At 38.2% G+C, this 278,477-nt stretch overlaps 15 protein-coding genes and 1 long non-coding RNA gene across 46 annotated transcripts; 3 read left to right on the top strand and 13 right to left on the bottom strand.

Moving 5' to 3' along the window:
• Positions 1-8,546: 8,546 nt before the first annotated feature.
• On the bottom strand, positions 8,547-29,142 carry dusp3a (dual specificity phosphatase 3a). Its single transcript, XM_055177009.2, has 3 exons — positions 28,623-29,142; positions 19,873-20,099; positions 8,547-11,906 (listed from the first exon to the last, which is right to left on the bottom strand). The coding sequence occupies exons 1-3, from the start codon at positions 28,787-28,789 to the stop codon at positions 11,698-11,700; spliced, it is 603 nt and encodes a 200-aa protein (XP_055032984.1). The 5' UTR covers positions 28,790-29,142; the 3' UTR covers positions 8,547-11,697.
• A 45,983-nt stretch (positions 29,143-75,125) lies between these two features.
• arl4d (ADP-ribosylation factor-like 4D) lies at positions 75,126-77,857 on the bottom strand. The gene is made up of 2 exons (XM_055177008.2): positions 77,673-77,857; positions 75,126-76,869 (listed from the first exon to the last, which is right to left on the bottom strand). The coding sequence occupies exon 2, from the start codon at positions 76,731-76,733 to the stop codon at positions 76,131-76,133; it is 603 nt and encodes a 200-aa protein (XP_055032983.1). The 5' UTR covers positions 76,734-76,869; positions 77,673-77,857; the 3' UTR covers positions 75,126-76,130.
• Positions 77,858-80,876: 3,019 nt separating this feature from the next.
• On the bottom strand, positions 80,877-84,319 carry tmem106a (transmembrane protein 106A). Of its 2 annotated transcripts, none has more exons than XM_073866990.1 (8): positions 84,161-84,319; positions 83,057-83,257; positions 82,916-82,973; positions 82,605-82,764; positions 82,378-82,518; positions 82,106-82,149; positions 81,729-81,782; positions 80,877-81,237 (listed from the first exon to the last, which is right to left on the bottom strand). In XM_073866990.1, exons 2-8 carry the CDS (start codon positions 83,178-83,180, stop codon positions 81,123-81,125), a joined length of 696 nt encoding a protein of 231 aa, XP_073723091.1. In that variant the 5' UTR covers positions 83,181-83,257; positions 84,161-84,319; the 3' UTR covers positions 80,877-81,122. The 2 variants fall into 2 exon arrangements, with proteins under 2 accessions (XP_073723091.1, XP_073723092.1); XM_073866991.1 differs by having other exon boundaries at positions 83,057-83,239; positions 84,161-84,318.
• Positions 84,320-85,425: 1,106 nt separating this feature from the next.
• nbr1a (NBR1 autophagy cargo receptor a) lies at positions 85,426-94,227 on the bottom strand. 5 transcript variants are annotated; one of them, XM_055177001.2, is made up of 21 exons: positions 93,993-94,227; positions 93,500-93,562; positions 93,347-93,365; positions 93,213-93,235; positions 92,894-93,076; positions 92,649-92,729; positions 91,882-92,096; positions 91,601-91,720; positions 91,181-91,426; positions 90,774-90,933; positions 90,438-90,686; positions 90,204-90,332; positions 90,045-90,120; positions 89,839-89,943; positions 89,522-89,698; positions 89,311-89,442; positions 88,747-89,212; positions 87,950-88,032; positions 86,923-86,989; positions 86,529-86,628; positions 85,426-86,300 (listed from the first exon to the last, which is right to left on the bottom strand). In XM_055177001.2, the coding sequence occupies exons 1-21, from the start codon at positions 94,092-94,094 to the stop codon at positions 86,121-86,123; spliced, it is 2,976 nt and encodes a 991-aa protein (XP_055032976.1). In that variant the 5' UTR covers positions 94,095-94,227; the 3' UTR covers positions 85,426-86,120. The 5 variants fall into 5 exon arrangements, with proteins under 5 accessions (XP_055032976.1, XP_055032978.1, XP_055032977.1 ...); XM_055177003.2 differs by having other exon boundaries at positions 89,531-89,698; XM_055177002.2 differs by having other exon boundaries at positions 92,649-92,726.
• A 344-nt stretch (positions 94,228-94,571) lies between these two features.
• psme3 (proteasome activator subunit 3) lies at positions 94,572-100,331 on the top strand. The gene is made up of 11 exons (XM_055176998.2): positions 94,572-94,730; positions 95,607-95,639; positions 95,725-95,787; positions 95,896-96,000; positions 96,167-96,215; positions 96,293-96,411; positions 96,507-96,575; positions 99,086-99,153; positions 99,229-99,283; positions 99,370-99,456; positions 99,557-100,331. The coding sequence occupies exons 1-11, from the start codon at positions 94,680-94,682 to the stop codon at positions 99,635-99,637; spliced, it is 780 nt and encodes a 259-aa protein (XP_055032973.1). The 5' UTR covers positions 94,572-94,679; the 3' UTR covers positions 99,638-100,331.
• A 564-nt stretch (positions 100,332-100,895) lies between these two features.
• On the bottom strand, positions 100,896-139,261 carry skap1 (src kinase associated phosphoprotein 1). Of its 4 annotated transcripts, none has more exons than XM_073866996.1 (14): positions 139,207-139,261; positions 138,649-138,708; positions 137,738-137,843; positions 136,774-136,796; positions 136,413-136,529; positions 123,934-124,014; positions 123,770-123,853; positions 119,024-119,145; positions 118,838-118,904; positions 116,129-116,359; positions 113,688-113,732; positions 113,500-113,606; positions 102,185-102,278; positions 100,896-101,610 (listed from the first exon to the last, which is right to left on the bottom strand). In XM_073866996.1, the coding sequence occupies exons 2-13, from the start codon at positions 138,686-138,688 to the stop codon at positions 102,186-102,188; spliced, it is 1,116 nt and encodes a 371-aa protein (XP_073723097.1). In that variant the 5' UTR covers positions 138,689-138,708; positions 139,207-139,261; the 3' UTR covers positions 100,896-101,610; position 102,185. The 4 variants fall into 4 exon arrangements, with proteins under 4 accessions (XP_073723097.1, XP_073723096.1, XP_073723098.1 ...); XM_073866995.1 differs by having other exon boundaries at positions 139,188-139,250; XM_073866997.1 differs by having other exon boundaries at positions 139,200-139,218.
• On the top strand, positions 138,778-185,685 carry LOC129421447 (uncharacterized). 7 transcript variants are annotated; one of them, XR_012369276.1, is made up of 5 exons: positions 138,778-138,922; positions 139,053-139,173; positions 147,085-147,245; positions 153,278-153,325; positions 185,549-185,677. It is a non-coding gene; the product is annotated as an uncharacterized lncRNA (long non-coding RNA). The 7 variants fall into 7 exon arrangements; XR_012369275.1 differs by lacking the exon at positions 185,549-185,677 and adding an exon at positions 171,032-171,506; XR_012369274.1 differs by lacking the exon at positions 185,549-185,677 and adding an exon at positions 155,458-156,068.
• hoxb1b (homeobox B1b) lies at positions 149,029-151,062 on the bottom strand. The gene is made up of 2 exons (XM_055176995.2): positions 149,889-151,062; positions 149,029-149,775 (listed from the first exon to the last, which is right to left on the bottom strand). The coding sequence occupies exons 1-2, from the start codon at positions 150,466-150,468 to the stop codon at positions 149,441-149,443; spliced, it is 915 nt and encodes a 304-aa protein (XP_055032970.1). The 5' UTR covers positions 150,469-151,062; the 3' UTR covers positions 149,029-149,440.
• On the bottom strand, positions 159,931-162,209 carry hoxb5b (homeobox B5b). The gene is made up of 2 exons (XM_073866999.1): positions 161,276-162,209; positions 159,931-160,890 (listed from the first exon to the last, which is right to left on the bottom strand). The coding sequence occupies exons 1-2, from the start codon at positions 161,858-161,860 to the stop codon at positions 160,642-160,644; spliced, it is 834 nt and encodes a 277-aa protein (XP_073723100.1). The 5' UTR covers positions 161,861-162,209; the 3' UTR covers positions 159,931-160,641.
• hoxb6b (homeobox B6b) lies at positions 162,414-167,299 on the bottom strand. Its single transcript, XM_055177000.2, has 2 exons — positions 164,193-167,299; positions 162,414-163,506 (listed from the first exon to the last, which is right to left on the bottom strand). The coding sequence occupies exons 1-2, from the start codon at positions 164,611-164,613 to the stop codon at positions 163,253-163,255; spliced, it is 675 nt and encodes a 224-aa protein (XP_055032975.1). The 5' UTR covers positions 164,614-167,299; the 3' UTR covers positions 162,414-163,252.
• hoxb8b (homeobox B8b) lies at positions 171,569-174,173 on the bottom strand. Its single transcript, XM_055176999.2, has 2 exons — positions 173,202-174,173; positions 171,569-172,605 (listed from the first exon to the last, which is right to left on the bottom strand). The coding sequence occupies exons 1-2, from the start codon at positions 173,623-173,625 to the stop codon at positions 172,301-172,303; spliced, it is 729 nt and encodes a 242-aa protein (XP_055032974.1). The 5' UTR covers positions 173,626-174,173; the 3' UTR covers positions 171,569-172,300.
• On the bottom strand, positions 176,879-189,767 carry ttll6 (tubulin tyrosine ligase-like family, member 6). Of its 2 annotated transcripts, XM_055176989.2 has the most exons (16): positions 189,565-189,767; positions 188,403-188,530; positions 185,515-185,685; positions 183,505-183,542; positions 183,233-183,351; positions 183,005-183,135; positions 182,763-182,919; positions 182,450-182,593; positions 181,392-181,477; positions 181,095-181,320; positions 180,192-180,370; positions 179,848-180,036; positions 179,610-179,760; positions 177,781-178,020; positions 177,341-177,617; positions 176,879-177,233 (listed from the first exon to the last, which is right to left on the bottom strand). In XM_055176989.2, the coding sequence occupies exons 3-16, from the start codon at positions 185,682-185,684 to the stop codon at positions 176,989-176,991; spliced, it is 2,352 nt and encodes a 783-aa protein (XP_055032964.2). In that variant the 5' UTR covers position 185,685; positions 188,403-188,530; positions 189,565-189,767; the 3' UTR covers positions 176,879-176,988. The 2 variants fall into 2 exon arrangements, with proteins under 2 accessions (XP_055032964.2, XP_055032965.1); XM_055176990.2 differs by lacking the exons at positions 188,403-188,530; positions 189,565-189,767 and having other exon boundaries at positions 183,505-183,545; positions 185,515-185,637.
• A 360-nt stretch (positions 189,768-190,127) lies between these two features.
• srcap (Snf2-related CREBBP activator protein) lies at positions 190,128-218,124 on the bottom strand. 6 transcript variants are annotated; one of them, XM_055176973.2, is made up of 35 exons: positions 217,917-218,124; positions 216,131-216,204; positions 213,016-215,993; positions 212,699-212,740; positions 212,153-212,407; positions 211,844-212,029; positions 211,620-211,760; positions 210,759-210,954; positions 210,384-210,553; positions 208,317-208,404; positions 208,135-208,224; positions 207,855-208,031; positions 207,515-207,762; positions 207,258-207,435; positions 207,025-207,161; positions 206,763-206,932; positions 206,281-206,473; positions 206,010-206,146; positions 205,612-205,798; positions 205,252-205,421; positions 204,392-204,546; positions 204,089-204,304; positions 203,837-204,001; positions 203,495-203,668; positions 199,139-199,459; positions 198,867-199,033; positions 198,361-198,671; positions 198,057-198,259; positions 197,665-197,834; positions 197,359-197,555; positions 197,100-197,214; positions 196,886-197,005; positions 196,571-196,750; positions 196,362-196,445; positions 190,128-196,257 (listed from the first exon to the last, which is right to left on the bottom strand). In XM_055176973.2, exons 3-35 carry the CDS (start codon positions 215,518-215,520, stop codon positions 191,725-191,727), a joined length of 12,381 nt encoding a protein of 4,126 aa, XP_055032948.2. In that variant the 5' UTR covers positions 215,521-215,993; positions 216,131-216,204; positions 217,917-218,124; the 3' UTR covers positions 190,128-191,724. The 6 variants fall into 6 exon arrangements, with proteins under 6 accessions (XP_055032948.2, XP_055032950.2, XP_073723094.1 ...); XM_055176975.2 differs by having other exon boundaries at positions 198,867-199,030; XM_073866993.1 differs by having other exon boundaries at positions 204,089-204,271.
• A 1,110-nt stretch (positions 218,125-219,234) lies between these two features.
• Positions 219,235-233,323, bottom strand: fbrs (fibrosin). 11 transcript variants are annotated; one of them, XM_073866994.1, is made up of 19 exons: positions 232,893-233,322; positions 231,151-231,765; positions 230,569-230,760; positions 228,682-228,714; positions 228,539-228,568; positions 228,413-228,458; positions 227,030-227,384; positions 226,640-226,854; positions 226,276-226,490; positions 226,157-226,201; positions 224,280-224,375; positions 223,392-223,472; positions 223,218-223,259; positions 223,047-223,118; positions 222,698-222,854; positions 222,337-222,414; positions 222,046-222,129; positions 221,661-221,862; positions 219,235-221,551 (listed from the first exon to the last, which is right to left on the bottom strand). In XM_073866994.1, the coding sequence occupies exons 2-19, from the start codon at positions 231,457-231,459 to the stop codon at positions 220,024-220,026; spliced, it is 3,780 nt and encodes a 1,259-aa protein (XP_073723095.1). In that variant the 5' UTR covers positions 231,460-231,765; positions 232,893-233,322; the 3' UTR covers positions 219,235-220,023. The 11 variants fall into 11 exon arrangements, with proteins under 11 accessions (XP_073723095.1, XP_055032953.1, XP_055032954.1 ...); XM_055176978.2 differs by having other exon boundaries at positions 232,906-233,322; XM_055176979.2 differs by having other exon boundaries at positions 223,218-223,256; positions 232,906-233,322.
• Positions 233,324-234,725: 1,402 nt separating this feature from the next.
• chmp2a (charged multivesicular body protein 2A) lies at positions 234,726-237,382 on the top strand. The gene is made up of 6 exons (XM_055176705.2): positions 234,726-234,900; positions 235,534-235,701; positions 235,780-235,959; positions 236,050-236,180; positions 236,281-236,342; positions 236,434-237,382. Exons 2-6 carry the CDS (start codon positions 235,534-235,536, stop codon positions 236,553-236,555), a joined length of 663 nt encoding a protein of 220 aa, XP_055032680.1. The 5' UTR covers positions 234,726-234,900; the 3' UTR covers positions 236,556-237,382.
• A 1,341-nt stretch (positions 237,383-238,723) lies between these two features.
• msl1b (MSL complex subunit 1b) lies at positions 238,724-242,939 on the bottom strand. Its single transcript, XM_055176433.2, has 9 exons — positions 242,693-242,939; positions 241,412-242,134; positions 241,100-241,281; positions 240,690-240,994; positions 240,551-240,615; positions 240,372-240,439; positions 239,903-240,030; positions 239,727-239,799; positions 238,724-239,609 (listed from the first exon to the last, which is right to left on the bottom strand). Exons 2-9 carry the CDS (start codon positions 242,024-242,026, stop codon positions 239,519-239,521), a joined length of 1,527 nt encoding a protein of 508 aa, XP_055032408.2. The 5' UTR covers positions 242,027-242,134; positions 242,693-242,939; the 3' UTR covers positions 238,724-239,518.
• Between the last annotated feature and the right edge of the window lie 35,538 nt (positions 242,940-278,477).

Genomic DNA, 278,477 nt, shown 5'->3' with positions numbered 1-278,477 from the left:
ATTTTTAATAGATTACTGTAACACTTGATATGTTTCCTCCATTTGCTTTTAATAAACTTGAGTTTCCCTGGTGAATTATATACCTGAAATTGATTAATTTGGTTAAGGTTAAATTCTTAAATGTTTATGTAATTAAAATCCATCTGTCAGCCAGTCCCATAAAATATATATTTTTTAAATTTATATATCAATTTATATTTAAAGGTAGGCCTATATCACAAAGTTCACGCATTTGGCCAATTATTTATCCAAAGTGACTTAAAGTGCATTTAATGTCTATATTTTTATCTGTATGTGTGTTTCCTGATCGAACTCATGACCTTTGTGCTGCTATAAGGCAATGCTCTACCCCAAACAGCAGCAGAGTTCGGCCCGGATCCAGTATGGATGGCATTATGATCTTTATGAGCCTGCTGAGTCCCAGCTGTTGACTTTTTTGAGTTATGTGTGTGTACGTGTCTGCATGTGTACTGTACCTAGATTTTGAGGACAAATTTGTACCCAAAAATGGGCAAACCTGACAAACCTGAGCTAAACCTCCTTTTGGGCATGTCCTTATTTGTAAAACCGCTATAAAAATATATTAAATAAAGTGTTTTTTTATTGAATTGTTATAAAGTTTTCTGTTATGATAAGAGTGGGGTTTAGATTATACACTCTAAAAATGGCTGGGTTATTTTTGACCCATAATGGGTAAATATTGGTAAAATTTTAGAATGTAGTATTTATAACTAGTGCTCTTTTAAATCGATGGAAGTCTATGGAATGACGGAATGTCAAATAGATAAATAAATCTATAAGATAAATAAAAATGTGTACATTATTATAGAAAATTGCTAAGGGCAATATTACATTGTTTTGATTTATTTTGGATAATTTAATCCATAATTTAAAGTCACATAATGTTTCTTATATTTTACTATAAGTATACTTATATTTTAAAATGAGGATAAAATATGAGTGATTCTCAGGAAATCCAGTGTCCATTCTCACGAAATCCGTGTCCAGCATCAGAATAAAAAAAACCAAGACTTTTTTTGCACAAATAAGATTAGGTCTGAACTTACTTTAACCATTATTTTTAGAGGATTTAAAAAATATTTCCTATAAAATTAAATTTTTAGATTATTATTACAAAAAAATTATCATTACCGCAAATGATATTACATTAAATATATGCATTTACAAACACGTTTCGGTAATGAGAACTAAAAAGTTGTTTAGGTACTATGAACAACAAAATTTCAATTTTTATCTGGAGAGAAAAAATATTGTTTTTGAAAATGTTAGTTTGTTGAGGGCTTAAACAATGATTAAAAATTGTTGCGGAGGATGAGAAAATTGGTCTTGGACACATTTATATTCCTTATTATTGTCTCTACATTTACCAATAATTACCAAATACCACATTTCTTTACTGTAAATGTTTATAGTATAACATGCACTGAAGCTTTTTATTTTTTTAGATTTTTTAATTATAAATATTTCCATGTCAAAGAACCCAAATCCAGTCATGGACACGTTGCGGTAATGAAAATGTTCCCCTTAAATGTGGAAAAAACAACAAAATTGGTTTGTATGATGTCATTTGAAATCATGTGCAAAATAGTACATGAAGAGATGTTTGTAACTGTATGCTTCTTATTTTGATACTCTTACTTTGCATTTACTTTTTTTATCAAAATGTTTCATGACACCTCATAAGTCTAATTTCGCGAGAATCACCCATATAGGCAAAATAAAGAATGAGTAGGCCTACGTGACCCTAAATTTGTCATGTGTTTACAGTATATATTTAATAATCCCAAACATTGAACAAGCAATGAACTTCTCAGCATGCTAGAGTTTTAGCTGTTGTTTCTCTCATGTGACGTGCTTTATTTCTCCTGCTGGTCTGGTTCTGTGGTCCTGCATGGTTTGCGAGTGTGACAGCATTCTCTCAGGATCCCACAGCTGGATTCGGGTAATTGCAGTGTGCACACGGTCATGGAAATAGATCGGCCCTTGAGTCAAGCCAATTGGTTTGAGCATTTTCAATGATCCTTGTGGATACATGAAGCCCAAACTGGTCATCCCCAGCGCCAGGTGTGTGAGAACAAATGCTGAAAGACCTCAAAGGCCATTCGCATCAAATCTCTGAGAAATTGTCCTTTGTGAATCTGTGACAGGGTGTTGGAAATGAGTGTGTGTATGTGTCAGACAAACCTATTTTGTTAGTGTGTGGGTCATGCTACAAGGAGCATAGGACCCAAGAGGATAAAAGATTTATGGAGGCTTTTGTCTCCATCTGTTGGAGACGGACTATAAACCCTTACCGTAAATAATCTAACTAAAGTCTTTATTCGAGAAGAAGGTTGTGTGAGTTTGTGTGTTGCTGACTTGGTAGTGTATATGTGCATATGTATACATATATCTTTTAAAGTTTTATCTAAAACAAATAGATAACATTAAATTGCTACTGTATCATGCACTTTCAATCAAGTTTCGGATGTAGTGAAGTCATTTGTTGGCTCGGTTTAAATCTGTGGCAAAAAGTCACCCAGAGCACTTAAATCTGAACATTACACCCCATTTATCTCTGTTACCTAACAGATGTAATTACGGCGAGTATGGGAGTGTTTTCATGTGCCCCATTCAGCTGTAATCAAAGACCGCAGAGACCCACAGAAATGGACTGCTTGCAGCACAAGAGTTCTTGTCAATTAATGATGAATTGTTGTGCAAACTACCCTTGTACATGAGAAATGAGTCCCTCTCATACCTCAACCAGTCCAGGAAAATAATATATTACTTCAACGAGTAAAGGGAAACATGTGAAATGAATTGCATGTGTATATATATTCCGGTACAAGTGTAATCCACATATTGTAAACTAATTAAACTACGCTTAACACATTTGTTTTGCTTTCTTAAAAAAGTGAACAGAATGTGTTAACTAAAAGAAACAGTGACATAATTCACAGCTTGATGTTTTTAGGGGCCTAACAACTTAATCACACAAAATCCTTCTTAAGAACCCAACAAGTAATAGCCATCATTTCACTGTCTAGGTTAACTACAGACCAGATATGGTCCAACTATGAATAACCCAGTTATATAGCCAAAATAAACTTTAATTTGGTTACATGTCGTTTTGCCAAAATAACTTTATGATCGTGTCCATCATGTAAGCAAAGTGCTGATGCAGGGTGTTTGGCTTTTTTGTTATGGTTGGATATCTATTAACTTTCACTGAAAGCTCAAATTTTTGCCATGTTTTAGACATCTGGGATGTGTTTGGATGGCTATTAGATGTCTTTTTAAGCGATAGTTCACCCTAGAATGAACATTTTGTTATCATCACTTACCCTCATGTTGTTTTAAACCTGTATGAGTAGTTTACAGTACCAATTGACTTCCATTGTATTTGTTTTTCCTACTATCCACCTTTTTCTCAAACGCAGAAGTAAGTGATGTGACGTATTTCCCTTCCTGTGCGAGACTTCCGGTTCGTGTTGTTCGGAGGTGACAGGTCTTTAATGTGCAAATATAAAAGCACAAAGACATACCAGTATCTTTACAATGGGAAAGTCTGTCGAGTGTTTGTATATGGAATTTACCAAGACTTTGTTTGTTTTTTTACTTTTCAGGGGATGGTTTAAAATGTCACATCTGTCCCTTTGGTGTGAGGTTTCTTTAAACGGCAATTTTTAATGGATTTGTTTATGGCGACACGTCGAGCTTCATGCGGTCCGACACAGTCAGCAGCAGTATCTTTCTAATTCAACACATTGTAAGTTATTTGAACAAACCATCATAAAACTATTAAACTACTACATGTATTGAGTATTGTTTTCGTTTTATGAAAATATTATTAAATTGCTTCTTACGCACTAGGTGGAGACATGAGCTTATGAAATTATTTTAGAGCTGGGCATAGATTAATCTAGATTCATCTCATACAAAATAAAAGTCATTTTTTGCATAACATATGAGTTTGTGCTGTGTGTAATTATTATGTATATATAAATACACACACAATCATGTATGTATTTAAGAAACATTTACATGTGTATATATAGACGGTTTCATCGGACGCACGTGATAGACGTCTGGATCCGAACTTTACTTCCGGTTTAATTTTTTTAATGGTCTGACTAGTTGCTAACCTGATCTCTTGAACAAATGCCTTGTCGAAAATAACACATGTTTTGGTGTCCTATGTAATCTATGTGTTGTTTTTTTTCTTGTTATATAAACTTTTTTGTTATTTATTAGCGGAGTTTACCAGAAGTTACATGCACCGCGACAGGCGCTTGTTTATGTTGTTACTGCTGAGACCGTCTATATTTATTTATATTTTAATATATTCTAAATTATATATAAATAAAAAAACAATATTTAGATAAAACATTTCTTAAATATATATATATAAACCCCTAACTTTGCTTACTTTTTAAAGTATTCGCTTTTTCATTTAAAACATATAAAACCTAACAGTTAACTTAACTCAAATCATTTAAGTTTTAAAACACATAAATTTGAGTACTGTGAACTTGAGTCATGTGCAATTATGCACTTATATTTAAGTAGTGTGAACTTAAATATAAGTGCATAACTGCATATGACTTAATTTGTTTAAGTTCACAGTACTCAAACCTATGTGCCCCAAAACTTAAATGGTCTAATGCAACCGGTTTACTTAAATGGTTTGAGTTGAGTTAACTTTTAGGTTTTACAGTATAACAAAAGTACGCGCAAACCAACCCAGTCTCACCCCATGGCGTCAATATTTGACAACACTTGACCATGCGTCAAACATTAACTAAGCAGATTATGTTGTATATATTCTGTACTGTAATCGCATTTTTGTAATAATATATAGTAGCAAAATAAATAAATCAGCTAAATCAGCATATTAGTTGTGTTTAAACAATTATTGTATTTATTGTTTACTGGCAGTTTCTATAAAAGGTTTTACTGGATGGATTTGTAAATACAGATCATGAGTGCATGTGCGCCACACACATTCAGTTCTTGTGCATGGATTATGATTAAAACAAATGTTTTGTAGAGATTTACTGCGTTTGTATTAGCTATTATGGCAACCCCTAACTGCACAAATTATGTCGGTCTTCCTGGTTTTTATAATAAACATAAAAACAGCCAGTCAAAACGGCACACTTGTGTCCTACGCAATAGACTACCATTAGCTTTAGGTGGATAGAAGTCTATCAACATAATTTATCAAAATTTGAAAAAATAATACAGGTTGAGGACAACACGAGGGCGACTAAATGACGACAAAATGAACTATCCCTTTAACTGCAAAATTGCTTGCTGGGAATCACTGACTTAACCGAATACATTTATAAAGAGAAATACACAGAATTTTAATTTTAGACATTTATTTTTACATCATAAAAGGAAAAGCAGTTTTCCAATGTAAGAAAAATAACTAATTTAATCAAGTGCACTTCAACAAAGTCTCTTCAGATGCTGTTCACCTTGCTTTGCGTCATGAATCAAAAATATACAATCCATCTGCAGGATAAGGCTTTAAGGTGTGGTGTTTAGACAGCCTGTGTTCTGTGAATTTGTTCATTTTACCTCTATTCCCTATTCCCTTCCTGATCAAATCCGAATAAATCAATTCCATAACGTCATCAATCATTCAATCAACAAAATGTTAACAGATAATTTGAGAGTGTGAACATTTGTGCCAAACCCTCCTGCCAAATTTGTTAGCGCTGAAGTTTCCATGTCCTTTACAGCAAACAAACGGTCAATCGTTTACAATATCACATTACAGTATAACAACACAAATCATACAGGAGGAAGAGACAGCACACAGACGATATAGAGTTACATGTAGTCAGCAGTATGTGTGTGTGTACATATGATTGCAACTATGTGCTTGTATATGTGTGTGTAATAAATACATTTCTTATACAGTATGAGCGCTTTATGAGCGTTTAAGCAAAGCCTACTTCAAGCACAATTTAGCATTATACCTTAGACAGTTTGCATTTACATTTACAGCCTTAGGTAGCGTTTTCTTAACATCTGTATTATTATTATCGAATTAAAACTTTTAAAAAGTTTAAAATGATCACATCTTGATAATGAGACATAAATACAAAATGACCAAGCAGCATTGTGATTCATTGTAATGTATACTGTATACTATTGACATCATTAAGCCATATAGTAGTACAACCATTTTCATTAAATTGTCCCTGTAAGATTACATTGTTGTTTATAACATCTATGTGTAACGTACAATCTGATACATACAAATAAAAGGCAATACATAGCAGGACAGTTTGTGCAAACCACACATGGTTTTCGACAGCAGATGGCAGTGTTTCTCCTTCCACGAATCCATTTTCAGGGTGTGTTCATTTGAAGCCAGTATAGGGCTAGCAAAAGCATCTTGATATAATATTCTTCCAAATCTGCTCGTGTGAAATTGTCGCTTTTTGAGGTTAAAAGTTGCAGCTACAGACTCAAAGCACAGGCAGATTTCAGTTCAGACATCTCATAATGACTGATAAATTCCCATAGTTTGCTTGGCACAGGCCATCTTCATTGGTTCAGTTGTTTTGTGACGGCACACAGGTTTTCATAGCTACAGTTAGTTAGGTTGTGTAAAGCCTAAGTCTCCAGATTATAATAAAGGAATGTTTATAGTCGGATATAATTTATACTATATATATATATATAAATATATATATATATATATATATATATATATATATATATATATATATATATATATATATATATATATATATATATAAATATATATATATAAATATATATATATAAATATATATATATATAAATATATATATATATATAAATATATATATATATAAATATATATATATATATATATATATATATATATATATATATATATGTAACAGATAAAGTTATTGTGGATTTAACTGGACACGTAGCTTAAACCAATGTTAGCTATTAAAACAAACTTTGATCCTCTAATACAATGCAAATTATAAAAAATAGCAAATGATGCCACTCTCCATCACAGTAAAAAAAACTGTAAAAATGTTTATAAAAATAAGAAAGCTTGTAGAAAACAATTGGGTGTATGAAACAAAACTAGCATCTAGGTAAATGCCTTCATGACGCTTTAAAATAAATTAAATGTTGACTACAATATAGCTGACATTTTTACTGACAGATGCTGTATACACAAATTATGGACGGTTCATATACATTCATATATGTCAACATCTAAATACGTATATACAAGTATATATCTGGAATATATAAATATAAAAAGAGGCATAAGTAATGTTCTGTGTTATAATCTAGTCTAAGAGTTGTACTATATTATTTTATGATGTTGGAAAATGCTCAATCAATAATAAATGCTCGGGGCCCCAAGGGCCCCCTTTTAAAAGATCAAATATATTTGATAACTTAGATACACTTATTCCAAATGTGGTGATGCTGTTCTTCCTTTAAAGGGGTCATATCATACAAAAAATCTAGTTTTTATTTTAAAATTAATCACATCTATTTGTCCGCTGCACCTATTGCACCTATAATGTGGTGTTCACACCAACAGCGGTAAAGGCGGCAAGCGAGAGTGATTTACATGGTAAGAATTGAGCATTGGCGCGAGAAACGCGCGAGTTGAAAAATCTGATCTTTGCCGGATAAACGTGCCGCGTCAACCAATAAGGAACTTGCTCTAGTAGTCACGTGATTAGCCCCTCCCATGACGCGGATTTCCGCATGAATGTCTCAAATGACTAGAATTTCACGTGCGAATAAAGCGAGTAAACTCAAAATGTTCAAGCGTCCAACTATGCGCAAAAAGCACGTTTTTGCCGCATCTTCTGGGTGTTGGTGTAAATGCCACATAAGTCTTAAAGGCACAGCAGCAAAAAATGACTCCTATAATTTTAAGGAGCAAAAAGGTGGTGCAAAATAGTTTTCTGCCTAAATTCTAGACTTACATAAGTGCAACAAAGTATGATATGACCCCATTAAAAACTGAAAAAATCAACAGTGCACCAAAATTCATTACAATTACAGTCTCATGTACTGTAAAGCCCATTGTATAGTCTGTTTGCACATGCACGCTCGAACGCACAGCCTTGCAAAGTATAGTTCATTTGACTCCCTGTCTCGTCCTTGATCCCGAGGACAATGAGACAAACAGGACCAGTTCCTGCTGACGTGAAGGTCATCACACCATTGATCTACTGGCCATCCTTCAACGTAATGCCCAGCCGATATCGACCATCTACTTATCCGTGTGTATATATGAAGAGTTTCGTTGCAAAACGAGATAACCACCGTTTTTTTAATTGTTCAGAAATCTTGTTTTTTGGTTGTGCATTCCAATTAATTTCAATGCAACTGCAGTTGGTTTGTTTTGATTTAAACCTTCATACCTTAAAAAATACAGCTAAGTAGCACCATAAAACAAAATAATAACATGATAACATAATAATAAACATGTTTTAACAAAAATGTTAAAAAATGGATTAACTCTTCATATATAAATATAATTTTAAATGTTTTACTTCCCATAAAATTGTATAAAATAGTATCTAATATATAGTATATCCTCTATAGAATCAGCTATGTCTGGCTCTTCCTCAAGGTTTCTTTTTCCCTCCTAGGATTTTTCCTCCTTACTAAAAAAGCCAGGAGGGTTTTTCTCCTAGGCAGCCCTTCCAGAAAAACGCAGAGTTTTTTGGTGAATGTTGCGGGCAAAAATCCTTGATCTTGCGGCATGCGATAGAATATGCGGGATATTTATGCAATTTTATGCAATGAAATTGCGGGAACTTGCCAAAATTGCGAGAACTTGCAAAAACTGTGTGAACTGTTTGCAGCTTTTCATTGATGTTTACATCGCGTAATTACATCACTTCCAAACATTCCCATGACAACAGTGGACATGGCTGCGCATGGTGAAGTAAATGCAACATTTTTCAACTTTCTGCTAAGATATATATGACTTTTTGCTACGAAAATGCGGGGATTATGAAATCATGCAAGCCCCGCATATTTTGCGAGCAGAAATCTGCAATTTATGCGGCGTAGTTAAAAAATGCGGCCCCCGCATAAATATGCGGACTTTGGCTGATTATGCATCGAATCATGCGATTGCATAATCGCGTTTTTCTGGAGGGATAGCCTAGAGTTATTTTTCAACTCCTAGGGGTTCAGCTGACATTGGCTTAACTTAGCACCCTCTTCTATACGTTACATTATTACTGCGCTCGCTAGTACGATTAATCTTAACCACTGTTGCTGCTTATGTTTACGATTTTTCTGTGTTTTCTCCTGCAGCTATTAATGTAAAGCTGCTTCGAAACAATTAAACAATTGTGCAAAGCGCTATATAAATAAAATTGAATTCAATTGAATTGACATGTACATGTACACAGACATTTGATGCATGCGGATTGTGACAAAATGTAATACTTATTTTGAGCTACAATGTTGCCGCGGTGACAGAATTTTCTCACCGGTTAATCGGCGCGTCCCAAACCCGGTGATCGCGGTTTCACCGGGTGGGAGGGGCTTATAAATGCGCATGCAGACGTGCACATTTTACTTTCACTTTTGAATTACGCAACTGTTTAAATGCAGTTCTTGCGTACGCTGCGTTAAATCGCGTATGAATTTGCGTGCAATGCGAGTGCAACAGCTGGTTTATTTAAGTGCTGAAGTTAATGTGCCCAGGTAATTCGCACAGAACCCGCCAGTCCCAAGCAGAGCAACCGGCTACTTCTCCATAAAGCGCTGCTTGAATGATCAATGATGGGTTTATTATTTTTCTTGATGAAAAACACAAGAACAAAACGATCTCGGTTATATTAAACATCATATATGTATATTATAACAAAAACGAGTAACCACGCGGCTTCTGCCTTCGTCTGGTCAGTCAGCTTGCCTCGCACACTCTGACAGGAATAAATTAAATCTGACACCTGCTGCTCTGTGACGTGACGCGCGTTCAGCTCCGCTAAATTCAGTCTGCAGACACATTCAGTTGTAAGTGTTTGCTCTCTCTAACGAAACTAAATGATTTAATTACACGAAAATATCAAAACGACGGTGAAAGACGGTGTCGCGATGGGCAAGTGATCTAACCGGTGAGAGGCTGAAGCACCGGTTATCACCGTTTCACCGACCATCGCGGCAAGCCTACTACAAACTTCTACTGTAGGTGCATGCGCAGAATGAGTATAATGTATGTGTCAAAAATCCAGCGTTGTACGTAATTTATGAGAGCAATCTTCTGATGACGAAAATTGCGTCACGTGCACTTTACCCAGACTCTCGCTTGTACGTAAAAAATTGACTATACTTCAACCACAACATTTTTTCGGGTAAAATCGTGCGTGCGCCTACAGGAGAATGTAGTATGTTGCCCAGGAGTATGCATTGCATTTTGTCGCAATGTGCAGTCGTCGAACGCCTGTGAACAAGTACGTTTCAAATAAACTATACTTTGCAAGGCTGTGCATTCGACCGTGCACATACATTCGCGTACCGGTACCCGTAAAAAACTGATTATAGTCCGGGCTTAAGTGTCCACTAAATATAGACTTTAAGCACAGCATTAACATCAGGAAATTCAATGTGGTTTTAAATGACATGCTAAGTCCTGGTAATGCGCTAAACCTTTTCTAATTCTTCAACATGCCAATTTACACCAACTTCAAATAGACAAACATCAATTTTGCACTGAACCATGTGACCTCTGAGCTGGGGCACTAAGACTGTAGATCGCAAACCTTGCATAAGGGCACATCATTAGACAGGTGACATACTGTACTGTAGCAGTGGCTTTTTATCTGCTGTACTGTACATGTCTCTCTGGTCAAGGCTGGCTAATATAATCTCACGGTGGATGTAATGTGCGGCATGAGACTGGCAGTGAATAAGTGGCAAGTGATTCCAGAGAAAACAGATCTAATGGGCTGATGCATTGTCAGTGCATTGAACCGTGTTCGTTGAATCATGTTAATGGCTTCTTGTAATTATATCTTGTTGATTGTATGCTACTTCTTGGTACAACGTGGAATGTCATTTGGTGAGTCAATGGTTGTTTTAACTCCTGATTTAAAATGCTTTAAGCCATCACAAATCTGGCTGTAAGTTTCTGTAAATGGGTTGTAAAAGGTACATTTTCATGCTTTTTACCTAAATATCATTTTCTTCTACATACAAATAGGAATGGCCTGCAGAGTGATTGTGCTCTACTCTACAATCTTTACCAGTGACTGCTGGGCTGTTTTGCTCCAAAAGTTGAATTTGTGTGATATACAAACAGTTGGCTATACTGGAATGCTTTAGGCTTCAAGGTGGTCCTGATGAGAGATCGCCACTAATATGGGAAATGAGAATTGTGATGTCATAAAAAAACACTGCCCTTGTTCCTTCTACAGTCTTAATAATCTAGATACACCAGTAGATTTCCCATTTACCAGCCAGCTGTAGGCAGGAGTAATTATTTTGGAAACTAACAACACTTTGTGTGTGTGAACTATACGTGTCTGTAGGAGTGTGTGTTTGAAATCACTGTATACCTCCATGCATATGCTCTGTTTGATCAAATCAAATGTATGCATACATTCCGTTAATATACTTAGACGGCTGCACACTTTTTAGACCATGTGCGACTGCATGTGTACATCTAGAAAACACAAATTCCCTTCATTTAGTCTTCAACTTGCCCTCCTGTGCCAGCTTTTCATTGAGTTGGCATAGCTGGCGTAGGAATCCATCATTAGGGCCAATCTCTCTCTTGTGCCTAACTGTAGCCGTGGCGACTCGTACGTCCATCTTGTGACGGAGCATGAGGTAAGCGAGTACGATAGTGGGGGACCGGCTGTATCCTTCGCGGCAGTGAACGTACACCTTTCCTAAAAGAGACGTAAAAGAAAGTGTCAGGGTTTACAACACAACCTCAGATGGTGGGACTTTCTGATATAAGAGCTCATCTTTGAGGATGCAAATGTGAGTTTGACCTCTGCGGTAGATGATGAACGACAACCAAACATGCAAACACACACGTGCACATTTATTATTGACCTGCCCACTCTCCTGGAGGAATTCACCTTGCAACCTCCGCTTTGATTACTTGGCAGATGCTGCAGAGCATCTGAAAGCCGATCCACTTGCTTTTTCTCTATATAGGTGGAGTTTTTATAGGGGCTGTGACAAAAAATGTATCCAAAGCCTTATATACCTGCCACTACCAGGTGAACTGAGAATGTGTGAAATTATGACATTATTGAATTATTTAGTAGCTGCACATACGTGGGAAACAGTGGAGGTCTGCCACTCACCGCATCTTCCATTAAAGGCGGAGTCCACGATGTTTGAAAGCCAATGTTGATATTTGAAATCACCTAAACAAACACGCCCCTACCCCAATAGAATCTGGACCTTCTGTTGATAGACCCGCGCTACACATACGCAACCCAGGCAACGATGACGGTTAGTAGACACGCTCCTTACTGCTGATTGGCTATAAGTGTGTTTTGGTAGTCGGCCCGTCTCCTTTTCCAAAGCGTTTTTCAAACATCATGGACTCATGGATTAAAGTGAAAAAAATTCTTCTGACTGAAATTTTTTTCAGGCCACGTCATATTCCTTGTAAATAGGCGACACCAATAGCATTCTAAGGGGAGATGTTTTTTTGCCATTAATGCCATATTGAAGTCTACTGTGGCATTTATAGGGTTGCCAACTGTCACTATGAAATGCAGCAGCGGTGCGAGTATGTTTTTTTGTGAATAAACAGTGTTAACACTTAATTACAACATATGATAGGTTTATTAATAGTTTGTTAATTTACAGCTTTACTTTTAACACAGTCCTTTAATTGAACCATTACCTTTAAAGGTGCAATTTGTAAGATATTTGCAGTAAAATCTCCAAAAACCACTAGGCCAGTGTTATATATTTTGTCCAGCTGATTACTATCAATATCTGTAATGTTTTCTACTACTTGTAAATCGTGAGAAAATTTCCATTCAAAACATTGACACGGGGCAGTGCAGTCTCCTGTCAATGACGTTAATATCCATGTGACCCTTTGTCACCGCCTTTACTGACGTAACCCACATGAGAACACTGGTCTAGCTCGAAAAAATAAAATGGCGGCAAAGGAAGCGGCTGGAGCACAAATTTAGTGAAAATAAACGTATATTTTCACTTTTTAAGCATTTTAATTGCATTTCTATCGAGAAATTAGTATTGTAGTTTTCAAATATGTGATTAGTTATCACAAAGGCGCTCTCTGTTTTTATTTCAAACACGCTGCCTTTGAAGTGCGTCGGAAAGCCTTTCTCTGAGCGGCCTTCAGGCCTCCGAGTCCGAAGTCATGTCCTCATGAGGCAGCGAGGCCACAAGTCCTCACAGTCCTCACTGCCTTGAGTTTTCGGACGCAGCCAGTGTTGTGGACAAATGCGGAACTATGCGCGTGCTTATGGACATATGGATAACTCTTTACCGTCTGCCGCTGGTTGTGTCAGCTCCTGTAAGCATACGGGCCAACCAAACGACCCAAGAAGAGTGTGGAACAAAACGAGGGAGGATCAATTTGGTGTTGCATTATCTGGATAGAGAGAGCTTCACGACAACATTTAACTAGACCGAGATTCTGATCCTGCTTGTGTTTTACGCGATGGGTGAGTTGTTTTGATTCGTAACCCTTCAAAAAATGTATGCTATTATATTGATCACAACATTAGTGTGTAGATTGTAATCAGCGCGTCTTCCCGCGGACGATATGAACATCAAAGGTATTGTGAGATTCTGATCCTGCTTGTGTTTTACGCGATGAGTGAGTTGTTTTGATTCGTAACCCTTCAAAAAACGTATGCTATTATATTGATCACAACATTAGTGTGTAGACTGTAATCAGCGCGTCTTCCCGCGGACGATATGCACATCAAAAGGTATTGTACAGCAATATAAATGGTCATTTTAAGACACTTCACAATAAGATTTGTACTGTCAATACATTATGTAAAAAATCATTGTAAGTTGAAAACTTAATTCTGAGCTGTGTTTACCATCGAATTTGGACTAATACTGTAATATCAATATGACTAACAATTTCGTTTTGAACATCACATATAAACTTACATAATGAAATAAACGATGTCATCAAACGCAACATTTATAAGACTTGATTACCTTATCCATCAACGTGATTTCTCGTTCTCGTCTGACTGATGGCTAAAGTTAAAGACTACAAATCCCATAATTCCACGCTGCTTCAGAGCGTCAGTAAACAACATCATTGTTTTTGTTTGATCTGGCGCCATCTTTCGGCACATAAATACAAATTGTATCTTTAATATCTGTCTAAAACAAAACACTTGTGACTCCTGCACTAACAGTTAAAAACGTTATCCCGTCATGTTAATCTACTTGTGACAAACTAAAAAAATTGATTCTGTAAGATGTAGTTTGCAGGGCATTTCAGATTAAGGTGAAACCGCTAAATAACTCACTATATAAAAATAAATATGAATATCACAACCTTTAATGAATCTTAATTATTTATTAATTGTAAATCTTATTAATTTTGGCATTCACTTATACATTTTTTTTAAATCAAGGTTGGAACTGTTAACATTAGTTTTATGCATGAACTAACATCAATTACTTTAATGACATAAACATGAATTAATAAATGCTTATATACTCTATATTTTTCATAGTCTGTTCATGTTATATAATGCATTTAATAATGTGAACAAATACAACTTTTTTAAAAGTGGTACAGAAATGTTTATATCATATTATTCAGTACACATAAACGAATAATCCAGGGTCTCTTCTGCTCACACAACAGCTTACAGTCACAGCTCTAATACAGTATGTATGAATATAAACCCTGAACGAGCCACTCGAATAAAACTCGTGTACAATTCACACAGAACGCCTGTAATCATAGTGACAGTTACATTAAATGACTGTACCCTTTATCAACAAATTATTATTTTACAATAGAGGCAGGGCTGAGGTGCTATTTTCGCAATGTTATGCACTTAAAACAACGCATTGTGCGCAACGTGCGTATATTACACAAGAACAAAATTCAAGCTCACTAAGGATAAACAGTCAGTGATGAAATAAGGATAATAAACAATAATGTATCTTAGTAAAGGTATAAATTGATTTAGTCAGTGAAAGATTAATTGTTTGATTAACATTAGTGACAGATATAAGCAAAAAAAGTTACTTACCCTTTTTTCTGCTGTTTACTTTCTCCTAAATCCTAAATGGTCGTGTTTGAGGATACTTGCAAAGAGGGGATTTTTGACGCATGTTGTATTTAAGGCCAATAAAGCGGCCAAATACTCACAAGCTCAAAGAAAAGCGAATGCGCGACTTGCTTATTCCCCTCATACAGAAACAGCGCGCACATTTAAGACTGTTGTTATTGTTTCAATTTAAAATCACTTGCTTTTAAATGCGGATACATGTACAAACGTCAAGATTTCCTGACCACGCGCACATGCAACTGCAAGAACTGACAGGTGGGTGACATCAAAGTACTGCGAGAGCATTTCTCGGTTCGCTCTCACGGGATTTTGATGTCATTCTTTGCGCCACGTGAAGTTTACCCATGAGTTTAACAAACTCGTTGTATCAGCAAGTGGTTAGATCAGCGTAGCAGTAAAAACGATCACGTACGAGACAAATCAATTACCCCAAAAATACAGGACCCTAGGCTTACTGTGCAAAGACACGTAAATTACCTCCCTGATAGCAATAGGCTCCGGAACGGATCTGCAACGGATCTGCTGTTTGAATTTCTTAGCCCACGAACTGAAAGCTTGCCAATCTTCCTCATTTCGCTAAGCCAAGTTAATCTCCATTGGTCTTATACATCTTTATCGATGTCCAAAACATCGGGTCCTTTCTGCATTACAAGTATGTCCATGCTAGCAGAAATAAAGTTACCTCAGTTTAACGTGAGATACAGCCAGAAAACCCGGAGTGGATCTGGTGTGTAGTGATTAGAACGCTTACAGTGGAGAGAGGAACGTGATTTGGCTCCACTCCAGGCTTTTATCACATTCCACTTAACAAGGTGAATACACAGCGTCTTTATGAAAAGATATTTTAATAATTTTGCAACTGACGGAAATCCGTCGTAGACTCGCTGCAATCGACGGAAATCCGTCGCTACGACGGAGAACTTTAATCCATGTGGACTCCGCCTTTAACCAGTCTCTGTGTATAAACGCACTTATGCACTTGTTTTGGTGGCTTAATGCAGTAGTTCACATACACCACAAAAATTATCTTAGATCAGCTTCAATTTGCAAATGTTACTTTTTTCATTTTATTTTTCAACAAGTATGGGGTGCACCGATAAATGCCGATATACACTAATAATATGTGGCTGATAACTATACTGAATCGCACAGACAATATTATTCACAGCTATATCATCAAGGCTTTGAACCGGTTCACAAAACGAAAACCAGAAACTTTTGATGTTTTGCAAGAACAGAAACGAAACTAGAACCTTTCAAAAAATATATGTTCCGGAACAGAATCGTTTATTGTTTATTTAAATAATGGTAACCGGTTAATACCGTTCTTTTTTCCGCTCTTTGACAAGATTTCTATGCAATATGACTCGGTGAAGTTGGAGAAATGAAAAGCTTGCCACCAGCAAGTAGCCTACTCAAGCCCAAGTCTCTAATGCTCAATCATAAGAGGTAAATATTGTAGGCTACCAAGTATCTCAAGATGCTTTTTTAAATACTAATTAGTGGTGTAACGGATCACAGTTGATCCGTACACGACCCACGGTTCGGCTCGCATGTGATTCACGGATTAATACACAAATTCAAATAGGGTGAAAGTTGATCATTTGCATGTGTTTTGAAGGCTTGCAAATGTTAAAGGTGCTCTAAGCGAATTCACGCGTTTTAGAACATAAAACATTTTTTGTTACATACAGCAAACATCTCCTCACTATCTGCTTGCTACCTGTCCGCTGATCACACTGTAAAAAAAACATGATTTCCACAAAACTGCAATAAAAACAAAGTGGCCAAACCTACCACCAGAAACGATAAAGTGTTACAGCCAATAAACAACAAGAAGGCATTGGGGGTGGGGGTTGGGCGCGTTCATGAAAGCACGGAAGGGAGGGGGAGGGAGGGGAGGGGGGAGGAGTTATCTACGCTCCGTTTGTTTGAAAACAGTTCAAACATCAACACAAAGTAACATCACACAGATTCCCTTATGGCGCCTTTAAAGGGACACTTCACCCATTTGCATAAAGCTTTGTATAGTTAAAACCACAGTCATGTTTTTGAATGGTCATGCATAATTTTCTCATGTGCCGCTGAGACAGGAGAAATACAGATTTCAGTGTTGCACTTCCTTCTTTCAATGATGTAAAAATCATCATTTTGCATCATTGAAAGAAGGAAGTCCAATATCTTTGTGGAGGGAGTGTGACTACAAACACCCCTTTTCTCTGTCAAATAGACACCAAATTCAAAATGTATGTTACATTTTGACTACAAATATGACACACTTTCAATAAAGATTAATGTTTCTATTGGTGAAATGTTCCTTTAACACTTGTAACACAATGTTAACACTGCAAAAAGGCGCTAAAGTGAGCAATTTTCTGTACGCATGCGGTTGAATGTGTCCGGTCCAACTCCAATCAAACGTGATTATCCCTATGCCCTTCAAAGATCAGAAGTCTTGATGTATAAACTTAAGAGAGAGTTGCGCTACTGTAGTCCATTAAAATACATTTGGCGAATAAAGCACTGAAAAACAACATAATTTTCACTTTATGTGGAAGCGCCGTTTGGAACTCGTCCTCCGTCTGTGTGTGCGTGTTTAAGTGCACTCAAAAGTGCATACACGGAGAGACGCGTTTCAAAAAGCAAGCGAACAGTCTTTCTGTACTTGACAGGACACATACAAATAAAATGATCTCGAAATACCACAGTATTGTTTTTCCAGTAAAAACATTTAAGTTGTTTGCCAACAAACGACATGGCAGAAATTGTCCTTGTCTTAATTCATGTATAATGCTGAAACAAATGTTGCCATGTCAGAATTACAGTTTACATAGTGTAGTCTTTTTTAATGTTTAATGACAAGATAGTCTACATAATTTTTCTTAAGTCTCTAATAATTTAAGTTTAATATCATAATGATCAGCCTACTTATTTGTATGTCCCACAGCTGACATGGAACGTTATTAACCGGTTCGGGAACTTTATTTTTTGTTCTAATCAGTTCAGGAACGTCAATTTTAGGGTTGAACCAAAAACCGGAAACGTTAAAATACTGTTTCTGTTCGAAACGAACCAATTGGGGAAAAACCTGGTTCAAAGCCCTGTATTTCATGTACTACAGCTTTTGATCACTAAGTCCTTATCGATCTGAAATCACTTTTTGTGTTTGAGTCATTTAAAACATGCATTTGAGAAAGCAACACTCGTCAAACATAATCATTATACATATTCTTTATTATCATGAAAAAACCTGAAAAGGTTTGATAAACGGCAATATAAATATATCCTTAAGACATTTCCTGGAGCTGCGCGTATGATTTTTCGTCTGCAGCGCACATTGAGTTTCTGCATGAGAGCGCCCTCTGGCTTTTGGATGTAGCGGCATTTCACCGTAATTCATTGAGGAGCATAGCAAACATCATCAGCAGATATATATTGGTGCACCCCTAATAACAATATCTGCATTGCCACACCCTCTAAACCCTGTCTTGGGTCTGTGTTTTGTTTATGTGTCAAAGATTCACAAAACTCTTCTGTGAGTCTATCTTTAAAACAGATTCAGTGTGACTCAGAAGCAGCGGGAGGCTTAGACCTTTAGCTCTCTCCCTGCTCATTGTGATTCTGCCCGCAAGTTCGCCGGATGACATCAAGCAAACGCGGCTGTCGCAAATGTTACAGCTGAGCTCTGGTGGGTTGCAAAGTGGCAGCATATATTCTAGAGGTTTTGTTTCAGTTTAAGCTCTCAGTGAAAAGATTAGTGTCCTCCGTCGACCCTGATTTACTGCTTACTGGGCTCCTGCTGCCAAGATGACTTGCAATTAAGATGCTTTATAATTGCTCCTGTGTGTTAAGAGATGGCATAAAATCCATGCCATAAAAGATGGCTTTAAATGTACCAATTAAAAGCAGGGCTGGTGTGAGATGTCTAGGTATAAATATGTGAGGCTCCACTTTGAGAAAAATAAACATCCCTGGATACAAATAACTGGCTGTGCTATATAGTGCAAGAGCTGATCTGCAAAAACTGCAATAAATCTTTCCTTTCATTTTTTAAGCACTGACTTTTTTATGCCATCTCAGCATTAACAACGATGTGATGAATGCAAAAATGTTGGCATAAGAGAAAGGGTTTTCTGCACTAAGTAGCTTGGCTTGTTAGAGAAAGGTCAAGTTATAAACATGCAGATTACAATGCACTGGCATAGTTTTTATTCTCTGCATGGAGTCACTGTGCCGGTCTAATACTTGAATACATGAATTATAAAGGACCTGTGTTGTTTCAAATGCAATGAACAAGCTTTTTGGATATCCTGTTAGAAAAATGTTTCCGGTTTAATATAAACTGGAAATGGTCTTTATAATAAACACTTGCTGAATATATTAAAGGTGCATTGTGGGACTTTCGCGTCTAGCATCGTGATGAGTTCACAGTCTGTGTATCATGTTTCAGCAACACATTTCTAACATTTATAATATGTTTAGAAACAATTCTTTGCACCGACTTTAAATATGAACTTTAAAGCTCAAATGAATTCAGACATAGCCCAAACCATTTATGCAAATAAAATGAGGAAGAACATCTGACCTTTTCCATGTGCCAGAGCCTTATCAATGAAGTCTGCTGCTTCCTCGAAGAACGCGCTGATGTTGAATTGCTCCGTGTCATTGGCCTGTATGCCGTGGTATGTGATTCCAGTTCCTGCATAAAACTCTGCGTTGGTGTTGACGTGCATAAAAGAGTTTCCCTCTGCGACGTTTAGTATGTGTGTCACACCCAACCGCTGCAGGCGCATCACATTCTGGGCCACAAACCTGGGAAGGAGAAACAATGTAGATGTGAGACTCACCTGGACCAGACTAACCCATTTTTGATGTGTTATAACTAGGGAAGCACTGAAACAAAATGTCTTTTATTAAAATGATTTGATTACTAAAGCATCTGCTGATACCGATAACTGTCATGAAATACCAGAAGTGAAGTAATTGTGTTGTAATTTGTCACAGAATTACCACACGGTATGATGCGTTCTTCTGCCCCTTTTGATTGCCCCAAGATTTAATCTGCTTTGATCATCGGCTGTTAAAAAAACAATTGCTTAAAGGACAAGTTCGGTATTTTACACTTAAAGCCCTGTTTTCAGATTGTTTATGATGAAATAGAATGGTTTTGACTGAAATTTGGACATATGATGCTGTCCTGAGAATTTTCGGGTGTTTGTTCTATCACCAACCAACCTCTAGAATGGGTTTAGGTGCACTGGAACAATCCTTCCTAAAATGCATTAAACATTCGTTTACAAAGACGTGAAACTCACCGAGTGGTCAGGGGTGTTCACTGATATGCTCACACAAAAATCGCTGCAAAAGATACTTTCCAACAGGTTTTATCGTAGTTTTTGTCCAACTCCATTGACTTGTATTAGATGTGCTGTGAGGTACGGTATTACTCCGCGCCGGGAACGTTGTTTGTATTCTTGCAATTGGCAAAGGTGGATTATCGCCACCAACTGGCTGGAGTGTTTATTATTCAAGCGGAAGAATATACGGGTGTGAGGCGTTTGGAAAAATAGGTCCACAAGTTTACCATGAATGCTAAAACACCTGTTGGAAAGCATATTTTGCAGCGATTTTTGGTTCGGTTCTATCAAACATCATATGTCCAAATTTCAGTCAAAACTGTTCTATTTCATCATAAACAATCTGAAAATAGGGCTTTAAAGTGTAAAATACCGAACTTGTCCTTTAAATCTGCTGATACCGATTATACATCGGTGCATTTCTACTTATTACCAAAGCTATTTTTGAAAAACGCTTTGGAAAAGAGAGTCAGGACGGATACCAAAACACACTTGTAGCCAATCAGCAGTAAGGGGCATGTCTGCTAATGACACGGAGGATAGAGCATTCAGTTCTATCAAACATCTAAGGGTTGCAGCAAATCACGATCTCAGGAGCTAGGAAACGAATTGAGACACAGGGATGTTGAAATACGTCCACACCGCAGACATGTTGCTTCAGACAAGCACATGCAGGTTGTGGTTTCTGTTTACGTCATCACAACATTTCGGCCGTATTGTTTCGGTGATCAGTCTTTCGGCTAAAATTGGCACAAAAGAGCATTTTCAGAAAATTTTCGGTGGCCGAATATTCGGTGCATCCCTAGTTAAAACACGCAGTGCTATCAAAACACATTCAACCTGGATTACCGTAGTATTTCACATTGCTTTCACTCATTTACGACATCGTTGCCTGGGTTGCGTATGTGTGAGGCTGATCTATCAAAAGAAGGTCCAGATTCTATTGGTGTAGCGGCGTGTTTGTTTAGGTGATTTCAAATGTCAATATTGGCTTTTTTAGAGATCGTGCACTCCAGCTTTAAAGAAAATGCAATAACTTGCTGAATAATGCGATACGATATGCGATGCAATAATTTAAAATATAATAAAAATTATACGGAAATTTAAAATTGACATTTAAATGACCAATATACTGTACTGTGCAAATGTATTAGGCCACCATCACCATCTTTGTTGTTTTAGCAAAGTTCTAATGTCCATCCATATTTATTTTTCAGACTTTTTTAAGATAAAAATAGAGGAAATATGTACACAAAATTAAAAACAAAACCATTTTCAGAACTAAATGTCTTCTTCAGGCATCTTCAATTAGTGTGACCTCTCTTGGCACGAAACACATCTTGAGCTTTTTTGAGGAGACTGAAGTTCTGAAGTCATTCGATTAGAATTAGAAATTAGGATTTAATTTCATTTAGGTTTAAGAGATCCTGCAGCTGCCTGCTATTACTCAAGTCAAAGGGGAGTTTACCCTAAATACTTATATACTGTTTTTAATACTACATACACTTTCCCTGTATTTTCTGGTTGTATAAAGAGACTGAGAAATAATTATATATGATCACTTTACTATAGAATTGCAAAAACAAAAAATCTAATGGAAGCATGGTGGACAAAAACGTTTGCACAGTACTGTACATGTTATACATTCTTTTTGGCAAAAGAAAGCATCACTTTCTCTGTCACATGTGCCATCTGCACCAAACTAAAACTTTTTTGAAGTTTTTGAAGTACTAAAATCATTCAGTTACTGTAAAACATTGCTATGCACATTTAAGATAATTCAATAATTTCCTTGTATCTTGCAGCCCAAGTTTCAATAAACCCATGGCCCTGCCAAACCCCACCCTCAACTATTGATTCCATCTGCTGTGCCTAGTTTTTGATTGATTGGAGTAAATTGCGAAGCCGGTTTTAGCTGGCAGAAATGTCTGCCTATGTTAGAGGACCCCTGGGAACAACAGCGTTCCAAACCAGAATAAACACACCAAGGAGATCTTGGCTGCAACCCAGAGGCATACAGAGAGCCATAGACGACGTCCAGCATAGTGCCCAAAATAGTTTTTTTAAGTCCACAGAGAGGAAGATGAGCACAGTGCTCTGTCATGTAGTCTCTATTTTGCTTGAACATCTGGAACTCTTTCATCTGCTAAAAATCCAGCTTTATTACTGTATATCTCTCTTATTCACTCTCTATACATGCAACTATACACTACACTGCAGAAAGGCCCATGGGTGTATAATTTACTGTATCAAATGTCTGTGTAATAAAGTTAAAGGTCTAATACATTTAAAATGTTGAATACATCTAATACATTGACTATACCTAACTATAACAACATCAGAAGACAAAAAAAAACCTCAATACAAGCCAAATAAAGATCATGTTTGCAACCCTTGGTGTATAACTGGAGGATGTAGTGGCTCATTAGTCTCTGTTTCAGCCAGCAGCGCAGGCTCTTCATTGGTGATAAAGTGATGGACTTTGATGCGCCACCCAAGACCCATAATTCACCCCCACCAGCGAGATTCTGTCTATATGGAGCTATTGCAGATTGTAGTCATATTTCTCCCTGTGTTTGTGTATGGGTGTGCATGACATGTGCGTATAAAATAGGGCGAGTGCGATACAGAGGAAGAGAGAGAGAAAGAAAAGTGTTTACTTTGCATCTTGTTCACCTGTCCTGCACTCTCTTCTCTGCAGTCCCTTCACATGCATTATTAATGTAAGTCTTACAAAGAGGGGTGTGCTATAAAGAAAGTGGTCCATTACCCCATACTGCATCTAAGTGTTCATTAAATGGTCCAAACAGCTCTGAAGATTTCTTGTACCATAAGGATGCTGTCATTGTACACTGGAGTATTAGTACAATTTCATCTCTACATGCTTTATGATTAACTAAAAAACACATTTTAATTAAAATATACTATTTATTATCATCACTTACATTGATATAAATTATAACACCATTTGAATAAAAGTGTCTATTATTCAAGCTCTCAACGGAAGAATATACGGGTGTGAGGCGTTTGGAAAAATAGGTCCACAAGTTTACCACGAATGCTAAAACACCTGTTGGAAAGCATATTTTGCAGCGATTTTTGGTTCGGTTCTATCAAACATCATATGTCCAAATTTCAGTCAAAACTGTTCTATTTCATCATAAACAATCTGAAAATAGGGCTTTAAGTTTAAAATACCGAACTTGTCCTTTAAATCTGCTGATACCGATTATACATCGGTGCATTTCTACTTATTACCAAAGCTATTTTTGAAAAACGCTTTGGAAAAGAGAGTCAGGACGGATACCAAAACATACTTGTAGCCAATCAGCAGTAAGGGGCATGTCTGCTAATGACACGGAGGATAGAGCATTCAGTTCTATCAAACATCTAAGGGGTTGCAGCAAATCACAACCTCAGGAGCTAGGGAACGAATTGAGACACAGGGATACTGATATACGTCCACACCGCAGACATGTTGCTTCAGACAAGCGCGTGCAGGTCGTGGTTTCTGTTTGCGTCATCACAACATTTCGGCCGTATTGTTTCGGTGATCAGTCTTTCGGCCGAAAATGGCACAAAAGAGCACATTTTAATTAAAATATACTATTTATTATCATCACTTACATTGATATAAATTATAACACCATTTGAATAAAAACCCAAAGGCTTGGCATGCACTCAGATTTATTTTTATGTATTTGGCAGACACATTAATCCAAAGCGACTTAGTGTATATTTAACTGACGGTGTATCAAACTCACAACCTTTATGCTTCTACTGCAATGCTCTTCCAAGTAAGACCATTTATGTCTACATTGAATAGTATTATGCATTTAGTTATAATAACTTGCTCAGCATTATTGGCTTTAAACATAAAATAACATTGCAATGCTAGCAATACCATCTTTCCCAAACATTAGCTTTTAATAATATTAATCCTTTTATAAGATAAACAACAACCTGGAAACTCAGGCAAGACAGGGCGTAAACGGTCTAAATTAACAGCCCAGTCAAAATGTTTTGTCAATATCTCCAAATGACCATATTTAAATTCATTCTGCTTGCAGAATCACAGACTAAACCGGACACATTAGACTGTGGTTTATGCTCAAATTGATTTGCTGTAACAAAGAGATAATGTGCTTGTTCAAAATATATCCAACATATTGCTTATGAGATGATTTTTTAAAAACATAACAGAGGACCATTCCCTCATAAACAGAAAAGTTTATATCCAAGCAAAAGCTGTGTTTATATGTGAGTGAAAATCAGCACAAATCTTACTATCAGTTATAAGTGGTCGAACATTTTAACTGATAGCAATAACCTGGGCCACATGGAATCTGCATGGACAGAACTTCGTAGTAAAGCCCCATTCTTCTGTTTTTTGGAAAATTTCATTTAACTGTATGAAAGTTATAGCAAAACAATGAGTGTGTAGTACTATCAGCCTATTTAAATCCATTTAGCACATTTATGCAGGTTTTCCCCTCAAAAAATGCACATAAAGTACATAGAATCTGTCTGAGCCTGTCAAAAACTAACCCTGGATTTCCACCAACTGTGGAGCGGCTGCAGATCGGCTCTGCCACGTTATGGATCCGCAGCCGTTCCGCAGTCGGTGGAAATCCGGGGTAAAGGTTGCCACATTCTAGAGCTGCATAACAACTAATCGCAACTAATCGTTCGCAGAATAAAAGTTTTTGTTTACATCATATATGTGTGTGTATTGTATATAATAATTATGTATATATAAAAACACACATGCATGTGGGGGAAACGTGTATGCATGCTGTAGATTGTCATGTGGAATGAAATTATACAAGAAAGCGAGCTGATGAAAGAGGAAACCATAACAATCACAGTCATGGCACAGTCCAAAGTGAGATGGACATCAGAGATGTAAAAAGCAGTACACTGTATTAATGCCATTCTTTATACCTGTCGTCCAGAGCCGTGGTTCACAGAGAAGCTAGGCAAAATAGGGTTCAAAATCGACTCCGATAATCGCATTTTGCCTAGCTTCTCGGTGAACAACAGCTCTGTATAGTAAATGCCGCGCCATCTGAAAGCAGCTGATGGCGATTTACTTCTAATCACCGAACCGGCTTTACTGATGAAACACGCATGAGAATCGTAGGCGATTTTTTTTGCACAGCCCTATCTCCAACCCTGCTCATACCATCCTGCAGATTTGGGCCTAGTCCACACGGACACGGGTATATTTATAACCGGAGTTTTCCCTAAAAAAAAATCCCGTCCACACATGCTCGGTTTAAATTACAGTGTTTCCCATACATTGATTTATTTGTGGTGGCCCACCACAGAATCAACACTGGCCCCCACAAATAGAATTTTCCTGGTTCCCATTTACATTTTTATTTCACTATTTAAAACAGCTTAATTCGGCTTAAAATATAATTTGATATATAATACAGATCAAATACAGATAAAGATCAAAGAGTAGAAGTGAAACATATTTCAGGTGCCAACACTAGATCAAACGCAAACACGACATGATGACGTCACATATATGCTAATTAGCAGGTGACGTCATCACCACCACAGTCTCTCAAAATCCTGTGGGAAACACTGAATTAAATATCCATCCACACGATAAAGCAAAAGCACACTATTAAGCACTGTCAAGAGCATGCCACACCAGCAGGCGGGGATATAACCCAAATCGTGTTCCGCAATATAGTGAGATAACTGTATACATGTTAGAAGCCCTGTTAACACAGTTATTATTAGCAAGATACGTCCGCCATTGCACAGAATCATCAACAAAGCAGTCAGCGGCGCACAATCTTGACGTCAAACACAGTGGATAACGGCGCACACTCTGACGTCGCAAGGCAACGGATGCCCTCGCTTTGTGGCCTTTATGCGACTGAACCGAAGTGAACTTCCAGTCTGTAGCCGTTTCTCAATGTCAAGGAAGGATCCTCGGAAGCTAGAATTTCGAGGATGCTACGTCATCGACGTCCGTCGAAGGACTGTTCCAATGTCGAGGATCCTCATAATTTCAGCCAAGGACTGAGTCCTTCGTTCGACAAATATCCCATATACAGGAAAGGATGCAAATTTGTATCCTTCGCGCTCTTCATGCGCTGAAATCACCCACAATCCTATGCGCGCAGCAACGAAAGCACACCTTTCAATCACGCAATGACATAATGACGTGCACTTGCTAGCCTGTTCCATTTAAAGTGTTCTCCGAATGCTTCAAAAGGAGCCTCGCCTAGCCTCTGAAGGAAGTGACTTGTAAGGACTAGTCCTGCCAAGGAAGTATCCTTGACATTGAGAAACGGCTTATGTTTATTTATCGGTCTGGCTAGTGGCTAAATTGATCTTTGAAAAGAATACATTGTCGAAAAAATTTTATGGTTTTGTAAAGATGATGGAAGATGGAGAGCATGGATCACAACTGTGCGGAGAGGTTTGGCAGCCAGGTAAGAATTTAAGGACCTGTATCTAACATTGTATACATTAATTTTACAGAGTAAAATTAGCTCAGTATAATAGTTGATACGCGTTAAGTTATGATATATCAACAACTTTATTTTTCATTTATTTCCCTTGTTATCAGAAATAAACTACTATAAAAGGATTCTATTGTTATTCAATGTGTAAGTCTACCTGAAGTTGCGTTTAGTCCAAAAAAGCTGTTTTTGTTGCTGCTGAAACCATCTATGGGAACAAAACTGTTAAATCGTAAAAAAAATTGTCACCATGTTTGTGGTCTCTCTTAAAATTTTTAAATCTTTTATTGTGGCCCTAGCTTAAAGCACAGGTCACAGATAGTCTCAGACGTCATGCTGAACATATGATGCATAATAGCGCACACAAAACTGGAAATACTTTAGGAGGATTTGACGTTTTGTGTTTTTTAACAGCCAGCCTGGAAATAAACAAAAACTGTGATTGGTTGTTTACATGTCAGTTGGACAGCCTATTAGGTGGTTCTTGGCCAGTCCAACTTTGTTGAGTCCAGAGTCAGACCTTCTGCCATCAATCTGAAGGTCAGTTTCCATGAGACTAGATGGCAAATTATTATGTGTGTAAACACTTATTTGTATTTACTTATTATTTATTATTATAAAAAACATATATAATGTGCATTATCCACTAAATAAGCTGTTGACAGAATTTTTAAGTTCTGCAAGGGAGAGATGGTGCTTGTGTTAATCGCCCAAGTGGAAACAAATACCGGTCAAAATAAACTTGAAATCGTCAAACTTAAGGTTATCATTTATTGGCTTGGCAAATATTTTATTCTATCAATAAATTATAGAAATTACATTTGTGCATTTATCAGATGCATTTATGCAAAGCAAACAGTTACATACAATTTTTATACATAGGCTAAGGCTACATACAATTTTATCAGTATGAATGTTATCTCGGTTTTGAACCCACAAGGGGCTGCTAAATGCATTGATTTACCAACTAAGCTTTACATTGAAATACAATGCCATCCAACAGAAGCAAATATTTTAGAAGTATTCATGATGATTACTTCGATGTTTTATAGTGCAGTTATCGTCGTTTTAAGGAAAGCTGCGCCTATAACTGTAAATGTAACAGAAAGGCATACGTGATGGGGGTCGAGCTGGTGATTTTGTAACCAGTGATCTCAGAGAGATAGCGAGATGGTACCGATAGAGGACAGTCGTCCAGAAAAACAAACCGTCTTACGATTTAATACGAATATCAAACATTTCACCAACATTACACTTATATCTGTATATTTTCTGTGGATTGTGATTGTAAATCGTGACACGGTCTCGTTTATGTTGTACAACAGAGACAGAGCGGTTTTATTTACAGATGGAGACGGTGCGGGTTTCCAGAATAAATAAACGGCACGTGCCACATCGCGAATCAACGCATCAGTGTTGCTGAAACCTGTCAGTGCCTCGCATCTGATTTGCCATGACAGAGATATACAAGTTTAGATGATTTCACTCACGCATTGCCGATGTAAATCCTGGGAAACACCTCGTTGAAGTGATGTGATGGCAGGCTGTAGAAACCGCTACCGTTGGACAACAGCTTGTTGAGTTGTACTATGGTCGCCTCGCTGTCTGGTACGGCGACTTCCGGCGGTCCCTTTGCGGGGCTGTGATGCTTCTTCATGCTTTTGTCCGATAAACAACTATATCTAGCGATAAAGCTGCGACGCTTTTCGATTTCCAAGCATTTTATTTCCGTTCCCTAACGGTTTTATTCGCGCGCTTTCTTGACACTCACGCACGCGCTTGTTCGCTCACGGCAGACGGACACGCCCGGAGTCGCCCGACGGCAGTCTGGTCTGATGCTCCGGTGATGATAAGCTCGTAACGGAACTGGCGGAGGATGGCGACACGAAGCGCCCGAGTTGGCAACAGCGCACAGATTGATACACAAGTGAACGAGAGCGCGTTAAAGGGGACGACACACGCTCGTTGAATCCTTTCTCATTTCGATTCTTGTGTCTTGACGTGCGTAAAACTGCGCGCATTACGCTTATTTATAAAAGTGACCCGATTTTTAACGCCCATTGATCATGTGACTTCTTATCAAGCTATATAGTTTACTCTAAGCATCAACCCCAAAATATGTGTGTTAATTGATGTTGTGACAGACAGGCTTACTGGAAGCCATTCAACCAACCCCTTTTCCTTTAAATCCCAACAAGTGGCTTTTAAAAACAGTAACACACATAATGCTTTCCAAGTAGGCTAGTTTATTGGCTTTACTGTTTTCTAAACAAAATTGGCAAAACATCCATTCATACAGGTATACAAGCACATGTGTAATAAATGTGTGATTATTATAATGATAAAATATGAATGTGCTTTAAGCAACTTTCAACAAAATAATAGATATTCGTAATAATACCCTTTTCTGTATACTGTGAATTAACTGGTTAAAATGGAGATCTTTGTTTTTAAGCATGCATGCAGCATATAGTAAATCTGGCTGTAAAAGATGCATGACTGTCTTTTCCCATGCCTGCATTTGATCCTCTTCATGCAGTTAAGGGAAATGTTCAATGAGGTTTCACAGTTTTTCTGTTTTAGATCTCTTAAATATACCACACTAAATCTCATTTCTCCCTTTTCAAAAGGATGATTTAGCACCAGTTCCCTACAGTTCATGTTTTGCTTTGTTTCATGTTTGCTTTGTGGTTTGTTTAAACAAGAAGTTGTACCTAATACGTTCCTTTTTAGTTTTGTTTTGCAGGTGTAAATCATATATTTGTTTTGAAACTGCTGAATTTTATTTATTCAGTAATTAAATGGATATAAGTAAATCAGACGTTTAAACCAAAACGTTCCTTGGGGAAGCAAAAAATGTTTACCAATGTAATCATTGTGAAGAACCCAATTTTGTAAGAACCCAGTGGGCATTTGATGTCAATTTAACATCAATATGAAATCAAACATTGATGTCAAAATTACGTCACGGAAAAGATGAAAGTCATTTTGACGTCAAAGTGTCGATGTCAATTTGATGTCAAGATTTTGACCTCTGCTGATGTCATTTTGATGGTGAACTAAATGTAAACATGCTAGGATTTAAATAAATAAAAACACACATGCAAAATACATAGACCTAGGCCTACAACTTTCAAGATGTTGAAAATGAGTCGCATTGATTTACAACAGGGGTGGGGAACCCTGAGTCCTGGAGGGTCATTGTCCTGCAGAGTTTAGTTTCAACCCTAATCAAACACACCTGAAAAATCCAATCAAAGGCTTACGGATTACTTGGAAATGAAATGTAGGTGTGTTTGATTAGGGTTGGAACTAAACTCTGCAGGACAGTGGCCCTCCAGGAGGGTTCCCCACCCCTGATTTACAATGAGTAATAAATATACTTGTTTAGACATTGTTTTGGACATAAATTTCACATCATTTTGACGTCTTATTTTCTGACATCAAATCAACATCGATTTAATGTCAATGATATTGACCTGAGATAAAGGGACCAGAAAAAAACATGTCAGATGATACCTTTGTTGGGCCTTTTCACAACCACAAGGAAATAATTACAAAATATAATTAAAAATATGCATATTCATATACTGTCAGAAATAAAGGTAAAAAACTGTACCTTTTCTGTCACTGGGGCTGTACCCTTTCAAAAAGTACAGCTTTGTACCTAAGGATTTCATTTTACATACTGGGACCAAAGAGAGCTTATTAGTATACTTTAAAAATACATATTAGTATCTCAAAGGTGCATATTGGTACTAATTGTTTACAAATCTGTACCTAATGGTCCATACAATTACCTTTTTAAAGGGTGCTGCGGCTGCCCCACTGACAACTAGGGTACATATTTTGACTTTTTTCTAACAATGTAGGTCCTTAAGGTACGGTAATCTACCCAAAATTGTATTCTGTTTTTTATTCCTGTAAAGGTACCAAACAGAAACTTATATAGGGTACAGCCCCAGTGACAGAAAAAGTTTTGTACCTTTTTTTTCTGACAGTGTACACGGTGGTCAAAATCTTAACTATTTGTTGATGTCAAATTGACACCTCTAATTTGCATGGCATGTTTATTAGTGCTGATTGCCCAATATGTTGGCAAGACAGGAATGTCTACATTAGAAAATAAGAAATCATGGTACATTGATGCAGTACCCTTTGCAAAGTTCCTATGTATAATACAGATGCATACATTTGGTAAATATACATATGAACTCTTTAGGCAGGTTTATTTGTTGAGCACATTTCATACACAGGGGTAATTCAAAGTGCTTTAGAAATGAGAAAACAATCTAAGAAAAATAAGAGACATTTAAAATCACAATAAAAAACAATTCAAATAACAATTAAAGAAAATAAATATAATTTTAATAAAAAAAATATATATTCAAATAATAAAACAGTTGTAATAGATGTGTTTATATCTAGATTTAAAAGTGTCAACTTTTAAAAACAGTCAACTTTCTTTTGTATTATCATCAGAATTAAAATGACTACACTCTTGGGTTATTTTCAACCCAGCGTTGGGTCAAAAATGGACAAGCCCAGCCGTTGGGGTAAATTAACACAGAAAATGTTTGATTTGACCCAACACTGGGTTGAAAATAATGAAGCATTTTGTATGTGTAATTATGCATATGGGTGAGACATGCAGAATGTCCTAAACCCACATTTGTTATTACCTGTTTTCCCACAAGAGGGAGACATACACTCTTAAAAATAAAGGTGCTTTACCATGCAATAAGAACAGTGGTTCCCAAACTGGGTGCCAGGGGGCCCCAGTTTATGTAATTTTGTAAAATATATTAACCTCCTAAGACCCGAGATTTGGTTTGTTTGTTTTTAGATTTCTTCCAGCTATTTTGGGGTTAGGAAGAACCAATAAATATAATAACACATATTTTTCTTTGAACATGAAGCAGTGTATTTGTCCATGTTTGTAAACAGGTTCCAGTTACACAAAATTAAGTATTATGGTGCAAACAAAAAAATTGGATGTCCACGTTTAATTCAAATTCTAAGTTTTTTTGGGAGGGCCGTAAAGGGATGTACCCTGGTGAAAAGTTTGAGAACCACTGCCATAGAAGAGAGAGAGAGAGAGAGAGAGAGAGAGAGAGAGAGAAAACTTTATTAATCCCGAAAGGGAAACTGGTTTGCCACCAACTTATACAACCAACAAACACAACACACAACTTACACACAGATAAATAAATAATTCTACATTTAGAGACTATTAAAACATGATTAAGAAACCAGTAAGACATAATTCGATTCAGAATAATAATAATAAAAGAATAATAAATTCAGTTTCACAGTTCAAAAATACAAGGCAAAGAATAGTCAGTTCAACAATTTGAGAGTCAACAGTGTTCATTAAAATATCTGACTGCAGCAGGAACAACCAGGAAGAACCATTTTTGGCTAAAGAACATTTATATCTGAATCTGAAGAACCATTCTGTTTCACAAAAAGTTCTTTGTGGTGGAAAATAGTTCTTAGTATGATTCAAAAATAAGAAAAATTGTTCTTGAAGAACCTTGACATTGCTGTGAAAAGTCTTTATTTTAAGAATGTAATAGTATTTTTATGATGTGATAGATGCATTTTCTCAGCAGTTTTTAAAAACTGTAATCAAATGTGGTTTAACAAAAACTAAAAGGTGCTTTGTTATAAAATAATAACTTGCAACTGAAAGATTTAAAGCAACACTATGTATTTTCCATGTAAAAATGACTTACAGCTCCCCCATGTGGTTGAAAAGCGCAACAGTGCCTTGTATCAGACACTCTTCTGCAGGCAGGGGGAGGGGCGGGGCTGTGTGCCCTACCCTCCACCGCCAGTTTTAGAGTGTGCTTGTAGCAGCTAGGAGGTTGCTCAGGTTGCAGCAACAGTACAATTTGTCCAGTTAAAAATTGTTCTATCACTGAAATAATTTTAGAGACATTATTTAAAGGTAAAAAAACTACATAGTGTTGCTTTAATTAAATGGTGTATAAAAGACTTTAAATGCTCAAGCTGTCTTGTTCAGTAAAGGACTCAGGATGTCCCAAAGTCCAATTGATGAGCTGATCAATGAAATGAGAGCGATTAGAGCTGACCTTATGTCCAAAAACATCTGACCTCTGGTGTGTCAAGTTCTCTGGTCTACAGTTATATATAATCAATTTGTGATCATTTCTGAATCTGAACAATTTAAAGTTGCACCAAGATTACTGCTAGCAAACTCTTATAATATCTAAATGTCTGGTCTACTCATCGCGCATCTGCCTTTGTAAATTATACTATGACAATATTTACAACAGAAAGGCAGAAAAACACAACCATCGTCTGTTGCCATAGCAATGCAGGCTTTTTATAAAGATATCCGTTACAATTTGTTATGTTTATGTTTGCATCTCCCAGTACAGTAAGTGCATTTGTGTGGAATTGTGTTTAAAATCACATAACGGCAAGATAATGCTGTTTTCTTAATGAACACATTTGAGATACCATATGGGATTAGATGGACCAGGAGGATGGGCTGCATCAGTTCAATTGTCTTTTTATTGACAACCTGGGGTTCTGTAGCTCCATTCAATTAATCCACATGAAAAAAACACCTGAGACCCTGACAGCATGTCACAATACCAGAGTATCATTTTTTTCACATTATCTCTTAAGCACTGGCAAAACTGCAAAATAACAAAATCAAATTTTTATTTAACAATTGTTTATGAATCTGTGTAATTTGTTCAGATGAATTTCTCTTCTCTGCATATTTAAGTGTAATGTTTTTCATGCTTGCCTGTCAAATATTGTGGCAAATAGGTTTTATGAATATTGTGTACATATTTTGTTTTGTCTAGAGTAATCGATGAAACTATTGCCATAATGATTTTCATGTTACTGAACCAGAGAATTAAGAGGCTGCTTAAAAAATGAGTATCTAAAAATCCTAGATCTAAAAGAGCTGTGTCTATTTCAGTTTTTAAGAAATATATATATATATATATATATATATATATATATATATATATATATATATATATATATAGTTTAATGCATACTTTAATGAAATTATGGACAGCAGGTTATAGAGGTAAAAAGCGATAAACTAATGTGATATTATGTCTTTATTAAAATAAGGAGACAATTAAATAAAATTGCACATTTCTAAGGAAAATTAACAGCAGTAAAATTTGTTTTAACAGTCAGTAAAAGATATCTCAGTTTGCTTTGGTTTTGGTTTGGTTATGTTGTAGACCTACATTTTTGTCAGAGAGACATAATGCATGTTACCCAAGGGAGCAACTTGCCCAAATACCAAATCAGCATCTATAGTTTTCCTGAAGAGACTCCTCTGGAGATCCATAGGGGGTTTGCCTATACAATTTGCATTCTTATTAGCTAAAGCAATGGAGTTATACAGCTTATGCACACATAAAACTGTCTGCCCTATATCAGTGACTAAGAAAGTTAAACATCATCCACAAAAATAGATTTTTCCCAGCTGGTTTTAGACCTAAAAACATGAATAATGCAGAAAATCTTACTGCAGTGATCAATATCATTTCTCAACCAGCAGGTGGCACTCATCTCTGAACTTTTAATTAAACTTTTTTAAATAAGAGCACTTACCCACAGTTGATGTCACCACAGCAATGACTAGTGTGTTGTTTTCATAGCAAATAATAATTTGCTAAATATTACCTGCAAAAGGTGACATTTAATTTTTGTTTATACCACTGTGAAATCCTTATATTTATAAGTATACTGCTATTTGTATGACGACCTTCAAAACTGTATAACATCCTGAAACACAACTGCACTAAAGGAACTCGTGCATAAACCATATGTTTGCCCAAGCACCTGAAGTCGACTCAAAAGTTGACAGCATCTAAAAAGCTTGACTTTGCAGAAATGTTCAAAAGAGTTTCAGAGACATGTCCACCTTCTTATTGTGAATGGCTGTACAGCGACTGTATGAATCAACTGTTACATTTGAGAAATGAGGTCGTGACACACCATGTTTGTCATTGAGATGAGGTCATCCGCTCTGCAACTTCTCTATTCAGCCTTTCTGTTTAATCCTCTGCATCAGACAGAGGATCATAATGTTTGTTTTGAGACAGTGGTGTATATAGAAAAAGCTCTTGTGTGAGGCAGCATATACAGTAAATCATTTCTTGAAAGGACTTTTAAAATTGTATTTCGTCATAGTTGCTTTTATCACACATTATCAAAAAAAAAAAAAAACATAATACTGTATAAATATAACTAAAATATAAAATAATAAAAATGTGTGCATGCCAATACTTATACGATACGTATATGATGTAGTCCTTGTAAAATTAATGTGTGCTAATGTGAACTGCCTGTGAACCACTCTGATCTTGTGTACCCTCTTCTTCTCCACTGATGCATAACTAAGCAGCGGGAAGTCTTCAAATTTTAAATTAAAGGACATAGGAGACACAGAAACTTTAAACACTTCCCTCACTAGATCACATTCATCCTTTACATGTGGTATTTTAATATATAGATGTTTAAAGGTGCAGTGTGTAATTTTTAGAAGGATCTCTTGACAGAAATGCAAAATAATATAAAAAACTATATTATCAGGGGTGTATAAAGACCTTTCATAATGAACCGTTATGTGTTTATTACCTTAGAACAAGACCTTTTAGCGACAATATTTTTACTAAGTTGTCTCTGACGATGACATATTTGTCTGGTTGCAGCTACAGTAGCTTCTCTATGTGTTTCAAAAGCGAGGGGTGAGCAGTGGACTAAGCCGTTGGTTGCAATTCGCAACCTCAACACTAGATGCTGCTAAAATTTACACACTGCACCTTTAATTTAGGATGTATGTGGTTGATTGAAATAAAATTAATTAAAGCAACACTATGTAGTTTCCATGTAAAAATGACTTACAGCTCCCCCAAGTGGTTGAAAAGCGCAACAGTGCCTGGTATCAGACACTCTTCTTCAGGCAGGGGGAGGGGCGGGGCTGTGTTTCCTACCCTCCACCACCACTTTCAGAGTGTGCTTGTAGCAGCTAGGAGGCTGCTCAGGTTGCAGCAATAGTACAAATTGTCCAGTTAAAAGTTGTTCTATCACTGAAATAATTTTAGAGACATTATTTAAAGGTAAAAAAACGACATAGTGTTGCTTTAAATTTAATGTTACACAAGATGTTTTGTAAGTTTTTGGAGTTTTTGCACAGCAGACAATACATTATTAGCATTATTATACCACGGGGCTGTTAAATGCTTTATCCTGATTGGCTGAAAAATGTTCCAAGGTCCGCACACCCGACCTTTTAAATGTCTTAAAGGTCCTGTTTTTTTCGTGTTTTCGAAGCCTTGATTGTGTTTACGGTGCACAATATAACATGTGTTTATGTTTTGTGTGTAAAAAACACAGGATTTTTCACAAAATGTACTTATCTCCGTAGCGCTAACCTCATCTCACAAATTTCCGTGTTATAGTCGGAATATTTTGCTCATTTATCCGTGTCATTGTCACGTATCTCCGCATTTTTCTGTGTCCGTACCACAGACTTTTTTTCTCAATTGTTTTTCTTATTTTCTCATACCATTGTCGCTTGGGTTTGGGGTTAAAACGACTTTCTGTTACATAAAATGACATCCTATTCCTAACCCAAACCCAACTCTAACCCTAACGTCAGGCGACAATTGTTTAAAAATCATAAAAAAGTATAAACCAATAGTTAAAGACATCCCCAAACCCCAAATCTAACCCCAAACCCAAGCGACAATGGTTTAAAAATAGAAAAAACAATTGAGTAACCAATAAGTGAAACTGACACGGACAAGAAAGTCCGTGGTACGGACACGGAAAAATTAGAAGATCCGTGACAATGACACGGATAAATTAGCAAAATATTCCGTGACTATACCACGGAAATTTGTGAGATCATGTTGTCCTAAAATTCCTTGTTCCTCCTTCAGAAATACGTAACGAGATTTGATTGTGTAGCTTGTTGTGATTCGACAGCAGCTTAGCTTAGCAGAGCTGTTTGAGCTAAGCTGGCGAGTGACATATTCCTGTGGGCGGAGCTTAAGGGGATCGCACACCGGCCGCGCAGCTCAGCGTCGCGCCGGGTCGAGTCGCGTCTAGGACAACTCGGAGGTATCGCAAAACGGAAATGCACATTAAATAGCGCAAGCTTCGTCAGATAGCGTCTACTTCAAAATGCAAACTATACGTTAGCAGCCACTGTTAGTCGTCGGGACAAATATGATGTTATTTAATGTGAAACTCTGTGAGTGGCGCTGTGTGGCGCGACAGGGATTTAAGCAACTTCCTGAGTCACAGCTGGGTGGCGCGGACAGGCGTCACCTGGTGGCGCCGGTGTGCGTATACTCATAGAAAACTATGTGTTCGATTTTGTTGGTGTGCGATCCCCTTTAGTCAAAGCTCCGATATTGACATCATTTAACCAGGAAGTAGAGGGCTGTAGTCCAAACCAGCCGTTCACTGTAGGTTAAAAAGCTAATTCTATTAAAGAAAATATATCGCTTGGCATTGAATTTTGAGCTTTATAATTTTGCCAATATTACTTATGCACTAACAGCAACCTACCAAACCAACTAAAGTTTGAAAAATGGGATCAGGAAAAACGTGACCTTTAAAAATAGACACCAGAGTAATGTTTGTGGAAACCATGGTATAAGAGGAATAATTGACTCTGGTCCTTTGAATTATTCCGCTTCACGTCGTGCCACATTAATTCAACGGCCCGTCATCAATTATTCCTTACCTACTACTATAGCTCAGGCAATTATTGCTGTATTATTCAGAACTCTTGGTGGGCATGTGTAATGCAGTTTAACATATTTATTTGAGTCAGAAATCAACTCTAGTTTACAACAAAACCACTATCACAATGTATTTTTAAGGAGCCGCTTTATAGTGTTCTTTTAACGGGCACCCTGTTTCTTTGTAATTTATAGCAGCAGCAGCCACGAGAAACAAATGTTTGCCTAAATGTCTTGAAAAAGTTATCCTATTGAATAAGGTTGAGATATCCACAAAGTGGTCTTTTGTTGTGTGCCTTAGTAATTAAAACTAACAAACATGCTTAACCAAATTAGAATGAATACAATGGACTGCCTGTTGACCATGAATAGCTTTGTTTTTCTTTAGCAAACTACAAAGAAACATTCTGTAGATGTTATGACTGCGTTCTTCCTGTAATCCCCCCCCGTGCCATGGAATGGTCCTTATCAGTGCTCAGTCGACTACTGTTTACCAATCATGAGTTCAGTATGTAACCGTCCCTGAACACAGGCCTTGATGCCTCTTTTTTCACAGCTCTGTTATGTAAAGGCTGAGCTTGTTTTTTTCTCTCAATGGACATTTTTGAGTCAAAATGATGACTGTTTTGTCACAGTATGCAGATGTAGCAGTACGGTTTTCTATCCCCTGACGTCATCTGGCCAGCTGATGCGTGTGTTGTTGATGACCATGTATCTGCCTATAAAAGCGTTTCAGTTCACGTTATGCGGGTGCGTTTGTTCCATCAGCGAGCGAGCCGCCGTACTTCCGGGTTGTAAGGTAAGGGCTGCTTTCAGTGAATGATTTGCAATGTTTATGGTGTATTGCACTGGGCTTTATGAAATTCATTGACTTAAGGGTGGACTGAGGAGCTTTTCGGGAAACCCGTCAATCGCTGCGTGAATGGAGGCGTTTACATTACACGTCTCCATCTGTGTTTCGTGAGTTCCAATACAGGTATGTGGTGACTTTACTCCTAATGTTATAAAGTCTGTAATGATTGATTGATTGAGTAAAGTGCGTTATTTTCCTATTTAAGGTGTGGGTCAATGTGCAAGGGACGTTACAGTGGGTTGCTGTAGTGGGCTTGCTGCTGGCTGCGTGGCTTTCTTGCGCTACGTGCATCGCTTACACTGCTGGCTTTACCTTCTGCTTTCAACTGCAGCCGCTTTGCGCTACGTCATCATCTGGGCTGTACTAACTCTACTGAAGGGATTTCGCGCTACGTCATCTGTGCTCTGCTTTGCCTGCATCGCGCTGCTTTGCCTGCTTCGCTCTGCATTGTCTGCTTCGCTTGGGTCAGCTGGGCATTCTAATTTACATTTCTGACGGGTGGCGCTCTGTGCTGCTGCTGGTTTGCGCTGTTTGCGGCGTTGCTGGGTTATACCAGCTGATTAACATTGCGCTGCTCATGTGCTAATAGTTTACTGTTGCAGCATTGCAGTATTTCGCAGGATCAGCTGGACCGTGGTCTGGATTTGGGGCGTGGTGCTTATCCAATTGTAGCGTGAGTAACTGATTTAAAATCGGCGTGTGACAGAGTAGTCATTATCTGACTGTCACTAGCATTATTCTACTCTGAATTCCTTTGGTTGTGATTTATTAGTTTATTTTTGTATTATCTCTATTATTTCTGTTGTCATTTATTCTTATTAGCATTATTCTTTACTTACTTTGATTATTGTTTTTTTTTGATTATCTATAATGATATTTATTATTATTTAGAATTATTTTGGTTTATTACTTTATTGTTTTCAGTCTTAAGCTACCGCTTGTTTGTTTTCTTTGTATTAATCAAGTTAAGTACTTTCTAATTTTGGTGACCTGTGAGGTGTTTTCTTTCTCTGTAGTTTTCATTGCCTCTGTAACCAGTTTACAGGCTTCCTGCCTATTGCCTGTTTGGTAGCTGGGGTGACCGGACGCGGCGCCTACAGTAATAACTTTTGGGCAGTTAATTGCATGACAAAAACCCAGATTGTTAGAGGTGATGTCCTTTTTTTTATTGTGTCTTTTAAAGGTTACTTATTTGTTTTTTTGTTGCTTCTCTTCAGGTGTGGGTTGGCCGTATCAGCAGATTGTTCCTTTAAGGTGGTGGGCTCCTTATTTGGTTGCAGTGCTGTGTTCACAGTGAGGTGTGCCGTGCTGTAGTGTGCTGTGGTGCGTGTGTGCACGTGTGAGTGCTGTGTGCTTTCTGCTCAAAGAACGTCAGGCCTTCTCCCACCCTGAAGTGTTGTTTGTCTTTCTTATTTGCTACTTTTACTATTTGATAACGTGAATAAAATTTGAATTCATTTTAAATAAAGCTTTTCTGATTGACTCAACTCTTGTCTGATACCTGACCCAGTCGTGACGAACCTGTGTGCTGTTAAATTGAGGGCAATCCCGGAAATAGCCCCCGGGTGGCGTAGTTGGTACAAATCATTAGTCAGCATTGCCACATTTGGCGTAGTCGGCAGGAAATTCGACTGGTTATCAGATTCAGACTTTGAGGAGAGTTTTTCCTTTTCCCTTTCTTTTTCAGCACGCTGGTGACAGAGCAGTGATTGGGTGAGTACTTTTGTAACACGCCATGGAAAACGAATTACAGGAGATGCGGGACTTAGTTGCCCAATTACAACTTGATAATGAGAAGCTGCGACAGGAGCGTGCGGCGGTTGAGCGGCCCGATCCTGTCGCACCATCTGGTAGTGCAGCACCATCTGGTAGTGCAGCACGCCCATCTACACCGCGGTCGGCTGATGTGGGTGCCAGTACAGTCGAACGTTTTGTATTTATTCCGAGAGACCGACGCTGCCCAAATTGTAATGGCAGATCTGGTGTCAATCTTGATGAGTGGCTTGAGGAGGCCCGAGCGTGTATGAGAGTTCGTAATATGACATCAGAAGAGCAAGCCTTTTTCCTTTATGATCACCTTGAAGGAGAGGCCCGAAACGAGATTAAATACCGTTCTAGTGCAGATAAAAGTGATCCAGACAAAATTATTGCAGCTTTGCGTGAAGTGTATGGTTGTGCAGAGTCGTACATTGCACTGCAGGAAGCATTTTTCTCTCGGCGACAGCGCGAGGGAGAAACATTGTTGGAGTTCTCCTTGGCGTTGTTAGGTCTTTTTGAAAAAGTAAAAAACCAGTCGCCATGTGAAGTTTTAAATGGTGATGTAATTGTAAGGGATCAATTTGTCGAATGCGTGTCAGATAATGCACTTCGTAGAGAATTAAAACAATTGATACGACGTCAGCCCACTGTAACGTTGCTAGAGGTTCGAGGAGAAGCGATCCGTTGGGAAAGAGAGGGATTACCAGGGGGTGTTAGGGGTAGAAGTCAGTCAGTCCCCCTGGTGAGTGGAATCCAGTATGAGGTCCGGGGAAGTCCAGAGATGGGTTGGGCCCAGAGAAATCGTACATCTGAGTTAAGTGAGCTACGAGAAATGCTGCATAGGCAGCAACAGCAGTTAGATTTGCTTACCCAGACTATCGCCCGGAATCAAACTACCTTTTCCCATGGTCGTGCACCTCGTCCAACTCAATTAATCTGTCGACGGTGTCAACAACCGGGTCATTTTGCACGGGAGTGTGATGGGGAGCGTCGTCCGCCTCGTGCTCCGCCAGGCCCGGTTGTTGCTCCTTCGGCCGGTGAACCAAGGTCCTTGCCTGGCCCTAACCGTCCGGAAAACTAGTTCCTACCGAGCTGCTGAGCCACAGCTCGGTAGGGAGTGCGCGTGGCTCTCGTATTGTTCATGGTAATGAGACGGGTTCCCGACTAGTGTCCTCATGTCCACGCCTTGTTGTAAATATTGGGGGGGTTTCAGTGCCCTGTTTGGTTGACACTGGTTCCATGGTGTCGACCATCACGGAAACATGTTTCCGGTTGATGTTTGAGCCATGGGGCCAGGGTCGTCTGCAATCATGTCACTGGCTGCAGCTCCGAGCAGCAAATGGATTGGAAATTCCGTATATTGGGTATCTTGAATTAGATATCGAGCTGTGCGGTAGTACAATTCCTAATTGTGGAGTATTGGTGGTCCGTGATCCTCCGGGCAGTGGCCCGGACGTGCCTGGTATTCTAGGCATGAATGTTCTTAGCCGCTGCTACCGGGAACTGTTCGGTCGTCATGGATCCACGTTATTTGAGTTGCCAAGTTTGGCTGAGGATGTGAACATGATTCAGGTATTTCAGAATTGTCAACAAGCTGTTCGTGCCGCTGATCGCGGGAATAATGTAAAAGTAAGGGGGCACAAGGTATGTCGCATTTCAGGCGGCACCTTGACATTTGTCACAGCTACCTGTTCCTCCTTGCTTGCAGGTAAGACCGTGTTGTTTGAGCCTACTGAGACTGGTTTGCCTGCAGGACTGTTGGCTTCACCCTCATTAGTACAGGTGAGCGGGGGTACTGTTTCGGTCCCGGTCGTAAATGTCGGTACCGTTGATGTAGTACTGTATCCCACTACAGTTATAGGTACGTTGAGGGAAGTATATTTCGTGGGGTTGCCAAATGGGGTGACGGAGGTCTCAACCATGACCGCTCAGGTGGCCTCTTGTGATGCATCAGATATGTTGGGGCAGATAGCGTCACTTGAGTTTGGAGGACTGTCAGTTGAGGAACAAAATCAGGTTAGGGCTCTCCTTCGGGAGTATCAAAGTGTGTTTTCGACACATGAAGGAGACCTGGGTTGTACCAACCTGCTTTCCCACGAGATCCCCCTGACCGATGACACTCCAGTTCGGCAGAGGTACCGACGTATCCCACCATCAGAGTACGAAGTGGTTAAGACTCACATTAGTCAGTTGCTAGATACACAGATTATCCGGGAGAGCTGCAGCCCATACGCCTCCCCGATTGTGTTAGTTAAGAAGAAGGACGGTAGTTTACGCATGTGCGTAGACTACCGTCAGCTTAATTCTAAAACGCGCAAGGATGCGTTTCCGTTACCTCGGATTGAGGAGACGTTGGATTCATTGACTGGTGCCCACTGGTTTTCTACTTTCGATCTAGCCAGTGGGTATAACCAAGTTCCCGTCTCTGAATCCGACCGTCCCAAAACTGCCTTTTGCACGCCATTCGGTTTGTTTGAATGGAATCGTATGCCATTTGGGTTGTGTAATGCCCCAAGTACGTTCCAGCGCCTGATGGAGCGGCTCTTCGGTGACCAGCGGCACCAGTCTGTTTTGCTGTATCTAGACGATATCATTGTGTTTTCATCGTCCATACAACAGCATCTAGAGAGGTTAAGGATGTTGTTGGGTGGCTTGAGGGCCGAAGGCCTGAAGGTAAAGCTGGAAAAATGTGCATTCTTTCAGGAGAAGGTAACATACTTGGGGCATGTAATTTCTTCCTCCGGAGTGGCAACAGACCCAGGTAAGGTTGAGGCTGTAGTTCAGTGGCCTTGTCCTGGGACAGTGGCCGAGCTGAGGACCTTCCTGTGGTGTGCTAGCTACTATAGGCATTTTGTTGAGGGATTCGCAAAATTGGCAGCCCGTTACATCAAATAGTGGCAGAGTTAACACGAGGTAAAGTAGGTAAGCGCAGTCTAGAGTTGGCAGCGGTATGGTCTCCCCAATGTGAGGACTCCTTTCAAACTTTAAAGCGAAAGCTTACCACGGCGCCAGTGTTGGCATATGCGGATTTTACGCGTCCTTTCATATTGGAAGTCGATGCCAGTTATGCAGGGCTTGGAGCTGTGCTGTCACAGGAAGTCGAAGGGAAGGTTAGACCCATCGCGTATGCTAGCCGTGGTCTTCGACCTGCGGAACGGAATACGGCCACTTATAGTTCCATGAGGCTTGAATTCTTGGCCCTTAAGTGGGCCATGGCTGAGAAGTTTCGTGAGTACCTGTTGGGGCATAAGTGTGTTGTACGTACTGATAACAATCCGTTAAGTCATCTTGCTACTGCTAAGTTGGGTGCTACCGAGCAAAGGTGGGCTGCTGAGTTAGCCGCCTTTGATTTTGTGATTCAGTACAGAGCGGGTAGAACCAACCAGAATGCCGATGCGCTGTCACGATTAACTACTGTGCAGCTGGGGGCTGATGATAGTGGGCAGTTAGGTGCTGTGGTACCCGAGCTGCTGAGGCGAGCAGTAAGGGTAACGCCAGGGGAAGTTACCACTGTGCATGCAATGCAGGCTTGGCCTAGTCGCTCAGTGCTTGATATCAGCACCTTACAGCAGACAGACTCAGTGGTAGGGGAAGCCTTGCGATTTTGGCGGCAAGGGCAGCGCCCAGGCCCGCAGGAGCGACGGACTTTGGCTAAGCCAGTAATCACGCTTCTCCGACAATGGGACCGGTTGGTAGAGCAAGAGGGCCTATTATATCGAAGAGCTTTCCGGCCAGATGGCGGGGAGTCAGTGCTTCAGGTTGTTGTGCCGATTGCTTTACAGCCAGAGGTGTTAACTTCTTTACACCAGCAGCATGGACACCAAGGTGTCGAACGTACCTTAGAACTGGTACGGCAACGCTGTTACTGGCCGGGCATGTCCGCGGACGTGGCACAGTGGGTTCAGGAGTGCGAGCGGTGTCAACAAGCTAAAGATGTTGCACCAATCCCTCGAAGCTACATGGGGCATTTACTGGCCTCTCGTCCAAACGAGATTGTAGCTATTGATTTTACGGTGTTGGAGCCATCCCAGGCTGGACAAGAAAATGTGCTTGTGATGACTGACGTGTTCAGTAAGTTTACAGTGGCAATTCCCACCTGGGATCAGCAGGCGAGCACTGTGGCTAGGGTCTTGGTGGAGGAGTGGTTCTTCAAGTTTGGGGTTCCTGGGCGGATTCATTCCGACCAGGGCCGCAATTTTGAGTCCACTTTGATTCAACAGTTGTGTAGCCTGTATGAGGTGGGAAGGTCGCGCAGCACACCATACCATCCGGCTGGTAACGGCCAGTGTGAGAGGTTCAATCGGACTTTACACAATTTGCTGCGGACCTTGCCCACTGACCGTAAGAGAGATTGGGCATCTTGCCTGGCACAGGTGGTGTTCTGCTATAACACCACTCCCCACCAGGCTACTGGTGAGTCGCCCTTCTCTTTGATGTTTGGGCAAGAACCAAGGTTGCCCATAGACTTTTTGCTCGGGCAAGTACAAGAGCCGGTGCCAGGTAGAGTCCACAAGTGGATTGAGGAGCATCAGGCACAGTTGCAGGTGGCGGTTGATGGCGCCCAAGCGCGGCTGCAGGCTGCAGCAAGCCGGCGTAAAGCAGGGCATGATCAACGGGTAAAAGAGCTGCCGTTAGGGGAGGGCCAGTTTGTCTATTTGAGAGACTTTGGGGTTCGAGGTAGGCATAAGATTCATGACCTTTGGAGCTCCACAGTATATCAGGTGGTTAAAGCCCCTCCACCTGGTGGTTCTGTGTATACAGTAGCTCCAGTAAACAATCTGACTCAAGTCCGACGGGTTCATCGGTCGGCATTGAAACTTCGAGCCCAAGGGGAGGTGGTATCAGATGACCTTTCTGAAAGTTCAGTTGATTCACCTGTGCACTTGGAGACTGAGATAGAGCCTGAAGATGGGGACTTGGCATATGTGGTTTCTGAGGTTGTACCGTTAGCTCAGAGCGGAAATACGGCAAGGCCAGAACCAGCTGGAATAGTGCAGGCCAACGATCCTCCAGCACCTACAGAAGTAGCCAATGTTGAGTTGATACCTGTAGTGGCTTCCCCCTCTCGGGAAACTTCTAACCCACCAGGTGTAGTTCCACGTCGGACAGGACGAGTAGGGGCAGGGCAACATTCTAATGTGCACCATTTGCCACGAACGGTAGGAGCTGGAAGTGTAAGCGCTCCAGATGCTCCAGCCTGTGGGACTAATGCCGTTATGGCGTGGTTTAGGCCTTGGAATTAGAGTCTTGGTTGTTTCATCGTCGGGACGACGATGACGAATGGGGGGGTAGAATGTAGCAGTACGGTTTTCTATCCCCTGACGTCATCTGGCCAGCTGATGCGTGTGTTGTTGATGACCATGTATCTGCCTATAAAAGCGTTTCAGTTCACGTTATGCGGGTGCGTTTGTTCCATCAGCGAGCGAGCCGCCGTACTTCCGGGTTTTTGTGTACAAGTGGTAGTAAGGTAAGGGCTGCTTTCAGTGAATGATTTGCAATGTTTATGGTGTATTGCACTGGGCTTTATGAAATTCATTGACTTAAGGGTGGACTGAGGAGCTTTTCGGGAAACCCGTCAATCGCTGCGTGAATGGAGACGTTTACATTACACGTCTCCATCTGTGCTTCGTGAGTTCCAATACAGGTATGTGGTGACTTTACTCCTAATGTTATAAAGGCTGTAATGATTGATTGATTGAGTAAAGTGCGTTATTTTCCTATTTAAGGTGTGGGTCAATGTGCAAGGGACGTTACAGTGGGTTGCTGTAGTGGGCTTGCTGCTGGCTGCGTGGCTTTCTTGCGCTACGTGCATCGCTTACACTGCTGGCTTTACCTTCTGCTTTCAACTGCAGCCGCTTTGCGCTACGTCATCATCTGGGCTGTACTAACTCTACTGAAGGGATTTCGCGCTACGTCATCTGTGCTCTGCTTTGCCTGCATCGCTCTGCTTTGCCTGCTTCGCTCTGCAGTGTCTGCTTCGCTTGGGTCAGCTGGGCATTCTAATTTACATTTCTGACGGGTGGCGCTCTGTGCTGCTGCTGGTTTGCGCTGTTTGCGGCGTTGCTGGGTTATACCAGCTGATTAACATTGCGCTGCTCATATGCTAATAGTTTATTGTTGCAGCATTGCAGTATTTCGCAGGATCAGCTGGACCGTGGTCTGGATTTGGGGCGTGGTGCTTATCCAATTGTAGCGTGAGTAACTGATTTAAAATCGGCGTGTGACAGAGTAGTCATTATCTGACTGTCACTAGCATTATTCTACTCTGAATTCCTTTGGTTGTGATTTATTAGTTTATTTTTGTATTATCTCTATTATTTCTGTTGTCATTTATTCTTATTAGCATTATTCTTTACTTACTTTGATTATTGTTTTTTTTTGATTATCTATAATGATATTTATTATTATTTAGAATTATTTTGGTTTATTACTTTATTGTTTTCAGTCTTAAGCTACCGCTTGTTTGTTTTCTTTGTATTAATCAAGTTAAGTACTTTCTAATTTTGGTGACCTGTGAGGTGTTTTCTTTCTCTGTAGTTTTCATTGCCTCTGTAACCAGTTTACAGGCTTCCTGCCTATTGCCTGTTTGGTAGCTGGGGTGACCGGACGCGGCGCCTACAGTAATAACTTTTGGGCAGTTAATTGCATGACAAAAACCCAGATTGTTAGAGGTGATGTCCTTTTTTTTATTGTGTCTTTTAAAGGTTACTTATTTGTTTTTTTGTTGCTTCTCTTCAGGTGTGGGTTGGCCGTATCAGCAGATTGTTCCTTTAAGGTGGTGGGCTCCTTATTTGGTTGCAGTGCTGTGTTCACAGTGAGGTGTGCCGTGCTGTGGTGTGCTGTGGTGCGTGTGTGCACGTGTGAGTGCTGTGTGCTTTCTGCTCAAAGAACGTCAGGCCTTCTCCCACCCTGAAGTGTTGTTTGTCTTTCTTATTTGCTACTTTTACTATTTGATAACGTGAATAAAATTGAATTCATTTTAAATAAAGCTTTTCTGATTGACTCAACTCTTGTCTGATACCTGACCCAGTCGTGACGAACCTGTGTGCTGTTAAATTGAGGGCAATCCCGGAAATAGCCCCCGGGTGGCGTAGTTGGTACAAATCATTAGTCAGCATTGCCACACAGACATTAATCTTTGTAACCATAGTAGTTTATATAAGGCTACTATTATCTACATACTTGTGCACAGTAATTACACATTGACTGACATTTTAGGATAACACGACTCACTAGTTTTAGAGACAAGATCGGGATCTAATTTCAGTTTCTTCCAATTAAAGGTACAAAAGAGCCTTAGTCAGACGGCAACACCCTTTCAAAAGAACACAGGATGTCACACCTAGGTTGTTGTGATATAGGGCCTTCAAAAGAGGTTATAGACTTTATTAGGTTAGCCAAAGGGCCCAAACCATATTACCTTATCCAAACGTCTCAGTCTGTCTGAATAGAAAGATTACCTGGTGGTTACAACAAAAAAGCAACCTAATCCATGTCCCATAAACTTATTACTCTGGATTTATTTGCTTTCATTCACAGGAGTTCAGCGCAAGTTCACTTCTATCCATAGCCATGGCAAATGCAGTGTGTTATTTTGGAAAAGCCAAGCCTTGTGAAAATGTTACCCAAAATGGATCTAGAGTAAGGTGGTGTTTCGTATAATTTCATCCTTCATGAAACAGCGGTCAGTGTGTTAAGCCTGTCCAAAACCAAAACTTGGCATACACGTGAAGTCCATCTGAGCAGCCGAACGTGACACGTAGGCTAGCCTCATACAAAGATTACGAAAAATACACTGAAAATTTGTCCGGGATCGTTAGATTTTTGGTTCATTCATACTTCCAATGATATTCTGGAATCTGTGCGTGCATTCACACACATACCGTAAAGATCCCGTAAAGACACATGACGTAGTTTTTTATAGCATCGGAAGTTTAATAATTATACTGTAGGTTTTAGTTTACAACAGGATCATTAGTAGCGTGATGCGCTGTTCTGTCATGCTGGTGAAAAAGCTTTATTGCGGATAGTGACAAGCTCCTTGATCTCTGCTTCAGTCCAGTTTGTCGACATTTCTCGTTGTGAATGTTGATCTGCATTTAAATCCCTTTCCCTTTGTAAAAGACCATAACTTCTGGTTGCGATGACACGCGCATTCTTATTACGGCACGCCTCGTACGGCATTGGTTCTGCATCCCGTTCACACAAAATGCTTACTGTGTACGTTACGGCAATATTACTAGGTCCTCTTTGAGCGATCCCAGAACATTTCCAGGACACTTTTTGTGTTCACATAGAAGCATCTCTGCCCATTTTATGGAAATTTTCTGGAACCAAAGTGTGCTGTGTTAAATTTGCAGTGTGTAATTTTTAAAAGGATCTCTTGACAGAAATACTAAATAATATACAAAACCATATTATCAGGGGTGAATAAAGACCTTTTAATAATGAACCATTATGTTTACCTTATTTATGTTTTACCTAATTATTGAATTATGTATTACCTTAGAATAGGACGTTTTTATCTACATACACCGAGGGTCCCCTTACGTGGAAGTCGCCATTTTGTGCCACCATGTTTCTACAGAAGCCCTTAAAGGCGGAGTCCACGATGTTTGAAAGCCAATGTTGATATTTGAAATCACCTAAACAAACACACCCCTACCCAAATAGAATCTGGACCTTCTGTTGAATTGACCCGCCCCACACATACGCAACCCAGCAAGGATGTCGGTTAGTAGACACGCTCCTTACTGCTGATTGGCTATAAGTGTGTTTTGGTAGTCGGCCCGTCTCCTTTTCCAAAGCATTTTTTCAAACATCGTGGACTCCGCCTTTAACGGACAAACTTTTTTTACTAAATTGTCTTCATCGATGACATGTTTTGCCGGTGGCGGCTACCGTAGCTTCTCTATCCATTTCGAAAGCGAGGAAAGAGCAGTGAACTGAGCCATTGGTTGCAATTTGCAATCTCACCACTTGATGCCGCTAAAATGTACACACTGCACCTATAATGGGGTTTGAAGAGGCGGCAAGATGCGCTATTCGCACGTAGTTGGATGCTTGAACAGTTTACTTGCTTCACACGAGAAATTCTAGTCATTTGAGACATTCACAAGTAAATTTGCGTCATGGGAGGGGCTTATATAGCTCAAATTGAGTAAACTTACCAGGTTGGTTGACCTGCTCACTCACTTTCTTCCAAACAAGATCCTTTTAATTCCTGTAAAAGTACGAAGATATCTCGTATAGCGATTATGATTGTCCTCCATTGTTATTTTGTTTTTCTGCCTCCGCTTACTTCCTTTAATCACGTCACTGCTAGAGCAAGCTCCTGATTGGTTAACGCAGATTTTTCAACTTATGTAAATCACTCGCCCTTGCCGCCTCTTTCGCGTCTGGTGTGAATGGACAGTCCTGCACACAAAGAATTGATTTCATTATACTGTAGTTTATGAGCATTTGTAGTAACATGGCAAATAAACCATAGTTCAAAATAATTTCTATATGATCGTACTCTGATCATCCCACAAAGGCCTTGAGTATGTCACATGACCATCTGTAAGTTTTTACATGTAAAGCACATACTTAATATTGTGTCACTAAGCAAAGGATTAAACATACTGTATATAAAGTGCACTTGCAATATAAAGGGGGTCGCACACCAGACGCGCAGCTCAGTGCTGCACAGCGGCGCGCCGTTCTAAAAAATCAAACACATTGTTCCCTTTCAGTTGGTCACTACGACGTCACGTCGTGACCGACGAATTGGGAGCTCGCTTAGAGAGACCAATCTGCTTCGAATACTACTAAAACGCCAATGAACTTGGCATTGAGATATTTGCATAATGCTGGCGCCGCCCCGCCAGGTGCGTATATAAGGCGCACGTGCAAATAGGGAAATCAGCTTTTTATCGCTTCGAAAGCCGGCAGTATCTGCTACTGAGAAGCTACTTCACTCTGTTGGGATCGATTGCGGAAGTTGGTTGGACTGGCAGTACCACAGCGGACGCTTCGCAGTATTCCACAGGCTCTGCATCTTTTTTGTTTTGAGTTTAGTGTGTGCGTTGCCTTTCCCTGTGCGCATCATCAACTGAGCATTTGAGTGCATTTCCCTAAAAGAGTGATACGAGAGAGCTTTGTGCCTTGTTAAAGGCAGCCACTCTCTCGTATATCCGGAGATTAGCGTCCTTTTCAGGATGGCTTTTCGTCCGTGCGATCTTGGATGCGGGAAGTATATGGGTCCGAAGGACGGTCACGAGCGTTGTCTTTCGTGCTTGGGCATCGAGCACGCTGAGGCAGCGTTCGCTGGGGGTAAGTGTTCTCACTGCGAGAACATGTCCCTTGTGGATTTGCGGAGACGGTTGTCTTTCCTCCGGGAAAAACGCAACCCACGTCCGACGAGCTCTGATCGCCGCCACGGTGCGGCTGTGAAGCTCTCGAAGGATGATCTCCGCATCACTGTGCTGAACCGGGCGGGGGATTCGTCCTCCGCCTCTCAGCCTCCTCATCCACAGCCGGTTGATGCGCCGATGGAAACTTCAGAGTCGTGTTCTACGATGTCTGTTGGATCTGTCGTTTCTATGAGTATATGCATACAGGTGGTGCCTGTCCGCGGTGCCCAGCTACAACTCAGAAAGTTGCTCAAATCCCTGTCGCACCACAGGGCGCCACTCACATAGTTTAACATTAAATAACATCATATTTGTCCCAAATCACCAACGATTAACATTGGTTGCTAACGTATATTTTGCATTTTGAAGTAGACGCTATCTGACTAAGCTTGCGGTATTTAATTTTCACTTCCGGTGTACAATACCTCCGAGTCCGAGTTGTCCTAGACGTGACTCTCATCTAATTACGAGAAAGTTTCACTTTAATTTCAATCTTTAATTTTCAATCAATATCTCAGTATTAAAGATATCAAGGTTATTTTTTTCACAAAAACTGTTACGTATAACTTTATGTAGAAAACAGTAAATGACTTTAGCCAGGTTTTCACAGACCAGGTCACATAAGTATTTTACATTAGCCACAGTAAAACGATCAGCATGCATTATGCATTACTCTGAATGATGAAGACCACATGCTTTTCCATATTAAGTGAGCAATGCTTATTCTAGCAGACCTCAGTCTACTCGAAAGGCCTCTCATCTCCACATGTGCAGATGTGTGTCTGCATGGCTCAGTGTGTGCAGGCCATAGTGTGCCTAAAAGCTCAGATCTATATTTAGCTATCGCTGGATTGTTTTCCTGAAGGCCTCCTGATCCTCCTCTTCTACTATCGCTTCTTCTCTCTGAATCTACCTCATAGTGCAACTGTTACTGGCAGATTGAGACCTACTTATGAGAAGCACATGCGACATTTTTGTACTCGAATGACTGTGCACTCGGTTGCACTTGATCCTGGGTAGAAGTGAGCTGTCAGCTGGAGGCTGTGTCAGCACAGTCACTTCTCCGAAAACTCTTTACGCGCACATGCATGCTTATAGGGTTACACAAGCTCTTAGGTACTTATGTGTGGCGTGTATTTATGTGTTGGACAGGTGTGCAAATGCATGTGGTTATTGGGGCAGTCAACAAAGATGCGGTTCTCATAAGGAAATTGCCTAAAGGGTTCTTTAAAAGTTATATTTAGGGTTATGAGTAGAAAATGAGATCATTAGGTAGCGTAAAGTGTTTGTGTGTGTCTGTGTGTGCGTGTGTGCCCGTGCGTGTGTGTGTGAAAGAGAGAGAGAGAGAGAGAGAGAGCACTTATACTTCTGCTTATACCCTAGTTTTGAAATTTTGTATTATATAATATGTGCTGTTTAATGACTGTTAACACTATTAAATGTGTAAAAATATTATATACATAATTGCAGGGTTCCCGCGGGTCCTTGAAATCCTTGAAAGTTTGTGAATCTGGGGGGGGATTCAAGGCCCTGGGAAGTTTTTGAAATACATACATAGATACAGGTCATTGAAAGTGCTTGAATCTATTGTATGCAAGTTTTCTGGGGAAAAAAAATTCTCTGTGTAGTGTAGGATAATATCATAAAAATGCTAGACTTTTTAAGCACACGTGCTAAACTGTTTGCTTTAAATGCTTATATCTTCTGTATGCAAATGTTGATTCATACCAAAATGCTTTTTTGCATAGTTGTGTATGACACATGAAAACGTCTCGGGTTACGTATGTAACTGTTGTTCCCTGAGAAGGGAACGAGACGCTGCGTCTCACTTGCCATACTTCCTGCATCCTTGTAACGTCGTCTTTGGCAATATTTCAGATAGCGATATACTTCCTGGCTCCCACGTCTACCTATCTTTGTCGTTAAGCCTCACCATTGGTTGAATTTGATATGCACATTCAGACGCCTGAAGGCATTCCCAAAGTGTCACCACGGTGACGCAGCACAAGTTCCCCCAAAGGAAACTGTAACAATGTATCTTAAAAGGTAACACGAAGTAACCTTGCTCTCACTTGAAATGTGTCCCCACATTTAGTCCTTGAATTTGAGGGTATTGGACCTGGAAAGTCCTTGAAAGGTCCTTGAATTTGAAGTTAACTAAAGTGTGGGAACCCTGATATTTGGCATTTATGTTAATGAATGTTTCCCTCACACCGTACAACACCTCCTCCTCTAATGGCAGGCCGCCCTCACATTACACTTGGATACAAACCAGCAGCCGATGGAAAAACAACATTATACATGTGCAGTATTCCCATTACATATCCAGTGCAGCATGTCTCCTTGAATCTCTGGGGGAATAAGGGGGTAATATCTTTTGGGAGATTAGCATTATCTATTTAGGGTGTATCTCCTCCCACCGGCATGTAATCGCTTAACCTTGCACTGGAGGATCAAGTGAGAACATTTAAAGTTCTGGTGCCAAAATATGCCCTGGCAGGGTTTCTAATAGTGATAAGCCCCACACTTTACTCCAGAGGACAAATCAGGGTCAGGTTTTAGTTATAGAGACAGGTGGGCAGTAGAGGTTAGCCATCCACAGCAATGTCATTATGTTACCTGAGCATATGCATTTATGCGTGTGCGTGTAGAAGAGAGCATGTGGATAGGTTTAAATGCATACATTTGCATGTAAATGAGAGCATGTCAATGTATAGATGAGCTCTAAACTTCAGAAATCAACCCTGAGTCTACAATAAATTATTTAAGATCAGAAACTCTGAAATGAAATGAGAGTGCTTATTCTGAGGCAAAGTGCCTTTTTGAGAGTTTTGAACACTTTTGCGTATGTACTTGTGTGTGTGTGTGTTTGTGTGTGTGTTCAAAACCCCCCCACCCTTTTCGCCTCTGCAATGCAGTAAAGTGCGTGAACCTGCCTGGGGTTCAGATCTGCAAGCTTGCTGCCGCTTTGTACATTGCTCACAGTTCTCCTCCTCTCTGTACATCTGTGCTATTTACATCTATAACTCTTAAAGTCCCCATTGTCCTTTATAGTCACCTCGCTGACAGCTTCATTTTCCTCTACCGCTGCCACTGAATTCCAAGCCGCTGGGCGCAACTCACTCAGTCAGCATCACTGGGACTTTGTGTTTGACCGTCCGTCTGTGTGGACCATCTCAAACAGATGTGCTGTTTTGAAGTCTCGATCGTGCTTTTATAGTCAGATCTGGTTTCTCTCTGAATCCTGTAATGCACCAACCAGCTTAGGTGCTGCATACATTAATTCTGACCCACATATTGCAGTGTTGTATTATGAGCAGGACGTGAGAGTCTTGAAGATTGTGCTCAAATCTGAGCGTCTCAGTGCAAGACAACATCATCTACTTCTGATTAATTTGTGTCTGTAAAAACCCATCTAAGGTTTTTTTCAAAATATGTGTTTGTTGCATCATGTGAACCATGTGCATCACGTGTCTTGCCAAAATAAGTGCCTGCTGCACACGCGCCAAAACCGTTTATGATAAAAAAGCGCTCACATTCGCAAAATAAACGCAAGACACTCCCTGAACAGTAAACTCTGATTACACATAGATTATGCAAGTATCTAGCGGATGGGAGCAAAAAGTCTGCAGCAAAAAGTCGCAATGAAATTGAAATAAAAAAATGTAATTTGTTTTAGAAAATTGTGGTATTTTTTACCAATTACTTGTCTGTGAGCTTCATTATTTAAAAAAAATAATGTGCCCTCAAAATTTTGAATTAAATATGCGAATCTCTTTTCTTCTCGAAACAATAGTAACGACATAGCTTCACTGATGACTGCAACATGATCTCACTGAAAGTCTTGTTATAGTCACAATAATGTTTTTTAATTTATTCGTGTCCATGGCAAAGCTTTCTTTTTCGTGTCTTTTTATGTATTGTTTTCTCTTTTTTTCCTATTCTTAAATCATTGTCACTTGGGGTTAGGTTTGGGTTAGGATGTACTTTTATGTATTGGTTTCAACATGTTTTTCATACGCTTTTAAAACTATTCTCGCCTGGTGTTGGGGTTTGGGTTAGGATGTCTAAAAATGTAAATGAAAGTGAAAAAAACTATTTATAGAAATTTGTGCGAGTGACACGAAAAATACATTCATGCTCAAGACACCAATAAATTAATCAAATTTTTCGTGACTATAACACGACTTTCCGTAAGATCAATCTGGATGACAACAATCACATGCATTTCATGTTAAATCCAACCTTCAGTTACACTAATAAACATTATAAATTCTATTTTTATAACAGGTAAAATACTCGTTAATATACCTGAATATGTAATATTGTGCCATATAAAATAATAAAAAAAATTTAGACGTGAAAGACCAAACTCAATTGGTATTTTAATAATGTAGGCTTAGGTTTCCCGTTATTTTGAGGCATACAGTATAAGCAGCAATTAAAATATTTGATATAAAGTGTTTCTGATTGTAACTTTTTATTAAAAGGTTTGTTTTAAACAAATTCACTTCATCTAATTCACTTCATTTGCAATAAAAAAGGAAGCAGAGCAGGTGGTGGCTCCGTCTTCAACTCCTCCCTTAACTGCAAGCGGCAAACTGATCGGTCTGCACAGGGCCGCATGATCCCGAACACACCTATTAGGCTTGAGAACGATTAGAGAAATCATACAAAGTCTAATTTCGTCTCGCTCTTGTGGTACTTCGATGTCATCCAGCTGTCAGTTCTTGCGGCGCCGCATGAAGTCGAACACACACAGGCTGCGTCCGAAAACTCAAGGCATTGACTTGTTGCCTCGCTGCCTCATGAGGCAATGACTTCAGAGGCATGAAGGCAGCTCAGAGAAAGGCTTTTGAACACACTTCAATGGTAGCGTGTTTGAAATATAAACAGATAGCGCCTTTGTGATAACTAATAACATATTTGAAAACTACTATACTAATTTCTCACTAGAGAAAGGTGTAAAAAGTAAAAATATATATTTATTTGCACTAAATTTGTGCTCCAGTCGCTTCCTTGGCCGCCATTATATTTTTTTTAACTCGACCAGTCCCGACCAATCGCATTCTCATTGTACGCCCACGCATAGAATTGTGGGACAGGACAATGGAGGTATCTCAGGAGACAGAAAGTAAACCTAACATTGAATTTGGATATGCCTTGATGCCTTCCTGTCTTGGAAAGCTGCTGCAGAAGGCAGCAATTTAGAGTTTTCGGACGCAGCCCTAATCTCTCTTTACTTCCGGTCATATGGTATGACAGGTGGGCGGGATCTGGGAAAAAATCGCAATAATTAGCAAATAGCAACATGACCCGACTTCAAACCATCCAATCAGTTCTTAATGGATGAACTCAAGTCCAGCCCTACCATTTTTTCATTTCAAAAGCAGTTTCACTTGGATATACGTCACCACGAGGGGTGAAATAAGGCAATTGCTACTTCCGTTTCATGACAACTTTCAAAATTCAACAAGATATCATTTTGGATACTGTTTTAGAACTTGCATGTACAGACTGGCCACGTGTAGGGAGATGTAGAGGTTTGTGGCCTTCCGATTTGGTGGAAATCTCCTGATTTTTCTGTGGAATTCTGCGGGTGTAGATTTCATGTAATTCACTTGTTGTGTCCCCTGTTCTCCTCTGTGTTTTATCAGTGCTTTGGATCAATACAGGCTTCTCTTTTCACATGATTTACAGTAAGATTGTCTGGAATAGCTCAAACCTCCCTCTCTTCTCAAGAACCAGGATAGTCAAATACCAGCATTCATTCTTTTCTACAGTATGTGTACTGGAAAAGATAACAGTGAGTTGGAGTAAAGGAGCAATCTTTTTATAGGCTTGTTGTTTTGTATATTACTGTCAAAAAAGCAGAGCTTCTGTCACTCATTATGTCTCAAGCACTTTAAAAGTCTCCATCTTCACTGGCTTTAGCTGAATCTGATCTCAAAACAAACGTCAGTGATGTTTAGGCAGACGCCACGATTAGTTGTTGCCCAAATATTGTGTTAAGCTCTGATTCCAAGAAGATGATGTGCATTTGTCCCCAAACATGGTAGCAAGCAGGATCAACGCAGTCTGCTGCTCTTTTTCTACCGTTGGACATCAACAGTAAAGCATGAGGGAATGGAAAACGAATCGACAGGATTTTCCATTATCTGGCTGTCTGTTTTTTGTACATCCCCTGTAATTTGTTTAAAAGAAATGTTTAAATGATAGATCATATGTAAGCTGAGGATATTCACTTGGGCAGGAATCTTGGCGAATGCATGCATTTTTGAAAACCATAACCACTGCGTGGAATATAATGATGCCCATTCACCTTTCTGAACTCCATCTAATGGCTGCTTTGGAAGAATAGGTTAAGAAAAAATCAACCATGAATGAATCCAGAGAATAATTGTCTCGAAAGCTGGGTTGCGAGAGACATTAACAAAAGCGTCCTTATTGAGATGTCCATTTAAGGGCCGTGAAGTGAATACCCGATCTGCTTTGCATGGGTTCCTCTCAACAATCATGCGAGGAACCCTGCTTGGCTTTAAGCCCTGGGCTCAAAGCTGACCAACACACAGTGTGTGATTTAAGAGCTACCTGAACCATGTCTCATGTCAGCATGAGAAGTATTATCCCTGTCAGGCATGCTTTCTTGCTTTCTTAAAAAGGCCAATTGTTTGCCATAGTAGAGGGTGTGAGTACCATGAAAAGTCAACAAGATACATTTACTTACATTTATACATTTGGCGGACACTTTAATTCAGATCGACTTACAGTGCTGTCAAGCTATACATTTTATTAGTATGTGTGATTCTTGGGATTGAACCCATTGGTAACCCAAAGCTAATGTCAAGGTGCTTAAAGGGGACATTTCACAAGACTTTTAAGATGGAAAATAAATCTTAGGTGTACCCAGACAACACAGTCTCACGGGAAGTCGTGTTATAGTAACGAAAAATTTTGATTAATTTATTCGTGTTTGATGACACGAATTTCTGCTGTTTTTCGTGTCTCTGGAGACGAATGTCTTTTTCGTCCTTCCCAGCACGAATTTCTATCAATGGCTGTTTGTGTCTGTGGCACGACTTTCTTTATCGTGTCATTTTATATTTTGTTTTCTCGTCGTTGTTTCCTATTTTTAAATCATTGTCGCTTGGGGTTAGGGTTAGAGCTGGGGTTTGGGTTAGGAAGTCGCAGAAAGTGATTCTAACCCAAACCCCAAGCGACAATGGTCAAAAAATAGAAAACAACGATGAGAAAACAAAATATAAAATGACACGATAAACACAGTCGTGCCACAGACACGAACAGCCATTGATAGAAATTCGTGCTGGGAAGGACGAAAAAGACATTCGTCTCCAGAGACATGAAAAACTGCAGAAATTCGTGTCATCAAACACGAATAAATGAATCAAAATTTTCGTTACTATAACACGACTTGCCGTGAGACTGGGTTGACCCAGAGTACGTATGTGAGGTTTTAGCTCAAAATACCATATAGATAATTTATTATAGCATGTTAAAATTGCCACTTTGTATGTGTGAGCAAAAATGTGCCGGTTTGGGGTGTGTCCTTTAAAATGCAAATGAGCTTATGAACTGCAAACACTGATCACCATAATGGTGGTTTGTTGAAATTGCTGTCCATTATTTACTCTCTATTATTTCTCTCTCTCTCTCTGTCTCTCTCTCTCTCTCTCTCTCTCTCTCTCTTATTATAATAAGATTTTCAACAACACAAGGGGAAATTTCAATGACCTATTTTTTCACATGCTTGCAAAGAATGGTTTACTAAAACTAAGTTACTGGGTTGTTCTTTTTCACATTTTCTAGGTTGATAGAAGCACTGGGGACCAAATATAGGCAAGGCAAGGCAAGCCTTGCCAAATATAAATGAAAGTATACTGTACTAGTAAAAATTACCTCTTTTGTTACCAACAAAGTCAGCTCACCACATGCACTCCCACACTCACGTGGGATCCACTTCACACGTGTTTCTCACACATTATGACCCCACTCACTGTTCTCTATGGCTGGTTGAGCAACACCGGTGAAGCCAGCAGCTTGTACTGTACGCCTGCAAGGCCAGGCCGATCTTTAAAAGGGTTACGGGATGGAACGCTTGAGCACATGGGGTGTCCTGCTCTATAACAAAGGCATCAACATCAGCATGTGTTCTGCCAGAGGCAGCACAGAAGAGTGAGAGATCACCCACCCACACTCAAAACTGCTTTACTAGAAAACAAACCGTAGGTGGTAAGAGAAGAGCCCTGTGTGTGGGTAGGCAGGGTGCCGATGGAGTGCTTAAGAGATTTTGATTTGCTGCTGAAATGTGAGGTGCCTAAACAGCAACCAAAATGCAAAATGTGAAAGTGAGGCTATGTTTATACAACAGCGATGTAGTACAAAATTGAAATGGTTTTGTCTTTTAAAAATTAAATTCATGTACACACGGCAACGCTATTAAAAAGATCCACAATTACGTGGATCCACAAAATGACTGAAAACGTTGTATTACCTGTGCCAGGTCAGAAGAGGGCGATGTTACTTTGTAAAGAAACACTGCACGCCTACGCACACACACGCATTCTTCTACAGAGCGATAAATACAAACAATCAAGACGGCAAAAGCATCGAGTAGTATTCTTTAGACCAGGTGTAGGCAACGTCGATCCTGGAGTGCCGATGTCCTGCAGATTTTAGCTATAATCCTGATCAAATCTCGACTACCTGTACAGGTGACTATTAACCTTGATTAGTTGTTCAGAGCTGGAGCTAAACTCTGCATGACATCGGCACTCCAGGACCGATGTTGCCTACCCCTGCTTTAGACGGACGATGAGGTGTTTTATTATAAGTGACACTGGACTATAAAGCGTCAACAACCCGAGAACACAGTCGTTCTGTAAACGAACACCCCAAACACATTAAAAATTTACCTGTTTCAGGTAATATCATTAAATATCACAAGGTATGAGAGAACCAATGATATTCAATGTTTTCGATGTGTCACCATATCTAAACTTTTTTATTTATTTATTTATTTATTTAAAAAAATATATGGATGTATGTGCTTTATGGAGCTTTACCATGTTGACCCCATATGGGTGATTCTCACGAATTGAGACTTATGATGTGTCATGAAACATTTTGATAAAAAAAATTAAATGCAAAGTAAGAGTATCAAAATAAGAAGCATACAGTTACAAACATCTCTTCATGTACTACTTTGCACATGATTTCAAATGATATCATACAAACCAATTTTGTCATTTTTTCCACATTTAAAGGAACAGTATGTAAGAAATGTATATCAATTAATCATAAAATGGCCCTGATATGTCACTAGACATTAAGAAATCATTTTCATTTCAAATACTTATATCACTGACAACAACGGTCTGGCCAGGATATTGTCATTTAAAAAGTGGAGTTGCAGCCCTCAACTGATGTTTATGTTTTCATTTTGTGTATTGGCCACCAGTTGTATGATTACAGTACCAGTTTTTGCCACAAGTTTTGTGATTGCAATACCAGTTTAGGCCACAATCCTACATACTGTTCCTTTAAGGGGAAAATTTTCATTACCGCAACGTGTCCATGACTGGATTTGGGTTCTTCGACATGGAAAATTTATAATTAAAAAATCTAAAAATAAAAACCTTCATTGCATGTTACCCTTACGAAAAAGAAGTATACTTCAAGTTCATTTTATTAAGTATACTTAAGAAATGTTGGAGTATAGTTTTAAGTATACTTTATGTAGTAAGTGTACTAACATTTATGTTCTAGTAGTATACTTGTAAGTGTACTGCTTGAATACCGCTTGGGACTAAATTGGCCCACTTTTAGTATATAAAAGTATACTTCTAAGTGTACTATAAGTGTAAGAGTAGTCAACTTTAAGTGTACAACTAGTGCACAATTAGTTCTTCATTTGTACTGCAAGTGAACTCATTAGTATACTAGTAGTTTTCTAGACTTATACTTCAAGTGTACATGCAAATGTTCTGTTAGTGTACTCTTAGTAAACTAGTAGGTTACTAATTTTGTGCTGCAGGTATACTTCCAAGTGTTCTTTTAATTTATTTTTAGTTAACTAGTAGTTTACTAGTCATATACTTCAAGTGTGCATGCAGGTGTTCTGTTGGTGTGCTCTTGGTGAACTGGTGGGTTACTGGTTTTGTGCTGCAGGTGTGCTTCCAAGTGTTCTTTTGATTTGTTTTTGGTTAACTGGTGGTTTGCTGGTCATATACTGGAAGTGTGCATGCAGGTTGTCTGTTGGTGTGCTCTTGGTGGACTGGTGGGTTACTTATTGTGTGCCGCTTGTGTAACAAAGCACTTTGACACTGAGGATCCATCTGCAGGTTTTAATTAAACACTCATATTCCAACAGGCAAGGTCAAACAACAGCAATGTCAGACAGGCAAACCGCTCAGCAATGACAGCCAGTACAAATCAAGACTTTGCGCTAACTGAATGTTTCCAGAGAGTTTATATAGGCTGTCCAATGAGCTTCAGGTGGCAGAGTAATCAGTCCAGGTATGAGGGATTATGGGAAATGGAGTCCAGAACGAAAGTTAATTTTCAGGGGATTCAGCCATATATATAGATACATATACAACCTCAAATCAGAAAAAGTTGGGACACTGTAGAAATTTTGAATAAAAAAGTAATGGAATAATGTATAAATCTCATAAACTTATATTTTATTCACAATAAAATATAGATAACATATCAAATGTTGAAAGTGAGACATTTTGAAATGTCATGCCAAATATTGGCTCAATTTGGATTTTATGAGAGCTACACATTCCAAAAAAGTTGGGACAGGTAGCAATAAGAGGCCGGAAAAGTTAAATGTACATATAAGGAACAGCTGGAGGAGGACCAAGGTTTAGGAATAGGAATGGTGTCCCATTCTTGTCTAATACAGGCTTCTAGTTGCTCAACTGTCTTAGGTCTTCTTTGTCGCATCTTCCTCTTTATGATGCACCAAATATTTTCTATGGGTGAAAGATCTGGACTGCAGGCTGGCCATTTCAGTACTCAGATACTTCTTCTACGCAGTCTTGATGTTGTAATTGATGCAGTATGTGGTCTGGCATTGTCATGTTGGAAAATGCAAGGTCTTCCCCAAAAGAGACAACGTCTGAATGGCAGCATATGTGGTTATAGAACTTGGATAAACCTTTCAGCATTGATGGTGCCTTTCCAGATGTGTAAGCTGCCCATGCCACACGCACTCATGCGACCCCAAACCATCAGACATGCAGACTTCTGAACTGAGCGCTAATAACAACTTGGGTTGTCATTGTCCTCTTTAGTCCGGATGAAATGGCGTCCCCGTTTCCCAAAAAGAACTTCAGATTTTGATTCGTTGGACCACAGAACAGTTTTCCACTTTGCCAAAGTCCATTTTAAATGACCCTTGCCCAGGGAAAATGCCTGTGCTTCTGGATCATGTATAGATATGGCTTCTTTTTTGACCTATAGCGTTTTAGCTGGCAACGGCGAATGGCACAGTGGATTGTGTCCACTGACAATGTTTTCTGGAGCCCATGTTATGATTTCCATTACAGTAGCATTCCTGTATGTGATGCAGTGCAGTCCCGAAGATCCAAAATGATCCAATATTTGACATTTTTTTTATTTATTATTTTTGTTTCATTAGCTCACTGATAGCATACGAAAGATTTAGCTTCAAATTGAAAGTACAATTAAAAGGTATATGTCAAGTATAAAAATTAATACACAGGAACATATTGTACTTTAAGTGCAATGTATATATATTTATAGTATGATGTTAAGTTCACTTAAAGTAGTAAAGTAGTATAGTAAAAGAATACTTGCAAGTATACCTGCAGCACACAATTAGTAACTAACTAGTTTACTAAGAGTACACTAACAGAACACTTGCATGTACACTTTCAGTATGACTAGTACACTACTATTTAACTAAAAGTATAGTAAACGCATACTTGCAAGTATACCTGCAGCACACAATTAGTAACTTACTAGTTTACTAAGAGTACACTAACAGAACACTTGCATGTACACTTTCAGTATGACTAGTACACTACTATTTAACTAAAAGTATAGTAAACGAATACTTGCAAGTATACCTGCAGCACACAATTAGTAACTTACTAGTTTACTAAGAGTACACTAACAGAACACTTGCATGTACACTTCAAGAGTGACTGGTACACTACTAGTTAACTAAGAGTATAGTAGGAGAATACTTGCAAGTATACCTGCAGCACACAATTAGTGACTTACTAGTTTGGTAGGAGTGCACTGACAGAACAATTGCATGTTCACTTTCAGTGTGAGTACTAGTTAACTAAAAGTATAGTAAAAGAATACTTGCAAGTGTACCTGCAGCAGTAAATTAATAACCTAGTTTATTAACACTAAAGATTCTCCATAAAGATAATATACATTTGTACACTACATATACTTTCAAAATTTACTTAAAATATACTGTTTCTAAAGGATGCTAAATAATGTATTTAATAAATATGCTGTTAGTGCATTATTATAATGAGAACTTTAACAGATAAAGTATACCTAAAGTAAACTTTAAAATAAGTTCAAATTATTATACTTTAAAAATTGCACAGAACTTTATCTCCAAGTATACTTTTAGAAAATATACTAAATTATAATTATTTTGAAATATGTTAAAAGTTTGATTGTAAGCAAATATGTTGTAAGCATACTTTCAATATATTCAAAGTAGTACATTTCTTTCTAAGTATATTTGAAATGTACTATTGCAAAGTTAAATATAGTTGAAATACAATAAAGTATATTTATTTTTCACCAGGGCTATTCATTCATTCATTACTTTATACTATATAAGTATATGTCAGTAAACAAGTATAGGCCAAATATACTTAGACATTTCTGTCAGTATAGGTCAAGTATACTTTATTACAATTTAAGTATATTTCTGAGAAAGACCTAAAGTACATTTTAGAAAAGTACATAAAAAGTAAACTGAAAGTATACTTTCTTATTTTAAGTTTAAAAGAAGTATACTTTAAGCACACTTGAATAAACTTCTTTTTTGTAAGGGTATACTATAAACATTTACAGTAAAGAAACATGTGGTATTTGGTGATCATTGGTAGATGTAGAGACAATAATAAGGAATATAAATGTGTCCAAGAAAAAAATTCTCATCCTCCGCATCAATTTTCAATCATTGTTTAAGCCCCCAAGGAACTAACATTAAAAAAAAAGTTGGAAGGGACATAATTGACTGTGACAATCAAAATGGCTACCAGGTAAGCAGTTTGAGAACAACTTTTTTGTTCTCATTACCGAAACATGAGTTTGTAAATGCATATATTTAATGTAATATCATGTTGCGGTAATGATAATTTTTGATAATGATAATGTAAAAATGTTAATAATTCTATAGGCATTTTTTTTTAAATACTCTAAAAATAATGGTTATAGTAAGTTCAGACACTAACCTTATATGGCTTCAAGGGCTTTTAAAAAAAAATCTGATGCTGGACACCTTCTAAGTCTGGATTTCATGAGAATCACCATATATGACAATAACATAACAATATTTTAATATTTAAAAAAAATGTGTTTTTGACTGAATTAAAGTCAAATATTGTACATCTGAGATGGAATGATGGTGAGTAAATTATAAATGTTCATATTTGGGTGAACGATTCCTTTAAGTTATATGCCACCTTATCCTGGAGGCATTTTTAAATTAAACACAATTTAAGTGAGCTACATTTATTAGTGCTGTGGGATTTGGACAAGCCACGCTATAATGAGACAACTTGATTTACACATTAAACATTGTGCTGAGCCAGAGTTCCTGTTATTATGTGTTGTTGTTAAATGAAGTCACCTAGCTGCATTAGCTTAATGGATATACAGAACTGGTAGGAAAACTCGATGACCTTGAGCTACTGTTTAAAATATTTTAGTAGAAAAGCAGACTATACATGAAGAGTTTAGTTGCAAAACGAGATAAATACATTTTTGACATTTTTGTCAAAACATGTTTATTATTATGTTATCATGTTATTATTTTGTTTTATGGCGCTACTTAGCTGTATTTTTTAAGTTATGAAGGTTTTAATCAAAACAAATTAACTGCAGTTGCATTGATATTAATTGGAATGCGCAACGAAACTGGCTTATAAATGGTTATGCAGAAATTATCTCACACTGGAGTTTTATAAAATCTGTCTGAGATTTCTTGTTGAATGCAACCTTCTTTGTTTCAAACTCAAATACGAGAGACAGACAGAAAGAGAGAAAGGCAGATCAATGTTGAATCAATTACAGGATTACCCTTTGCTCTTAGCAACCACAACATAGGAATACATAAATCAGCTGTTGAGTTTAGTAGTGGATCATTATGTGTGCGGCCAGGGATGGGCAGTATTTCAAATACATGTATTTAAAATACGTATTTGAAATACAAAATAGTATTTTGTATTTTGTATTTTAAAGCCTTTGAAAAAAATGAAATGTAATTTGTATTTAAATACATTTAAGATGAGTATTTTTGTATTTTTAAAATACTCAAAATACTTTGAGCCAGTCAACCAGTCAGTGTGCTGTTTTCATGCATCAACTAGTTCACCAGAGTTCACGTAAGCAAATATATCTGTGCAGCTTTTAGTGGGCAATAATTAAAATGTTGGAGTGGGAAAAAATCAAGGGCGATTGCGTTATTGGGTGTGATGTGATTTCTGTTATTATAACTGTCGCGAAAGGAAATTCAAATTCACACTTGCACGTTGGCAGGCAGTTTAATGCACGACTGAGAGAGTGTGAAACGCTGACAAATAGGCCTACACTTTTGACTTAAAGGAAAACCACTATTTTTTATATTTCACAATGTTCTTACATCAACTTAGACAAATTAATACATAACTATCTATTTTCAATGCATGGAGGAAGAGAACTTAGTTTGCAGCATTTCGACCTCAGCGCACAGTAACATCTTAACAGGAGTGATGATGTTACTGCGCCAAAGGTTGAAGTGCTGCAAACTTAGTGCTCTTCCACCCTACAATATAGTCATTATTCACTTAAAAATCACTTAAAATTTTTTTGCCACCATACTTACTCATGTAACTACTCATTTAACAGTCTTTGAATGGGGAAAACATGGAAGTGTTTGGTTGCTTCTAAATTCTTCCCTGTTTAGATCCTAAGGAATAAATGGGACTAGGCTAAATGCTAACACATTCATGACACGCTGTGCAAAGATGAAGTGCACATATTGAAAAAAGATAGGCATGTATTCATTCATCTAAGTTGAGGTAAGAACATAGTAAAATATTGAAAAACTGGTGTTTTCCTTTAAAGGCCCTTTCACACGTGACGCGGCAAGTGGTGGAATCAGCACACAGTTGCTGATTTCTTTTTAGCTTTGGGCAGTTGAAGCCTTGTTTACATTTTTGCAATTCGCATGGCTCTACTCTATGGCGTGAACCTGCAGGCTCCTCAGTAAACCTGCAAGACTTTTATGCTTGACGTGCTCTCCGTTGTATAATTCTGTGAAATGAAAAAGGGCGACTTGTGAGTAATTGTTCTCAAAACCATCAAAAAGCAGCGATGAGAGAAAGTAGTTTGCCGAATAATTTGTCAAACACTCGTTTCGTGAGAAGTAAATACGTGGATTTCTTCACATATAAACTGTTTAGGTTGTGGGTCGATGACACATGAAAAAGTTTTGAAAAAGTTTTTATAAAACATCACTTTATATAAGGCTGACATGACACATTCATAATCATGACATGACACGTATCATGAATATGAAGAAGATTTTATGGACGTTTATGACAACTGCCATTAAGTGTCATTTGTTCAATTATGTCATTTTTATTGCAAAGATGACATTGTTTGAGATGTCTTTGTTATGACAACTTGACATTAACCCATACATCATAACTTGTCATGACAACTTGACACTAACCAAGACAACATAACTGACCACTTTTTACCAGTGATACAAAATGAATTTGTCATTAAAATGTAATTAAGTGTTAATACTCTGTTAAATAGTTTTATAAGAGCATCATGAATATTCTTCAGTTCATAATGTTTATTTGACCGAGTATTAATAATATTTGACATAGTATTAACACTTAATGACATTTAAATCACAGTTTAATGTAATGTTTACCCACAAAGCTAAGTAGTTTCTTAAGTTTGATAATTATTGTTTATGATTTATAACAAGTTGTGTTGTATTGGTTTATGTGTCAAGTTGTCATAACAAAGACACCTCAAACAATGTCATCTTTGCATCAAAAACTACATAATTGAGTAAATGACACTTAATGGCAGTTGTCATAAATGTGCATAAAATCTTCTTCATGTTCATGACACGTCATGTTATGATTATGAAGGTGTCATGTCAGTCTTATACCAAGTTTTTTTTTCTAGTTTTTTATTTCCTACAGGGCAGGGGAAAGCAAGAGGTACGTAAAATAAAACGAAAGTTTCTAAGCAGTTGCACACATCTAAATACTTTTTGGCATTCAGAAATAGACCCAGATAGATTTCAGCCTAATAGGGATACTCGCACTGAATCGCCAATTTCACGTGTATTTTGTGTATTTTCAAAATACAAAATACTGTATTTGTATTTAAATACATTTTTCCTCACAGTATTTTGTATTTGTATTTAAATACATTTTTCGACACAGTATTTTGTATTTGTATTTGAAATACATTTCCATGTATTTATGCCCATCTCTGTGTGCGGCATTAATCCTCGACAGTCCAGCTTTAAATGGGATACTGGGGTAATCCTGGTACGGGATCACAAGAACCCACAGAGAAAAAAAGTAAAAAATATATATTGTTGATAAAAACATGAAAGCGATGTTCCTGCCTGAACTTGCCGGAGGACATCTCTAAGCCATATACTGGTATAAACAAACATGTTCCTTTTCAGGATTTAGGATTACAAAAGTTACAGTGTTAAAGTAATGTAGACATGATAACTTACTGTTAAAATACAATAATAAACTTCTACACTGTAAAAATTACTTTGCTGCCTTAAAATTTTTTGTTGAATCAACTCGGATTTACAAGTCATTTTAACTTTCCATTATTTATCTTGACTAGAGATGAGTTGTTATAACTACAGGTGAGTTGTTACAACTTATAAAATTAAGTTGACTTTTCTCAACTATATTTTATAAATTGTGACAACTCATCTCTGTTGACATGACTTGTAAATCTGAGTTGATTTAACAAAAAAATTTAAGGCAGCCAAGTATTTTTTCCAGTGTAAAATCAAAGCTGTACAATCTTAAAGGGACACCCACGAAGTAAATAAAGTTTGTATTTTCTCACAGAGCCCCACTGCTGATTTATGGGAAACCTTTCACACAATGATTTTGGTTTTTACGTAAACCAATAATTCAACAGGGGCCTCCTAATAATTCACACTAACAAAGGTGAGAACAAAGAACCAGGTTCGAAAAAAGACCATTCAATTTATGAGTACAACAAAGATATTGACTGAAATTTACAAAAAGTGTTTTTTAAGAATATAATAGTAAAGTTCACCCAAAAAAGAAACATTTTATTATTATGCACCCTTATGTTATTAATGTCTTTCGCTGTTCTACAGAACCTGAATGCTGATTTTTTTTTTAAGTGTTGTTTGGGATTTCTGGATACTATAGGAGTGGATGCTGACCAATAAGGTGGTCACTATCCTCCCATAGTAATCAAGCTTTAAAATGACCCAAAAGTGTTAAATAAAAACTAAATTTGTATATTTAAAGTGTCCTGGAGACATTTGCTCCTTTACTATCTTCTTGTGGATTTTACTGTTGTTTCAGTTGTGCTCACAAAATCTTGTATTAAGAATGTATGGCCTGTGTGTTCGCTAACACAAGCACTATTGGCCCTCAAAGACCGAAACTGCAGTGCAGTGGGCTTCCCAGTAAACCTTTTGAGCTAGGGTGTAGATTTATGACCCACGCTATCTGGCCCTGGGACCCAGTGCTTGCTGTTTTCTGTTCTCGGCGATACCTCTCCACAGGACGCTTTCTCATCTCAGCCCCAATGGCAGCTTTATGAGCCTGTGGAAAATAGTGCCGGCTAGAGAGATCCCCGCCTCCTAACAACAACGGTTAAACGATAAACACAGTTGCATCCCCCGGTGCGAGGGGCCGGTCGTTTTGCCAAACCTCATCTAGTCCCATCAGGTTTAACAGCTGTATCTTCAGGACAGTATTAGATTTAGCAATACAGCCTGCAATGGTTTTTGAGAGCTTAAGAGGCATAGCAGGCATCAATACCCACATGTATGTCTTATATCTCTCTGTCAACCCTGGATGAAATACAAAGCCAGGCACAAAGGCAATTAAAAGGTCCTGAGTGACTCTCAGAGGTCACCCATGGTTACAGGCTCTCTGTTGCTGAGGTGACAAATAAGAACGTCTGGGCAATTTGATTGGCTGCCTGTTTTACTGAAGGGACTCCCCCAGCATCTTCGCTGTCTTTGGATGTGTGAAATTACAGCCAGGATGCTTTTAATGTTTTTGTCCTGTCATCTTGAGCAGAATCAAAACGAAAGCCCTTCCAGAGCTGCAAATAAAGATGTCAGCTGTAAATGTTGCGGTTCTTTCATGTGTAAATTTCATTTACAGAGATTTTCATCTTAGATTACAGTAAGTGAGCATAAAGGAGAGTACAGAAGGGAAAATACTGTAGGGAAGCCCGTGCACCTGCTATATTGTGATTTCCCTCTAATACCTTTATAATCCCAAAGGCTCCCCCCGCTTTATTTGGGCTCCTGTCAACAACACACAGCCGGATCATTTTACCGGCAGGCAGACACTTAGGATGTCAGACAAAGGATACATTTAAACAAAACACAGATATTTCTATGGGATTTTGATTTAAGGGTTGTTTATAAAAGGCCATCCGAAGGGAGATTAAGCAGATTTTTATTTCAGATGTGCCCTAAGCCTACCAATTTGTTTTTTATGCAATGAAAGTAAATTATGGCTCTCACGGGCCCAAGAGGGGGTTGGGAGCTGTGTGCCAATGTGTGATTTCAACAAATACTATAAAAATGCCAAATGTAGAGAATACTGAAGGATTTAAATATGAATAATAATATATTTTAAATGTAATATGTGGTTTTGTGCTTAATTAAACAAATAATCAATGTTTCGATCAATTGCTTTATTTGACCAATCATCACTGAGCTCATTAAGAGTAAGAGGTGTGCTGCTTCCCTTATGGTCTTTTGTTTCAAACAGTCATGGTGTAGAGATGGATGTATTAAATTGGTTAAAAAGACCACTATCTAAAGTTGTGGATGCACTGATTAACAGCGATGGATATTGCATGATGTGACAAGGAGAATCGCAAAGTTGCGATTCGCATCAGTTGTAACATCAGTTTCAAACACGCACTTCCCAGACAGTAGACGACTTCGGGCCGGATTCGTGCCAGAGTCAGCGGATCCAGTGCGGATTCGGGTTGGAGTCGTCTGCTATCTGGGTTAGAGACTCAACAGCAATGTGCGAGTATTCATTTTAAAGAGATGTTTTACTCAAGACTCACTTGATAAAGCTCAATTGTAGAGAAAGACTTGACAAGCAAGAATTGCACATGAGTGGAAGAAATTTGTTTTGTATTGGTTTGACCCCCTTAGGCAGCGTATACACCAAAGTGTTTATACTGGGTGCGCCACCCTCATACATCTTGAAAAGTAAAGCTGCTGGCTCTTTGATCGCCCCCTGGTTGCTGGCTGCAATACAAGTCATAAACCCCACCCTCTCCATGCAAACGAACGAGACGTGGTCAAAATAAAAAATAAATGACACTTCCAATAAAATTTCCGAAAGAGGGTTTTGGTCACGTTAATAAATGTTCAATTGTTTATTTTGTGGTAAGTTTCATTTTAGCTAGTAATTTGATGCTATAGGAACAGGGCGTGTCGTTATGATTGACATTTGTGATTGACAGCTTCTTTGAGCGGACTCTCTGAGCTTTGCCAAGGGAAGATTGAAGATATAACAAACTATTTCACACCGACAAAATGAGTTGTATTTAAAGCAACACTAAAGAGTTTTTGCTCTTTGCTCCCCCTACAGGTTGGAAGCGGAATTGTCCATTACCACTGTCGTAAATAATTTAGCCTACTGCAGCAAAGTTGGCTCTGATTGGATTGTAGGTCTGCCGTAAAGGAAGTTTTTGTAGTTTTCACTCAAACTACAGGACCGCAAAACGACGGTTGGAAACTTCTTTAGTGCGGTTTTGGCCGATAGAGGGCTGCAAAGCGAATGTGAAAGTGCCGTTCACCCTGTTTCGAGTGGATGAACGACTGAAACTTTTTTGGAAACGTTATTTTAAGGTAAAAAAACTCTTTGGTGCTGCTTTAACTTACCTTCTTTTAGCAAGCCAGTCAAATTAGATGTTCAAGGGGCGTGGTTAAATTGGGCGCACAAGCGTTCGGGTGAAATATTCCCTCCCCGGGCTCCACGGTCAATTCCTTCTGCGCATGCCCTGGCTCCAAACTGAAGTTTTTGCATAACATGTCAGCGCTCATGGTCGAACATTTTACATTTCAGTTTATAACAATGGAAGGAAGCGGCATCGCGGCGTCCATCTTTTTATACAGTCTATGGTTTTATACACATTTGAATAGCCTGGCAGGCTGTGGGCACTTGTTAGCATTTTTTTGGTTGCTCTGATACATCAGCTTTGTTTATCAGTCGTTGAACGATGTGCCGGTTGGTTGTTGTGATATTTGTCCTGCCCTTCCTCCACTGTGATGGGACGGCGGCGTGACAATTGACATAGACGAGCTGAGCGTTTCACTCAAAGTCCAACTCTGGGCGCCCAGCATGGAAAGAACGCTTTGGGCCCTCGCTAGCTGGTGGCATTTTTTAAAAGCGCAGTGCTTCCATTGGAAACAACTGAAAACATACGCTTACTGCCGGGGTAAACGCCTGGGTGTACATGCGCCCTTAGAATATGAATGCCACCAATTAGTACTAGCTTGGACCTGAGCAATTAAATGGCAATTAAAGCTTCAAAAAGAACCCATCATAATAGGCTATACAATTATCCCAAGCATTCTGAAGCCATACAATAGCTTTCAGAAAGGAACAGATGAAAAATCTATCCAGTTGCTATTCACATTTTCTTTGCATTAGACGGGTTCGATCAATTAAATACCAATCGCAGTGGTTTGGTTGCTTTTTTCTCATTTTGGAGCTCTTTTTTTTAATTACATGGTAAAGCTTTTTTTTAAAAAGTAATGCGGTCTGGAACATATCGGTGAGTAAATGTTTATTTTTATTTTTGTGAACTATTTCTTTAATAGTCTGGGTGAGGCTGAATTCGTCAGCATGGAATTTCTCCACAGGCCTTATCGATAATGACTTCATGCATGGCTGACCTGAGGGGACATGAACAATTTAGATAATTTTGGAACAGGCCGTTATGTCATAACCCTTCATTCTTTTTTTTTAATCTGAGACTAGATGCCTTGGTTTTTAAATGGAAATCTTCTTACCTTAATTAATTTCTATGAACAAATGTGCGAGACTTTAATCCACTTCATTATAGTGAAATATTTACACAAGCATAATTGTGATTACACCCCTAAAGACTACAGCCGGGATTCCTGTTTGTTTGCAGCTATAGAAGACGGTGCTACTTAATTAACTCGCTCAGCAGGACGACTTTCCTCACGTCCTGCATTCTTAAGATAACTGAGAAAACCAGTTAGGTGAAATACCATGAAAAGCTTGTCTGTCACAACATTTGTCTTTGTCTTGGAGTTCCACCCATACTTGTAGTGTATTGACAGCCAGAGGTCATGGATCAGAAACCTTGACAAGCATGTCAGGGTGTAAACCACAATGATCGATAAAATCTATAAGATTTAACTTGGTGTCCTGTTTCAACACAGCAGATGCATAGTGGATATGGATAGATTAAAGCTGTTTGTCCACAAGCTCTACATTTGTACATTTTGCAAACATGTACAAATACATGAATTTATTGAAATAGACATTATATATTATCTTTATTCCATAAGGAATCATTTTAATTTAGACTGCCAATTCCTGTAGCTCAGTTTGTAAAGCATTGTCTCATTGAACACACATGCTGATAAAAGTTGTGATGCACTGTAAGTCACTTTGGATAAACTAATTATTTTAAATAGTAAATTATCATTATATGACTAGTATATTCCTTTTACAGGCCCAGGACTCATATGGCCTTATCTCTTCTCCACCCTCCTCATAAATAAACCCTGTTTCATGTTTCACATTCAATTTCACTTACACTAAACCAAGAGTACCAATGAATCCATTCAGAGCAAAGCAGCTGCTTCACTGTGAAGTGAAGAGCAAAGTGAATAGATTTGTGTATCTGTGCACCAAAAAGGGTGGTTGGGAAATCAGTGTTATAAACCCTATCTGAAGATTGCACACATTAAGACTAAAACACTGCAAAACACATGTAACACTGCTGTGTTATTTTATCAGTTTAGTGAAACATATCAGCATTGTCCATTTTCTTTGTATGTGTATTCGCACACACTAAAGGCCTTAGTTGTTTTGTTCAATTTGCACATTGTGTCTACATGCTAGAACGCATGTTATTGTTTGTGCCCATGTACGGGTTCAGTTTCAGCACCAAGGTTACATCAAACAATGTTCTTGCAGCATCAGTGCATTTCATGTGGGATGCTTTACCCACAACACCAATGACATCATCATGAGGGCCTGTTCTATTAATAGTTTACTATGGGCTGATTTTTGTTACGTAACAGGGACTTGATTACCTATAGAGTGTCCCAGGGATGATGTATTTTTGTTGGCCAACCTGGAAGTTAGCGGGACACTGGTTCCCTTGCATTTATGTTTCCCATAGACTTTTGGGTTAAAGCAAATAAGCTCTGTGTTTAACAAAAGTTTATGACAGCTTGGGGCGGTTTCCTGGACAGGGCTTATCCTAGTACCAGACTAAAATGCATTTTTGAGCTACTTTCATTTCGAAACACCTTGTACTGACATATTTTAACATATATTAGTCCCGTTGTTTTGTCTGAAGATGCACACCAATATCATTTTTGTCAGGTTTGTTTGTAAAAACTTGAATAATGTTCTAAAATAACTAAGGCCTAGTCCTGGATTGATCTGAACCCTGTTTGGGAAACCGCCATTTGTCCAAGTAATCTGTCCAACAAGTTAGTCTTCAGAGGTGAACACAGCTTTTTATATTTATATTTTTATATTAGTAAACACATTTATACTTCAAAAATCATAAAATTGCAGATGACCTTGCAAAACGTGTAAGTGTCTTTAAATTTTGTTAAACATAGAGCTTTTTTTTGTGATAATCCCAAAGTCTATGGGAAAAACCAATGTCCCGCAAATTTCCTGGTTGGCCTACACTCTATTATGAGTAGTAGAATAAGATGTATATACTGTATAATACTTTTAGGGGTGGTTTCCCAGACAGGGATTAGCTTAAACCAGGACGAGGCCTTAGATTAATTAGGAAATATAATTTGTTTTAACAAACATGCCTTACTAAATACATTACTTGTGTGCATTTAGAGGCAAAACAAAGGGCACTGATGTATTTTATGATATGTCAGTGCAAGCTGTTTTCAGTTTGGACAGCTTTTACATTTATTTTAGTCTAGGACTAGTCTAATCTCTGTCCGGGAAACCGCCCCATAAAGTCTAGCTCAGATTGTTTTAATAGAACTGATTACCTAAAGCTTTTTTTAGTTTAACAGCACCTAAGAGCAAGTACAGACTAACGGTACATTCACACGGGGAGTAAGCGTTAATGCTTCCCATTCACTTTTAATGGGTGACGTCAAGCGTTGCCGAATTGAATTTTGGATCTGTCGGCGCCACGTCACTGCCGTTGCTCGCGGCAGAAGTTGAACATTTCTCAACTTTTCAAGCGGCAACACGTGCGTCAGCCAATCAGATCGCCTTATGCAAATAACCTAGGCAAAGCCAGCCAATTACGTTTATGGAAGACCGGAGCATGTGTAGCGGCCACGCTTCAGACAAGCCTTCCGTCAAGAGTTAACGCGTCTGTCCAGTACTAATGTACCGTAATATTTATATCGATTTGCTTAGACTCTCCTTCAAACATCGATCATGTATTATTCATTTCAGCAGACAACCCAAGATAAATATATGTTTTCTGAAAAACTAATTGTGTCAAAGACATCTATAATTTATTAATTCTACAGCATTACAAAATATATTTACATCGTGTAAAAACAAAAAGGCGTTCCAACTAAAACTTAGATCTTACAAGTGTGAATAGTGAATCTTTAAGTGATTCGCTTAAGACTTTCAGTCAGTTTCACAAACTCTACATTGTGAACACATATGGCCTTTTATTATATCGGCACTGTCGAACAATTTAAGGTATGAGAGAAAACTATGAAGGTAAATCAGTAGCAAACTTGAGAGCTTGTAGATTTTAATTTGAGAACTTGTCAAATAAACATGTTTACTTGCTGCGCACTAAAATTTTCACTCACAGTCCTGATGTGACAACTTACAAAATAAAAATCTGACGTTGAATGTTCATAAACTTGTGTTATACATATACATATTTACACTTCAATCCAGATTCGCAGTATATACACAACCTCGCAAATCTGTCAAATCTTTGTTTTTTGACTACTGCATTATACCCATTGCAAAACAAAATTGTGCACTTGTAAACTCAAGAGAGATTTAATGACGTCATGCAGCGGAGCCACATCGCCAAGAACAAATATTTATTTTGCAAGTTCTCAAATTAAAATCTACACGCTCTTGAGTTTTGCTACTGATTTAGATTCATAGAAAAAACTGTGACTCTGTGGGAAAAATCAGAAAAATCAATACAGTATATTGCCAAGCTATGATTTAGTATTTCTTGCTTGAAGAAACTAGAAAGAAAAGGCAAGGACGTATGCTGGAATTCTGTTGATACTGCAGCCTTAATGATATCACATATTCCTTAATTACAAAGGGGAGCTGCAGAGCAATTATTAGGCATGGAAGAAAGCAGTTCAATACTGTGTGACACATAAAGGTCAAAACTGTTTTCTCCTGACCGCTGGGCCATCTGGAGCATTTCCTTCATTCATGGATTTACTGCAAAATCCTACGATAATACAGGGTCCACTGAGGAGCTTCGCAAAAAATAACTGTCTTGTTTTGCTCATCTTTTCTTTTTGCTGTTCCTCACTGTTTTCTTTCTTTTAAGGATCATTTCATAGAGTTTTTCCAAACCCATCTGTAGCCCCTGTCCATCGACTGCACTGCATCCCTCTACGTGGTGTAGGGTGGAGGCGCTGAGTTCATGTACAGCCAAAATCTTTGCCACGTCAGAAACACCCAGCGCAACTGGAAGGTCCTGTTTATTAGCCAATACTAACACTGGCACTCCCTGGTTCTCTGACGTGCGTGTGATCTTGTGCAATTCCACCTTAGCCTCCTCCATGCGTTCTGCCTCTGCTGAGTCCACGACAAACACCATGCCGTCCGTGCGCCGCGTGTAGGATTTCCACAACGGCCGAAGCTTTTCGTGACCGCCTACGTCCCACACTTGGAAAGTCATTGCACGGCCATTTCCGACCGGTAACTTTATCTTCTCAGTGTTAAATCCCTTGGTCGGGATAGTTTCGACAAATTCCTTAAGCTTCAGTCTGTAGAGAAGCGAGGTTTTGCCGGCAGAGTCCAGTCCGATGACCACAATGTGGAGGGACTGGAAGTTAGGCAGGAACGGTGTGTTTGGGGCAATCTCAGTCAGCTGGTTTCCCATGGCAACTTGGTTTCTCACCCAATTGTAAAGAGCTGTAGATTGGTCTACGTTGTTTTAAATGTTTGGCATTGGCACCTACTTCAAAGGTACTGCAGGCAGACAGAGGTGCTGTAATGTTGGAGACACCGTTCTGAACCTAATGAAAGAATCAAAACAAATGCTGATTATCACTACAGATATGGGAACTATTTACAACTCTGAGAAAGGGTTGTGACCATTCATCCACCAAAAGAGAGAATGTGATGAGCACAGAAAGCAAAGGCATTTCAAATCTAAATGGTAAAGATGCCATATAAGGTTTTAGCAGCTATAATAAATGAAACTACAATAAATACATAGAATTTTATTTTATTTTAGTTTCAGCAAGCTTTAATTATTATTAACAAAGTAATTTAACCCAGTTTGTATTTAATATTAAACGAGATTTATATATATATATATATATATATATATATATAGTGACTATTATGAGCTTGTAATTGGGTTTGCAGTGGTTGCTCTCTATTGCTATTTGTTGCAGCTAATCCTCTTATGGAGTCCAAACAGAAATAGAAAGGACAGTTAAAAAAGACAGTTCTTATCACTATCTCTATTTATCTTTTCTTTTAGGGCCCAGATTAACAATACATTTGGTTGTTATTTCTGCAGGAAATATTTTACATTTACAATACTATAATACTGTAAACAACTATGGTTTACTGTAAAATTGTTTAAACTTACTAAATGATACTTCAACTACAGTCAAAACTATAAAACATTTTAGTTTAAAAATGTTATTAAAGGTCAACTGGTGTTGTCTAAATTCATCAGCATGGCAAAGCTTACAAACTACACTAGACGATGAAACCATAAACAGCTTTATCGCGCGGATTTATGAGAACCGCAGTGCTCGATTATAAAACGATGCTATTCATCTTTCTAAACATTTGCATTACTTACTTCGTAGGTGTTTATCTCGTAACGGGAAATTTCTCCATTTCTCACAATAAAAACACAGACTGCCAGATATCCAAGCGACTCAAAACAACGATCATTTTCCAGAGTCTTCTCCACTGCGATACCACAGAGCTCACTCACGCAGATGAAAGTGGATCTGAGCGTACAAGAACTGGAACAACAATCCCGCATGTGACGTCACCTGAAGCCCATTCCTCTCGCGCTACTCCCTCTAGCGTTTGATTGTTTGCCTGTTTGTGTCGTTTGTTCGGTGAGATATCATCGAGAGGCAAGTCGTGTTTGATTTGTACCGAAACAGCACCTCTCTGTGGCGAGCCGGGGGCATCGAAACTGCAATGTAGCAGATCATGCATCAATTTACTAGGATACCAGAGATCAGTTACTAGTAGCAGTAGTAGTAGTATTAGACTTTATTGTATTTATTAAATAAATAAAAGCATTTACACTTATAATTATTTTCATTAGAAAAGGAAACAACATTAAATAAATACAATATCTACTCATAATTAAGATTACTTACACCATTAACCAACATATTCATAAAATATGCGTTTTAAAAAAAAGTTGTGTACTAAAAACACGGTAAGAATCTTTAACAACAACAGCAGCAATATTTTTTTTATTATTTTATTGATATGCAGGTGCTGGCCATATAATTAGAATATCATCAGAAAGTTTATTTATTCTCTAATTCCGTTCAAAAAGTGAAACTTGAATATTATATTCATTCATTACACACAGACATAAGTTCTAAATGTTTATTTCTTTGAACCTTTTCCCAATATTCTAATTTTCTACTGAATTTGGGATTTTCTTTAGTTGTCATAATCATTAACGTTAAAAGAAATAAACATTTGAAATATATCAGTCTGTGTGTAATGAATGATTACAAGTTTAACTTTTGAATGGAATTAGTGAAATAAATCAACTTTTGTATATAACATTATCAGAAATAATAATTTATGTAATGAAAAAGTATTTATAAAATGTATAAGAATTGTAAATTAAATAAAATATTAGAATATCTTATTAATATGAATTACTATATACAATATATAGTATACGTTTATTTAAAAATAGATATTTTATTTTTTAATACACTGTATTAATAAATATATAAAATTATTTTGTTTTAATAAAATTAAATATATTTGAATAAAATGTACTAATTTATTTAAATAAAACAAATTAAAAAATATGAGCTGATGACCTTTCTTAGACATAACTTTACACCGAAAAGCAGTCCATTAAATGTAATCACATTTTTTTAACTCTTTTAAAACACTTTCAGAATAAACTTTTAACTGGAAACCGTGGCATATGACGTAAGAGGCATTACAGTTGGTGACGACAGATTTTTTGGTGTTGTGAGAAATTGCTGAGCGTTGCTAGGCAACCATCCAGCGGTCCGAACGCGCGTTGGAAACCCAGAGGGTTGTCAGAAGAGGACACGACTTCTGCAGGACCGCTGAACTTGGTATTGTTTAAAATGTTTATGACTCTGCAGATGTAGTCGTTTTGGAAGATTTGAATGCTTGTTTATTGTGAGATAAAATAATATTTTTAGTTATAGTTTTGAAGGACATAAGGTTAGTTTGTCAATTGTATGTAGCCAATAGTGGTCTAAATGTATCATGATTGTCCAGCAGTAATGACATATCATATCAAACTGAAATGGCTTGTGTTGTTACAAAAATGTTTCTATTTAAGGCGGTACTAATAAATCTACACTGTCGGGTAGGCTAATCTTCGTTTATATGCAGCTCTGAAATCAGTTCAGTGTTTATTTCTTTATGAGTGTCATGACAAAGGAAACATCTCAGCTTGTAGTTTTACATTACATTAATCAGGAAACGTTCTCACGTTACGTCGCATTGAGTGTGCTCATATAACTCGGTCTCTTTTACAGCTGGTGTATTATGTCAGCAATGCACTGGGAGGCCAGACGCCGCCAGCAAGTGCTGGATCGCAGATTATCTGCAAAAGCCAAGCAGGTGGCCTTAATACCTGTTAAGATATACCTATAATACATAAATAGCTTTTTGGATCATTTTTTATATAGGGTTAACTGGGTGACACCTTTCCATCCATTTTTTATCACCATATGGAATTAAATGGATTACAGCATTTCGTCTTTTTTGCTTTTTCTGTATTTTAGGCAGAGATGAAAGGAACAAACGAAGACCAGTCACAAACACACAATGTACCTACAGGATCCATTAACTCTCGGGGTAATGCTTGTTACACATAAAAAAAGCCAATTGTTGCATTACATCTTCTTCATGGAATTTTTGGTTAAAAAAAAATCAGACTACACAGAATATTTGTTTTCTTTAGAGGTTGACAAGAAATGCATTTGTAAGTGTCAGCCTGCCGAAGAGGAAACATGTGTCAGCAATAACAAAAAATACTCGGTGAGTACATCAATAAATATTTCTTCAGAGACTGCAAGAGTGTAAGTGAGACTTCTTTGACCTTTTCCTATAATGTAGGTCACATAAGTTTCAAATAATAGAAGTTGGACAAAGTAATCTATTTACAAAAATGGTCTACTTTTGTGTGAAATGTGTTTTGCATGTTGCCACATTTAGTTGTATCTCAAATTGTGTTAATGCAGTGGTTTTCAAACGGGGCCCCAGTTTTATGACATTTTATGAAATACATTAATTTATCATGAATTCTGTGTAATTAAACCTTAAAAAATAAGGCTACTAACCAAAGGCACTACTTTTTTGTATTTAATTTAATTTAATGTTGTTTTTTTTATTAAAATGTTGAATTTTAGAACAGTTTTTTGTCACAAATTTTCTTTTGGGGGGCCTCGAAGGAATGCACCGTACACAAGGGGGGCCGCACGCTGAAAAAGTTTGGGAACCACTGTGTTAATGTACTCAAAAGTGCTGATACTATTTGATGAACAGTTTTATTATTTTGTCCATCTGCTGTATAGTCCAATGTACTGTATTATAGTGCAGTGATTTGACAGTTTATTGACAGTCCCTACAGTACTCCCAGCAATGGTGAAGATGAGGGCCAGACCAATGGGCAGAACCAACGTCACAGATAAAGATCTGTATTTTAATCATAAACCATCTGTATGTCTTTGCAATCCAAATTCAAATAAAATTGCTTGAAAGGCTCTGATTGGATCTTGTATAGTAACTTACAAATTTTAAACACAAAGAATTAAATAGAAATTTTAATGTTCAATAATGTGCAATTTTTAAAAACAAGTTTATATTATATTATTTACAAAAACAATTCCAGTCACTTTTAAATAGTATGATCTGATATGTTACAATCGATATAGTCAACAGTTTAAATGCAAGAATGCTGATATTATGGAACAAAATGACAAGCATTTTTAAAGCGGACTAAATATTGTTAGGATTTTATGGCATCGGCATTTAAAGACAAACTTTGGCAATTGTCTCAAAGCAAAGGGACTTTATGAGGGATAGTAGAATTCACTCCACAGTCAATATATTCATAGGCATCTGTAGACATCTGTTCTGAATGGGACAAGTAGGAGACGTTGATAGTCATTCTGTAGAAAACAAAAAGGATTTAACATTATTACAGTATATAGTACTGTGCATAAAGTCTTAGGCCACCATGCTATCATTAGATTTGTTGTTTTTGCAATTGTATAGTGATCATATATAATTATTTCTCAGTCTCTTTATTAGAATACAACCAGAAAATACAGGAAATGTTTATGTCGTGTTAAAACAGTATAAAAGTATAAGCTGAAGTGTCAAGTATTTGGGGTAAACTCCCCTTCGACTTGAGCAATAGCAGGCAGCTGCATGATCTCTTAAGCCTAAATTAAATTAAATCCTAATTCTAATTCTAATCGAATGACTTCAGGACTTAATTTTGTGTACCTGTATTTTCTGTTTGTATCTTAAAAAAAGAGTGAAAAATAAATATGGATGGACATTAAAACTTTGCTAAACAGATAGATAGATACATTCAATGAGTCGTCATGCTTAAGTAATGTTAAAGTATGTTTGCAGGGTGCAGGTGAATACTTACTGCAAATGCAAGAATAAGGTGTGAATCTGAATGGTGGCTGATTTGCAGTAATTACTGTAAATTAAATGAAAGTTTATTGACATTACATAAGGTTGTATGGATATTTTATGCAATAGAGCCGCTACATGATGTCTAAGTGTATTGGAACAGCTGGGAAACAATATGCAGTAATACATTTAAATGAACTGTAACACACGTGACCCTGTTTGTGAAAACATACATTACATTATATAAATGTAAAGAACATTCTGTGACAACTGAAATAAAAATTTGATTAGATTATGAAACTTTAGCCTGGAGTTCAAAGGCAGGGTCGAATATATGGTACATATTGATTCATTTATTTTTTATTTATTATTGATTGTAGCATTACTCACTTAAGGCCTTTGTCTTCAATAGCAATGTCCGAAACAACTGTGATCTGTGAAAGGTAAAATGATGTTTAAAAACTATATTAGTTTAAATTTATATGTAATTGTCATTACAACAATACAAAAAGCAAAGCAAATCTTTACAAAAGATTTTTTTCCGATTCATTTAGCATTTTGTTCCCATTTGTTGTTTTGCCATGTCTTGTATAATGCATTCAAGAACATTTTAAAACTTAAATGTTATACATTTTGTACAACAGTTAATAACAACGTTTTACCGTCTTCTGTGATCTAGGAGGGAGTATGGTCACATTGAGGAACTTGGTCTTGCCAACCACCGTTTCTAAAATCAGTGCCTGCACATTAAGATCTTTAGCCAGAATACTAACAAAGTTATGATTGGTGATGTTGAGTTTGTTCTGAAAACAGAGAGACAGGAAATTGCAAGGCTTATAAAAAAACATAAAAAAGTCTTAAAGTGTGATTATTGCTCAAGTTCACTTACAGTGACCACCATTTTTACTTTATCTGGAGTGAAATAGACCATAGATGACTGTAGTTCCACGGGTGACATGTCAATGCTCCGTGGAAAAAGGAAAAACAGGATCAGAGCACAGATCAGAAGGCAAAGCCCAACGGATATGCACACGTACAGTTTCGTGTGGGACACTAAATCATGTTATACACATTCACCTTAGAATAAAATGAAGTGCCAATAATACAATAACACACTCTTAATGTGCAATAAAGTATGCTTTATTGATCCCTCACTGGGTATTGCATAAGTCAACTTATCCGTGTGATACTCACGTGTGGTGAGGTTTTAGTCTTTGATCACTGCAAGGAATGACAGCCACGAGTTGGTTCTCCTGACCTGAAGATGTTATAAAAAGAGAGGATAAGGGTTTTTGCTTAACAACAGAAAAATAAAATCAGAAATAAAGAGAAAATTCTTACCTCGCGGTATACGTCCGGTACCCTGGCAGGTAGGGCATGGATCCGACTGTCCTTCCCCATTAATACTCCCATAGTCCGTCCATTTAGAAAGCCTCCGTTTATCTCCATATTTATTTTGGGTCATAATGGTCTATTTTCAGTATGATGTTGGATCTAATGTGATTAAATCCAAAGGCCTCCACCCTAAAGAAGAGACCCTGTCTATTATAGGTACAGTGCATGGTTAGCATCATAAAGCTTGTATTGATCTAGTTAAACATAACTGTAAAACATCTTCGTAAAACTACAGTAACACAGTAAAAAGAACAGTAAAACTCCAAATCGATGTCCAAAGAATTTACACGCCATTATAAAACATGGCAAAGTTCAATAATTTGGCCAAAAAGCTAAAAAACCTACGGAAAACCTAAATCTTTTATTATGGTCATATTCCCATATTGTGTCACAAAAGTCAGCATGTCACCAGCTTTAGTTTTAATTTAAAATATTTTTTGGTGCCTGCAGAAAAAAACATTTGAAGAAATCTTCAAATTCTAATGGCTTCAATTATCAAAGATTTATGTATGAAAACCATTAAAAAGTGTGTTTTAGGCCTTATTCCAGTAGGATTTAATAATTCTCTTGATCCCCCTATGTTTCCCATCTATCAGATAACAACCAACCATTAGATTCCAACACTTTACCAGGAGAAACCCAACTACTAACTTCAATTAAAACCAATAAACTTCCTATTACAACCATTAAGTACATTTGCATTTCCGTGAAAGTTGTTTTATTGGCAGGAAGATCACTTACGGTCTACTTTAAAATGTGTAAAAATGTACAGATATGTGCTATGTCTCAATAGTGAACAGCTGTCACTGATTAGGAATGCTCATGTGACGATGCAAATAACGTTAGCAGGTTTTTTGCGTTTTGAGACGTCGCCATAATGTTAAAAAGAAACAACAAATAACCATAATACAATGTCATAGCGTCATGACGATGATTGAATGTTTTAAACCACAAGACGGGATGAACTTTTCCTTCATGTAAACACTCGTCGTAACATAACATTACAAAACCTGTTCATGTCAAATGTCAACAAAGCAATCTTCCACCTACCGTGAAACTATCGAAACATTCTGCCTTGATATCTTGACTTGATTTTTTTCTGTCGACTATTATCACTCGTCGCTTAAGTTAACTTAGTTGAACACTCATCATGCGACTTGAAGACTTGTGGCGTCGGGTGCTACTTCCTCCTTTGATCTTCAACTGTTCGATGTCGTCCCCCTGCGGTCACCATTTGTATTGCATGCCTCCATTATGTCTTCAAGTTGTTTGGTGGACAAAGCAAATGCAACAAAATCTTAATAATGTATTTTTGTAATGTAATACAAATTGTGGGATTTACATTTACACTATAAAGTTTATTATATAGTACACTGTCCTATGTTTATATGTTATGGTGTACACTACTGTACATTTAAATGTTTCTAATGACCCTAAATATCTAAAATTAGTTGATCTTTAAAAAAACTAGTGCTAGGCATAGATTAATCTAGATTAATCTCATACAAAATAAAAAAGTATTTTTTGCATAACATATGAGTTTGTGCTGTGTATAATTATTATGTATATATAAATGCACTGCACGCACATTCATGTATGTATTTAAAAAACATTTATATATGTATATCTATTTATTTATTTATATATTCTATATAGATTAAAAAACAATATGTAAATAAAACATTTCCTAAATGTATATGTATGTGTGTGTGTTTAAATATACATAATATTTACACACAGCCCAAACTCATATATTATGCAAAAAAGTACTTTAAAAAAGTACACTTTTGTACACATCTATACCTAAATAGTACATATAAGGATATTTTAAAAGGTACTATCCCAGTGACAAAAAGGTACTTTTTTACCTTTTTTTCTGAGAGTGAATAGAATAATCTTTTTAAACTGGTTTATAATCTTATAATCTAATGGTGATATCGTGATCATAGTTACATTTGTGTTATTCCATAGTTTTAGTATATAACGTATTAAAACATAGTCAAATAAGAATCATTATTATTGTCTTGACTGGTTTTGATATTCATAAAACGAAAGTGTAAAATCTCAAATAAGGAAAAACAGAAGGGTTAAAAACAAAACTGTGCTTAGTTCCTGTCCTCTTTAGAGGAAGCTGAGTTTAGGAATAACGCTTTTAACCTTTAGAACATTCCACTGTTTCAGCAGTTCAGATGTTTGTACATTAACCTTTTGTTTGGGGCAATTTGAACAAAAGCAAATGATTCATGGTGCTGTATAAGCAAATACCATGTGTAGATAAAATCCATCACGTCCTGAACACAAAATTCCAACAAAAGTTCATATGGAATGTTTTTTTATTCACTGTGTTGGACACCAAAAGCCACTGATAAGCCTTGAGCTGATAGTAATACATTGGTAGCACATGAAAATAACAAAGATGATCATAAATGATGCCTAGCAAAAACTTCATCTACTCCATCACTGGTTTTGTCAAGCATGACGAAAAAAATCTCATTGCACACATTCCTATAAGTTTAATAGCCAAACACCTTAATTAATGTGATCAAAAATAAGCTATACAAATATAGAGGTCACTGTGACAAATAACAAATCAACACAGGCAATAGTTTTTCCCTTCCTCTAGGAGGCAAAAGTGTCCAAACAAACTAAAACTTTCAGGACACCTTCTCAAATTATGCTTAGCTTATCGAGCAGTACAAAAGATACCTGAAGCCTTTCTAATAGAAGTCTATACATGTCAGTAGGGCACAGATAGCAATAAAGACTGCTAAATAAACCATATGCTGTTACCCCATTCATTACGTCTTATAAACATTAAAAGTATACAATCACGTAATTGCATCATAGCAGCTATTATAAGTAGACCCTTTTTAAGGGTCCATACTACGTATTTCTCTAAGAACATTAGAAGCGTTTAACACCATCCAGCTCCTGCAGAGATTGCTGCGACACGATGAAATCATTTACAATTTTATTTTTCAATTACTCATTGAGGTTGCCATGGTACTTCCTAGTGTCTCGAGATATGCCACTCGCTGTCAGTCAACTGCACTAGCTCACTGACCACATCCAGCAAATTGTAGTGATGCTTTCTCAGTAACCTCTGGTTCAGCAGCTGGTTACTAAAGCCCATCTCCTGTAATACCACCATCAATGAGGCATCCTCACACGCTGGGTCAACGGCAGGCCGCTGTAAGTGAATGAGCATGTTGAAAATCACTCGCATGCAAAGTTCAGTGATGACCAATATGAGAATGAATAAAGTGCATGAAACATGGAGCTAGCAATAGCAGGCTTGTATGTTCAATTTCTCGCAAACAAATGAATAGTACACCTCAAATGCACTGTAAGTCACTTTAGATAAATGCAACATACATCAAAAATTAATGTAATTCTGTGTTAGTGAAAAAAAATGTACCTGAGGTGTGCTCTGGCCTGTGAAGAGAGCTTTATAAGCAGAGGCGGCCACAGAAAGCGCTCCCTTTACCAGCCCCTCTGTCAGCCCACCGTTACGTACCCTGCAGAAAAACAAAAGCGTGCGTAATATTGATGACTGTAGAGATTGTGAAACAAGAGGAAGAGAGCAAACATGTTTTACTCAGCAATATTGTTATAGATGTGCATCTGTTACATGACATGCCAAGATAAGTTTTTTGCTAACCACACTATAATAAAAGTGAAACCTGAAATGTCTGCAGAGCCACTTCCTTTGTGGTTGCAGTCAAACAACTTTATCTTGAAACTTGGCTATGTTTACTATATTTTAACACTTGTAATGTTTGGAAGTGAAAACGTGGATTATTTGGTTTTACCTGAGATCCTGGGAGCTGCAGGTCTCAAAGGCACTAACATGGGCCTCTGAATGAGCTGTTACGCAACCTGAGGCAAAGCAGACACATAATTCTGAAACAAACTTTTCAAGACTACACAACCACTTTCAAAATATCACATGACATACATCATGGTCCAAAATTAATATTTGAGAAGTACAAATAAATGAGAGTACAAATAAAATAAAACGTTTTCAAAAGATACTTAAAGGGATAGTTCACCCAAATCCTTTGTTGTTTAAACCTTTTATTTTAAATATTTTGATAAATGATGTTAAAGGAAAACACCACTTTTTTCAATATTTTACTTTGTTCTTACCCCAACTTAGACAAATTAATACATACCTATCTTTTTTTAAATAAGTGCACTTAATCTTTGTACAGCGCCTCATGAATGTGTTAGCATTTAGCCTAGCCCCATTTATTCCTATGGCTCCAAACAGGGATGAATTTAGAAGTCACCAAACACGAGTAAGTATGGTGGGACAAAATAACATTTTGGTTTGGATCCATAGGAAGGAATGGGGCTAGGCTAAATTCTAACACATTTATGAGGCGCTGTACAAAGATTAAGTGCACGCATTCAAAAAGGTAGGTATGTATTAATTCATCTAATCTGAGATAAGAACATAGTAAAATATTGAAAAACTGTCGTGTTTTCCTTTAAGCACACAGCTAATTGTAACCACTGACTTCCATAGTAGAAAAAACGAATATTATGGAAGTAATGTAATAAATTATGAAGAAGATATTTTGATAAATGAAGACGGCACGTAGTTGGCGGTACCCGTTGAATTCTATCGTATTTGTTTTTCCTACTATGGAAGTCAATGGCTACAATCAGCTGTGTGCCCACCATCATCCATCAAAATATCTTCTTTTGCGTTCATCAGAAAAAATAAATTCATACAGATTTAGAACAACATGACGATGAGAAGATGATGACAAAATGTTCTATTTTGGGGTAAACTATTCCTTTAAATATATTTTTCCATGACTGACAACTCACCACTTGTGTCATCATCACGCTGGCATGATGTGCTCTCTTCAGAGGTCCCTGGTGCCAACTCAAGATCATGAGATCTCACCGATCTTTAATAGTTAAAAAAAAATCATTAATAGTTAACAACATATTACAGTTTTTGCATTATTTATTATTATTAACTCTTTCCCTGCCAACGTTTTAAAAAAAAAAAAGTTGCCAGCACCATCATTTTTTATGATTTTCAAAAAAGTTTAATCCAGAAAATGTTCCTCTTTAAATATATAAACATACAATATATCAAATGAAAGAACCAGACCCTCTGCTTTCAAACAACCCCGTTTTTTTCCTACCTTTATATGTTTTCTTTTTATCACCTCACAAATATGGGTAGGTTTCTTCCAAAATACAAAATTTTTAGTTTGAACTGTTTTCCCTTACTGTGGGTTTACACCAAACGCGAAGTGAGATTTAACTTCGTGTCATGCAAATTTTTCGCTCGAGTTTAATATTTTCAACTTGGGCGAAGACGTGTTTCACGCCAAAAGTGCCATCCATATCGCGTCATTCGCATCGCCCCACGCGAGGACGCGTCTGATCGCGTCTTTGCATTTACTTTGTATGTAATCTACTCGCGCAAATCGTTGAACTCGCATCTGGTGTAAACCCACAGTTAGGGGATACTTCCGGGTTTTATAAGTTGGGTAAGAGTGCCACCTGTTGGATAATAGCTGAAATATGGATTGTCGGAAAAACTTTCTTTTTCTCTCGTCAATTGCGGGGAAAGAGTTAAGAAAATAATGAGCTCTTTTTTTCATTTTTACCTGTGGGATCGAAGAGTTGGAGCTGGTGACAGAGTTATGGAAGGAGGTACCACCTCTGGAATTAGAGGAGGGGTGTCCAGTATCTGAGAAGTGCAGAGCATCTTATTCAGGCTATTTTGAAGAGCTGGAACAAGGGTGGTCTCTTCAGTCTCTCCTTCGGTGGTGCTCTGGACTTGTGGCGCCTCCGGTTGGTTGGGGAGAGGGACTGCACTCTCGGACATTGCTGAGCTATACATCGATTCTCCCAGGGGCCTGGAAGTATCGAAGCAGTCAGGCAGGATGACAATGTAGTCCTCTGATGAGGCAGAGGACACCTGGCTGCTCACCTCATCCCACTCTCCCACTTCTTCCTCTTTCTCATGATCATTTCCATGTGCCTTTTGCTCCACTTCCTCTTCGTTCTCCTCCTGTGCCGCTGGGTCGGTGTAGATGTTCTCATTCGAGCCAATCAAGGCCTCTGAAAATACTGCGGTAATACCACATGTTTTGGAATTGAAAACCATATAACTCGAAAGCAGAGCATGTCTAGGTACATTCAGCAAGGTGGTACATGCAAAAAATTACCTGGCATGACCGGCTCTTCTGTTATGACTGGCTTTGGTATAGGGGGTGGAGCCTCAGGTCTATTAACGATTGGCAAAGGTCTGTCATTCTTCATCAGCGACAATCTTTCCTGAATGCGGGTAGTGTCATGAACTGTAAAAAAAATTACAGCCAGAATTAACAAATAAGTGATAAAAAACTATAAGCATTAATGAAACAAACTGAAGCTTACTGTCAGTCTTGCTTAAATTGGGCCGAGCCCTGCGCTTAGGCTTGCGCTCTGGCTCCTCCTCCAGAGTTAGTGAACGAATAACAGTCTCGCAGACAAACTGCGTCCCACTGATGTCTTCATCTCCTTCTTCATTGGCTGGAATGTCCTGGAGATCGTTTTGTCTCTGAGGCGGCAACACTTGAGAGAAAACAAGCCACAAGTTCATAAAAACAGACTATATATAGGCAGTATACTGCGATATGGGATGAGAAGAACTTATAATAATTATAACTATGGAGCTGTGACCATTCCAGATCGGGATGCTTCAATTCTCTAACCTTGAGTTTTTTTCCCGCCCAAACGTCCAGCTTTGACTTTGCTCGGTCCCGTTCCGTGCTTTCCAAATGAAGATCCGTGATGAGGGGGAGGAGATTGGGTCATATCTTAGAAGAAGACAAAATAAATCATAAAAAATAAGGCTGGTCTAATTATTTGCACGACCCTGAGGATGTGTTACATAATTACAAATGAAATGAGGCCTTACCAACTGGAGTGTTGGCTGGGACTTTCTCCAGTTCTTGCACAATATTTATATCCAACAGCTCAAAGGACAACAGGTCCTGAATGACAAGGCACACATCAATGAACAAACACATTACACATCCATGATACAGAAGTGTTTTTTGTGTCCGGCGATACCCACCTGTGCTGTTAGTAAGTCCACAGAGGGGATGCAGTATTCTCTCCTGGAACTAGTAGACACTTGAGCATCACAGTTTTTGGTGCCTGACCAGAACATCCCCTCTTTCCCCATAAGATATAGATCAGTCCTCTACAAATAAATAATTAAATATTTTTAATATTTATTAACTACCTTACGAGGTACACTTTGTTGTATGCATATTTAACAGTCGATATTTCAGAAAATTGGACTCACCAGTGATTTGGTGCAGTGAGAGCTGAGTTTCTGCCCTGAGTTTGGCACCACTACAATGCTACACCACACTCTCGGTCCAAACTGCACCCCGCAGTGTGCCAGGCGCCAGTGAGAGGTGTAGGTGCCCTCCAGAAGGGGCGCGACAAACGCCACACTCACCACACCGACCTGACCCGGCTGCAGAAAGGGCACCGCAACCTCTTTCTGTTCCCGAGAACTCAGGGTCAGGTTCCCCCACATAAACTTCAACTGAAAAGACAAACATACAGTGCAAAACTGCAACATATACGACAGGAACATCTAGAAGGTTCTGAAATGTCTGTTGGATTTAAGTACCTTGGTATCAGAGGTCCAGCTGATGTTGCCAGTGTTCCTCATCTTCCAGTACTTGATGAACTTGGTGCCCGGCTCCAGACATGTGCCATCTGGTAGATTCTCATCCAGAAACAAGGCAGTCATTGTGGGCACCAAGGTGGAGCAGGAGACCTTGGGACCCCTGGTTTGAGTGCACAGAGGATTGTCAGAACAGCTTTGTTTCAGCGTCTGTCTTTTCCTTGAAGCTCATATCAAAAAAAGCAAAAAAGGACGTAATACATAAAGGCAGCAGGTGCATTTTGAGGTAGTTCCATCCACTTGCCAGCGATAACTCAACTATAACAGACAATGTGATAATCTTGAAAATGATTGTTCTGGGCTGGGTAGGTAGGTCACCCAGCCCTGACCCCTCTCAGTGTGGCCCTTACTCTGGACTGGAAGTCTGAGGGTCTGGGCACAGGGCCGAAGCAGGTGCTGGTCCTAGAGTCGGGGCGGGAGCAGGGGCAAGGCCCGAGGTGCCGGTCCCATTGGAGGCTCCACTCCACAGCAGACCTCTCTTCTCCAGCCGCAGCTTCTTCTTGATCTCCTTCACCTCTGCCTTCAACTGCCTCCTCTCAGCTTTCAGCCGCTGCCTCTCTGCCTTACGCACTGTCCTGTCACCCCGCCTCAGAAACCTGGGTGAAAATGAGACAAAGTGAAGCTTGTCCAAAGCGACTTACAGTGCACCATTTGAATACCAAAGGAGGCTCAAACCCGTGACCTTTGTGCTTTAACTACAAAAACCTCCACACAAAATTCTGAAGGTTTCTTTAGTATTAAATTAGCCAAAAGCATTTATTTTGGCTTGCCTGGGTTCTGGAGTGACTCCACGTTCAGGAACAGACAATGGAGTCCTTGTTCTCTTTAGGTTGTGGCTGGGGTCGTGTTTATGACTGCAGGGCTCACATAAGATACAAGATGGGCAGACACTGTATATAGAAAGAGAAAAAGTTTAAGGACTTAGATTTGATATCCTTTGATCACTTGATTATCCCATAAACATTGCATGTTGACACAGTAAGCACTAAAGTTATCAGCGTGCATCTCGGAAACATTTCAAGAACCTGATAAAGCTTCAGGACGTTCTTACCTGCACTGATATCCTCCACCGGTGGCTGGTCCTTTGCAGCTACTGCAGTTTGGAGTCGAGCTGGAGGCTCTTTGTGTTGTGGAGCTGGTTGCTTTCTGAGTACCGGAGGTGCTTGGCTCCTCTGCAGGAGGATCTGAGGCTTTGTGTGTGCAACATTGGCCAGAAAACTCACTACACATCCTGTCCACCACCTCCCGCACAACTTGGTCTTTAAACTGAAAATTCATGAAACAAAATGATATCACGGCAAGTCGTGTTATAGTCACAAAAAATTTTATATATTTATTCGTGTCCAGCTTTTTTTCCATGTCTTCAGCACGAATTTCGATAAATAGTTTTTTGTGTCCATGGCACAACTTTCTTTTTCATGTCATTTAATGTATTGTTTTCTTCTTTTTTTCCTATTTTTAAATCATTCTCGCCTGGAGTTGGGGTTTGGGTTAGGATGTCTAAAAATGTAACCGAAAGTGATTCTAACTCCAAGCGACAATGGTAAAAAAATAGGGAAAAAAACAATGAGAAAACATTACATAAAATGAAACGAAAAAAGTCATGCCACGGACACGAAAAACTATGTATAGAAATTCATGTGAGTAACACGAAAAAGACATTCGTGCTCAAGGTACAAATTTTTCGTGACCATAACACAACTTTCTGTGGGATAAATCTGGCATAAAAAGCAGTTTGGAAACACAAACACAAAAATAAGAATTTAAGAGACATGCGGTTTCTCCAAATTTTTGTTATTTAAATAATAAGGACCATACCCTGTCCATGTAAGACTTAAACCATGTTGGGACTGCTTCCTCTTCAGTTTTCATCCCTTTGTTTTCCTTTGCAACGGCCTGCTTAATTAAAATAAAAATGTAAGGTTTTAGTCAAAATTAAGCCTGAGTATTATTTTTATAGTATTATTTTATATAGCTTGCACTATATTAATAAATATCCATTTTTTGCATACAGTATGTCTAATTACACACAATTTTTAAGATTAAAAATGTAAAGGGCTTACAGATTCCCGCTCGGGGGTCACCTGGGTCTCTTTATCTGCCATTTTAACCCTTGCACGATATGGAGGAGCTGGTCTGGGATCGATCTTTAGTTCCTTTAGATCCGTCTTCACAGCACCACCCTCTGCTTGGCCTTTCATCTTATACACATTCATATGTAGCTGGTTGCTTTGTTTAAATGAACTCTGAATGGGAAACATTAAGAAAGTAAAAACTTTTGTACCAAAAATATAATAAATAAATTAAGGACGGGGCTTCATCATAGCGCTACAACACAAATCACACAAAATATTACAAGATAATTTTTATTTTCAAATTTACCTTTAGAGCTTCTGTGTATTCATCTGTAATATTGATACCAATAATAAAAACAATATTTAATGTTTATTATGCATTAATATTGTCACATTACACAAGTAACATATTTGGAACTGTATTTTATGCTTAATACAAACCTTGACTGTTTATGCACACCTGTAAAGGTAAACATAAGAGAGGACAATGTCAATAGAAGACTCATAAAATAATAATAATAATAATTCATTACTGTAACCTGTATAAATATTGCATAAATTCAAATAATAAACGCATTAAGAAACATTATTTACCTCCTCATTGTCCTCATCAAAATATTTCACTTGGAAATGAATCAAGCCAAATGTAGTTTTGATCTAGATATCATAAAGACGAAACTACTGTCAGCTAATCAAAAAACATAATTACAATCTGTACATTACGACAAATATTGACATCGAAGATTTACAGACAATACAGTAGATCAAAGTGAAAATGAAATATTTTCCAAAATTACACTTTATTTACAACCTATAATCTGATTTATGTTCGAACACAAAGGTCAAAAACCTAATGACACACATTTTGTTATGATTCAATAATATTTAGTGTATTTGGACGTATGATCCTTTTGATGTGTTAAACCATAGCTGCTATCATAGGATCATGTGTCTCGACTTAGGTTTAAACGTCTTATATCCCGATTAAGGTTTATTTATGTAGGCCTCGGCTACCTCGGCCTTCCAAGAACAAAAATCTAAACGTCCCCACATAAACGCCACCTAGCAAGGCTTAATGACTCCTTACCCAGGCCTCTACAGTATCCCACTGTGCTTTGTTCGTGTCCAAGACGGGAAATTTCTTCACATTGCCCCTAAAGTTCACTTTGACAGTGACGGGGAGGTTCATGACTGTGAGCCAAAGTCAGATGAACCGTTTGATGCGGGGATGTGACGATCTGAATGCCCGTACTGGTGTCAATACTGTCAGACTTGTCTTTTGCGTTGTTGTTTACATCGCTGGAATCGTACACGCCCCCAACACACGTGACAGGAAGTGTTTCATCTTTACTGTGGCTTTACAAAATATATTTTTTTTATTGTTTGTAAAGTTTCATACAGATAAATATGAGGCTATCTAAACCCAAAATCTGTATATTTTACATTGAATTATGTTGTCTCTTAATAAATATAAATAGTACGAGTTCCAAAGCATTAAAACGGAGAAGGTGGGAAATATTTTTTCACATTAAATATTAACATCAAAATATTTTAAACTATCATAAAATATTATATGTACTGTTATATGTGTTTATATTTCAATCACGCCATAAATTTTACAAAAGGAAAATAATTCCCGGGCATGCGCATTGTGCTTCTTAGTGGTGTGTACGTCATCTAGAAGCGCGCCAGAGCCTTGTGGCTGACAGCAGTTAGTGAGCCACACGTATAGTTAATGCTTTTAGGACAATCTCTATCTTTTCTCGTTTATTGAATGAATACGATGTCTTCGCTTCTTAAGGTGGATAATGAAATTAAAACAAAGGTAATTATTTTTCAGTTACCTTTATTCAAAAATTAACGATTTAGATGAGCAACATCTAAACGTTAGCTGGCTAACAGGTAATAACGGGCAAGCCGGCTTGCGCGTGAGTCATCCCGCTAACTTTCACACGCGTGTTTACTATAATACTACTTATTAAGAAGTTGCGTATTGTGATGTAAAATGATTTTTCATATAAAGCCTTTACTGGGAAATTGGGGCGCTCACATGGCGTGGGAGAGCTAGTGACCGGGAGTGCGTGGATGAAGCGTGTTTGTAGCACAACAGCATGCGCTGCGGCAGCATAGCAGACGAAAAATAGGCACATGTCTCCGTACTGATCGGAAAGATTAAAGTATGTTAGTATCTTTAACTATGTTACATTAACAAGGGATTACACAGAATACCGTTTAGGACTTCAAAATTCACATCTCTGTAATTTTGGAATGAATGGCGATATACGGTAAATACGGCCTCATGTGAGATGGTACCATTAACTTTACCTTTATTGAAATAGCATAAGATGCAAATAAGATTCAAAGACCAGGTTTTTTTCTCACTGAGTGAAAATATACAGATGCACAACATGCAAGCTATTGGGAAAGCTTATTTCGGACCTTAGTGTGTATTTCTGTCAGAGCTTCTGTTACAAAGACTGTATTGTCCCATATCCCGCCGAGGGAAAATACCGATTTATTACCAAAAACTCTATATATCGACAAGCCCTACTAACCTGTAATCTGGAGAGTGAGAATTGGTTTGTTTAATTCATGTCCACATTTCCATTTTAAAAATACGTGGGATACTCATGTGACGTTTTGAATTGTAATTGGTACAATTTTTGTTTTGCAATTAAATTACATTTTGTCTTTTGTCCAGGTTGATGCTTTCAGGGAACGAATTACAGCAGAGGTAAACTATAGTATTTGATAATAATATAACTGTATTTACTGAACCTAGTTTGGTAAAAGCTGATTGTTTCTGTATTTAACTTTAGGCTGAAGACCTGGTCGCAAACTTTTTCCCGAAGAAATTGTTAGAGTTGGACCAGTTTTTGAAGGTATTGCATTCTGGAAATTAAAGCTATATTTTCTTACCCAATTGTACAAAACACACATTTAATCGTGGTTGTAATAAAGTTTGTTTTTTCTTCTGTTTTTTTTTTTAGGATCCCACAATTAATATTCGTGAGCTGAAAGAAATTCATTCAGAAATCAATTTGACAGTACCAGACCCAATTCTACTTGCAGACATCCATGATGGACTTGAAGGAGTAAGATATTTAAAAATCTTTTTTTTAAGCATTTCATGTTGAAAAAATGTTATATCCAACGTATTATTGAAATGTTTGGGAAATAGTTTATCTGTAATGTGTTAAAAAAATTAAAAAGTTTTGTGTTAAAAGACTAGTCAGTAACCATGACATTTTTCCTTGATAGCAAAATGCTAAAAAGAGGAAACTGGAAGATGGTGCAGGAGACGACAAAGGTGAGTTCTCTTGTCTTGGAAAACGGTATCAAAATAATGCAGTTGTCTGCAATAATCTGATTCTGGTATGTTTGTAGTTGGCGGGACCAAAGTCTTTGTCATGCCTGGTGGAATGATGAAAAGTAATGGCAAGCTGGTGGACCTGATTGAAAAAGTCAAGCCTGAAATCAGAACTCTTATTGAGAAGTGCAACACGGTGGGTTCATGCACTCATTTTCAGATACCCTACTGCTTATTTAAAAACATGTTCTGTAAGTACTGTTCTGTATGTACAATTTCTTTGATTTTCAGGTCAAAATGTGGGTTCAGTTGTTAATCCCAAGAATAGAAGATGGCAACAATTTTGGCGTCTCAATTCAAGTAGGTTTCCATTCTTTTTACATCCCACTTTTGGGGCAGTACTATTTAGAAGGTCCAAATATGTCCCTTTAGGTACAGATATGTATGGATTTGTTACCAATATGTACCTGTGAGGCAGGTCTTAATATGAACTCTTTAGGTGCAAATGTATACTTTTTAAAAGGGATCCAATATAGGGTATGCACGTGACTTCGCCTTCGGTGAAATTGACTGCAGTTACGCCCACTGAGTGGCAAAAGACAGAGTGGAAGCATTTGTGTAGACTGTGAAATCAGCGAAAACATGGGGAAAATGTCTCTAATTGGGGATAAAGGCAAGCTGTTGTACGATAGACTGTACTAACAGATTTAACAAGAATTCAGAGCTATCGTTTTGCAGACTGCCAAAAACACTGAAAGGAGAAATAAATAGATCGTTCATGCCAACGTCCACAGACCACAGGTGGGTTGATAAGTTGCTAGGGTCACTATAAAGCAGAGGTTTTACATTCTACTTAAAAGTATTTTTTCAAGTATTTGTATTTTATCAGTGTTTTTTTTAAACATACATTCCAAAGCATATTATCATAATTTTTACTCTTAATACCTTTCATAAATACAAACACTCAAGTAAAAGTACACAATTATAATGTAATTTGGTATTAAATACATTTTAATATGCAATATTAAAGAATACGTATGATTCTATGCTTTAGAATGTAGTGAAGTAACATTTTTCCCAATACAAACAACCTAATAAAGCACAGATGCTTGGAAAATGTAACTAATGTAACTAAGCATTGTCCATCTCTGCTATCAAGTCCAACTTAATTCAATTTAAGCTGATAGTAGTCAGTTTTACTGGCATTTTCGCAGCAGCCGCTATGAAAACCAGCCATTTTGTTGAAGGTTTTGCCACTCAACCGGAACAACTCGTGTGTGTGGTCACGTGGAAAAGTGTTGTAAATGCATACCCTCTATATGTACCTCTGATGACAATTCAAAAAACACATTTATACCTGTGGTACGTGTTTCCTGCAAAAGCAATTTTTATTACTAAATTCTTACTCCCGGTTCTATGTTAGATAAGGGTTACACATACACAACCCCACTTACACTCTTCAAAGGCAAAGATAAAAGAAAAATCATAAATATATGGACTACATAATTAAACGCATACATTTTACATTACGCTCTTTGGGTGCACAGATGTTATTTTTGAAAGGGTACAGTGTTTCCCACAGGATTTTGGAAGACTGGCGGTGATGACGTACCTAATTAGCATATATGGCGTAGTGTTTCGTTTGATCGAGTGTTGGCACCTGAAATATGTTTTATTTCTTCTCTTTGATCTGTCACATTATATTGCATTTTAACACAACTGGTGCTATTTGTACATATTTGTTCCAGGGCTCCAGACTGCCACCAAATGGTAGCATTTTGCCACCAAAATTTGAGAGTGCGCCACTGAATTTTACATCGTCGCACATGCGCGACCAGTAAATTTGACCTTTTTTTGTGATGTGACACTGAATTTGAAACAGCGCATTGTATTTTCTGCATCTATCATTAAAGTATTTATTAGTAATACAGTGGAAATTAGAAGAAATGTGAATATTTGGTTAGCATGTTGTTTACAGTGTGTGCCCCTACATTTTCTGGTTGCGCCCCTAAAATTTTCAGTTGGGGGGCCACTGTTCTCCTTGTGAAAAAAGTTAGTCTGGAAGTTACCCTGTGTTCTGTTGTCAGACATAAAGTAGACTATTAAATAGTGACTAAACACAACCCAGTAACACCTTGTGTTTAATCCAACCAGCTGTTCTTTTAACCGCTGCTATTTTCCTGACTTAAACGCGAGATCGTCTGACAAAATCACCATACATTTACATTGAAGCCTTACTGCTGTTGCACTTCTCATCAGTGTTGTTGGATTATGAGCCCTTTTTAATTTTAAATGCGAGTGATAGTTTTATTGTATATTGTTTATTCGTTTCATGCATTAAAGCTACAAACTCAGTGTGTACACTACATTATCAAGGCTTATGGCATCCTGGACAAAGGTTATGGAAATTTAGCTTTTTAGTCAGTAAAAGTCAGAGATTTTGACACTTAACTTAGCATGGGAAGCCTGGAAAGTATATGGAGTAAAGGACATTAAAAACACAGCCACCTTTTCACTGTCATGTGAGAGAGAGGCGCTGCATGCAACATGAGAGTTGAGGGAGACGCACTGAGTGCTCGCAACAAAGAACTAAGCAGTTTAAAAAGTAAAATAAAAAAGTAAATGAAAATCATGAAAAATCTATTTGTGGCAGCCAGTGTTGATTCTGTGGCGGGCTGCCATGAATAAATCAATAGTAAACACTGGGGTATCACCACAGTGACAGCCAGGGACCATTTTGCTTTCCACCATTAGCGTTCATATTATATTTGTTGCCTGTAATGATTAGCTGATTAAATTGGACTACCTACCTTTTAATGTGAAATCTTGTTAATTTGTTACTTGACGTCTGTCATTTTCATCTTTAATAGGAGGAGACTGTTGCAGAACTGAGAACGGTTGAAGGCGAGGCAGCATCTTACTTAGACCAGATATCAAGGTACTTCACAGTCAATGCCCATCATTAATGTTGTCAGGAAGATTCAGCTTTTTAATATCCATTTTCTTTCCAAAGATACTACATCACAAGAGCAAAGCTGGTTTCCAAAATAGCTAAATACCCTCATGTTGTAAGTTTCTATCAGTAAATTTGAGCGTAATAATACTTTATTTTTAACCCTTTGTTTTCTTTAATAGACCTAATTCTTTTTCATAGGAGGACTATCGTCGTACAGTGACAGAGATTGATGAAAAGGAATACATCAGTCTTAAGATTATAGTGTCAGAATTGAGAAATCAATATGTAAGTATTTCCAAAAAAAAAAAAAAAAAACATTTAAATACAGCTATTCTCCTCTTGACATGGTAGTAATAATTTTTATAAATACTTAATTGTCCCGTAGGTAACATTACATGACATGATCCTGAAGAACATTGAAAAGATAAAGAGGCCGAGGAGCAGCAATAGTGATGCTCTGTACTAGGATCACCATCTTCTTTTATTCTTAGCCAATTGTTCCCTGCTTTGGATTTGGCGTTGGCCTTCAAGCTGGTTCCAGAGCAGTCTCGACATCCATTATAACCAGGCCTGTTCATATAGGCCTGAGAACATGCCACTTAAGATAGAATTGTAAAATATGGTTACTATTTTAAACCCTTTAAAACTAAGCCCTTTTGTTTTGTTTCTAAACGGACAGTGTAAATGTATAAAGGCAGAGCCTAAACATGCGTCCCAAGGAAACTGTCTCAAATTTTCTTTATTAAAGAAACATCTCACCAGTGGGTTTCTTTTTATCTTTTGCAAAGCCAAATTACACGTTGTTCTGTAGGAATTCAGGACATTTTAAGTATTTTTGGGCCTCTTCAGGGGTAACAAACAGTCATCCAACGATGGTCAGTTTCTCCAGTCGGAAAGAAGAAGCTCTCATCAATGCTGTATTTCACAAGTGGTTTTATGTTGTTGTATCTGACATGTATGTGTAGGCTAAAGTGGAAGCAGTTTTTGTGCAAAAGTTTATTTGGACTGAGCTGACAGTTGTTATTACATAGTGAGTTAGATATATTTTTCATTTGAAACTACAGATTCATCAAATTCTGGAAGCATTTTATGGTTCTTTTGTCCAGTTTTGAGTGATACATTTTGCTGAATAAACTATTGTTTTTACAATACATTAAGAGAACATCTTTAACTGCTCTTCTTTGTTTATTTTTTGTTCTTTCATTTAATTAGATTTTACAACATTTTTGACCCTGAACCACAAAACCAATTATAAGTAGCACAGGTATATTTGTAGCAAAAGACAACATATTTTGTATGGGTCAAAATTATCAATATTTTAAATGCTAAAATTATTATATATTTAAAGTAAAGAGCATGTTCTGTTAATATATTTTGTACATTTCATATATAAAACATTTAGGACAACTTTAAAGGTTATTTTCTCATTTGCATTTTTTCGCACGTTCAGATTCCAGATTTTCAAATAGATGCAACTCAGCCAAATATTGTCTATTCTAACAAACATATATCAATGGAAAGCTTATTTATTCAGCTTGCAGATCGTGTGTAAATCTTAATTTCAAAAATTGTTTTGTGTTCCAGGTTCACATTTATGTAATAAGAATTTTCCACAATTTGTAGCAATGCAGTCTAGGAATGAATACATGCATGCATGTTAAACTTCACACAGGACATAATACACTCATCATGCAGCCTTGATTAACCTTTTTAATTTTACTATGGTTTGACAGATTTCATATTTACTGTGATGTCCTCAGCATTCATTCAGAGCAAAATGTCCAGTGTTAAATTAACACTGCTTGGTGTATAGCCTATATATAATCCACACACAGTGTTAAAAAAAAACACAGAATCAGTTCATTTTTTGCATAGCTACTTCATAGAAACTATCATGACACATAATCAGTGTTCATTTAACATATGGGAAAATTGGTGTAGAAATACACAATTATTGTAAAAACATGAATGTTGGTATGAATACTTAAAAATAACTCAAAACAACCAGTAGAGGGCTCTTAAGACAGTTTCATGCCCTTTAAATTGCATGAAATGATAATATTTTGAGCTGCTGAAATATGATCTGGGAGCAAACTACCGCTAAATGAATTAAAGTGGTTGTTTGGATTGTATCTTACACATGCTTTAATTGAATAAAGGTGAATTATATTTAAGCAGATCATAAAACTGATATTAATATAAAACAGAAGGCTTTTGTTAAGCCCCTTAGTGTACATTAACCATTTAAGTTTTTCTCAATAAGCACATTTTCTAAGAAATAATCTCAGGTATTACTGTTTTATGTATGCTTCTAGGAAATAAAACTAAATTTACAATTCATATCTACTCAAAGACTTTAGAAAAATACACAGAACTTATTCCAAAGCATAAATGTTGCACATGTCGAAATTCCATATATTACACAATTATCCTATGGACCTAAAAGAGAAAAAAAGCAAATTTAAAAAACAATATATCAAAGTGGTTTAATCAATATGTGAACCAGTCTGTGTCATTATTGTATTTACTTTTTTTTTATAAAATCATACTGTAAAGAACATTCTGTGAAAATATACATTTGATGTAATTAATATGAAGTAAGATTATGTCAAAAATTGAATCAATGATTAAATTAAACTTTGATGTTTCTAATCTCATATTTAGATTATGAGACTTTAGCTACATTTCATAGACAGGGTCACAAATTTTCTAATGTGCTCCAAACATAGACTGTAAAAAAATAGTCTTCAAACCCTAATATCACACGGCCATGCATTTTTGGGTAGTTGCAATTATTTCCAGCAGGTGTCAGCATGGGAGGGATTGTTTCAGTTTTTTTTTTTACATTTTAAAATAATAAAAGCTACTTTAAGTGTCATTTAAAACGATAAATTCAATAAATAACTGTATCAACCCAATAATACACAGACATTTAATCCTTAAACTAAAAGTTTCACTGTACTGTTTCATTCATAATGTAAAAAAAGATGAATAATTATTTGAATGTAAGTACCTCACAGGATATAAGCAGGATGTAAAAATTCTTTTGGGACAATGCCAATATCACCATCCAGCTCCCCGACCCACCATCCATGAATGTTATATTCCTAGATTGGAATAAAAAAGAGGTAACAATTTACTGGTGGTCATCAATAGTAAAAGGGCACTAATAAATACTTATAGGCTTAACCCATTTTTATTTAGTGCATATAGATAAAAATAAATTTCTAAATACTTAAAGATGTAAGAATTCTGTTACTTAAACTTTTTCCCAAAATAAAATGTACTTTTTCTTTTTATTTAAATTTTATCTGTATAAAACTTTGTAATATTATTAATATATTTTATTGTAGTACTTTGTTACCGTAACGCCGCTTTGCCAAAAGGCCAAATTGTGAAAGCGCTACAGAAATACACATCTGAATTAAAATTCACTTCTAAAGCACATTTTTAATGACTAAATTCACCTATGGATAAAGTTCGCAAAAACTATTGGCATTGCTTGCTTTACATAAACCTTTCTATCCTGTGTCTAGTTGTGTCTAGTTATTCTTTTTTCGGTAACACTTTACAATACGGTTCATTAGTTAACATTAGTTAACTTATTAACTATCATGAACAAACCATGAGCAATAAATTCGTTACAGTATTTATGAATCTTTGTTAATGTTAGTTAATAGAATAAAGCTTTTAATTGTTTGTACATGTTAGTTCACAGTGGATTAACTAACATTAACAAGATTTTAATAAAGTATTAGTAACTGTTGAAAATTAACATTAACAAAGATTAATAAATGCTGTATAAGTGCAATTCATAATTAGTTCATGTTAACTAATGGAGTAAACTAATGTTAACTAAAGAACCTTATTATAAAGTGTTACCCTTTTTTTCTTTCCTATGAACATTTTATGTATTATTTTATGATTGTAAACCCAACAAATTAGATTTGTATGTTTTTTTTACATTTTTGTACTTATATTTAAAATATACTGATGCTGTGTTAAAGATTTTATCGCACATACAGTAAATATAAAATATATATAAATATATTTTCTGAAATAATGTATTAAAATGTTTGAAGAAGAACCATATTAAAAAGTGCACCATTTATACAATGTCAATTGGATGTGAACTAAGCCATTAAAATATTAATGTGAATTTAAACACAGATCTTAAAATGTTTTCCCTCCTCTCCTTAATCAAATACCTTCTGAATTTATTTCATGCCAAAGCTCTGACACTTTAGAGTAAGTGGTGGAGAGCCACAGATCTGAACTTTAATGAATGATGACAGATTCCACGGTGGTCCAGATTCAAGGTTATAAATGAAGAGCTTAAAGAACTAGGAGATGAAGCGATGTTGAGAGACACAAGGTTTTAAGTGCTTTGGTATTCCAGGAGCACACACTGTACATTTAGACATGATGAGCATGTCATTCATCCACTGCCTGCTGTGGAGAGTAGGAACTAATTACCATCCTCTCTTTAAGCACACCCACAGTGCTGAGAGCCTAATGTAGCTTCAGCCCATGCAGATGAGCTGTTTTAATGATGCTATATGGAATAAATTCCATCTGGACAATGAGATGAAAGCCGCTGGGGCATCAACGCCTCCGTAGCATAAAGTGCATCTAAAAACTTGAACTGTTTTAGAGACATACAGCTAAGGACAGAACTAAACGAAATGAATTTAGCATTTAGTTTCGATTACATCTTAGCTAATTAATTTAAAATGAGGTTACAAAATTGTAAATAGATTTGTAGGTAAAAAAAACATTCTGTATAAATTATTAATGGACTTAATCATTTTGGCGAACTGGATTAAAATTCCTATGAAATAACAAGCAGTCTGTTCTCTAAAAAATGCTGGGTTAAATTCAACCCAGTGTTGGATCATAAAGAGACAAACCCAGCCATTGGGTTAACTTAACCCAGAAGGTATATTTGCCCCAACAATGGGTACAGCATTTTGGGTTAAAATATCCCAGCAACAGGTAGGGTTCATCCCTTTTGAGCCAATCAGAATGTAATAATCAATTTGATCCCATTCCTGGATATGAAGATGATGTGGACAAGGAAGCGGATTGACATTGTGAATAGAAAACATTTTTAGCCCAGATTATCATTGATGGAGTTTAAATACTCTTTAATCACAGGTGTGCCCAATACCAATCAGCCCTACACCTCTCCCCCTCCGACACACCTCTATACCGTCCCGCCTCACACCCCCTCCAACCCGACGTAACTACGGGTTCAAACAGAGTACACGCGCAGTACAAGAAAGAGAGTCAATACATTCCATTGCAGTCCTTCTCATTTCGATGACTCGTGTCCTTTTCATGCCTGCCTCATTTTTCCTGCCTCTCTGTATTTGCAATCTGTTTTTCTGCAATGCGTCTGTCAACTAGAGGCATTTGGGAGACATCCAATCTGTGCCTTACTAGAGAGACGGTTGTTACAGAGATTTACCCAAAAGGACTCTGTAGTTCAGACTGAGATAATAGGTGCCTTTTGGGAGGCTGCTGCGCTCTTGCTCGGAGTAACGGGGCAGGGTCAGGTGTGTTTTAGTTTGGTCTAGGACTCAACTGCTTTTAATAGGAGTCGTGCAAGGCGGCGGGCAGCTGTTGTTTGTGGGCTGTGAAAGTGAAGTGCATCGCTTCGATGACGCTGACCTCCGTATGACCTTCTGACGAGGAAGGAGGATTTGGCACGGGGAGCTATCGAGAGTGTGTGTTGCCATGACAACACCTGCAGTGTGCCACTGTTATCATTTATTTCTGACTCAGGGGGGTGGCTAGCAATGGTATTCAGATGGGCCCATTGCTCTCAAGCGACCAGGAGACAGATTGACAGCTAATGACGCCTGGCTTGACTTGAACAATGTCATGTGGTGTACGACGGGCTGAGTGGTGACTCCTGTCTCTATTAAAAACTACAGTATTTGTGCTAGAATAGCGAGCAAGGGTTAGGCTGTAGTATTTCAAACTGATCACTTTGTGCTGGGTTGTTTCAACAAATATAGACATTTTCTGGGTTCATTTAACAAGACTTTTGAGTGAATGTTCGGGCATCACCCACATCCTTTATGCATTTAGATTTTTTATCCAAAGCAACTAGTTACATTACTTCGTAAAATAATTGTTTTTACTATTTGTTAAACTCTTTGTAATATCCAGGCTCATAATCTTATAATTTAGTAGCATCAAACTTTGATTTCCTCATTGATTTCACATACATTTCAATCTATGACATGACCTTACACTGAAAAAAATAATTCATTGGATTAACTCAATTCAATTGTGGATATGAATATGAATGTGTACCCTAACTCATAAAAACTGCTTTACACAATTAAAATATATTGAGTTTGTCCAACTCAATTTAAAGTAGATGGCAGAACTCAATTAAGTGTAGTTGCCTCAACTCAATTTAGTGTAGTCTAAATAACTCAATTTAGTGTAGTCTAAATAACTTAATTTATTGTAGTTTCAATAACTTAATTTATTGTAGTTTCAATAACTCAATGTAGTGTAATCTGAATAACTCAATTCAGTTATTTTATATAAAACGTTTTTATATCATACTAATTAGCATGAGCACATGTTAGCATGCTGATAATAATAACATATGATACTTTGGATGAGCATGTGAGAAGAGACTTATCTCCAAACAGGCATTAACACAGTTAGTGCTCATTGAGAAAAATACGTCACATCCACAACTTAACCACAAGCGCCACTCTTCTGCACAAAGGTAACCAAACAATTTGAAAAAATATAACACAAACGCTTCTAAATCAATAAGATAAACGAACATTAAACACTATTAAGTCTTTCTCTTTACCAAACTAATTGTGTTAACACAATTAAAAAGAAATCAATAAATTATAGTACATATTCATTTTGTGTTAGACTAATTTATACTTATTGCTCTTAATGAGGTATTTTAAATTAATTGAAAAATTTATAATGTGTCATTTCTATGAAGGACTTGAATCATTTTTTTGAGTGTACTCAGTCAATATTAAAGATATAAATGTTATTTTCACAAAATTATGTAGGATGATTTAGCTGGGTTTTCACATTTAACATTGCCATCTTAAATTGTATTGCCGTGCCATTTTTTTAAAAAAGCAATAAGCTACTTGAGTTGCAGATTTACATTACAGTGACTTTTCGAGGATGTTCTCCGCAAAATGCAAAGCAGACGACTCTCGTGGATTATTATTTATTTTCTCTCTCCTTCCTTTTATTCTTCCCCCTATTCATTTTCCCGTAAGTCTACACGTTCAACACATTTTGCACCAACGGCTCCATACTCGATCGCGTTTTTAATCATTTCCCTTATTTGCAAAATCTCCCTCAGTGCCTCTCTACATTCATTTTTTTTCTGTTGTAAGCAGAAACACATTCACACACACACACACACACACCGAGGAGGCAGGAGCCATGGTAATAAGAATGAGACATGAGGCCTCTGCCTCTGGCCACCAGCTGACTGAGGTAGACCTTGGTGTGATGGAGCACAGGAAGTCTCTCATTGCCCTGCCGCTGAACCCGCTACTCGGGTGCTACAGTCCCCCTCCCTTCATCTCTCTCCAGCATCTCTTTTCCAAACTCGCGTCATTAGGCGTCAGCTCCGCACACTCGACGCTGCACGGGGACTCACTCATCCAGCCGTCTTAAAAAACAAACAGCCATACGTCACGTTGTTTGCCGCTCCTAAGCAGCCGACACGACAGGTGGCGAACAGGTATTGATCTGCCTCTTGAATAAAGACAGCCGCCGTTCGATTTATCTCAATCAGCCCGTGTCATTTGCATTCATTTTCATCTTAGCTTGCCCATAACATCTCTTAATATTAGGCTTTTTCAAAGAAACGCTGTTATTTAATACGAAGCGCCGGTGATGCAGCACAACAGACACTGTCTGGAAGGTGTGATTGTGGACAAAATGTGGAAGACCAGATAATCTGCCAATGTAAAAATACGCTTGGGAATTACTGATGGCACTTAAACTTAATAGGCATTTAAAGTGGATTGTGTATGCTGCTGAGCGCCTGTAATGATGGCTGTTTATGTGGCCTTCCATTTATAATAATTATGCAGAGTACGGGAGGGAGGGGTGGCCGTGCGGTTCTGGACTATTGGCTTAGGCTGAATAATGACCTACTGTAGTTGACCGGGAGATGACCGTTGCCTTCGGCATGACCCCAGAACCCCAGACTCACCCCTTGATCCCTCTGCTGGTAAATAGAAAGCTCAATATGTCTATACAGCTCCTATCGCCACAAAGAAAGCTGGTCCTTAGATGAGTGTGTGAGAACGGGTAGAAAGGAGGGACTAAAGATCGCCTCTGTCTATTTCCACTGGATTTTCCTTTGCTTTTATGGCACCTTTTCCTTTTCTTTAGACATTTTGTAGGAGACTGACCCCCTGGGCAGAGGGCCAACTGAAGCAACCATTCGTCTGAAGTTTACGAGGTTGTCCCCCGCAAGGGTGAAGATAGCAGACACTCACACAGTTCGGTCTGTGAGAACTGATCTCTTATATGCAAATGTCCACCTGTATAACCTTTATTATCTAATACATAAACAAGCATGTTTTGGAATTTGATGCGTCTTAAAGGAAAACACCACCACTTTTTTTATATTTTACTTTGTGCTTACCTTAACTTAGACGAATTAATACATCCCTATCTTTTTGCAATGCGTGCACTTTAAATTTTTGTACAGCGCCTCGTGAATGTGTTAGCATTTAGCCTAGCCCCATTCATTTCTATGGCTCCAAACAGGGATGAATTTAGAAGCCACCAAACACTTCCATGTATTTTCTATTTAAAGTCTGTTACATCAGTAGTTACACGAGTAAGTATGGTGGCACAAAATAAAACTTTCGTTTGTTTGGAGCCATAGGAATGAATGGGGCTAGGCTAAATGTTAACACATTCAAGAAGCGCTGTACAAATATTAAAAGTGCACGCATTGAAAAAAGATAGATATGAAGTAATTAATCTAAGTTAAGGTAAGAACATAGTAAAATATTTGAAAAACAGTGGTGTTTTCCTTTAAGGGCTTAACTTTGCGTCTGTTTGCATTTGAAAAAAATAATATTGCAAAAATGTTCAACTGGTAGAGCACTGCACCAGCAGCACAAAAGGTTGTGATCCCACATAATGATAAAATGTATACCTTGTAATATTGCTTTGAATAAAACCATCTGCCGTGCATATGTAAAGATTTGCTGTATGTTTCCATAAAGAACCTTTAACATCTACAGAGCCTTTATGTTACATAAAACGTTTTTTTTGTAGTGGAAAAAACTATAAAAAGTAAAAACCTGACTTGGAGAGCCAAAAATGGTTCTACTGTTGGATCCCTGCCAGGAAACTATTATTACTAAAAGTGCATACCGAATGCAAATTAATCTGAATATCATAAAATATTCTTGTTCGACACAAACTGTCTAATATTTGTTTCAACTCAACTATAAGACCCCCCTAGTTTGCAGAACCGTACAACCTTCAGCCATAAGGTGGCAGTAGTGTCCACAGACACAGTGACGTTAATAGCAAGTTGACTGACATCCCAGATTCCTCCTATTGGTAAGAGTGTAAAACGCAACCTTATAGAAAGGCCAAAAATGAAAGAAAGGCATGTCAGTGGACCTGCATGTTAAAAGGGTTCTGGAGAAGTTTGCCTTACATCTTAAGAGCAATAAATCTCTTCCGGGATTTTAAGGGAATTCCACTGGGAATACTGGCATGTGTTGGGTCTGACCTTTGGGAGTCATGTACTTTGAATCTAGGGGCATAAATTAAGATTCAGGAATGCACGAGGATGGCATGGTTTAGAAAGAATCTCTCTGGGCCCCTTTGACTACACAAGCAGGAGACAACGAACACATCTTGCCTCGCAAACAGACCACAGTGAGTGAATCCCCCAGGCTGCTCCAACAAGAGTAACAGGAATTAAAGTACAGTAGTTTTGTAAAATAGGTGATTAGAGCAATAAAAAAAAATACACAGAACTCCTGTGGCTGTGAGTCCTACACCTAAGGATTGAGTAGAATGTACAAAACTTCCAGATGGATGTTTAATCTTTGATGCTATTTCATGTTGAAATGTTATGAACTGAAGAGCCATGCGGCACAAGCATAAAAGGGAATGGCGTGGGGTGGCTGAACTGAACCTGTAGCCGCAAGGTGGCTGCACAAATTGAATTTTCATGCTTGCACCTGCGCATAAAACAATAAAATAATAACAAAATAGCCACTAATGAAACTGCTTTCAAAAAATTGAACACAAGCCGTCACTGCACTCTCTACACTGGAGCAGAAAGTACATTTTTGTATCTAAAAGGTGCATATTGGTACCTTAAAGGTACTTATCTTTACCAAAATGGTAGGGGTACGCCGTTTACATTGTTGGACAAGGTTGAGCATTTTGGTTTTCCGGTATTTTTTTCACGCTGCCAAAAGACAATCTCCCGCAAATTATTGGAAATGTATAATGTTTTTCCAGAGAGTTATTGATGAACGAGTGTTTTGGTGGCATGTAAGTAAATTTTTTCATCATGGTTTGTCCAAATCCAATGCTATGTCATATTAATCAGTGTCTTGTTGACTAAAACATAGCATCGTTTTGAAATTTGTCTGCAGCTCTAAGCAACTTTTTTTGGTAGACTTGAAAATATTTTGACCCAGCGGGGTTAATTGTAACGCTGTGTAACAACTAACCCCTCAGCACTTACGATATGAAAACTGCTAACGTTAGCGTAATTCTTGCTGTTGTTTTAAATAGGCTACACACAAATGATTGCTAACTGCCAACAAAATAAATGTGACTGTCTTATCAAAAATTGTGTGCCAAATTATTTTTGTTCATATCTTTAATATTGATTGAATAAGGTCACGTCAAAGATTGAAATCATAATGAAATAAATGACTAAAATCAGACTTTGATGCTCATTATCTTAGAATTTGATTTTTTAAACAGTAGTATAGTTATTACAGACTGGGTCACATATAAAAATAATTTTGTCATAATTGTGCTGCTTTTTCTCACATATTTAGACATTTGTATCCATTTATAATTGAACTATTGTTAGAAAAGGGCTGGATGAATGAATACAGGTGGATACCTTCTGTTATAGACAGATATATAAACAATATCCACTTCAAGTATATAGAGACAATAGTACTGAAATATTTGCCTGCAAACTTATTTTTTAGCCAGTGTTACAACTAACCTCCTGCCTGTTACAATAAACCCCACCTATGGGGTAAGTTGTAACGTTTGCAATTATGTCACGTTTGGTGTAATTGTCCAAGAATGATAAGTACTAGAAACAAATAAAAGCTTAACACACAAAGATGTGTAAATCCTTTCTAAGAGTGTACCTTTTTCTGAGAGAGTGTACTATAGATACTGGATAAAGATATTATAGATAACGATTTATTATACTGTAAATAGACATACCGCTTTGTGTTAATAGGCAGAATAGCTGTTTATTCACTGCAAGTGTCGGATCAATAAAGAGCGATGCCAGAGCTTTTTTAATCTGTATGCTCTGCTTACACCAACAGCGTGACGGGGCTGTCGACCTCTTTGATTTGCGACATCACGGCGGTCAATCATAGCACTGCCTCAAAAACCTGTTGGTTAGCGGAATTGATTTAGCACTTTTCACGTCTTTATCACCTTGTAATTACGCTCGGTGTTGACACAAATATACCCGGCCTCCCCTCCACGCCTCTGTGGAGCAAAATTTATGCACTCGAGTTTTATGACCGCTGCTTTATGAGTGGGTCTGCCAGAGTTAGACTTGAGCTCTAGCCGTTGGCCTATATTTCATTCAGTAAGGTCAATGTTCCTGGGAAGCCCCCGTAAACAACGGCAGCCCCACACTGCCCGAGTTGATTTGAAGAGGTCTGAAGAGGTCCACGAGATCTGAGTGATACAACTCTGGTGCAATTTCGATATTATTGCCATCAATAAAAGCTATTTCAATTATGCCTCAGTCACAAAGGGATTAAAAAGTAACTGCTGATAAATGCAGTACGTGTCTGAATAAAAGAAAATCAGACACGTGTTACGGTTATCTGTTGTGGATCATTGTTTGCATTATATGGCTAATGATAAAAATGAGTGACCTGTGCACATCTTGGTAAAATCTTTTCTTTAGCTCACCTATTATTCAATTCAGATTTTAAGGCTCATAAACTTTCATATTAGTGCATTGCATTAGTGCGAAACATCAAGCTAGCTTTCTTTTCTAACTTATCCCAGATAACATTGAGCCTAGCAGGGAGTTAAAGGCAACATTAAAACGCATTGATTTTTTTCAATAGGGCATTTTTAAGAAATAGCTACACTGTGCGTTCTTGCTAACATCCTATTTGTAAAACACAAATATATATAGATTACAGTGGATGTATCAAATAAAGTGGTTTGCATGGCTGAACACTCAATTTTCTGCGACACAACTACAGTAATGAATCAACGGCCTATTATTGAGAATGTGCCTGTGCGACCACATCGCGAGCGGTCTACAGACGGATACAGTGTGTTTTCCATTATGTCAATATGAAATACTACACAACAGGCTCAGTTTGTTGTCAGCAAACCTCACTGCTCTCTGTAAGGATAATCTTTACAAATGCAACTGCAATGTAAAAATGCGATGCTGAAATGCTATTCATTTTTTAAAATTCTATGATTGTCATACAATAATCAACATAAATTAAGGCGGCCAAAAACCCAGCAGCAAGAAGTCTTCTTTGCAATATGTTTTAATAAGAAAGTACTGACTGAACGTAGACCGTACCAGCTTTGTCATATGGAATACAGTAAATAAATAGTTGCCAAGAGAAAGTCAGTAAGTATTGACCGATATGACTCATCTTATGGCCAGCTGCATATTATTCATCATTACTGAGGGAATGGAGAGAGAGAGAAAGGGAGAGAGACAACAGGCAAAGCTTTCAACTAACAAATCATGCAACGACAAAGCAAAACTGATATAAAAGTCTGTATTTATGTAAAGATGTGTTAAGATTAAAGGGACATTCCACTTTTTTTTTAAATATGCCCCTAGGGTGAAACATTTGATTCCTACCATTTTGGAATCCATTCAGCTGATCTCCGGGTTTGCTGCTAGCACTTTTAGCATAGCTTAGCATAATCCATTGAATCTGATTAGACCATTAGCATCGCGCTTAAAAATAACAAAAGAGTTTCTATTTTTTTCTATTTAAAACTTGACTCTTCTGCAGCTACATCGTGCACCAAGACCGACAGAAAATTAAAAGTTGCGATTTTCTAGGCAGATTTGGTTAGGAACTATACTCTCATTCTGGCGTAATAATCAAGGACTTTGCTGATGAACCATAAGCGTGCCAAAACGTCTCGATCGCCCCCCAGTGACTGGCCCCCGTGTGTGTCATAAACCCCGCCTCCCCATTTTATTTAATGGGACTTGACTAAAAAATTTAATTACTCTTCAATTATCTTTTTTCCGAAGCTGGTTTCTGTCATTTACTGTAGTTTTTATCACGCTGATGTAAATTCAAATGTTTGTTTTTAAAATAAGTTTGTGTTTAGTTTAAACAGTGGTGTCACGTCGTGATTGACAGCTGTGATATCGTGTGATATGCGCATTCTGCGAGAGCGAGGGCGGGGTCTTGATTTCGCGGCTCTACTTTCTGCTCACGACTGTGCAGGACTGGTCCTGAAATCGCTACTGCGCAGACTCAAGACCCAAGATGTCAGCGCCGTATCGCGACACTGACTGCTTCACTTTTCACCAATGGAAGAGAGCAAACAGGCGTTGTCCATCTTTTTTACAGTCTATGATGTAACATGGCTGCAGCAGGCGTAGTGATATTACACACTGCCCGAAAATAGTCCCCCGGTTATTGAAAGTAACCAAGGGGACTATTTTCGGGCAGTGTGTAATATCACTACGCCTGCCACAGCCATGTTACATCAGCAAAGTCACTGATTATTACGCCAAAATGAGAGTATAGTTCCTGGCCATATCTGCCTAGAAAATCGCAACTTTTAATTTTCCGTCGGTCTTAGTGCACGATGTGGCTACGGAGGAGTCAACTTTTAAATGGGAAAAATATCGAAACTCCTTGGTTATTTTGAGTGCGATGCTAATGGTCTAATCGGATTCAATGGATTGTGCTGAGCTGTGCTGGGGGTGCTGGCGCCGGACCCGGATATCGGCTGAATGGATTCCAAAACGATAAGAATCTAATGTTTAGGGGAGCTGGAAAATGAGCATGAGATGTTAAAGTGTGCAAGATGGCAGCAAACACAAACCTTGCTGAGGATGTAGATGAGGTCTCCTCTTTGAAAGGCCAACTCATCTGGTCCCTCTGCTTCACAATCCCACAGACCTTGGTAATAATTTGCGTAATCTGGGACTGCTTTATTCAAAACACAGATAATTTTTATCAGTTTGCAAAATCTCTATTTAATTACAAAAATACAAAGATGAAAATACTCACCATCTTTGGCACTGCTCTCCTCAATGATGTCAGCAATTTCATCTTCTAAAAATAAATAAATACAGTCAATGGTTAAAGAATTACTTAAAATGTAAATGTATCTTTTAATTTATCTAAAACACCCCATCCTATCTGTTTTATAAATGTTAACCCAACATTTTCCCTGCCGATTTAACCACTCTGATTTACAATCAGCTAATTTGAGCTCTTTTACAAGAATATTAAACAATATCAGCAGTGCTGGAAGAACGCTTAACTCCTGTTTGATGTATAGGGGAGGTGCCAGGCTAGGTTAGATGACTAGTGTGTTTCGGGCAGACAGGCATTGATTCGGGGCGTGGCACCTCTAGGTCTATGAGGTGACAGTGATAGCCTAGCTTTCTGTCTCCCACATCCATCCTCACGCTGTCAGGCTGCCGATAAAACCACCGTACAGCAACCTTATACTTCCCACAGCACAAGCTTACCCTGGGCTTCCAGGAACAGCATGGGAGAAAAAAACCTGTAAACCTAAAGTGGGCGTTCCTGCAAGTGCCAAATATGTGGGATTTAAAAAGTATGTTTCAATCAGCTAATGTAGCTATCAAAACCAGCGTCGTCAAAGTGAATTGATGTGCATGTATAGGTGGACTTTGTAATGTGAAATTTGAAATGTGATTTAATAATGGCTGGTAGCATATAGCAAAGGCTTCTTTGGTATAATATTAGACTCGGTTGGTTGGTTGGATGGATCGGTTGGGTAAAAGAAATTCATATTTAATACTTTAATTTTAATAATCAGAATTGATATGCCTGATTACATTCAAATAAAAAATGATGCACTGTAAAGCAAATACATGAATATATTTGCTAATACATTAACCAATGTAAATAGATAAAAAATTGTAAAGCAATGAAAGAACTTAAAATATTTATAGTTATGTATTGTATTTATATTATACATTAAATTAACCTAATATTTGAAGTGCGTCTGACATGTTTGTGTGTTTTTTTGTAAATGAGCATTTTTTATCAGACTCTTCATGGATTTTACCAACAAACCGTTATTTCTGAATGACCTGAGGCCGGGATTAAGCAGATTTGAAGTGAAAGTATTTAAAGGTTTATATAATACGTGCCGAAAGCATTCAGTTAATATCAGCAGCTTTTGCATCTGAGCTCCTCATATTATTAACAAACTTTAATTATAAATTGAACAATAGAATGTTAAAAATATTCACTTGAAAAACTTTTAGTATTTATTAGTCAATGGCGGCTCGTGACTGCTTATCCGATGCGCAAAACACCTATTTTAAAAAAAGAAACCACACATGACGAGCTACATATATGTTGTGATAAATTCGCATCAAGCACCCTCAAAAAAGAAGTCACCGGCCGCCACAGTTATTAGTTAAAAAGTTTAAAATACTACTAAAGCGTTTTTGACAACTGTTGGTTCGCGTTAGCTAATGCATTAATTAATTGAAACTTAACCACATATTTGCTTTGCTTCAGTGATGCCTAATTGACCTCTGATTAATTTTCATTAAACACTTCTAAAACTATTTCTTTGATGAGATTAGCTAACATACGCCACACTTTATTCAGCAGTTTTAGACAATATGTCACGGCAACAAGAACTGCTCAGCACTTTTCTGAACTGAAAATCTGAGAGGCGCAAGAAGAGATGAGAGATGAATGATGGGTGGAAAAGTGAGAGAGGTGGTCACTCGATCTGCCATCTGTGGCCAGCTCAGCTGCCCAGCACACATGGCAAAGTAAGGTGAAAATGACAGCACTCCAGAGTGATGTATTTCTCCTCAGAGATCTCATTTGGTCCCTCTGAGGGTCCTGCTATCACTTTAGGTGACCAGATCTTGATGTATCTGCTTTTATTGATGGTATTCAACACTATGGACCTGATGGTTACAACCTCAGCTGCCTGATCAGCTTTTTTCATACAGAAATCCCATTATGAACAGTTAATTTTGCACAAGAAACTTACAAAATTGTAAAGATTTCAGGTTAGTGGTCTTTTTAACAGTCATTTGAAATTAAGAAATCTAAATAGACTGCATTTGAACGTATTTTACGAGTTAGCTCACTTGTATGAATTCATACTTAAAAAAAGATAATGAAAACACACCCCTAGCCCCACCCCTTACCCCAATGTCACGAAAGCAAATTATACAATAAAGTACGAGGGTTGTCATATGAAATAATACAAATTAGCCATCTCACAAAATACGTACGAATTGTCATGAGATTGCGTTGAAATATAACAATATTGCCTATACTGTAAATCTCTTATAGTAAAGCAGTATTAAACCTCTTTAATTTTAGGTGACTTATAGTATTATTAAGATGCTGTACAATGTTATCCACATCTTTTTGTATCATTTTAAACCTTTTTTTATTTAAGTGACAGGTCTGTATTAATGAGATACTCTGTTTTTCTGTACCTGGAAGAACCTCATAAATATCATCTTCCTCTTCTTCCTCATCCTCCTGTCCTACTCCTTGGTCCTCCCATTCCTCATGGGAGTTTTTGTCTTGGAGCGGTTGTCTCCGACTTGGTGTTGGAACTGATGCAGGTGCTGGTGGTGGTGTCGTGGCTCGTTCAATATCATCATATGTTTCTTCCTCTTCTTCCACTTCTTCTTCGTCAAAGGGGATGAAATTAGAGCTCAGATCTTGGAAGGAAGCCATAAAACATTAACACATTTAATAGCATAATAATGAGAGCATGTAAACAAATAGAGGGCTAAATGTCTCGAGACCACTTGTAAAAAAATTCTATTTAGCTTTTTACTACATGTTTGTTTAATTAAAAAAAATATATCACGGACATTAAAAATTACGTGAAAATTAGAAAAATATACAATAATTTAAGAATTTCTTGGTATTTGGTTCATCACGCACTTAATGGTATGGACTGAGATTATGGGAAACCTGATGATCCATGTTATCCCAGCATGATCTAAGGATGCTTCAAAAGTAGTCTTGTGTGCATGAAGCAAAAAACAGGGGACATTTCCCAAGACTTTTTTAAGATGCCAAATAAATCTTTGGTGTCCCCAGAGTACGTATGTGAAGTTCAAGATCAAAATACCGTATACATAATTTATTATAACATGTTAAAATTGCCACTTTGTAGGTGTGAGCAAAAATGTGCCGTTTTGGGTGTGTCCCTTTAAATGCAAAAGAGCTGATTTCGTGGTTGGATAGTGCAGATTAAGGGGCAGTATTATCCCCTTCTGACATCACAAGGGGAGCCAAATTACAATGACCTATTTTTTCACATAGGTCATTTTCTAGGTTGATAGCAGCACTGGGGACCCAGTTATAGCACGTAAACATGGAAAAAGTCAGATTTTCGTGATATGTTCCCTTTAAATTGAAAGGTTTAATCAACTCGAATTTTTAATTTATGCCAACTTTCTATCAAATTTGTGACTTTGATTATGGTAACTTTTTTGTAGAAAAGGTCAGTTACCATGATCAAAGTCACAAATTACTTTCTTATTAGTGACCTAGAAATAGTGCACAACCTTAAAATTCATAAAAGAAATTCTATTTACTTCCAGCTACACATTAAAATTTCCTTGTTGTGCTTAAATTTGTAAGTTTAATCAACTTGAATTTAAAATTTATTTCAACTTTCTTGACTGGTGAGGAGTTGTTATAAATTAGAAATATAAAGTTAAATTAGCTTTAGTTATTACAACTTTATTTTTATCATTTATAACAACTCCTCACTAGTCAAGAAAGTTGACATGAGTTGTAAATTCAAGTTGATTAAACCTACAAATTTAAAGGGGACATATCACGAAATTCTGACTTTTTTCATGTTTAAGTGCTATAATTGGGTCCCCAGTTCTTCTATCAACCTAGAAAATGTGAAAAAGATCAACCCGGTAACTTAGTCTTATAAACCATTCTCTCCAAATATGTGAAAAAAATAGGTAATTAAAACTTGGCTTCCCTTGTGATGCCAAAAGAGGACAACACCGCCCCCCAATCCGCACTAAACCAACCACGGCACTGCTATTTAGTGCAGAGATCAGCTCATTTGCATTTAAAAGGACACACCCCAAAAAAATTTGCTCACACCTACAAAGTGACAATTTTAACATGTTATAATAAATGATCTATATTATATTTTGAGCTAGAACTTCACATACACACTCTGGGGACACCAAAGATTTATTTGGCATCTTAAAAAAGTCTTGTGAAATATCCCCTTTAAGTGCACAAGACATTTTATATATACATTTAAATCATACATTTTCAAAGTGATTTCAGATGTTTGGTTCTCAGCTGCATTTTGTATAATGTTTAAATAAACAGATATGGGCTATGTATCCTACCTTCTTAAAAACAAAGGTCCCTAAAAGATACTTTGTCAGGTTGTATTATTCCAGAACCTTAAACATCCACAGAACCTTTCTTTTGTAGTGGAAAAAATGTTTTTTAGATAATAAAAGGTAATTGAAAGGTTCCAAAAATGGTTCTTCTATGGCATTGCTGTGAAGAACCCCTTTGTCGCAGTTATTTTTAGTAGTGTACTACTGAAAAATATAAGTGGTAAAGTGTTGACAGAGGAGTGTTAAAACTGACATTTATTACCGTGCTTATACAGAATGATTTTTGTGCCATTTGGCTGTATCTACACGTGGTGCGAAGGGGGATGGTGAGGGAGAAAACTATCTCAGGAGTGTCCATTACTTCCCGCAAATCAGAGGGCCGCATTGAGCCCATTTTAGAGTGGCGAGGGTGCCTCAGATCTGTCTCAGATGAAGTGAGGGCCTGATTGCAGGTGACTGAGCTCTGTAACACAGGCTATCGTATCCTCACTGCCTGGATGCCAAGCAGGACCAGATCGATGCCCCTAAAGGATGACCGCGCAAATCCCAATCAATTTCCTGTAAAGAGCGCTGCGCTACGGGGAAAAGGAGGCAGTCCGAGGCACGTTGGACTCAGGAGCTCTGTGACGTGCTGGATGAGGAGGTCTAGAAACTATCTTATTGGTTGAGCCACAAAGAAAGTTATTTCTATGCCTCTTTTTTTATCAAACTGCCCTTTTCACCTCAAGATGATCATTGCGGTGCTCAGCTGAAGTCAGATGCGTTTAGCATAATATGTACAAATGCACTCCATATCTACCATACCTTTCAGAACAAAATTGATCTGGTCCACCCATTCCCGGGCTTCACGGGGACTGCTGGCAGTGAACTGCAGAGAGAGGCCATCGTATTGTGAGTTGGGGGTCTTTATCATTACAACTCTTTTATTGTAATGACACAAAAGTGATCGTATACAGTTATAAAGTCGAGAAAAGGGTGTGCGTTGAACTGGTATGAACGTCTTCCGGGAGAACTCAGCTCAAAGCACGAATTCTTCCTGGAGTCCTTGCGTATTCCGGGTACAAGATCTGCACTGTAGCCATTGATACTAAACGAACCCTTCTGCTGCTTATCTGGATTTAAAAAAATTAAGTATTCATGTAGCTCAACAGGGAGAGTATTGTGTTAGCAGCACAAAAGGTTAAGGGTTCGATCCAATGGAAAACACATAGTGATAAAATATATACAGTGGCAAAAAAAGTATGTGAACCCTTAAGAATAAAATGTTTATTTTACAGTAATTAGCCATAAAATGTGATTTGATACTCGTCTAGGTCGTAACAATAGACAAACACAATGTGTATAAGCTGACAACACACAATTAATTGTAGTTTCTCGTGTCTTTTTTAAAAACAACCATTAAACATTGACAGAGCTGGAGTCTGAAAATGCTACCCAGTCTCATGAGGTTCTGCGATATAGTCACGTAAAATTTCGATTCTTTTTTCGTGATATCACAAATTTCTTCGTTTTTTCATGCTGGTATAACGAATTGTTTCTCAACTGCTTTTTCATATTTTCAAACCATTATCGCTTCAGTTTAGGTCTAGATTTGGTGCTTGCATTAAATGTCACTTTATGTATTGGTTTATACTATTTTTTTCTGATTTTTTTGTATGTTGCCTGGTGTTAGGGTTAGAGTTGGGTTTGGGTAGGGATGTAATTTTATGTAAATGACTAATGACTTTAATGAAAGCTAATTTGTGTCAAAAGATGGCAAACTGGAGTCCAATTAATAAAATTAGTTTAAAGGTGCAACTTTGATTGATAAACGACACTCAAACATTTTAAGATTGCAGCATCAGCTCTTATAAACATGACTCTCTAAAGATATCCGATCAAGAGCTGTTACACTCTATACGGCTGAAAAGGGATACAAAACAATTTCAAAATGCATAGACATCCATTAGTTTACAGTTAGACAAATTGTCTATAGGTACATAATTTCGTGATACAGGTTTGGTTCATGAGTCTACCATATGTAAGTCTTTGAGCAGGTACAATGTCTATGGCAGAACACCACGGAGAAAGCCGCTGCTCTCCCGAAAAACATTGCTGTGAGCTTGAAGTTTGCAAAAAAGCACCTTGGAAAACTCCAGTGCAACCTGAAAAATATTTTATGGACTGATCTAGGGCAGTGTTTCCCAATTCTGGTCCTCGAGTACCCCCTTCCAGGAAGTTTTAGATGTCTCCTCATTTAAAACACCTGATTCAACTAATCAGTCTCCTTCCAGAATAGATAACATTTCTCCCTAACAAGCTGTTGAGTAAAATCAGGTGTGTTAGATAAGGAGACATCTATAACTTTCTGGAAGGGGGTACTCGAGGACCAGGATTGGGAAACACTGATCTAGGGCTGAAACGATTCATCGAGTTACTCGATTTACTCGATTCAAAAAATTCCCCGAGGCCAAAATTCTGCCTCGAAGCCTCGTTAAATTCCTATGATGTGCACTACACGCGCCGAGATCTGATTCACACTGACCGTTGTTCAATGTTCAGGAAGCACATCATAGCGCATGGTACATTTTGAATTTAGTTGGCGCGATGGCGGAGAGCGAATATGTCCATAAACGGCAGAGAGAGAATGTCTAAAGTTTGGGATCATTACATTATCATTACATTCAGCATCTGAACCGAAAACATCGATGCGTCGATGAAACAAGGTAACGTAGCTTCCGCTGATTTTAATCCCATACTGTATTTGTAGCGATGTCGTTATGCAGTTTGACTAGATATGGTGTTTAGCTTTGATGTTTTTAAGTAGTAAACGTATTCACGTTCAATTGCAAGAGAGTATAGCTTAAAAAAGAACCCCTTCACACACACGCATGCACTTTACAGGTGTGTACCAAAAAACGCCACCACAGTGCAATCATATATGGGCAACTTGTAATCTGACATATTTTGTTCAATAATAATAATCTTTGTCTTATTGGAGTTAAGCATAAGGAAGTTATTCTCTCTCACGCGAGTCAGACCGATCGCGCAATGCATCACATATGCTTAAAATTTTATGTAGCCACGCAACAATAATTTCAGCTGCATGCATTCACTGTATACAGCGGGACGTGATGTTGTGATTTTTCGAATGGATTCTTAACCTAAAATGCACCGCAATGCAAGTGATGCAAACCAAATGCAGCGTTCTATTGAACTGAATTATGTATTTCTGCCGACCCAAAATGCAATGAAGCAACTGAATGTCTGAGTGGGGTGTCACTCTTCCTCACGCACAGCACGCGTGCACACACAAACACAGGTGCACGTGCGCGCACACACACACACAGGTTGTTACCATAGCAAATAGGCTCACCCCAGAAATGATATATTATATGTTAGTAGCCTAATTGTAAATGCTGCAAGTGTAGAAATGTACATAAACCAGATATTTACTTTGATGTCAGGGCTAGATTACAGCATGAAACCTGTTGTGCATATTAATAAATTAAAGTGTTTAATTGTTGGCACTGGCACTTATAAACACCAAATGGGTAAAAATTGAAATAAATAGGCTTATTTTTTGGAGCCAAATACCTCTGTTTTTTAGAAATAAAAGCCAAATGCTTGAACATTTTACAGCCACGTCATTTTCGTTATGCATTATTTGTTTCGGTCGTTTAAAAACACACAACATTTTTATCCGATTACTCGATTAATCGATCGTTCAGTGCTAGATTAATCGATTACAAAAAGAATCGATAGCTGCAGCCCTAGACTGATCAAAAACAAAGGTTGAATTGTTCAGGAAAAATACTATAGCACAAAAAGGGGCCAGTTTACCAACAGTAAGCATCATCCCAACAGTGAGTATGGTTGAGGGAACATCATGATTTGGGAAAGCTTTGCTGCCTCAGGGCCTGGACCACTTGCCATCATCGAGGGAAAAATTAATTCCCAAGTTTAACAAAATATCCTACAGGATAATGTCAGGGTGGCTGTCTGCCAGTTAAAGCTCAGTGGAAGTAGGTTGATGATGCAGCAGGACAATAGCCTCTTTCACACAGTAATTCTGGTAAATTACCATGAATTTACCAGAATTAATTTACCAGTAAATACAAAAATGTGCTGTTCACGCATGCAGTGACGTTCCGTCTTTTTACCGGTAAGACATCATTCACACATCAGTATCAAAATACCGGTAAACTCGGAGAGAAAGCGGAAGTAACCTGTGGCGCGCGGCCGGCGAGCTCCGTCCGTGTCGTATTTGTAAACGGCGGGTTATGACTTAATATCCACGGTCCGTATTTTGTTGTTTTCACATCTGTGGCAAACGGTCGCGAAGTTGCTCGTGACCAAACAACATTGCGTTAGGTGGCGTCAAACGGAACCTGCGCGTTTGCACATTAGGCTTCACAGATGGTGTGCTAAGGACGTCGGCAATTTGGCAATTAGATGGTAAGCTGTTTTAAACAACTTTGGTGAAGAAATGTGGATGTTAACTTCAGGTGTGCTCGACTTTTAAGCAACATGTGTGTGGAAACGTCCGTAAACAGTCTGGGGGAAACCGCGTCACCTGTATAAAAAACGTTCTGATTGGCCCGCCCGATCTGTCAGCGCGGTCTGCCGTCATCTAAATGCCGGTAATGCTATATTTTTCGTTCACACACAACGCTTACCGGCAAATTACCGTTAATCTTACAACCTGTTTTACTGGTAAATTGGGAGCACTGATTTACCGGAAAGGTTCTGTTCACACATGACATATTAACTGCAATTTACCAGTAAATTACCAGTAAAGACTGTATGTGTGAAAGGGACTAATGACCTTAAGCATTGAAGTAAATCCACCACATACTGGCTTAAGAAAAACAAAATGTGCCATTTGGAGTGGCCTAGTCAAATCCCTTAACCTGTGGAATGACCTCATAAGAGAGTGGTTCACACTAGACTATCCTACAAATCTGTCTGAGTTGAAGTGGTTTAGTAAAGGGTAATGAGTAAAAATTCCTTCTGAACGATGTGCTGGTCTGATTCAGAACTACTGAAAGCGCTTGCTTAAAGTAATTGTGCCAAAGGAGGTTCAACAAGCTATTAAATCCAAAGGTTTACTTACATTTTCCTCCAGCACTGTGAATGTTTAATGGGTGTTTAAAATTATTTGTGTGTTGTCAGTTATAAACATTGTGTGTCTATTAAAGGTGCAGTGTGTAATCTTTAGAAGGATCTTTTTACAGAAATGCAAAATAATATACAGAACTTTATTATCAGGGGTGTATAAAGACCTTATATAATGAACTGTTATTTGTTTATTACCTTAGAACGAGACCTTTTTATCTACATACACAGAGGGTCCCCTTACATGGAAGTCGCCATTTTGGGCCGCCATTTTTCTACAGAAGCCCTTAACCGACAATTTTTTTACTAAGTTGTCTCCGACGCAGACATGTTTGTCCGGTGGCGGCTACTGTAGCTTCTCTATGTGTTTCAAAAGCGAGGAGTGAGCCGTGGACTAAGCCGTTGGTTGCCATTCGCAACCTCACCACTAGATGGCGCTAAAATTTACACACTGCACCTTTAAGGATCAGATCACATTTTATGGCAAATCACAGAAAAAAAAACAGTTTATTCCTAGGGGTTCACATATTTGCCGCTGTAGCTTGAATGCATTGTAACTTTTGTGTCTGCCAAATGCGTAAATGTCCTTTTTTGATGTTAAATTAAACACTTTTACCTCATAATAAAGACAGAACATACCTTTCTCACTCCCAAAGTAATAAAATATGGTGTTGTTCAGTACACACCAGCGCTTCTGCCATTCCATGCCGAAGAAACTATGATCTAAACAAACGTAGAAATATTTGTAATGCAATGCCCTTCTGTGTTGTTTATCGATATAAGTATAGGTTACAAATGATTACCACGCCGTTTCTTCTCCAGGTAACCTTGCTTTAGGATGTTGCTTAAGTCCTGTGCAGCCACCAAAGGGATGTCCTCGAAAACTGTAAAGTCAAATGCAAATAAATGTTATGCAGTGGTACTAACACACATAAAATTTGAAAAAATAAGTGAAGAAATAGGCAGCAAAGCACAGAGGCATAAAACAATTGTGTAGGTTGTTTAAATAGTAAAAAATGTTGATCTCTTCTAAAATATAATACATTATCCCATTGTTAATATTTCAGAATGTGTATTGTAAACATAAGAGATGAGTTTCCTGTAGTAAGCTCTATAAAGTGAATAGCTGTATCAACTTATCTCTCATCAGGGCTATTTTGCTTTATTGCACATTTTCAAGGACATAAATCAATACATTTACTGTAGCTCAGTTGGCAACATAAATGTCATGGGTTTGATTCACAGGAAACACACGTGTGTGTTTAAATGCACTGTAAGTCGCTTTGATAAAAGCGTCTGCCTTGCATACATGTGAAGTAACAAAACCATGACATTGGCACAGTAGGTGAACCGTTCTTCAGACAGAGACACGAATCTTTAACCTCTTGATCCAGCTTTCATCAGCATCAAACCTCAGAGATCAAAGAGAAGGCAGGTGGGTCTCTGGGCACGATACCAGACCTGTTTAAAACTCATTTAGACATGAGCAGATGCTTCCCTCCACCCCACCGATGACAACATAAACTCTGCGGTATCTTTTCTCTTTAAACCATCTAATGCATATTAAACAGACAAAATCCCGCAGTCAACAGCGCAGCCGTCCGAAAAGCTGAGTGGTGCATTTAACTTGTCATTTTAAAAGATCACGGTAACGGCGACTTAACGCCGACACGACCACCGTTGATCAACTCGATGAGCGCAATACGACGCAAGCGGTGGATGTAACAGCTTGGGGACTCTAATGTCCCTATAAATAAGACTCAGCTCATCAAACAACACAAGAGTTCGTCACTACAACGCCTCTGTATGTGACATCACCACAGAGCACCTCGACCTGCCATGTCACACGTCCAGTTTACCAGACAGATGACCATCTAGAAGAAAAGCCCGTGACCCTCACACACATTCACACATCAGCTGCAGACGGACACACGTAAGCCGTTTCCGTACAACTACGCCGTCATAAATACAACGGCTTGTCAAGGGTAAGCTGATGTATCATCTAAAAAAAGACGGCCTCAGTCCGGCCACTTCTCTCTTCATTTTTCTCCTCCCGACACCTTTTACTCCCCTCATCCATCCACATCCCCCTCTCTTCATTTATCTAAAAGGTCAAGCCCTGGTAATAGTTCAGAGGAAAAAGAATAAACACAAGCAATGTGAGAATGGTGTACAATTAACAGTCCCTCTAATCTTCACACACCTACTGACAACCTTCTTCCCCGGGCCCTTGCTGTCTGACCCCATGGTGCGGTCATTTAAGCATCGGCTAAATGAATGGTGAAAGAGGAATATGCTTTCAGTCATACTTCACAACCTGCGCCCGCGTTTCTTAGGAAACAGAACAGTGGGTGTGTTTCAAGACAGTCGCTATATTTATAATCCTTCCACAGGGTAGCAGTGTAACCAAACATTTCACCTACAGAAAAAAAGCATGTTTTTGTATTCCAAATCCCATCCCTCTCCGAGGACATGTAAGGTTTTGATTGGACGTACGCACACGACAGCCAACTTCAGTCATGTGTTTTAAACCAATCAGAGCTTGACAGGAGACAAAAAAGCTGCCAGACAGAGAAGAAAAAAGCGAGAGCCCTAACCTGATCCTCGCAGAACTGCCCAAATTGGTCAAACTGATTACATTCTATATAAAAAGGCAAATGTCTATTATAAACACATACACACTTTGGTAGTACTATTGTGTTATCATAAAAAATGCACATGGCAGGCACTGGTCTTGTGGATTTTCATTTCGGCTATAAATTGCATTTTTAATTATTCAGAACGGTGAGGTTTCTTAACTCTAACCACCCCTTGCATTCTCCCTCCTTAATTAGCACAGAGCCAATCATTTCCATTTAAAATGTGCTGTGGATGTTTATGAATATTTCAGAACGTTACATCACCATCGTGCTCGGAGGCTTTGCGCCGACAGGCCTTTTCAACTTTCATTTATTTTGTTTTCCCATACTGTTTGTAATTTCATTTGTTTGAAAATACATCTGTGCCAACATCAATAATTACAAAGTATTCAGAGAAGAGTAGAGATTTCCACATAAAGGGAGTACGAGCGAGCATACTTTAATCAAAACAGAGAACTCTTATACCCGCTTGTCGTTTAGCAGATGTCCGACTCTAAGCTTAATTTTGCCCACTTTGTTTGTAAGTCTAAACGTGAGGAGGAGATGTGGAAAAGGGAACGACACAAAGCTAATGACTTTCCTCCAGGCGCTCTCGGCGGCTGCTAGGAGCTCTGTGGTGATGCATGGCACGGCCGCTGCAATGTGGCAGGGCAAGATTGGTGGAGTGAGGCATTGAGCGTGCCACGCGGGGGAACGTTCATCAGTGCCACGGCGGACGAAAAGTGGGGACTGATGCCACGAGAGGAGCTCAACGGGATATCGGAGAACCGGGAGATGGCTGGCCCAGACTCCCCCGCCCCCTCTTTCGGCAGCATAGAGGTAGGCACAGCTCCAGGTCACATTGCCCCTATCATTCTGCAACACATGCCTGCAGCTGCCAATGGGCTTCTGTGTTTACTCCTAACGGACTCATTATGCCGAAAATTTCTCTGTAACAATGATATAAAAAACGAATTGGATGGAAAGAGCAGCAGGTCTCAAATGAGTAGTGAAAAATCACCTCATATACTTTTTAATTAATTACAGGTCCTCATCAGCTCAAACTAGTAATTCATATCTGATTATAAAAGCGAGGGCTCTGTGCAGATTTAACATCATCACCAACATGGTTAATATTGCGCTCACAGGTGACGTTATGAGCACAGTAGTTGATCCAGCTATAAAAATGTGAATGTGAGCACCATTAAATAACATCACAGCTTGGTTATGAGTTACTGATAGGCCACAGTCAGAACTGATAGGTGAAAAGGTCTGGGTTTGCCGATGACAATGAAACAAATTGTAGTACAAACACATTTAATTTTGTGTTTTTGGGACTCGTGACTAAATGCACAAATCTTTTGTTGGGAAGAGCATTTATAATTCAGTTATTGTAACACCAGCGCATTGCATCTAGCAGCAGCCATATCAAGTGTCTTCTAGCTTAATTCAATTCTTGGTGCCACAAAATGCCATAAAAGAACCATTTTCGGCTGTATGGTTTCATAAAAGGTTCTTTGAAGTATAAAATGGTTCATTAGACTAGAAATAAAGAACCACACATGGTTCTTCTACAGCATCTGTGTAATGACCTTTTGTAAGACCTTTATTTTTAAGAGTTTAAAATTGACAGTTTTAATTATCAGTTCTACAACAGACTTTGAATTTTGAAAGCTGTTTGAGCAAAAAATATATATATTTTTGGTTTGAGGGTATTAGTTAATGAATAGGAAAATTATTAGTTTTTTTTGCCATATAAATTAAAATGTGGATAAAATGTAGATTTTTAACTACTAATACATTTCTATAATGTTTTTATCCATTTATAAAGTGCATCTTATGGGTTATATATATTTTTTTTTCCAGAAATTATATATATACATATATATATTGTTTATTAATTTATATATGTCCATCCATATTTATTTTTCACTATTTTTATTAGGATACAAACAAAATAAAAAAAATAAAAAATCAGAACTAAATGTTTTCTTCAGGCATTAGTCATACTTACTAAACACATCTTAAGCTTCTTTGAGGAGACTGAAGTCATTTGATTATAATTAGAAATAATTAATTTAGATTTAAGAGATCCTGCAGCTGCCTGCTTCTGCTCAAGTGGAAGGGAAGTTTACCCTAAATACTTGACACTTCAGCTTATACTTTATACTGTTTTTAATACTACATACACATTTCCTGTATTTTCTGGTTGTATTCTAATAAAGAGACTGAGAAATAATTATATATGATCACTATACTATTGTAAAAACAACAAATTTAATGGTGGGCTAAGACTTTTGCACCCTTACTGTGTGTATAAATATAGTACTGTGCAAAATCTTAGGTCACCATGCTATTACTAGATTTGTTGTTTTTGCAATTGTATAGTGATCATGTATAATTATTTCTCAGTTTCTTTATTAAAATACAACCAGAAAATACAGGAAATGTGTATGTAGTATTAAAAACAGTGTAAAAATATAAGCTGAAGTGTCAAGTATTTAGGGTAAACTCCTCTTCCACTTGAGCAATAGCAGGCAGCTGCAGGATCTCTTAAACCTAAATGAAATTAAATCCTAATTTCTAATTTTAATCGAATGACTTCAGTCTCCTCAAAAAAGCTCAAGATGTGTTTCGTGCCAAGAGAGATCACACTAAATACTGACTGATGCCTAAAGAAGACATTTATTTCTGAAAATTTTTTTGTTTTTAATTTTGTACACATATTTCCTGTATTTACTGTTTGTAATAAATCAATTTCTGTTAAATCAAATATGGATGGACATTAAAACTTTGCTAAAACAACAAAGCTGGGGATGGTGGCCTAAGACTTTTGCACAGTACTGTATAGATATATATATATATATAGATATATATATAGAGAGAGAGATAGATATGGATATATACATATAATACTCTCTCTATATAAAAGTAAATCGTACAAGGAACAGTGCAAGGAATCGATGGTATCATTGGCAGCCATATCTACTGTATGTCTTTCAGCAGCGAAACTGCTGTGTGCTGAGGATGCACGGGCCTGTGGCTGACCTCGGCATGAACCTCTGAGATGAGGTGAAACAGAAGGCACGAGGGTCCCTGGGGGGCCGATGGGAGAGGCAGGGGAGGAATGCTGATCAGGGAGAGATGGAGAGAGTGGGATTACTGTGCTCTTCTGTACAGCACTTGATTAGAAAAAAGGAGCACTCAGAGCATCCTTAACCCCCCCACACCACATGCACCAATATAAAAACTGCACACAGAGAACAGCAAATTGACACATTTTTCCTCATTAAAGGCAAAAGCAGTGGCCTTTGTGCAATGCCTGAGCATAGCAAACATTAGAAGGGTGAGAAAAAGAGGAAAAACAACGGGAAGGGGGAGAGCAAGACGGAGAGAAGAAGAGATCCCTAGGTGAACGGCTCAATTGAACATCACCTATCTAAATTGTTCTTAACAAGAACTGATTCGATTTGAATGAAAAGGATCTGTTATTCACAACATGAGACCTGAAATCATGCGGCCCCTGAACAGTTTTGCAGTATTACTTATTATTTACAAGATTCCAGGACGGACCCTCAGTCAGGCCCTGTTAAAAGGTGCAATTGCGGGCTTCACATATTATATGGGAAACCATTTACCATGCTTTAGTGCCACAACATTGTTCCTCTACTTACGACCCACGCCATACAAGAAGAGAATTTATAGCCTAGCGATGAGTAGGGAAAGCACAGGGGGCCCTCCGTATAGAGACGTGAGCCCTATAAATTTACTCCCATACATTATGACATCCATTCAAAAGTTTAACTGCGAATACTATAATCCTGAGATGGAAGAGAGGTGGACCGAAGTGTATTTGACTTGAGAAGATATGACTTAAAAACAGTATCATCATCACACAGTTCTGTAATGAACAATAAGTTCAAATGAATGTGAAAATACACTTAAAGACATTAGAATTCAGCAAATTAAAGAAAAATAAACTATTCAAATATAAATAACTCATTTAAAATACCTGAGTGTATATTTGAGCAAAAATTATGCTCCTATATAAAAGTATACCCATATCCACAAAGCTATATGCAATATGAAATTATGCTAAAAGATCATTTGAAAAGATGAATTCCTAAATTCGAAGTTACTGTATTGCAGTACATTTTACATTTTCGTTTAATAATAATAATTTTGGTCCAAGGTATAAAATGTTTAAATAAACTGCTTACATTTTAGGCAACTTGGCATTAAGTGCATTAAATGTGTTCAAGAAAAAGTGAATGCTCGGAAATCAGCTTTGATTTATTGTTGTTTTATCAAACGTTTAAAATAATTTGGGATTTGTTGAATTATTTTAGGAACTTGTTAAGAGATAAATTAGAAAAAAAAATACTTATAGCAAACGTAAAGTAAATCGACAGATTTAAATGATATGATCAAACTTCGCAGTTTTAAAAGTAACATAGGTATTTAAAAACAATATTACTTAAAATAAATTAGCTATATTATAAGCTTATATATTATTTTTGTCTGCTTGCAAATATATATATAGGCCCATATGAGCTATGAAATATGCCAGCAGACACGTGTCGACTGTCGGAAGACGCAAACCTTGATTCATGATATTGAGCATCGATCAGATGAGGAATGCAGCACTGGTCGTAAAGTTTGACGTGTTTGTTAACGTTTCACATACATGTGTGCCAAACAGGTATTTATGACTGTCTGATAAACTCCAGAGATGTTGTCGGTCTGTTATATTTAAAAGGGAAAGTAAAATTATCAGATTTTGAATTTTAGCAAAACGGGAAACTGGAACGAATTAAATAAAACTCTACTAAAGTCATTTAATTTATGTATTAAAATAAGTCTAAACTATAGTAAAATTATTAAGAACTGGTAAAAGCTTGATTAAAACCCACCAGGGGGCGTCGTGTTAAAGGAAGGTGAATGGTGTTCTCAGAACTTTGAGTTGCATGAAACTGACTGTATTAATTTAGAAATAATAAATATGATTTAAATAAATAAGAAATAAAAAATAATAACAACTAAATTACATCCTTATAATAGAATAATAATATAACATTTAGCTCTATTGTTCGGTGTTTGTGTTTAAAAGAATGTCCAGAAATAAAGAAATAATAAATTTAATGTCTGACTATTTGATAAAATACGTACTTTCGTCTTTTACGCATAATTTCCGTCACGTTTTACTTTCATTTAATTCACAGAAACTAAAGTCAATGAAGGACGTGAAAATGCTGGTTTGTAAACAAAGTTGCTAAACCACAGGCCGAAATAAAAGAAATCACAGAAAATGTATAAAATCATGCTCTAGGGTTAATAGAAAAAATTCTGATCATATTGAAATACATTTAAATTCCGATCATGTAGAAATAAATAAACGAATTTATTCCGACATTACTTAGAAGCAAACAAACACAAGGTCTAAATTTCACTTATTTTATATAAAAACATAAATAAATAAAATTTAAAAAAAACATTTATTGCCTTACATTGTATTTAATGTGTAAATTATCGCTTAATTGTTGTTCTGTAAATTATTAATTATAGTTTCAATAACAGAATATAATTACATAAGTTTTGTATTTTACTCGCTTTTTTAGTATCTTTTATTGTTGATATAAATTTACCGTCGCTCTTCTAATGCGGGTTCTGCCATAAACCAATCGTTTCAATGGTCCAGACCTCTACAAACAATCATAATGTCATTACATAAACAAAACGTTTAATTCGTGACCTTTAAATCCGTTTTAAGTAATGCGCAACTGTTGCATTCTTGGATAGCCCGCAAAGCGCTGAACTTGAAGAAAGTTCGTGTGTCCCTGAGTAAATAAATTAAAAGTACAAAGACTTTAGTATTAAACAGTAGAATTGCAATAGCCAACAGTTAGACATTTGTAATCTTCATCCAACCATGTGTGTACAATATTGTCATTTTTAAATAAAGTTTGTGTTTTATTTTAGTTGTTACATATACCAAAGGCTGCAATTTTTCCATCTTATGCTTCTCTGTGAATACTTAGGAAAGCAGGATAAGTTCTCTTAAAGTGTTTGTATTGGCTAAAGTCGTCTCTGGACTACGGCCAAGCAGGCATTGTAACAAAACTAATCACTTTACTGAAAATGCTGTGATGACATCAGAAGGGTTTTTGTTGTACCTTGAAATCTTTCAAATCAGGCCTGCCATCACTGTCAAAACTTTTTGGTTCAGTTGTTACCAATGGTTGGTTAATCACAAAATGCAAAGACATGCAGGCCGGCCTTAACCTCCCAAACGTCCAAAGCTCTCCCTAGTTGCTTGTTCAAATTCACCAAGTCAAAGCCCTTTTATGATTATTATTACATGTTTCAACACTCAGTGGAAAACATATGGCAAATCTCACATCTGACATAGTATTTTCCATTTTTAGACGGATAAATGATACCCAGACAGACTGACAAATCAGACCGTAGAAAGACATGAAATGGAAAGAAAATGTTTGGCCGCCTCTTCTGGTCATTTTAAAGATATAAAAATATTCAAAAGCTACTTAAAGAACCTCAGGAAGCCAGAAATATCAAATGGATTACACCGCTCGTTAAACAAAGTACAATAAACCTTCTTAATGAACAAATGCTAATTTTTAGGTGAAAAAATTATTTTTACAAATGTCATTGTAGAACATGAAAAATAATGAAGATTAAAAATGCAACAGACTGAGCGAATCTGCATTCGGCTAAAACCAAAAACAGACACCCAGACAACCGAACAGCACTTCTTCTCTGTGGGTGTGCCGACTAACGCACCTACGCACACTTTCATTTGTTTCCCAATGAAAGCATCAGGCCACCTGGGCCTTGCATCGAAACTTCATCAATCTCCAGAAATGGAATCCAGTGGAGAGAAAAATCAAATTCTCATTTGCAAGATGGGTAAGAGAGAGAGCAGTGAGAGAGAGAGAAAACTAGAGGTACCTGGAAAGGCTAACCTCTAGCTGAACCCACAGCATTGAATCGTTTTGCCATTTGTCTGTGATACTGACAAGCTGCAAAGAAGATTAGACACTCAAGGTTGTGACTTCCTATTCCTATCCTGTATTTCATACAATGCAAGTCATGAACGACTTCCTATCCTTATAGTAACTGCTAGAAATACGAACGAACGAAGATGCATATAATAAGGCAAAAATACATAATGAATATTGCAACGTACGTGATGTTGACTCATCACTGCACAACGAACAGGGCGACCGACAGCAATATGACATTAACGGCTGAAAATCTCTTCTGAATAGTCAGTTCACTGGGCAGGAGGGAAAGTGAGACATGTTTGGGTGAAACAGTGAAATTACAAACGCAGAGCGAGGAAGAGAGAGAGAGAGCGAGCGAGAGAAAGAGAGAGAGAGCAAATATCAGCATCTGCACCAGCATCACAGCCTTCAGAGAGTGAAATGAACTTTTGAACCCGTATGGCAGAAGCAGTGATGCACTAAGGATGCTCGGGTCTCATAATGTGTCTATTTCAATTAATTAATGCGGAGGGAAACAGAGACTGGGAAAACGGCAGTGCAGAGGATGAGAGGAAAAGATGGTGTCATCTTTGCCAAAATAATTTAACATGCACTGTGAAGCCTGCCAATGCATCGTACTTTACTGCACAGAACGCATGTAGGAATATGAATTGGTATTGGATGATTACCAGAATACAGATTGATGGGTGGATCAAAAACGAGGAAAAGATTATTACATTTTTATACACCTATCCCAGCCAGTGAAACTTTATTTGAACTGGGATGTTGCCATGGCAACAGAGGTCGTCAAATGTAGTGCCCTAGACGGAGTTCAGACAGGTCACAGAGTGACCAGAACAAGACCTCAGGGTTAAAAGTTTACTGTAGGGAGGAGAAAACACTCAAGAAGTGGACACTCACAGGAATGGGCTGCAACCTTATGTTTAGGAGATGGAGTTAAGAGGCTACACGGAGGAGTACCAGCTGACACAAGCTCAAACACTGAGGTCTATTAATGCGCATTCAATCTAATGTGTATTCAAACTGCATGCCTCTGCATGCTCTCATACTGAATTCTTAAGCATAAGTCTAGAAAAAAGCAAAAATATAAAGAGATTGAAAGAGTGCAGAGCTCTGTTGAAATCCGTGATAGTAATTGTGATTATGATGATGTGGATGATGCAATGCATTTGCATATTAGGCTGGTCACTTTAGATTGTGAGTGGTGGCTTAACTAGGCTAAAATGTCTTTTTCATCGATGCAAGCTTGTTTTGGACTCTCCGGAGAATAATTAAACAAATCAATTTCCTAACCAACTCAACTATTCATTTAAAGCCTGTAAGATGTTGGAAAAAAATCAAATTTACATCTTGATGATCTAATTTGCGATAAAGACGCAACTTAACTCAGAATTCTCAGCTTCTCTCTGATTGGCTTCTTCAGCCCTGCCTGCAGAGACATGGTGGGGTAAGATAACAGGAACGAGAGGAGCTTTTGTTTCTGGACATAAATCAAGTCACTGGACACAAAGGGCCTAGAGCATGTGCAGCCTTTGATAGCCCATACATTGATATAGCCTCCTAAACATACAAGTTAGACACATACACTATACTCGCTTTCGAATATATTTGTTATTAGTGTTATGGATCTTATGCGTTGCACTCCAATGCAATGTTGTATTTATACTGTATAATTTTAAAATGAACCAAATCCATAAACATCCACTTCTCAAAGAAATTTGTAGCAATGAGTATTTTATTCTATTTTTGCATTTCCTAAACTTGACCTGGCAAAATATCCACCCCACCGTGAAGCTCCTCCTGTCCCGAGCTTCCCATCTTCGGCTGCAGGGCTGCTGTCATCCAGACGAGGCTGCAGGCACGGTGGGGTCAACCGTGCGGTCTGCGGGTGAAACTCAGTTCACATTACCATACAGACAGGGGCCCTGACAATAGAGCGCCCATCTGTTCCTGTCAGCTATAACAAATCTGATGTCAAACCTCCCTCTGGAGACGAAGAGGCAGCCCTTGCTAAATGAAATAACACTGACTCCTCCCACCGACGAGTCAACTGCTCCCCGTCCTCCACTCAGGTTAGAGCACAAGCAGACCCAGTTAATTTCCCTTCCTCACACAAGCATGCATATGACATCACATCACGGTGCAAGTAACTGAGCAGGAATTGAATGCCTATATTGAACGATATATACCCTTCACGATGGGGTAAATTTGAAAATATCAGCATGCAAGGACACCAGCACATTTATATAACGTATGAATTCACTTCAGCTAAAAATAAAGACGCCCAACATGGTGTGTCCTCATTGAATAAAAGCCAAATGAGAAAATAGACCAAATCTGAATTTTGAATTGCTGAAAATGGAGACTTTAATCTTCATGAACATATTCATTTCCCTCATTCTAATTTTGTACACTCCGAAATGGTCTCTCATTGAAATTCCAAATGCCTTCTCATACGGTTTGATGTGAGATTCCCGATCGGTGAACTAAAAGTGAACCCTGAACTGCACTTGCCCTTGATGGTCATTATCTTTATTGAAAGAACGACATGATGCGAATCTTTTTCGAGTAACTCCTCTTTGACTTACACGCCTTTTCCGGCAAAGAACGGAATCAAAAGGAACACATACAGGTTTGACCCCTATTGTTCATAAATTACAAACATATAAAATAAATGGCATGATGGACGATTCATTTTTACCAGGGTGGCGAGTGGTTTTGTGTCAATTAACAAAAAGTTAATTTATAAACTATTTAAATATTTTTCACTAACTAAGTACGTTCTTTTTATATATATATATATATATATATATATATATATATATATTTATTTATTTATTTAATTAAGCTTCAGGCTTTTGATCGTTCTGAGAAAACTGTCAGTTGTATGATGATGACTGATTAAAAAAGAACGAGAAAATTGATAAAATGGCCCTCAGGTACAGAGTTGAGTTTCAAGAGCAGCTGGACTAGCGGCTGATGATCCGTCACAAATCTAGCCTGAAGCAACAGCAAACTACCGCATTGGTTAAAAACATCAGCACAGCACACCAGAATGCAAACACAACAAACCGATTTCAAACCTGCCATTTTCAATCTGCTGTACATCCTGTTTCTGACTTTCTCTAAATCTCTCCAGCACTTTCTTTTAAAACTTTGAATGTCATTCCTCCTGATCAGGTTTTTCAAATTGTACTACGCATGCAAGTGTAAAGTTACTCAAGAGGCCAAGAGGGATAACATATTAACAACATGTCTTGCATATAACCAAACACTGTAAGCATACCACAACCTTGAAACCCCTCATACACTTCCAAAAAAGACTTCTGAGGCTTTGATATCCAGCTCTCCTGCCACTGGAGGGAGCTCTTCATCCCCTTTCTATGGAGGTAAAAGAGCACCCCCCATCACACACTCCCTGCAGCAGAGTTATGGGAATCCACTAGAGGGTGATCTGTTACCAAACACTTCCACTGGGGTATTTCATCATCACTATTGAAACCCTCACATTCCTTGCAGATGGCACTAGGAAATGTGCTAAACGTGCTTTAGAAAAGTTTCCTCGCAAATCATCACAGATTACATGCCTCGGACATATGAGTAAACTTACACAGGCACATATAAACACACAGTACTCACGCTCGGAGGCGCCTTCATCCTGGTAGTCGGAGGCCACAGACATATCATCCGAGGGAGCAGAACGTCCCAGACTGGAGCTCCGGTTGTCATCCGAACTATCCTCATGACTGGCTTCAACTGGAGTAAAAAAACAGAAAGCGGGAGTTTCGTATAACTAGAAACTTTGTTAAAATAAATGAGTGAATAAATAACAGCCGTACATATAAGGGGAACGCTGTGGGAGGATAATCTAATCGTTTTGGGGAAACAAGCTTGATTTCTAAAGAACCTTTTGTTCCGGGAAAGACCGAATCAGAGAGCGGAAATGTGGGTGAGACATTCATCTGCAAAGCACTTATTATGCAATTATAAAACAACTTACTGTGGGGAAATTCTTGTGGATGTCTGCAAAACAAGAGAGGATTTTTGTTAAAAAAAAGATTTGGAAAAAAAATATATATATAAACCTCAGCAAAAACTGTGTTTTTACTTTATTTTTTATTTTATAATGGCTATATTCAGATACAATTTCTTATTAAATAGCTAGGCTATATATTAATAGTAAATATACTGTAAATGATATTGTCATTAAATAAGCATAATAGCACATTCACTTTTTAGCTATGAATGCAGTAAAGAAGTATAAAAGATAGATCAAGTAGCATGTTGGGTGTAACATGCATCTGTACAGCTGTGCACTGCAGTGTTTGCAAATATTCCATTGGCAGCTACACCTTTATCATGTGACAGAGTAACGAAAAAGCATGCATGCTCTTGCAAGCATCTTGTTTTAGCAAAGTCAACCACAAAACCACTCTAGTGGGTAGAACGCTGTTGTTGTAGTCATTGACTCTAAAAACAAAACAATAGAGCTGTGCAATCACTTCCTGTATGTTTAACCGTTGTCTTATGTGTATCTTTATTGGAAGCAAGAACCTCAAGTAGTTGCGTCAGAAGTAAATCTTGGTTATTGTTTAATGCAGGGGTCTCCAACATTTTTGTGAGCAAGGGCTACCACAATGGATAAACAATCTGAAGGGCTACTTTTTGATATAGTCTACTCAAAACTTTTTTGTTTTTCTTGTTGATTTTATTTTATTTTACTTGTTGATATGTTTTAATATTGTTTAAAATGTTAACATACGTAAACCAAGCCAAGCTAATATAAAATATGAGACTATTAACAGAATGTGCTTTGGCGGGCACCTCACAGGCTCCCTGGTGCCCGCGGGCACTACGTTGGAGACCCCTGGTTTAATGCAAACAAGAGCATATAAGATCCCTATTTATGTGTTGACTCTGGAGCTTGCGAGCACACAAAATAAAACAAAATGTGACTCTCTCACCTTTTCTGGATGACAAAAAAATTTCGTAGGAGAATATCCCTGGCTGAACGAGCATCATCACTGAGTTCCTCGTCCTGAAGTATGTCAAAGACAAACAGTTCACAGTCTGTAAAAGACAGATGTTTTGTTACTATTTGATTACAGGATGCAGAATACAAACCATAAAAAATGGGCAAAAAATAATAACAAACAAAGCGTTAAACAAACTCCACTTTGTACTTCAGCTAAAGTAGTTAAGATTAATTGTTGAAACTTTTCTTTTGTATTCCAGGTGTGGTAAGACAAAAACTAACTATTATAGTTGTATTGTTTTATCAAAAGTGCATACATGTTATAAAATATGCAAATAATCACAAAAAGAGCTGTTCTTTTTATGCAAATGACATAGACGCCAGAATGTGAGGATGACAATAGTCATCCTGTCTGTGTCAGAACAAAGATAACAATCTTATGATTGGCATCATTCATGAAGAACCATTTTGTACAAAATGTTTTTCTTTCTCTGGGGTAATCACAGCACAGCAGGAAAATTACAAGAGACAATTAAGCCAATGAAATCACAAAATGGTCTAATCAGAGTATAGGATATAGCTTAAATGTCTGTTTTCAAATGCACCCCTGCCTAAACAAAATATCAAATAAAATATAATGTAATACAGGAGATACGTGTTTTAAAAACATACTGGAGCACTCAAATTAATGTATATTAAAGTGTTTTTAATCTATAACTTGACACATATTTCATGTTAAGACATATCAAAAATAATACAAGGGATAATAATACAATTATGATTTAATAAAACAATTTAACTAAAGTAATCACATAACATATACAGGCACAAAGATTATTATTTTATATCACAAAGTTTAGCATTATTTCGGGTATTGATTTTTGATAAAATTGAAAATACCTTTTAATAGTTGTCTGAAGTCGTCAAGTACCGTTCCCATCACTTCAACTCCAACAGAAACTAAAGTTAACAACAAAATCTGTGGTTGTCAATATGAGTGAAGTTAATTTTTTTCAAATGAATGTGTTAACTTGTCATCCCACAAAACGAATTAACAGTATAAAAAATAAGACGTGTGAGATTTGTTCCACACACGCGCAAGTTCACGGAGGACATAAAGAGGAAGTGCACAGCACATTGTCATGTGAAAACGAAACAAGGTTAAGAGATGTAGGTGAGTTTCAATGTCCAGTAATATCACATACACACCATAACAGTTTAAAATTACTTTGTATTTTAATTTAAGGCCATCCAGGCGGTTACGCACTATTGAGTATAGCCTGTATCTGTTTCTATGCCTTCAGGCGTCTTATACGATTTTAGCAACAGACCAAGCTCTGTAAACAGACACATCACAGCTAATGACAGAGGAGTCTCTCTTTCATGACCATCGATAGCATCACTATACCATCACCGGTTTAATGTGTAAGTAGTAGTACCCCATAACACACCCTTTACTGAAAGTCTCAAGACAACCAACGTTGCGCAAATAGTTTAGGCCTGTGGCGCGGCAAGTCACGTGACTTCGCATCGATATTAGCATTTCTGTGCAAAATGCTGCAAAATTTTAAACAAGGACTATAATAGTTTACCGTTGAACAACCGCTACTGTAGTCTACATTTTCTCTGTACTTACTTTCTGCAAAAGTCCTTTGCAAAATCTCTCTGATTTATTTGCATCGGTTCGATGCAAAGAGATCACTTACATGAACGTGGATGACTTAATCTGCTGTTTTTGAAGTTATTAACATTAATAACTAAATCGAGTCAGACCAAGGACAGTTTGTTTTGATTTTACAGATTGATTGTGAATTTTTGAAACCCTGAAATTAATTAGGTAGGATATATTACCTTAAAGATCATGCATAGCCAACGTAAACTATGCCTTGGACTTTAATTCAATTGAGTGTAATGCTACCTACGAAAATTAACCATGGTTGGTTTTATTGTGGTAAAAGTGTAGTAACCATGTTTTTTTGGTGTATTGATTATTATTAACAAAAACACTGTTTTACTACAGTAACCATGTTTTTTTAACTGTAGTAAAACCATGGTTAATTTCCGTAAGGGTAGATTATTACTTTTTTTTTATGAAAATGTAAAAGGTGCTTGTCTTTGCAGCTGTTGCTGCATCAGTTTTCTGGTTGTGTATGATTGCATGTGCATATGTGGTTTCTTTGTTCTTGGAGGCTGGAAGCATATGTTGTGTCATTTTGTGTCCCTGTGGCAGTTTTAAACTCTGTACACAGCAAACAAGGTGGCATTGAGTCGTAGTCAAATTCTTTATTTAGTCAATCAAAATGATTTGAAGCATGTTCTGCCTGTCATTTTGGTTGTGTGTTAACATGACAGCTTATGGCTTAACAGGTCGCCAAGAGCATCTGTCTGTCATGCGACAAGACTATTTTGCTAAAGTTGAATGGGAAAACTAAAGCCCAAGGAATAGTTGATGTACATAAGTGTGTATTCTGATGTTCTAGACTTTCATTTGACCATGCACGAACACAGGCATCAACACAAAGTGACGAAATACTTCTTGGTAGGAACTTACACAAAATAGAAAGAACATGTTTTTTAAGTGATATTGTGATCTTTGGTTTTCTTTGCATGCTAAACAAGCACTAAAAACCAAATAATAGTCCACTGTAGTGCAATGACTATGGAGAAATTGTAATGTTTAAAAACTGATAGTACACAGCAAATTTAACAGAGTTAAAAGTATGGTGTTATTGGAAATATGAAGAGTTCCGAGTTAATTTACCACTGGATTGAGTTAAAGCTATTTTATTTTACTCTATGAAAATAAAGAGTTTGTTTCAAAACATAGTGTAACCACTTTTTTAAAAAATCTACTCCTGCAGTGTTGTGTAAGTGGAATTTGTTAACTCCTATGGTGTTAAATAAGACCTCCCCCCCACACTGAACCGTGTTTTTGGTTGATGCAGTTCAAGCAGAAGATCATCTCTTTCACTGTAAATGGTAAGTAAATGAATAAAATTTTGATCAATAACATTTGAGAGTTGCGATGTGTTATGTTTTATATTGCTGTTAGTATCAATTTTAACATTAAGAGTCATGTGTTATTGTCATTATATGAATGCAGCAGTTGAGTTTAGGTCTTAGCCTCAGATGGGGCAATTCATACTCATAATAATTTGGGGAGATTTTTTGTTGTTTTTTCTTTTTATATATCATTTTAGTTTAAAAAAAAAAAAACTTTTTTAATCCGTTAATGTGTGCAGGAGATTTTCTTTGGGGACTTTGGAGGAGCACAGAAATAGGCCTACATGAAAATTTCTTTAGACAAAGAGCAATTTTATAACAAAGTGAGTATTTTGTGCAAATAATTAATGTATAACTGATTTCAAAGTATTTTGTAATGTGTTCTGTATGTAAATTCTGTAAAGTATTCTGTAAATATTACTTTCTGTGTTGTTATACTTTAATAATGCATTTTTCCCTTCAATATCCAGTCTGAAGGTCTGACCGAGGATCATATCACCTCCTCCTTACCTCCTACTGTTATTATGTGAAAACCAACATGGCTTTTGGATTGAAGTGAAGTCAAACTTGTTTGTATGAACTGAAGCATCCCATAAACTGTGTTTATAAATATCTGTACTTTTGTTATACATTGGGAATGTGCTTTTTAGGTGTCTCGGATGTTAATATGTTAATGAACACTTAAATGCATGATACATACAATTTTTCTGTCATAAATGTTGATCAGATGACATTTAAAAAAAAATTCTTAACAGTTTTATAATAAGAATGATAGATTATACTGCTGTATTGTTACATTTTAAAAACTGTTTTAAAATAAAAAAAAATTGTCCCAAAAGTAACGTAATATGTTGCTGTCTTTACATTTACCATATTAACGCCATAGTATCAAAAATATAACACAACATTGGAGTTAACAAATTACACTGAGGGAGTTAACTTTTAACAAAAAAAATATTAGTGTAAATTTATAGTTAGATTTTTAACTCTGTAGAGGCAATGCTAACACTTTAAAAAAGTGATAACTCTATTGGGAGTGGACCCCATGAGACACTTTCAAAGTGTTGAAATGAACTCTTATAGACTTATTCTGAGGTTCCAGATTTTGCTGTGTATTATTTAAGAAAAATATTGAATCAGTATCAGAAAGAGCTCTTTTGCCAAGTGTGCTAGCACAAACAAGGAATTTACTTTGGTACTTGAAGCTTCCAGTACAAACATCTAAATATAAGAGTATGCATAAATAAAATAAAAAATTAAAATATATAAAAATATTGTACAAAAAATATTGGAGACAATTGCACAAAACAAATAAACTCTGTGAATGTGTATTTCCGTAGTTGAATTTATAATCAATTAGTTTTAAAATATACAATATGCCCATAAATTAACAAAAAGAAAACTGTTATGTTCATTAAATAAAAACCAAGCCTTGGAACATGAAAGTATCTGAAGTTTATTATTCTACGCTCAAGCTTGATGGGATTTATTGTACTACAGCTCCTTTATTACACAGTCAATGATTAATTTTAGGCTAAATTCTCTTTTTTTATGTTTGTTTAACTTTTTTCTTAAATTTTCTGCAAGTTAGATGTAAGGTGTTTTGCACAGGTACATGGTGAAGGGAGATCTTAAAAGAAAAAAAATCTGAATTGAGTAAGGGGGAGTAGAATTCCAAGGAGAGGACATGACCGAATGACCCCTGCGTCACTGTCCCTGCAGCTATTGGCCCCTTGTGAAGGTAGATAGAGGAATGAGCGTGGCCTTCAGTTCCAGCATGAGCACTGCCTGCTGGGCAAAGCCATATGAAAGGATCTTGCCTTTGTAATCCGCCCGGGATTACACCTCCCAACAATGCACAGCTGAAAGAGCGACAAAGACCCAGTATCAAACACAAGCCCGGGCTGATGAGAGGAACCTGCTATGATCTCCTACCACCAACACTGCCATCAGCACCTCTCATCTCCCCAAGAGAGCTCCTTTAGCATTCGCCTGCTCCTTTCTTCTGTCTCCTTATCTCTGAACACTGGCTTTTTATCTCTGCATTCCTTTTCATTTGCGTTTCACTTGGGGGAGGGGCAGATCTCTGTCATCTGAGAGCCCCCCCAACCCACCGGCCCGCCTCGACCTGACAGAAATCACACCCCGACATGATCACACACCCCTCGAGATAACCAAGGGGTCAATGGAAAGGCACTGCAACAGTTTGAGAGTTTAGTGTATTCCATTATCAACTAGTGTATAATGATTTTCCTTTAAGCGGTATTAAAACACTTTGGCCTTTGCTATGCCTCTGGCTCATTTCTGTTGCTGCTTTGACCTTCTTGCACTCAGATCAGCTACTTGCTGCTAATTATCCTCGCAAACACATACATGAGACACTTTTAGGGCACCTACAAGCAGCACTTAGAAGATGTTTGTGTGGATACTTAAAGACCTACGTGTGTAAATATTTCCAATGGGGGAAGTATGATAGAGTGTGTCATCACCCACATATAATCAATGTGAAAAAACTGTTTAGGTTTTATTTGAAACCTGAAATTGTTGACCCAGTCTGTGAAAACCAAGCTAAAGTATTTTTTTGCGATTTGCGAAGGAACGTTCTGTGAAAATATAACTTTGATATTTTGACTGAGAAAGATCATGTTACAGATTGAACTCAATTATTGAAATCAAACTTTGATGCTCCAAATCTCATTATTAGATCATGAGACTTTAGCCCAACCGGATTTCACATAAAGGGGCACATTTAAAAAAAAATATATTTAATGTATGCAGAAAATGCCTTTTTTGCATAACCGGCAATGTACATATTTTTAAATGCCAGTTTAGTCAATATTTCCTCTATGTTGCCATAATCGAAAAGGCTGTAGTTGTTTTATTGTTTTATTTAATATTTATGTGCTTACCTATTTTTGCATAAAATCTAAAAAAAAATGCTGGGTCATTTTCAACTTTGGGTCAAAAGGGGATGAGCACAGACTGTTGGGTTGTAATTTAACCTATGCTGGGTTTTAACCTGTTGTTGGGTCACACATAAAACTTTTCTTGGTTAATTAAACTAAACAATCCAAACATAGTTCTACTATTTTTTTTTAGTCTTTCTTTATATAACTAGACTTTATTCTCTCCATGAATAAAGCCTTAGAAGCTGGCATGGCATTTCAAAAGAAAAGAAAGAAAGAATTAAACTCAACATGGCTGTGCTCGTCCCTCTTGGGGTGAAAATATCCCAGCATTTTTTTGAGTGTAGTGTAAATTGTAAATCATACATTGTTGAAAAATGTAAATCATAAAATAAAGTTAATGTAGGTCTGGGTATTGGCAAGAGCCTTGCGGTGCGATATAGACGGTTTCATTGGAAGCACGTGATACACGTCTGGATCCGAAACTTACTTCCGGTGTTGTTTTTTTAATGTTGCTAAACTGATCTCTTGAAGAAATGCCTCCTCGAAAATAACAAATGTTTTGGTTTCCTAGGTAATCTATGTGTTGTTTTTTTGCTTGTTATATAAATAAACTACGTTTAAAGAACTTTGTTGTTATTTATTCTTAGCGGAGTTTTCCGGAAGCTATGTGCAGCCGCTTGTTTATGTTGTTACTGCTGAAACGGTCTATATATCGCGGTACATGTGCTATGGCTTATGATATAATGTGTCGCGGTACGATACAATACGTTGCATGTTGCGATACATTGCAATACCTTTTCTAGCAAAATAGAGCTGAATTTTTTTTTAACTTTTTTTGTAAAGCCAAAGTGCTTCCAGACGTCAGTTTTGAAAGCTGCAGGTGTTTTTACATTTTCTGCCATTTTCTCACTCCCGCTAACTTCTGAGACATTGGCTGAATGGCCGTATATGACAGATAACTGGACAGCGAAAACTACAGCAGCGGTGGAGGAGGTCATTTGATGCACACAGAGGGATTTGATGGTTTTTTAAAATACCGATAGTAGAGACTGAAATATCGATACACTATCGTGGAAAAAATTATCACGATAGTTATTTGTATCTATATTTTTGCACAGCTCTAAGTTAATGATTGAAATCTTATACTGCTTGGTTTTGTGGCCTTCATTGTGTAGTGCTGTACCTTATATTTTGCAGGTTGGAATATAAAGCCATTGGGATTCGGAGCAGGGAGGATTGTTGTAACAGTATTCACTAATATTCACCCTTCAGTGCCTTTTTAAAGAGACCAGGGAGGCAGTCGGTGATATCAACGATCTGTCACTGATAAAATGATCTGTCAGCTTTCATTTGTCTCCCTCTGGCGCGCACTACTCGCCTCTTAAAATCATTTGACTGACGCAGCACTGGTAACGCTTTGCAAGATTCCTACAAGAAAAGCAGATTCAGATAATTGTTTGATTCAATTATGACAAACCACAATAGTGTTGATTTTGCAAAAGCAACTGTCAATTTTTGTGCAAGTGGGATAACTTCACTTTTCTCATTATCGAATCAGTGTTGTGCTTTAAAGACGCCATCCTTCATGTGTCTGTGTTATACTGCACTTGACCAATATCTGTTGGCTGCTTACTGGCAATGGCCCAAACCCTCGTCTTAGGGGCAAACCGATCCTCTCCAGTTACTCAGCTAATAAAGTAGTGGACAGATTGAATCGCCTTGTGAGGACGTAGATACGATTGAGTAAGAGGGGGATGGTTGTGTTGGTCAGTTTGGAGAGGGCCGGAGGAAATCTTCCTGTTCTTCCTGTTTGCACCGAAAAGAGGAGGCCGCATGTGGCCACTGTCTTTGCTGTTGACTGTATGTCTGTGAAAGACAAGACACATATAATGACCCTCTGACCCCTGTTTCAAGCCCATGAATAGTGTATACTGTATTCTTTTTATCTCTTTGAGGTCATGCACCCCAGCAGAGTGACATGCTTCAGAGAGACTTGAACAAGACTCAGGAAGTCAAGCCAGGCATTTGATTTGTAAAAGACCATCTGACAAGCACACCCAGCAGGGAGAGCATATACACTGCATGCTTTAGATCTGCCCTAAACATCACCTTAAAAGTGACCTGACAGCAAAGGCGGTGTACCTGTCAATATGATTTTTTTCGAGGCATTGGATATTTAATGCAATTTTTTTCGTGCACATCAGACTCTTTATTTCTTGGGTTTTAGAGCACTAAAAAGCATGAAGTTAAAACAACTTGGTTTTGCAAGTCGATTCAACCTACTATTTAAATTTTTGGCTTAAAAAGTTGACATAACTTTGAAATTCAAGTTGAAATTGTTTAACTTATTTTTTTAAGTTAAGGTAACATAAAATTAAAAATATGTTGATTTGACAAAAATGCTGCATATTTTTTACAGTGAGGGCTTCAGGTCTGATCCAATGTCGAAATTTAAAAAATATTAAAGCCTATATATTCATACATGTACTCACAACATGGCTAACCTATCAAGTGAATTATAGGATTTACAGTTTTTGTCAGAAACCACTTTTGCCAATAAAATACGCATTTTGTTATATGATCTGTAAAGTACATACACTTCCTTTGTAGTGTTTGCCTTATGCGAAAAATTAAAAGGTCACCACACTATTCACAAAATTACTGGGTTTTAAAGGGGACATATCATGAAAATCTGACTTTTTTGCATGCACTGTAAAAAATACTTTGCTGCCTTAAAATTTTTTGTTGAATCAACTCGGATTTACAAGTCATTTTAACTTACTATTATTTATCTTGTCTAGAGATGAGTTGTTATAACTACAGGTGAGTTGTTGTAACTTATAAAATTAAGTTGACTTTTCTCAACTATATTTTATAAGTTGTGACAACTCATCTCTGTTGACATGACTTGTAAATCTGAGTTGATTTAACAAAAAATTTCAAGGCAGCAAAGTATTCCCCACAGTGTGTTTATGTGCCATGACCGGGTCCCCAGCGCTTCCATCAACCTAGAAAATATGAGAAAGATCAACCCAGCAACTTAGTTTTGGTAAACCACTCTCCGCAAGCACGTGGAAAAACAGTTCATTGAAATTTGGTTCCCCTTGTGACGTCAGAAGGGGATAATAACTCTCCTTAATCTGCACTATCCAACAAACGTTTTTGCTCAAACCTACAAAGATGCTATTCCAACATGCTACAACAAACTATCCATATGATATTTTGAGCTAAAACTACTCTGGGGACACCAAAGATCCATTCTACCTCCCAAAAAAGTCCTGTGTCCCCTCTAAATTAGCATATCTGACTGTTACATGCCCTTCCAGATCACATCTATATCTCTCTGTCATTCCTGATATAGCCTACTTCTTACCTACAGATCATTGTTTAAGAATGCTATTTTTATCTTCCCTTAACTCTCCAGTATCTGCAGACTGCTCCTCTTGCCCCACATTTGCAGTGAAGGCTTTTATGCAGGCTGACAACGTGGTGAAAAACAGCCTCCTCCTCCATGCTAGCTGAACATCTGTCTCTGTAGCACTATGGCTGATGCCCACAGATGGGAGACCCAGTAGGAGCCCAGAGGTACACAACTCCAAAGGAACTGCAACAAACAGTACACATTCCTGATAACTAAAGTAAAAATATTACATTTTAGCTCGTTTCCTTCTGACCGACTAATATTTGTATGTGCAGCTTTCTTGCACATGGTAGTTTTAAAGGGGCCATGGCACAAGACTTTTTTAAGATGTCAAATAAATATTTGGTGTCCCCAGAGCACATATGTGACGTTTTAGCTCAAAATACCATATAAATAATTTATTATAGCATGTTTAAATTGTCACTTTGTATGTGTGTGCAAAAATGTGCAGTTTTGGGTGTTTCCTTTAAAATGCAAATGAGCTGATGAAATTCAAACACTGATCACAATGATGGTGGTTGGTTGCAATTAAAACTCAAATGTGCTTTTCTCTGCACTAAATGGCAGTGCTGTGGTTGGATAGTGCAGATTAAGGGGTGGTTTTATTATAATAAGAGCTCCTTATGACATCATAAGGAGAACCAAATTTCAACGACTTATTTTTTCATGTGCTTGTAGAGAACGGTTTACCAAAACTAAGTTACTGGGTTGATAGAAGCACTGGCGACCCAATCATAGCACCCAAACATGGAAAAAGCCAGATTTTCATGTAATGGCCCCTTTAATAATGTTGACCCATAATGGCATATTCATGTATTATAAATGGGAAAGAGACAAAAGTGTTTTTAAAGCTCATCTTGTCACATCACCAGTTTTTGTCTTTTGCTTTAATTAGATTTACACTGGATTGGCAGATTGTACAAACAATCCTTTCAATGTACATATGATTGTATTGTATTATTTCGTATTAATGAGGAACTACATTACTTACATTTTTTTATTGAATCAATATTCCTCAATAACAGTTCAACTTTTTCAATAACAATACTTATTGTCACTTCATCTGTTTGATTATATTTTGTTTTATAAATACCTAATTACATTTTAAGTAATTTTGAAAAGAGAAAACACTTTTGTTTGACCTTTGGGAAGACACCCTGCCCATCTCCAACTGGACAGACCCATGGTTTTTGTGAATTAATTTAGGCCTGAACTCTAAGTGAACCTGGTCAGTGGAGAGGGTGCTGACAGTGCATGGCTGCTGGGGCAAGATCTGTGCAAACCCAACACCCTGAGTAAATATTGGAGCAGTCCATCAGATGATAGGGAATGAAACAGGGTTTTCAGGTCCTTGCAAACTTTCTAAAAGAATTGAGACTAATGGAGATGGTATCTAGTGTTTAATTGTTTTTGTCCTCTGTAACAGCTGACCTCTACAAACAGATTCGGCATCTAATGCCAAAATAACCAAAGTAAATAATGACAGATTTACAGTAATACGTTTATTTAAATGAAGGCCATTTTGGAAGATGTTTGCTTTCAGTAAAGCAGAATTGTGTTTATTGCTTTGGATAAGAAAGTACATAAATATAACCTTTAGTATTTGTTTATATCCTAATAGCTTTTTTCTACTCTAAAAATGTGTAAATGAAGTGGAACAGTGACTTGATTACATTTGGATGTATAGAGCTTACTAATAACTTTTTGTTACCTGAAATATCAGTGTTGTGGCAAGTTAAAATAAAACATATAAAATAAATACTGAGCACCAAGGAGTGTTTACATGTTTAGAGAGCCTGCAGGCACAAAAGGTGAAAAGGTCATAGGAAGCCACCCGGTGTGTAATGCAACATTCCTCTTGTCAAATTATACAGACTAGAGCAACACTGATTTAAATTAGCTCCATTGTATTGTGACATCCTATGACAAAGGACACAATCTCACAAATATCATTAAGAGCCTTTAATTAAAAGAAAATCAATAAATTGACACGTTCCCTCATCTCGAAAGCACAAGCTTATTTCAGAAAAATAAAATATTTATTTATTTATTAGAACTTCACAGGCCAGATTGTTCTCAAATACATGAAGATGCCATTCATTGTCACTTTTTTTAAAAAGAGGTACGAATCTGTAGTGCAAAATAAGACATCGACCTGAAAAGTCTCGCGTTGGACTGTTAAGCGTAATGTATGTTTGTTCATTTGAAACAAATGCAGCAGAATTGATGTTTTATATAAAAAGCAAACATGCATACATCAGCTCATATTCAATGCTATGTCCAAGACAGCATAATAAGTTAAGTAGCTCCACAGCACGATCATAAAACCTCTTATGAGTTCGTTTGTCACACAGGCAAGTCAAACGGCAACAGAGGAGTCTGAAGTAGGTGAAGCACCAGGGGAAGACGAGTTTGAGTTATCTGCGCTTTCACCAGCAGAGCAAAGAGTCGCGCGTTTTGCGAGCGGTGCCGTGCCCTCTTTCTCGCGCTTCTTCTGCTTCATTCTGCGGTTCTGAAACCAAATTTTAACCTGCGTTTCATTGAGTTCAAGGGTGGCGGCCACCTCCACTCTGCGCGCCCTGGTCAGGTACTTATTGAAGTGAAACTCCTTCTCAAGTTCGGTAAGCTGTTTGGTGGTAAAGTTGGTTCGGATTATATTCTGCTGGCCGTGGATTCCGTATTCAGCAGCTTTGACTAAAAGAGACAAAAACAGTGGATGAGTACAAATGAATAATGAATGACCTTACCTGACATTTGCAATGTTAGATTAATTTCATATATGCATTCATGCATAAACCCCAACTTACCTGTTTTAGGTGGGTTTCTCTTGACTTTCATCCAGTCAAACGTTGGCGCTTGTTTGATATTAGTCTTGGAGTCGCTGTCACTCTCAGCAGAGACTTGGTACTTGTTAAACGAACCGTAGCTTTGTGATTCATGTTCTCCATAGGGATAAGGCTGATAATGGCTTGCAGAAACAGATCCTGGCCTGCAGTTAGATTCACTGTATGCTCCGATGTTGGATCCCATGTTAACAACAGAAAACGCAGGGGACTGCAGACGCATGTGGTCATCTGCTTGAGTGAGAACGTGTCCATAGTCCGAGTGAGGTCGGGTTTGCTTGCAAAAATTGTTGTGTCCAGTTTTGGCCATGTCCATGTTCACGTGGTATGGCTGCGACTGAAGTTGTGAATAAGTTGTGCCATGAGTTTCGAGCGGTGCCGTTGGAAAAGTGTTGCCTCCGACTGGTCGTCCCTCGGGAATGTAATTATTTGTACTTGCACAAGCACTTGGCAAGTATTCTTGCTCCATAGGAAAACACCCAACCTTCGAACTGTAAGTGTTACCGCCACGGTTATAAATCGTATAATCTAAGTAGGAATTCATTGTTGACTGACCAAGCAAAATTGATTAAGCAGGGTCAATATACGCTGATGTGTGGTCCCAGTGCCCCTACAACCTCTAAGCAGTATGTCAAACCACACAAAGTTCTATCCGTGCTCATATCGGTTAAGTGACAGATCATGTGACTGATTTTGCACCAATAGTGTGCGACCTGCGGTAGCACTCTGGGCGTTGCAGGTGTCCATCAAACGATTGGCATTTACATGACAAACACATCAATCGAATCCAGCCATCAATCTGATGAACTCTCGATGTGTTGGTTCTTGGCCTGACTGAATGTGAATTAAAGACAGTACAGAAATTTTCAAAACGAATTTAAAATTGTGACGGCTATAGGGCAAATGGAGACGTCGCAAGAAACCTGGATCACTGACTTGGAAAAGTACAGATTTGTTTTTTCCAGGTATCCTCCAGCTGGTGGACCAACCTATTTTATATTTAAAAGATAGTTTAGAAATAATTTCCAATTTACAACAGAGCAAAATTATAACGCTAGAATATTTAGCTCAAAACCGAAAGGAAACATAACTTTTTGGTTTTCTAAATGTTTCCTAAAAGCCTCTTACGTTTTATTGTTATTGTCACTGCATTTGTTAGCTTACAGGGGACAAACATTTTGATTCCATTGGGTAACTGGGAATCTAAAAATTTTGAAAAGCGCTATAGAAGAAATTTTGAATTAAAGTCAAAAGCTGACGATTAGCAGGTTACAAATGAAAATTGCTAAGCATACCTTTAATAAATTGTCAGCCAACAAATGTTCCAAATCTCAAGAACTAACGGGATTTAGTAACAGTAAACTAAAAATACATTTTAATTTATGTTCCATTAATGTTAATTTTGTGTGTAATCGTTTGTTTGGCGGGGACTTGAGAATATTCGACATTAAACGCACTCTCGGTCAAAAGAAACTAAACTAAATCTTTAGTAAAAAGCAAAGTAGGCTACACGATAATGTACAAAAAGAAAGAAAAAAAATTGTCGTCTGTATGATAACCAGTGGAGAGTCCATAGGCTACCCAAAGGTTTCAGCCACTGCTTTCAAACAACTAATCATGTTTATTTGAAGCAGTAGTGGTGGGTTGCTGGATAAAGATGGTTCTGCTATAAGGCACCCTTCTAAAGCCGCAGGCTTTTATCTGCTTCTCACTATATGTTGGAGTAAACAGGCCATTTCCACACACCTCCTCCTGCATAAATAACGTCTGAAGTAGCTCTACTAGCTGGGCACTTGTATAAGCACTGCGTGCTCTTTTTGGCAATGATTCCCAGCGGGGTTTTCTTGTCGCTCCTGCATTCTGTTAAAGAGGATATGAATTTTAAAGCAATTACTCAATTGTATTAACTTGACATCAACCATCTTTAAATCACTCTGCATAAACAGGTTTTACAGATTATTGCTTGTGAAATACATGGATTATAGCATAGTAATTTTGTGTGTGTTAGTAGTAAATAATTGTTTAATTTAGGTTGCCATATGACAGCTGCAGGCCTATTTACTCACCATCAAATGACACGGCGCTGTGATTCTTCTTCGTGGGGTTTTGCGCAAATTTTGTCATCCAAGGAAAGATGGGGTTGGCAATACAAATAGACTTGTTGATTCCTACAATTACATCTCCATTAGTTGGCGGGAAGGAACACTGATGAGTTGGTGCAAGCTTAAATAAGATGTCGTGAAACATTAATTGTTTAACAGCACATTTGTCCCCATTGTTTGTTTTATAAAATCCTATTTAGCTCTTCTCGATATCTACAGTGCTGGTCCATGCTGTCGTATGGATGGTCTATGGTCCATGTTCTCTTATGGCTGGTCTATGGTCCATGCTGTCTCAATAAAGCATTTTGTGTTTGTGTAAGAAGCATTGCGTCTTCCTTGTATTTTCTCGCTGGAGTGGAACAGATGTTGATGTTGTTCGCATTTTCAGGACAGATTTCATCGGTTGTGTAGGTCCTGTATGGGGGTATAGCTTAAACGCTGGTGTCATGTGACTGTATGGTTCCGGAAGCCCAGTGGAATGACCTACAGGGTCAGAACAACACGATGTGAGTCAGGGAACATGAATCCATCTAAGCAACTGAAAAGGGAAAAACATGAATAATGTCTCTCTTGTGGAGTATAGCCTAAACAGAAATCAAAATCTCTCGACCACTGTGCTGTTGACAACTTTATATTTACATTTATGAATGTTGCAGACGCGTAAGCGACTTCTACAGTGCATAAGTTATACTATTTTATTAATATAGGTGTTCCCTGAATCGAACCTCTGACCGTTGTGTTGCTAACGCATGCTCTACAATTTGAGCTACATGAATACAACGTTTTTTACCTCAGTTGTTTGTTTTATACAATAAAATTGCTACGCTGAATTTTATTAAATAAATGCACAATTTCATATATTGTAAATAGCTGTCAAGCCGTGGACAACATTCTGATTTAAACAATACACTTAAAAAACTAGTATTAACACATATTAAGACTTTGCTATACAAACAATTGGCAAATATCGCACCATCTAGTGAAACGATGCAATGCTTGTGTCCGAAGTAGCTAATATATTTAATTCTCGGCCCAATGTAAATGGAAATCTGATTTTATTTGAAAACCCCCTGATGTTTAACTATTGTGCTAAACAAAACGACAAATATTCGTACATGTGCAATTAATTGTACATTTTAAGAACAATCCTACTGCACGTACAGTAAAATAATAAAGTTAACTTATTATTTTTCGTTTTATTTAGACGTGTCATTGTAATTTTTTTGATGTTTTGTCTATTGCTTTAAACAGAGAGGGGAGTTCATTCAACCAGAAGACGAATCCTTAACCACGAATAAGGTAAACATTTGTAACGCTCCTGAATTAATTATGATTTTTTTATTTAATTGTTTTTGCACATGCCCGGTACATATCCCCATGCATTAACTTAAATAATATGAACAGCTGATTGGATGCTACACACAGCAAAATGTAAACAGAAGGAGGCTTCTTGTAAAAAACAATGGGAAAGCGATTGTGCGGTGGTACAGAAGAAGGCACAAAGCCCTGTGAACTCGTTTTGAACCTAGAACGAAATACTGAGGTGATTAATCACTCAGACAGATCCTACGCCATTCACAAACTGTGAGCTTACTCCTCAACAGCTTGAGTTCGAGCATAGGAAGCTCTACATGTTTTAAAAATAAGTCACAAATGAAAAGAATAGGCTATTTAGTAATAATTTAAGTAAAAAGACTAAAATAATCCAGTAAAAAAGCGCCGCGCATTAGTGATCATTGTTTCTTCAATCTGAATCTGAAGTCGTTTAATGTTACAGATTTTGTCATGACGATTAAAACAGAATAGACGCTTACCTCAAATTGTGAAAGATCCCATGTACCAGATGTATAAGTGGGTAAACCTATAACAATCAGATCCAATTTAAATCATTAAATCAACACAAATAAAAAAATAATTTCGGTAATATTTTCATATAATTTACATTTTCTCTCTATAGCTAAATAGCAGAATACTGAAAGGAAAACTTTCTCTTCTGAGAGGATTGCAGCTTGTATGTTAAAGCTGATGGAGGCAAAGAAGGATGTCGCGTAGAGTTAGCAATCAATATAAATTGAACTGCGAAACAAAAATTAAGCAAGATCAGGATGTTGCTTCAAAGCAGTATTGACGTGGCCCACATACTATACGATCAAACGCGTTTACCACAGTCAACACAAACCGGGAATGAAGAAATGTGCTATTTTCAATTAAATACACTGATAATGTTAGTTGTAAGTCAGTGACATTTAGACTGGGTAGCATTTAGTACATTTATTGAGGGGGGGAAGTATAGTTAATTATGAGACGATCATAATTCATCAGTTTCAGCTACATTAGCACATTGAATGTGATATATTAAGTGTGATTTGTGATTATTCAGATACTGTTATGCGCATTTTCCCTTCAAATGTGAGTATTAAAGGCTTTTTATATGTATAATGGTGATGATAATGCCAATTATTTTCTTAAAAGTGTCACAAATCTTGTTTCTAAATATTGGTGGAAGTCGTGAGACTTACTAACTTTGCTACAAAATTCACAAGCACATAAATAAAACATTTTAAATGAACTATCGTGAAAACTAATATGCGTCAGTGCAGAACACGTAAAAATTATTCTCCAATATGTCAGCTAACATATTTTCCATGAAATGGTAGTAAATGCGACATCTGTTTCGAATTATTCGTGCATGATATTGTAATTAGTGATATTGAAGATGAGAGAGTGCCGCTGTCTCGGGATGGTCCTGCGATCAATTCCCAAAAGGTCCGAGGGCCTTTGATCTCTCAAGATGATCTGTTGTGTTTCATTACCTTGCTCTTCTGCTCATAGAAGAGTGAATTCGTCATAGACAGTGCAATAGTCACCACTCCCAAACCAACCAGTCTAGGCCTTTACAGATTTGCCTTAACCCTTTTATTGATATTACCATCCCTTAACCCTATGACTTATTGCTTATGATGCGGTTTAATGTAACGACCACTTCTCTGCAATAAATTATCTAGATGGATTAATTTATGTAGGCAAAACATTTACATAGGCGTTGTCTGACTGTAATTCTTATACTGGGCTTATAAAACAGGTGACGGAATAGGCCTACCCCAAATCCTAACAGAATCTAGACAAACATTCTATGCAGTCGACTGTTACAGCTCATAATAAACCTTAATAAAGACGAAAACGTTATACAATTATATGTATAATTATAAAATGGATTCCACAACATAGGCTAATACGTTTTATACGTTATGAAAATTACCCGAATTAGAACCGTGTGCAAGATTAGTGGAAAGATATTCATCTCAATACTGGCTTTAAAATGTTTACTTTGTCACACACATAACTAAAGTACAACGTAAAAGCTTTAATAGGCTTACTCACAATGTGTGGTGTTTAATATGCTGTGCTCCTAACCTTCTCCCTCTTGACAGTTTACAGCAATGAGGATAGCTTCCTGCGAGCTCCAGAGAATTTTCTCCTAAACTCACACAAGTTAGCTAGGCATAAAGCCAGTGTTGACGAATTGGCTCCTTTGCCTTTCTGCTCTGCAACATCTTCATCAATTATTTAATGAATCACGTGACATGGGGCAAATAAGGGATAAGGGATGCGGAACCGGTATCCTTTGAGTTTAATCTTTTTACCAGTCACAGTAAATTTGGTGCTTTCTGTATTATTGCAATAATAACGAACAAAATCTGAACTATTACACTTAGTAATATTGTGAGATACAAATAGACAATTACTGTGTATTGTTTTAGTATGTAAGCTATTATAAATGCAAAAAAAAAATCAGTAAAGTGTCAAGAAGCTCTTTCATCAATTAACATTTAACAGTATTTGAATTATCTGAATGTATGGGAAAAAATACCTGTCATGTTACTTCTCGATTATCTGCAGTCTGTAAGGATTCATGAATGACACGTGGAGTCCTTTGGTGTCCCCAGATAGTCTCATTGGTATATGTTTGTTGCTATATGAAAATAAATGAAAATAAAGTCAAGTTTAATTATGATATTAAAATATAAACACTAAAGAAACAGTTTTACTGAAATGTCATGAACATCACATCCTCAAATATTCTCTATAGTAGTTTATAAAGTCGTCAGATATAGCAGTTATGCTACTGAGCCTCTGTGTGCCTTTGGAAATTCAGCATTTTTGGTTTGCATCTGGAAAAGGAGCTCTGTCGTACAATTGAGATATTTTAGACGTGCTACAAAAGATAAAAAGAAAAGTGCAAACCCTCAACACAATTGATGCTGCAGGAAATATAAAGAATTTATTAAATGAAATTCCATAAAAGGAAAAGGCCAGAATTTGTTACTGTATGACACGATGTAGCGCCATCAGGTGTTGTGTACTTTTCAAGACTTTCACATGCAAAACGAACTCCCAAGAAACGGGTTTCCAACATTAAATTACATCTATTGTTGGAATTACAATCAAAAACAGAAAATGCACAGCAATTCCATTTGGCGTTGTGTTTATATCAACTACATATCCCCCAAGACACGAATTTGCGACTCTTAATTCACACAAATTCGGATCTACAGGGTATATATAGATGACAGGGATCCCATGATTTCAAACGGTGTTTTACAAGGCCAATGACAACTGTTCCTGGTAAGCATTTCATTATTTTATCAATGAACAGCTAATCCCAATACACCCCACCCCTTCTTTTATCTGGTCATTAGTTATTTGCTCTTATGCTTTAATTCTCAGAATCGATATAATTTTTACATTACAGTGCATTATTAAATTATGCTTTACTAGTATCTCAGTTTAGGCTGTAAATGAAGTTTTCCTGTAAACATATTGTCTGATCATTTAGATCAATACAAACTGCCCACCAGGAATGAAAATAACATTATTCCACTTCTGATTTACTGCACATAGCTGGATTAAATCCTGAGGCCATGTAAAGAGAAGTAAACTTACTCTGTCTGCACAAAGTGTGGTCCTCAATCCTTTTTCTCGTAGTAGCTATTTTCTGTGCCTCCAGTTTGCACACTTGCACTTAATCCATTTATATAATTTTACGTAATTAACCATATGGCGTTTTCTTCCAGACTTTGATTTCGTGTGTGTCTCTGCAGGTCTAGCCTTCTACCAGCTTCTTTGCAGACATCACACAACCTTATGGGCGCATAACGATCGATTCAAGTTGAAAAATTCAAGACAACCTTAAGCGAAATACCATTTATCAACTTCATTAAACATGCTGCTGCAAACTTCGATTAATTCTTTCCTGAATATGTTATCACAATTTTACAACAGACATATGAAATACCACTACTAAAATAATACCACTAATGAAATACCATTTTATTTTTAATTGACCCTGCCATGTTGTTGTTGTTGTTGTTGTTGTCGTCGTCAATTCTCTTCTTTAAGCATTGCAACTTACATTTTAAGGACGCAGGGGTAGTAAAAATGGGATTATATCTAAACCAAACATTCAGTTTAAATATTTAAAACATTTTGAACGATAATATACAAAAATTGCCTCTAAATATATATTTAAAATAGCCTGAAAATTCTCCAAAATGTGCAGGATGCTTTTGTCAGACGTAGCTATAATATTATATCTATGCGTTTTTCGTTAGCATTTTTATAACAGTCTCTCGCTTTTTTTCTTTATTGTTTTTCTTTTTACCAGTTTTGTCATTTCAAGAAGACCTGAGAATGATGCCAATAATCCCAGACCAGACCCTATTAGTGACCTCAGCATGAACTTTGATCCTTCACCATGCCACGCACTGTCACAGTACAATGATTTCTGTCTTGTATATTCTTGATATACTTATTCCTTTGAATATTTTATTAATAGCATTTTTATTTGCAAACTTAGCTTTTCACCAAAAGCTATTAATTTATGTCGTTAATATCTTATATCTTATAATTACCATCTGCCTTATTTATTATTATTTTTTTAATAATCAAGTATACTACCATTAAACTCAACAAATAAATACTGTCCAGTGGAAGTGCTTTCGATTTTCGAGTAGTATATGTTCATGTTCGTTTATTTATTTCTCCCTAAGTGTAATTCTGATTAACGAAAAACAACCATCAAAATTTCACGCTATTCACAATGGGTAAGAACAGAGCAGGAGCTCGGTGTGAGGCGGGCCCTGCTGGCGATGAAGTAGTGTTACATCGGTCTAAATGACAGCATAACAAAACCTTTACGGCATATTGCTTTTTGCGATTTATGCTAAAACACTATAATATTTATATTATATTATATTATATTTTCTGTATCTATATTTTCGGATAGTACAAACCTCCCACAAAGTGAACGCAGTCTCTCTCAACAATTTAGTTATATTTATAATAACTACAAGTATGAATTTCAAGACAATCAGCATATACTGTATATCTGAGTGAGGGCGCATAATTTATTCCTAAACTGCATAGCACTACCATCCAGTCTGGCATGAACCTTGCTTCTTGGGAAGGCATGTGTGCCACTCTCGTCTCCTGACCTCGGAGTGATCCCTTCCCAATGAATAATTGATGAGAACAGCGCCCAGATTACCCCTATCAATATGCAAAACACATTATAGGAGTACAATGGGATTTTAATAGTTATGAATCGAGAAACCGTTTCTACCAGGGGTAAATAGTACAGTTACACCATGTTCTCACCTCTACTTGTACCTCGTGCTTTTCTTTTAACTAAAACACAAACAAGAAGCAAGCATATTTTCTATGTCTTCAATTTTTTGCACATATTTGCAAAGTTCAAATAGGCAAACACATCGAGAGTATTTTTTAAATATATTTTGCATGCTTTGTCAGGTGTTTGATGAAATAATTTACCACGTAACCCTTCCTTGTTAGTTTTAAAAAAGCAACTAGAGAAAATATCTTCATTTCAAATATTGCGGGTCAACACTAAAATAATTTTAAAATTTGAAGTGAAAGACGCTGAAGATTTTTCTATGCAACTATTTATTTCAATCAAATTAACACATTTAATAAAGCTTTGCAGTTTTTAAAAAATCAGCCGGGTTAGCATAACACGATACAAAATAATTTTTATCAATAACGTAAGCATTTTTTCATACGCTGCCGTAAAATCCTTTTAACTAAAATATTATTTGGCTAAAATCCTGATCGTATTGAATACAATTAATTCATGAAATGTTAAAGACGAAATTTATGTGACTTACTTTTTTTAAGAAGACATTTTGCGTATCGTTTCCCCTTTAGCAGAAGATATTAAGAAAATGATTGCTGACAGGCAGGTCAGCATTGAATATTACGAATGTTTACTGAGAGGAGTCCGCATGCTACCCACAACCTTTAGAATCCCGCTGAAGCAGTTAAACAGTCAGTTGCATTCAAGAATGTGAATTATGAAGCACATTGTCAACCCCCCTAAAACCATAAAACTAACTTTATGGACCTCACGTGATGTTTTAGAGCCACCAAGAGTTACATGTTGGTGTTTTGAGAGGGCATCATCCAAAATACACTGGGATTATGTATGTTGTGTTTCATACAAATAATGCAAATGGTTAAAATAACCTATAGAAATGGCGTTCAAGTCGTCTAATTTAAGCATTGCTAGGTAAGTGAAGTTGCTGAGCTACTGCTGTTACACAAATGCTGAGTAATAAGATTGCCTGCGATAAAGAAACCAAAATATCCTCGCAGAACGCAGGAATGCTTACGCGGAATGATACACGATCAGTTGTCATTTTATTTTATTAGTTTTATGTAATAGGCCTAACAGGTTTTTGACCTGCAGCTATATCAGAGAATAATAATTTAAAGAGTAAAATATCAGGAGATGAACTGGCAGATAAAGTGAGCACTTGTACAAAATATAATTTATGGTCCATTGGATGACAAATCAAATAGGCCTTACAGAGCAAACAGAAACTATATAAGACTGAGAGAAAACTTTATTTTTCTTTTAGAATGAACTTATTTTCATTTTAGACACAAATACAAAAAGGCAGATACCATTAACATGTCAATGACAAAACATTTTTTTTCTCCAACTTTTAACACAGAACGTCCATAACTCACATTGTGCACTACAAATAACATATTGGTCACTACTGTATAAAGACATTCTTCATAGGACATCTTACGAGCCCAAAATAATCTTGTGCTGCAACCTAAGTACACAAATTGTAAGTGCGAAAATATTTATTTTTCTCGAGATGCAGGTATCATCTACGAGAAATCATTAAGCCTGACACATAACAAGAATATAGCATGTTGCGTGAATAATACATGACGTTTCAATACAGGTTCAAGGATACAACAAAAATTTGCGTTTTTTTCACTATCTTTTAAGATAGTGTTATAGGTAGTGCGAGTTGTACATAATCTTTGTAACAAGTCTAGGGTACGTTGCACGAATAGCTCACATGGAACATGCTTTCCTCCACAAATGTATAAACTTGACACACTTGACATTCACACTCATTGTATGGCAATTGTAACTGGTTTAGCATAAGTGATAACAATATTCAACAGCTGACAATTTCCGTTGCACAGGAGAATTACACGTTGTCAGGTGATATCAACAAGCCGAAAGGTGCAGCGCTGTAACAGTAGTCGAATTTTCAACCGATAACGATATATGATCAATTTTGAAAAGCGCTCCCCGCTGTAGCCAGACTCATACTTTTCAGTTTATTGTCCTTCTTCCATTTCATCCTGCGATTTTGGAACCAGATTTTGATTTGCCTCTCTGAGAGGCACAGCGCGTGAGCTATCTCTATTCTCCTCCTGCGCGTGAGATATCTATTGAAATGGAACTCTTTCTCCAGCTCGAGCGTCTGGTACCGAGTGTAGGCTGTTCGAGCCCGTTTCCCATCAGGTCCAGTCATATCTGGCGTAAGCAAGGGCAAAGAAATAATAAGCAAACATCACCATGCGATCAAGCGGAAAGGGAATTACAAAATTGTTGGACTGATTTTGGTTTCATTTAGTAGGCTAGTGTTCCATTTAATGGTTTTACTGGTGCACAATAATTCTACAGTTACCTCCCATTAGTGCTTATTGACTATATTTAAACTCTACTCAGGTGAAATCAATGGTTCGTTTTATCATTATTAGATTTGTTAGTTCAAAACGAATAAAGCTTAAAATATTCTGAAGAGTATACAAGCATGCATGCATTTTGAGCCACGTATAGCAACTTAACTGTAAACTATTTTGAGCATCATCTAGATATGGCTGACGCCTATAAATAAAAATAATAGAGATGTTTATATCATGACTAATGTGCAGCTTCCTCATCCATGGAAATATCTGTGGACTTTGACCGTCGTTGGGTGTTGTAGTCGAGGTCGCGACAGATTCTTGCTTCTGCGTACGTGTGGTGCTGTTAGTCTGTGCTCCATCCTCGGTCTCGGACGAGACGTTGGTCTCGTCAGTGTCTGGAAAATGTGTGCTATTGCTGCTGGTGAGATTGTTGCTGTTGCTGTTGAGTCTGTTGTTGCCCGTTGGTGTGCCCTGGTCAGATGGAGGAGATGAACCTTTCAATTCCAGAGCCTCGCTGGTGGCACAAGACAGGGGATCTGGAGACGAGAGCGAGCAGCTCGACTGTCTGTACCGGGTGTCCTGACCCTGGTTTTGGAAAGCGCGAGAATTATCTCCAACTGCCCCGAAATGGCCATTGTTGGGACGATTTACACTAAGGTCTATTCCATTGTAGTTGTAACCGAAAGACCCGGAATGCATGCTGGTGGAGTCCCTGTAAGAAGCGTTCATAGCGCCGTTAGTACCATAATTTAGTAACTGATAGTCAGACCCATTTGGATAGCGCCCTGAGAACGAGTTTAGAAAATAAGAGCTCATTTGGATGTTTTAAAATGTCTTGATTTGTAGATCTTGGTCGTTAAAATCCAGCGCCGCACAATTTATGATGTAATAATGAATTATAGCAATGCACTGTACTTCGTTTTTGCCATGTATGCGGCCAAATATGGGAGAGCGTTAGGGCATCACGTGCCTTTGTTGACCAGTCGTAAATTCTCTCTGATGACTTCAAGAGGTAATTCATGCTCTATGGTTACAAATGATGACGAAATGATGATCGTTAGGTTCAACTCAATGGTGCCTCCCCATCGCGCGCCTCATCCCACGTTAGCAGAGGGCGTCACCTACTGGGAGAATTGTAAAAATGCCGAAACACCTGCACATTTCGGGAGCTTTGCAGCATCCTTTAACGATACATTTTTACTGCACAGAATAAATAGTTTTATTTGCAAATGCATTTAAGACAAAATTATACCGATTGATAAATATTTCACGTCCTTTAAAAATATATATTTTGTGTTTTTTATAGATTAAAGGCAGTCCTGAATGATTAAGCGACTCTTTGCCATAAGAAAAGTGCCTCGGTATGAAACATTTTGGTTTATTAACATATAAGTTGTTGTCTTTTTTTTCTTTTTTTTCTTTTTATGTGTCAAGTAAATGAGATCAAGGTGGGCGTAGTGTCGAATTGCCTGATTTTTCCAGCATAGCTTCACTTGGATGCTTATTTTAATTTTATTAAACATACCAAAAAAGCACATGTGTATTAGAAAACATTTGATATCATGTCTAGTAGAGTTCTTTACACAAACGCATAAAGATGGTAATAATGAAATGTTTATATGGCTAACGCGGTACATCACTCTTAAAACCAGTGCAAGCACACATGTCCTGATAAACCATAAACCACAAAGGCAAACCATTATTGTTAAACAATTATTTTATTGACAAAATGGCATTGCTAACGTATTATTCTTAGTGCATTCACATACACATACACAAACATGACGCCCCAATAAATTAAACATCAAAATATCCCCCTTTCTAGCACACAACATGGACTAAAATACATATTCAGATCAAAGCTTTAAGCATGTTAAACAGGAACTCAAGTTATCCTTCAAACAGACATTAGAATCGTTCAAACAATGAGACAGCGGCTGTCTTATTAGTTTATTATAGATAGGCCAAACACAATAGTGGTTAAATTATCTCCCATATATTTTCCTGTCATTACAGAGATGGTGTGGATGCCTAGTTTTAAACCACAAAACCGTGGTTTAATCACAAGGAAATGTCTCTATTGAAGATTTTATGTCGACATTAATGTAATAGGTAGTTTTCTTGTTGGGCAGCACAGTACTTGTTAATTAATTAAACTACATGATATGTACAACGTTTTAGGGATTCCTCATAAATTGTTTTTAACATTTATTCGGCTTTTCCACCATCCTCCTCTTCGCTGGCTTTTGTGGAGTTCATCACTTTATTCTCTTTTTTCCATTTCATTCTACGGTTTTGAAACCATATTTTTATTTGTCGCTCCGTCAGACACAGAGCGTGTGATATCTCAATTCTTCGCCTTCTGGTCAAATATCTGTTAAAGTGGAACTCCTTTTCCAGTTCAAGTGTCTGAAACCGAGTGTAGGTTTGACGACCCCTGCGACCAGTGCTGCCAGGCATTCCTGTCAAAAAAGTGAAAAACAGACATGTCAACAGTAAAGCAGAGACAGTACAGCAGATAAAATACTACCGTTACACGTGCCACAATTATCATTATCGTGATAATTGTTATTACTTCGGTGCCATCAGAATTGAAAACTGCGTTCATTGTGCATGCATGTGGGGATCTGTTTCTTTATGGAATCATGTCGAAAGTGTTTCAGTGTATAAAAACACATCGTGTTTGTCGTGCTTACAATTTTGGAAAATAAAGGTCAAAGTAATGTTTTGCTAGAAATTGCAATGTTTACGATGCCCCCGTTGGCTATTTATTTAAACTGCGTATAACTTATTTTCAAGAATGCAGATTTAATTGGTAAACAATATGTTAAAATGTTGACATATAGTCTTAAAAAATAAATGTGCTATAAGTGGTTCTTCGCAGTGAACAACCATTTTTATTTCCTTACGAACCGTTCAGTCAAACGTTCCTAAAAGAACCATTTCTTTCTTACTTTTTAATATTATGCATAACCTTTTCTGTTACAGAGTACCTTTTCTCCAATAGAAAGGTTCTGTAAATGTCAAAGGTTATTTTATACCACCAAACAGTCTGACAAATAACCTATTTTTAACAGTGTAGTACGTAGTGGAAAGTAATGTGACTTAAAATTCTAAAAAGCAAAAAGCATCTCAATGTGTATCTTACCATTACACGAGTTCATCCTTTGCATCCACGGGTAAACCGGGGTACACGATTTGTCTTCACTGTTAAAATATCTTTCTGTGCCCTGTTCAGTGCAGTCCGTCTTGCACTGGTCCTGGGTTAGGACCAGCGAGTCTTCCAAACCTCCGAGAGCGCACGAACGCTCCGCGCTTCGGTAAAGGTTGGATGTAGTATAGTCACAAGCACTGGTGGATCCGGCTCTCCCAAAAACCCCTCCAGCTTGCTGGTAGTACGACGAGGTGTAAACTTTGTCCTGGACATTGGTCGCTCCGAAAGTGGCGCTTGGATAGTGTCTTAAAGGGTCTGTATATCCAGAGGAATATAGCGGTATCTGACCCAAGAAAGACTCCTGTCCCCCGGGTAGAGACACGGGAAAAGTTGAGTTGACGAAATAGGAACTCATGGGGTGGCCAGTGTTATTGTCCGAGTGTTATGATTTGTTGTGTTTTATAGTCCAAGTGGTTTTTGCCATTACTTTATCTGAGATTTGGTTTTAGCCGAAGGGGGGTGGCGAGGTGCCAATCTGAGACCGCGGGGAAAGAAACCAGCTGATCAGTGCCTGACCAATCCTGAGCATTTCTGGCGACAGGGTAACATTTAAGGTGGGGGCCCTCTTGTTGCACAGAATGGAATCCCCGAGCACATCAAAACACCCAACACCCAAGTGTTTTTTTGCGCTTTATTTAAAAAATAAAACATTTAATACGATAATATCAACAATTACGCGCTTTATAAAAGCTCATAATTCACTTTTGCAGACATATTAACGAAAAATGCGGCTCAATAATTTTACAATTTTGCGCCTCGCTTTAAAATCGACTTTCTGGTTAGTCAGAAATTTTGGACATTTTAATACAAACGTTTGATTGGCCCGATGAAAATTCACAAATTCACGGACAGACTCCCAAGAACAAATATTCACCATAGCAATTTATAAAAGCAATTAGGCTACTAACAGTTTCGCTGTTCAATCTTTATTATAAAACAATATTATCAATACAATAAAATAAATGCAGTAGGTTAATTTCTGAAGACTAATATGCTGGTTTGAAGAAAATGTTGTTCCCATGGCACAATAATTTCAGAAGGCCTATATTTCGTATTAACTCTTGATTATTTTCGCACTACTAAATATTATGGCCTTGCTTATTATGCAAGGAATAGGCCCATGTAATGCATAGAACAAGTCAACATTTAATATTATAGACAACATAAACTTGAAACTTGCTTAACAATCGATCAAATTTAAATTCAACCCAATCCACAAATAAAGCATCCCCTTCGTTTCAATTTCAAATCTCACAAAATATTTTGTCTAAAATAAAACGTCGGTGCTTTTAGATATTTTAATTGAAATATTGTGTTTAATACACATAAATAAAGTATATCCAATTTTAGCATTTTATTAACCCTCAAAGGAAAAGACTAACCATTAATCACTATCAATTTCTGTAAATTAATAAAAATTGATCTTTAGAGGTATTGAATATCGATAGGGTCTTTTCATTAGTTCAAAATGACGTTATTGTTGTTTATCCCTTGGATTGCTGGTACGTTCTTATAAAGTTGAAAATGTACCCCTTACGAAAATTAACCATGGTTTTACTACAGTTAAAACCAAAAAACCATGGCTACTGTAGTAAAACCATGGTAACCACAAAATAACCATGGTTTTGACAAAAACTTTGACATGGTTTTCAAAAACTACAGTTAAACCATGGTTCGTGTAGTAAAACCATAGTTTTGCTGATAGTAATCAATACACCAAAAAAACATGGTTACTACACTTTTACCACAATAAAACCACTGCTAATTCTCGTAAGGGACATTGTATATAGGACAACATAAAATATCTAGTGCATTGTAATATCGAATTAAAGTTTACATTTCCCACCATCCGACTAAATATTGGATATAAGAGTCCATTATTCATTTCTGTTATATGTACGGTGGTCCCCTCAATCACAGAAAAACAAAAAGAAAGCGTACAAGGACAAAGGACATCCAAAGTACACAAATTTCAGTCCAAAGCCAATTTATAAGTAAAGGGAGGAATATTTTGTATAATTTTAATAAATATAAAGATACAAGACTAAAACATCTAACAAACTGCACTTGTCGACCCAAAACCTAGAGCCTATGGATGCTAGAGGTCGTGAAGTCAGTCAGATCACATAAACAGAGACAGCGCCTCCCAAACCAAGACGTTCACCACAGTTACCAAATCTCGTCACTAGATGACATCACAGAGCAAGAATTGACATAAGGTGTGCTTGTTTAGGGTTCACCTACAACCATTTCCCATGTGGTTGTTTTTCAAAACACTTTCCTTTGTTGTTATTCATTATTTTAATTAAGAATTATGAAACTGTCCAAAAGTGCTGTTAAAAAGGACTGCACTTTGTAATACATTTAATTGACAAGTATTTTCTTAACTGTCTTCATTTTCCCTATAAACATCTTTAATAAATAAGAAAGCTTGTTGATGCTTTTTAGGTTTTCTGAAGAGTTCATTTTTTATCAAAAGCGTCTCTTTAAGTAGGCCTATTTTTTGATAGTCTTTAAAACGTGAATCCATCATTAATAATGCAAAAATATATTTCATAAATGTCCGAGAAACACTTGCTAATAAACACAAAAAACTAAATGTTAAAAACATTCAACTTTCATAGCTCCTTTTCTATAGAAAATGACAAAATCGGTAAGCAGTTAGGAGATAATAGAGAATTGCTTATTCAGAAACTTAATGCTGATTTCTAAACTTTAATACACCCTATAAATCTAAAAACCACGAAATGAAGCGGTCATCTTGTAACTGAATAATAATAATTTCCCCCCAAATTAAGCAGCATGCATTTTTGAGCATATCTAAAAAAAAATGCGATACGCATGAAGTCGATCTTTATGCATCAAATCATCATGGGACGCGTGAGGTCTCTTCATATCAATTCTTATCAACATGATGCCCTAACTCTTGTCTCTTTATGTTGTGTATACAAGGCACACTAAATAGGACAGCGTTTTAATCAAATCTATTAACACCGGTTTGCATGACATCGCTGGACTAAGTGAAGTGAAGAACCTTGTAGGTCCAGTCCTACCTTTCCTCTTCCGTTCATCATCGGTTCAGGGGAATGCTCCAAAATAATCACGAAGATCCGTCTATTTACCATCTCAAGTCACGTTACTGGATGTAAGACAGACTGAGGTAAAACTTGACAAATTGGGTAAGAATGAACTGAGGTCCTCCCTGTATCTTGACCCATGCACTCCTAGCTGATGTGAAAATCTGAAGACGCTTCGTGCTAGCATGACGTCGCGTGCTCACCATCCACATTAACGCAAACAAATCGCTAAGTCAAGAGAAATTCCTCTTCCTCTCCTTTAACAAAACGTAAAAACATTAAGTACATAAGGACAGAGGTGCTACTGACTGCGCCCTGACCAAAAGAATGCTGCATTATAGCCACTTGGGAAATCATAAAAAGTTCATGTTCACAGAGAGCTGTCCACGTGACCTTTTTCAGCCAATCCACTTGCAGAATCACACATAAAGTTCTACCACAAAGTTGTAAATTTTCATAAACAGCTGTGAGTTTATTGCTTTGCTTCAGCAGCAACTCGGTCGCCGCCATCTTTATTCGTTAAAATAGAAAAAGCACGACTACACGTTATTAAAAACCATAGATAAATATGTTATTTTTCTTTATCAGAGAAAGTATTTGTAAGAATGATTTTAGAGATGCCTTATCAGGTACAGTACTTGTATAAAGGTATTTTGTATAAATCGCATTTTTTATTCAGCTAAACAATAAGAACGGGTTTGATGACATACCTAACCCTAACCTTATAAGAATTAATGCTTGATCCGTTTCCTACAGAATTTAGCACAAGTGGCTATAACTGAAAGACATCAGTTACCCTAAAATAATAGGACACTATTCCACGTTTTCTCAATTGTGTGCATTCTTTTGTCAGGTGACTTTAAGAGAAGAATAGACAAATGGAACGTGTAAGCTTTTTACAGCACTAAACATGCGTGGAGGAAAGAATTGCTTCCTGTATCTAGGAACAAACACTTATTTCCGACGTTTATTGGGGCAATAAAACAGTATAACCCAAAAGTGACCGGGCATGGGCTGTAGGTTATACCCTCGAGAAGGCAATGCTCTTGAAGCTCACCAGTGCATGCTGTCCAAAAAAGGCCTAAAAGCAGCATAAGAGGTATACATTAATAATTATTTATATTTTTTAAGTACAAACTTAAGCTTATTATGTACTTTGACATTGTTCTGGGCTAATGGTACTGTAACAATATGTGTAAATTGTATGTAATGCCAAAGCGTTTTATTTTAGGATATTGGCAGTGTATCTACATTATATTCGTTACATTTTAACTTACACATTCATTTTATTTTCTGTAGGCCATAGTAGAGGAAAGTCTGCTACTCAAAATCCAAATGTATTTTTTTATTATTTTTCTAGCAATGTTTAGGTTGTGTTTTCATCGACACGAATTGCAAATTATCTTTTCTTGAAGTGGATTCGAAGAACTTCGTAATGTAAAAATGTCCATTTATGTTTCTAAAATACAAATTTCTATTACACTCAGTTTGTAGTTTATCTAAAATGTTGTCCTACGAAAAAAAATAGAAAATCAAAATCAATTGTCAGATACTAGAAATTGTATAAAGAATGGTTATATTTTGGTTGAAATGTATTTTTGTCATAATTAGTATAAATGTGCTGCTATTGGTTACCTGTATTAAAAGATTATAAAATAGCATTTTCTTTTCCCCTTTTTAATAAATCAGATCATTATTAATTTAATATGGGACACATTTTAGAAAATTTCACTTTCATTTTGGGGATTTTTTTTCATCGAACCCACAGAAAATGGTGGTATAAGGTAAAAAAGAAACAATTTTAATGTATGTTTTTGCTTCACATTTTAAAGTAAAACAATTCAAAGTATTCTTATAATTTTGAATATTTAGATACTGTTAAACACATAAATTTACAGTGCTTTTTAGCCAATGTAAAATGAAAGTATACGCAACGAATAATTTGTGGCATAGAATTGTTATTAGAATGTTTTAAATTTTATCTCTTTTCAGTTAATTTTTTACATAGCTTACATTACAGATCAACAAATACATAGTTGCTCATGGGAAGTTGTTTTAGGATGTGGTTTTGATATACTCAGAAATATGAAAGCATGCAGCTTTTAATGAGTAAAAATGTAAAAAAAAAAATATTAACTGATCGAATGGCCTTAAAATTATTTGATAAATAGTTTGACATGCTGATGGGCACAGTTTTGGTCCCAAGAACACTTTTATAATGGCTTACGGCCAGACTACAGAAAATTACCAGATTTAGTTATACATATACTGTCCTACACCGTTTTCATCGTTTTTCTTATAACGTGGCCTTTAAAACTCTGATTTATGTCAGAGTCTATTGAAATCTCTGTTTATTAATAAACACACAAACAACCACACACACACACTTTAAACTACGTAGTTTAATAATATATCGTGTATGTAGTCGTGTATGTAGTCTTCAATATATCGTGTATGTAGTCGTGTATGTAGTCTTCGTCCTCCAGTCTATAACATGTCCAACCCAACCAACATGTCATATTGTGAACAGCGTGGACAGGACACACTCCTATTTTTTTCCATTTGTCTAAACCATGTATTGGTATAAATTGTACAGTCCTTTGGCTTTCAAAACATGTCACAAAAGTGAAATTCTTGAGTTACTTGTAAAGGGCTATGTCTATCTTTTTGGCTTTTGTTAAACTACTAAAACATGTGTACATTGTGCTTTTGTTGTTGTTTTGTGCGCGAGCAATGTTTAATAACATTGTAACAACATTGTACATGTTGATATAAACATTCAACATATTTTATTTCGCCTTTTCTATTTAATAACAGGTAGCATGCACAGGCTTATCAAAGCGGCCATCACACTCTCTCTTTGCTAAAAATACTCTTGATCTTTTCGGCCTTGTGGTCTCAGCCAAAATGGTCTGTCCATTTATTTTTAATATTCGGTGTCTGATTCGTTAAAAAATAATAATAATTGAAGTGTCGAGTATAGGATTTCGCTAAAGAACAAAATTGGGGCCTGTATATCGGAACATATCGTAAGGTCAATTCGAAAATAAATAGTTAACTTTTATATTGAAATACACACTCTATATATACGTCTATTATATTATTTTTATATAAATAAATATACTGTAGATTAAGGATCATATTAAAATAATATAATATCATATAATTTAATAGCATCTTTAATGAGCTTTGCAGCTTCAGAGCGTTGTGTGGGCCTACATAAAGACTACAAAATGAAATGTCCATGTAGTTATATTTAGGATTTTGCCAAGAAGTTGTCATCGCTAAGAACAAAAAAGGTTTAAAACAATTTGTTTCTCATTACATATTCTGTTAAAAAATAATGTTAAAAAATAATGTTGTAATTTATCTCATTAATTGTATTATTGTAGTGTATTGGTGTAGTTGTTGTGTTTGCTTATATTTTGTATTTTGTGAAAGATTTACCAGAGAGAAAACCTTGAATTTTGTTCAACTCAATCATAGTTTAATTTACCATCCCATAATTTAATTTACTGCGAAATAATATATTTATTATAGATATTTCCCATCACATAATTGTTTATAAAAACTAATATAAATCAATATACAGTGCTTTCCAAATTAATATAGCATACAATTTAACAATACTCACCAGTAAATTACACAGTATAGGCCACCAACATGACTTCACCAACTTCAAATATTTATTTTCAGAATTTCGACTGATGGCAGCCAGATCTCTGAGAAAAAAATGTACCTCAACGAGAGGAATCCTGTTTTTGGTGTACAATCACAAAAGAGCCAAAGATTGACACCAGACTCCTCGAGAATCTAATCTGTAATAAAAGCCAATAAACTGTCTCCTTAGTTCTTTACTGAACTTTGGCTTGGGGTCAAATTGTTTTGGTTGACCCTTTGCTGTCAATAAATACTCCAGTGATTTGTAAATATGGGAAAAAATTTGGTTGTAATTTTCATTGTTTATTTATTATTACTTTACTTTTTTGGTTGAAATATGTTGTCACCACTAACATTTTCTTGTTACATCTAATCCAGGTGCTTTAAACACTTTAAAACCTTAACATGGTGTTTACGTGTCATGGTCGTGGAGGTTTAACTGTAATGTGTCGTGCGCAAGACCTGATCCGCTTGTAAAAGTGTGACATTTTCTTTAGGTCTTTAGTCTTGTTTTTTTATTATTAAAGCATTGCAATTGAAAGGAAACAGAACAAAGGAGACGAATGATGCTTTTCTTCAGTTTTATTGTGGCTTCTTTCAGGAACCACTTCCAGTTAAAGACAATAGAAAATACAATAGGACAGTGCTTCCACTGAACTGTAATATCAAATATTTACACAAAAAATTGTAGCACAACATTATGCGTTTCATCCATCCTCTCATCACCCATGAATACACTGACTAAATGATTGACGCCATGAGCCATTAGGTAGTTCGGTTGAAGAGCTGTAAACTTGATTCATCATTTCGTACAGTAATTAACAATCACAAAAAGTGCATTTTTCACTACAGTGAGATATACAGCAATGCACTCACTACTGCTGATCCTGAAAAGCAATTGTCAACTTATCTAGAGTAACTGAAGTGAACATAAATGATGGAGACTCCCAGTGCTTATGAAAGAGATGCGGGGCCATGCACAGCCTTTCCATTATATGCCAGCCCTAACAGTAAATCTAAAGAGTAAAAAAACAAACAGACCAGTGGAACCTTCAAACACTTAAAACTGATATGGCTTCATCCAAACACTCTTAATAGAAACAGCAATTATTCCTTTATTTAATATTAACAACATCAATTGCCTCAAAGGCTGCAGTTTTCGACAACATGAATTTAGTGATGAGATATGATTGCCTTTATATTTGATATACATAATGCCTTTAAAGTCTGAAAGACGGAAGAGTGTGTTAATATTCATTTCAGTTTGACCAATGATGTGTTTATGGTCAGCAGGCTCTTTAGAATTTAAACTTTTTCGGAGTCCTCATCTGATGTGAGTTTTTCGGATACCTGGCTGCCCTCTTCCTTCTCTCTCTCCATCTCCTCTTGTTCCGCTTTGCTGCTGGGAAACTTGTCTTTGTTGTGCTCTTTTTTCCACTTCATGCGTCTGTTCTGAAACCAGATCTTCACTTGTCTCTCAGTAAGGGCCAGAACATGAGACACTTCAATGCGCCGTTTGCGGGTCAGGTAAGGATTAAACAAGAACTCCTTCTCCAGCTCGAGGGTCTGATAGCGGCTGTAGGTCTGTCTGCCCCTTCTGCGACCGGTAGCTGTGGGGAAAAACATGCGTTATATTAAATCAAATACACAATTAAAAATGATCGAGTAGAACAAACCCAACTGCTATGTTTAAATTTTCCAGTGCTGGGTTGTTTTAGTCCTGTTTAAACAAACACAATTACTTCAAATACTTTATTACATGGATATGGCTTCATCAATCTCACAAAACGCATCAAATTCATCAAACACTAAAAAGAAATAACAGATGGAATTAATTTACTTTTTTATTTAATATAAACAACATCTAAAAAACAGTTTCAATCCAAAATGCTGATGGTTGAGTCAAATATGAACAATTTCTAAGGTTTGTCCCAATGATGGGTTGAAACAACCCAACCTTTTTCTTTTTAGAGTGTGGCTTCGATTTCTTTAAACCACAAAAAATAAAGTAATAAAAGATTCAAAACCAACACAGTTTTATTACCATTAAGCCATGTGTACGGAGCATTCCGGATTTTCTTAAAGGGTGCAATTTACCAGTAGTCAATAGGTGCCATAAAGCGTTAAATTGGGGGGTAATACGTAGGCCAACTATTGTCTATAGTGTTTTAGGGTAACCAGAGGTGTTTCTAGTTTCTCGTCTCACCTTGTGGTCTCATCCACGGAAAGAGCTGCGCTGCGCACGGTTCTGCACTTTCCAAATCATCCCTGATACCGTTTACCTTCAAATTACAATCCCCAAATTGCGTAAAATCCGCATCTGGTGAGGCGAAGAAGGACTGTCTCTGTAACCCGTCCTGTCCTAAGATGTTTCCCGTGGCTTCTCCGGGATAAGGTACCGCGCATGGGTTCTGTTGGTAAGACGCGTGGGTGAAGGATGGTGTACCGTGGTGGTAGAAGTCCGTGAACTGTGCCGTATGTTGAAAAGCAGATCCAGTGTTGTGACCGTACAGCACAGATGATCTGCCTCCAAGATCCTGCCCATATCCTGAGCATTCATAGTAGTTGGATCGCAGTGAATCGCCTCCTTTTAATTTAGTGAAGAGGGAATTGACGAAGTAAGAACTCATTGCTTGCGGATAAAAAGGAAACGAAGTTTGACAACTGTATTGAGACCAAACAGTCTGAATAATTCAAGCAAATCAGGCTTACTATTGCAATACAAGGAAATGCATCCAAATAGAAACTAAGTGCATAAAATGTCGTAAATATTAATGCCAAGTCGATTTTTAACATTTATCCGTAGCTACACCCACATGACTCCTTGGTGAGGGTTCCCGAGCAATAAATAGTTTTCCTTTTCACTCTCTTTGAAAGTGAGTTGCATTTCATATGGGCGTCAGTTATTGATTCCTTTTATCTTTAGATTGCCTCGCCATCTCCAAACAACAGACAAAGCGCGATCTGGTGATAGGAAGAGCACAAGAGAGTGGAAATGGGGATGAAAAAGGGGAGAGAGGGAGTTCTTGGGAAGGCGGGGGTTCTTAGGTGGGGTAGTGGTGGGGGGTGTTGGAGTGTTATTGGTAAACCATTTCAGTGCCAACCGAGACACACACGATATTAAGTAGGCCTATAGCTTATTTCAGATATTAAGATGTTTATATATTTGCCATAGGCTACATAAATTGAATGTTGTACTGCAATAATATGTTTGTAAAGCAGGTCAATTTAACACTCAAAGGCATAGCATAAGTTTTTGGTTTGTTTGTTTAATCAGACAGCTCACATGTAGAAACGCAGACCACCCATAATGTTTTTGCATCTTGAATATACGACAGAAGCTCCATGTTTAATATCTGCGATTTTTATTTATTCTATTCGCGAATTAAATTTTTTCCTTAAAAAAAAAACTCGGTAGCCTACTGTATTTTTACTGACTTTTGTAATAAAAACATGAGTGCAACGACTCATTACTCTTTCTGCGTAGGTTATGATGTTGGTCGGCGCGCGTTCCTGTCAGCTTTTAGAGTAACACCGCCACCGTGTGGTGAACATCGTTTTTTATCCAAGTTCATTCAAGGACGATCGATAATCTGCTTTCCCAAAATAGACTATTATTGAAATAATTCAGCAATCATAATGAATTTGTAAACTAAAAAAAGCCACTGACATTTTCCTAATTTTTATGACGTTTTTTTAAATAATCGAATAAATATTCAAGTTTTTTGTATAGATTGTTATTTTCTTTTGTTAGTTCGCAGCATTGAGAGAAAGGTGAGCAGAACCGTGAAAGTAATTTGCCGGGGAAAATGAGAAGCCGAACAACGCAGTGCTGAACAGCTGCAAGATATTTTCATACCACAGTTGCTTTCATTTCCCACAGTTACTTTACGACCAGAGAAACAACTAATTAGATTTTACTGCCTCCATTTTATGCACTGTTACATCAAGCCACGCAAAATTAAGTGTAAGTCTATTCTGTTCCAAGAAAACATGCGCTGTCTCTGCATGCAACCTTCGCTTACACAGAACATGTGAAAAGCAACTAGATTATTTTAAATGTATATTTAGTAGAATTATTATTATTTATTATTATTATTATGTCCATCAACGGCCTATTTAGACCGTTCACAGACAACTGGATTTATTCAACTGTTTAACAATAAACGCGAAAAAAAACTGCTCACAATTATACATTTGGAAAGACTAATAATGTAGGACTACTTAAGGACAAGAGAAAACATTTTATTATTTTAAAATCTCTTTCTAGTCAATGTCTTATTTTAAATATAGATTTTAATACACTATAAAAATGCTTGTTTGGGTCAATGGACATTTTCTGGTAATTAAACACATCGGTTTGGTTTGTAAATATTTTCTTCAACCATGGATTGAAGCAATCCAGCATTTTTTATTAGTATGAAAAGTAGGCTATATGTACCTTATCAGATACGTTTTTTTAATGAATTTAATGTTTAATATTATTTAAATACTCTGATGAATTGTGCCCGTGCATACAGTGAACAATTTTAAACCATTCAGCGTGTGATGTTACATCCAACCAAGAATAGCCTACTGTATTTACCATACGCTAACTTCTGTATTTTAGCACTCTTTATGTCCTATTTTTTATTTTTTTGTTTGTTGCAGTTGTCGTTATTTTTATGACTCTAGAATTCGACATGGCAAAATAAATTGGATGATGCAATGCTTCTGCAACTTTGAAATATTTATCCTTTATTGCAGTGTAATGTGTAACTCTATCTCCTAAACACATCGTTTTAGAATGAAAATTGAATAATTAAATGTTTATTTTAAAGTAAAAATAAACAACTCTAATTTATTCGACGTAAAGTTAACTTAAAGATAACAGGGATTTTTGTTTGAGAAATCTTTCGCTAAATTGCACAGAAATTAAAATAACTCAAAAAATAAATGCACACGTGCTGTGTTCAAGTTCATTTAACTATTTTATACAGATAATACTTTATTTTAAATTCTAAAACAATATGTTCAAAATTAAGACGAAAACTATTTTAATATTTCTGGTTGTCAGTCCACGTCTACAGTTAATATTATGTACAACTTTGAAAATAAGAACTGCCTCTGGATATAATGTAAAATAAGTAATAAATACAAATATTATTTACTATAATAATAAAAAGCAAACCGTCTTATTCTTTTTGGGAAACGTAATTCTTACTACAATTATTTATGATTATGCAGTTTGGACTTTTATGTATTTTTAAAATTATTAGCAACGTGTAGGCTATTACGCAGATTACCGAGTATCGTTTTTAAGTTAATTTCACATTTATTTTTGTATATTGTGTAGCCTACATTAATGTTGACCGAAGGGTTGATCGAAAGTCTCTCGTTACTATTCTGACGTTTTTAACTTTTCTTGACTACACGCTTCGTATTAATCGAGGAAAAAAATTTTGCGACCAGAGGCAGATTTGCGGCACTATTATTATTATTATTTATTTATTTAGCTGCAGCCGTTACATGTATTTATTAATTTGTTAATCTTATATAAATCATATTAGACAAAATCCGTCAATTCTGTAGAGTCAGAAATAAAGTAACTATTTAAAAAAATTAATAAAATACTCTTTTCTAATTATTTTTTATATATATTCGTTGGCTTAGTAACACAAATCAACAGAGTACCATCATAAAAAAATCCCATCTTACAAAGCTATAGAAACTGAAAAGACAAAATTATTAAAATAATTCCCTTATGGCCTATCAAACTAAGGAGGCATATAAGGATGCATAAAAACATGGGCGGTTACTTACAGCAGGACCAGTCCATTGCATTGTCCAAGGTTTTAAGACCTTGAAAGCGTAACTAAATTACAAGAAAAAAATAGGCATAAAAATGAGAAATGGCTTTAATTTCCACTGAGCATAGAAAATAAATTGTACATTTCCAGTATGGAATACAGGTAGTGGATGCAACATCTGTGTTGTTGAGCAAAGATGCAGCGTCAGTGGCCTTGCTCATGCGAGGAGACTCTGCGAGAGGCCTTGTGAAGGGTGTGGGAGAGATGTGGCCTCGGGACAAGAGGAGCAGGGGTGGAAATGATGTAAAGAGCTTTGGGGTCACAGGACATTGAGGCACCCTGCAGTCGTCCTGGAACGAGTGGAGGCACTCTTAACATTACTGCTCTCGCTCTCGACTCAGCCAAGGAAGAGCTTAAACTGGCCTGACGCCAAGCAAAAGACCCATTGACTGTAAACCAGAGAAAGAGGTGCATTATTTCCTGTGAATGACTCTTTTTATATATGAAAACAATATGAAAAACAGAGAATCTAAAAGGCTAATTAGAAGATATTCACTTGTCCAAGGTATTCGTTGGGCACTGGCAGCCTTTGTTAGACAGGCAGATGTTTGTTGCTCTGCATTTGCTGCTTGTATCTCCTCATCTACACAGCGTTTTGAAGCACCTGCTTCAGTGTGAACTGGCTGCAGCAGGCCTTGTTCCAGGGAGGGCCAGGGCTTTCGGTTTTGGATGAGCTGGGAATGGAGGGAGGGTTTGGCTTTTGTAGACAACTGCTGTTGCATCATAGTGCAGATGCTCTTCTGCTTACATGACATCTCTGCAAAAGGGTCCAGCTGGAGAGATGCAGTAAGATTGGTTGTTGATAAGCAAGGCACATTTTATATTACATAGGTAGAAACACGAAAATGTCTAATGAAGGTGGTATACTGAAATTACATTACTTTCTTAATCAAAAAGTAATATTTTTGTGCCTAAAAAACTCATTTTCTTACTTACCTTATGGTCATTTCTGTAGTGTAAGGGAAACCTAAATTGTTCATGTGAGTGGTTGATAGGTTCAGAGGGGTGATTGGCACTTTGAAGTAGCTGGCGGACCTTGTTAACCACACCCATGTTCAGAAGCAGGGTCTCTCGTTGGTGAAGCTCACTGACTCTCTCTGCCTCCTCTTCTTCTGACAAGTCAAAAGCAACAGTTGTATCTCCTTTCTGGATGGGATGTTCTGGCATAGTTGGTAGCTAAAAAAATGAGTCAGACCACAGGGAATTCATGTTGGTCCTAATCAAACATAGACACCAGTCTCCCTCTAGTGGTAAGTCAAAGGAACTGTATGTTTAGTTGGGCAAAGAATAGTACCAGACATAACACATTATGCAATTAAATATACATGTTTACAGTGAGGAAAATAAGCATTTTAACACCTGAGAAAGTCAATGCTAATATTTTGATACAGTAGCCTTTGTTTGCAATCACCAGGTTTGCACACACTGCAGGAGGAATTTTTGGCCCACTCCTCTTCTCTAAATTAGCCAGGTTTCTGGCCTGTCGCTGAGAAACAAGGAGTTTGAGCTCCCTCCAAAGATTCTCTATTGGGTTTAGGTCTGGAGACTGGCTAGGCCACGCCAGAACCTTGATATGCTTCTTACAGAGCCACTCCTTGGTTATCCTGGCTGTGTGCTTCGGGTCATTGTCATGTTGGAAGACCCAGCCTCGATCCATCTTCAATGCTCTAACTGAGGGAAGGTTAATCTCACAATACATGGCCCTGGTCATCCTCTCCTTAATACAGTGCAGTCGCCCTGTCCCATGTGCAGAAAAACACCCCCAAAGCATGATGCTACCACCCCCATGCTTCACAGTAGGGATGGTGTTCTTGGGATGGTACTCATCATTCTTCTTTCTCCAAACACGTTTAGTGGAATTATGATCAAAAAGTTCTATTTTGGTCTCATCTGACCACATTACTTTCTCCCATGACTCCTCTGGATCATCCAAATGGTCATTGGCAAACTTAAGACGGGCCTGGACATGTGCTGGTTTAAGCAGGGAAACCTTCCGTGCCATGTATGATTTCAAACCATGACGTCTTAGTGTATTACCAACAGTAACCTTGGAAACGGTGGTCTCAGCTCTTTTCAGGTCATTGACCAGCTCCTCCCGTGTAGTTCTAGGCTGATTTCTCACCTTTCTTAGGACCATTGAGACCCCACAAGGTGAGATCTTGCATGGAGCCCCAGTCCGAGGGAGATTGACAGTCATGTTTAGCTTCTTCCATTTTCTAATGATTGCCCTAAAAGTGGACCTTTTTTCACCAAGCTGCTTGGCAATTTCCCCGTAGCCCTTTCCAGCCTTGTGGAGGTGTACAATTTTGTCTCTAGTGTCTTTGGACAGCTCTTTGGTCTTGGCCATATTAGTAGTTGGATTTTTACTGATTGTATGGGGTGGACAGGTGTCTTTATGCAGCTAACGACCTCAAACAGGTGCATCAAATTTAGGATAATAAATGGAGTGGAGGTGGACATTTTAAAGGCAGACTAACAGGTCTTTGAGGGTCCGAATTCTAGCTGGTAGACAGATGTTCAAATACTTTTTTGCAGCTGTATCATACAAATAAATAGTTTAAAAAAAAATCATATATTGTGATTTCTGTTTTTTTCTTTAGATTATGTCTCTCACAGTGGACATGCACCTACGATGACAATTTCAGACCCCTCCATGATTTCTAAGTGGGAGAACTTGCAAAATAGCAAGGTGTTCAAATACTTATTTTACTCACTGTATATGTTTTTCTCCAAAATATACACACTGGTTTTAATAGACCACTTACAGAATTTGGGTTCGGATGTGTGGGCTGAACCTGAATTCTTCTTGGCTTTACTTTTTCTCCAGCAGATTCACCTTGAAGATCTCGCTTACGTGAACCCTTCTTTTCCCATTCTTTCTGCTCCTGCTTTAGACGCAATTCCTGCAACTGCTGCCTACAAAATTCCAAAAAGCTTTTGTTTCTGTGCTGTTGCATGCAACAGTATTCCTGAAAAAATATATAAAAATTAATGTATGTATACCTGGCACACTCCTCCCTAGCTTTTGATGCTGTAGTCTCCTGGAATAGAGAGCCGCTGTGTTGAAAATACTTTTCGTATTTCTCTCCTCCCTCTCTCGGATAAATCCGTCGGAATCCACCCATGTTTTTTGCCTCGTATCTCTCCATCTGCTCCATACTAGCAGCCTGCGACTGTCGAAGCTCCTCAGTCCTTACAACACACATGTAACTACCTCAATCAATTTCACTTAGTTTATTTTTACAAATAAAAACATTCTCATATACATTTAAAAAATTGTAGGTTTCTACACAGACAAAATGTATACTAGAGCTGTGTAGCTTCGGTTTGTCTGTGCTTTGAGGTACCTGGCCTCTTTAGAACGGTTCTGCTGCAGTCTCTCTTTTACCCTACGCTTCTCCTCCTCTGTGATCTTCCTCCGGTCACAGGCACCCAGGTTTATCAGCACCAATGTGTCATAAAGCAGATCATCTTTGACCTCCCGGTCCAGACGGGAGTCTGTGGTGAAGCTGGGAGAATGGTTGACCTAAACAGACAGTTTAAGATATAGATGCCAAGGCTTCTACACAGATCTAAAATATTTTGGGGAAATTATGGGAGACTTTCAGACTCTATTATAATATATAATAATATTCAAAGTAAATTAATGATAGGTCTATTTGATATATGAATGTATATATATATGATTATAACACAACAAATACCTATGATAAAGGGATCGGTAGTCTTAACACTAAGGAAGCTTTATAAATTACACTTATTCTTAAGTCTAGGAAAAAGAGTAAAATTACATCATTCTTAGAATTTTGACACATGTAAGACTTAAAAGTTTACTCTGAGCGGCTTTATACATACAGCTCCAGATTATAAATGTGACAGGTGTTGTTGACATGCACACACACTGAAGTCATTGAGAAAAAGCTATAGTTCACTGACAATCCGGGCAATTTCGCATTCATTATTGAGGATGTATCACCTGCGATAATGAATGCAATATTGCCCAGCTTGTCAGTAAACTGGTGATTTACTACTATTCAAGGAACCGGCTTTACTGACGAGATGTGAATGACAATCGCATGCGATTTATCGTGCAGCCCTAGCAAAAAGCTAGACAATACACATGCACAGGAAAGACTAGCCTACTGCGATTGGAAATCAAAATCATGTTATGATTTAAGTTAGATGTAATTATGAATGATTTATTCTACATTTGCATAGGCTTTAAAGCAAGCTTTAAAATGGGTCTGAACCTCAAGAAGCCAAGGCCTAAGTCGATGGTCCAATAACACATCAAAGCCAAGGATCTCAAAGCAAGCGCTGCCAGATGCATGATTGGGGAAGCAGGTGTGGTAGTTGTGTTTAAGAACAGGGTGAGCCGATATTAGTGTCTTAATGATGACGTCCTCGATGTCTGCCCACATCTTCTCTGTATCATAACTCATGGCTTCCATGTGCTTTCTGAAGCTGGAGAGTTTCCTGCAAAATGAGAGGTTTTGTAACTACAATAGATGAACTTTGTGACAAATCTGTAGGAATGTGCAGATTACCGTTTGCTGCCCGTATCTTCATCTCTGATGAAGTTTTCACTGTGCTTGTTGATGGCATAGTTAGTTAAGTGCATGCAAACATCTTCCTGTTAATAGTAAGATGCATAAAGACAGAAATTTAAAGTGACCACTAAGGACAACCAACGCTCGTTAATTGATCATCATCAGGGACGTGCACAGACAAATTTGGGGGACAGGGGCTGAAGTGGAAAAGTATGGCACGCATCATTAAAATCGGACAAATTTCGGGACATAAAGGGTTGTAACGATAACAGGAAAAAGCAACAAATACCAAATGCTAGAAGTCTTTTGATTTATTTTGACAGTAGTGCAAATGACAATTTGTTCCATCTAGACTCTAGAGGCATGTAGTCCTCCTCTAAGATACAACATAAAGCCTCCTTTAGTTTTTAAGCACTAATAGAATGCACTCTTGCATATGGTCCATTTTATTAGAGCTGATAAAAATCAGATACTTATTTTAAATGATAAAAATTATTTAATTTTGGCTATATTCTTTAACTGATAAAAGCAGCTTCTGACCACAGAATTAATCGGTTGATCAAAGGTCAAGTCAGAATCAAAAGTAACACCCAAGTTTCTATAATGTGTGTGAAGGTTACAAGATAAATATCTGAGTTTTTTTGGCAACAGCCTATTTGGAAGTAGAGGGGCTAAAAATTAAGACTACCATATATGATTCATTTAACTGAAGGAAGCTGGTTGACATCCAATGTTTAACATCTCTCAGACAGTCAAATAAACACTGCAGACTAGAAACATCCTTTGGATGTATAGAAATGTAACACTAAGTATAGTCTGCGTAACAGTGATATGAGACATTATACTTCCTAAAAATTGTATACAGGGGGAGCATGTATAAAGAAAAGAAAACAGGACCCAGAATTGAGCCCTGTGGAACCCCATACAAAACAGGTGTTGCACCTTGGGTGTGCATTATTTTCAAATAATTCAATGGACCGTTGTTAATTATTCATACATAGCGCATTAAACAATTGCATTTAACATATTAAATATGTAGGTTTCGGTGTCTTTACCAAATTGCTGCTAGTAGGCTCAATGTATTGAGTTGTACAGAATCGAACCAGGCCTTCTTTGTACATAAAGATACGGAAAGGGTCACAGCTGGTTACCAGCACATATATCCGCAGGTCAAACTTAAACCCATCAATGATAAATGGCTAGAAAAAGAAAGAAAATAAAAAACCAATATCAACATATCTTTCTATTTTTTGTAGTATAATGAGAAGTGCGTATTAGTCGTGCATGTACCGGAGATAACTGAATACATGCCTTAATTAGAATCATTGTGCTGGTGGCTATAATTGTGATGTACAGTAGCTGTGTTACCTTAGATAAGTACACCTGACATATCATATGTTCTCCTGCCCGAATTTCTTTACTGGACTTTGTAAGATAGATACCACGACCTTGGCAACCTGAATCTGGCTTGCAGATGTAAGTTTTGTGCTTTTTGGCTCTGGTGTAGGCAAGAAAATCACTATAACTGAAACATAAAAAAAAACATTTTTAGCCTCTATTAAAGGGTTTTATTGTGATATCATTGCATGGTTCAACTTGAAAAGACTCACTCTGCAGGGAGGCACCACGTGCGGGGGAAAATGTTGTACTCCTTTGGAAAAAGTTTTAACATACGGTTCATGTTTCGTGCAAGCAAGTCCTTCCTGCAGATTTCACTCATGCCAGGAAAATGATTGATTTTCTATGATGGGGCAATGGAAGCATAAACATCTTGTTAATATTTTAAAAGAGGCAAGAATACTAAATAAGATGTTTGATGATTTTTGACAGCAAAACACCTGGTAACGCTTCATATCCATGACCCTATCTAGTGAGACAGAGCAGTCTGTCCAAAACAAGGTCCAGTCTTCTCCCTCCGCGGCTTCTCTTAGCCCGTACCTGCGAGATGCACGGCGCACTTCAAGAAAGGAAAGGAAATTCAGACTGTGCCATTATATACAGTAGACAATGACGTTTAATCAAGGCTTTAACATTACTCATTATTAAACAATTGTGAGAGTAATGCACATATCAAGTGTTCAAGCGAAAAATTTAGATGAGCAAGCCTCACCACTCTCGTATTTGCAGTTGGTGAGATTTATCCATAGTCATCTGAAAGAAATAAAGAGAACAAACAGACAGACCTGTGCATTGCTCAAGTATTACAAAAGTATTGTTGAAATTTTTCACAAATGTTTTTAAAGACGTTTGTTTCTTTACCATTAACATGTAGTAGTGGCCAAAAGTTTAAACAATCAACATTTTCACACTTAATTTAAATATTTCATTATAGATTCATAGAAAAAAATGTATGCATGTTGCATTGGTCTGTTTGGAGTTAAAACTGAAGCTCAGCTTTAGAATAAAAAGTTAAACACAGCACGTGCAGAGTTTATAACAATATGGACAATGACTACAAAATATTACCACAAAAGAGAATCAATAAATATTGATAACACATAAAATTGTAGTCAGCGTATGCTTTATACCAGTAAGTTATATACCATTTTTGTATTCAAATAAATCCCAGACTCCTTAATATGCAGTGGTTTGCCTTTTTGTCAAATTATTGTGTCCAATAAACACAGTTTATTAAAGTAGGGGTGCCCAAACTTGGTTCTGTAGGGCTAGTGTCTGGACGTTTATGCTTAGAAAGACCTTAATTCACTTAAGATGTGTTTGATTAGGGTTGGAGCTAAACTCTGAAGGACACTGGCCCTCCAGGACTGAGATTGGGCACCCCTGCCTTAAAGATTTAGTGTTTTGTCTATTTTGTAACATACACCTCATATTTTGATTTTTAAAAGGACGGTATTTTACACTTAAAGCCCTGTTTGCAGATTGTTTATGATGAAATAGAACGGTTTTGACTGAAATTTGGACATATGATGCTGTCCCGAGAATCCCCGGGTGCCTATCGTATCACCTCACACCTCTACAATGGCTGTATAGGTGCACAGGAACAATCCTTTCTAAAATGCATTAAACTTTCGTTTACAAAGACGTGAAATTCACCGAGCGGCCAGGGGCGTTCACTGATATGCCCACACAAAAATCGCCGCAAAAGATGCCCTCCAACAGGTTTTATCGTAGTTTTTGTCCAACTCCATTGACTTGTATTAGATGTGAGGTACGGTATTACTCCGCACCGGGAACGTTGTTTATATTCTTGCAATTGGCAAAGGTGGATTATCGCCACCAACTTGGCTGGAGTGTCTATTATTCAAGCTCTCAATAGGAGAATATACGGGTGTGAGGCGTTTGGAAAAATAGGTCCACAAGTTTACAACAAATGCTAAAACAGCTGTTGGAAAGCATCCTTTGCAGCGATTTCTGTGCGAGCACACCAGTGAACACCCTTGACCACTCAGTGAGTTTCACGTCTTTGTAAACAAAAGTCCAATGCATTCCAGGAAGGACCGTTCCAGTGCACCTACACACACACCGCAGAGGTGGGAGGCTATAGAACAAACACCCGAAAATTCTCGGGGCAGCACCACACGTCCAAATCCCAGTCAAAACCGCTCCATCTCATCACAAACAATCCGAAAACAGGGCTCCAAGTGCAAAACACCGAACTTGTCCTTTAAGGGGACGTTACAGGTGCAATGTGGGACTTTAATGGCATCTAGAGGTGAGACTGCGAATTGCAACCAACAGCTCAGTCCACACCTCACCCCTCCCTTTTCAAACGCATAGTGAAACTACAGTAGCCGGCACAGGACAAACACGTCATCGTCTTAGACAATGTGACAAAACGCGCTATAAAGGACAGTTTAGGCCATTTAGGGCCACTGTAGAAACATGGTGGCACAAAATAGTGACTTCCATGTAAGGGGAACCGTGGTGTATGTATGTAAAACGGCTCATTCTAAGGTAATAAAAACAATACACTTCATGTTGTTGTAAGGTCTGATAATATAGTTATCCACATTATATTGCATTTCTGTCAAGAGATCCTTTTAAAAGTCACAAATTGTACCTTTTAAAGCACATATTGTACAGATGTCTCCCTCCCGGTATAACTTTTGGGCACTACTGTATGTACGTAAATACACTGCATAATATAAAAATGGCTTACTTCTTTTTTCTTTTTTTCTTCTTGTTAACTGCAGATAGAGGGATTGGCGTGGTGCAGGGGTGTGCATTAGTGTCACTTCCCCAGCCCTCCCCCTCCAGCCCTGCCTCGGGTTCACACTTGGACGCTTCACTCGCCGAGCACCTCACCGAGTTCTCCGCTGGTATCTCCATTCTGAGACATAAATGTTTGATGACGACACAGCGATGATTTATGAGGCTTCTAGATTTAGTAATCTGCCTTTGTTTAAGAACCTATGAGCAGAAAGATCTTAAATTGTGTCAAGTCACATGCTCTATGTGAAACCTAATCAGCCATATCGGTGGTTCCGCTGGTAAAGGGCAAAATGCATGGCATCGTGTTTCTGTCATCATTACCCTCCACAGATGAGTACCCTACCTGTCAACAACATTACATTCTAATCTAAACAGACCAAGGCGAATTATGTGGACAGAGTGATAGAACGTTAACGTTGTTTAAGGCCTGGCTTATGGCAGGGGGTTTAAAGCTTGTGGGTCACAGTGGGATTAGGTGCGTGGCACAGTCACTTGGCTGTTATGGTGAATGACACAAAAATAGTGTAGTCCAATTAATGACAAGCAATGACAAACTACTCTCTACTTAAGGAAAACAAATATGTATTTTTACCATAAGGTTGGTGTGTGAGGTAAATTATACCTCTCTAGGTGGGTCTTAAATTTAGCAGTGTTCGTTATTCAAAGATATTAAAGCGATATTAATCTAAAAATTGTTCTGCTGAACACAAAGGAAGATATTGCATTAATACAGCAATGTTTGTAACCAAACAGTTTTTGAGCACCACTGATTTCCATAGCATTCATTTTATCTACTATGGAAGTCAATGGTGCTCCTAATTCCTACTTGATTAAAGATACTTCTTTTGCGTTCAGCAAAACAAATACATTTTTAGTGCTGGGCAACGATTTATCGCATACAAAATAAAAGTGAATATATGTGTGTGTACTGTGTGTAATTATTATGAATATTTAAACACACACACACATACATATATACATTTCAGAACATTTACATTTAATTTATATATATTCATTTTTACTGTGAATATATAAAAATTAGAGCTGGGCCAATTGTCCCCACAAAGATAGGAATACCAGTGTTTTTGTGACCTTGTGGGGACATTTTGACGTCCCCATGAGGAAACAAGCTTATAAATCAAATAAAACAATGTATTTTGAAAATGTGAAGTAGTAGAATGGTTTCTGTGTGTGTGTGTGTGTGTGTGTGTGTGTGTGTGTGTGTGTGTGTGTGTGTGTGTGTGTGTGTGTGTGTGTGTGTGTGTGTGTGTGTGTGTGTGTGTGTGTGTGTGTGTGTGTGTGTGTGTGTGCGCGCGCGCATATACATAATAGTTACAAACAGCACACACTCATATTTTATGCAAAAAAATTATTTTGTATGCGATTAATCGCGATTAATCTATGCCCAGCACTAATTTATACAGTTTAGTAACAGCTTGAAGGTAAGTAAAAATGACGACAGAATTTTCATGATCTATCCCAGATACAGAGATGGAGGAGAAGAACAGCAGGCAGGAGATGAATAGATGATAAATTGAGCAGAGTTTACTGTATAATCTTAGTTGGGTTTCAATGCTTAGTATGACTTCACAACATTGCCATGTGAAAATCTTGAGATTGAGACATTTGCCTATCTTTACTTATGCAGACAATACAGACCCAACATGAGACTAAACAGTAATAAAAGTAATCTAAAGTGGAGAATAATCCAAATTAAAAGAAATTAACTGTAATTCAATTAATTTTAAATGAATAAAACTCGAATGTATGCTCGTACTGTCTTTCGTCATCTGTCAGATGACACACACACAGGTTGCTTAAAAAAAATCAGATGAAAAAACTGGGAACCCCTGGCTTAAAGGACAGAAGGTACAGTTGGACACCCTTACTAATTGTGAGAGACCTTTGTGCGAGGTAACTGTATTTTGATCCAGTGATCTGGATAATGCTGTGAACTCTTGTCCCTGGCCTCAGATAAAATGGCCAGTTGACCTTAATGGTGGGTAACATTACCCAAAGGTAAAAAAACAAAAACACCTTAGTTTAGTCTGCAGTTCATGTACATTGTCAAAATCTAAAAGGCTTTTTAATCTGATACATTTAGTCAATGTGAAAATAATTTTTGTCTGTCGAATGACAGGATAGGTGGTAGAATAACATACAGCCTCTGATAGTATTAGACAAATGTGATACATAATAAATGGTTATCCAGTGAAAGAGCGTTCCTGTAGCTCTTTTGGTAGAACATTAACAGGTTCAAAGACAGAGGTGTAAAGTACTCAAGTATTTTTACTTTTACTCAAGTAAATGTTTTTAAATATCTGTACTTTATCAGAGTGCTTTTCTTTGGCAAACTTTTACTTCACTACATTACGATGCATAATACTGTACTTTTTACCCGACTATATTTCATAAAAGTTTTTTTTTACCTTTAATATGTACCATCTGTACCTTTAAATACTTTTTAAATATACTGGTAAGTATGTATTATCTTATGTATACTAGCTACTATCTGTATACTTTTTTTTTTATAAACTCTTACTTTAGTAAAAGTACTTAAGTACTACTATTTAAGTTTTGAGATATTTATTGTGAAATGTAGTGGAATAAAAGTATGATATTATGCTTCAAAATGTAATAAAGTAAAAGAAAAACACCCTAATAAGTTACAGATACTTGAAAAAACTTTAAGCAAAATACTTGGGTACTTTACACCTCCTCACTGAACACAAATATTGATAAAATGTATATCTTGTAATCTAAGGTCTCTTTGGACCAAAATATCTGCCAAATGCATAAATGTAAAGTTACACAATCTGTAAACTTTGCACTAACCTGTGTCTACGCTTTAAAAGGAGGTCAGCAGTTTGGCAGTCAAAATCTAAAAAAAAATCTCCTGTCCACGCCACTTAGCTTCAGTTATCCAACAGAAGGTCATCATCGGGAGGAGTGGCACGCAATCCCTTACAAAAAGAAACAAATTTACCTCTTCTGTGCTGGGTGGCCAAACCTGGATATACTTACATACTGATACACTGAAACCTTAAGATCAAGTGACCTATTAAACACACAGGAGACCTAAACCTGATACATGACCACAAAAATGAAGGCCAGTAGGAAAACAAGAATCAGAGAAAGATAATCCCCCATTACTTGTCAAAAGTGATTAGAAAAGTGGTTGGTTGCTACTAGAACAATGAAGGAAGTATATATTAACATAAGTTGTTTGCGGCAGTAAATTGGGACTTATAAAACGATGCACATTTTTAAAAGATACCAGTAAGAGACTTTAAAAATGACCTATGTTTAAATTTTTTTGTATTTTTAAAATCAAAGTTTTTTTAAATAATAAACACTTTGTTTTATTATTAATGAATATGCTACTTTTTTATTACGAGGTCGAGGTAAAGTTTAAACAGTGCAATTTTTATTTAAATAAATTTAGTGAAATTACGCAAAAAATAAAAAAATACGCTAAATAAATTAAATAAATAAAAATAATTCAAAATACTCATGGATTACCAGATGAAGTGTTAAGTTATATGACGTTATACAAACATTTAAAAAAATACATAAATTAAATCATACAAAAATTAACTGGAATTGTTATACAATTTAAAACATAAGTTTTCGAGTCCGGCTAACGTTAACCAAGTAACCAACACCTAGCCTACCGCGTGACCCTGAAGTAACTTTACTCATACTGTAACTGTGTAGCACATTAGATATAGCCTACGTTTAAAAACGGCATAATGAAAACATTTTTAAATCATTAAAATCAATATCCGAATATATAAAATAAATATTCTTCAACTACCTGTGGCTCTTTTAACCAGGTTAAAGCTTGATTTCGTCAGCGCACGACGTTTCCTTCACAATTGCCATGGCAACGGAACGCTTTTCAACAGGTTAGCCCGTTAGCTAATGCTGCTACAAAATAATAAAAGTAAACAGACACAGCGAAGCCCTTCACGAGTCCAGATTAATAAATACGCACCTGTTTTTGTATTTATCACATTGCCCAGGAGTGTCACGGATTTTCATGACTATTAAGAAGGAAGTAGCCGCTTTTATCAAGCCAAGTGCTTCCATACGCACCAAGTGAGAGCACGAGATCAAGTGAAAGCAGAGCTGTAAAGTAGGCTACTTGATCTCTGATTGGTTCTCGATCTTGCACTAGTATTTAGCACATAAATCCTATGGGATTCATTGCTGATCCCAGATTTACTTTGCCGTATGTGACCCTGTCTGTGAAAACCCAGCTAGTCATTTTTTTGTGATTTGTTTAACGCAAAACCATCCTACATAATGTAAAATATAGCTTTGATATCTTTAATATTGACTGAGTAAGGTAATTAAATCAATGACTGTAATCAAACTTTGATGCTCTTAATCACATATAATTAGATTACAAGACTTTGTCTTGTTTCACACTAGTATGCTGTGGTTATTCTGCATGCTTGTACACATGATGATCCTACTTTCTCAAGGTTGTGTTTGGTGTTTTGTTAAGTCATATTTTAATGACATACCTTAAACTGTAAGAAATGGCAAAAGAGATTTGTGCATTTTTGATCTTTTTATTCAACTCTTTTGTTTCAATCTTTCAAGTAAAACAATGTGGAATTTCAAGGGAACATAAGGAATGTTACAAATTAGAAGAGACAAATCAAAATGAAAATAAGACCATCACCATATTTTTCTAATACCCCAAATGACTCTGTCCAAAAAGGGTAAAGAAAGCCAGCTTACAACTCACTTGACTGCCAATGTGTGGCAAAGTATAAGATATTCCTCTTAAAGAGGTTTTTTAAAGTCTCTCCTACCTACCCAGCATCAGTCCCCCAAAAGAAAGGACCAATACTCCAGAAATAAAAAAAAGCCGACAGTAGCAATTTTCACTGGAGAACTGATTTTAGGTTTTGGTTGCACTTAAACAGAGATTGCGTTTTTATGATGAAAAGTGGAAAACTGACACTTTTTCAACCTTCATCATAAAAATGCCATCCATTACGGTAACGGTACACTTAAAGCGCTACAGATGTCCAAACTTTTATATGTTAACATGGATCCTTGTACAGATCAACAGGCACTCTCATTTTATCAAACTCAATACAATTTAATGCGTAAAGATGATTATAAATGACTAACACTGGGAAAAAGTGAAGAAAAATTGCAAGAGGATGTCTCCAATTTCTGTACTGCTGTAAAGCAAATGACAAGCAAATTTCAAGATTTATCACAAGCTCAAGAGATACAACATTAGAGCTTACAAACTGCAGCATGAGGTACCAATAAAGATCTATTGACAAGATGATGTCCTTGGGGGGAAAATAATCTAAATCACCTATGCACTCCAAAATCTGGGACATTTTACATGTGCAAACTGGAAAAGCAGGCAGCAGAAGAACTTAAAAGTAATGGACTGAAACAATACACAAGACAGGTGATCTAAGCAAATAGTAACTCCAGCATAGTGCAGCCCCCCCAAAAAACAGAAAAAAACATTTATAGACCTGCCCTCTTCTTCATACCCTGGAAGATATATAATTTTCTTAATTTATCAACCGACTTGAAACAAACAATAGCCAAACAGCTGACAAACATTATCCAGAATGCAACAGTCTAAAAACTTTACAATTGTACAATTCCCACTAAATCATTTAAATGTAGCATTAATGAATCTCTTTCTCATCAATACCGTTTGCAGCACGCTTTGTAAAAGAGTACAATCTATGTGACCAATCTTCCAACACTTCACATAGTATTCCAGTCTTTATGATTACAGTACATAGTGTGAACAAATAATAAATCTTGCCTCTTGCCCAGCTACTTTGACGTTTTGAAGTCTTTGTGGTAGGGTAAAAGATCCCATTATAACTCAAATTATTAGGACACATTTGTCACAGGTGACTAAATCTTCATCATTATTGTCCCACTTCTATAGACCCTATCCACAATGTAAATGGCTTGACTTAAAATAGCTGAGAGGGCAAAGGCGAGGTCATATCTAATCCCAATGTGCAAAAGATCTTCTGTCTCTCTTATACAGCTAAACTATGGCCTTTAATGAAATTGATCCCCTTTCCTTGAATCCATAAAACCTGGCCATTCTCCTTTCTCTGTTTACATTTAAAGAACATTTCTCATCTTCTCATCACGTCTTGGAGTGCCGGTTTTGGGTGGACGAAGAGCGTGTGTTGTTAGCTGGAGGGCGTGCCTGAGCTGCTGCCAGGGCAGCTACACTCCTGAGAACCCTGTCAGGAGTCCCATCACTTGATCCTGCAAGAAGTTCAGGTTTCTCAGGCCTCTTCTCTCTCCTGCTCTTCCTGCCTCTTCCTCCCTCACTCTTCCTCTTAATACTTTTGCCTCTCTCTGTATCACTACCAGAGGAGGGTGCTCTGGAACGAAAGCGGGGAGGCTCCGTACTCTGTGAACTTAGACTGTGGGTGCGCTGGCTGCTGTTACTGCTGCTTCGACTTCTACTGCTGCCTGGTCTTCTTTCACTGCTTATGCTACTGCAGGCACTATGGCCTCTTGAAGACCTAGTTTCTCTCGTCTCCTCTTCACATTCTTCCTTGGAATCAGATGTCTTTTTCTTCTCGTCTTTTTTAACTCTTTCTGATTCCAAGGGAGGAACGAGGCTGCCTGGACGCTGCCGGGTGGATCGGGCAGCAGAAGAGGACTGAGGTGATTCTGTTGATTGATTGGGGGTTTGTCTGCCAGTCAGTGCTTTACTATTACATGTCTTGGGAGAATCCAGTAAAGTTTTGGCTTTAGGCGTACTGCTTTTTTCAGAAGTCTGTTGTTTACTTTGCTGACCAGCAGCCTTAATTTTAGGGCTGGGGCCAGGTGTATCTGGTCCTCTTCCTCTCATTGCCAAAAGCTTGGCTGCAGCATTAAGGGCCGAACAGCGTTTGCCCAGTACCTCAGGTTCAGAGGAGGTTGAAGTGTTGGATTGTGAAATTGTGGATTTTCGTGTTTTTCTAGAATTTGCTTCTCCACTGGACTCCCCATCTGTGGTGTTGGTGTTCTGACCCTTCTTATCCGACCTCACTCTTTGTCTTTTATTGCTCTTATCATTGCTAACAATCTTATCATCATTCCCCAGCTTTCTTTGGGCTGATCTTGTTAGACGTCTGTTTCTGCTATTAGAGTCCTCAGAGTCTGAAGAGGAGGATGAAGATTTAGACTGGTGTTTTTGTGCAGACGCCTCCTCTTTTTTCTCTTTTTCAGACTTTGTATCTTCTCGTTTTCTTTTCACAGGTCTTCTACCCTCTCCACTCTTTTTGGACCGGGATGATCTCGTACCACAGGAGGATACAGAAGATGGGGAAGAGGAACGAATTGACTCTTGGCTGCTCTGCCTACTGATGTTTCGTTTTTTAGCCAAAGTTCTGGTTTCTCTTTCCTCTTTATGACTGTCCTCTTCTGATGGCTTATCAGGTCCATCATTCTTGGGAGCATCATGGATCTCAACATCTAAGATTGCTGCTGGCACTTCAAAGGCATTGAGTGTCTGATCCTTTGGCAAACTATCAATTTTCCTTCTTTTTGGCTGAGATTCGACAGTTTCTTTTTCTTCTGTATCATCTTCACCAACACTGTCAATTTCAATTTCTTCTGTTTTCTCAACTGCCTCCTGATTTGGTGGGTTTTGGTCTTCTTGATTTTTATCCATGCTCTCAGCTGGCATGTCTTGGGGTTGAGAAGAATCTGCATCTTTATAGTTGGATGTGGACAAAGAGTCTGCAGTTGTCTGATTAGGAGTGGAGGGAATTTGGTTTGGTGTGAGTGAAGAATGTGTAAAATGTACATCTGTTTGGATGGGTGTGGTCTGAGATTGTGAGGGGGAAACAGATGTTTGATCAGACATAGGGATGGTCAGTTGGACATCTGTTGACACAGTAGGTGTAACAACAGGTTCTGACTCAGATTCTGGCTCAGTAACAGAAGTCAAGGAAGGTACAGATAAATGTTGGGTAGATGACTGATGTGGGGAAGTAGAAGGTAAAGCTGTATCACAAATGTGCTCTTCAGATGATTGGAGAGACGTTTTGTCTAAGGGTTGTGAAGTTGTCTCAATCTGCGTATTTGAGTCTATGCTCTCATTGGTGGTAAGTGAATTTACTTCAGTTTCTACATTTATGCCAGTGACAGTCAAAGGTTGAGAAGACGCTTTGTCTAAGGGTTGTGAAGTCGTCTCAATCTGCATATTTGAGTCTATGCTCTCATTAGTGGTGAGTGAATTTACTTCAGTTTCTACATCTATGCCTGTTACAGTCAAATGTTGAAGAGACACATTGTCTAAGGGTTGTGAGGTCTTCTCAATCTGCATATTTGAGTCTATGCTCTCATTAGTGGTGAGTGAATTTACTTCAGTTTCTACATCTATGCCTGTGACAGTCAAAGGTTGAAGAGACACGTTGTCTAAGGGTTGTGAAGTCGTCTCAATCTGCATATTTGAGTCTATGCTCTCATTAGTGGTGAGTGAATTTACTTCAGTTTCTACATCTAAGCCTGTGACAGTCAAAGGTTGAAGAGACACTTCATCTAAGGATTGTGAAGTCGTCTCAATCTGCATATTTGAGTCTATGCTCTCATTAGTGGTGAGTGTATTTACTTTAGTTTCTACATCAGGTTCTGAAGAAACTGCGATTTCACTGCTCTGATCAAGGACAGGTGTAAAGGTATGCTGTTGGGCTTGGATAGAGATTGTATTAGCTGAAGGCTCTGTGAGATCACTAGGAAGTTGTAGTGTAGGAAGTGAAGTTGTGTTGGTCTGTTCTGGGGAGACACATGCTGTAGAAGTGCTGTGTGGTTGAGTCTGGTGTGTACTTGTTTGAGATGCAGTTATGGGGTTCGAACTGGCGTGTCCAGTATCACCATGTGAGAGTTCTGACAAAGACTTATTTAGAGAGTCCCCATGCATGGAAGATGATAAAACAGATGTAGTGGTCTGGTTTGTTTGTAAATCTGGTTCAGATGATAAAGCAACATTTGAGGATGAAGTGGGGTTGAGTGTAGGAGAGTTTGTGGAGGGAGTTTGACTTACAGTAGGCAAAGTCGCAGGCATAACATTTGACACTGCCAAATTAGGCTCTTGTGATAAAAGAATTCCCACAGTAGTAGTAGATGGAGATGAGCTTGTAGGTAATTGTTCTTGTTGTCCAGCAATACAAGTTGTAGATGTACTTGTTGTGGAATCTTTACGGGGACGACCTCTTTTTCTTTTTGGTGAGACAGGGGGACTCTGTTCAGGACTTGTTTTCTGGGTTACAGGTATCTTTTGGTCTGGCAAGTCTGGACCCCTTTGTGGTGTTTTAGGAGGTCGGCCCCTTTTGCGTTTCAGAGGTACAGGATTATTCACATTTGAGTCACTTGGAGCAGGACAGTTTGCTGCACTGTCCCTTTCAGAATTAGCTTTTTGTTTTTTGGGTGACAAGGCAGATCTCCATCCTACCCCACGACCTCTTCCAACAAACTGCTCTCCTAACTGTGCAGCCATTCGAGACTCTATTTCTAACTGCCGTCGTACAGGTAAGTTTCGTAGGACAGGCATGTCTGGTGAATGGTGTGTTGGAGAATACGGGGGGTGGCCTTTCCCTGGACTAGACTGTGATGAAGAGGAGACCTGATCATGTTCACGTGGTGGTGGGGAGGAAGCCAAGGATGTTGGTGTTGATTTGGGAATAGAGTCTTTAGAAGTTTGACCTGCTGCTTCAGAAGAGTGAGAAGCGGTCTCTTGTACTAGCTCTGCCTGTTCGGTCTCCTCCGATGAACCCTCAGTGTGTGCTCCCCCACTTCCACTAGCGCCACGCCTTCTCCGCCTTGGCTCTTTATCTTCCACCACAGTGACAAGACGACCTGGTAGTTTTCGAAGAACCTTGGCTGATGGAGAATCTTCTGGAAGGCCCTTGAGAATCTCTCTTTCAGCTGACTGTCGCTTTCGTGGTGAGCGAGAGTTAGGTGATGTCATAGTAGGAGAAAGGGACAGCTGACCATCCTGTTCAGACTGATGCTCAGGAGAACAGATAGAGTCTGATGATGCAGATGCTGTCCTATCTCTCTTGCTATGTTGCACAGTATCAGATAGCGCCTCTGCCACATGCTCTTCTTTGTCCTCTATGTTAGCAGCCAATGATGAGGACTGATGCCCACCAGAGTTTCTGTCTATTGCAGAAGATGCAGCAGCTGAAGGCACTGAGATTGATGGGGAGTGGGGCTGTTGGTGAGGGGATGGCACATACATGCTTTTTGGGTCGGAACACTGCAGAGTAGGGGAAACAGTAGCTAAATCTGAAAACTGCTGGTTGGTTTGGGGTTTCTGGTTTTCTGATGACATGGGTGACAGAGGTTCTTTGGTTGCCCCTCGCCCTCGCAGACCCTTGCCTTTGTCAGGCACTTCTCTTTGTTGAGGTGTAGAGTTCATCGATGCCCCCCTCCTGCCTCTCTCCCTATCTGGAGATAGCCTTGTTAAGGATAGATCATCAGCAGGTGTCCCTCTAAGCCTGCCACTGACCCTTGTTGAAGGAGCACCCTTTTCTTTGTGTTTTCGAGGTCGGCGTGCAGGAGTTTGTTCCTCATTACTTGGAGTTATAGAATCCTCATCACTGTCAGATGACTGATGCAGTTTCAGACCTTCTTCCTTTGCCTGATCCAAACCTTTTCTTGCAGCCTCAACCTGTTCCTGTAAAGTCAAGAGAATAGATGTTTTAGATATAATTTCTTAAACTTGAATAAAAGATAAATAAAATTGAATAAAAGAACCTAGGATTCTAAATTAATGATTACCTCTGCTTGCTTCAACTCCTCCTTGCAAATGTCTTCAAGGGAGGCCTCAAGGAAATTCATGGCATACCGCTCTATTGGAGTGAGCTGTTCAGAACAGACGCAATAAACATTTAGCGGAATAAATGCAAAATGTGAAGCAAAATGATTCACAGGCTAAAAGATTAAAGGCACATTCTAATAAAGCATTCAGTAAGAAAAGAATAAACAACCTGTTCAACTAGAGCAGCAATTTCCTGCTCTGCCTTGGAGAGCTCCTCCTCTTCCGGGTCTCTGCTGTCACCATCTTCGAGAGGGATGTTCTCATTAAACTCTGCAAGCTCAGCCACCTGCTCAGCCTTAGCCTGAGATGCAGCCACTATATCCTCTTCATCCTCTGCACGACAAAGGGCCTGGAACAAAGTGAATTGTTAAGAAAAGGTTCAATTCTGTACCATGATCACTGTACATGAAAACTGTCCTGTGTAAAACAAGAAAGTATACAAAGCACAAACAATTTTCTTGTGTGTCAAGTGAAAAATAATTACCTGTTCCAAAATTGTGGTGTGTTGTTTATTGATGGACTCATCATCTTCTGACTGAGGCACACTTGACTCAGCATCTTTCCTCTCTCCTTCTGACAAATCAAACAACTCTCTAATAGTTTGCTGTGGAAATGAGGTAGTGGGTTAATTAATTGTTCCAAATTTTAAGCACATGCAATGACTATACTTTTGAAAACCCAAACAAAATAAGTCATACCTGCTTGAAAAAGGCTGTGGTGAAGTTTCCCCCTTCAATAGCCATATCCCCCAACATCCTCTTTTGATTGGCCTTTTTCAAAATATTTTCTTCAACTGTACGTTCACTGATTAGCCTAAATAAATATCAAATTATGAGTATTAAACACGGTTCTATAGTCTGTGCTCATTAAAAAACAACAACTTTTTATCATGATACTCAAAAGTGAATTTAAATATTTTACGAGTTAAAAAAGCTGATAAATGGGCACGGGTTTTACCTGTAGATGTGGACATCTCTTGTCTGTCCAATTCTGTGGCACCTGTCTTGAGCTTGGGCATCCATGGTTGGATTCCAATCACTGTCATAGAACACAACTGTATCTGCCCCAGTCAGGTTAACACCCACACCTCCACTGCGAGTGGATAGGATGAAGCAGAATATGCGGCGGTCTGCATTGAAACGTTCCATCAGAGCCTGTAAGAATCAAATATACTCTATGTTTGGTTTGCAGGTCTTAATACAAAAGTCAGACATGTACACATCAATCTACTAATATTTACAAATTCACACATTTGTTCCTTACCTGTCTCTGCTCAACACGCGTGCTGCCATCCAACCGTAGGTAGATGTGCCCATGGTAGTTGAGGAACTGCTCAAGGATATCCAACATGCGTGTCATCTGAGTGAAGATGAGGACTCTGTGCCCTCCTCCCTTCAACTTTCTAAGCAGAAGGTGTAGTGTCTGCAGCTTACCTACACAAAAAACATTTGCAGATCACAAAAAGGCTACTTGATTCATTCTGATTTTTTTCAGTCTGCAATTTAATGCATCAGTAAATTCAAGACCGTGTCTCTGTGATGAACTTTATAATGGGATGGTACTTTTCTAGTATGTAAGTTTGAATTAAGTTCAATATAATCACCTACAATAAACTGGCCCTTAAAGTCCTTAAATGTAGACTTCTCAGTACTTACCACAATCATACTGAATAAGCCTCAAGTCAGGAAAATGTGTCCTCATGTTACACTGGATGCGATGTAGCTTGCGAGTAAGCGGAGAGAGACGGGCAGATAGAGTCGAAGATAAGTGGGTTTGCTGAAGTCTGAGGGAGGGAGGGGGGTGGCAGCTGTGCATGGTAATAGGTTTCGCCTCCACTGGAGGGATAACAAAAGTAAACCTGTGGTGTGAAGCAAGTGAAGGAATTAAAAACTATTTTGATTTATTCAACGGACTTCAATTTCTTATGTATGCACGATTTAAGATGTTTGTATGACATACCTTTCTATAACTTCATTGAGAAGTTCAAGCCTCTCCTCGGAGTTGTGGATGGCTTCTTTCAGGGCTACGCTCTTTTCCAGGTAGCTATGAGTATGCTGTGATTGGGCAGTGAGGCAGGAGCTGTACCCCGAGTAACTCCAGCTGCCTAGAACAGGACGTGCTGGGGATGGATGAAGTCCTGGGAGGAAGGTTAGGAAGTCCAACACCTCACGGCCATACACAGGCTTAGCACTGCAGTGTAGCTCGTTGATGCGAATGATTCGAGAGATTGTGTCATCTCTTTGACCCTTACGACTGTCTGCAAGCCATGACTATCAGAAAAAGCCATGTGACAAATAAGTGAAAAGTGACAAATAACAGGTAAGCACAACAGCAAAAAATTTTACTGAAATAACTAGATTGGTAACTACAGATACAGTGTTTTGGGATAGAATAAACAAACATTTCTCCTACTGTCAACTTTGACCATGATAAGAGGATTAATCAAACGGTATTTTTATAATTACCATATAGAAAGGAGATCGTGGTGGGGGTGGCAGAGGCTGAATGCGGGGGCGCTGGGATGTTGATATGCTGCTCTGGGACGAAGATGCGGGCTTAGGAGCGCTCATGCGCAAAGTAACTACATCACTATGTGGGGCCTCACGCTCTGATGATGAATTTACCTTTGCTACTGCAAACAGAGTCACACACAAATAGCAAAATTTTTAATAATTTAATCCTCTATTTGCTGTCAAGCTAATTTTAAAAATTATTTTTACATCTGGAACAGTCTTACCTGGTTCTGGGTTTGGTGTTGGTGCCTGTATCACTCTTAACACAGGCCGAGTGGGCGGAGTCTGGGATGAAGCAACAGTTCGGGGTGGAGCAGCATAAACTGGAGGCCGGGGTGGAGGCTGTGATGAAGCGGGTGCTCTGAGAACTGGGTTTGGTGTGCCATGAGGATGCAGGGTGATTGACTGAGGAGGAGCAGGACGAGGCGAGGCAGGACGAGGAGAAGGAGGCACAGCCAAAGTAGGAACTAAACTGGGTTCTTTACTTGCTGACTGGCGAACAACAATCTTTACAATTCCAGGCCCACTTATCATAGATGTTGGAACTGCAATAAACAAAAGATATGTTTAGTTACTATGCAGAAATGTAAATAGAAAAGGATAGGATGGTTTATATTTAGACTGGAAACCAGACTATGATTTACACTAGCGGAACTATCAAAATACAAGATTTCGAATGATAAAATAACAGTTTAATTTTTCATCTCTACGTCAGGTGTAAACAGAGTTTAGATGAAAAAAGAACGGACAACAACAAGTAGGGGTGTGACAAGATCATGTGAGATTAAATGTCACGAGATTTCTTGTGTATGTGAAATGCTGTCTCATAATACAAGCATAAAGTTTAATTTGTGGCAAAACCTTTTATGGTGCATGCATTATACTGCGCATGCTTCTTTGTTTGGGTTTCCAATAATGTTTGTTTGGGAACTCATATAAAGACTGAGACGTTTTGTGTCTATTAATCATGAACTTGAACCGTCTCAGCAGATTAAAACCCTCATTATAAAACGTCTCGTTCTGGTTCTTTATTCTGATTGGTTGAAACGCGTTCTAAGCCGTGATAAAATACCCCGGTAAACCCACAGTTCAGACCGCATCACAAGTATCACTGCCCCACTGTTGCTGCGTACTGATTTATGAAACCTCAGTCTTTAATCATTTTTTTATTTTTCTACCTTTGCACAATTATGGCGATATCCAGATAAATGTCAATAAATATTGTTGAGTCATTTCGTCAATAAAGAGAAAACGTTCTCTGAGTTGTTTTTGTCTTATTGATATTTCCGCTATTATCCACTAGATGGCAATCTTACCCAACTTAAACACTGACGCATTCACTCGACACAACAGCGTTGTGGTGGATTTAGCGTGATGGGTAAGTTTTGATTGCTCTTAATCTGATCTCTTACAAAAGTTCTTCACAAAAATGGAATTATCTCCGCTTTTAGCTGAAAATTTGAGAGGTGATAACTGATAAGAGAAAAAATGAAGGTAGGATGAAACGTTTTTGTTGTTGTTGGAAAGCGGATGGACTCTTCTTTCATTTGATATTTTATGTTTATTTAAAGAAGATAATTTTTCTGTAAGGCATTAAACTAAAACTGGGTGGCAACTTAAAAAAAAAAAACGCTGACGGGGAAAGAGTCAAGCATGCTTCCAAGCATATTTGATCATCACTTCAACAGTTGCACGATATAAATGTTAATGTATATTTTAGATGAATGTTGATTTATAAAAATAAACACTACAGTCTTTAATCATATTTTCATTGTGTCTTTGCTGCGTCTGTGTTGTTTGTGAACTGCGCTCTGTTGCAGCCACACTTGATTCTGAGGAACTACTTTGTTTGGCGGAAGAATAATATTTGTACTAATATAATTACAACTTATTTGTGTTTTATTTTGTGAAACCCTGCTATGCATATGATGTAACCATTTTATAAACACAATAAACCCCACAAAGCAGTGGTGTTACAGTGCATTTTATAACAGCATTTTATAACAGCTTTATAACTCCGCTTCGCGTTGTGCCTAACAACGCCCCTTAGCTGTTATAAAATGCACCGGTAACCCACTGCTTCTTGGGGTCCATTGCTTTAGTCTAAAGGGGGTCGCACACCGGACGCGCAGCTCAGCGCTGCGCAGTTCTAAAAAAAAAAAACGAACACATTGTTTTCTATGAGTATACGCACACGGCACCTACAGGTGGCGCCTGTCCGCAATGCCCAGCTTTGACTCAGGAAGTTGCGCCACTCACATAGTTTAACATTAAATAACATCATATTTGTCCCAAATCATTAACGATTAACATTGGCTGCCAACGTACATTTTGCATTTTCAAGTAGACGCTATCTGAGTAAGCTTGCGCTATTTAATGTGCACTTTCGGTTTACGATATCTTCGAATTGTCCTAGACGCGACTCTGAGCTGCGCCGTCCGGTGTGTGACCCCCTTCAGTTTACATGATTTAATGTCTACATGTTCTTGCTCAATAATTACAGTGGCTGTATCATTTTTATTGTAAATAATTGGACAAATATTAAAGATTTAAATGAATTTAAAATGTTTGGCCAAAATTAAGTGTTTTCTCAAACTAAAATGAAAGTAAAAATAACAATCGTGAATCTGCTGGCACCCTCTGCAGGCATTTGTTATAATACATAATGCTGTTTATCATGGGTGACGTAAACCAAATAAATGTGGGTGGGTCCAAAACATTTACTGAAGAAGATGCCATTTTCTCGCATTCTGGTGCATTTTAATTAAACAACTGCTTTTATAGCATAAGAACTTAAAGGTGCAGTGTGTAATTTTTAGAAGGATCTCTTGAAATAAATGCTAAATAATATACAAAACTATATTATTAGTGGTGAATAAAGACTTTTTAAAATGAACCGTTATGTTTTTATAACCTTTGTATGAGACAGTTTTATCTACATACACCGAGGGTCCCCTTACATGGAAGTCGCCATTTTGTGCCGCCATGTTTCTACAGAAGCCCTTAACGGACAAACTTTTTTACGAAGTTGTCTCCGACGATGACATGTTTGTCCGGTGGTGGCTATCATAGCTTCTTTATGCATTTCAAAAGCGAGGGTTGGGCAGTGGACTGAGCTGTTGGTTGCAATTTGCAAACCTCACCACTAGATGCCCCTAAAATGGTTTTGATTAAGCAGCAAAGTGGCAGTCAAGGCTGTAGCCAAAACACAGAACAGAGTTTAATTTATTAGGGCGTCCCTCTAGTGCAGTGCCTCTCAACCCCCGTCCCCAAGGACCCCCCCCCAGAAAGCCCCAGACGTCTCCATTAGGGGTGCTCCGATCAATGCCGATATCCACTAATAATACGTGGCCGATCACTATTCTGAATCGGACAGCCGATCTTATTACAGCTATTTCATGTACTACAGCTTTTGATCAGTAAGTCCTTATCGATCTAAAATCACTCTTAGTTTGAGTCGTTTATAACATGCATTTGAAAAAGCAACACTCGCCAAACATAATTATTAAACATATTCTTTATTATCATGAAAATACCTGAAAAGGTTTGAAGAACATCAATATAAATATATCCTTCAGCCATTTCATGGTGCTGCGTGTCATCACATCTGCGTGTGTATTGTTTTTCGTCTACAGCGCATTTTGAGTTTCTGCACGAGAGCGCCCCCTGGCTTTTGGATGTAGCGGCATTTCACCGTAATTCATTGAGAAACATAGCAAGCATTATCGGCCGATCGAGCATCCCTAGTCTCCTTATTTAAAACACCTGAACCAACTCATCAGCCTCCTTCCAGAATGTCTCCCTATCAAGCTAATAATTTAAATCAGGTGTGTTAATTAAGGAGACATCTAAAACATTCTGGAAGAGGGTCCTTGAGGACCAGGGCTGAGAAACACTGCTCTAGTGGAATGGATTTTACTGACGGTGAGTGGGTCCAATATCATTTGTCATCATTATTGTAATTTAAAAGTTTATTGCTTACTTGGGTCTATTTTTATTACCAAAAAATATCAAATTACTTCATTATCAATTACCAAAATAAGTGTTGAGGCAGTCCTAAAACATTTCAAAATTATGTGATTTTAGTTTCTCATTCATACATTTTATCATTGAGGATTACTGGAAGTGTGTAAAAATCTTGTTTCGTTCTCATGAAATCAATCTCTTGTCTCATTTCATGGAGTAAGTGTCTCATCACACCCCTAATAATAAGCAATACGTATTTAAAAAAAAAAAGGAATTTAGAAATAAAAATAAAATAAGAAACTAATGAAACAGTACAAACATTCAAAGTACAAATTTAACAGCTCACAAAACTATTTAACCATTAAGAAAAATAAATGTAACCTCTACAATTTGCAAAACTGTAACATTCATGCAAGAGTTAATGCACCTTATCCAACAGGAACTATTTGGTTAGTAGCCGACAAACAGCACAAAATTATCTGTCACATGCTATTGCAAACAAAGAACCGTTAGCAGACTACTCATGCACATGCTCTGCTGAGAAAACAGGTAGTTTGGTGGCCAGGATACAGGCTGTACCCAGACAAGAATAAACTCAAGGACAGCACAAGTACCTTGAGTAGCGGTGAAAGGTACTGCTAGTCCAGAGCAGGTTGCGGTTGTGCTGCTTGCGTGAGGAATTGCTGAGCTGCTAACTGACTGACTAACTGTGTGAAGAACTGCCACCTGAGCTGGCTGACTAATAAGGTGGTGCTGCCCACTACTGGAAACCAGATGCATTACATTTCCTAAAGAGGCACAACCACAGAAGAAAGTGTTAGCCCACAGACTCCATCACACATTCACCGAAAGACTGCAGGCATGCAGGAAATGCGAAACCTATCCATAGCAGGCAGTGGATCAGTCCACAAGCAGAAAATACTCTTATGACTATATACGTGGAAGAAGGTGGTTACCTTGGATGGGACGTGATTGAGGCACAGGGACTTGGTGTAGCTGAGTCCCAGAGAGTGTGAGCTTGTTGCCCTGAAGCTGGAAGGTGACTGGTTTACTGCCCTGAGATGATGACACAGGCCGGCCAGCCAGAGAGGCTAGCTGAGCAATACTCACCACCTCTCCAGCTATACATAGATACATAAAAACTGTTTTAGTCACCATTTCGCAAAACGACTGGTTGAGGTTATATAAGAGTAATAAAATGAACTTACATGGCAACCGAGCTTGCATATCTGGGCTGAGCAGAACCCTCTGAGTCATGAGGTTGCTGGATGGTTGAGTGGGAGTGGTCACAGCTGGGATGCTAGTGGGGGCCGAGGCACGTATAGTCACTGGATGAGGTGCTGGAGGCCTGACTGCAGTTGCAGAAGGGGTGCTGCTAGGAGCCACTGGAGCTTTTGGAGCAGGGACAGGAGTAACAGGGCAAACTAAAACAGAAGTAGAAAGTTACTCTTCCTGTATAATGATCATAACAAATTGCTTAACGCTTATAGGGATGTGAGGTTTGAGCTAACCTGGAGGTGCTGGCTGGGAAGCAGGCTTAGAAGGGGCAACCTCTGTGATTAGGGGAGGCTTTGGTGCCTGAGCAACAGCGGTGGTGGTTGGGCACGAGGGTCGTGGAGTATTTCCAGCTGAACGCCCCTCAGACTTAGGAAGTGGTTGGAGCATTCTACAAAGGTAGAAACAAATGCAGAATATTATGAAAAGCTATGATCAATTGCCTGCTTCTGTATCCCACAATATACCGTATTTAGTCACATCAGTCAAAAATGCATTTTGAAGAGGAAAAAACATATTTAAGTCGCACCGGACTATACGTTACATTTATTCAGAAAATGATTTCACAAAATCCAAGCCCAAGAACAGACATTTAATCTGGAAAGGCAAGTTATTCAACTAAACAGGAGCACAAAACAGCAGGTTGAATAGGTGTCCGTACATGTTAAAGTAACATAAACAGTTATTTACACGATACACAATAGCATACAGAACATACCTGGGAGGCTGAATAGGCTAAATTAACATGACAAGACACATCAAGTTCAAAAAGGTCCCGAAGTTATTCCACATCACTGAATCCATTGAATTAAATACAGGGTTGCCACACCTTAGTTAATTTTAAATTTAAGGACCTTTCAACGACTTTCCAGGTCCAATACCCTCAAATTCAAGGACTAAATGTGGGGACACATTTCAAGGGAGAGCATAGAGCGGACTCTCGCGGCTGTAGACGGTAATGGCTTCTCTTGGATCATGAAATAATTTTGACGTATAAGTCGCACCTGACTTCCAGTTCCAGAACCCGGCAAACTATGAAAAAAAAGTGACTTATAGTCCAGAAAATACAGTACACGCAGCCTTTTTAATTGCATACCTGTTGACCTTCATGCGAACAGGCTTTGGTCTGGGAGGAGGATCAGGGGACTCCATAATTTCCTGAATAAGCTGACGTGTCACTTTTCTCTGAGGCAGGAAAACATCTGCTTGGTATCGAGATACCCGTTGCTCCAGACCAACGAGGTCAAACAAGGACAAATCACAGCGCTTTGAAAAAACAAAAAGATCTATTAACTCTTTGGAGCACACTAAGACCAATCACTGATTAATTTATATAATCCAAGAGAAATTCTTTATTTTGCATCATAGTTTCCTAGTTTTTGGTTTATTTCAAGGTTTTAAAATGGAAGGCTTAAAATTTAGGTTTAGTAAAAGCTGATCATCTTCCACCATTTACCTCAAAAGGTGATGTCTCAAGAGCCCGCTGAACCAGTGAAGCAGTAGAAAAGATGATGAGTTTTGTGATAAAGGGAGAGTGTATGGGCCTCGGATCAAACAGGTTGGGGTGATTACACACTTTCCGCAGCTGCATCAGGATGTTGATCACAGACATAAAATGGCCGCTGGCCAAAGTCTCTCGTGTCCTAGAAAATAAAAATAAGATTATTATACATTACACCCATTAAAAGCACTTAACATCATCAAATGCATTACAATTTCACAAAGACTTCAATCTTTGACATGACCTTACTCAGTTCAAATTAAAGGTAGGGTATCTAATTTTGAAAAATGCTAAATGACTTTAACTGAGTTGCCACAGACTGGGTAACATATCTGCTGTCCCTGTATACTCACGAGGCCTGTGCCATAAAGTCATCGTAGAGAAAACGCTGTCTTTTGGAGAGTCGACACCGCACCACGTGCTCATACTTTTTGGGCATTTGCTTTTCCACATCTACTTTGATTCGGCGCAGCAGAAAGGGTCTTAACACCTAAAGAGAATGACAGAGAGAGTGTTACGCTTCTACATGCCTCCTCATAACACTGTATTAAAAATACGAATATCTGTGTAAATGCAATGGATCAAATAAAACAAGTCTTTCACTAATTCATATACTCTGTGTACCTTGTGAAGCCTTTTGATTAAGCCCTCGTTGTACTCCTGGCTCCCTTCAATCATGCCAGTGAGTGGGTTGGAGAACCACTCTTTAAATTCACGATGGGACTGGAAAACGTGCGGCATGAGAAAGTGCATAAGAGACCACAGCTCCATTAGACTGTTTTGGAGAGGGGTACCTGTGAGCAACAACCGCCTCTGACTGTACAGGAAAAAAATCAAGAGGTTAATTAATAAATAAATCATTACAGACCTTATATGTATTACCTGGGTTTTGCACACAAGACATTAAAGGTATTGCGGAGGATTCTCTTTTTCTAGGTGGATCATCAAGACTATTGGTCCTCTTAGGTGTCAATCAGGAGTGTTGCGCAATTGCATTTTTTTAAAAAGTGGAGAAGGCGGTTCTTTTCTAAAATGCGAGAAAATCCTCCACTATACCTTTAAAGTATAAATGGAACCTGTATGGAAAATTACGCATAGAAAAGTACCTGTTGAAGTTGAGCAGACTTTGCCAGCGCTGGGACTTAAAGTTCTTAATATTCTGGGCTTCATCCAGAATGAGGTACCGCCAGGATTTACGTCGAAAAGCCTGATGATCTTGCAGCACAAGCTTATATGAGGTGATGCAGACGTGGAAAGCATTGGGTTTGGTCCAGCCCTGAAAATTTGTAAAATTGAAAAAAAGTCATGAAGAATGATCATCTAGCTCCTTTTATTTATATTAATAATGAATATTGTGGTATTCAGTACCTGTCTCTTGAGTTTGCGCTCCTTCTGGCTACCGTAATAGGTGAGAATTTTGAATCCTGGGCACCAACGTTTCAACTCCATCTCCCAGTTGAGCATTACACTGGTGGGTACAATGATCAGATGTGGACCCCAATTGCCTGAAAAAGCAAAAAGACAAAAACATTTTGTAGAACCGCATACATCCATCACATTTCTAAAACTTACATATGACAAACTTATGTGGGATAGGTTACCCTTTACACAAGCTAGATGAGCCAACAGTGCAATAGTTTGGATGGTTTTGCCAAGTCCCATTTCATCGGCAAGAATGCCATTAAGTTTCTTCTCATTCATGGTGACCAACCAGTCCAGTCCAATGTGCTGGTACTCACGCAATGTACCATGAAGCAGGAAAGGAATCGGTGTTTTGACCTTGAATTACATAATTCAGTTAGTGCAAAACAGAAACAAAAGTGTTTTTTGTGGTTCTGAAGGATTTGTGTGTTGTCACCTTTGTTGTTGCAAGTGTGTATCCTTTGGGTTGAAGACTCTCCGCAGTAGCAGCAATGTGACTGATCTCTTTCTTGGGTCGAGGAGATGTAGGAACAGTGGGACTATGATCTCCCTCTCGCAGAAGAACCTCCATTCCCTCACCTACATCATCATCATCGTCGTCACCATCCTCCTCCTCATCCTCTTCACTACCCACATCCGTATCCTCTTCAACATCTTCATCAGTATCTACAGCCTCTTGGGAATCTAAAAACGGAGTAAACCATAGTTGATGATCTGTAATATTCATTGATTTTGACAAGAAATGTTTCTACATTCCCATCATGAAATAGTTTTACCTGAGGATGAGCTGCTCTCATCAATACTGTCCTCTCCTTCTGTCTCTTCATCTGCCTCCTCCTCAGTGCCCTCTGATTCTTCTGAGGAGTCTGGAGATGCGGAAGCTGAAGGTTCCTCAAAATCAGAAGCATACGCTCCTCTGTATTTTTCTAGGAGCTCTTCCATGCTCATCTCCCCTGTGAATCAAGTAAGTAATTCAAACCTAAACCATACCTGAATTCTTTCCATAAAAATGAAAATAATACATTTTGAAAAAATACGAGACAGTATTTCAGTTACCCTCTCTAGTAAGATCATCAAGTTCGTCTGCATGATCTCCATCTCCTTCAATGATTTCCTGAGCTGCAATGGTGTCCTCTTCATCTTCCGCTAAAGAAGAGCATAGAGAACACTGAAGTTTTGTATTCTCTTACAGTAATTAAGACTCCCAGCTTAAACCTCTTAAGAAAAACTCTATGTACCATCTTCTTCATTAGCACTGAATTCTTTGTCTTCATCTTCAATTGTGGAAGAGGGAGCATCTGAGGGTTCATGTTCTGACTCAACATCCTGTGCAATAAAAAAAGCATCTAAGGACAGTGCACTAAAACAATATGATGTCATATTAAAATGTGTCTTGTGAATAAGGACAGTGAATATCCTGACAGTGAGAATGCATTAACAAGTAGCTAAATTTGTGTCTGTTCATGTTAAAGGCAGAGTAGCTGATTTTGAAAAAGCTAACTTTAGCCTACTAGCAGTGAAAATCACGACCCCATCCTCGCCATTCAAAGTCCCGTCTCCTCCAAAACACATGAACACGCACAGACCAGAAGCCCATTCATGTCTCCTTCACTAGTGCAGTGCAAAGTACATTACAAAAATAATAAAGAAAAACAAAAGTATTTAAACTGAATTAGATACCGCACGTTTTCGGTTGTGTAGAAGTAGTAGTTTGCTTATAATTAAAACATAAATATCGTAACACTAATTCGTAAAGGTACACACAACTACATAAGCAACACAATGTTCCATCAACGTAGAATATCTGAATCCACCTAAATAGAATCATACAGCGTACCTACCTTACCAAAATAAACACTGCAATAACCCTTTCAGACCCTTTGCCTCCCGCCGCTTCCATCTCGTGGAAAAGCAGTGAAGTTACCAATGTTAATTCAGGGTTTTGCTCTTTGCTGATCCAGACTATTTTTGTCATTGTTGTTGTCTTTCGTTTTGTGGCTCCTGTGCAGGTTATCAATTCAGCAGGGAAGTTTGTTTACAGAGCGGACATGAACGCGCTGATGACGTATGATGACTGCGTTAACAGGGTGCGCAGTGGCATGCAAAACACGTTCACAGAAAAGGGGAGCAAAATTGAATGCGTCCAGTTATTAAATTCGCTGATGATTTGTAGAACATTTTTGTTCCTACGACTTTCACAGATGACATATACAATATTTATAACTAATAGGTCCTGTTTTTCCTGATCCCATTTTTCAAACTTTAGTTAGTGTGTAATGTTGCAGTTAGAGCATAAATAATACCTGTAAAATTATAAAGCTCAAAATTCCATACAAAGTGATATATTTCTACAACAAACGTCCGGTTTGTCAGTATCACCGTGTGGGAGAGGCTTATAATTGCGCATGGAGACCTGCACATTTTACTTTCACTATTGAATTACGCAACTGTTTAAATGCAGCGCTTGCGTACCCGTGCAATGCGAGTGCAACATCTGGTTTAATTAAGTGCTTGAGTCAATTTGCCCAGGTAATTCTCACAGAACCCGCCAGTCCCAAGCAGAGCAACCGGCTACTCCATAAAGCGCTGCTTGAATGATGCGTTTTGAATTCAGGCAGTAGACACATTCAGTTGTTAGTGTTTGCACTCTCTACCGAAACTAAATGATTTAATTACAAGAAAATATCAAAACGACGGTGAAAGACTGTGTTGCGGTGGGCAAGTGATATAACTGGTGAGAGGCTGAAGCACCGGTAATCACTGTTTCACCGACTATCGCGGCAAGCCTAGGTTGAATGACGTCAAAAAAAAAAAATTTTAGACTAAACTCCGCCCATGTCAGTCGCCAGCTAAGCTCAAACGGCTCTGGCTAAGCTAAGCTGCTGTCGAATCACAACACACTAAACAAACTACACAATCAGAACTCGTTACGTATTTCTGAAGGAGGGACTACATAGAACAAGGAAGACATTAGCCCGTTTTTAAGACAGTGAAAACTGTGATATAGAGAAAAAAGTAAATTGTGTGAAAAATACTGCTTTGTTTACACACAAAACATGAACACATGATATATTGCACACCATTAACACAATCATAGCTTTAAAAACACAGGAAAAACGGGACCTTTAACATAGTGATTGCTATGTGATGTGAAGAGACTTTCAACCAGCATAACTAAAAATGTTTTTGAATCAAATCAGCTACCCTGCCTTTAACCAAATCCAACTGTGTGAGTACAGTATTATCCATTGATAAATGTGTACATGGCTAATAACTGTGGCGTTTCTGATCCTAGAAGACTGTACCTGGGGCAGAGTTAAGGTACTTAGCAGCTGGTCCAGAGGCAGAGTGCCCTCCTGTCTCAGTAACTCTATCTCTCTCCTCTGTGTCTCTGCATCATTTCCCTCTTGCTGCTCCTCCACCTCTATAGTCTCTTCATCGTCCTCCTCCTCACACGGTGGCTCAAAGTCTCTATCTGCAGCACAAAGGGATAATTTAACAGTCTAGGACCAAGACTTGAACATTAACTACAGCACTGAAAAATAGAAAATGGTCTCTTAAAATACCTAGACACTTAAATCGCATTTTAATATCTATGAAACACATAGGTATTAAAATGTGAGCACATAAAAAATGACTTGATCTGAACACTTGACAATAAAATCAAAGCCAGTCCGTACCATCCTCATCAACAGTATTCTGCTGTGATTGCTTGGAGGGAGATATGATGTCTGAACTTTGTGCTGGATCGGCGTGGAGCGACTGACTTAACAAATCAGAGTAACGCTCTGTCTGACCCACAATAAAATCCAGTTGGAGATCTAGAGCCTTCTTCCGCTTCTCCTCCAGTCTGGACTGTTGTTTATACTGGACCACCTGTACAAAACAATAGGTGGGCAACAGTTTAACTTGATCCCCGACTAACATTCTGAAGTAGGCATTATGTTAAAGGGATACTTCAGCAAAAAAATTCAAATTACTTCATGATTTACTCACCCTCAAGCCATCATCAATGCACATGATTATCTTTTTCTCAGATGAACACAATCCAAGTTATTTTAAAAAATGTGCTGGCTCTTTCAAGCTTTTTAACGGTAGTAAACAGGATCCAGGGAACAACTTCTGACTTTGAAACCCAACAAAGCGAATCCATCTTTTTACAGAAGTACTCCACACAACTCCAGGGGGCCAACAAAGGCCCCCTGAGGGCAACTGATGTGATTTTGTAATACGATAATACACAGTTGGTGCTACCCGTCATTAAATGAAGTAGAAGCGCCTTGGCTGATACTGAAAGCTAGTTATTATGATTTGTAATGTTTTAAATATGGATATTTGTCTCACAAAAGCATATCATTTACCCCCAAAGGGACTTATTAACGCCCTGGAGCTGTGTGGATTACTTCACTTTTTTGGGCTTTAAAGTCAGAAGTTGTTTCCTATGCCATGTAAATGATAATTTTTTTTTTCTTTAGAGTATTTCTTTAAATGAATGAATCAATGTTGCATTGTGCATTTAAAATGAAAAATCTGAAGTTTACCTTCTCAACGTTGTTCCAAAAGGCTTTGACCTCCTTGGCAATGGAAGAAGCAACTCTCCTTAGCTTGGCTTGCTCTTCACGCTTTGCTCGCTCTTCCTTCTGTCTAAGCTCCTCATGATGGCGCATCACCATCCGTACTACCTGAGGAAAGATTTGGATTGTTAAGATCTTCTAAAATGACAATTACCACACTTCATAAGAGAACTAACAGTGCTTTCTCTTACTTTTCGAGCTACTCCTCTTTTCCATCGTCTTTCTTGAGCAAAGTCTGCAGAAAGCCACTGCATTTCCTCACACAGGTAATCCCAATGGACTTTGGGTCGTACTGGTTCTGGCATGCGAGACAGACGCTTAAGGGACCAGTAACCTTCACGTTTTAGTGCAAGGGTGCGATGTTCTATTTCTGCTTCCTGTGAAGAATGCACAGAATACTCAGTCACATCATGATCGCATCTTGATATTTCAAAAGTCCTAAAAAGTGTTTCTGGCTAATAATATCCAAACTTTAAATACACATCAAATACTTCTCTCACATGTTTTGCCAGTTCTGCCATATCTGTATGCTTCTCCGAGCGAGATTTTGGGGTGTTGGTTTGCTCTGACTGAGAACCGCCACCAGAAGCCTGGGAGGAAGTGGAGGGTGTGTTTTTGCCATAGGAGCTTCGCACAGGTGAGGCTCTATCCGAGTGGGAACGTATCCAGTCGCTAGATGAGGGAGACGGACAAGGAACAGGGGAGGTGGAAGGGGTTGAGCCTGATGCGACCTTGCCTGCAATCCACTGGCAAACCTTGAAACAGATAGATATTTAAAACAAAGTAACTTAATGCATGACTGCACAATACAACTCAGTGGGAACTGCACAAGAGTGAAAGAGTGCTTAAGAAGGTACAAAAAGGATAAAAGACACCACAGTGACCAAACATCTTAATAAATCCCTCAGTGCTCTAATAATATACTCTGGATGATCGAACAATCTTGTTTACTCAGTCATACTGCCGTGTCAGGTTTATCATGATAAGAAAGATAAGAACAGTGAGTTGGAAGAAGTAGGATCTTCACAATGCCTGACACCTCTTACCTTCAATAAAATTCCTTGTCTTTCTGTCCTGCTCTGCCCATGCTGGAAAACACACATGGCTCAACACATACAGCAGCTATAATAAGTGCACTAGCATCATATTATGGCTTTTAAACTGATATGTATAACACACAGCTTGAAAAACATCTGAATTAGATCTGACTACCTTCTTTAAGCTCTTTCTTTATTGTGACAAACTGTGTGCATGTACTAAAGCAATTAATGTAATCAAAGAAGACAAGTTAGCCTTGAAACCATTCTTGCAACTTAGTTGTTGAGGTTACCTGTAAACCTAAGCCGCCAATAACTTTTTATACCTTATTAGGTGCTGGACTGGGCATAGCATTGCTGTCATCATTCTGAACCTCCATTGAACTGTCCGCCTCTCCATCACTGCTTTCATCTATGGAAGCATCGAGTGGCTCCAATATGCTGTGCTGGGTATCTTGTGTTGTTGACAAGCGTTCATCCGGTGACTGCTCCAGTTCCAGTTCACCTCCCAAAGACATTGCATCTTGACAAGGTGTGCTGGCAAGATGTTTAGACCTATTCTGTGGCGTAACATTGGATACAGTACCCCACTCATCCCCAGAAGTCAAAGGAAGAAGGCTTTGTGATAAGGTGTTAGCAGTGGATTCATTTGGAAGATTCCTGTCAGACCACTGAGAATTAGTTGAGTTTTGCTGCAACAGTACATTAGAAGTTGAAACCGTCTGAGAGGACTGAGATGGTGTGTTTAAGTCTCTAGGTAATGTGACATCCTCTTTTGTGGTGGAGGTGTTAACATGCAAAGTGTCTTCAGTTGCATCAGTTTTAACAAGGCACTCCGAAGCTTGAAATGACTCCTCGATGGGGTTTCCGGAATGGACAGGTGAGTTCTGCTTGGTTGATACTTTAGCAGACAGGGAAGAAGGGTGTTTGAGGACAGGGTTTTCACCCTTTTTTAGGATGAGTATCTTGGGATCAATTGTGCCACAAGGCAATGAAACTAATGACGCATCTTGTGTATTTTCCATTACCACAACAGTCTCTTGTTGGTCTTGCATAGACCTCAGCGTATTGCCCATTAGAGTGGATGTCAACCCTGTTGGTGTCTTTGCAAGATCATGGGGGTGTGTATCATTTTGCTTAATAATTACAGACCCTTCTGTTTGAGCGGATGCCATGATGGTTAACTCTTCTGGGAGTTGTAGAGTATTAGGATTAGATGAGCTTTGAGTGTCTAGATTACTATGAATTTGTGAGAATTGAGGTGTGAACTCTTGCACCAATGTTTCCATTGGTTCAGGAGCTTGTTCTTCCTCTTCTTTTTCAGGTAGCAGCAGCTTAACGTCACCATGTATGGCAGATGAGGTAAAGCAGGGCACAGTGCATTCATATACAGCAACAGCTGACTGGGACTCAGTGCACTGCCCCAGAGAGTCCGTGCTGGCCTCCAGCACCTCCTCGGTGCCCTCACACTGGCCATCTATTTCACTTACAACCAGCCAGGTATCCTCCATATCTGGCTGCATTAAAATTCCAACATCAATCAAATCTTTCATCTCAACAGCGTTTATTTCGGACAGATCCTCTGCCCCCTCTTGCTGTCTCTCTTCCACATTCACAACTTCTGCCGTTTCGTTTAAGCATATCTGTATCTGTGAAAGTTTATGATCTGCAGGAATGCACTGTTGTACTTGTTGGACCACACAGTCAATGCTAGCCTCAGACAGATTTGACTGATCTGATCCTAGGCCCTCTAACGTCACACAGTTCTCTGTGTGTGTGAGCAGAACGCTCCCGTCCTGTTGGCGATTTGAGGACATGGATATTTCTAAATGTTTGGCACTGTCATTCTGTTTGAAAACCATATCTGAAGAGCCACAAGTCATGACCTGTAACCTTTCATTCACTATAGGGACTTGTACATTGCCAGTGCATGCCCCATCCCCAGACAGCTTTGGTTCATCAATAGAAATGTCATGAAATACTTCCTTAGCAGCCAAGTCAGAACACAGCTCTCCATCTACAGGGAGGTTATCATTGCATTGTCCTTTCCCTGCACTTATCTCTTTACCTAACTGAAAAATCTGAGGGGTTTCACTTAAGTTTCCATACAGCGGGATAAGCTTTTGTGCACACTGAGTATTTTCTAATGGGGCAGGTAAGACAGTCGTTTCATGAAGGGGGCTTGCCTTTGGAAGGGTTGTTCTTTGTGTAACAGATGCCAGTTCAGACTCCTGCTTTCTGTTACTGTAGTCCTCATTCGAGACGTTTGACATGTTGTTTCCCTTGTTAGGGGTAATGTGCTCTCCAGAGTAAGGTCCTCCTTCTTTTGATGACGTGTATACTGAACAGAGAGAACTTCCACTAAATCCTTGTGTTTTTCCATCTGCTGCTTTTGTAGCTGTACTAACACCACCTTCCTTTGTGTTAGGTAGGTCTTGCAAAATGTTTTCCATAGTCGTCTTAGAGTCATTTTGTGCATTTGCTTGGTTCTCTGATTTTGTTGTATTTTTCCCCTGTGGGACGGTAAACTCGGATGACCGGACAATCTGATTTGTCTGAAAATGGGGAGTTGTTTGAGACTGCACCAAGTCTCCGTGTTGTTTAACTGCACTTGAAACTGCTGGGATGACTTCAATGCTTGGGGCATGAGTGCTATCTCCAGGTGTGTGCTTTCCAGATGTTTTCTCCTGGAAATTGGGCTTGATTGTCTCTGATGGCAAGGATCCCTTGTCAGTCTCATTAGGGGAAGAGAAAGCCCCTGAATCTCCAGGGTGTTGACTCCAATCCTGGCAGTGGCCTGTGCTGGATTGCTCCGCCCTATCGGCCTCCATATGTGCAAGGCTTGTCTTACACCCGTAAAGCAAATCTTGTTTTTTTGTAACAGTATCCGCCCGACTCTCAAAAAGTCTGTCCGAGGGAGTCTGATCCTCCGATGTGTTCGTAAGCTTTTGTAAGTTTTCAGCGGAAGCTGACACCAGTCCTCTTTGCACAGCTTCTTTTTTGTGATGCAAGGTTGATATATCCTCTGGTTCCTTGGTGCTGCTATTTCTTTGAGTATCAGCAATGGTCTGTTCTTTATTTGCGGCCTTTGAGTCTCCTTTCTGCTGTTGCGATCCAGTGGAAATGTCAGCCGTTGATAGAGGGGCAGCTGCGACTGGCTGCAGGGCATGCTGGGGTGGCCCGGCCACATTCTGCGCAGCCACGGAGGTGCCACCCAGCACAGCCACTGCCGGACAGGTGCGTTGCTGCACCGCCTCTTCCCCAGACTGTCCTGCTTCAGATTTGGCGCTGCAACACAGTGAACCTATAAAACAAGAGCAAAATGTGTCAAGACTTATCTTTCACAAAGTGCACATATTTCCATATGAAGATGTGTGACATGCAAATTCTTTTTTTAACAAAAATAAATCCATCAGTTTGTAATGAAACCAAAGTAAATACCTGTATGTGATGAAGGACCAGTCTGTTCCGTGATTTCCACTTCCAGGATGCTGAAATCAGGATTACCACTGCATCTGAGGTAGATAGACATTGTGAGTGTAATGAAATGAACATCTTATGCAACAGATGACAAACTATTTGAAATTCAAACATGAAATCCTAAAGAAAGAGGGCATAGAAAGCAAATTCGTTTTGGTGTTAGCCACAGTAGTGCTATGCAACTTTCTCAAGCCGACATACAGTACATGGTTGGTGGTTATAAAGCAATTACAGTCGAATTATTCAGACCAAACAGGAAAAATTAGTATTTGTATTTGATGCATCTACTAATACAAGAATTATTACAGTACTCTTCTTTAGTAGCGTTACTACAAAACTTAAAAAGGATACATCATTTCATGTACAGTACTTCAAATAGCCGTAGTCTTCAGAGTACATACCATTTGATATGAATAAGGTACAATTGTTTTGAAGATGCGTCAGAGTATTTCCAGGCTATTATTTTAAAAACACAGATAAACACATGATTTCTTGTAAGACTGCTGTAATCCTATAGCAAGTTGGCTAATATAAGCGTTCATTCAGTACAATAGTGCTGGTGCTTTCGGATAGCATTTAGCAACGAGTTACGGCTAAACAAACACGTTATTCTCCTATAACTGCTTGTACACTTGCAGACAAGGTTTGCGGATAACGTTTATTGTGAGGATAACGAATGCTGCCGGTTTCATATGCACGAGCCGGGCTGTTGGCAAACGCACACATGGGCCTTTAGCAAGCTAGCATGCTAACAGTTTAAAGACGCTACTTTACAGCCGATATGATTTAGCTTCATTTATGTTATGGGCGTTTAAATGACAGAGAGTTCATGTCCTTGAATGTGTCGTGTAATATTATTCGGAGGGGGGGTTCGCTAGTATGTGTTTTATTAGTCTTACAGATACAAACAGATTGATACACATAAATACACCGTCTCAAGCTCTCACGCGCGCACCTAACGCACTGCACAAGCATAGAGCGCGTGCAGACATCGCCTTTCACGAAAAGTTATGCAATGCCGAAGACGACACTAATTTATCTTAATCCTACTCGAAGGGTTTTAAAGCTTTGCCACTGGATATAAATGTTTTTAGTGCTACAATGACTTTCTTTTTCACCCGGTACAGAGCGGACAGTCGCATGACGTCACGCGTTGCAAAAACAGTCAACTCAACAGACCATCATACTTTACTACATACATACTACCACATGCACCATCATGGCTTATAGCAACACATTAATTCAAGCGATATAAATAATAGTAAAAAGTAAAAATCGTTATGGGCAGTTATTAAGTATAATTCTTTCATTATTCAGTAAAAGGTTAAAGTTGCATTGTCTGAAGTAAACAGTTAGACACACTGGAGGCCAAAGAAGTAACACAGAATTAAATGTCAAGTTTGTTGTTAGGTTCGCAGTGACGGGCAACATTTTCCCATACATGTTTAACACAAAGGAACCCGGAACCCCCTGACTTATTAAAGTTTTTTTTATTGTAATTCTGTATTTCGTATTTAAAGCAGATTTCACTGAGTTTTACGAGCTGTTGTACAACTCATGCTTATTCATTAAAGGTCATTCTGCTCCATCCAAACCTGGTACTTTTACCACCCGACTGCTTGAAAGTCAACTTGTCCCGCCATGTCACAATCCCCCCCAATAACCCCATTTCCCTCCTCCCCTCCCATCACTTCCTCCCCAGCATTCCCCCCTCCTCTCGCCGCCGCCATCTTAAGTTCCCACCTACCTGAAATTTCCGAGCACTTTTCTTTTACTAAATTCTCGCTAAAGGAGTCACCATCCGCCTCAAATCGTACTCAATCCGTGACGAGTAGGTTCCAAACTGCCTCTCGGTACCCAATGAGGTACTGGCAGGATCGTAGTAGCAAGTTAAAGAACGGTCCGAGAGAGACTGGTTTCGGGATCGCTGAATCTAGCGGTTGCGGGGAGGAGACTTTCGACGCAGCGAAATGGAGGAACGAACGACTGATAGCCAAGTTGCGGAGCTAATCGGCTTCTCGCGAGATTTGCTTCAGCGCGCGCTCACTGTCTGCAGACTTCTGAGACAGATACCGCTGCACAGACATAGTAAATGTTATTGAAATACAGTTTTATTTTATTCTATTTGTGAATCATACCGTCACTTTCCCTTTGGTAGCTTTTGTAGGCATGTTTTGTTTTCTCTAAATCTGAACGTGCGGCTCAACCTCGTGAATTTTGACAAGGCACAAGTTAAAGTTACCGATTTATTGCTAAATCGAAATTGTACTATTTTTATATACACTAACTTTATGGACTTTGCGTCAGATACTGTTTTAAATTTCCCAACTATCTTTACAATGACAACACGTTGTGTTTGAACAATTTGTAGGTAATATTAGTGCATCTTATCGAGAGGTGTGGCAATGGGATGCACGTGTAAAATAAAACTATATGCCGTAAGATAAAATATGTAAGTACAATAAAACTACACGCCGTGTATGGTGGTATAATTCTGTTGCAATAAATCATTTGTGTTACAAATTAAATCTCTGAGTGAGCTAACTTACCTCTGCAATGAATTAAATACACTAAGACACTTGTAAATAACCAACCATTTGTTTAATAATCTTTGTGGTTTTCTTGTTAAGGGGGAGGGAACATTTAAAATGTATAAAATTGTTTTTTTGCTCAAATAATTAATCCAGAATGTCCTGTATATCTGTGCAAAAGTCCTTTCAATCGCCTTTAACTCCCAAGTACAAGACGTGCACTCCTTTAGTCCAGTCGACAGATGACCCATATCACTGTGTTGTATGTCATGGTCTGCATGATGTTTGTTTTGCTGAAGACTTCAATTTAACTGTAAATAAAACATTTAAAAACACACACCCCTCCCACACTATAAATATATTCCTTGCGCTGCAGAGTCCAGCTTTGTTACATCCTTAGTACATTGATATTAACATAACCATATATATATAGGAGCAATATCACTGTAGTGCTTTGCTGGACGATAACCATCACTGACTCATTTCAAAAAGGGAGTGCATTTGATGAGACCTGAAACATGACATTATAACATAAACAGTGAATATATTTATTATGGAAGGTAATTAATGTTAGCAATAATTATTACAAAAGCAATATCACTATTCTACTATATTCTGACCCCTTCTTTTTCTGAATCAGACTAATGAATGGGAGACAGTTCTTTCCCGTTAGATTTTAAAATATTATCCGACAAGATGTACAGTTCATAATTTTTTTTAAAGAATAAAATAAATCTTAAGTTCATTCTGCTGTTCATGGAAGTTGCCTGATGGTTGACTTGAATATTTAAAACCATGATGACCACGTGTCTTTAAATTCATCATTCCATGGTTGCACATATCACATTTCCAGACAGTTCATATTGACAAAAAAAAAACAAAGTACTTGACTTTTTCAACCAGATGATGAAATTTCTCTTTACAGTATGGTTTTCTTCGAGTTCACCTAGAGAAACAGACCTCCTTTGATTTGTAAAAATTATAACTGTATCTTTGAACACAATTCTGGATCCATCACTCTTCAAGACAGCCCGTTTTCACCTTTTTAGCAATAATGAATAGTCTGAATATCGACAGGCCTCTTTGAAAAGACAACCCTTCTTAAAACCAGGGCATGGCAAGATAATACCTTAATTGCACCAACAGAACCACAGTGGATAGATAAATATATCAAACAGCCATAGGAAGTCTCTGTTTCCCCTTTAGGTTGTTTCAAAACACTTGTGTATGGTCATCAAAGCTTAGCTCTTTATTTGAGTGTCCGGCAGAACCTTTCCATATGAGGACTGGTTTCTTCAGCACATCTCTACGCTTTACCCATTACTATCTGGACTCCCCATCTTTATGTGTGGTAAAAAGGACCAAGTCTCCTGCACCACCAAGTCTGGAGCCACGGGGTGGAGTAGAAGATCTGTTCACAGATGAAATAAGAGGTGGTGGAGCCCCAACTGACAATGCCCCAACCAGACCTGGGGCCTTGGTTAGAATGCCATTAGGTACATGAGAGTGTGAATGCAGAGGACCGAGTCTAGCGTAAAGGCCGGGGTGATGTGAAGGTCCGGATGCTCCAGCCGGATGAAGATGAGCGTGAGATAGTAGCCCGGCATGAAGCTGTTCTAGGTGGGCAGCCTGAGATGGGCCAGGAAGGTGAGGTGAGGACAGGTGTGGATGCATCCCAAAGTACCGTGCTCTCTCAAAGTCTTCACGCAGTATCTGAGCACGTTGTTCCTCGTCAAACGCATGCGACATCATCGCAAACTCTGGTCTGTTTGCCGAGGAAGAAGCAGATGAAGAGGTAGGTACTGGTGGATGGTGTGGGCTGTTTGCCACTGCTGCTGCTACAGCAGCAGCTCTCTCTGCCTCGAAATAGCGCTGTACGTTATGTTGATGCTGGAGAAAACGAGACAAGTGTGGATCAGTGCGAAGTGCAAGGTGGGGATCTGATCTCAGATTCAAAAGATCCCTGCGCTGCTGCTGCTGCTGCTGTTGGGCAGCCAGATCCCTCCAAGGGTCCCAGGGAAAGCTATGAGTGGCTTGGGAATGACCTTGTGGTGGACCATGTGGATGTGGATGGAACCGATCACCTGCACCACCTATTACCAGTCCAGCTGGGCCTCCAGCACCACCTAGATAAGCATCCATAGCCCTTGTACGATCTAGGAGAGAAAGAGGATGATGAGGAGTGTGTGGAGTAGGAGGAGGAAGGGGCATGCCAGGCGTAGGAGTCAATGAGAGGGTTGAGGAAGGAGTGGATGGATGGTGGTGGTGTCGACTACTAGGTCGTTCATAGCTGTGTGGGGGTACAGCAGGATGTGAGGAGATGGGCACTGGCTCAGGCTCCTCTTTACGCTCTTCTTTAACCTTGACTTGGGAAGGAAGCAACCCATGGTTTGGACCGGGTTTAGTTACTGGAGTCGTGGTCCGATCAGGTTTCTTGACTGGAAGTGAACTAGCAGAGGAAGAAGAAGAGGTTGGACCATTGTTCTCTTTTTGTAAAGAGTGACTGGATTCGGTGTTGAGAGTGTGCGGTGGCTGTCGGTGAAACAGATCCAGAGGAGAAGGGGCTAAGGGGGCACTGGTAGGAGAGGCTGTAAGTAAAGATGATGTTGAAGACCGAGGTCGTTCAGGTGCTGCGGCAGAAGCAGACACTGGTGCCCGAGATGCAGAATGTTGTCTCTTGTCCAACTCTCTTTCTCGGTCTCGTTCACGCTCTCGGCTGTCAGGCTGAACCCCGCCTCCGCTCAGTGGACCCAGGCCATTCATTTGTGAACTGGGGGTGCTGCTGCGGTGCTTGATGGATGGGATACCAGGCGACATCCGCACTGGCTGGCGTCCATACAACATACTGTCTCTGTGTGAAATAATATCAAACATAAGATTTAATACAGTCCACTCCTCTGAAAATCAGCTTATTCATAACAAGAAACAGATCGAACATCGATCACTCTGAAATGTAATACCTGTCTTTTTCATCTTTTATATGAGTCAGTTCTCTTCTCTCCATTTCTTTCATTCTATCATCTCTTTTTTCTGGGCCTTTAACCCACGAGGAACCAGAAGAGAAGGTTGGAGGGGGAACATGCAGACGACTCCATGGATCATGGGGGTTGCCTAATCCTCCAACTGCACTTGCAGAAGACTCAGTCTTAAACACACTGGCAGCTAAAGTGGGAATGTAGAAAATAAGTTTGGTTTTAGCTAAAAGATGCAAAAATTGAGAACTGTCAATCAGATGATTATGAAATATAATACATATTATTTTAATTAAATACAATTATTATTAAATATAGAAATATATTCTATAGACTAAAACATAATAATAAAGAATAAAATAGTATAACAAACCTATTGTTGGGCTACCTAAGCCCCCAAAGGCACCAGAACCCAGGGCTCCCAAAGTGGGAAAGGGAGGCGAACGTACATATGGGTCTGCAACAAGACAAATGTCCATTAATGATGAAAGCAGGCTTTATTTTTGCATAAATCACAATGGAAATGTTTATGCTGTAAAAAGTTAACCAGTGAAGCAAGCCAGGAAAATATAACACAACACACATCAACAAAGCAGCATCCAGCATGAAACTATGGGTCATATTGTCTTACAAAGCCCCTACTTTCTCAGAATCAGTCTCTTACCCAGATGTGATGCTGGGGTGAGGAAAGAGTGGGGCGTTGTTGGAGGCATGAATGGTGTGGAGGACGGATTGACTCCACCTGAGAAGACATGGGTCAACTCAGACCAAAGCTTTAACACCCATAAATGGACTACCATTGAGTGTTGATAGTTAGCCATGTTTCTGCTTTTATTCCTTTTTAAAGCTTTCAATTTATGAGTGCAGTTTGATAGCAAAGTAGGGCTGCAAAACCCCCTCACATCTCATAAACAGATTGCTTAACAGTGATTTGTTAGTCCAGTGTATTGGCAAGATTTTTAAAACAATCACAGAATTATGTCACCTGCAAAATTGAAGGTAAAAGAGTAAGGAGTGTTACCCACCAGCAGCTGCAAACAGGCCTGGTCTTGTAAGATCATGAGTTGGAGGAAGGGGGCCACCGAGTGATCCTAGACCTCCTAGTCCTCCAATACCAGGGCCAGGTAGTCGAGGTAACAGGTCATTACGGAAGTCAAGTTTTTGTGGATCAGCATGCATAAGCTAAGTAGTAATAGAAATGGTTAATATAACTGGCACTCTTATATTTTAAAGCAGTATTTTGTTCAAAATTAAAACGTGTTATTGTATAACTGCAGATATGTTGTACTTGTGGTTATTCTGAGAAGTATTTTAACTAGTTAAGTATTTTTTTAAGGGCCATTTTAAAAATCTAAACCAAAACACGCTCAAAACCTTGACTTTCTCTTGATGTCTTAGAATCATCCAGGCCACACGAACATGCATAGCACACCATTTTCCAGGTTTCTGCAAAAAGACAAAAGAAGATTTACTGTGTAGTTCTTCGCTAGTTATCACTGACTGATAAAAAAATTTATATAATAAATAAAGGATAGTCTAACTTACATTACTGACTTTTGGAGGTGGTGCAAATGGGTCTGTTAGCTGCTGATACAAACACAAACACCATGAACTATCACTCATAAAATACACATATATAATTACATCATTATACGCTTTTCACACATTATTTAAAAAAAATATAATTAATTTAACAGACATATGTTACAAATTCTTTACCCTTGTAGCTTTAGGTTGCAGATGGGGAGGTACACCCAAACCAGAAGTCATCTCTGGAGCAGCTCCCTGAAGGACAACAAGCTGTCAATAACAACACACTTTTGTAACCCACTTCATGACCAGGACATTAAATAAAAAGCAAGAATAAATGCAGGCGGATTTGTGGGTAAACAAGAAAAATCTCATTTGAAATAGAGGAGATTGATCTACTGATGTAATACAGTCTGTCTTTCAGACCTCAGAACACCTTGGCCGGTCCAGAAACACCTTTACATTGAAACAAAGCTGTGAATATTGAAATCTTCATGGTGAAGTCATAACAATAAACACATGACAATTGCAAATAAGTAAAACAAACTGTAAACGCACAATTCTGCAAGTATGCTTTGTTCTTAAAATGGCCTAGTTAATTCTCAAAATCAAAAAGGTACAAATTGCTTCAATGCTTGTCCTAATGCTTTACAGTATTGACCACAAGGTAAATAAATACAATTTTAAGACGCCAAAAATTAAAACATAGGGGGGAAGTTTCCCGGAAAGGGGTTATCCTAGTCAGGATGCACACCTGTATTGTTTTTTGTAAAAATTGTTTGTTAAACCTACTTAAATCCTACCCAATATAACTAAAGCCTAGACGTGGATTAAGCTAAACCCTGCCCGAGAAACTGTCCCATGATCTTTTGTAACAATGATACTACACCAAAACGATCATTTATATGACATATGATCATTTAAGACTATCAAGTCATTGGTAAAGTCAAATTTCTTCATTAGCAGAAGCACCAGGGGACACTCATCATGTGATTTTATTAATCTTTCATAGGGAGGACACAAGAGCTTTCAGATTTCAATATTCAAAACATGGACCAAATGACAAGCAACACATACCTTAGGCTGAAATGCTCCCCCCACTGAACTGAAAGGTCCTGTTGGTGGAAGAACCGGCTGTATTCCAGGCACAGGTGGTGGATACTGAGGAAAAAACTTCACAGGAAAGAAAAATAATAATAAATTAGCATTTACGAAATAGATGCACTTACAGAGACACTGACTGTATTTTCAAAAGATGCCAGCAGACTTAACAGATTTAATAAGCAGGATTTTCCTGCATTGATTTTGGCAAGCAAGCAAAAATTCAAAAGTGTGATTTGCACAGGCTACTTAAAATAATGCTGTAGACAAAATGCATATGACCCATTTGACAGTACTTATATTTAAAACGGCACTAATAATGAAAAGAGAGGAACCACCTATGGTACCTGTAGCTATGACTTTAATACTATAAATGTTAAACAACTGCAGAACTACAGCAAAGGACAAGTACAAGAGAGAGTCCCCATCTCCAATTATTAGGGATGCTCCGATTGATCGGCCGCCGATCAGTATCGGCCGATAATGGCATTAAATGACTCGATCGGTACTCGCTAAATATGCCGATCTCGTGAAACAATCTTTCTGTTTACTTTTGTCATCATAGGGATCCTGAATGCGACTGCAATTAGAGACAATTTTTTACGTAGTGCGATCATTTTTAAAACCCGTTTCACATGTGCAACGTGCAGATTTGGATTACTTTCTTTACAGAGATGTGTATTTTCTATGAGGACGCGCTCCAGTCAACACCCCAACGCGTCTTCACATCCCCCTAAACAGCGTATTTGACACATATCTATCGCGGACAATTGCATCCTCATACCAAAAGTTTATTTTTGCATGCGTTTGAAAGTTTGTAGCGTTTAAACTTTCATTTTCCTCATAGCTGCTCGTGTCTGCGTACACCCACAGCAGCCTATCATCAGTGCACGTGAACAGAGCGATCTCTCAAACGTTTTAAAGCTACAGTAATCCATTTCATCTCTCAATAAAATCACTCTCTGCTCTTGACTAAAGAACTGTTATGCTGCGTTCACACCAGCCACGGTAGAGGTGTCAAGCGCGAGTGATTTCAAAGTTAAGTCAATGTGAAGACGCTTTGGCGCGCGTCTGGAGGGATAGTGGCACGAATGAGGTGTTAAGCGCAGCACGGTAAACCCGATTCTGCCTCAATGGCACGAATTGAGCGTTGCCGCCGCCAACGTGTAAGTTAAACATTTTGAACTTTGGCGGAAAACGCACCACGTTAACCAATCAGGAGCTTGCTCTAGTAGTGACATGATTACAGGAACTGAACAGAGTCGCAGAAGCCCCTCACGTGACGCAAATTTCTGCGTGAATGTCTTGAAGCAAATGAAACAAGTAAACTCAAAATGTTCAAGTGGCAAACTAGACGCGGTAGACCCAAATTTGATGCCTCAAACGCGGCTGGTGTGACCCTATAGTTATACTTCATATGAATGCGTGTATATTTAATTCATACAGTAAAGACTGTGAAGGGTTTAATTTTCATTACTTTTAACAGACATAAACCTTTTTAAAGAATTAACTCTTTGCAGAATAAATATTTGTTGTGCTTATTTATTTGATTCTCTATTAACACAATTATATACCTAATTACTGCAAGTATTATAACAAAGGCAACATCTGTGGTATTACTTTATCTAGAAATGAGCATGCAAAGAGCTTGGATATCAGCTTAAAAAAATTTTAAAATGGAATTGGTATCGGCTGATCATGAAGATAACAAATCGGTAATCGGTATCGGCTGCAAAAATCCTGTTCGGAGCATCCCTACCAATTATAATAAACTAAGCTTTCAGTTTCCTCCCATTTAAAATGTACTCTTTTCGAATGATAATTGTTATAAAAATAAATACAGTATAACTTACCGGATGTCGAAAGAGACTGTCCATCTTGCCTGGATACTTCTCAAACTAAAAAACAAAAAAACAATGAAATCTCATACTCTTTAAAATGAACAATCCATATCTTATCCTCAACTCCTTACCAGTGGAGGTGCAGCTGCTGTGGGATGTAAAAAGTGTTGGTGAGTATGAGTGTGCTGGTGCTGGTGGTTGTGCTGATGGAACTGGTAGGCCATTGTGGGGATGGCTGTCTGGGCTTGTGAAGATCTGCCGGAGGTCCCGGAGCTTGAGCTGGACACAGACGTCCCCACGGGTGCACCACCAGATTCTGTCAGGTCATGGCAGATCAGATCTGGATCTGTTTGTGGAAGAGAAATGATTACTTTCTGAAGGAATCCATGGAAATGACAAAGAATACTTGATAGTTACTCAAAGTAAACCGATTGCCTGTAATATATTACAGATGAATACTACCTACTGTACTTTACAGTAGCTCTGTTTGGTTACCTTTACCTGTCGAACGGTGCGGTGACACCTGCAGGAGAGGAGGAGGTGGGGGGAGGTTGGGGGACGGGGTGAAGACAGTACCTGGACGAGAAGAAGGTCGCACTGTTCCCACTCCCCCTGGCCCTCGACCTAGGGACACACTTGTAGCAGGAGTAGGTGGTCTGAGCGATGATGAAGAGGCCGATGAGGATGGAAGCTTGCCTGAGGTACTGCTCCTAAAAATAAAAAATATATATTTCCAGGTGGACTAACGAAAAAGTTATGAGTTACATAAAGCTAGTCGATTAGATTGCATCTGCGTCTAAATACGCATAATTATGGATAACCATAAAACTAAGACTATTCTGAGGAATTATTTAATGCTTACGGCATACACTACATGTGATTTACCTCACTGACCTGCTGTTGCTTCCTATAGTGAAGATTGATGGTGACTTCTCAAGGAAAGGGAGGAAAGGCTTGTGTTTGTGCTGTGCTGGACTGGGATTGTGCCGTTGATGAGGACCACCATTTCTATTACGCTGCTCAGGAAGTGAGACGGAGACCGAGGCGGTGGAATGGGATGTCAGGCTGGAAAGGGAGGATGAGGTAGAGATGGGCTCAGGGTAAGGCTGCTCCATACTCCTCTCCTGACTCCTCTCCAGACCAGAGATCCGGGGTGTGACTGAGAGAAGGGGTAGCGAGCTATTCGAGGGCAACAGAGGGCAACCGTTGGCTGCTGCAGATGCTACCAAGTTGGAGTTAGCTGTTAAGAAAAAGAGAGAGAGAGAGAGAGAGAGCAGCAATGTAATTATTGTAATATTTTAACCTTAATTTAAAATGAATTAACCTTAATCATATATTAAAAATGAAACTCAAAAACAAAACTTTCATAAAGGGTTAAGAATACACACAAGTCATTTGTTTCTGTGATTATATACACTATGCAGTTAATATATAATTTTCTATTATTAATTTAAAATATACACAAATTAAATAAATAATGTGCGAGATATACAAATGAAAGGTTTGGTTCTAAAACGCGATAAACGCCATTAAAAAAAAATTTTGTTACTGCCAAAATCAGTATTATATCAGGTCAGTATTTAAAAGTAAATTCTTAATTTTACGCAAAATCCAATTTTCACCGTGTTATTCTGTCATCTTTTCTCCATTTTTCCCAAAACGTCATGAAAACCACTATATAGAATGCAATAAATCTGGACCCCAGGGGATCTTATGGAAAAATTTACATTATTTTACTCAAAGTTAACGAAAATCGAGCAGGACCCAAACATTTTACAACTGATCGCTATGAAAAATGTTAAACGACGATGCCCCAAGTATAACCACAGCAATGACTATATGACAAAGTAAGTGTTTTGGTTAATGCCAATAAAGTTTATTTTTTTTAAATAAAAAGTGTTTACGACTAGTCAACTAAATGAATATAACATGGCAAAGATGAATGCACATTTTTATATTGATTCAATAGATTTATAGCATTTTGGAAAAAAAAACGTCATGGATTTATGCATTTTGTGGAAAAAATAATTCGTTTTTATAATAAATCTTTGAAAATCAAGTTATGGATTTTAATTTTTTATGTTTTTATAACCTAAAGATGTTATGTGAAAGTTTGTAACAGAAAATAGTGGTTTCCATCTGGTCACTTTCTTGGTATAGAAAACACATTTTTACCAACATTTGTCAAAATGGATTTATTGCGTTTTGGAACCAAACCCTTCAAATATAGTATTTACTTGCAATTGATAACATGCAGTAGATATTTACCTTCTCTTGTGCGAACAACGAATGCTGGCTCCATATTGTCCGAAGCCTAAATAGTGAAATGTTATATAATTTAAAACAATGTAAATCACAACACATTAATGCAAAGCAAAGGCTGAAAAAAGTTACCTTATCCCCGGATTCACTTTCTGTATCACACTGTGGGTTTAACATAAAGAGTTAAATGAATGTAAATGTTTATTGCATAATAACAAAAAAGTGTTTTTCCAATAACAGCAAGCAAGAGATTAGAAGTCGGAAAAATAACTTACAATGTATCCTGTCTCCATGTGATTCCCAGATACCTAATACAGACATTTGGAAACAGTCAAACCCCAATGAAACAGCAATATGGCAGATAGCAAACATACATTAATCTGCAAACAATTCTTGGGCATGTTTTTAAAAATATTAATTGCCTTTATCTAAGTAAAACGGTTGTTTGACAGGAGAAATTAAACTATTATATCATCCAGTTGCAACAAACCCCCTCGAAATCTACTGGCCATAATTACAAAGTTATTATAATTTATAACCAAGTGCATACTTCACTATAATTTTGTTGCACTGGTCCATAACAGCGTTCACATGTCCGATTAACAGATGTGGTAGTTCAAAAATATACAAACAGCCTTGTCAACGGTTCATAAACGATAGCTGTTTTGCTATTTGCTAAGTGAATTTTAATAAATTGCATTCCAATGTATAGTTGCATTACATCAATCACCCTGCTAGATATCAGGACAAGAGGCATATTCACATGCGGTGTGAAATGACTTAAAAACCAGTCACAACACTGGGCCAGCTTCCCAGACAGGGTTTAGATTGATCCAGAACTAGGCCTTAGTAATATTAGGACATTTAAGTAGTTTTTACAAACAATACTGGTGTGCATCATAAGACAAAACAATGGCACTAATATATGTTAAGATGTATCAGTGAAAGATGTTTTAAAATTAATTCTGGGACTAGGACCCTGTCTGGGAAACTGCCCCCATGTGTCCAATCAGCACAAAAATATGACTCCTAATCATCCTAACAATTACTATAACACTTCTAGGAATCTCCTAGAGATCTGACCATTCAATATCCAATTTTTGTCCCACCTGCTTATTTTCACTCAAGAATATAAATGATCCACCAAAACAGACTAGACTGTCAGCACTGTCCAGCATTGTTTAACCTCCTAAGACCGGAGCTTTGGTTTGTCTTATTTTCAGACATCTTCCAGCTATTTTGGGGTTAGGAAGAACCAATAAATATACTAACCAAATATTGTTCTTTAAACATGAACCAGTGTAATTGTCCATGTTTGTGTCCAAAAGGTTCCAGTTACATAGAATTAAGTATTATGATGCAAACAACAAAAAATTGTGATGTCCACAAATGTGGACACACCAGGCCTTAGGTGGTTAAATTTAACATTATGCTAATGTCCTATAATAATAAAAAATGAGTAACAACTGTTTCTCATTCTTCAAGTAAGAAAACAGTTACCGCCGAAATTTATACACAGGAATTTACAGGCATCATTTAATCTTACGATACCTGAGCACTAAGTGATGATTTCATAAACAGACCTAGCCTGTTAGTCAAGTAACTACAACTACATTTAAAAGCGCATTACTCATTAGGGTGTTTATTCTTGTTCCGCCTTTATTGTAAACACAGTTGAACGATTCATGATTGTGTAGTATATCTACTTTGAATAAACCTGTATACATGGTTATTACTAATGAACAAAGATATATTCATCCCATCCTGCCGTTTTTCTTTGATAGAAATACTTGAGATGAAATGTTGAAGATACTTCTTTATAACATGTTACGCTGTAATTCTCCAATTCTGCATGATAACTGAATCAAATAATTTATGCGCATTCAAGTCATGTGCTTGCCATTCACAAATATACGAGAACCCTTTCTCCAGAAATTACGTGCACACGGTGAAAAATCTGTACACAATGGGTGTTTATAATTAGATATGAGAACTAGATATAGGAAATGAAACAGATTTTAAGAAACCCAAACGTGGGAAAAAACTGATTTCAAATGCATTTTGGTTCTTGTTCATTTGTCAGATATCATGAAAATCATCTGAATGTATTGACAGTGTAAATGCACATAAAATAGATAAGTGTAGATAAAAAATAAACTCACCTTAGCCTCTCCTTTTCTCTTGAGTTTGGATTTGATTTTCCTGCGCTGTTCCCAGCTGTTGGTGAACGTTGCAGGAGGTCCTTCCTCCGGCTCCGACAGAGGGCCTCCATTTTCGTCAAGGCCTCTCTTTCTTTTGATTCCTCTAACCATTAACAAGCCAGATCGTTCTGGTGGCTTCAGAGAACAGTCCATCTATCAAAGCAACACACTGAAACATTTACAGGTGCCAAATATACCAGATGTGTGTTGAATTTTACAATGTCCGCTCCCATCTAAACCAATTTATTTTGTTCATGTCTCAATTTAATTGTTTAATAACCACCCTTATGGAAATAAGGGGTGGCACCAATAAAATGTTTTAAGAAACATTTTAACAAACTTGTTACTTGTTAACTTATTTGAGCTCTGTCACTGGACCAATACATCCGTGTATCGCTTGTAATAAAGTATCCAACTTGACAAATAAAATGTTTAACAAGATGTAAACCACTTACATATGTCATATTTTCATCATCAATAATGTTTTCTTTTAGTCTGTATTATTTAGTCAAGGGTCAGTACTAGATAAACAAATACACAGACCTCCAACGCCTCCAGGCTTATAAAGCTGGCTATGGCGAATCCATCGATGATATCCTCCTCGCACGACACGGATTCTCTCTTTCTCCGACGCGGAGGCCGGTGTCTGGCCCCGGGGAAGACGGGTCTGCATTCTCCCCTGCCTGCACCGAGCAACGAGTCTCCTCTGCAGAGTTCCTGGTCCGAGGCCGAGGATGGCGATGAGGCCCTGTGCTCAGCGAGATCCGCTCTCCTCCGCCGCCGCTCTCTGTCACGCTGGGAGCGGGAGCGACGGCTCTGCCTGAACCCACCGCTTCGACTGGGACCGTCCATGTCAAAGCACCACACCAATGTCCGTACAAAGGCACTTAGAAAGTAAACCCTGATCCGGCTTGGGACAGTTTACAAACTATTACGAGATATAAAACCACGTTAAGGTCTCAGATGAAGATGCGATTTATCGTTCCTGCCTTATAATTTAATAGAGCCCAGTGGAGGCATTAAGGTGGGAGCACACTGCAGTCCGATTAAAGTCATGTTTGGGCATTACTAGGCCCGTTTAATCCAAAAACACACAGATTATAAATGCTTCTCGATTTTCCAGGAACTGTCTTTCTGTCAAGACATTGTCACAGTCATCTGAGGAAAAAGGAGAAACTAGACATCAGTAGCGCAGTCAGGCTTTTAAAAACTTAATATGGCTGGTATAAGATAGATAATTTGCATAGATGTTGTTTTGCAACTAAAGCACCAGCATATGATTTAAAATAGCAAATTATGACTTATATATGTATGTATAATTAAATAATTTATGCATTCAATATGTCTAAAGCATTTATTAGCATACAAGAGATTCTACATAGTACCTCACTAGTTGGGTCTGAGGGTTTACGTTATTAAACTTTAGTAAAAGTGGACGATTGGTAAACACGAAGCGCATTTTGGCAATCAATTTAGACGAATAAATGTTATTATGATCTCGTTGTAAATTAATTCAATCGATTAGTAAGCAAAGAATCGTTGCCTCGGTTAGCTAACGTAATTGTTAGCCTTTCAGTTGACGATGTTAGCTTGCTAACTTAGTCAGCTAACCATATTAGGACCAAGAATTAAAAATTCACTCACACAAACAGTAAACATTCAATCGTAAAATGTTGCGTTATTATACTTTAAACGTCAGGGTGGAAATTGTTTTTGTAATAATGTCAATTACAACGTTGATAATATCCGGTGTAAACAACTAGGCGAGCCAGCACTGTCCTACAACCTCCTTACATTTACATCTTACCACATACATGATATAATTTTAAAACACCAATCATCTTTAATCGTCTGAAAGTTGACTAGGTTAGTTAATCATTTCTCTTGTGAAACATCTGTACAAGAATCATAATGTAACTTTATTTGCTATTTACGACTCCAATAAAACAAGCTAACCATGTAGCATGTACTTCGTTGACACCCCACCTTTCAAAAATAAAGAACGAACTAATCCGTTCAATTTAGGACATCGATCCGACCGATAAACATTGCACAACCCTCAAACCACAAATGTTAAAATGAATGCTATCGTTATCTGATAAAGCACACGAGCTCATTAGCTAACGACGAGCAAATGGAAAACGGGGACACAAGTCTCTGTGCGATCGGTTTTAATAAACCTCTCACAACGCATATATTTTACTCTTTTTGGACAACACTACCCATCATGTTCTCGGTATTTAACAACCCTAAAGGCATAAACAATCATAAAACAACTAAATTACCAATCACACCCACCACTCGAGCTCTAAATAAGGCCATTTTCCTTTGGCTTCTGCTTTCGTCCGAGCCTCCATTTAAAACGATAATAATATAAAACGGGCCTCGACGCCTCGGGCTGGAGTTGCACCGTCAGGGATGTTGAGCGCAGCTCCGTCAGCGCAGGCCGAGCACCTCCTTCCGCGGCCCGCTGTGTGAGCCACTCAGTCCGTTGAAGATTGAGATTTCGCCGGGCTCCGCAGCACAAGATGGCTTTCACTCAAGCGTAACTTGGAAATTAAACTATGAAAGCTTACTTTTCGTTCCGATCGTCAAAATAGGATACATCAATTTTTCTTGACATACATGAAGCCTGGGTGGATTACCCGTAGCACTCAAACTGCATTGTGTGCTTCTGTCCGGTTTTCTTCCTCTGTTGATTCACTACAGGCAGTCTGTACTGAATGAGACATCCGTACTGCCATCTACTGTTTCAAAACTAGCACCATCTTCTTCGCCTAAAGCGCACAACAGATAAAAAGCTATTTACAATATTCACAGTATTTACAGCTTATGTTTATCTGTTTGTGACTTGTGTTGTTGATCTTGTGATGCACGATCAGCATGCATATTTCTTAATAGCATCCCAAAACAATCTTGGGCAATTTTATCAATATTTATCAGTTTCTTAGTAACTTTATTCTGTCTATCAGGTGCACCTGTTTAAAGGTTAACGTAATTTATGAAACAATATAAAGAGAGATTGGCTTACTTTAATTTGTAATACCGTAGCGTGCTGGGGTTTTTTTTCGATTTAAAGGGGTCATATTATGAGATTTCTTTTAAGGTATAAAATAAATATTTGGTGTCCCCAGAGTACGTAAGTGAAGTTTTAGCTCAAAAGACCCCACAGATAATTAATTATAGCATGTTTAAATTGCCACTTTGAAGGCCTGAGCAAAATTGTGCCATTTTTGGGTGTGTCATTTAAAATGCAAACGACCGGATGAAGTGCAAACACTGATCACAATGATGGTGGTTTGTTGTAATTGAAACTCAATTGTGCTGTCAAGTATTTTTTCTATTTCTCTCTGCACTTAATGGCAGTGCTGTGGTTGGATAGTGCAGATAAAGGGGCGGTATTATTGTAATTCGCCTTGCTACCTACCTCACAAAACAGGCGAAATCTGAACAACCTAATTTTTTACATGCTTGCAGAAAATGTCTTATCCAAACAAAGTTACTGGGGTGTTCATTTTCAAATTTTCTATGTTGATAGAAGCACTGGGGACCCAATGATATTACTTAAACATGGAAAAAGTCACACTATGACCGCTTTAAGTAAATGTAACATACGACACAAATGAACAAAAACTGCAGTATGTTTGTGTTTATTTTAATAGATTTTCTTACACCCGTCATATTCATAACTAAAACTGTAACCAGCTGTCTGTGATTTTTTTTCTTAAAAGGTAGCAAGCAAATTTATAATACACAACATTTAACAAAATTAGACTTTGTGTCAGATTAATACTATACAGTAGATACATTTATAAGCACAATAGAGGGCCAATTAATATAAAAAAACAGACAAAGGCCTTAAAAGAGTTACTCCTTTTACTTGTGCATGTACTAAAATATACAAACATCTTTGCAAAAAACATATCCGAATTATGTCCAGATTTGTCTTTAATTTTTATTTATTTATTTTTAGAATGACAACAGTCAAAAAACAAGCAAAAAAAAAACGATTTTTATGTCTGTTCTAAACAAAATAATCAATCAACTTACATCGATGTCAAATGTGTCGCTGTTTATTATGTTAGACACATATGTCATATCCTGTGACGTAGAACTATAGAAAGGAAGTATTGACATTCAGATGCGGAAGTTAGAGCGGTGAAAACAATCGGGTGGGTCGACGGTAACTTTAAATAAGGGCTATAAGAAATAAACGGCGGCGTAATATTTCGTCTCTTCAGCCGCTTCAATCTCTCATTTCTACAGACGTTTTCTACGTAAAGAAAAGTTAAGGTAAAACCGACGGTGATGTGGGGTCAGAGGCCTCACAGTTTTCTTCATTTGCTCATCTAAATTTAGCTTCATTAGCTTATTATTATTAAAGTTAGTTCTTAAGTGTGATACATTTTCAGTATGTAATTGTTCAGGATGTTACTGATCAATGTATTTTCGTGTTTGTATTAATATTTATTGTACTAACTGTTAATGACCTGATCCATTGTCTAACTGTCTGAAGTAAGCTTGTTCAAAGTTGTACCATCCTAAATCGAGGACGCAATGTGAACGATCATTATTTTTTACCGAATGGCTAACGTCACTTGATTTATAGTGTATAAAATATGTCAACTGAGAATAGCTGTAATAACCTTTACTAAGAAATGGTATACCTGTAAAGGATGATGTCATTGTGTCATATGCTCGTCATTCATGAAAGCACCTGTGGAAGTCAGAATTCCATTTCTGTGACTTGATCTTCTTTTCTTTAGTTCTGAAAATACTTTCTGGCGTCAGGGAAATCTTTCTCAATATTACTTTTTATCCAGCCTGAACATTTTATGTTCAAACAAAAAGACTAGACGAAAGACAAATGTTACACTTATGGCAAACGTCTGGACTAAATTAATATTTCTCATTTGTTTTGTTAAGATGGACTTCCTGTTTGGAAAGAGAAAGACTCCGGAGGAGATGCTTAGACAGAATCAGAGGGCACTTAATCGAGCCATGAGAGATCTAGACCGAGAACGCCAGAGAATGGAGCAACAGGAAAAGAAAATTATTGCTGACATTAAAAAAATGGCCAAGCAAGGACAGATGGTAAGGACGGAGAGTAAGTATCTTTAATTCACTTTTTTTGAGGGCTGAAGTCTAAATTCTTTACTTTTTTTATTACAGGATGCTGTTAAGATTATGGCTAAGGACTTGGTTCGCACAAGGCGATACGTTAAGAAATTCATCATGATGCGAGCCAACATTCAAGCTGTTAGCCTTAAAATTCAAACCCTTAAATCAAACAACAGCATGGCACAGGCGATGAAAGGAGTCACCAAAGCTATGGCCACCATGAACAAACAGGTAGAATTGCTATATTATAAGTAAATATCTTTATATCTTTACTTCTGTAGAAAACAGAAATAAAGATTAAATTCATTTTTCTCAATCCAGTTGAAGTTGCCACAAATTCAGAAGATCATGATGGAGTTTGAACGCCAAAGTGAAATCATGGACATGAAGGAGGAAATGATGAATGATGCAATTGATGATGCAATGGGAGATGAAGACGATGAAGAGGAGAGGTAAGTGTAACTTGTATACAATGAATAATGAATTTATATTTATACAGAGCTGTAAGATGTCAACATCAATCTCATAAAATCTCTTTTGCTCTAAATGTAGCGATGCTGTGGTTTCTCAAGTTTTGGATGAGCTGGGTCTGAATCTGTCTGACGAACTTTCAAGTAAGGATACAAGTACCACAGTTGCTATGCATCAACATGACTATAATTCTCAAGATGTTCACATATTGGTTTTGTCATTTCATTGAAACAGACCTGCCTTCTACTGGCGGAAGTCTTTCGGTTGCCGCTGGAAAGAAAGCTGAACCACAGCCCACACTGGCAGATGCTGATGCTGACCTGGAGGAGAGGCTGAATAACCTCAGGAGAGACTGAGAATTTAGAGACATTTAGTAAAGTTTGACACATGGAAATGTTTGTGTAAAGCTTCCTTTATCAAGATTTAGACTGATGCTAATGAGGAGGTACATTATGTGGATGCGGTCTTGTTTTATTTTTCTGATGTTTGACGCTTTTATGCGTCTATTTTTTCTGACTCCTTTTAGGATGTGCTGTATATATATATTACTCTACCAAACAAGTAACCCAAATGAAGATGCAATGCATCAGACCGCTTTCGAATCCTCTGTTTAAACAGATGCTTTCGGAAGGTGATCAACAAAGAATCTGTTGCCCAGGAATGCAAGGTTTCCAACTTGAGGAAAACTAACACTAATTTTAATTACAATAAAAACTGATTTATCATTTCATGGGTCTAATAAATGTGCATTGTGATACTGAACTTTAATATAAATGGTTCAAAATCAAGTTGCTGCAGTTTTTCAGTCTGTCCATATATATTGTCTTTTCAAAATACTTTTGCTATTATACTACTAGGAACTTTTAAAGATATATAGACAATAAATGTGGTGGTTTATATGCAGTATTTGTTTCCTAAAGTGATTCAATCGTTAGTCCTAACACCCAGACTTGTTCATCAAATTATTATTATTCATAATCCCATTAGTTTGTATGAGGCTCATTGGAGACAGTCTTCTAATGCTATTTTTTCAGAAAATAAAGAATCATTGAATATAAAAAGAATTATCAATGTATTTATCTCATAGTAAAATAAAAAGTGGTGGTAGCTATATTTTGAAAAATTAATTTGTTACGTTATGGTTTTGTTACATTATGGTTTAATAAACTTTTTTTCACATTTACCATGAAGTACTTGACTGCTATGTGCAATATTTTGTTCTTAATTGGGAATTTTGGGTGAATTTTACTAAAGTTTGGGTTACATATGCAGAGCCCAGATGCAAAAGCCGCTAAATGCCACCTCCGTCAAAAATAAGATGATATTAACCAAATGCTCTTGGCACGTATTATGGGGCGGTTTCCTGGACAGGGATTAGACTAGTCCTAGACTAAAATAAATGTAAGAGCTGTCCAAACTGAAAACTACTTGCACTGACATATCTTAAAATACATCAGTGCCCTTTGTTTTGCCTCAAAATGTACACAATTAATGTTTTTAGCAAAGGCATGTTTGTTAAAACTAGTTATATTTCCTAATTAAACTAAGGCCTAGTCCTGGCTTAAGCTAATCCCTGTCTGGGAAACCACCCCAAAATGTTAATCAAAAACTTTTGCTTCAAATTCACTTAATCCTAGCTCCAGGGCATTCAGAAATCCCAAATCCACCATGGCCATCCACTATCCACCAGGTGTGCGTCAATCTACACTGTAGGCTACGGCATAGATTTTGTCTTTACCCGGTTAAAGGAGGTTTGTTGAATATATTAGGATATTGACCCAATTTTTGAGACATTTACCTTTATTCAGAAAAGACTGTAACTGGAGACTTTGTGGAGATTTTTGCAGCAAAAGATGAAATAATCTAGATTAAATACCAATGAAATGTTTTTGAAATGAGTGGCCTTTGTGAAAATAAAGCATTTCAATCACTAACAAACTTAAACATAACAAACAATGCTCATTTATAAGAAAACATGTCAGACGCACTTCCATCCAAGGGTTTTGCATCTTGCTCTTCATTTTGTTTTGCGTACACTTATATTAATAGAAAAATATGGGAACAGACAGATTTTGTTTATAAAGGCCAATTCACAATGATTTAACAAACAGATTTGTTGGAGTCTGTTGGATCTGTGTGAAACCCCTGTTGGCAGTGGTTGGATCAAAGTAAATGAGCAAGTTTGTTTGATTAATTTAAAAACAAACAAAGTATCATTTAAATCATGCTATCAACGAGGGGCAGTTTCCCAAACAGGATTTAAGTCTTAAAAACAGCTTGCACTGACATAAATCAGTGTCATAGTTTTGTCTCAAGATGCACACCATGTTTTTGTAAGCTATGTAAAAAACGCCTAAATTCCTAATGTGAGGCCTAAATTCTGGCTTAATCAAAACCCTTATAAATGCTGTACAGACCTATGTCTGATTTTACAATGCTGCCCCTGCAGCACTATAATGGCAAATATCCTAATAATAAAAATATACTACAACAAAATGCTACAATAAGAAATATAGACAACTAATTGAAAAGATGAAATCACCAAATGCATTTTATTATTTTTTCTGAAAAACAAATTATTTCGTAAATAATGCTATCAATATATCTATACTGGACATACAACATTTTGACATTAAATAAAAAAATAACAGCAATGTTTTTTATTTACAGCCAATGTGTGATATTAATTACAAAAGGTTTGTTTGTACACGTTCAGGAAGAAGTGAAAGGACTCTGAAAAGGTTTGTATTACTAACAAGATCACATTTACTCCTAGCATACATCTAGATCAAACAAAAATGCTTGCTAGTCTTCTAAACATGTCAGCGTCCTCATTCTAATTCTGCTCTTTGTTGTCTAAATGTCTATGTTATGCTAACAAAAATGTGTAGATTTTAGGGCATAAGATTTAACAAGACATTCATGCATACAATTCTAAAAACAAGCCAAGCCATTCTCAAGACTATTTATTATATTGAGGGATCACATGCAGATGTGCAACAATACTCCATTGCCACAGTTTAGTGCACATTGAAACTTTATTTGCAGCGGAGTCTGCCACAAACAATATGACTTCTTCTCAGTGAAAGTACGCAGAACAAGACTACAGATTTAAAATTAAATCAAGGCCACACACTTGTTGCGTGTTAAATAGTAGCTTGCATGGCAGTTGGTGTCTTATTGTGACAGCAACACAGCTGTAATCCTGCTAACTTCATTTCATTCCTGCATAAACAGCATCCCTAACCGCTTTGGTTCCCTAACCGTATGTAGACTTCTGTGTCTAGCACTCGGGACACAGTTTCAGAGTCTCTGCCACTCATTTCCGACAGGTTCTGTGGGGCGTTTGTTTTTTCGGATTTTCAACGCGACATCGACTTTTTTCGTCAAGCCATGGCAGCTTGAAGTTCCTGAAAGAAACAGAAGATAGAAATTATCAACATGGCTTTTGATTTATAAAGTAGTAAAACTTAAATGATTCAAAAACGTTTGATTTGCAAGTTTTCACAAAGGAAAAATGTTCTTACTGTGCGGGCAAATTGGGCAAAGGCTGTCCGAAGGCCACTACAGGCAAAAAGGGTGTAACTTCAATATACTCCACTATAAACAAGGTAAAACAGAACCAGTAAAATTACAGAAACCCCTTTATTTGTTTATAAATGCAATTAAATGTGTATAACAAGTGTGAATGTGAAGGGCGTACCATTTTCTGGATCAGGGTAAAATGAGGACACCTCAGGCTGGCTCTCCTGAACATTAACCTTTTTCTTCTCTGTGCGCTGCTGCAGTCTTTGAAGCATGCGTTGCTCACGTATTCTCTGAATGTCCCACCTGGCAGGAAAAACATGAATAAGGATTTTCACACTACAGGATTTTCGGCCTGAATTTAACCTAAGACCCTTATGCCTCGTTTGGGATCGTTTATAATCCTTTGAAACTCCGTTGAGTTACGTGTTGAGTTAAGTGTTAAGTGTTGGTGTCCATTAAAGTCCATTAAAATGAGAAAAATCCTGCAATGTTTTTCTCAAAAAACATAATTTCTTCTTGACTGAACAAAGAAAGACATCAACATTTTGGATGACATGGTGTTGAGTAAATTATCTGGATTTTTCTTTTAAGAAAATTGACTATTCCTTTAACATAAAGGCAAAAGTAAATATCAAAAGTCCCACCTTTTTCGTCTCTTCTCATCCAGTTCTAGCTTTGCATGCCGTTTCAGAAAAACACCGTCATCAAGGTTCTACAGAATTAACACACACAACAAGGTAAAAAAAAGTTCCTTAGAAACCTAGATTTATGTAGAAGACACATATGGTGCTACTATGTGTGCGCATAATCTAATGAATCTTACCTCAGGGATGTCAGATGCATCCGCCTCCTCAAGGGGATCTATGACATTTTCCCTCCACGATGGAACTGAAGCGATATTTTTAAAATTAGAATTTATAAATTCACATGACTGCCAATTTATATCTGAGCCAAGCACTTACTAGCAACCTCTTCCTCTTTCTTTGGAGAAGCTTCAAGCGATGGAGAGTCCGGGGGCTGGTGCCAGCAGCATACATACATCTCGTTGGTTGCCATGTACGGTTCTTCAGGTTCTTTTTTTCCTTTTCCCTTTGGCTGCGCAGACGCCTCTCCGGATGTTTTTGCAGCATTCCCTTTCTTTGGAGTCTCCTTGCTTCGCAGGTCACGCTGACATGTCGATGTCTCACCCATGTCTAATTTTTGAGGGGTCATTCGTGAAGCCTTACCCCTTGACCTCTGCGTCTTACTGTCCAAGAAGCTGAACTTCCTAGACAAAATATTTACAACAGGCGAGGCCACATAAGTCAAGTAGAAGCCACATGAAGGCGAGAACGATGATTGAGGAATAACAGAAGAATCTGCCGTTCGTTACCTCTTTTGCCCCTTGCCACCCGATTTAGGTGTCTCGGTCTTCGGGCTGTCCCCCAAATCTGATTCCCAAAAGTCCTCCGTGTCAGGGACCCATCTCTCTAATGGCTGAAAGAGCCTCTTATCACGAGGCTCCTTACTTACCAACTGCAAACGCCGTTCCATCCTCTCAATACGGGCGAGCAACTGTTTTAAGTCGGGTCACACAGAAACAACATGAGGAAACATATTTAAATTGAAGAAAAGATTACAAACCCTACATTTTTCAAGAGTATTAGAAACATTACTCTTTCTATAAGCATGATAAACCACATACCGTGTCTCTGTCTGATTTGAGATCTTCTATTTCTTTGTCTTTAGACTGCAGCTGTTGCTGTTGTTGCTCTATCAAATCCAGTTGAAGCAAAAGGAGTTGTTTAAGGCAAGTGGCTTGAGAGTGACCCGCAATCTTCCTCATATTTGTCCTTTTACCGTCCGTGTGATCATGTGATACCCCCATAGTTTCTAAGCCCTTCACACTTTTCTCACCCACAGGGTCTCTAGAATTACTATGCGAATTCATTGATACAAAGTCTGGCTTATTGTCAATAGTGTTGGTCTGTCCAAGAGGAGTTTTACTTTTTACAGGGGTGCCTTCACCCCCCATTTGTTTAGCTTGAGAGGACAGTGTTACTGTGCCCTCAGAGCCAGCCTCTGAAGCTACAGCTACACTTCTGCCGAGCTTTACAGGCAATGAAGTCCTTTTAGCTTTCCCACTTTTGTCCAAGATCAGATGCTGTCTGGTGTCGTCGGGCGCATCACCAACAGTATCTTGTGGCTCTGAGACTGAAGAACCTCTTCGGACACTCTTCGGTCCTGTTTTTGATGGGCTCAAGTCAAGGTTATTCATGCATAATCCCACTTCAGAAAAGCAATCGGGGCGCATATTCATGTTGAAGAACAACCTCTACTCTATAAACCATGGCTCCAATTGAAATCATATCAACTTGTTCAGTGGCTCATATGATAGGTGATCTTACTCGTGTCTTCAGACCTGTACCTGCAAACAAAACAAAACAGTTATTTTTCCATTAGAATCAACTGTATAACAAACAAACCTGTATTTGCTTTAAGACCTGCCTGACAGCAGAAATCTAACCTAAATTAAAATGAAATCACTGTATAATATCATGTTCTCTGGCATAGCATTTAAAATGTTGCCCATTAACTAGAAATAAATTGCATGTTAATAAATAACAGCTCGCCGCATGTTGAACTTGGCTAGCTTTTGTGCAAAGATAAACACAAAATGTACTAATATTACAACTTGTGCGACTAAGTTTCTAAAGCATGCGAGGTAAAAGTTTAAGATGCATTTATGCTCCAAGAGATATTAATGATTTCACTTCAGCTAGTGTGATAAATAATGCGCCTCCATTTTGATTCCCATGGCTAGCTAGCCGCTGTTAGCAAACGAGGTAATACAATATAGTCGTTTCCCAAAGACAACGGCTTGAAGTCTACTTAACACCGCAAGTCATATAGATCGTTACAACTCACCCAAGTAGAAACCCCTAATGGTTATACAAAAAATATCTTAAAAAACACATTATTTTACTTTTATTGATGTCTGTCGCCCATTTTCAGACTGAATCCTCTGCGCAATGTCCCAACATCCGATTGCCGATGCCATGCACGCATGCGCCGTGTGAGCAATGTTTACCTTCGGTGTGCTGCTGTTTTGAAAAATTGATTAAATTAAGTTTTTAATTTTAGTGTTTAATTCCCGATAAGCTTCCAGTATAAAGAGACTGGTCAGGATACCGTTGGCATGGGAACAATAATTGTGTGACGGAGGAAATATGGATCATACCGTGAACAGTTTGCAGGAACGTCGCCAACATCATTTCCGGTGACGTTTTTTTACTGTGCTCTGGTACAGATTCTTTTTGAAAAATAGAACGTATTTTCCTATGAGTGTAATTTTGAAATGTATAGTTTATACGGTAAATTTTAAATATGCGGTTGGATTATGATATTCATAAAAAGTGTATTCATACGGCGCTGCGCAGAATGATCGAGACATGACATCAAAGTACCGCGAGACCAAAAACTCTGTATGATTTCGAATCGTTCTCGCGGTACCTTGATGTTATGCGCCGATTGGCACGCCAAAGAGCACTTGTGCATAAGTAATTTTATCAACAGAGGGCGATGTAGTACAACTGTTTTTCCCTCATCCTCAATTTCTAATGCACTTTGCATAAGCTTTAAAACTGTTTAGATATTACAGGAAATATAATATGTCCTTTTAGTGCCTATAAAGTTGTCCAAACGTAATTGTGTTGTTATTTAATGCTTCTCATGCAATGTGACAAAGAACAAACACCATATTTAGCAATTGATAATGCATATCTGTTTTTAATTTTAAGAATATTAAAAAATTATATGGTTAATATTTATCTTGCTATCTTTACATATTAAACCTGTTAAATATGATTTGTAATGACACACAAATCTACTAGCCATATGCCTTGAGATGTAACTTGAATCTGAATGAGTTTGCACATAGCATTGCTTCATTTATGCAGAAAACATATAAAAAATGACAGAAAACAGCAGCATTTGTAAATGGCATATATGGATTTCCAGATATATGAGTAAGTAGGCTAAATGTAATCTGTGCAGGAGAGGAGTATGTAAACATGGATGAAATGGGATTGCACATGATTATTGGACAGTGGAGAGACCTTGAGAGTAATGGTATCTGTTCATGAAGTACAATGAATGAGATCTCTCCAATGTTTTTTCACACTCTCTGAACAGATGAAATAACTGAAGCTCAGGATTTATGAGAGCGATAAAAACATAAGTCAGGTAGAGGTAGGGGTCTCCCACCTTTTTGATGTTTTATCATTGTTTAAAATGTTAACATACATAGAAAAAGCCAAGCTAATATAAAATATGTAATAAATAAATATTAAAATTGAGGAATGTCCTTTGTGACAGTGCGCAGAAGAAATCCTAACCTATCATGGCATGGCCTTGATAAATCCAATGTACTCTCAAAAAACTGTATACATTTATATCTGACCACTTGTACAATCCTAGTGTAGCTTCTTACTGTAGTGTTACATTGGCAAAATAAATGGTCAAAACATGTTCCTAACTGTCACTGGGGCGGTACCCTCTCAAAAAGCACCCATAAAGTTTACCTTAAATGTACATATTGGAACTAACTGTCTGTACCTATGTACATATTTAGACCTTGTAAAAGGATATTGCCCCGATGACAGCTTGGGCATTTTTTATGAACTTGTAGGACTTAAAACATCAAGAGTGCCTTCATGTTCATAACCCATCCGTATCTTCTATGATGTGAAGATTTATGACTGATCTGTGCCTGGTATGATGGAATAAAGCAGCAATAAACAGTAAAATAAATTTAGCTTTATTGAAAAAAAGTTTACTACTACTTTCATAGAAGTGACCCTGGTAACCAAACTGTACTTTTAGTTGTTTTGATCAATTGAAAATAAAAAAACTTCTTTAAATTAAACTGTACCTCAAAAGCCTTTTGTGTTACCATTCCTGTTCATTACAGCACTTTAAGGTCCCTATGAGTTATTGAAGTTCAATGGTTTGAAACACTTAATATTACAGATTAAGCCGTCATATCACCAGACACAGCAGACCACTGCAGGCCTTGTGGCATCTGTCATATTCTCCTTGCATAATGCGCAAATGTCTGCTTAAGTCTTGAAGATGCGAGCATGTGTATGATTAATTATGAGCGTATGCTGTTCATAATTATAATAACCATCAATATTTACCCTGCCATATGCTGCAGATACACAGGGGTGCACCTCTCTTCTCTTTACAATGGCTTTCACAGAGGGAGAGGAGAACAGGCTAACGTTTGGCAGGTATACTCTCCAATGCTCTTAGCCATCTGCCAATCGCCTGGGCTCTCCCCACAAGAACATAATGTTTCTGATTACTGGGTTAATTTCAACACAGTTTGGCACAGTGGAGACTCTCTTGCTGCACAGTTAGCACGCTTGGCTAAAAGCCATTATACTGCCAGCCTCCAGTCCAGTGCTGAACAGGTTTGGGTTTTACTCAAAAGAGCTGATAAATTCAGAACAATGGATCCTGGAGGCCGGTAAACGTTAGGATTTTCTATCTGATGTTTGATGACTTTTCTAACTTTCTTGGTCAATGCCAGAATGAGAACATCACAGTAGATCCCACTTTATAACATTTAGAACCCTGCGTCTGTATTTACTTAAGCAAATGCACCTTTTGTCTACATTTGTTTTCCAGGCCTTTCGTCCTCTACACATAACTCATTTTGTTTGTTTGTTTTTAATAGCATCTGTATTGTCGTGCTTCTTTGTATTTTCAGATACTGGCTTTAAACGTGAGTGACCTTGGTGGTTGTGTTTAAGCTAATTCAATTGAATTTTTATAATTTATAGCATAGCTGTTGTTTTTCAGTATCCCACTTGGAGTAAATACAAAATTTATTATCTTCATTTCTGTTCATAGGTCAAAAAAGCCTGTAATACATAACTTACATTCTGTGGTTATGATACTAAAACTGCTGAGAGGTGCGTCATTTGATCCACTTCTTAATAATTTGATCACCCTGATCAAATTCCGTATTTAGTGTAAATTATTTGAGCCCTACATGTGAACTTTTGATTTTTCTGTGCAGTCATGTAAAACCTGTTTGAAATAGTCAGAGATCAGGTGTCAAAATATTGCTGAGACACTTCTTGTGGTTTTAGTTGTAAGGCAACACTGGCTTGCCATATCTGATTCTGATTCTCCTCTCATGTGTTACTGCTAAATTTCCTTTCTCCTCTTCTGGAAAGAGTTCTCGCTCTTCCTGCTTAATGATGGCGAGAACTACTTCAAAAGGGCACAAGCACAAAAAAATTATAGAAGAGAAATTGTTTCCTTCTGAATTCTTCTTATCCTTTATTATCTTTCATCTCTTCATTTCCTCTTGTTTGTGATGTTGATCTGGTTGAATTAACTACAGATTGGTTTACATGAAAGTTTTCTAGGGTGCATCAACCTCTCCATAGTGTTTTAAGGGTAATGGCTGTAAATATTAGATACATTAAGAGATTCTGATGATCAAGAATTATATGAATAATATCAGACACTGCAAACACACTTTTTAGATTCACAATTCAACAACACTTATTTTACTCTTTATATATCTCTCTTTCTCTTTGTGAAATGAATGGTCAACTATAGGTGCCTATTCAAAGTTTATTCTGCATCAGACACCTTCCATTTCAATTGGGTCAAAGTACATTCAAAGAAAGGGGATTGTGAAAATACAAATTTAAAATACAAGTGTACTTTTTCTTTTGAAACAGCCCAGACCATCCAAATGCTATATCCGCCCTTGATTTTTAAATTGCCCACACCCTCAAAACATCTTGGACTGTAAACCCAGATAAGTTGAGTTTACTTAAAAAATGAAGATAACTTGCCCTAAAAATGTATGTAAGGATTACTTAAAAACTTTAATTGAAGTTTCTAACAACAATTTTTAAATTGAATAGACTTAATGTTTTAATGTCTTCCAATAATCCTGCACTCTTAACCCAGATTAATTGACATTACTAGAAATTTGTGAGGAAACCCGTTGCATATAACTTTAGCTTTTATCACTTTATAGTAGGCTACTTTTGATGTTATAAATGGTATTATAACACAAAATTAATGATTAACTTTAAGTCAATCATTAATTAAACGTGATTCTCCACAGAAACACACACAGAAAAACTGTGTTTTTGCCATACATTGTCAGTTCTGTGAAGAGAATTAAAATAAAATGTTCTGAACAGGGTTCATGTACGGAAACACTGATCACCTGAACGGTGACTTCACAAAATGATCATTTACAAAACAACATCAATAATATAAAAGCTTGAACCTATATGACATTTTATTAACAAATATTTAAGTAGTGAAAGTTCTTATCAGTTTTTATTCTGTGAAAAAGCAAAATAAACTAATAATTTTCAAAAGTTTATTTTACTTGAATGTTTTAGTTTAATGGATTTTGTAAGCTTAAAAGTTAAATCAACTAAACTTTTTAAGCTTTGGCTTCAAAACAGAAAATATTAAGTGATGTTTACTTGATTGTTTAAGTAAAGACAATATCTAAGTTAACAGTGTGGTTAATACATTGTAAGAAAAGGTAAAAGCAAGTTACCTAGTTGCCTTAAAAGTTTGAGTTAATTCAACTGATGCACCGATGTATCGGCCCCCGATATTTATCGGCCGATTTTTGATGAATTTGAAACTATCGGCATATCGGCAATAGCACGAGAAAGGCCGATACTGATTGTTTATTAATTAACTGCATAAAGAAATCCATTATATGTAAAAAAAATGAGTTAATGATGTTAATAAAATAAATGCTGAATAGCAAAAACCACCTTTAAAGATTGTCATGCTGTCTTATTATATTTGTTTTAGCTTAATTTGTGCCTCTATTATTATGTTGGTCAGTTGAATGTTAATTAGATCCAATCCATGTTCAGTAAAAATAATTTGATGCAGAAATAAACTAGCTAATAGACCAACTGCCCAAAAAATCCTATCGGTGCATCCCTAAATTCAAATTAAAATACTGGTTTAATTTAAATTTTTTAGACAACTTTTTTGAGTAAATTTTTTTTTTAATTGAATAAACTCAAAATATTGAGGCAAAATGGTAACTTACTTTTTGATGGTGCCATAAAATAAAAAAACTCTATGTTCATAGGCATAGATGAATAATAAGGGCTCTGTACATGGTAATAATGGCATATCGTGAGCCTCAAACACGTTTGTTTTCTCATTTTTATGTAAACTTTGTGCACCCAAAAGACTGCTGGAAAACAGGCCAATCTCAACATAAAACTGACTGTGATGTCACAGTCGAGATGTGCGCCCCCAACATTAAATTACACATTAGATTAATTACAAAGTTGTTAAAATGTTTACTAATGTGAGCTACTGACATGAGCCTCAGAGCAGAGCTCAATATTATTATTCATGAACTCTGACATCTTTGACATGACCTTAGGCATAGATGAATAATAACTTGAGTTCACATGGTAATGATGACATATCGTGAGCCTCAAACATGATTGTTTCCTCCTACTTATGTAAACTTCATGCATGCAAAAGACCACTGGAAAACAGGCCAATCTCAACATAACAGTGACTGTGAAGTTAAAGTTGTGATGTACGCCCCAACATTAAATTAATTACGATGTTTATAACAATGCTAAAAACAAAGTTGTGGATGCTGAGTTAGCGCTATATGCTAATTAATGCTATATGCTAGCTTTTTTAGGCTGCTATTGACCATACAGTTACGTTATACAAAACGTCCATTTTAAATCACTAAATAATTGATTATTCTTCAAAATCTGTATCTTCGTCTGTCTGATAGCAGGCTAAAACATAAGGTCTGTTTGCACACACACAGAGCTACTGAAAACCTTTTAAGGTAATAGATCATTTTACTCTGGGGACAAATCCTGGGGTTGTAAATGGACATGTAAAACTGTTTGCACTTAATAAAGTCACATACCTTCTATGTAAATATCATATGTAACATATTGTATCGATGCATTCTTTGGCACCTTTTTATAACAAACTTTTGTTTGGGTATATGAGCTATAAAAATGCTCAATTTCCTTTACTAATTGCCTAAATGTGTTCAGAGAAAAGACAAGGGGGTCAAGTGTACCTTTGGACAGGCAAACAAATGAGTGAAAAACAAACACAAAGGTCTTGTAACCAGGCGGAGGGAGTGACTCAGACCCAGTCAATTCACCATAAGCTCTCCGTGGAGCTTCGAAAGCCATGGTTACAAAAACAACACTCCCCACTTCAGGTTTACAGCTCAAGGACCCGTCCTGTTTATTTTCAACCTCCAAAAACCAACCCTATTATTATTTCTGCGGCGGCCGGAGTTGACTAGTAAAATACTCTGTGTGGGAGGGATGGAGAAAGCTTTTCGAGTTCCTCCACAACAAAGTTCACTCTGAGGTGACAAAAGCCCCCTTTTTATGCCAACACCTGGTCTGATGGGCTAATTGGTTTGTAAAAAGGAGACTAATGGGGTCTGTTCATTTAAATAATGAAGGTGAATCGTCTGACTTTTGGCACGGTTTCTAAATGCTTCCTACCCAAATTAGTGTACGTATTCAGTTTTGGTGGTAATAAAACTATTTTTGTAAAGTGTCATTCATTCAAATACGTAATGATTGTGAAGTTGTCTCTTTTCTCCTCCTCTCTCTTTTCTCCTCTCCTGCAGGGACGACATGATTTATGCCTCTCTCCTAGGCCGAGAGTACATAAATACATATAAAGGCTGTAAACTCCCTCCATCCATAAAAATGATTAAAGTACCTATTTTGGTTAAATCGGTGCCTGCCCACAACTGTGTTTGATTTTCCCCTTAAACCAGAGCCATGTGATGTTCTGCATGGACTTCCAGGTCTCCACACATCACGCCCTTCTCCTAGGGGCAGGAAATGAAAGCCAGAACAGGAATGGGGATAAAAATATTTGGATGTCATCTTTTGAAGATGTGTATTTTCTGATATTCAAACCAACAGCTGTGTGGATGAGCTTCGCGGCTTCATCAGACTGATTCAATTGATCTGTTTTTAGTTATTAGTTGTCAAGTCGAGTTTTGTCTCTGGTGCGGCTCGTGACTGCTCATCCGAGGGGCGCAAATTCAAAATAAGTGTTTGGAGTGTCATGTGTGTTGCTCGTGTTTTCAATATATGTGTTTGTTGCATCATGTGAACCATGTGCATCACGTGTTTTGTCTAAATAAGTGCCTGCTGCACACACGTCAAAACCGTTTATGATAAAAGAGATGATCACGTTCACAAAATACACGCAAGACACTCCCTTAATAGTAAACTCTGATTACGCATGAGATTATGCGAGTATAGCTTCTCTTTTAACATAAACCCTTTAGAGGCATCTGCAGCAGGCACTTATTTTGACAAGACATGTGATGCACATAGGATCACTCGACGCGCAGAACACATATTTTGAAATTACGAACCACACACATGACAGGCTACACATGTTGTGACGAACTTCGCATCGAGCACCCTCGAAAAAAAAGTTGATAAATACATTCCTTTATAATAACTGTATAGTTTATAATGTAACCCAGTCTGTGAAGACCCAGTTAAAGTCAGACATGGTCACATGATATGTTAGAAAGAATAATAATGCTTTACATTTTTAACTATTTACCATTTTATTTGGTTCAAAAATGCATTCCATAGATTTAAACTGTTCTGAATAAATTTATCCACTTTAATCCTCATATTTCAAAGGTAGAGGCAAGACTGCCAGTTTTTGAACCCTAAAGTGGATTTGTGTCTGACATTTGGCTTTAAAAAAGCTTGAAAAAGATGAAATATTGTCTATGAAGGCTCTGTTTTCTCTGGCAAAGCAAGAGAATCTAAATACTTTAAGAGAGAAAGTGTGAGGGATGGATGGACTTCAGGTGTAAAAGCAGCAGGAGGCATTTCCATGGCCCGTGAACAATGTCAGCAGGAGTCTTGATGTTAATGTAAAAATGATAGTTGAGTCCTCTAGGGGAGCACTTTCACCAAAGGTAAGAATTTTAATTCAATTTTGTAAAATAAATCACTATATCGGTCAAAAGCAAATATGCAACGATCATAATGAACAGAGACCTATCTGTGTAAAGGGATGTTTGTCACACCACAAAATGTGTTATTAACCACCCAGCCGAATTTAAATGACAAAAAACCCAGCAAGTAAATAAAATAAGTTATTGAAATATGGGAAAAATAAGTAGTTCTCTGCTTTCAAACGATGGGGGCGTGTCCGCGGGCGAAACAACGCCCACTTGCGGGAAAGCTGCCGTCTCTCAACTTTCAAATACCACTACAGCCTGAAAGGATGCTCACGATTGTGTAGGGGCAGTGCCATGCTCTTTGGCTTCAGTGCGTCACTGAGCCACCGTTTTATAATAAAATAGTAATCCTGCACTGTCCAAAGAAATGTGGAAAACTGTTTAATGGCACAACTCCACAATTCAATATTATTAGTTTGTGAAATGTATTTTCAGCAATACATTTCTAACATTTTTAATGTGTTTAGAAAGAAACCATTATCTGAAATGACTTTACACTGACTTTAAAAAACATTTGCTTAACTTATACTTCTCTGTTCTGTTACACCATACCAGCCTCTTATCTCCATTCTCCTACATATGAGTCTAATTAATGATCCTTGCTACCAAGCACTCAAAATGAACTTTAAGCTGTCATCCCACATGTATGTCTCTGCAGCCTAATTTTGGAGAGCAGTTGGGGGACCACCACTCTGCACCCCCCTATGTATTAGTGCCATGGTGGGTGAGGGTTAAGCTCCGGGTTGAGGAGACTTGTTGTTGCAGGGTAACATGCCCTGTTGGAGTTCTTTTGACCTGGGGTGCAAATCTGTCTTAACTCAGCCTCTCCAGAGAGCCAGAGATGCAGACTGACAGATCCATTATTACAGCGGGTTGTTTGTACACAGTGAAGGCCGTGGATGTGGGAAAAAGAAAGGATTTATCTCATTCGGTAACTTTAAAGAGGACATTTCACAAACTTTTTTAAGATGTCAAAAAATCTTTGGTGTCCACAGAGTACGTATGTGAAGTTTCAGCTCAAAATACCACATAGATGATTCAGTGGCGGCTCGTGACTGCTCATCCCAGGGGCGCTAATTAAAAATAAGTGTTCGGAGTGTCATGTGTGTTGCTTGCGTTTTCCAAATATGTGTTTGTTGCGTCATGTAAACCATGTGCATCACGTGTTTTGTCAAAATAAGTGCCTGCTGCACACGCGTCAAAACCGTTTATGATAAAAGAGACGGTCAGGTTCACAAGAAACACGTAAGACACTCCCTTAACAGTAAACTCTGATTACGCATGAGATTGAGGGAGTATCTGGCAAACGCGAGCGTCTCTTTAATCATAAACCCTTCAAACGCGTCTGCAGCAGGCACTTATTTTGACAAACACGTGATGCACACAGGATCTCATATTTTGAGAAAAAGAACCACACACATGGCAGGCTTCATACATGTTGTGATGAACTTCGCATCGAGCGCACTCGGAAAAAAAAAGTCACCGTCCACCACTGAGATGATTTATTATAGCATATTAAAATTGCCACTTTGTAAATGTGAGCAAAATGTGCAGTTTTTGTGTGTGTCCTTTAAAATGCAAATGAGCTGACCTCTGCACTAAATGGCAGTGCCGTGGTTGGATAGTGCAAGGGGGTCTTTTCCCTTCTGACAACGCAATCCTTTTTCACATGCTTGCAGAGAATTGTTTACCAAAACTACGTTACTGGGTTGTTCTTTTTCCACATTTTTTAGGTTGATAGAGGCACTGGGGACTCAATTATAACACTTAAACATAATAAAAGTCAGATTTTCATGATATGTCCCCTTTACTGTTTTGAGTCAAGAGTCCAATTACACATTTACATTCATTTGAAAAGCTTATTATATGCTTTTAAATGGTTAAGGGTCCTTTTGTGACAACTTACCCCACATAACATGTTTGTGAACTATCTTTATCCTTTGCAATATTTTTGTTTATAAATGTATTTATTTATATTTGTTAATGCATGTGGCAGATGCTTTTATCCAAAGTGACGTATGCATTCTAGCTATATTTTTATCAATACACTGCATTTTATTTTTACGGTAATAAACTGTAAAGTTATTAATGCTGTAAAATCGCAGTAGATTGCTGGCATCTGTACTGGCAGTATTTTGTGAGGGGCAAACTTCCGATCTCTATGCCCAACATTACAGCCGCAAATAATATGTTTACAGCCTGGACCAAAAAGTGATTTTGGTCTATATGGCTAATTTTGCCCTTCATGACAAGTGTAAGGGGGGTGAATGTTTTTGAAACTCATCTGTTTTAAATTAAGCCTTAGAGTTCTGCTAAATTAAGGGCGTGGCCACTTGGGTGACGGGTGAACTGCCACTGCTGTCACTACTGTCGAGCTAGGTGGGCGTGGTTTCAGCAACCAGCCACGTCAGCTTTACCCACGTCTCACCTCTTTACCCATTTTCGGTTATTAGCAAGTGATGCGCGGTGACACATGACCAAGATGGAGACGGCAGGCTCCGCCAACTATTGGCTTCAAAAAAGCTCTTCACAAACCTGTGGGTAACATCACAGACACTATGTCCATATTTTTTACAGACTATGGTATTTTGCTGTAAATTCAAAAACACTGAAATAAACTGTATTTTATAGTAATAAACTGTAAAGTACTTTCATTGTATGAATCATGCAAAATCAGTAGATTTCTGGTATTTGCACTGTAAAAAATTCCTTGTTGCACCTGAATTAAATAAATTATTTAAATTAAACCATTTCAACTTTTTTGACTAGTGAGGAGTTGGTATATATAAAAAAATAAAGTTGAATAGTTTTAAGTTCTTACAACTTTTTATTATTTATAGCAACTTCTAACTCATCAAAAAAGTTACTGCAGCAAGGAATTTTTACAGTGTAGTAATATTGCTGGTACAAAACATTATGTCAAATTAAGAATAGTGGCTATGAAATAGGAGCCACTGGCTATATTTCAACTCTGCGGTGTGTTTCTCAAAGCTTAAAACCCCAACATGTCATCTCAATCTCAGAAGCCCGAATTCACAAGCGCTCTGAATTAACAATAATTAGAAGCTTGGCTTTTGACCCTGTAGAACACGAGGGATGAGGTGTGTAAATCAGATTGGTTCTACTATGATTAGTAACATATGTGCACTGGGAAGAACTGGGAATGTTTTCCTTGCCAGACTCTTTATCAACGAGCTGTAGTTTATGCAGCCAGTGGTACGGTTTAGAGTTGTGCCAATGCCAGGCCTGTGATTGATGTCTAAGATATGGTGGTGTTTAAAGGAGACACATTTTCTTTTATGTTTCCAGTTATAAGCACAAAGCAAGAGTGAAATCAGGTGCCTGTTATACTTTAAGACCATCCCTGCAGACAATTTCATAGAGCGTTGTTTTATGCGAGGAATGTATTGGATGTCCCTGAATAGATTAAACACAGCACTACAGGATTTACCTACAGTGTGCACTGCATATGAGAGTCGAAAATGAGGGTGTAAATGCTTGTTTGTGTGTTCACATGCTGGTAAATGTCAGGCTCTTTCTCAATACCCTCTATCAAAAGGTAAAGGACCTTGCATAACAATGCACTCAGAAAATGGAAAAAGGAAAATATCACTCACGAATTTGGCAAACATTGGGTGCTTTTGATTACAAAATTGAGTATCGGATAAAACTCAAAGATTTAGAAGAATGTTTGTTTTTACTGCACGGAAATAGGCAATGACTGACTGCTTTCGTGAAGCATTCCTAGTCCAGGTGTGTGCTTGTGCGTGTGTTTGTTTGGATTGGTTTACGTGTGTAGGCACAATTAAATTATTCTCAAACCTGTTAACAAATTACCATTGTCAGGTTAATGTGCATTTCCATGTGAAATATTTTTCTCCTGTGTCAAAGATTGAGACAAATGTATTTTGAAACAGCCTTAAAGTTGAAAGATAACAAACCCTCCTAATCTCAAACCTTGAACACTGATTGTGGGCGCCTCCTCTCTTGAAGAAAAGCAGATCGGTATTTCCATTTAAAGGAGATCATGCCAAATTACAGAAATGTGCTTTCAATTTTGCCTTTGCTGAAACAATAGATTAAAGATGGATGTGATCTGGCCAAAAGTGAACTGGTATCCATAAACGTAATCCTGTATTTTCTGACGAAAACTATGAGCGATGCTTCTTGCCACCACCCTGTCAGAGTGTAGTGGGAAGTTGCCTCTCAGAAAAAGGTACAAGAAGGTTCAAAAGTTGTCACTGGCGCGGTACCTTTAAAAAAACACCTTTCCTCAAAGTTCCACATCCACCAGTACCTTCCATTGCAATGTACACATCAGTACTATGCAATGGAAAAGTGCCACAGGTGCTTTTCCATTGCATAGTACTCCACGGTTTGGGTCGGGTCAGCTTACTTTTGGGAGCTTTTCCACTTGGTGCAATATGTAGTACCCAATACTTTTTTAGTACCACCTCGGTCGGGGTTCCAAGCGACTCGAGCTGATACCAAAACGTGATGCGAATACACTGTGATCACTGATTGGTCTGAGAGAATCGTCACTACCAGCATCATCGCTAAAATGTAAAAGATTGGCTTTACCTTCATGCTAGCTTGCGCTGTCTCGAGCAAACATGTTGTCATCTATGCTCTGCTATAAGTTCCCAAACTCCCTTTTAGCAATGAAAAACAGTCACAGGTTGAGAATCAGGAACCCCAGACCATTTTTTTTCCAGACTTGCGGTTTGTGGCGGAACATTCGCGACGCACACGTCCACATATATGCTTATATACAATTTAAATATGCTCAGCGGACTGACTCCACAGGTGTTTGTACAAAAACTGTCGTGTGAGACAGAGGTAGTGATAAACATGATGTGTAAACATCTATTTGTGGTGGTCAATTTCAATTTTGTGGCGGACTGTAAAATAAATAAATAATAACGACGCTCTCAATAGTATGATGTAACAGCAGTAGGCAGCGCAAACATAACGACACGCCTATAATCCCTCCCACTCTGAAGTGTTACTAAACTCGATGGAAAAGCTAACCAAGCCAAAGTGAGGTTTCGAAAAGTGACAACTATATTTTTATTATTATTTTTATACAGTTCATATTTAAATAAAAATATATTAAGTTCTTATGATTCAAGGACCCTTGTTATAAGCATAACCGATATACAGTACTGTGCAAAAGTCTAGCCACCACCACTAGCTTTGTTGTTTTAGCAAAGTTTTAAAGTCGCCATGAAACGGAAGTATCAATTGCCTAATTTTCCCCGTGGTGACGTGTATCCAAGTAAAACCGGCCTCTGAAATTAAATAAGGCAGGGCTGGATTTGAATTTGTCCATCGAGATCTGACTGGATCATTTGAAGTTGGGTCGTGTTGCTAATTGCTAATCGCAGCGATATTCTCCCGGACCCCGCCCACCTGCTATACATTATGACCGAAAGTAAAAAGAGATCGTTTTTAGGAGGGGAGGAGATTTGCATTTTTGATTAAAGATTATGAGGGCACATTCATTTTTTTTAATTAATGAAGCTCACAGATAAATAATTTGTAAAAAAAAATACCACAATATTACAAAACAAATTACAGTTTTTTATTTTACTTTCATTGCGACTTTAATGTCCATCCATATTTATTTCATTCATTCTTTTTATTAAGATACAAACAGAAAATACAGGAAATATGTACACAAAATTAAAAACAAAACAATTTTCAAAACTTCTTCAAAATCTTCTTCAGGCATCAGTCAGTATTTAGTGTGACCTCTTTTGGCACGAAACACATCTTGAGCTTTTTTTAAGGAGACTGAAGTCCTGAAGTCATTCGATTAGAATTAGGATTTAATTTCATTTAGGTTTAAGAGATCCTGCAGCTGCCTGCTATTGCTCAAGTGGAAGGGGACTTTACCCTAAATACTTGACACTTCAGCTTATACTTTTATACTGTTTTGTTAATACTACATACAGATTTCCTGTATTTTCTGGTTGTATTCTAATACAGAGACTGAGAAATAATTATATATGAGCACTATACAATTGCAAAAACAACACATCTAATGGTAGCATGGTGGCCCAAGACTTTTGCACAGTACTGTATATTGAACTAAATGTCACATGATGTCATCTTGCCTTTCTTTCTGAAGCATGTGACATTTATCTGTCCTCCCCTCTTTTAGTTCTCAGAATATTGGAGAAAAACTAAGAGGAGAAATGTAAAAGCCTTCCTGTCATGATTCAAGCTGTTTGTGTACAGTATGTAACAGCATGTGTTCTTCACCCCTCAGGAGGGCGATGTACATCCCAGTAATACTGCTCACTCAGCACTGAGCTCTCCCATAGCTATATAACCTTATAGCCCAGTTAAACCACAGGCTTCAATCACAGTTTGACACATCATAGGTCATTCCCTGTCAAATTTCACAGAATCCTGACAGGGTTAATAATCTATGGTATAAGTAAGCAATAATTGACGTTGGGCAAATAATTATTATTTTCAAATAATTCAAAGGACCGGACTCAATTATTCCTCTTATACAACGGTTACCACAAACATTGCTCTGGTGCCTATTTTTAAGACAAGTTATGTGTGCGATTATCAAAAAATAATGCATACCCACGGAACATTTCTCAACCAATCAGAATACAGCATTCAACAGACCTGTGGTATAATATTCATTCTTGTTGAATGCCTTTAATGTATGATAAGAAAAGGTGTTACACTGTAATCCTGCTTGTTTCTGTTCCTCATGGGCTTGAATCCCAGAGAATGCAAATTCTGTAAATAGTTTGAATGCACTATAAGAATGTGTGGATAAAATCATCTGCCAAATGGTTTAGGTCACGTTCTTCCTTACTGATCCCATTTTTTAAACCCTAGTTAGTGTGTAATGTTGCTATAATAGCATAAATAATACCTGTAAAACGATAAAGCTCAAAGTTCACTGCCAGGCGATATATTCCTCTTTCAAAGCCTACAGCGAACGGACGGTTTGGACTACAGCCCTCTACTTCCTGCTTTAATGACGTCAGCAGAACAGTTCGTTGACTAAACTCCGCCCACAGGAATACTTCAGTCACCAGCTTTGACTCAAACGGCTCTGCTAAGCTAAGCTGCTATCGAATATTCACAACACACGAAACAAACTACACAATCAGAACTCGATACGTATTTCTGAAGGAGGGACTTCACAGAACAAGGAAGATATCAGCTCGTTTTGAGGACAGTGAAAGCAGCGGTATACAGATAAGTCAATTGTGTGAAAAATACCGCGTTCCCGACGTCACGTCGTGACCGACGAATTGGGAACCGCTTCGCGGGTGACCTATCTACTTCGAGAACTATCAGAAACGCCAATGAACTTGGCATGCAGGTATTTGCATAATGCCGGCGCCGCCCCGCCAGGTGCGTATATAAGGCACAGGTGCATAATACCAAATCAGCTTTATTGCTTCGAAGCCGGCAGACATCTGCTCTCGAGAAGCTGTTACTGATCTTCGTAGATCCTGTGCTGTGTGGGAAAAAATATCTCAGCTTGCTGAAGTTGGTTGGGCAAAGACACCTCAGTGGAGGCTCGCAGTGTTTTTTCCACCCTTTCTCTCTCTCTCTGTCTCTTTAATTTAGGACTTGAGTTCGAGTGAGTGCGTTTGCCTCTCCCTGTGTGTTTCACCAGCTCGCACAAAAGAGTGATTTCCCTAAAAGAGCAGCACGTTTGAGCTTTGTGTCTTTTTAAAGACAGCCACTCATTCGTGTCACGGTCGGGGTCGTCTTTTTAAAGATGGATTTCCGTCCGTGCTCCGTTTCTGGATGCGGTGTGTTTATCGCCCCCCAGGATGGCCACAAGCGTTGTCTCTCGTGTCTGGGGCTCCAGCACGCAGAGGCAGCGTTGCGTGATAGTTCATGCCCCGTCTGCGAGGGCATGACTATAGCGGATTTGCGGAGACGGGTGTCGTTCCTCCGGCAACGGCCCCCGCCTTCCCAGTCTGGTGCTGCTAAGGGCGCAGCTACCAGATTGGCGAAGGATGACCTCCGTATAACGGTGCTGGGTCGGTCTGCTGGTTCGTCCAGTAGCTCCCAGCGCCCTGATCCGTTGCCAGCGGAGGTCCCGATGGAGACGAGCGGCCCGTGTTCTACGGTGTCCTCGCGCTCTGTCGAGCCTCCACCTGACGCGATATCCACCGTAACGTCGGAGGGGGGGTTGTCAGCCTCGGACGTCGATCCGGATCCGCTCCCGCCTTCGGGCCAGGTTGCGGCTTCTGCGTTCGACCCTGAGATGGCAGCCATGCTCGCTCGGGCGGCGGAGGCGGTCGGCTTGGAGTGGACTAAACCTCCCCCACCTGAACCGTCCCGCCTCGATGATTGGTTCTTCGGGGGTGCCAGGGCTTCTCAGTCCTCGCCCCCGGTGCCTTTCTTCCCCGAGGTGCATGAAGAGCTGACGCGGTCGTGGAAAACCCCGTTTTCCGCCCGGAACCGGCCGTATCAGCCTTCACCTCTCACCTCTCTCGAGGGTGGAGATGCCAAGGGGTACACTGGTATCCCGTCAGTGGAGCGCCCGGTCGCGATGCAGTTGTGTCCGGCCGGTGTCGCTTCCTCCTGGCGGGACCAGCCTACTCTCCCCTCACGGGCCTGTAAGCAGTCTTCGGCGCTGTCCGGTGCTGCTTAAAAAGCTTGTGGGGAGGCAGCCTCTGCCCTGCATGCCATGGCATTGCTGCAGGTTCATCAGGCTAAGGCTCTGAGGGATCTGCACGCGGGAGGTCACGACTCGGCGGAGTTCTCTGAACTACGTGCGGCTACAGATCTGGCGCTTCGTCGGGCGTGCGATGTCTACCCTGGTAGTCCAGGAACGCCATCTCTGGCTGTGTCTGGCGGACATGAAGGATGCTGATAAAACCCGGCTCCTGAATGCTCCGGTTTCCCAGACCGGCCTGTTCGGCGAGACGGTCGAGGAGTTTGCCCAGCAATTCTCCGCGGCCAAGAAGCAGACTGAGGCCATCGCTCAGATCATGCCACGTCGGAAGCGTCCTGCGCCTGCCCCATCCACGTCGGCGCCTCAGCCTGCTCCTCGCCGAGGGCGTCCTGCGGCGGCCGCCTCCGTTCCTCCCCGGGGCTCTTCTAAGAAGCGAGGAACCGGTCGTCAGCAGCCCGCCCCGCCCGCTCAGCCCGCTGCAAAGGGTGGTAAAAGAAGATCAAAGCGGCCCTGAGACGGGCGACCTAGAGATGGAGGGGATCGCTCTTCGGGAGATGGTGAAGGCACCACTCCCCCCACCGGAGGAGGGCCGGTTGGGGAATCTTTTGTTTCATTTTTCTGTTCCGCCGACTTTTCAGTCGGCACCCACAAATCCACCAAAAGAGCGAATTCCACTTCCATCTCTAGGTCTTCAGATGAGCTCCGGAGATACGAGAGGGCTCATAACCCCCCCTCGTTCTCCGACTCATCAGAGGAGAACGAGAGCGACGCACGGGCTCATAACCCCACCGCGCTCTCAGCCGGTAGGAGACAGCTACGGGCTCATAACCCATTGTCTCCCTCCTCCTTCGCCAGAGGGTGCATCGAGTGGTGTGAGGTGTCTTCAGCAGAGCCTCCCTTACTCAACCACCCAGCAACGGACTCAGGTGAGTGTTATCACACACAACACTGCTGTCGGTGCGGCCGTTACGCACACACCGGCGATCACCTCCGTTGCGCCCGCCGCGGGTACACCGATCGTGCCTTTAGTCCCTCTCGCACGGTATCTGGGGGCGTGGGAACAGCTTCCCAGCCCGTCGTGTTGGCTTTTACGCACGATTCGTCTCGGCTATGCGATCCAATTTGCCCGGCGTCCCCCCAAATTCTCCGGCGTTCGTTTCACTACGGTGAGAGCTGCCGATGCGCACGTCCTCCGTGCGGAGATCGCTGTCTTATTGGCGAAAGACGCGATTCAGCCGGTCCCTCCAGCCGAGATGAGGTCGGGGTTTTACAGCCCTTACTTTATTGTACCCAAGAAAAGCGGCGGCTTGCGACCGATCCTGGACCTGCGTTCGCTGAACCGTGCACTTCACAGAATGCCGTTCAAAATGCTGACGCCCAAACGCATATTTCCATGCATTCGTCCAAACGATTGGTTCGCATCTATCGACCTGAAGGACGCGTACTTTTATGTATCGATTCTCCCCCGGCACAGGCCGTTTCTCCGCTTTGCGTTCGAGGGGCGAGCATACCAGTACAAAGTCCTCCCATTCGGGCTCTCTCTGTCGCCCCGTGTATTCACCAAAGTAGTGGAGGGGGCTTTAAAACCCCTGAGAGAGAGAGGTGTGCGCATTCTCGCGTATCTGGACGATTGGCTAATAATAGCTCAAACACGTCAGACGCTGTGCGATCACAGAGATTTAACTTTAAAACACCTCGCTCGTTTGGGTCTTCGGGTCAACTGGGAAAAGAGCAAGCTTTGCCCCGTGCAGAGAATCTCTTTTCTCGGTATGGAACTGGACTCGATCGATTTGACAGCTCGTCTAACAGAAGCGCGTGTACAGTCGATTCTGACTTGCCTGAATACATTCAAGAGCAAGAGCGCGGTCCCGCTGAAACAATTTCAGAAGCTTTTGGGGCATATGGCAGCAGCCGCAGCTGTAACTCCGCTCGGACTGCTTCATATGCGACCGCTTCAGCGTTGGCTTCACGATCGAGTCCCGAGGAGAGCGTGGTTGCGCGGCATTCACCGTGTTATCATTACACCTGCGTGTCGTCGCACTTTCACTCCGTGGTCAGACCGTGCGTTTCTCCGAGCCGGTGTGCCTCTGAGACAGGTCTCCAGGCACGCGATAGTATGCACAGATGCGTCAGACACGGGGTGGGGGGCCACGTACGATGGGCTTGCGGCTTCGGGGGTCTGGACGACACCCCAGCTGCATTGGCACATAAACTGCCGGGAAATGTGGGCTGTATATCTTGCGCTCGTCCGTTTCAGCAACGAGTTACGGGGCAAAGATGTATTAGTTCGTACAGACAACACTGCGACCGTGGCGTACATCAATCGTCAAGGCGGTTTACGCTCGCGTCACCTGTCGCATCTCGCCCGTCACCTCCTCACTTGGAGTCAGAAGAATTTGAGGTCTCTTCGTGCCATTTACATCCCGGGCACGCTCAATGTAGAGGCGGATGCGCTCTCTCGGGCTGCGCGTCCCGGCGAATGGCGACTCCACCCCATTGCGGTTCAGCAAATTTGGAGACGTTTCGGCAAAGCGCAGATAGATCTGTTTGCTTCCCCAGAGACAACCCATTGTCGCCTGTTCTATTCACTAGCCGACGACTCGCTCGGCGTGGATGCATTGGCACACAGCTGGCCGCGAAACATGCGCAAATACGCGTTCCCTCCGGTGAGCCTCATTGCGCAAACCTTATGCAAAATCCGGGAGGACGAGGAGAGCGTGCTGTTGGTGGCACCGTATTGGACAACCAGGAGTTGGTTTCCAGAACTCTCTCTCCTCGCGACAGCCCCTCCGTGGAAGATTCCCCTGAGGAAGGACCTTCTTTCTCAACAAGAGGGCACATTATGGCACCCGCGCCCCGACCTGTGGAACCTCCATGTGTGGTCTCTGGACGGGGCACGGAGGATATGAGTGATTTACCGCAAGAGGTATCTAACACTATTGCTGCTGCGCGAGCGCCGTCTACGAGACAGGCTTACGCGCTTAAATGGAACCTGTTTGTCGACTGGTGTTCTTCCCGAAGTGAAAACCCACGAGAATGCCCGATTAGTGTTGTGCTTTTATATCTCCAGCGTCGCTTGGAGAATAGGCTGTCACCATCCACTATTAAAGTCGATATCGCTGCGATATCAGCTCACCATTCACCCGTAAACGGTAGAACAGTGGGTCAGCACGACCTAGTCATTAGATTTCTCAGAGGCGCTCGAAGACTGAATCCTTCGCGTCCCCCCTCTATTCCTCCTTGGGACCTGTCCTTGGTGCTGAAATCACTCCAGGAAGCCCCATTCGAGCCTCTGCATAGTGTGAGTGTTAAGTTTCTTACAATGAAAACTTTAACTCTCCTTGCTTTGGCTTCTGTTAAGAGGATAGGGGATATTCATGCATTTTCGGTCGATGAATCGTGCCTTCAGTTCGGGCCGGCTGCATCCAGCGTAACACTGAGACCCCGGCCCGGCTTTGTGCCCAAAGTTCCCACCACTCCTTTTAGAGATCAAGTGGTGAATCTCCAAGCACTGCCTTTGGAGGAGGCAGAACCAGCCATGGCTTTGTTATGTCCTGTTCGTGCACTACGTGTGTATATAGACAGGACGCAAAGTTTTAGGACCTCAGATCAGCTCTTTGTTTGTTACGGTGGTCAGCAGAAAGGAAAAGCTGTCACCAAGCAGAGGATGTCCCATTGGATTGTGGATACTATAGCCCTTGCATATCAAAAGCAGAATGTGCCTTGTCCATTTAATTTACGTGCCCACTCTACTCGCAGTGTGGCATCATCTTGGGCACTGGCTCGCGGTTCCTCGCTAACAGATATTTGTAGAGCTGCAGGCTGGGCGACACCTAATACGTTCACAAGATTCTATAGTGTTCGTGTCGAACCGGTTTCCACTCGGGTTCTTTCTACTAACTAGTTAAGAATGCCGAGGGTCGGCTCGTGTGTCAGCTTGGAGCCTCTATTTTGGTGCTGCACATTTGCACCATTATGGAAGGCCATCGGGGCAAAAACGTCTAAAAAAACTGTTTTTGCCTCTCCTCCACCGCCCTGATAGCTGGTGTTGCGGAGCATCCGCTGTCAACCTATCACTGATGAATTCTCTGTAAACCTGTGTAGGCTAGGCGTCCACATTTGTCCCCTACGTGGGGTTCATTTGTGTGTATAGTCCGTGGGGTTCTAATCCTCCACGTTTTTCCTTAGCAGAGCCTGCTCTGCATCTCTCAACATACCATGTATTGTTCAGAGACTTTATTGAGCAACCTGTCGGTTGTTTCATATATTTTTATGTCATCCATTTAACCTTCTTAGGGGATGGCTTCCGCAGTGTTCTAGCTCCGCTCAGTTTAGACGCTTCTCCCAGTTCGCTGCTTCACTATCGTGGGTTAAGGAACAGGTAGTGACCGGCCTTCTGCATTTCGCCTTAGGTTCCGCCCCTTATGTGGAGGGCGGAGGGCTTTTGCAGGCACTGGAAGGGTTCAGCTGCAGTGGCGTTTTGGTAGGGATTCCCAATTCGTCGGTCACGACGTGACGTCGTAGTGACCGACTGAAAGGGAACGTCTCGGTTACGTATGTAACCCTCGTTCCCTGAAGGAAGGGAACGGAGACGTCACGTCCCGTCGCCACAGTTTGCTGTTCCATTGCTGTCCAGGCCGGGCACTGTTGCTCGGCTTCTCAGCAATAATATAGCTGATTTGGTATTATGCACCTGTGCCTTATATACGCACCTGGCGGGGCGGCGCCGGCATTATGCAAATACCTGCATGCCAAGTTCATTGGCGTTTCTGATAGTTCTCGAAGTAGATAGGTCACCCGCGAAGCGGTTCCCAATTCGTCGGTCACGACGTGACGTCTCCGTTCCCTTCCTTCAGGGAACGAGGGTTACATACGTAACCGAGACGTTTTTTACACGTGAAACATGAACACATGTTATATTGCTCACTATAAACACAATCAAAGCTTCAAAAACACAGAAAGAACGGGAGCTTTAATTTAAATTATCAACGCCTTTCTCTCAATATACAATCTTAAAAGCCTTTAGACAAACTATGCACTAAAGTTCATATCTATAGCTAAAAAAATCTCAGTCAGCAAATATGTTGGAAGGCATTAAGCCACCAGTAAAGAAAAAACACAACCCGTCAAATATAAAAGAAGTGTATGCATACAGTTTGTGTGCATGTGTGACCATTTTAGTGTCATTATGACCACTAGGGGGCTCTGCAGGGCTGTGTTGGTGTAATCATATGATTTGTGTGTTTGAATGTTGGTATGGACCTTACAGTGACAGATTTAATATCAGCCTTGCCAATGACATTGACTGTTGAAAGTTCATTTTCTCTTAAAATCCTGATACTCAAACACGCCATCAAACCCTCAGTGACCAATAAGCACACTGTGCTCAGTAAGAAACTGTTTTCACAGAGACTAAACAGAAAAGAAAGAGAAGCAAAGACAGGTGGACGCAACAGTTGCTGCCGTCCCTCAAAGCAATCTGGCTGAGAGGAGAGCACCTGTCAGATGTGTTACCGCTTCTTAAAGAGAGAGAGAGGGGGGGGGGGTTGTGTTGGAGTTTGTGATGATGAATGTAATTATTCTTCATTAATTTATCCATGTTGGTGAACATTTAGGTGTGAGAGGTGCATCTGTCTGTCTTGTATATGCATTTAAGCATTGTCATAACCATGGTTTTACTAGGGTAACCATAGTTTAGTTAACTTCATCATATTACCATCATTTTACAACATAAACCAATCATGATATTTGTAACAAAACCATGGTTTCCTTCATAGGTGTTGGTTCTATTGGTTTATTAGGTGACCATTTGGTTTCCCCATAGCCATGACTTTGTTGGGTGTGTGTATGCGCACGAGTCTGCTAAGCTCATACGAGACATTACTGGATAGCTGAAACTCTCTTATGGGCCACAGCTGCTCATGGATACAGTAGTGCCTGTGTGATGTCATCTTTAATGGACATCCATTTCCATTGGGATACAGGAGGGAGGGAGACGATCTTTATACAGCCACCTGCATACGGGTGCATATGTACCGCTTTGCGCGTGACCTCTGTAAGAGAGAAAGGTGGGTTGGGATATGAATTGATCAAACTAAACTCCTCGGTGGATTCGTTTGTAGATGATAGCATTACTGGGTAGCAGAGAAATCAATTATTTTTGGGAAATGAACAGGGTGTGTGAGTGCATGTCGGGGGGTGGAGGGGGATATTACACTCAGGATCGGACCATGTGCACAAACCCTATACCGTCTTGAGTAAAGGAAAGCCCCGCATGGGACGTAAGGTGAGACGGTGGGGCAGATGGAGGGGTGATGGAGTCAAGGTGTATGTGTGTGTGTGTACAGGTTTGAGTATATTTGTGAGGGCTAAATTTTGAAAATGAGATTTTAGGTGGGCCTTATGTTTGACTTAGTTAAGAGGTTTGTGCTTGTGCATATTTCAGCAGTTTGTGCAGATAGTATGATGTTATTTTATCTTATCTATATGGAAAGAAAGGAACTGCTTTTTGTTTATTTTCTTTCATTGCTAAAGATGTGGTAAAAATGTATTTTAAAGTAAAAATTTCATCTTTTTAGCATGATAAGTTGGGATTGCATATACAGTAAAGGTCTGCCCTGGTGCTGAGATTTATCATGTAAGCAATTAAACATTTTAAAATAAAACTTTAGGAAGCACTGGAACGTTTTGCTCTTGATAGCATAGTTAATAGGTAAATATACAAAGTTTTAAAATAAAGATAAAGTCAACCATCATTTGTCCCTTGCATTGTACAGTGCCAGATACAGCAATGTTTCAATGGACTTTGAGTTTATATTAACAGTACTGTGCAAAAGTCTTACGCCACCCCCACCAGACTTGTTGTTTTAGAAGTTTTAATGTCCATCCATATTTATTTTTCACTCTTTTTTAAGATACAAACAAAAAATACAGGAAATATGTACAAAAAAGTAAAAAAAAAATTCAGGACTAAATGTCTTCTTTAGGCATCGTCGTTGTTTAGTGTGACCTCTCTTGGCACTTAACACACATTGAGCGTTTTTGAGCAAAATGGGGTAAAAAGACTATTTTTTGAAAAAAAAAATGGAAATTAGGATTTAATTTTATTTAGGTTTAAGAGATCCTGCAGTTTCCTGCTATTGCTCAAGTGGAAGGGGAGTTTACCCTAAAAACTTGACACATCAGTTTACATTTCTATACTGTTTTTAATACTACATACATTTCCTGTATGTTCTGGATATGATCACTATAACATTGCAAAAACAACAAATCTAATTGTGGCATGGTGGCCTAAGACTTTTGCACAGTACTGTAGATTTCTACTGACAGATTTGTTACAGAATGAAAACTATTAACATTACAATAGAGATTTATTGTGTTATTTATTATAGGATAATATATATACTTTATAGGATAAATAAACACTGACACAAATATGGAATGCATTATTAACATACAGTGAAAGTAATGGAAAAAAAATTAATATGGAGTGCACAACTCAGATCATTTAGTCTTGGATTTGGTGAGAATGTCTTTTATTAATGTCTTTTTTATTTAAATCTTTTACATTTGGTTGCAGACTTTGGCAATGTGAAACATTCAGAGATTTCTTGTGAAACTAGAGTGCATTTCTCATTTGCTCTCCATTTAGTCTTATCTATATCTAATAACTGGTACACTGTCAAAATATTATTTGCTGCCTTGGTTTTTTTAGTTTAATCAACTCGGATTTACAAGTAATTTTAACATATAATTATGGATCTTGACTACGGATGACTTGTTATAACTTATAAAATATAGTTAAAATAAGTCAACTTCATAAGTTGTAGCAACTTATCTTTTGTCAAAATAAATAATAGTAAGTTGATTGACATGACTTGTAAATCTGAGTTGATTAAACAAAAAATTTTTATACGGTATTATGCATTTATCTAATTTGTGTTTTTTTATTTATTTTTTTGTTTATAATTGTACAATGTTTTTCTTATCCATATAGATTTTTATAATACAATGTGTTTATGTGGTTTATGGTTAAAAAAACATTATTTTCCACATACCGTACATTTTTGTAGCTCAATTTCACTCTCTTCGTGAAACGCTGATTTGAAAAGCTCTGTGTCCCTGATTGGCCAGCTAATCTGTACGTTGTGATTGCCCTGAATACCTCTGACGTCACCCGGAAACGCCCCCTACCATGTTTGAAAGATTTGGTTGGTAACAGGAGTTAACTTATAGGCTATGAGTGCAAGCTGGAGGAATTATGATAATGTCAGTCTTGTCTACTTCACCAATCCCAGGAAATAAACTGTTGCTTACAATTCGTGTGTTTGTTGTAGTCCAAGAAAAGAGATTTACGTTGAAAACGATAACTCGCGTCATCGTTTACTTTGGGGTTTGTACCTTCTGCATTTCGTTAAAATGTACTAATACACACTAACACAGCAAAGAAAATGTAAAAAACGTGAATCGGACAATAGGTGCACTTTAACATTTGTTCTGGTTTATCCTTGTATATTCATTTACATTTTATCCTTTACTGTATATTCAGTTACAATGAATTAATGTTTCTTTCTCAAGAGGAATGGATAAAATAAGCACAGCTGACAATAAGGATCTTGAATCCTGATTTTTAGCCCCAGTCCATCACAATATATAATAATTAATAAACTGATTTATTAAATGTTTAATCAATTTTAATTTACAATTGATTTTTTACTTTCTTGACTAGTGAGGAGTTGCAATAAAATAAAGTTGAATAAGCTTAAGTTAGATCATTTTTTATTTTATTTATAACAACTCCTCACTAGTCAAGAAAGTTTAAATTAATTGTACACCCTAAAAACAGATGTAGACACATTTTGGAACAACACATTTTGTGTTACTTTTAACACAACTTGTGTTGTCACTTTTATTTATTTTAATGCAAATTCAACACAAAATGACACATAATGCGTTAAATAGCATAACACAAAAATTTTGAAAAAATAAACACATCCTTTTTGTAAATTCAAGTTAATTAAACTTAAAAATTTAAGTGCAACATGAATTTTTTTTACAGTGTGTGCACCAGTATGGAGCCAACACCTTCACAGGAGGAACAGAAGACATAAAAAAGATAAAAGACTACACTGTGTTTTAATTATTAAACTCTACAAAAGTACTAAAGGTGTACTGTCAGAAGCAGAATAATCATTCTGTACTCTGTGCTCCTTTTTTGCTTTTAATCTTCTCTCTCCCCAATTCTCTCAATTCTCGTTTCCATCACGTTCCTTTATAAAACGTCCAACTTTCTCTAGTACAAGGCCGATTGCGAGCGTGCCGGTATGTTCAGTGTTTGTAAGCATCCGAAATTCCACCCTCACCCTCCGCCTCATTAGCTTCATTCTGAAGGATTTGATTAAATATTTAAAGTGTGCTGCACTTTCTCTGGCATCAGGTGTAAAGCCAAGACTGTAATCATAGATAACACTCTGTAATTACACTGCAGTTAACCGTATGAGTGTCTATGTGTGTGTGTGTGTGTGTGTGTGTGTGTGTGTGTGTGTGTTTGTCTGAAATATGAGCACAGTCAACCCTGTAATTCACGTGTCTCCCACACTGTGTTTTTCTTCTTGCTCCTGATACACACACACACACACACACACACAAAATCTTTTATTCTGTTTCGTAATCCTCCCACAATGCCTGCATGTTTCCTTTCTGTTTCTTTGATGCGGGATGGAGTGAAAAAGCACAGAGAGAGGTAGAGATTACACTCATTCTGAATGCAATTATGCATTTTTTTAGACATCTGTTTAGATGCTGATATGAGGATGTTTATTTAAGCTTTTATATAAATATAAAATATAAATAAATTATATAATTTCATTCTCATCACATTTGACCATCATTTAAGAAAAACCCTTAAAAAAAGTCTGATACAGACATTTAATCAAAAGATAAACGCTTTATTATACAAGTGCCTAGATATTTGGGGAACTGTGCTATAAATGACTTTTATTGACTTCTATAAGGACTTCTGTCTGAAGTTACATGAAAAACCAGTGGACAGCATCATGATGACTCCTTTGGTCTGTTTTGGACTTTCTGTCTAATGAAAAATCATTGTAGAACTATACACACCGTGAATCACCAGAACCACTTACAGATATGCCATATAAGAACCATTTTTGGCTTTTCCATAAATAACTTTTAACATTTTAAAAATCTTTTTGTTACACAAAAGGTGTACTTAAAAAAGGTTAGTCATGTTATAAAATGTGAATCTTTAAAGAACCTTTGACTGAATGGTTCTTTGAGGACCCACAAATGGTTCTTTTATGTCATTGAACCTTTTAAGCACTTTTATTTTTAATAGTGTAGATATAAGCTCAGGTTCAGTGTGTGCTGATGTTGGATAATTTTACTGGGAAATATTTGTGTAGAGCACCAGCGGATTAGGAAAGACTGTCTGTACTCAGACTTACATTCCATGCCGAAGAAGGAGGAGAGGAAACAAGGATGCTTGCAGCTTTTAAATTAAAATATCCTTCAAAGAGAAACAAAGCTCTGCTCTCCATTTACAGTGGAAATGTTGCTTATGTAACACCACCATTTTAAAGCAGTTGCTTTTAGGTAGAAATAGCACATCGTGTAAACACATTTACTCAGTCTTAAAAACATTCCTCCATTTTATATCTAATACTGGAGGGAGATGACAACAAACTTTATTTTCCAGTAGGGTTTAATTAAGTACTCGTCACTCCGGTGCAAACAACGATAACAAATGTTCACTTCTATCAGCTAATGGAATGAGAAACACTCGGGCCTGAAAACAAAAACGGTCTTCTGGAAAAAATTTGTTGTGAAATCTACTAGAAGAAAGGCGGATTAGATCAGCAATGGATGTAATCTCCTGAGCTGACAGTGTAGAAACCTTGTTCTTACATTAAGGATTTTTATTCCTGAACCAGCTTAAGACTCTTAAAAATAAAGGTGCTTCACAATGTCAGAGAAGAATTATTTCTGGCTGAATGATTACATAAAGATCCTTAAAGGCGGGGTGCATGATCTCTGAAAGCCAATGTTGACATTTGAATCACCTTAACTCTTCCGCCGCCAGCGTTTTTAAAAAAAGTTGCCAGCCAGCGCCAGCGTTTTTCATGATGTTCACAAACGTTTAATGCCTTCCGGAAAATGTTCTTCTTTAAATATATAAACATACAATATACCAAATGAAAGTAGACCCTCTGCTTTCAAAAAAAAAAAAAAAAAAACGTCCTACCTTCAGTAGTTCTTTTGTAATCAGCTTTTGAATATGGGTAGGTTTCTGCAGAAACACCACATTTTGAGCAAAAAGCAGAGATAATTCAATTTTTGTGACGGACTTTTCATAGAGATCCCATTCAGAGCGATCTTTAAAACAGACACGGACATGCAGCCGCTTACCATAGGGCAATACTTCCGGGTTTAAAAAGTTGCGGAAGGGCGCCACCTGTTGGATAATAGCGGTATTGCGGAAAGCCAGAGATGCTCGTCATTGACAGGGAAGCGTTTTCTCTTGATTGACGAGATATCTTGTCAATGGCGGCGAAAGAGTTAACAAACACGCCCCCACTAGAATCTGGACCTTCTTTTGATAGACCCGCCCCACACATACCGAACCCAGGCAACGATGTTGGTTAGTAGACACGCCCCTTACTGCTGATTGGCTACAAGTGTGCGTTGATACTCGGCCCGACTCCCTTTTCCAAAGTGTTTTTCAAAAATCATGCACCCCGCCTTTTTTTTGCCAATCCTTTATGCTTTCATTTTAGTTTTTGTCTTCATTGTGCGGAAGCTGAACATGTGTCGCGCAAAATGTTTTCCCAGGGTTCGAGGCATTGCTCCGAGGTTGTGCTCGTACCTTTGGATGATGTGTAGAGGAAAAGGTGTTTAAAGGCTTTCTTTTCTCAGAGGCACACACACCCGGCCCTGCAGTTAAATCCGATATGGCTCTTGTGATGGAGTCTGTCTTTGGCAGGTGCAGTTTCTTGGCGCTCATTGTTGCCTGCGGCGATGGGGCTTTATCGTTGACCATGCTCTGTCCAAGAGAGCTGGAGAACATTACATCGCACATTATCTGAGAACAATAGGTCATATCCTGAAAGTTTCATTCTCTAACACACATGAACTAGCACTCTCTCTAACAACCTGAGTCTACAAAGCTCTACAAAACAAAAGTCTCAAGTTGTACCACTACGTGCTGAAAATATCCAGTCTCTATTCATAAATTATTAGCCAATCATTTAAAAAGAAGTCTGTTGATATACCAAATGTTATCCGTTTGATGCAATTATGGTTACAATTCTATTATGTGTAGTTAAAAAGAAATACATGGAGCGTATGCACAGCATGTATATTTCATATGGCCATGTGCATTTACATTCATGCATTCAGCAGATGCTTTGATCAAAAGCCTATTTAATCTATACATTTTATCATTATGTGTGTTCCTGCTTTGCATTGCTAATGCTTTACCAACCGAGCTACAGGAGCCCAACTCCCACTCAAAAAAATTGTTTGTTCATTCAACATAATTGAATTAAGGAAAACTTTTCCAAGAAATTAGTTTTGGCTTGTACAACAAGAATACAATAAGTTAATTCAAACAAATAATATTTTGCTGCATTGGTCATAAAAATATCTTGTTCAATAAACTTAATTCAGTTAAGGAAAACTTTTCCACGCAATTAATTCTGGTCTGTCCACAAAGACAAAATAAGTTAATTCAAACAAAAAAATCTAGTTAAACCAATTGTCAGTTTCTTTATAATACTAATTAGCATAAGCACACGTAGCATGCTAATGACACATTAAATGAACATGTGAGAAGAGATTGATCTTCAAACAGGCATTAACACAGTTAACGAACTGCGAACGTCACATCCACAACCTAACCACAAGCACCACTCTTCTGCACGATGGTAACCAAACAATTTGTAAAAATATAATACAAACTCTTCTAAATCAATAAGATAAACCAACATTAAACACTACAAAGTCTTTCTCTTTACCTAAAAATGCATAAAATAACACTTAATTAAAAAAATTACTCTCCAAAGGCAGTTGCATGCAAAGCATGCTGGGAAATACAGATTCAGGGCCCAGTAAGTAATAGCAACATCATTAATGTGGTCCCAATATAAAATGATTAAGCTCAAGTAATTTTTTTAAATTTAAGCAGATTGAACATTATAAAAATAGGTTGAGACAAAAAAATAAAAAAATTGTGTTGTATTAACTTGTTTCATTTAAGTTAATTAGACAAGGTGCAATTTTTTTTTTGAGTGCATATTTAGTACCAATACATATCTTTAAACATATAATAAGGCTGAAAAAGCATTATTTGCATTTTGGATGTGGGAGGCACTTTTTCAAAGTAACTTGAACATTTCAGCATCATGCATCTGTCCACAGAATTGAAAACAGCTTCATGTTTAATTTGAGCTTCCTTCTCCAAAATTAAAATCTTCTGTTGTTAAAAACACACTGAGAGATTATTGGATACATGTTTTTAAAGCTTTCAGTCATGTAAGATATTACCCACTACATATGCATATACAGTGTATATCGCCAAACTGTTTTGGCACAAAGTTTAAACAAATTGGCTCTTTAAAAGCAGCCATAAGTATGTAAGCTTAATTAAGGGAGTTACGGTGTAACTATAATGTTTTACTATTGATGTGTCATATTGTTCGACACCGTCCAAGTAAACAGCAAGTGGCTTGTCACCATAAATCTAGAAGAAAATATTAATCTTCTGTTATGAAAGCTTTAAAGTGACAGTACACTGTCAGCAGAAAATGGTCCCAAGTTGTCACTGGGGCAGTACCCTTTAAAAAGCTCCTAATATATATCAGTTAGGTACAGATATGTACATCTGGTACCAATCTGTACCCTTTAAGGTGCTATAAAATATGCACTCCTTGGTACTAATATGTACCTCTAAGGTACACTGTCAGAAAAAAGGCATAAAACTGTAAATTTTTTGTCGCTGGGGTGATACCCAAAGGTTTAGTCTTGTACCTTTACAGGTATACTAAACATAATACAATGTTGTACCTTTTGGGTAAATTAGTGTACCTTAAGAACACGGTCATTGCCGCTGTCATCCTTGGGGCGTCGTCGCTGAACTTTTTTGACAGCGATCAGTTATAAAAAATGTTGGTCCTGCTCGATTTTTGTTGACTTCTATAATAAAAAAAATAATGGAAAGTTTTTCATAAGATCTCCTGAGGTCAATGTGTAGGGTGACCAGACGTCCCGAAAAATTCGGGACAGTCCCGAAATCTAAGCTAGTGTCCCGAATCCCGAATCCTGCTCTAATTGTCCCGAAAATCATACTGAAGCAAAATCTTAATCCCGAATCCCGCTTTAATTTCCCCGAAAATTATACTAAAGCAAAATCTTGAGTAGTAGTTGTCTGATAAAACATGAGCGAGGAGGTTAAGTCATCCTGCAGCCAGCCCCAGCCGGCTGCTCATTGGCTGCAGCCAGCCGCTGCCAGCTGCTCATTGGCTGCAGCCAGCCGCCGCCGGCTGCTCATTGGCTGCAGCATCTTGCTTTTATACTGTAGGCTCTCATTTTGCTGGCAGCAGTTAAAACCTCCGCGACATATGCTGACGTTGTATTCTTTCTATTAATTTATCTAATTCATCTATATGCACAAAGACAATAGGACCTTTTTGTTTTATAGAGTTGATTAAGAGAGCGAAAGTTGCAGCAACCGCGAGGACAGTTGAAAGTGCAGGCAGTGACAGTCAGTCGCATGAAGGAGTCAGATTGGTCGAGGGCACGCAAAGCACTTTGTTAAAAAAATACTTCTATACGTATTATATAAATTTATACGCATATGTACTTATATTAATAAAAATATGATTAGTTCAGTAACTTCAGTTTGAAATTCGTTATTTTTATTATTAAGTAAAATAAAGAAAACTATTATTGTATGAACTATTATTGTATAAAGTATAAAATACTATATGTATTATATCAATTTATTTATAAGCATATGTACTTATATTAATATGATTGATTCAGTTTGAAATTCATTGTCTTTTATTATTAAATAAAATTAATAAATAAAACTATTATTGCATGAACCCCCCCCCCCCCCCCCGTTAAGTCTGACCCCCCCCGTCCCGAATTTCAGCCAATATCATCTGGTCACCCTATCAATGTGTTAGCATGACAGAAGCTTGATGCTGTCTTGTGAGAACGAGCAACAACCGGCATTTTCCCGTCTCCCGAGTGCCCCTCGCGTAAATTATTGAATTGTGATGGCTTGCATTTCTTCCCCGTCACAGAAAACCAACACAGGTTTATCAATGCCATCAAAGTATTATTTTGTTTTTGTTTGTTTATCACGAAGTACAAAGTAGATGAGGAAAACTAGGATTCTGTGTGTATTCAAAGCGCCGGCATTATTGTTTAACAATGCATGGAATGGTGCGCTGTGATTGGTTGAGCAGATTTATTGCATTCTGCAGAGAAGGAGGACTGGCGTTTATTGCGTTTTGGGAAAAAAGAAGAAAAGATGACAGAATAAAACGGAGGATATTGGATTTTGTGTAAAATTAAGAATTTACTCTTTAATACTGACCAGATACAATACCGATTTTGGTAGTAACTTCTTTTTTTTAAAATGGCCTTTATCACATTTTGGAACCAAACTCTTCATATATAAAGATACATTTTCAAAGTATTCAGCTCTGAAGTATAAGCATCTCAATGTGTTTTGTATAGTGTTGTACTGTACTGTAACAAGGCTTAGATGTCACATGACGTGTGACCCAAGTATATGTGTGAGGTCAATGAGCTGTATTCAGAACTCAACTGTGTGCTGGTAAAGCAGAGTAAATGCATTACCTTGCTGAAAAAGCTTGTAAATCCACTCAGCCGTTTAACACAGAAAAGCTCTGAACTGCTCTCTCTCTCTTCTTTTCTCTCTCCTTTTCCTGCCATTGGCTGCATAACATGGTATTGATTATAAAGACATGTGAGAGGAGGACATTGCTTTGACAGCGCTGTTCAGATCTCTTTCAAAAGATGAGATGCAAAGAATTTAATGTCCTTTCCACAATCTTTATTCCAGGAGTCTTAAATCTGGTAATGTGGTGTAGACTGGTTTTATCGTGCAGGGCATTTTGCCTGTTTAAAAGCAAAAACAAAAAAAGTGGAATCTCCACTTTAGATATACGCTCAAAAATGTTGATGCTGTTAGTTGCGCTTTAAGTACACTGAACAGTATGCGGAGGAGATGTATACGGTTTGACTTAACCCTGCCAATGTTTTTGTGCTGTTTTTGGCTGTTTATTTTTCTTTTATGTTTCTTTTATGGGTTCCCTGTTACCAAGACAGCACTCTCAGAGGAAACTGAGTATGAGTGCTTGCTCAAGAGATGTTTTAAACTTGCGAGCCAAATATTTCAACATTGATGGATACAGACCTGAACATATTTGGACCAAACTCTGTTGGCCTGACAAGGCCTTGCTTGAAGTATAAACATTAGTTTAAAAGCTTAAAGTTTTGAAGGTTACACAGGCAGACGGACAGACAGACCTAGATAGACGAACAGACGGATAGATAAATTATTTGACAATTATAGATAAACACACATATTTTACACGCATGCATTTGGCTGACACTTTTATCCAAAGCGAATTTTTTATAAGTATGTGTGCTTGCTGAGAATTGAACCTGCTGCTTAAGCAATGCCCTGACTTATTCAATTATCACAGTTACTAATTTACCTAATGAAATGTCCATGACTTTCAGGGTATTACGTAATATTAAACAAGACTACGCTTTAAAACTTTAAAATGAATAACATTTCTGTAACATTTAGTAATATTTAGGTAATTTGCGATGACACCCAAAAGAGATTTTCTCCTATGCAACAATAATTACACCAAAACACAACAGAAGATGTTAATTTTATTCATTTGCTAAAATCCACATCTTAAAAAAATTCATACAATTACGATGAACAGTTCCAAATTCAGCCCTTAATCTTGATTCCAGTTCTCATCAGCGACCGTAAACGTCAAATCTCGAGTTTGTTATGAATTCAAATTGAAATATTACGCCTCAAGAAGCTTTAGGACACATTTTACTGCAGTAATATCTTTAATATTAATAACTTTAATACTCTTAATAACTTTAATACTTCTCTGTACTACTTCATATACTCCAAAGATGACTATTTTTAAACAAATTTTGGCACTGCTTTTGAAAATTCGCAATAAATAAATAATTTTTTGGGTAGGATTGTATTAGCGGCTTAAAATATCTTGTCTTACCTTCAAAATATCTTTATAAAATGTTCTACATATTCTACATTTCTGTTTGCATAATATAAAAAGAATACATTATATTTTTATTTTTTGGTATACAAAGGGTTTGCATTTAGGGTAGGGTTTGGGGTAGGTGAAGGGTGGTATTGATAAAATGGTTTAATAAAGCAATAAGCCCCAAGAAGCAGTTGGTTACCAGTGCATTTTATAACAGCTAAGGGGCGTTTTTAGGCACCACTGCCTCGCGGGGCTTATTGCTTTTATAAAACGATTACTTCATATGCATAGCAGGATTAAAAAAAAAAAACACAAATAAGTTATTATTAAGTTATTAATTATATTAGTACAAATGTTACTCTTCCGCCAAACAAAGTAGTTACTCAGAATCAAGTGTGGCTGCAACAGAGCGCAGTTCCCAAGCAACACAGACCCAGCAAAGACACAATGAAAGACTGTGATGTTTAGTTTCATAAATCAACATTCATCTAATTTATACATTAACATTTATATGGTGCTGTTGTATATAACTGTTGAAGTAATGATCAAATATGCTTGGAAGAATGCTTAACTCTTTCCCCGTCAGCGGTTGCCACCCAGTTTTATTTTAATGCCTAACAGAAAAGTTATCTTCTTTAAATAAACATAAAATATCAAATGAAAAAACAGACCCTCCGCTTTAAAAAAAAAACGTTTCATCCTACCTTCATTTGTTGGCTTGCACCTCTCAAATTTTTAATAATTCCATTTTTGTGAAGAACTTTTGTAAGAGATCAGATTCAGAGGCTGATCAAAACACTGTGTTTTTAGTGTTGAGTGTATGCATCAGTGTTTAAGTTGGGTAAGATCGCCACCCAGTGGATAATAGCAGATATATAAATTTGAGGTAGAAACTCCTCAGGGAACGTTTTTATTTTATTGACGAGATGACTCAACAATATTTATTGAGATTTATCTGGATATCGCCATTAATTGTGCAAATGTAGGCAAATTAAAAATATGATTAAAGACTGTTGTGTTTATTTTTATAAATCAGTATGTTGCAACAGTGGCGCAGTGATACTTAAAGTGTATGTTGCAGGTTAACCACCACTGTCGATTAATGGGTACATAAATCACTCAAGATATGTGTATAATGTTTAAAATGTCTCAAAAATGGTCTTAAAGACCACTTTTTTTACGTTTTTGGTATTAACGGTTTTTTTAACGCAATTCTGCGATGACGTCACGTTGGGGAGAAGTGGAGAAAGACTCAGCCAGAGCCATAGAGATAGATGAGACATTTATTGCTGTTTAATACTTACGTATATAATTTGGAAATCATATACATCGTAGGAAATATATAATGTGTTATACTGCAAAGTTACCTTGCTAATTATTATTTATGATATATGTCGAGATAAATAAAACTTCGCAAATCTGCTGATTTGATCCATTCATGTCCTGACCACCAGGCTAGAGATTTTTAAACATCCTTAATCCACACTTACTAGTCTATCAAATAATATCTCAAATATATTGTTTTGTGAAATAAAAGGATGCTTTGTTATATTGTTTATGCGATTATAACGAATCACACGATCATTTTATACGCAGCAGCAGTCAGCAGCTGCAGCACACTCGGATCCGACCGCATACATACTGTAATAAACAGGCGTTCGGCGGCTTTTTACATCAAGACAGGCTAAGCCATTTGAGGAGG

Source organism: Misgurnus anguillicaudatus, chromosome 4 (assembly GCF_027580225.2).
Source record: "Misgurnus anguillicaudatus chromosome 4, ASM2758022v2, whole genome shotgun sequence".
In the NCBI taxonomy this organism is placed as follows: domain Eukaryota; kingdom Metazoa; phylum Chordata; class Actinopteri; order Cypriniformes; family Cobitidae; genus Misgurnus; species Misgurnus anguillicaudatus.
The sequence above is the reverse complement of the archived record's forward strand: the minus strand, read 5'-3'. Positions and strand labels throughout refer to the sequence as shown.

What these genes read in the sequence shown, in the direction of transcription:
- dusp3a (XM_055177009.2), bottom strand. Translation starts at nt 28,789, where the DNA reads ATGAAGAAGCATCACAGCCCCGCAAAGGGACCGCCGGAAGTCGCCGTA. An exon ending in AGGATTTACATCGGCAATGC is followed by an intron (nt 20,100 to 28,622) that starts GTGAGTGAAATC and finishes TCTCCTTCCCAG; the next exon opens with GTTTGTGGCCCAGAATGTGA. An exon ending in GGCTCTGGCACATGGAAAAG is followed by an intron (nt 11,907 to 19,872) that starts GTCAGATGTTCT and finishes CGTCTCTTTTAG; the next exon opens with GAAAGGTGTACGTTCACTGC.
- arl4d (XM_055177008.2), bottom strand. Translation starts at nt 76,733, where the DNA reads ATGGGAAACCAGCTGACTGAGATTGCCCCAAACACACCGTTCCTGCCT.
- tmem106a (XM_073866990.1), bottom strand. Translation starts at nt 83,180, where the DNA reads ATGACCCAAAATAAATATGGAGATAAACGGAGGCTTTCTAAATGGACG. An exon ending in TACCGGACGTATACCGCGAG is followed by an intron (nt 82,974 to 83,056) that starts GTAAGAATTTTC and finishes TAACATCTTCAG; the next exon opens with GTCAGGAGAACCAACTCGTG. An exon ending in GATCAAAGACTAAAACCTCA is followed by an intron (nt 82,765 to 82,915) that starts CCACACGTGAGT and finishes TGATTTAGTGTC; the next exon opens with CCACACGAAACTGTACGTGT.
- nbr1a (XM_055177001.2), bottom strand. Translation starts at nt 94,094, where the DNA reads ATGAACCTCCCCGTCACTGTCAAAGTGAACTTTAGGGGCAATGTGAAG. An exon ending in CAATTTAAGCAAGACTGACA is followed by an intron (nt 89,443 to 89,521) that starts GTAAGCTTCAGT and finishes TTTTTTTTACAG; the next exon opens with TTCATGACACTACCCGCATT. An exon ending in TGCAGCTCCCAGGATCTCAG is followed by an intron (nt 86,629 to 86,922) that starts GTAAAACCAAAT and finishes GTTTTTCTGCAG; the next exon opens with GGTACGTAACGGTGGGCTGA.
- psme3 (XM_055176998.2), top strand. Translation starts at nt 94,680, where the DNA reads ATGAATACGATGTCTTCGCTTCTTAAGGTGGATAATGAAATTAAAACA. An exon ending in TCCATGATGGACTTGAAGGA is followed by an intron (nt 96,001 to 96,166) that starts GTAAGATATTTA and finishes TTTCCTTGATAG; the next exon opens with CAAAATGCTAAAAAGAGGAA. An exon ending in TACTTAGACCAGATATCAAG is followed by an intron (nt 99,154 to 99,228) that starts GTACTTCACAGT and finishes TTCTTTCCAAAG; the next exon opens with ATACTACATCACAAGAGCAA.
- skap1 (XM_073866996.1), bottom strand. Translation starts at nt 138,688, where the DNA reads ATGGGAACGGTACTTGACGACTTCAGACAACTATTAAAAG. An exon ending in TCCACAAGAATTTCCCCACA is followed by an intron (nt 136,530 to 136,773) that starts GTAAGTTGTTTT and finishes TTTTTACTCCAG; the next exon opens with TTGAAGCCAGTCATGAGGAT. An exon ending in GATCAATTTTGTTCTGAAAG is followed by an intron (nt 116,360 to 118,837) that starts GTATGGTAGATA and finishes CTTCCTTCCAAG; the next exon opens with ATCTGAGCTCTAATTTCATC.
- hoxb1b (XM_055176995.2), bottom strand. Translation starts at nt 150,468, where the DNA reads ATGAATTCCTACTTAGATTATACGATTTATAACCGTGGCGGTAACACT. An exon ending in GAGAAACCCACCTAAAACAG is followed by an intron (nt 149,776 to 149,888) that starts GTAAGTTGGGGT and finishes TGTCTCTTTTAG; the next exon opens with TCAAAGCTGCTGAATACGGA.
- hoxb5b (XM_073866999.1), bottom strand. Translation starts at nt 161,860, where the DNA reads ATGAGCTCTTATTTTCTAAACTCGTTCTCAGGGCGCTATCCAAATGGG. An exon ending in GGAAGCTGCACATTAGTCAT is followed by an intron (nt 160,891 to 161,275) that starts GATATAAACATC and finishes TTGCTTACGCCA; the next exon opens with GATATGACTGGACCTGATGG.
- hoxb6b (XM_055177000.2), bottom strand. Translation starts at nt 164,613, where the DNA reads ATGAGTTCCTATTTCGTCAACTCAACTTTTCCCGTGTCTCTACCCGGG. An exon ending in AAGGATGAACTCGTGTAATG is followed by an intron (nt 163,507 to 164,192) that starts GTAAGATACACA and finishes CTTTTTTGACAG; the next exon opens with GAATGCCTGGCAGCACTGGT.
- hoxb8b (XM_055176999.2), bottom strand. Translation starts at nt 173,625, where the DNA reads ATGAGTTCTTACTTCGTCAATTCCCTCTTCACTAAATTAAAAGGAGGC. An exon ending in TCCGTGGATGAGACCACAAG is followed by an intron (nt 172,606 to 173,201) that starts GTGAGACGAGAA and finishes TTTTCCCCACAG; the next exon opens with CTACCGGTCGCAGAAGGGGC.
- ttll6 (XM_055176989.2), bottom strand. Translation starts at nt 185,684, where the DNA reads ATGGAGATACCAGCGGAGAACTCGGTGAGGTGCTCGGCGAGTGAAGCG. An exon ending in CAACTGCAAATACGAGAGTG is followed by an intron (nt 183,352 to 183,504) that starts GTGAGGCTTGCT and finishes CCTTTCTTGAAG; the next exon opens with TGCGCCGTGCATCTCGCAGG. An exon ending in TGGATATGAAGCGTTACCAG is followed by an intron (nt 183,136 to 183,232) that starts GTGTTTTGCTGT and finishes GCCCCATCATAG; the next exon opens with AAAATCAATCATTTTCCTGG.
- srcap (XM_055176973.2), bottom strand. Translation starts at nt 215,520, where the DNA reads ATGGAGGCCGATAGGGCGGAGCAATCCAGCACAGGCCACTGCCAGGAT. An exon ending in GACAAGGAATTTTATTGAAG is followed by an intron (nt 212,408 to 212,698) that starts GTAAGAGGTGTC and finishes ATCTGTTTCAAG; the next exon opens with GTTTGCCAGTGGATTGCAGG. An exon ending in TCATCTAGCTTGTGTAAAGG is followed by an intron (nt 207,162 to 207,257) that starts GTAACCTATCCC and finishes TTGCTTTTTCAG; the next exon opens with GCAATTGGGGTCCACATCTG.
- fbrs (XM_073866994.1), bottom strand. Translation starts at nt 231,459, where the DNA reads ATGGACGGTCCCAGTCGAAGCGGTGGGTTCAGGCAGAGCCGTCGCTCC. An exon ending in AGCAACAGCAGGTCAGTGAG is followed by an intron (nt 226,855 to 227,029) that starts GTAAATCACATG and finishes TTTTATTTTTAG; the next exon opens with GAGCAGTACCTCAGGCAAGC. An exon ending in CAGCAGCTGCACCTCCACTG is followed by an intron (nt 226,202 to 226,275) that starts GTAAGGAGTTGA and finishes TTTGTTTTTTAG; the next exon opens with TTTGAGAAGTATCCAGGCAA.
- chmp2a (XM_055176705.2), top strand. Translation starts at nt 235,534, where the DNA reads ATGGACTTCCTGTTTGGAAAGAGAAAGACTCCGGAGGAGATGCTTAGA. An exon ending in TGGCCACCATGAACAAACAG is followed by an intron (nt 235,960 to 236,049) that starts GTAGAATTGCTA and finishes TTCTCAATCCAG; the next exon opens with TTGAAGTTGCCACAAATTCA. An exon ending in GAAGACGATGAAGAGGAGAG is followed by an intron (nt 236,181 to 236,280) that starts GTAAGTGTAACT and finishes CTCTAAATGTAG; the next exon opens with CGATGCTGTGGTTTCTCAAG.
- msl1b (XM_055176433.2), bottom strand. Translation starts at nt 242,026, where the DNA reads ATGAATATGCGCCCCGATTGCTTTTCTGAAGTGGGATTATGCATGAAT. An exon ending in ATGCATCTGACATCCCTGAG is followed by an intron (nt 240,440 to 240,550) that starts GTAAGATTCATT and finishes TTAATTCTGTAG; the next exon opens with AACCTTGATGACGGTGTTTT. An exon ending in GATGAGAAGAGACGAAAAAG is followed by an intron (nt 240,031 to 240,371) that starts GTGGGACTTTTG and finishes TTTTCCTGCCAG; the next exon opens with GTGGGACATTCAGAGAATAC.